The sequence below is a fragment of the Passer domesticus genome, chromosome 1 (assembly GCF_036417665.1).
Source record: "Passer domesticus isolate bPasDom1 chromosome 1, bPasDom1.hap1, whole genome shotgun sequence".
Lineage (NCBI taxonomy): Eukaryota > Metazoa > Chordata > Aves > Passeriformes > Passeridae > Passer > Passer domesticus.
The window spans coordinates 131,543,523-131,831,880 of NC_087474.1; the positions used below are offsets into that span (position 1 = coordinate 131,543,523).

The 288,358-nt window shown below is 37.4% G+C and overlaps 2 long non-coding RNA genes across 3 annotated transcripts; one reads left to right on the plus strand and one right to left on the minus strand.

The window, feature by feature from the left end:
• The first annotated feature begins 126,301 nt into the window (after window positions 1-126,301).
• LOC135289580 (uncharacterized) lies at window positions 126,302-128,049 on the plus strand. Its single transcript, XR_010352333.1, has 3 exons — window positions 126,302-126,374; window positions 127,828-127,892; window positions 127,970-128,049. It is a non-coding gene; the product is annotated as an uncharacterized LOC135289580 (long non-coding RNA).
• A 92,487-nt stretch (window positions 128,050-220,536) lies between these two features.
• Window positions 220,537-222,675, minus strand: LOC135289582 (uncharacterized). 2 transcript variants are annotated; one of them, XR_010352334.1, is made up of 2 exons: window positions 222,506-222,675; window positions 220,537-221,766 (listed from the first exon to the last, which is right to left on the minus strand). It is a non-coding gene; the product is annotated as an uncharacterized LOC135289582 (long non-coding RNA). The 2 variants fall into 2 exon arrangements; XR_010352335.1 differs by having other exon boundaries at window positions 222,202-222,675.
• Window positions 222,676-288,358: the final 65,683 nt, after the last annotated feature.

The following is a 288,358-nucleotide window of genomic DNA, read 5'->3' on the forward strand; positions in this document are numbered from 1 at the left end:
AAACAGTACTAGTCTGAAAAGAGAAAAACTAGTGCTGAAGTTCATGAAGTTTACCCATAAATATAGCTTATGCAATTATCTATAGACAGATACCAAAGGCTGAGAAAAAGAAAACTTCTTAGATATGTATTTTTCTTTAGTTTTATTTTTTAAACTCAATCATCTCATTAATTGTTAACCTTCTCAGGGCACTGCTGTCACAATTCCATAAACTGAATTGCGTCTATGTACACTGTAGTGAATCTGCCCAAATAATTTAAGCTTCTGTATTTAACTTTTAACTCTTGGTTACCATGATGGTGACAAAGTGCTCTTCCATTTGCATGCCACGACATAGAGAGTATTGAAACAATTCTCTGTTGATAGCTGATAATAGGACACATTTCAACAAAACATCATTACTTTCTATTTCAGCAGAATCCATATGAGAAAAACTTACACCTTTGTTTATTTCATAATTTTGACTATTAGCAATTAACTATTACAATTGAAAAAATCATTATTAACATCACAAAGTATTTCTGAAATTTTCTTTGGTTCATTGTCAAAAAGGCAGTACATATTTTCTCTATTTTGCTTTAACTCCCACTGGGCTTTACACTGATAATGGCTTTGCCCAGTAGTGCCTAAAAACTGCAAAGAGAGCAATCCATGCATTATATGTTTTTAAAAGGCCAAAGTCTTTTCATCAGCAAATGAAAAGATAGGGCAAAAGAGAGAGAGAGAGAGAGAGAGAGAGAGAAAGTGGCAAAAAATTAAGCAGATTGTGACTTATCAGGAAGATTTAGAAGACCAGATCATTTTCATATGAGATTCAACAGAAGGATCTGAATTCCTTCTGAAAACATAAATTGTTTCAAAAATATTTTCCACTAGGTAATCATCTGACCTCACTAAGCATGGAACAGGGTCTGAGCGAAGGCGATGGAAAGAACCTTTGTTCTCTATTTTGAAGGCTATTCAGAACATGGTGATTTTTTCTTGAAAGCTCTTAGATACTATGGCAAAGATTCTTATTAAGAGATTATTGTCTGGACCACCTAATTTGATATTTCTAATCTTAAAATTCTTTTGTTAAAATGGAAAGAATTTATTGTGCGAATGGAACATTAAAATGAGTTAGACATTTTATGTTTGGCAACTACTTTGTAAACAGATGCAGAGAAAATGACTGAAAATCTATCAAGACTATTTCTTGCATTTCTTTATATGTTGTTCGGGTATACAAACTTCCAAAAAACCACAGAAACACTCAACTCAGCCTGATATGTTTGACTTTGGCAACTGTGGCATGATATATAGGTTTCATTGGGAAGCTGGGATATTCTTCTTCTTGAGTTACTAAATTTCTATATCAAAACCTTCAGGCCCTGAAGTTTTAAGCTTTAAATTATTCATTGTTATTTAAAGAGAATGTTGTAGCTGTTTCAAGAGTGACTCTTACCTACCTCAGATTTAATGAAAGGAGAAATGACTCACTTGCAGAGAGGAGGAAATATTTCAGTGTCAAGTTGTTATCATCTTTTCAACATCATTTATTTTGATCTCAAATTTTAAACAATAAGTAGCTGCAAAAATGAATAAATGGGTGGGAAGCCAGGTGAGCTGTTCCAAAGTGCATGAGAAAGTTATTTGAAAATGTTACACTTATTGCATCAAGAGAAAATGAGGTATTTATTGTACCAAAACAAATGGAGAGTGCCTAATAAATTAGTGGTCAATTTGTAGAAGGATTTTTTAAGGCTCAATTTGTTGTTTTTTTTTTTTTTTAAATTTTCTGACTGAAAAAAGTACATTTTGTTCTCAGTCTAAAAGTATTTTTGTTTGTAAAAAAATTGATGCATAAATTTCTCTGGGATTAAAATTGAAAAACACAAGAATCTTCTGAACTCTAATAATTAGTCATACTTATCTGAAGAGCATAATTTTCCCAGCAGTAGGTCACAGAAGCATAGAATTTGGTTGGGATTTAATTCATGTGTTTCTTCCAGGAAAGCTGAATTATTCTTGCTAAAATGACTACCATTTCATGAAAATCTTACATACATGCACTGAGATTTTTTTTTTTTAGATAGTTACATTAAGCATCAAGGTGCATAAATTGCAAAGAAATTGCCTGACATTCCTGAATTGCCTGAAATTTCCTGACTTGGTTATTTCAAAACAGAAGGAGTGAGTGAAAGTTTTATCTTTTGTATGAGGCAAACATGGAAGCATGTGTTTATAAAGAAGGCCAAATCACATCAGCACGTGTGATAGTGCAGTCCAAATCTCTTTCCATAAGATAGGACATTCAGCTTTTAAAGACACACACTATGTAGGACGCAGTAATGTCATTAAATCTGAAGGTCTGTAGTGCAAGTGGATAAGTTAAAAACATAAATTGATGTTTACTCTTATAAACACTCTTTCGTGGGAGAAAACTAGTGAAGTCCATGTCCTCATTTTAAACAGTTTCCATTATGATACTGAGAAGTACTTAGCTTTTTCTGAGAGTTCAAATCACCAATATAATTTTCCAGATCTGCAAAATATCTTGTGGTAAAAATTCTTAATACTGATCTCTCAACAAAATCTAGGTCAATTTCAAGTAAGCAAATCTTAAGAGAAATGAACCAATTAATGCTGGTAACAATTAGTGTACTCTGTAATAATAGCCATATATGAGAATCTCCTGAAAAATGATTCTGTCTTGGAAGTTGAGAATTTTTTCTCAGCAAGATACCAACAAACACACAGGGGGATAGTTCTGAAAGGTATTAGTAGTTTCTATGCAATGGAAAGGGATTAATCAAAACCATCAATTTACTTTATTGGATGTTCATTTTCACACAAAATGAAATCATTTATCCCATTATCCAGATTAAAAAAATGAAATGCTTTCTAGAAAATTTTAGATTTAGTGTTATATTAGATTTATTTTATTAAGACCTTGTCTTTCTAGAGATCAAATTTTACCTAATCCATCTACTTAAGCATCTGATTTTTTTGCAGTTCTGATATTCTCATGATTACGAAGCTGTTGGCAACTTAGATAATAGACAAAGTGGCAAGTGATTTCTGACATGGGGCAACACAGCACATAGAATCCAGTGTAGTTGAGTACCCACCAAGCTGTGACATCATTGCAAGAAGGTCTGATTCTTATTGTGAATATTTTGTGATTTTTGCTGTTTCAATCTAGTCACTGAATTCTATCTGGATTGTTCCTCCTTGATCATCATTGCTCTATTTCTTTTTCCTGTCATCAAAAGCACATGGAAACACACACACACACACACACACACACCCCATTACAAAAGGGGTAGTCATCAGTTAGGATTTCTCATCAGTTAGGATTTCTTTCCCAATTCAGTGAGACCAGGTCTACTAAGTTAGATGCGTTTCATCCATTAGTGTTCTTGCTGGTCTTATTCATGCATGTATTTTTAATGTAAAATCTAGAATTGATATGTGCATCAGGAAGGGATAATGATTCAATTTTGTGATACTAATAAAGAACATGTCTATTGATGCAGTAAATGTACAGTTAAAGATATTTTGTGATAGAAATACATTTGAAGCTTTTGACCTGCTGTACTCAAGGTCTATTGTTAGACAAAATTTTTTCTCTTTGCTATAAAAGGAAGCTGGGAAATAAGCCTGTCATTTGGGCCTTCATTATTTCCAAGTGTTTAAGCAAGTCCAGTCACATAACAGGAATGTAAATCCTGGGAAAAGAATGAAGTGGTAGTAATTAATGAGCTTGAAGTTTCTTTCACTCAGAAAAAAATGCAGTAATCAGTAGGAACTATATTCCCTAACACTGCGTGCCTGAATGGTTGTATTTTAAATATTTAACATATATTTGACCTATTGATTTTCAGTATTAACTCAAAAATAAAAAAAGTAATTTTTTTGGTATTAGGCATGCATGGGAGAATCTCTTGGCAGAGAAGCTGGCAGCCATGGATGACATACTAACCAAATTAAAGGCCAATATTGAATCAATGCATTTGTTAAATCAACACATAAAAATAGTGAGAAGGAGAGCAGAGACCAGAGACTGTTAGTAAAAGCAGATAGTCACAATCTATTTACATGACTATATTAGAAAGATATTAAATATTTGTGAATATATATGAGTAAAAAATGGTATGTTTTGAGTCAAAAGGCAGAGTCTGATGTTGATGTAATTCTTCTATTCCCTGGAAATGGTTCACAAAAGAATCAAAAGAAATAACATAGAATGTATGACTTAACTACAAAGTACTCTTTGTATTTTGCTGTAGCAATGAATTTCAAGTACTGCAGCAAGCCCCACAGTGAAAGTTATCATTTCTTCTTACAAACTTTTAAATACCATATTCCCAGCTGTTGGGATCAAAAGAATGTCTTGCATTTCTAATCTTAATATTTTATATTTAAAAACACATTGATTCCCCTTAGACTACTTAAATGAATAACAAAGAGTATCCTCTATCATCTCTTACCATTGCAGTCCATGTCAGCTTTAAAAACTCAATACTGTAACAGAGCTTTTAGAACAAAATTTGGAAATACATAGGAAAAGAAAAAATATAAAATATAATCCTAGAAAAAGCACTTTTTTAAAAATATGGAGCCCCTATTTTTCTTTGTCTAAAAAAAAGATGATAGAAGCAACCACTGATAGTGACTGATCATGAAAAGAAACCCCAGGAGCATAGACACACTATAAAAAGATCTAGGAGGAAGTCATTATGCTGTTGAGGGAATAAGAAATTTAAGTCAGAGTTGTGAAATGTTCTCATTATAGGTCATCTCAGTAATTATCTGACATCTACAGATGGAGTCACTTCTTAATCAAAAGAATGAATCATTACTGATATTGATTCAGACCAAGATGTTTGAAATAATGAGTCCAGTAACTCAAGTATAAATTTAGAGGTAATTTCAGCAACTTCTTTGCGAAAGTTTCAGACTAAATAATAATGAAATATCTTATTATATTGCATAATAATGATAAGAAAATGTCCAGAAGAGTGAGAACTAAACTTCCCCATCATAATTTGCATGTTAAGACTTAAACAAAAAAAAAGAAAAGAAGAGGTCACTGATATTTACTATCCCATGAACACTGCAACTTAATTAGTATTTACAAGAACTGAAGACTGTTTTCTCTTGAGTAAAATATCTGTAGCTGGCACTGCTGTTAAATTTAAGGATGTGCAAGTATTTACTTTAGAAATCTTTTTTCAGTTGTTCGTCATTTGACTTGAATAGCATGCAATGTCTCAAAAACTATAAAAGGTTCTAAGAATGCACTTAAATATCTAGAATAAAAGTAAAAAAAACTGAAGAGGCAACTGCAATTATTAACAGTGCACATTTTTTGACACTTTTTTTCAAAAAACAGCTCCTTGGAAGATGTTGATTTACTATGGTAAAAGCAACAATGCTAAACCCATTGCTGAATAGACAGTAAGCTCTTTGTCCCCAGAAACAGTCACTTCAGGGCAGCATTGCATTCTGTTTAGAGGTTGCAGTTGCCCATCATGTCGTTGTCCTTTGAATACACAAAAAACTCTTTCTCATCTCTGTGACACGTTTCATGAACCCAGTAATGACATTGGCTGAAATCCATCTTTATCTGGGAGACCAGTCCAAAGCCTGGAATGTAAGTAGGTGGTAGGTCATCAAATCTAGTCCCTCTCAAGGGTCTGTCATTGTCAGTCATCACAGCCAACATGGGAATTCTACTTATAAGTCCCCTAAGACTAAGAAGTTCAAGTTATGTAATAAATGGTTCCCCATATACATGGAGGGCCACTCAGGGATAGTTACAAATGTAATTATTGTAATTGCTCCCTTTCTAATCTTTGTTATTCCACCATCAAGTGTCAATGGATGTATCCCTTTTTTATGTTCTAAATCTTTTTTTTATTATGTAAATTGCACTTTTGTATCAAAGTTAAGAGTTAAGCTTAAGCTGGCCATAGGTAGATTTTATTTTAGGACTGACTTGTTTATGACATATGGCATTTTGAGTAAGAGGCAAACCTACCTTGGCCTTTACTAAAACTTGTTCCCATTGCTTTGATTCATGGTATTATTGCCAGGCAAGTCTGTTCCTTTAGAACAGTGACACAATCCTGTGAATCCTAATGTTAGATACTATTTTTCTAGAAGCTAGAAAAATACTCATTCATACAATATGTATAATCCTGGCTAGGTTGCACCATTTTGTAATTAAGGGTGCATTTTCTGTTAACATACATTGATCTTTTCACTAAAATATTTTACCATAAAAAAGTCACATCTTCTTTCAGAAACAATCTTGCTTGAATAAGTCAACAGCTCTTTTAGTCACAGCACAGAAGACACACCCAACTTCTCCAAATTTCTGTAGTTTACAAGGCAACATACTTTAAAATTTTTACAATGTAACTTCCAATTTTCTAGAGAAAACCATGTGAAATCTATGATGAAAGCCACATTGTGATCAACAATCATAATTAACATGATAAAATATAAGTTGTACTGTAAGAACCTATGTACTTTTGTACATAAAAAAAACTTTCTAATATTCACAAAGATAGAAAATAAGTGGTAAGACTGAAATAAACAAAAGGATGTTATATCTGTTATGTATTTTTAGTATCATGTATAGTCTCTCTGAAGAAGGAAAACCAGGATAGTTAGTTGAGATATTCATGCATGGAATATTTTTTAAATGCATCTTCCATAAAACATGGCATGAAGTTTGAAATTATAGTGACCTGCTAAGTTTGAAAGAATATATGAATTCAAAGCAGAACAGGTTCCTCCTAACTCCTAACAGGGAAAAGATACTGCTTTGATTTTCTTCTTGAGATCTCAGGAAAGGAAACACATTAACAGTATGGAAAAGAGAGGAGGTTTCAAGGTCACCAAAGCCCTGGTGTGGAAGCAGAGTTGTGCTGCTGCAGCCACATCCCCACTGGGTGAACTTGGAGGGCTAGACTTCTAAGAGCAAGGAATGAGATCCCACCTTGAACAAAGCAGAGGGAGAGGTCATCATGTCAGAGAGGGCAAAGACTAAACCTGCATGAGCAGGCAGTGCTGTCAGTCTCACGTCACCCTGCTGCATGAGCATCACTAGTGAAACTTGGCACATGTCATTCAGGATGTGATATGTTCTATCACAAAGCAAATACTGAGGCGCTCTTTCAGAAATGCAGAGGGTAGGATATAGGTACATTGCTTTCAAGCCTGACAGAAATGAGAAGTGCCCCAAAGAATCTTAAAAACTCTCCAGTCAAATAGTTTCAATCAGGTATGCTTGAAATTTGTACTGTCATGTTGCCTTATAAATCTCTTTCCAGTGTCAGGATCATTTGCACTTTAAGGTTCATGTGATCTATGTGGATCTAGCACGTTCAGAGTGCATAAGAAAAAAATATTTACCTGCAGACAGGACACACTCACAAAAGAGAGTATATGGTGTTTAACCCCTTTTTCCCCTCTAGGAAAATCTTTTCTCAATTGAAATTCACAGTTTTTAATTTCCCTCTTTTAACATTTCCTTTTCTCCATTTTGTTCATTCGTTTCTTAGAGTATGCAGTCTTATTCTGTCTGCAGGGATTTGAGGTGACATTTGTGTTGGGTATAGGAGTCAGGGTGTTTGCAGAGGGGTTCAGGGATGGCCTCTGTGGTGAGAACTCAGGGTTTGTTCTGTGCTAGATATTCAGCCAGCTACAGTCCACCCACTACAGGGCACAGCTAAACCCCTTAGCCGATGTACCTGTGAGAACAGATGTACCTGAATATGTACCTCTGAGAACACATATTTAAAGAAGAGCAAAAATCCCACAAAGGTACAAGAAAAGGGGGAAGAAAAAGAGTAAGAAACAGAACAGGTAAAACCAAAGTGAGAAAAGGAGGAGGAGAAAATGGACTTTCATAGGAGAGCAGATATCTACACTACAGCCCATGGAGGACCCAGTGCCAGAACAGGTGTTGATTACTGAAGAATTGGTCCTGATAGAGACCCTATGACAGAGTACAGGGACAGTGAAAGCAAAGAAGCAGCAGAGATGTTATGAACTGACTGCAACTCCCTATTTTCCGCCTCTCCTGTGCTACTTAGTGTAAGATAAAGGAGTCTGGAGAAGCTGAGGCTGCAAAAGTGGAAGAAAATATATGGTTTTAATGTTTGGGTTTTGCTTATGATTCTCACTACACAAATTTATTTAAATTGGCAACAAATTAGTTTTCCCCAGATCAAGTTTGGTTGCCCATAACAATATTTGGCAAGTTACCTCCTCAAGAAGCTTTTCATGAGCTTTCTTATTCTTTTCTTTCTTTTTTCCTATTTTCTCCTATCCATTCCTCTGAGAGGACAAGTAAGAAAGCACACATGTGGTAGCCTCTTAGCCAGATTGGTTGAGTCCCAGTTAGGCCACTTACTACATTGTTGGCTTTTTTAAATCATATTAAAATAGTCATTTGGACAAAGACAGAAGAGTGGTAATTTAGCCCAATATTTAAAGTCCTTAGTGAAACAAAGAAGAGGCAGATATCTACCATTTCTTGTACCTCATGTCCTCATGACTGCAGCATTGACCTGGGATCAGATTTGTCAAAACAACAAGCCAGAATCCTGTATCACAGCTATGCTTTTTTCATGACTTAAGCATTAAGTAAAATGGTCAGTCTTTACAGCTCCACCTCCTTGATACCCAAGGGCTAATATAGCCTCTGTTTGACAGCCAAATTCCCTGTTGTATTTTAACCCCAGCCAGCAACTAAGTACCATATAGCTGTCTCACTGCTCCCCCAAATATCTCCCTGTGGAGAGGAAGATTGTAAAGAAAAGATAAACCTCGTAAGCTGAGACAAGAACAAGTTAATAATTTAAACAAGTAAATAATTTAAAAATAATATTAACATTTTAATAATAAAGACAATAATTTTGTCTACATAAAGTTGAGCATTTATTGATGTCTTTCACATGCCTAAAAAGGCAAAAGTCTAGCTTGAAAGCTATTTGAAAATTGAGTGCTCTATCTTTAAAATTAACTATTCTTCTGCAAATGTTCCTAGAGTCCTAGCCATTTCATACAGAACCAGAGTGAAATAGAGCTCTTTTTGGTTTAGTTCTGCGCATTCTGACTGATAAAAGACCATAATGATAACAGCAAACTGCAGAATGAGTATCTTCTTTTGTCTTCTGACTCTCTTGTCTTGATTGCTTTGGGTATTTTTGTGAGTAATATTTTTGTGACTGCGATTTGATGCTCTCTTTCCTCTTTAAGAATGATCTCTTCTTTGATGAGTAGTTTTATATATTTGGGGTTTCACAGTACCAGGAACCAGCATGTGAATTACAATGAAAAGACACACAAGCTAGGATGCTTCCAGAATCTGTCTAGAAGCATTTATTTCTAATTCAGTTATTTAATTTCTCAAGGCTTGGGCTCTACAGAAATACAGGAAAGGAACATTTATGCCTAAGTTTTCTTGACAAAAGTAGATGGAATTATTCACGTGCTTAAATATAGAAATAACCCTTGGTACTAAAAGGTTATTGTGATCTTATTTGCTTGTGTGAAGAGGAAAGGAAAAAAAGAAAGATAGAATATTTCTTAAATTAGAACATTTGGATTACTTGTCAAAAATTCTTCTTTGTAATGAGTGTGTATTAAATGGTGATAACAGTGTAACTGTGGTGATAATATGATAAATTCTGATGTAAGATTGTCAGAAGTTATTTCTGCAGCCAGAAACAGTCATGCCCAAGGCATTGACCAATATGATTAAAGAATGTGTAAAAGGTGTAAAATGTATAAAGTGCATCCTTAGGGAAGCAGACCTGTGAGCTTTTGCAGAGTGATATTTCCAGAAAAGATGACACTGTTTTTGCAAGAAAGTGTTAAATCTCAAGAAAATAACTGTTTTGATTTTAGCAATAAAGCACAAACCTGTGACTTTGTGCAATCATTTTAGTGTGACTGGTGAGAAAAGAATCTGGGAAAAATAGCAAGTATCAGTCTGATATGACAGTCAACACAGTATAGCTTTCTTATTATATTTTTTCTAGATATAGTTTAGCTATTCATACTAAAATCCTTACTGAAAGGTAGTCACATGCATCTGCAGCTCATATACCAGAAAGGTAGGTGTCTACAAAGTGTGAAGAGATCTATGATAATGGTCAGAGAGTGTTGCTTAAGTGGTGCTGTTGTTGCCAAGCTACTCTTCATCATACAAAAAAAAAAAACAACCATGGCAGTCAGGGAAAGTCCCAAATGGCTGGAGAAAAGGGAAAGGTCACACCTATTTTTAAAAAGGGTAAAAAGGTACACCCTGGCTAAGTGAGTGCCTTACCTCTACATCTGGTAAGATCATGAAGCCCTTCTGAAAGTTATGTCAAAATATATGAGTTAAAGGGAGGTGCATAGAGACAGACAGCATTGCTGCACCATGGGCATTATGTGCCAAAATAACCACTTCTAATATGGAGTGACTCCATCTCTGGAAAAGGGAAGAGCTACAGATATTGTCTATCTGGACTTGTGTAAGTGAATATCAATACAGTCTGGAGGCTGAGAATTGATTGTGAGCAGCCCTGCAGAGAAGTACTTGATGATACTGGTGGGTGAAAAATTGGCCCTAAGCTGGCAATGTGTTCTTGCTGCCCAGAAAACCAAGCATATCCTGGGCTGCACCAAAAAAAGCCGTGGCCGGCAGGCTGATAGAGGTGATTCTTCCATCTCTCATGAGACCCCACCTGGAGTATTGCATCAAGTGCTGGGGCCCACAATGAAAGAAAGGCATGGACCTGTTAGAGTGGGTCCTAACGAGGTTGATGAAAATGATCAGGGCACTGGAACACCTCTGCTGTGAAGACAGACTAAGGGAGTTGGAGTTATTCAGCCTGGAGGAGAGAAGGCTCCAGGAACACCTAATTGTGGCCTTCCAATTTGTAAAGAGGGCTTATGAGAAAGCCAGAGGGAGATTTTATACTAGGGCCTGTAGTGACGGAACAAAGAGCAATGATTTTATACTGAAAGAGGTCAGATTTAGCTTGGACATAAGAAAAAAGGTTTTTCTGATGAGGTGGGTAAAACTAGAACAGGTTCTCCTGACAAAAGAATTTATCAATGCATTAAAATGAGGAGCATTAGGAGTCTGAGCAACCTGATCTAGTGAAAGATGTACCTTTGTACAACAGAGGGATTTGACTAGACTGATATCTTTAAAGTTCCATCTCAACCCCTTCTGTGATTGCCTGATTTTATAAACCCATGCCTCTTAGGTTATTCAGTTGCCAGAAAATTTTCAAAAATTCTGAAATTGTGGTTGTTTTTAGGTTACATATGCAACAGACAGCTCAGTCTTTGATAAAGACACTTGTGGATTCCATGGAGCTATGTTATTTCTGTCCAAAAGGCAGTGAAGCGATGATGAACCTTGGAAGCACCAATGTTTTCAGAAGTGATTGTTCTATTTGCGTATAAAGACTTAGTGTTTAGGATGAGTTATCACGTCCAAAAACTTGATGACAGTATTTGATGATACTTCAGCCAGATGTTGGGAGGGAGGGGAATTCAGAGAGCAGGATTCCTCACACTTTGGCAGTGACCTTACAGAAGCCACTTCAACAGAAAGGTGTGCCAGATGTAGTAGCAGTAGTAATTTCAGGATGAAGGGTAAGTTCCTGCATTTTTGAGTCAAACCAAACGAATAATTCATTATGATAGGCTAATAAAAAGCTTGATCATTTTGACCTATCTTGTTTTTGGAAGTATTCAGGGTGAAGTCCAGCATCACTGTCAAATTTGTATTTGCTCATCTGTCCCTTTCTTATATTCACTTTACTTCAGTATTGGAGATTTTTTAAATGTACTTTTAACTTCATGTTTCCTTGTGTAACAGTAGGGGTATATACAATAATTTTAGAAATATTTTTAAAGTAGAAATATTAGTGTTTAAAATAAAATAAAATAGCGATTAGCTAATACATCGTAAATCCACAAACTATTATGTTGTCTCTTCTTCATAGCCATTTAATTTTGCATGCACATAACCAATGTTTTACTAACAGTACCAAGGGTTCCATATGTAAGACATTATTCACAGTATGTTTCCTGTTATTTTGCATACCATTATTCTTGGTGAAAATAGTGTTTTGGCCTCAGGAGAAATATTGCAATTGAATGCACAGCAATATGTTTTTGGTATGGGGCCATGGTACTGCGACTTAATTTTTTTTTCTTTCCTTTAAAAAATCTCAGCAATCAAGACAACACAGCCAGTATACAAAAATGTAAAGAGGTGTTAAAAAGGACATATTTTCAATGTTTATATGCAAATAAAATATGTTAAGTGAAATGAGAGAAGTAACTGCCCTTTTCTGACCAGCATTGTTACATGGACATTCTATAAATGTTTCTGGAAATGGGATTACATAGCTTTAATATAAGTATATATTTTTGGAAATAGGTGGGCTGAGCCAAAAATTATTGTTATTAAGTTGATTGAAATGTTGAGGATTAGGACAAGGAATAAAAATTAAACTAGTTTAAACTATATGCTCTATTTTTTGCCAACAAATTATGTCATGTCATTGCAAAGGTGTGATTCATTATATTCTATTCCAGTTTCCTCATGCAGCAAAATGAATCATAATTGTCACTAATGACAATGTTAAATCTAGCAATTTGAGTGACTGCTAATAGAAAGTATCCAATCCACAGAAATCTATACCATTACTTATTAAAAATTATATATACTAGGCTCATCTATAATATGATCAAACAAGAAAAGTTTCACATTAAATTGAACCAGGAAAAAAGTGCCATTAAGTCTTAAAAAAAGAAAATTAAAAAATTTAATTCCTCAACATGCAATGTTTCCATTGTAAGAACTCGGAGTATATTCTGTGGAACACTGAGTGTCCCAATTAATAAAAAATTGGAATCTCCAAGCGTTCCCATCCCCAGAACTTAAGCACATCACCATGTTGTTACTTCCTTTTTGGAAGCCACGCTCTTTTAGATAAGTTCCAGTTCTCTGCAGTGAAATTAGTGGGAATTATTCACCTATGTTAATATTCAGACTGAATGCCATTCTGCTAAGTATACTAAACAAGGTTTTCATCTTCTTTCATCCCACTAGCAAATGACCAATCATCTTTTGCTAAGGCAGCTTGAGTTTGCTGAGTCATTTAATCATGAGATCCTGCTTGGAATGACAGACAGTAATAGTTACATTATTATGGACTGTGGGACACGGTCAACTCTTTACTAGAAAATATGCCAAAAGCAGCACTAATTTATGTAGATCTCAGATAACCATTTGACATGAAAAAAAAGATTGTGTGCAATTAGTTTGCAAGCATAAGCTCTGTGTCCTGCTACCAATCTTCAAACAATTCCTTTCTTCTGTGGTTCCTTCAGTAAAATACTACATTTATTTTGTCTTTGATCTGGAAAAGATCACTATGTTATTTCACTTAAGTCCAAAATCTACATATTGGACTTTAGACCATTTTCAAATCAGCTACAGAGCCTATGTATGACACTCTTGACTAAAAATATCCATCTAGTAAAGTCACTTCATACAGTGATTATGAAGTTTACTGGAGTTTCACAGAAAAGATTGGAAACTGCAATAGAATGATAGAACCATGGAATCATTAAGGTTGAAAAAGACTTCCAAAATCCTTGAGTCCAACTTTGAACCCAGCATCACTGTGCTCACCTCTAAATCATATTCCCATGAGCCATATCCACAAATCTTTTGAATGCTTCCAGGACTGGCGATTCCACTACTTCTCTTGGGCAGCCTTTTTGAGGGCCTGACTAGCATTTCAGTGCAGAAGTTTTCTCTAATATGCCATCTAAACCTCTCCTGGTGCAATTTGATGCCATTTCCTCTCATCCCATTACTTTTTTCTTGGGAGAAGGGACCAATGACCAACATACCACTACAAGCTCCTTTCAGATAGTTGTAGACAGTGATAAGATCCCACTGAATCTCCTCCAGGCTACCAATCCTGGCTCATTCACCTGGGGTTAAGGTACAAAAACTTCTTGAACCTTGAAGACCTCCTAAGAAAATTGCATTCTTTTTCATATTGTTCCATAGGAATATACTGTATCAACAATGTGTACTATATTAGATATATTAGATATATCCAATATATATAATTAATATTTATTTTTAGTGTACATTTTGAGAAAATGAATAACTTGCACAGGCAAAACCACAATTTCAAACTCAAAATCAGGGTCAACAATCTGAACTGCAGGTAGCTAGTTGTAATCAGGATATGTGTCTTGGAGCTCAATACAAAGAGAAGCAAGGGCAGAACAGTATAAACTTGCTTGATACTTTTTCTTCTAATCACAACTTTGTCACACACATCCTGCAATCAAATAACCAAAAAGTTTCCTCAAAGGGCAAAATGGAATTTCTATTGAGAAGGAATGTTGAATGACCAAGGGTAAACAAATAAATCAGACTGGATAAAATGCTGGAGAACTTTCTGCACAGCTAAAGGAAAGCACAGATTACCGGAAAGGAAAAACAAATGAACTTAGATGTGAAATATACCACACTAATTTAACTTAAACAAAAAATAGGAAATGATTTGGCAAAGGCAGTAAAACCAAGAAAAAAAATTTTACTTTGCTTCTTTCTTTTCTTATTTTACTGGTTTTTGGTTTCTAGCTAATCCACTTGGTATTAAGTTCTTAAATTATTGCCTTGTACCTTTTTAATACCAAGGAATAAAAGTATGTTAGAGAGTTTTTCACATCCCATATCATACGCCTGAAGTATTTGTTCAAGAAATATCTAAAAAAGCTTTGAAATAACTAAAATGAATCCCATATGGTTTGTTTAAATATACCAAAATAGAGCTCTTTTTTTTCCCAGTCTAGGAGAACATCTGTACTTTATAATAGTTTTGTGTGTGTGATACCAGGCTGTTTTTCATACAAAATTGTTAGTCCAGCATTATATTGTATATTCTTTAAAAGTAGTAGTTCATTTCAAGTTATTTTGTTGAAATTAGCCTTAAATTGATGGCTTTCTTTTTGTTCTTTTTATGTTTGTGTTTAATTTTTTCCAATAATTCTTGAAGATCAGTGTGCATTAATAGCTGCGGGGCATAAAGAGACTAGAGGAAATTAGCTGTCACCCACAGCCAGTGATTCTGTGTTCTTATAAACATAAAGGGCTAAATTGTCTTTTATGTTGACCATGCATGCAGATCATGTCATTTTCATTAAAAATTAGACATCATGCATATATAGTACTATTGTTGATAGAGATGTTTGAATTACATTGGTTTTAAAACAAAGACTAACTCCTTTTGGTATTTTTCTATTCAAGTTTGGATTTTATTATTGAAATATGTAGTCGTATATGAATTCAAATTGAATATTCAGTTATATATTTTTTCATGTATTTACCATACTTCTGTATATATTTTAGTACTCTATGTTCACAGTATGAATTAAGTAATTTATAAACTGATAGAGGCTGGTTTTGATAAACTTTGTATTATATTTATTTACTTTGGGTTTATTTGTAACAGTCTGAGTTTTGGCCTTAAACTGACAGTCAAATGTCAATTAAGAGCTTACTTATACAGACATATTAATAAGTTACTGTAATCAGCCATAATTGCCTTAAGCATTCAAGTAAGTGCTATAAGATTATTTTGCTTTGTATCAAATTGTAGTATGATTATATATTTGTCTACACATCACTAGCAGGATGGCAGAGAATTTCCTCCAGCTCTGTTGTCTTCTGTTGATATTGTCACTTTGTGTCATTCCTCCCCTAGTGTTTTCTTTGCCCAGCAGCTGATTGCTTTGCTGGTAGTTGGTCCTTTAGAAACATCTTGTCCAAATTATCATCCTCGTTGTCTTGTGTCAGTCTAGAAAGCATCTTTTACACCTCAAGGCATTAAAACATGTTTTCACTGATCAAACATTCTTATCATAGCACAAGAAACCTATATTAGTTGGATTAAGGAAAAAAAAATAAATACCTCACACAGTCCTCAATACTGACCTTTTTGTTTCTCTGTCCATCTTTCACAATGTCATGTGACTACAGATCTTATTTAAATCTAAGTGAAACTTTAGTTTTTGTAGCAATAGAACTGCTCCAAAATTGCCAGGTCTCATAAATGATTAGCCATTCTGTTTCATCCAGAGCTCGGCAATATTCTTGACTACATCCTGCCTTGAGTTTTTGTAAGTCAACAGTCAAACAACACAGATATGCATTTATAGAACTATTTTGGGATGACAGAGTGATTCGGAGATTATATGGCAACACGTATACTCACACCATTGCATTTATTGTACACTTCCCTAAATTACACCGGGCATCTGCTTACTCTTAACACTTAAACAGATTATAAGGTAATATTTAATTAAAAATTGTAACAATTGATGCAAATTGTACCATATATACACACATACATATATGTAAGTGAACACCACATCTAGCAAGCTATTTAAACACTGTTAGGAATTTCTAAATGTTTTCTGAGGCAAGGATAGTCTCTTGCTCCACTAGCCCTTTTAGCTTTGTTTCCCAGTAGGGTTTAATCAATGTCCATCATCCTTACAAGTGGTAAGTGTCCATCATCCTTACTTGCAGCAGCTATTGACTTTTACTCAGTAGCATGGAGGTCACCAGACAACCTAAGGAACTCTCCACCTGACATCCATACTGCATTCTAGAGGCAGAAGTTGACTGACTGACTGTCTTCATCAAAGCCAAGTTAAAGAACCTTATTTGGCTCTATCACTTGCCTTTGCAGAAGCTATTGTACAGGAATTACATACATTTACATACATTTGCATTGGAGTGGGATATCTTAACCTAAAATATTTAACATAACAATAAACTAAACCCACTATTTTTTATTCTATAAAGTAGTTTTCAAATAAATATTAGCTCCTTATGCAGCTAAGGACTGACTTATTTCATAGTTCATACATGGCAGGAGGGCAGCGTGACTGTTAGCTTTCTAGCCTTCTGAGGGTAGCATCCTGTTTGAATGTTCCAGCTGGCTCTGCTTCCTTTTCACACACTTAACAACTGCCTTCTGAATCTGCAGAAGGGTATGGTTCAGTTTCATTTACTGTTGTTTATGCATAGTCAGGAGTTGGAAGAAAATGGTGTACTAATATTTTTTTGCTGTATAGAAAGCTACCGAACTCTTGGCCTGTATCCCACTCTTCTTCCCAGGGGAAAGGTGGGTGGATAGGTAAAAATATTCCTTCAGGTCTGCAAGTAACAAATAGTAGTAGCATAAGAGAATTCTAGCAATTATAAGTCATTAAAGTACTGTGAGATTCAGATTGAGTTACTAGTGTCTTTTCACGACTAACCTTTGAGATATACAAATTCTGTCATTATAAAATGACCCATTTTCATCAAAGAATCAATTTACAATATGAGACTGATGCAAATAAGGTGCCATTTCTGCATTTACATCTGTTTAATAATGAGTTTTCAAGTTTAAGATCATTTTGATATATTAATAACTTTAAATTGTAAAAATAGAAGGGGCGACATCATTCTAATTAAATTAATATCTAATGAGCGTGTTGAAATCAATTTACATTTGGTAGTTCAGAGAAGAGTGTTAGAAAAAATTTTGATAAGGTAACTATCACAAAAAAAGACACCAAATTTTAATTAGCAAAATATTGTAGAGAAATAAATCTTAAATCATAGAATGGTTTGGGTTGGAAGGCATTATAAAGATCATCTAGCTCCAAAACTCCCACCAAAGGCAAGGATATCACCCATTGGATAACATTCCTCAGAGCCCCATCTAGCCTAGCTGTGAAATCTTCCGAGAATTGGAAGATTTCAAAATACATCCAAAAAGTATGTTCTGAGGAATCTGTAAGAAATTATGAAAACAGGAATGAAAAAAACAAAAAGTAAAGTATGATTATGTAAAGTAAAATTATGTGTATGATTAGAAAATCACAGTTTTAACAAGATATGTTCTGGTGCAGTATTGGGAGATATTTTCACAGAGAACTGAAGATACTGTAAATCTGAGGTTAGTCTAAGATATTCCAAATAGTGAAAAGCAGCTAGCCCTGTACTGTGTGCAGCTGCTATAATTAAGCTCTGGCATACATCAACTCTAGGTATTGTCAACAAAAGTACTAAAAGGCAAATTGTTTAAATAGGAAATCCATTCAATATCCACTGGTGGTAAACAAATATTAAGAATTTCTTTTCTTTTTTCTTTCAGAAAAAAATAGTGCACCAAATTAATACTTTGTGTCTGGGAAAGTTGGAATTAGCAATCAAGGGTCTGCCTCTGAGATCCTCTCTACCACTGAATCTTTACTCACAAATGGCTTGGCTACTTAGAGAGGTGATCCTGACAAGAAGAAAAACAAATATCCACTAATATTTTAAAACTACAGAAGTCAGCTAGTTTTTCCAAAAATACTTTGTGAGGCATTGGCTATCTCAGTTCTTTGGCTGACTAATGGATTGCTTTCAACACTGAGGCATTTATTTGTAAAATATATTCTGGAAATATTTATAAGCCTAGTTTATATATTATTCTAACTAATATTTTGCACTGCCAGAAATTAAATAAACTTTGGGAAGACGTATGAAATCATGAGGAAAGTCTCAAGGTAATAATCATGAAATACATATCTCATGAGATAACCATGAGCGTTGTGTGGAACGATGTTATTGCTAATATTTAGTAGGTCATCCCTTAGGTTTCAAATTTGTCGTATCTACTAAAAGGGACCTTTTTATTAATCCTGTTTTCTCTTTGAAGCATCAAGACTAACCCATCATAAACATCTACTGTTTTGGGTACATGGTAGTTTGATTTTTCATCTGTAAATGTCTGACAATACTGGACTGTTTGGATATCAGTGTAACAGTCCTAATGTTTCTGATGCTAAAAAATTATAGGAAGTTTTCTATTGTAATTTTTTTTTTAATTTACCACAAAGACATTTTGTTTGATAGAAAGGCACTACCAAATCATGGATTTAGATATTACTGTCCCTAGAAGCATCTTTCCAAATTTCAAAAATTTACAAACCTATGAAAAATTAGAAGGCACTGTCACAGGTGAATGCTAACATATGGCAGACAGTTGGATATATGGAAACAGGGAGGAGACAGGTAATGCCTCAAAATGAATTTTGGCACTTTTGCAGAAGCTTGTCATTCATTAACTACCACTGGTAGGCAATGATTTTAAACTTTGAAAACAGCGCACCTTGTAAAGTGAAGCAAAACAGCATGTCCTAAATTCTCCAATTAATAAAGAGACATGAGACATAACTGTCTGTTAGAAGAATGGTCATGCATTGTATATCTGCGTGTAGACTATTTAGCTCAGAAAACCCACGGCCTTGTGTCCTGGTTTAGGGCAAATTTGGGAGAAAACCTCCAAAAAGGGCCTTGCCTCAGAAAGCAAACCCACACGACCCCTTCCCCCAGCCAATTTGGGAAGAATTTCCACAGAGAGAAGTGGAAAAAACCTGTTTATTTAGCAGGCAAAGCACTCCCCAGCCCCCCCCCAAAAAAATGAACAGTACCAGATGACAAAACTCATTTGTTGCTCTGAAGGGATGACAAATTCAGAAAATCTTTCCGGTGGGTGGTTGCTCTGTTATCAGTCCCTCCAGCACTGGAAAAGACCACTGCCCAGAGTAGCTCTTGGTGGCCACAAAACGCGAACTGTCAGTGTCTCCCCAGGTCCCAGTCCAGAGCAGGTTCAAACTGTTCCAAGAAAAGGGAAAGAAAACCAGTCCAGGGAACTTCTCTGCCTCAGCTAGCTAACCTAACTAAAAAAAAAACGGAGTGCTGTGTTCCGCCCTGTCTGTTCCCAGACACCACTGTAAAGGAGTGAGGGCAGGCTGATAACAAAACTCCGTGCTTCTTTTTCTCCTGGTATTCACTCTCAGAGCCAGTCTTGAAGGCACAGAATATAATATCCAGCATGCACAGTACAGATGACTGGTGATACAAGCATCATAACGTCACCCTAGGACACCTTGGGCTCAAAAAGATGGGTTTAGAAAAAGCAAGATCTGGTTGCAGCAAACAAGAAGGGAGACTGGAACATGAAAGTGAAAGACCTGGCAGGAGAAAAATTCATGGAATTGAGTAAGATCCTGTATTTCAGAGAGATGCATGGAGATGGACATCATGGGACACCAAAAGGTCTTAGGTGACATCTAAGACTGGAATAGTGAGAAGCTTCAGAGCACAAACTGACACAATCAGCATCTTCCTCACTGTGAGGATGGGAAGTCAAGATGTTGGGATTATAATTGAGCCAGAGTGCATTATCAGGCATGCAAGACTAAAAACTGGTATAACAGCTCTAATGAATTTGGTACTTGAGTAAACCCCAGTAACTCCAGTAAGAAAGGAAGTGTTCCCCCGTGGCAACAGTAACTGAATCCTGCCATGAGTTTAGTGTTTGCCATTTCTCTCACAAAGGTGTTATGGATAAGAAGAAACAGCTTCAAGTTGCTATGCAGTGTTAGCCAAGTTAATTAAAACAAGTTTTCAGGTTATTCAAAGTTTTGTAGCCTCCATTTCAACAAGGAAAAACCTTAGTATGTATTCTACAGTACTAATTAACTGGTGGGCCTGTGTACCATATTTATAAAGAGCAATGCAATAGTGAAGAGCATCAAAAATCAGGTTCTGAGGTCTTAAACTGGTCTTCTAAAATTACGGTGTATTTCTGGCTTTAATTTCTTTTGCCCAAATTTTCCGATAATTTGATATATTTATTTTTAACCAAAATAGATGAAGCCATCTACAAATGTACTGGAATTCATGACTTGTGATCACAGGAAACACATTGGCTAACATTTTGAATTAGGTGTATACAACATTAATGAGTGGCCACAGAAAAATCTTTGTGGAAGTCAGCCTTTGTGACCACAGAACAGAATGTGGGCAGTGCACATTCAGTAAAGTCTACTGTCAACCAATAGCAGTGAGAAGACAAATGTTGAAGAGGCTCATTACCAGGGATTGTCTTATACATAGATAAAATGAGGCCACTGAGAGTGGTTTAAACATGTGATCCTGTAATTCAGGTTTGCATGCTATTCCACATATGCACAAGTTACGTAACTTTTCTAATTTTTGGGTATTCTTCAACCTGAACAACATTCTTTTAACATAAGCCTTGACTTTCACACAAATATTGTTTGAAAAGATTTTAAGCTTCAAAGCTGTATGATAGACACTTCATATTTCTGAAAGCACCATTCCTGCTTTTTTTAACACTCAAAGGTTACCACTTTGCATTACAGGAGCTTTAAATGACAGCCCTATATGTAATTTAGAAGTTTATCTATTTCCTGAGAATATTGGGTACCTCAGTTGTTCTTGCTTTTCTTCTGACAGTCTTTTCCATAGTGGATAAATACACAATTCTTGTTGCATCTGTGTCATGTGAGAAAGGTTATAATTTATTAAGTATTTATGACTTCACTCTACCTGGCCACATATTTCTTTCCAGCTCCATTGTTCTTGTAATAGCTTCCTAATATACCTAAATCAAAATGGTCTAGATTAAGCAATTAATTTAGAAGAATTTACAAGCTGAATTGTGACAGAAATATTGAAAAATGTGTGAGCATCTATGTAGATGGTTTTGTCTGACAGCAATCCAGAGCAGCACCTTTTCCAATGATACAGCAGCAGCAGAAAGATTGTGCTGTATCTGGAGTCTTGGACTACAAATGAAACTGGATTTAGACTTCCTCACACTGTGTCTAAGTAGGACTTTAAAATAATTTACATTTAGTGAGAAAGCTAGAATCTGAAGAACAGCAGAGTGACCATTGCATTTGCCTCTGTCTCCTACATCTGGTCGATATCTTTCAAGCATGTAAGGAGTGTTTTAGATGGTTGTCTGCAGACCTAACAGGCAGATCTGATATTCAGACACAACAGAAGGCAGCAAGCCTCAAGAATAAGGTGTGAATTACAGGCAATCTGCACCATATTGAGGCTCATGAACAGAAGGTGTCTTAATGGCCAGAGGTATTGCAATTCCAGAGGTTTAAAAATTTAAGCAGCTGCCTAAATTAGCTTAGTTATTAGTTTATTCTGAATTTCATATGTCACCTACCAAATACTCAAGTCTTGTCCTGGATATCAGATCCCACTGAGCTATACTCACCTATACTTCTGAGAGGAAACCATGACAGAAACTCAAAATCATGAAATTATATACAAGGAATGTTATATTAAAAGTCTGCCTTTTGGCAAGTCTGGTGAACTTGTTCTATGAGAAGCTTTTTATCAATACTCTGTATTTGCAGTCTTTGGAATTTTAAACTGAAGCTTAAAAAATAGGACAAAAGTAAACCTTAAAAGTTGAAAAATTGTGCACACAGCCAAGAGTTAGGGAAAAACTATTGTCTCAACTCCCATGACTGCCATAGCTAATCCTTCTCAGGTGGCTCTCTCTGAAGTCCTTCCTTACCTTCCATTTGATTTATCCAAGCACAAGAAGAGATCTGTGTATGTGAAAGTGCAGCAAAATATTAATTAGGTCTAGGTAGAATAATAATTTCTGATCCATTCAATTCAAGTCAAGTTTGGTCAAGTTTGACCCCTTTTTTTAGATGAAGTGAAAGACTACTAAAATTCTCAGGTGAGGGAAGACTTCTGTTATAGTGCTATAACACTAAAAGATCCTCTCCAAGATGTAAGTCCGGAAGATTCTGCAAACTAACAGCCTATCTGGGAGGAACAGCTCCTGAAAGCAAAAAGGAAATTCAGTGTTCTTTCTCATGTAATCCTTAGCCTTCCCTGCCAAGACTTCCACTACTGTGCCCACAATCACTCCTTGTGATACTGCTACTTATAACACAAGTCACTCAACAGCCGTCAGAGGATAATTATTCTCATGTACACATGACAGATCTGAACTGGCAGCCATGACATGAAATTCACTATCTTGTGTCACCAATCCCCCAAGCAGGCTATTTCTGACTGCAGACTAATGATACTACTAAAGAAGAGGGAGAAAAGGTTCTTTATTATTATTTTTTGTGGGTTTTTTCCTGAAAAACAAATTTTAGTACTTGGCTTATAGACCTCTGAAATCTGAATTTATCATATGCAAAATAACGCTATTACCTCACATGCAGGAAAGTTACTGTTTTGTTTGGTTTTTTTTTTTAATCTATTTCAATTACTGTGAAAGTGTTTATGACCATTTATTTCTAAAGAGCAGTGTCACATAGAAGTCATTTTTTCATTAAATTAATTTATATTATTCTGTGTGTTGGGTGTAATCCACAGGACTCACACGCAGCTGACCTGATAAGATTGATATTGAAAATATTGAAAAATTTCAGACATTTTTTAACTATTTGTTTTGAGACTCAGTCCATATAATGCCTCTATCAATCTGCACCAAGGTCAAAATGATTCTTCTTTAAAACACATCAGATCACAGAGCACATATGATATTCCAGGCTTTATACACAGTTCTTACAGAATTATTCTTTGAAATTTATAAAAGGACATCCAATTCTCTAAGATTGATTTATTTCATATGTGGAATCCAGCATAACTTTCCCCTTTTTTGCCATTTCTTTGCCTGTGAGATGGGTCTGTTTCCACTAGTAATTTTTTTTTTTAACAGAGTTAACATTTTTCAGTCAAAAAGGCAAAAATTGCAATTTGGTATACCTCTTTTTCCATCTATTTATGGTAATTATAGCTAATGAAACTGTTGAGTACTACTGAGTTCTTTTTCTCTTTTTTTTTTTTTAACTTGTGTGGTCTACTGCAAAATAAGAGTTTATGTTACACCAAAATTCTCATTTCACTCTTTTGATTGGTATAGAATTATATATTTTTTTTTCCAGGGTAGTAAGAAATTCAGCCCAAAAACATGTTAATAATTGTAGTAATAACCAAAAAAGAAAACTGCTTTACTTCAGCATTAAAATTCATCTTCAGCTGCTTTGTTCTGTAATAACTAGGTCATCAGTTTAGGTGCTCCTGCTTAAAATGCATTTAGCATCCATATGTATTCCCTCACCTAGAGGCTTGATATTTTTAATGAGATTATATCAAGGAATGTGAAGACTGGAGAGCGGTAACATCATTTTCGTGTGTAATTCCCAGAACTCTGATCCATTTCAGGGAGGCAATTAAGACTGCTGACTACAATAAATGATACTAAGAGATTATAGAGGGGTTTTTTTCTGCATGAATGCATAGTTTAAAAAATAATTTAGGTTTATTTAACATAAAAAACACCTCCAGAGGGGGGATTTTTTTTTCAGTTTCAATGATTGTAGGGAATATCTCTTCCGTCATTTATGTGTGAGGATCCATGGTGTATTCTTGCAGTAAAGGATAACTTTGAGATGCTTTGACAAAATATGTGTATTTTAGTTTTATATAATTTCTTTTGTGCTGATCATTTCAAAATATCCATTTAGTACTGGAGGAATTGAGTGTCTGTGGTATGTATTTGGTGGGGGAGGGGGATGTGTGTGTTTATTTGTGAAGGATTTTTTTTTCATTTTATATTTTTTTTTCCTCTGTGGAGGCCAATAATCTGAAGTAGCATTTAGATCAAAAGCTTCATGGGGATTAACCCTTGTCTTGTTACTGCTGACCACAAAAACTACATACAGAAGAATACAGAATTGCTAAAAACAAATACACTGGAATCAAAAGTTTGTTGTCTTGAAGAGTTAATTCTGGCAGAGAGGTGACCTTTATCCCTACGTACTCACTCTTTATTTTTTTTTTTTTTTTTTATCAAACCTCTCCAAAGGGACTCATCATATGCGGGGCTCTATGAAGAGAAAAAGAAGAGCATTGTCCTTATCACCTCCTTCCAGAAAGTGGCAGAGTAATAGGACTTTGTAAGGCGAAATGAAGCCCAGTCTGATGGCTGCTGATTAAAAATTGACTCTGCCACATCAAAGAAGAGTTGAAGGTGAAAATGATGATCACTTCCCTCTCCCAGGGACCCTGCACCATTTCTTTTATTCAACCTTGAAAGGTTCTTTCTGAATAAGATAATATCCCTCGAGTCCATTCTGGCTAGGCGGCATGGGAAAATGTAGATCAGTATGCCTATTCTCTATGAAAAAATGGGATTTTGTTAATGACATAGCACTCTAAAGTGATGGCTTGTATATGGTAAATGCTGAGAAATTAATTATAAAATGTCTCTTAGACTATAGATCAAATTAATCGCTAGTATGCATCTACTAAAAACACCACTGTAAACTCATACTGCATTTCCCACCTCATTGCTGGAGAATTCTTTACTTGAAATACACTCTATCCTGCACTGTCTTTTTTGTTTTCACTTATTTTATAGCAAAATTTTTAGTAGAGAAACTATCAGTGAAATAATATCATTGAAATATCAAATTTTGTGATGGGTCTAATGCATGTGAATACCTGTTTTCTGATATATACAAAAAGAAAGAGACTGTCACTCAGGTGTATGAACTATGCAGAGAATATGTAGGCAGGGAGAATAAAAAAAATGCAAGTATATGTATACATGAATACTCAGAAAGGTACATAGCTGTGATATAGTGTATGGTACTTAATTTCCACTAGTTAATGTGTCTGGCAGGCAGAAGTACAAAATGTGCAGAGAAGATTATGTGAAAAATATTCCTCTCTATTTTAGGTTTTGGGTTTATACTTTATGCCAGCAATTATAGAGAAATGCAAACATTTTAATTCAGGGCACCATTTGATCATGCATGTATCTAAGCAGACCAACAGGCTGCTGAACTGACAGCACAGCACTCCTAAATGCATAGCTTGGATAACAGCAACAAGAAAGGTCTTCCATGAAAAACAACTTGTACAGAAAACAATTTTACACATATGCCCACCCCCTCCCTGCACTTTCCTCTGGTCTGCTGCTCTTGAAGACCTACAGAAAATGAGTAGAAGTAATGTTTCAGCCTGAAAAGAGTGTGTTAAAACCTTGACAAAAGTAGAATAACATAGTCCATGCAAAAGAAAAGATTCATCCCATGATTGGCAATGCCCACTATTTTCATGTATGCCTAATTATCTACACCTAAGTGTATCTATCTGTCAAATACATAAAAAAATATTACCTGCAATAGGATAATGCATACATTTAATGCTATAACGTGTAAAAGCTTTACTGTATGTATGTTTGACATGTATGAATTACACAGTAAAACATAAGTTATTTATTCATGCTGATGAATGACACAAATATCATCCTGTTGAGATTGGTGCAATTAGAACAAACAAGTGATTATGTCAGAACAATGGAAATAACATGGTAATGACATCAAAACAGTGAGAATAGCAATAACACCCTCCCCTCATCACTGTCATCTGCGTCTTCTGCTGTTTCTTAGAAGAAAAGATTTTACTAAGACATTGCTTGCTTACTATTTTTGCTTTTATTTTCTGCTGTAACTATTCAGTTATCTATTGAATACATGGTGAAATGTATAAAAAAATTTGAAATGTATAGAAAAAAAATTAAATCCTTTGTACTTTCTTTTTCCAGAGGGCTTTATTACAGAGAATATTCAATTTGAACAATGCAGAAAATCAAGTACAGTGAGAAGAATTAATGATCAAGAGATTGTTTATTACAAATTAAATTTGCTGTACAAAGATAATTATTTTTACCTTAGTGAGTTCCCAATCTTTTAATAATCTTTAGTGTAATGAACATGAGCTCATATTCTTAAAAATTCTTTTTCCCCTTACTAATTTAATCAACATTTTGAAATGTTCAAATGTCCCAATCACCTAGGGCTACATTATTAACATGATACTTACTTTAAACAACTTCTCTAAAATGATTGAAGAATATTTGCAATTTAAATAATAATATAAACAATTTATACCAGCGTTACCTTTAATAAGAACAGAAAAGCAAGCATATCTTGTTTACCTCATTAACGCCAACTTTTGATCTTCAAGTTTTATAAATAGAATGTATATCATTCCGTCCAACAGTCTGTCATGTACATGTGAGCCCTTACTAATGCGTATGTTAGGGGAGAAGGGAGAAACTTATGCATGAGTTATTTATAAAAGAAATAGATATTTAATAAAGCATATGTTAGATCAAGAAAGAAAGAAAAATTTGTGTTGGGTTGTTATGTTTCTATTACATGGCTACGTGTAGTAGTTCCAAAACCTGGTTTGGCTTAATTAGTTAGTGTGCCTATGTGTGCAAGCAACTCAATGAGACGTGGGTTATACAAGATCTGTGGATTTACAAGGGTACGTGCAATCCTCTTTGTCATTGGCAATATAAGACATAATGTTGATAGATGCACTGAAAAATCTTTTAAGATATCAGCTGGAAGGACCACTTTTTATATTCAAGCTTTTTAAAATACAGGCAGTGAAGCAATCTTCTCAAGGAACTGGACTTCAAAGTTTGACTGTTATATATATATATATATATATATATACACGGCCACATTTCTTTTTCTATTTCTTTAAATAAGTTGAATACTGAGAATAAAAAATTGAAGAAATAATTATGACAAAGTAAAAAAAGATAAAAAATAACAACCTCTGGCATACCTTTGCCAATTTTTATGTTTTAGATACTGGACTACTGTTGTTTGTGAATAAAATGTTCAGTCCACAGTATGCAGTCCTTTGAAGAGATAAAGCCATTCAGCACTTTCCAGAATCAGATCTATTTTCAGGAAGGAAGTTGTTCAATATCCGTGTACAGGAAAGTTTATATTCCTGTATAATTAATCCCTTGAGCTCTGAGGTACAGGGTTGATTTTATTTCTGAGAAGAAGGTAGCCCCCATACTCTTTCGCTTTGGGCATTTTCTTTCCTGGAAAATATATATTGCAAATGTTTCTTTTGAAAATGTATACAAACCATGTATAATTTCAGGCTATGTGAGGTTTTATATTTAGGATTTTCCTGGTTTTGATTGAGTGATAGAGTTAATTTTCTTCTCAGTAGCTGGTACAATGTTGTGTTTTGGATTCAAATTCAATAAAATTACAGTTATGAGGTTTTGCTACAACTTCAAGTTAAGTGGGACAGTTCTATTTTTAGTGGCCATGAGATTAGCTGTTAGGAGGCCTGAATGAACTTCCCTTTTACGGGAAGTGGACATATAAATATGGCAACCTCCTTATATCAAAGCAGCAACTGATACATTGGAAAGTGCTGCACTTGCCCCTCAGATTGCAAAAGCAACCACCCAGTAAACCTTTGACAATTTTCTTTCCAAGTAAAGCCACATTTTTCAAGGAAATGGGAGCCTAAGTTTTCCGACTGGTTAAATTTTAATTACCATATTTGTTTTAGGAATCCATCATAATTCATCCTGTTCCATCAACATTCCATCACAGCATATTGAGCCACCCACCATAGCCCTTCCTCCTCATGCTCTCTTCCTTCATTCCAAGGTAAGCAGAAGTCAGAAATGAGAAGTGAGACACACTGAGCCAATGTCTAAGATGTTAAACAGAAGTTGTTTAATGAGCCAGAAAAACCTATGAGTCTTCAGCATGATTGGACCCTTGGGAAACTTGCAAACATACTAAGGGTTAATATTTAAATAGACTACAGAAGTTCAGGTTGTATAACATAATATACTATATAACAAGGCATATTTGCAGGCTCTGCTCCTTTGCAGTTTCATCACAATTGTTTGCGAAGTAGCTTGTCATCCTTATTTCATCATCAGTTATTACTTTGCATTTTATTTAACTTTTTCCAAATTTCCAAAATTAAATTTTGCTATTTGCTGAAATAATTCTAAATTAAAAGCCATTTAATTCGCAGTCTATTTTGTTCTCTAGTTAAAAAAAAATTAAAACAAAAGTACTGTTAAGTAATGTTTTCTTTAAGCACTACTTTGTGTCAAGGAATGGTGAGGTTGTCACAGCTGTTTCACAGCTTTTTATAAATGCCATCAAATGCCTGTACAGTCTGATTGCACTATGATATCTGCAATACAGACAAAGTGGTTGAGTTCAGTGCCTACATTAATACCTTGCTGTATACCTGTAAGAGCTTTCTCGGTTTGTTGGCTTGTTTACCTGGTCATGAGACTGCCAAAGACTATGGAAAGTGTATGTTCCCGAGGATGTTCCTCTATGGCCATTGTTGAGGACTGGGAAGAGAGAAGATTGGAGGAAGAGCTTTATGAAACAGAGGAAATTCCCACAGATATACATATACATTGCCTATGCCTGAAGAGACTGGAAAAAAAAATCAGATGTTTAGATATTTTGACTGAATATAGAGAACAGGGAGGAGTTTAAGGGGTTGGGTTGGTTGGGTTGTTGTTTTTTTTTCCACCTGTACTTTTACATTTATGTTTTCATTTTGTTAAAAAATACTACTAAATTAGATATAACTAAATGATTAGCTGCATTACAAAGCTATAACCAACCTTGTCTGAAATATAGCAGGAAATATAACATCAATAGTATCAGTCCAAGTCTGGTAAAATCAATTTATACGTGACATTAAAATATACACAACTCTCAACTAAAGCTCTGCAAGTAGGGTTTTATTTTAGTTATCCCCAAGATAAACAATTAGGTTGGTGTCTTTACTGCTTCTGAGTGATCTATTGTGCATACTGGTCATTTACAGCTATCAGATTTAATACAGGTTGGAACTGAACTGTGGGCTAGGCAAAAGCTCAAGTTTGGTACTCATCTCTCTACGACAGCTTTACGTATGCAGGCTGGAAAATTGCAAAGGTCTGTGTCAGAGCACAGCTACAGCACAGCTGTCTCACAGCAAGGCTAGAACACTTCTGTCTGTCTGTGGGAATCAGTTGTTTCCATCTCTTGAAATCATAATAACAATCATCCAATGGTGAGGACTGTGCTGTGTTACAGATGTCTCAGCTGTCTTCATTAGAGGTTGGAATTGTGTCTCAGGAAAGCCTTGGAATAACCACATTGCAGAACAAGAAAACTGCCTCCCCCATGCCTCCCCTTCTTGTCTCTCACAGTTCACTCTGAACAATGCAAATTGTTTCTATCTGCCCTTCTTTCAGCCAGCCACAGACTACTGTAAAACTGCAACTGTATTTGCAGAAAAAATGTCTGGAAATTAGGAGATTATTGTTGTTGTTGTTTGTTCATTTTGGGTTGTCATGTTTTTTTCTTTTCTGAGTGTGGGTGCATGTCCCTTGAAGTTGTGACTCTTTTTCAAGGCCAAATTTTAATTAATCTCCCTATTTTCAAAAGCAGTCCATTTTTAATTTCAGAGTAAGAATACTCACTCCAGACAGATAATCCATGCTGTAACAAAATGTTTTGAAAGTATAAGAAAGATGGTGAAAATAAACTCTCTGTAGCTATCGTTTTTACCAGAAAATGTGTTCTTTAATAAATAATTTGCTGTCGTGGTTTCGCCCTTACATAAAAAATTTGTAAGCAAGGACCCCATGCCAGGCAGACATAGCCGTAAAAGCTGTGTCTAAACTTGTCTGTATTGTGTTTTCCAGCTTGGTTCCACTGTTCACCCAGGCAGCCTGCACAGCACTGAATACTGTGAATGCATTTAATTACAATCTGACATGTGTATTCCTGAGAAACAAAAGGCTGTGAACTGAGGGTGATGATTAACTGTTCTACCAGATAATTGCTTAAACTACTACTTATATTATGCTGCATTATCTCTTTTGAACAAAGTGATTATTGGCCCTTTGTGTAGCGATTATACAATGTAAGTGCAATCTTGCTGTTTTAAATGTTAGAGTTTATGTTTAATGTACTTATATTTGTAATGAGGGGTGCAACTTCAGATTTTCTAAGGATTATTCTCACAACCGAAAAAAAATAAAAAAGCGTGCCTCAGTTTCTCAGATTGCCCCAAGATTTGAACTTCTCTAAAGGACTTAATGTCACTGAAAAGGGTGACATCCTCTGTTTCTGAGGAGATCAATTGGTAGGCAAATACTGTAAAGTCCAGGAAAATTTCAGTGAAACAGGTAGAATTTCCATTTCTACAACAAAGAGGGAGGAGACGGTACAGAAAGTAAATGGTTTTAAGAATACTGGTGGGGAGGAGAGCGAGGGAGAGGTAGAACATTGCAAAAAAAGTGCAACAACAGCAACAGCTTTGAGTCTTCAAAACAATTGATGTATAATTGAAATTGATGAGGGGATTGAGCCCTCCTCCCCACCCTCCCCCACCCCCCCAGTCAGTTTGCAGATGATAGCAAGTTAGGTGTGTTGATCTTCTGGACGTAAGAAGGCTCTGCAGAGGCTTTTGGGTAGGCTGAATTCATGTGCTGGGGCCAGCTGTATGAGGTTCAATAAGACAAAGGGAGGATCTTGCCCTTGGGTCATGACAACCCCCTGTAGCACTGCAAGCATGGTACAAATAGGCTGGAAAGCTGCCCAGAGGAAAAGGACCTGGTCAACAGCAGCTGAAGAGGGTGCTAACAGGGTGCCCAGGCAGCCAAGAAGGCCAATGGCATCCTGGCCTGTATCAGCAATAGTGTGCCCAGCAGGAGCAGGGCAGGGATTGTTCCCCTGTACTCAGCACTGGTGAGGCCACACCTCACATTCTGTCTTCAGTTCTGGACCTTTCAGTACAAGAGAGATATAGAGGCACTGGAGAGTGTCCAGAGAAGGGCAGCAAAGCTGGGAAAGGGTCTAGAACATAAGTCCTACAAGGAGAAGCTGAGGGAACTTGGGTTGTTTAGCCTGGAGAAAAAGAGGCTCAGGGGGCCATTATTACTCTGCATAAGTATCAGATAAAAGGTTGTAGCCAGCTGGGGATCAGTCTCCTCACCCAGTAACAAAAAAAGGACTGTATTATTTTTCTCTTTTTCACTCTTTTTTCAAGAGAAAATGGCTTCAAGTTACACCAGGCAGGGGTTAGATTGGATATTAGGAAAAGTTTCTTCACCAAAAGGGTGGTCAAGCACTGGAACAAGCTGCCCAGAGAAGTGCCACATCTACACATATTTTTAATACCTCCACCATCTGTGGAGGTATTAAAAAGATGTGTAGATGTGGCACTTGGGGACAGGTTTAGTGGTGAGCTGGGCAGTTCTGGGTTAATGGTTGAACTGAACAATATTAAAGGTATTTTCCAAGATGAACAATTCTATGAGTCTGTGAAAAGATTGAAATATACTATCTTTTTTCCCAATACATAATTTTTTATGGAGGAAAAAAAGCATACTAAAAAAAGGACCTGTACCTTTCCCCACTATAGAAGTAAAGAGGCCTTTACATATTAGACATCACCGTTGTATAAAAGAAGCTTCAAATTTCCTGCAATGAGCAAAGATACAAAGAAACCCCCACAAAACCAAACAAACATGGAAAACAGAAATGAGCAACAATGACCAGTTTTTATAAAGTACAGGGTTTTCTACATTTGCTGGAAGAAAGCAAAGTACTGTTTTTATAATTTCATAAGCATGAAGAAAAGGAGATCATCCTAGAGCTATAGGGACTGAAGTTTTAGGACTCTTCCTAGTGTGCATAGTAGCCTTGGTCTCCAACTTACTTTCTTTTGGAAATAGCCAGATTAGTACTTACTTTTCTGAGAACAGATATTCCTGTCATATCCACCTAGTTTCTATGTGCTCTAAATCACTATGATTTTCTGAAAGCTGTGACAAGTGAAAAATTACACTCCTGCTAAAAACTGTATGCGAAAGACATAATTTTTTGGACATTTAGAAGTCCTCTTACTTGCCTTCAGAGAGCCTCAGGACCCTCCTGATCATGAAAGGCTTATTGTGTTACTTATCAGAGAAAACAGGTAGGGTGGGAATCATCATGGAGACTCAGCTAAATGATAATATCCCTGCCCACAGCAAGCAGTGGCATTTTTTTTGTATGTATAGTTGCATTCCAGGAAGCAAGAAACATTTCTCAGTATTTAACCACAACACTTTGAAGCAGAATGACACTGAGTTCTGGGAAGCCAGGCATTATTTCATATTGGAGAAAAATGTCCTTAGTCATTAGCTATCCCCCTTTGGTCCTGATGTTCCCAGATGACTGGCAACCATAAGTATGAATGCTTATTAAACTAAACTGTCAACATAAAAGAGGTCCCTTGGGAAAAATATGCAATTATGAGACAAAAATATGTAACCCCTATGCAATCAAGGCCGGTGTTAAAATACATCTCTAAACTTTTCCATCTTGTACCATTCTCCACTCTTACCTTCTTTAACCTGAAAACTTATTTGATGCATGCCAGGTAACCATCAGTGTGCACAGTCCTAATTTTTCTGTTTTCTTCCATATTTTGTGACAGACAATATTTTAAGTGAAGTTCCACACCATCTAAGGTATAGCTGTTGTACAAATACACACATTTGGCAATTCCCTTCTCTGTTTATCACATTGTGTCTGCCAAAGGAAAACCTAACCTCCGTTCTCCCCCACTATACCTGATGTAGATACTCCCCAAGTCATCATAATCCCTGCAGACCAAAAGGATCCTTACTGTATCCTGATTAGCACAAAATGGGTACTACACGATCCGAGAAAACTGTGTACTGTGCTCTAAGGACACATTATTATATATTGCAATAGAAAGTCAAAGGCTGAAGGCATTATTTCACAATCAAGATACCTTTTTGATCCCATGAGTGGCATGATTACTCAGCTACACACTGGCAGAAAAATCAACCACTACTCATTAATTTTATTACACTTATCTATTATATTTTTCTTAAAATGAACTGCATAAATCTTACTTGACTGTGCTATATCCTGCCTTGTAGTTTACCATTGAGATACCTATTAATATTTGTTAAACACATTAAACAGCAGTAATGAGTACTTCTAGAGAGTACACAGTAAGAGGAAGGAAGATCAGCAAAAGGATTAGAAGTTAGAAGGCAAAAAAAGCGCAGAAAAGAGAGTAATGACTGCAGCTATAATGAACTGTCCATGACCTTAAACTCTCCAGTTTTCAGATTCTTTTGAGCCTTCGAATTGTGTTACACTCTGTGCTGCTTTTTGTTCTATAGAGAAAATCCAGATATGTGCCATCAGTTTTGTGCAGTTACTACTATTGAATCTATATAAAGCCAATATGAATCCATTTTTACTCACATTCAAATAATTTTTTCTAAAAATAGAGACATATATTCTTACAGGAATTAAAGCCTCTGTCTTCCCTGAAGGATTTTTTGTCTTGTTCATGCCTCGTCAGATGTTCCATCCATATCCAAACTCCTAATGAGCTTCAAAATTACGATAATCTAGAAGAATTAACCTCACATTACTCTCATTACTCTCTGGTTAATGCTTATCTTCTTTGAATACATCCTTCCAAAAAGTAACTTCAGCTGAATTCAAAAATCTTTGTTGAACAAGGTATTGATGGTTACTATTCTGGCATCAATCCAATTAAAAAAAAAAAAGGTATCTATACAATAGGTTTCATTTTGCCTCAACTAATGCACAAAGTATTATTCCTGAGCTGCATATAAATTCCAGTCTCTAATGAAATGATTAAAAAAAATAGAGAATGTAAATATTATTTACTGCTTCTCAGTATTTATGAGCAAAACTCTTGGGACAGCACCGAAGGAATATTCAGTGAACAAGCAGGCTTATACCTTGTCCTTCAGTCTCTGTTTTTCATTAATTAATTAAGTCTTTGGCTCATGATTCCAAGGTAAATCTTCCAGGCATGAATTTGGTGAAAACAAGACAGAGATACATAACATAGTTTGCCAAGAGCCTGAAAACAAGTTATGTAAAGTTCAATGCATGGCTAGATTAGATGTAGAAAGGATTCGCAAAATTAAAAGGTCTTGAAAGAAGACCTGAAGATAGAACTTGACTCATTTTGATTTCCTAGAGGAGAGACTGACTTCCAAAAGTTTTAAACATAGTGTTGATGGTGGTCAGATATTTGCTCATAATGCATGCTTAATAGAGGAGAGATTGCAAAGAGGCAAAACTACTTAAAAATGGTCTTGATAAGGCTCCTAAATATTTAGATCCAAAGACAGTGCTTCACTGACAGAAGCACCTCAGTCACCAGTAGAAGGCAACTGCTGTCAAAATATGAACGTTTTCATTTTTTTATGAACTTTGTAAATCATATAAAGGAAATTACTTATATTTTTAATGAGATAAGTAAACATATATTAACAAAAAAATTCTAATTTTGCTTTTTCTGGACTTTTTAAGATTTTAAGACTATGGGTAGATGTTGGTATTTTTAAAAAAATCAAATATATACCAAGACAGAAAAAAATTATCATTTTAGAGGAAATAATGGCTCTCTCTGTCAAAGGTACATTCCTTTATATGAGGGAGAAAAGAACATTTACATACCTGATGGGTCAAATACATGTGACATGTTAGATAAATAGTAGACTGAAGACATTGTGACAGGTAGCTGTTCTTCCTCCCATCCTACTGGAGGTTACTGCTTTTTAGCAGAGGAGATGAAAGAGACGTGGTTATGCATATGCACCAAAATATCAGGGACAAAGTTACAGAGAAGCAAAGAAGCGTAGAATGCTTTATGTTGGAAGGAAGCTTAAAGATCCTCTAGTTTTAATCTCCCTGCAATGATCAGGAAGACCTTTCACTAGACCAGGTAGTCCAGAGCTCTACCGAGCCTGACCTTGAGTATTGCAAGGGATGGGGATTCTGCAGCCTGTCTGCACAACCTGTTCTAGTGCTTCACCACTCTCTGAATAAAGACTTTTAACTAACATCTAACCTAAACTTGCCCTCTTTCTGTTTAAATCCACTGTCCTTTGTCCTGTCACTTTATGCCTGTATAAAAAGTCCCTCTCCCTCAATTTTTATCAGTCCTCTGCAAGTACTGTAAGACCACAATGAGGTGTCCCCAAGCTTTCTCTTTTTTGTCTTGAAGAAGCCCAGTTCTCTCAACCTATCATTATAGAAGATATGCTCCAGCCCTCTGATAATCTTTGTGGCACTCGTCTGGACCCCCTCTAACAGGTCCATGTCTTTCTTGTGCTAAGAGCTCCAAAACTGCACACAGTGCTCCAGGTAGATTTTCACAAGGGCAGAGTAGAGAGACAGGATCACCTACCTCAACCTGCTGGACAGGCTTCTTTTGATACAGCCCAGGGTGTGTTTTCAGCCTTCTGAGCTGTGAACTTGTGGTAGCTCATTTCCAGTTTTTCATCTCCAAAAGCCCCCAAGCCCCCTCAATGATTTTCTTCTCCCAGCTTCTACTAATATCTGAGATTGCTCTGACCTTGTACTTGGACTTGTTGAACTTCATAAGGTTCATGAGGGCCGCTTATCAAGTTTGTCCAGATTCCTCTGCATGGCATCTTGTCTTTCTCTTGTGGCACCTGCACTCCTCAGCCTTGTGTCATCTGCAAACCTGCTGAGAGTGTTCTTGATCCCTCTGTGTGTGTTGTTGATGAAGATGTTGATGAGCACTGGTGCAGATGCAGGACTCCAAACAGTGTCCTGTGGGACATCACTCCCTCCTAGACATAGGGCCTTTGACCACAGGTCTTTGTCTATGTCCATCCAGCTAATTCCTCATCCATTAAATCCACGACTCTCAAATATGAAGATAAGGATATAATATGGGACCACACTGAAGGCCTCACAGAAGTCTAGATAGATGGCATCTGCTGGTCTTCCTTTACCAACTGTCAATCTGTGGCTAAGAGCTTAATGCCATAATCTGGATTGGTCCACATCAAAGTATTAGACTGTAGGTTTTTAACTTCTTGTTATGTGCTGGTAGTTCTACAATCAACCAAACCTTTATTCATTGTGCAAATTGTACATATTTATGTGTATGCTCCCATTATGTCAGAAATCATGGGGATTGGGTTTCAAGCCATCAGAGTGGTGATTTGAAGCATGAAGAAAATGGTCCTTTATGCTTTGCCACTGAGGGTGTGACTTCTGGAGTTCTGGAGTGTTCAGTGCCTGCAGGATATTACTGGAAAAACACATGGGGTGAAGGAGACAGAACCTGTTACAGTCTTGTACATCCTGTTCATTGGGTATGGATTTTGGTGCACGTTATCCACAAAAATCATATCCTGGTATTCATTAATTCAGACATTGCAATTTCACATGGACCATGGTTCTGATAGGGAGAAACATTTAGAATTGATATGTGCAGGCAAATACTGATCCAACACCTACCATAGAATCACAGAATCATAGAACAAGCTGAGTTGAAATAATCAAGACCAACTCCTGGCCATATGCAGGGCACCCCAAGAATCACATAATGTTTCTGAGACCATTGTCAAAATGTTTATTGAGCTGTGTCTGGATGGGTGCTGTCACCATTTCCCCTGGAAGCCTATTCTAGTGCTCAAAAACCCTCGAGAGGAAAAACAATTTCCAGATATTGAACTTTAACCTCCCCTGACTCAGATTCATGTCAGTTCCTTAAATCCTGCCAATAGTTATGAGAGTGAAGATATCAGTAGGTGTTCCTCCAGTTGTCCTGATGAGCTTGAGCTCTCTTCTTCACACTGTCACATGTAGCAAAATACATGTAGGCAGTCTGAATTAGTGTAAGAGAGTATGCTTATTTTTCAAAATCTGTTTATCACCAGCATTTTAAGTTGACATTAAAAACAGGCTTGTAAATTGGAAATTTGATAAGATGGAGAGCTATTTGAATATCCTGTAAGATCTTGCTGCTTAATATGAGAGAAATATTAGTCAGAACCCTTAGTCACTACAATATAATTTTAATGCTAAAGAGAGTAACTTTTAAAGATAAGTAAGACAGTAATCTACTCCCTCCACTCCACCCCATGGAGTTTCAGATGGAAAAGATAAATTATTCACTGGAAACAATTTATGTTTCATCAAAAATGTGGAAATTAGAAAAAGTTATTATTCTGATTTTTCTAGCATTCTGTAGGACAATTTGGAAATTTATGAGAAAAAGAAGCAAAAACTATTTTTCCTTATCTTAAAAAATAACCTAACCTCTAGTATTTATACTTTTTCATTAAAAACCGCAGCATTTGAAATATTAAGTATTTTTATATTTTTATTTAATATTGCAGCTATGCAAAAATATTTTTTAAATTTCTGATGATATTATTTAAGATGCTTAAAAAATGGTTTGACTTGCTGTAATAGATGTGGATATGTTTATTCCAAAACTACTGGAAGCTCAACAAAGATCAGCATTTTGTGTCAAAGAAATTTAGCCAGTTGTTCTGTGAAAAAGGTCTCTGTTCCATCTAGAGAAAATCCATTGACTGTTTCCTTACTAATAATGAAGATAGCAAATATTTTTCAGTGGATCTGAGGAGAACTGCTAAACAAAATCTATCCAAAGAGTTAAATTGTCCTATTTCCCCCCAGTTTAAGATGTCCTTATTGAGAATAGTTTCTAGACCGTGAAACCAACTGAACCATGCTGAAACATTGTCAGAGAGCTCTCAGCAGCCCAGGCCAAAATGATGCCAGGAAATAGACTGGCCATTTAACGCTGTGGGGGATCACAGGCTGGGAAGTGGGCCTTTGCTGTTTCGTTTACTTGTACAAGCATGTAGGAAAATAGGTGGGATAAAGTCACAGGGATTAGTCCTCCTGAAAAGATCCAGTCTTGCAAAACCTTCCAGAATGTTAAAAGGAGTATGAAGAAGACACAGGCTCACTGAAATGCCTTTAATTTTTAATAATGAAGGAATGAAAATAGACTGGGTCACAAAGAGAAAGTATGCAAAAGTTAAAACAGTAAAATGTGATAGAAGGCCAAAAAGAATGGAAAATTATGCATATGGGTAACACGTATGTGTTACAAAGTTTCCATTGCAGTCTTCTGAAAGACAGTATACATAAAACATTCTTGTCCCAAGTGAAAAAGTGAAATTCAGGATATCCTTATTTGATGTTTTTTCAGTATATCTAGCTGTAAAAACATCAAATGAAGTTAATGTTTCATTTGATGTTTTTAACATTACAGCAATCATTGAGAAATGTTACATCTAGCTTTATTCATTTTAATACTTTATTAATTTATAAAGGGCCTATCTCATGACAGAATCTGTGAGAAAAAAAGCCAAAGTAAGGTCAATGTCTAAAGATACCACAGGAAAAAAAAAAAGACAAAAACTGTCTAAAAGTTGACTTCTACACGAGAAGATTTTTCAGAAAAAAAATGGAGGAGCAAAACTGAATATTGTTCAGTGATTCATATGAAGAAAGCTTGCATTGCATCTTTAAAATATCCAGAGAATGTTTTTGTCATTCTCTAAATAAAAAGAATGTCCTGAAATGTGAAGAAGCTTAAGTAGAATCACTTTGGGTGAAAAAAAACCAAAAAGCAAACAACCAAAACCAGCTGGCTCATTCCCATTCTTTTGAGGAAGTTACAAAAGTTTTCAGGAAAGGCATGAAGATTTCAAAAAATAAGTGCCTTTATACTCATATACTTCCACATGCACACATACACTTGTTTACTTGTGCACAGAGGCACGTATCAAGATAAACAATGCTAAAGGACCCAAGGATACAGAGATGTCAAGCACTCAAAAATGCTGAAACTTGAAGAGAAACTGTGCCTTCTTTCCAGTCTGAAGCTTTTATTTGTTCATTGCAACACGATTTTTGATGAAGAATTCTGGAAAATGTTTTGTTTTTCCATTCTTCCTGCCCTACCCCTCTGTTCCGTGTCAATTACAGGTCCAGCAGTGCTTTGTTTGAGAGGTTCTATGTTATATTTTTCTGTGGATAATGAAGGATTCTGCCATGCATGTGCCCATATGCCTGGCCAGGTGCAGGAGGGACAGGCAGGCAGACAAGGTGTGCTGGTAAGGGCAGAGGCACAACCCCAGCACTACGAAATGCGTGTAGGCACAGAATTAAGCAAACACCATCAGCAGCAGTAAAGGCTTCCTGGTCAGGAGATGACAATTGCACAAATGATGTAGCAGTGTCAGAACTGGGGGTAAAAGAGTTCTTTTGCAGAAAGCTTGAAGTTTGCTTAGGTAAAAATGCCTGCCAGACTTCTGTTTGGCTGACTTAATTTATGAATGTATAGTTATATATTTATTGGTGCATACATTTCTACACAATACAGTGCTGAAAGTATTTTCGTATATAACTAGATGCTTTCAGACACCAGATGAAGAAAAATTCCTCACTTACACTTCTTAAATGTTGGACTGATCATAAAAGCATTAGAGTATACTGACATGTCTTTGCAAGCACAACTGAAAAACACCAACATTGATGTAATCTAACACTTAAATTTATAGTTATACACTTAAAACCAGCCATGTACAAATTGGTTCATCTGACATTTTTCTCAGAACAGTGCAATTGTTAAAAATATAATTTTAAGATATTTCTACAAATGATGGCTTTGCTCTTAATCATGGTCTTAAAAATATCAAATAAGGAATAATTCTTCATGTGCAGATATTAAAAACTGCTATAAGCATAAAAATGTCATTTAAGGATGAGTCTATCTCAAGATTTTTTTTTAAATATCTGTGCTTTTTTCCCCCCTTCTTTAGAACATAGTGAAAAAATTATTTTAATGAAACTTCAAAGTTCTTAAATTCCCAAGTAAATTTCAATGTGCACCACTATTTCAAAAAAGGCCACTTATTTTGTATGTTGCATTCAATGTCCATGATGAAAAAAATATTAGAGAAATGCCTGTTAAACTGAACTCCTATCCATGAAAATTAAATATCACTAGCAGGTTTCAACAAGGACTTCAAAAATCCCAAAGTTTTTGAAGTAATTTGATAATTGTGAAAATCTTCATTTTAGGCATGAACCACAGGAATAAGGATCCAGCTCCTTTTGTGTAATAGGAAAAGGTTGAGTCCCTCCTGTTAGAACTATTTCTTGGTTTATACAAATTTCTATAAAGGAAAGAAAACCCAGACAAGTAATGGGCCTCCATCCTCCATCCTGGCATGGTGCTGGCCAGTTGTGAGAGCAAAAATGACATTTTAATCCCTTATCTGCTGGCAGCTGTGCTCAGAGCAGGTGTTCCCCTTTCTGCAGCCTTCTAAGTAGACATCCATTAGAAGGCAGGAAGAAAGATCAGAGGGACAAGCTCAGCTGGACTCTGGCCACCTGGGCAGAGCCAGTGCCATAATGTACCGTGTGACCCAGGGCCCAGCAAGCTGACTTTTGGGACCATGTGCCACAAAGGGTGATTTAACAGTTTGTGCATTAAGGAAACGTCTCTGTCTGTCCATTCACGTGACTGAGGGCTGTCACCCTCCCAGTGCCAGGGACTTCCACTGCTGGGGCCAAAGATGCTTCACAGCAGACAGCTCCAGTGAGTCAGAAAGGTGCCCTGCTTGACACCCTACAAACCCCACTCTCAAGCAGTCAGACCAGGTTTCCTTACTGGTTTAACCCCAGGTTTCCCATGGCTGAGTCTCCTATGTCTAAGTTCCATAAAAGCAATTTATTCATGGTACAGTAACACAGAAAGTTTTAGCTGGTGCCTCCAAGGACCCCCAACAAAGGAACTCCTGAGATTTTATACCCTTACAGTCTGTGTAAGTATTGCTCTTCCTCCTGAGCCCTCCACTCCTGCTGTGTCTCCCAGTGTCCATCCCCTGACTGGCACCACAGGTCTTCCTGCCTGTTGTTAACCAAAGGGTTCTCAGTTCACTGCCTTTTATCTTGGGATTCTACTCAGACCTTTTTCTGCATTTCAGTCTGCACCTTGCAAACTGAGCTACCTGCACCAGATGTATTCCTCAACATGTGCTTACAGTACAAACTGTAAATAGAGTCAAATAGAGGCTCTTCCATTTGTCTTACTGAAAAATTCAGATGTTGGATATGTTCCATACATATGTGCAGTCACTCTCAAGCATAAAAAGTGAAATTTCTTTAATTAGGAAGTTACATTCATGGCTCTTTCTCTTTCTTTATATAACTTATTTGTTCATATTTGTATAGTATCACTAATTAATGTTTAGGAAAATTACAATAGGATATATGTCTTATTGCAGTATTTCTGGTCCACATGAATACCAAAACAATTCAGTTTTATTCATGTCCCAACAATGAGTACTAAAGGAAATAACAGTAATTATATCACTTTTGACAAAGTGTTGTCAAATATTTAGGACATGCAGTTCATCAGAACTAGAATAAATTACATCACACACACACTGCTCAATTAAAACTACAGCTCTAATTAATATAACTGTTATTCACAAAAATGTTATTTAAATCAAATTATGATAGTGCTGATGACATGCTTTAAGTATTCATTGCAAAAAGGAGGATTTATGCTATTTATGCTGGGTTTGTTTACTGTATACACTGAGGTGTTCTAGGAATAATTTTTGACAAATTGCACAGATTTCTGCTGGCGTACTTACGAGAACATCAAAGTTATCTCTATGAAGCTGTATCACAAGCTGCTAAAATGTAGCTTAAAACAACTTGCTTTATTTAACAAGTCTCGAAAGCCCAATCTGACTTAATTGTCTTTTGGTTTGTTCTTTGTTGGTACATTGAGATTAAGAAGCGCACCTTGAAAGGAACATCTAAAATGAAGGGAAATGTCCATTCTCTGAAGTGGTTACAATGAAACACTGCAGAATTTTAAAAAGCACAGAAGGGTGGAGGATTTGGGAAAGACCAGAGAAAAATAGAGAACTGATGCCCAGATTAGAAGGAAAAGTACATATGTATTGAAATAAAAGAAAAAATGCCTATTTTAATTCAGCACAGAAAGCCATCCACTGCCCTCAAGTGGTAGAGCCATAATGTTTTAAGGATGAAAGCACTTCTGGTTGGAATACAGACAAACACTGTAAAAAAAGAGAGTAAGAAAACTGGAGAATGGAGAAAATGGTACTGGCTTGTATACCTCTTATTGGTCCTCTTCTTAGAAATACTGGTGAACATTAAATGCATGAGATTTTGTACAACTCCTAGGTCTAAATGAATTTTTATGTTCAAAAGCCCTACTTCATCTTTTGTAATATGGATTTAAAGGTGTTTTGTGAGTATGGAAAAACTTCCTCAAAACTAAATGTACCATTTGCTGCACTCAAACCAGGAGCCAACAGTGTTTATTTGAAATGCAAATGAAGACTTACCACCCAGAAATGTATGTTACATTTGACATTTGTCTCTAATCAGAAGTCCCTATGAATAATGTAGTTTGATACCAATAGCTTCATTAAGCAAGGTTTCCTTTCATACCCTTTCTGATTGTAATCTCTTCATTATACTACATTTTCTCATTTCTCCTGACCCTACTCGTCGTTATCAATATGGTCAGGTCTTCAGTAGTGTTGCTAATACGTATTTTATATTGAATAGGCCATTTTAGATGGGAATTATTAGCACTAATGCACAGGTGTTCTTTAACTCTAGGACTTTCTCATCCCAACTATGTTTTTCTTAGGAACTGTAGATATTCTGCCCCTCATGGCTAGAGTTTACTAGGTTGGGTCACAAGTGAAAATGAGTTTCTTGGTTTCGTTTGAGCACATGGAGAAATGATGATACTATTCCACATTTTTAGCCAATTTCTGCTAAAAGAGCTTTGAGACTAAAATGGTGGAGCTGTTGTGGGTCAAGATTGAGGCGCACTATCCAAGCCACACAAGAAGTGTCTGCACAATGTCTTTGTGAGCATTTGTTGTGGACCAGGACACCTCATTTGCAAAGACTAAACTGGTGCACGAATTGAAGATACAAAGCAGTGGTTATTATAAATCTTCCACTCTGTCCTGATTTCCTGTAAATACCATGCACCCCTTAAAAAACTGGGGGTATGTTTCAGGAAAATAGTAGGTTTTGCTGTGGGAAAGGCCAACGTCCTAAAGCCAGCAAGTAACAAGAGGTTTCCATTTCAGTTAGGGATCAGATTCCATTTATTTTCTTCTTTCATAACCACAGTAGGCATTAAATGTAGAGCTGATCCAGAGATTCCTCCATAAAGTGATGCTGCCAGTCACCAATTTTCAATAAATCGCCATTAAATTGTCCCATAATTTTTCTGCCTTTCCTTTCCCAGCATGCTGATTACTCTGCTGTGTTTTCTGTGATTAGAGGAGCAGTTGATCTTTGAATTCCTTAAAGACTAAGTTGAAGGGGCCCTCTTGAAATGTAAAGAGAAACTCTGCTTTCATGGAATGAAAAATAAAAGTAAGTCACTACCTTTTTTCCTTTGTAGAAATGAGATAGAATTGTTGATATAAGCTGACAAGCAAAGTCAAAAGGGATAGGCAGCCAAAATCCACCTTGGGCAGGGAGAAGAAGATGGAAAGATCAGAAAAGCTCACCTACTAGGTATGGCATACATGCGGTTTTTTACCATAAAATGAGCCTGGCATTCTCAAAAAATCATGTTTCTGCCCCTACCAAATATCTTTCAAGATTTGTGGTGACTCTAAGCTAGGATCAGTTGCAGGCATAGAGAGAGTCAGCAACTCCAAAATCATATTAATATTTCTGCAAACATATGACTGGGGTTTTTATAAATATACCACACATCCCACCCAAACCCATTTCCCTGAGGCTGGAATCAAAAGTAATTTCAAGACTCAACTTTCTCGAATTAAAAGTTTGGTGAACAATCAGAGGGGAAAAAAATAATGTTTAGTATCCCAGAAACAGAAACACACATAGGCTTTCTTTCAAACCTATGATTAGATCAGGTCATGTGCTTTCCCTAGTACTTCTCAGTTGGTGACTCGGGAAGTTTCACCAAGTTGTTCTGCAAATCCTTCAAGTGATCCTGCAAATCCTTCTCTATGGGAGAGGTACTCAGGACAGTGTACTCCAAGAAAGGATCTGAAGTGTTGTCCAACTGGAATGTGGTATAGGCAGAGTGGTCATGTACCATGACGAACCTTTCCATATGCAGAAAGATTTCCAGTGCTTTGCTCATTTTGCTTCTGGGAAAATATCAAATTGGGTATTAATGTGGTGGATCCTTTAGCTATCAGGAAGGAAGTGGTGGAAGGAAGTGGCAGAAGGAAGTGGAGGAAGGAAGTGGCGGAAGTGGCGGAAGTAAGAGGCGTAAGTGGTGGAGGGAAGGAGGGAAGGAGGGAAGGAGGGAAGGAGGGAAGGAGGGAAGGAGGGAAGGAGGGAAGGAGGGAAGGAGGGAAGGAGGGAAGGAGGGAAGGAAGGAAGGAAGGAAGGAAGGAAGGAAGGAAGGAAGGAAGGAAGGAAGGAAGGAAGGAAGGAAGGAAGGAAGGAAGGAAGGAAGGAAGGAAGGAAGGAAGGAAGGAAGGAAGGAAGGAAGGAAGGAAGGAAGGAAGGAAGGAAGGAAGGAAGGAAGGAAGGAAGGAAGGAAGGAAGGAAGGAAGGAAGGAAGGAAGGAAGGAAGGAAGGAAGGAAGGAAGGAAGGAAGGAAGGAAGGAAGGAAGGAAGGAAGGAAGGAAGGAAGGAAGGAAGGAAGGAAGGAAGGAAGGAAGGAAGGAAGGAAGGAAGGAAGGAAGGAAGGAAGGAAGGAAGGAAGGAAGGAAGGAAGGAAGGAAGGAAGGAAGGAAGGAAGGAAGGAAGGAAGGAAGGAAGTCATAATAAAATTTTTCACAGAATACCAAGGAAAACTTCAGAAGCTGATGTCCCTGCAAATGGGTATCTTTGGGGAGTGAAGAGAAAGAAGCATGGAGTGTCCTATCAGTTGTGGTGCTGCACTTAAGGAATGCAAGAACCTGTACTTGAACTGAATGTCTCATGCAATATTGCTATGGCAATATTCATCAAAATATTGGGGTTTTTTAGAGTAAATTCTTTCCTGGAAAGTCAATGTTCTCATAGTCTGAAAAAATTTAAAAAAACATTACCTGTGTTTAGAAAACAGAAACAATCTTCCTCATTTTTATGGCTAGTTCTACTATCATATCCCTAAGAGATTTTTTTTAGATGTGATAAGATAACAGGTTTATTGTTGCATGACTGTTTTATTTAATCACTGAAAAATAATTTACCAAGTATAGGAACGATGGCTATGAATCACATCACTACCGATTATATAGCATTTTGCAAGATTGGTCTATTCTCCTTCCAGTAAGCATCTGTATCTTACATTAGCCTTAATGGAACTTAAATTTGTGCATCAAGTGGAGAAGAAAGCCTTCTGGGTGGTTATAGATGCATGACCTTGAGCCTTGTGACTCCAAATGCAATCTGCATGCAGGGATATTAGACAGTATCTGTCAGCATCTGTCAAGTCTGATTGTTTAAACATTACTTTGTCACCCACACACACATGCAAAAATTTTATCTGATTTCAAATTAAATATTAAACTGACCTTTTAAAGAGAACTACTGTAATATTTAAACAAAGTTTGTTGTGCTTCTTTTTGCAATTAAAAAATTATAATGAGAAAAATTAATCTCTGGTGTAACTTAACTTGATTCCTGGGCACTGTGTCAGTGACAATTTTTACCAGAATAATTAGAACTTGAAGACCAGATTTCTCTTCACTGAAAATGTAATAAGTAATCACCTTGAGCCTACTCTCGTGTAATATCACTACAATTCCCATTGCAATAACTGTAATGCAAGTCACATCAATGTAGCAAGAGAATATTTGACATATATAGAAGACACATAAATAGCTTTTTTTTAAGGTAAATGTGTTTACCATGTCAGAACTGAAAAATAAAAATTGTAGTCTGTCAGCTGAGAGTGATATGGTCAGCAGGAGAGATAAGCACGCAAATTTTGTCATTTTAATGCTATGCTAATTAAATTAACTTTTCAGTTCTTCAGTTTTTGGGAGTATATTTTTTTTCCATTGGATATGAGCTAGTTTGTTCTCATTATATCTTCCATTGATCACTTTTTGGTCTCAATAGGCCCTGTCAGCACCTCTGGTCATTGGCTTGCAGCAATCAGTACTTCATTCAAGGAACTTGTGTCTGTAGGGAGATGAAGGAGCACTGCTGCAGAACTGGACTGGGCTCTTCAGCAGGGCCCTGCAGATGGCTGCAAGCTCAGGTGGTGAGATCCACAGCAAAATGCAGGAACTCTTTCCTCCCTGAGTCCTGCTGCCTCTGCTGCCACTTTTGCTCCTGGAGGGAATCCTATAGGTGTTAAACTTGCTAATGAAATAACTAATTAAATAATCAGTGGAACTAAGCAAAGATTTACTATGAATAATTTAGGTGGCAAATATCCTCTCTCCTTTTCTGAATTTTTCATGACTGATTCATAATTATCTCTATATTTATATATTGTTCAAAAATTTATAGTGAGTTGTTGCTGCAAAAAATTTTATTCTAGACTTGTGAAGAATATATATTTTCATAAAATTGATTTTGTAAATAGCTCATACTTGACACTTTTTCCCTTGTGTAGGCTAACATTCATGACTTTTTAAAGAAAAAGTATTTTATTTTGAAATTTTTATGATTTCATGATATTTGTTTTTCTTTGACTATTGAGTTCCTCCTTTTGTTAATCTAACACAGTGTATTAGGGTGTGATAGGATATAAATTAACATTATATAGAGTTGTTTAAGACTGTGTGGATAACCACATTATTGAAGAATTCTAACAAATTTTATTTTTATGAGAACATTATGCATATGCTTATTCCAACTCTAGTTCTTTATGATGACCCTGCAGAAAACTTCGGCCTTGTTTCAGCTGGTTGTCATGATGGATCCAAAGGCAACTATCATTTGAAAAAAAATCTTCAGTAACCCTTAAAATGAATTTTATCATATGCATGAGTTTAACATTCCAATTAATTTAAGAGATGTGTCCTGGCTACCCGAGACCAGGTCTGCTAGCATAGAAGAAACACAGTGGCATAGACACCAGATTGTAGCTATAGTGCTCACAAAGCATTATACACGTTCCTAAAGCCCACTCTATCCATGTTTAAAATGCACAATTTTTATGAATCCTAAGGAGTTTGTGAGTGGTTCTTAAATACCTCAGCTTACAGTAGTAACTTAATGTGTGTCCCTGCAGTGAGCTCGGTACAAGCAGGCAGGAGCCAATGGGGCTCCACAGGAACCCCTTCCTCCTAGAGTCACGTCAGGATCAGGCAATAGATTTTAACAACCTGAGATAGAGTCTCTGTGTTTTCTGTTTTGTGGCTACTTTGTACATTCTGACTACTAGGGGAAATAAATATTAAATGGGTGTACATGCGTACTGCCTATAGAAAAGAGACAAGGATGATCTGGGCTGTGTACAATGGCTTTACTCAGACACACTCAAAATGTATAGTGGTTTTTGTTACAATATTTGCGTTGCACCCTGAAGGAAAAAAAAAAAAAGTTATTGAAATCCAGACATTCAGAGTTATAGAATTGAAAAACAAGCTGGTGTTATGACAGTTTTGAAATGGGTCTGCTTTTGCCAGCCAGTTATGTGCTTTAAAGAGCCTTTAGCTGATTTATGCAGTTCTTGTCCCAAAACTGCTGTATTGTATTACTTCAATATTTTATCCCTAACCATTTAAAGAAGGTTTGATCTTACATCAATAGTACTCCAAAAATATTAAAATCAAAGATATTTCTTTTCAAAGAATTTATGCAAAACAAACCCTATATTTTTCCTCATCTTGAAGACCATTTTTTTTAAAGGAGGAAAAAAAGCAAAAAATGACTTCTATAGCAAAAACTCCAGATAGTTATGGTAGCTGTTGCATATTCTAAAAGCTCAGAAGGGAAAAAGAATTTTTTCAAATGTAAACTGCTGAAGTCTTGGAGCTTTCATGACAAAATAGCTTCTGGTCACAGACAAAAAGCAGAAATGAAGATTAGAACTGTTATCACTTATCTTTTTTTAATGCATTCATGTTAACTGCCACTACTTTGCGTGAGTAAACAGGAAGCTTTTCTCTGCAGTGGAGCCCTTGAAAGTACAATTTAATAGTTTTGACTAGCATTATGGTATATGCCTCAGTTCTTTTCTTCTCTTTATTTAGCCGTGTGTTATACAAGACTTTTATGAGTTCAATATGTACAGTATCTGTTGACACTTCGTATATAAACAAAAATGATTTCATTTAGAAGCAGGGGAATTAAAGTACCCATAATGAAAAACAATTGTTCTAAAATGCTGTCAATTTGGATTGTGGAAGGAATTTCAACGATTGATCCTGTAAAATGCAGAGAAACTTCAATTTTTATGGACACCACTGCTTTACAGAAGCAACTCTTAGATAAAATAATGCTTACTGGTTTTAAATATATCTTTTGGTTTCCAATTCTGAGGCTTTTTCACGATGCATGAAAATTGTATTTCCTTCTCCAACTTTGGAGAAGATAAAGAAGAGATAATTGGCTATTTTTAGTCACTAATATAATGGGTTGAAGTATGATAGCAGTCTTCCTACATGCTTGGAGCTTCTACAACCTATGTTATTGTGCTGGGATGTTCCTGGCTGGATGCGACGTGCCATGTACCAAAGCTGCTCATTACTCTGCTCCTCAGCTGAATGGGGCGAATTAATACAACAAAATGCTCAAGGGTTGTGTGCTAAAGGCAGGGAGGATCACTCACTATATACAGTCATGGGCAAAACAGTCTCAACCTGAATTTATTAGCAATCAAATCAGAGTAGGATAATGAGAAATAAAACGAAATCCTAAAAATCCCTTCTCTCTGCCCCTCGCTTCTTCCCGGGCTTAACTTAACTCTGGAGTTCTGTCCATCCCCTTCCTCTTCCATAGGTACAAGAAATGGGAGTTGTGGTCAGTTCATCACACGTTGTCTTTGCTGCTCTTTCCTCCTCAGGGGAGGACTCCTTTCTCTGGCTCCAGGATGGGGCCCCTCTCATGGGACACAGGCTTTCAGAAACAGACTGCCCCAGCATCCACCCAGAGGGTCCCAGAGGGTCAAAACCTTCTTTTGGCATCCACCTCTTCCAGTGCAGGGTCCTCCATGGGTTTGCCATGGGCTGCGGGTGTCTCTGCTCTGGTGCCTGAAGCATTTCTTCTCCCTTGCTTCTTTCACACATCTCACTCACTCTTCTCTTAAATCAGTTAAACACTCCACCTCTTAAATGCGTTATTCCCGAGGTATGCCGCAGTCACTCATGGCCTCAGCCTTGGCCAGTTGTGGCTCTATCTTCAAATCAGCTGGCACTGGCTCTACTGGACACAGGGGAAGCTTGTAACAACTTCTCCCAGAAGTACATACATCACCCCCATTGCCTTCCCTGCTACCAAAACCTAGCCTCACGAACCCAGTACAGTCATACATGACCATATGGGTTTTTTTCCAATCTGTTGACTCACATAGGTCTGCAACAATTTAGTACAATCCTTACTGTGAAACTACTTAACTCACACCAAAGTTCTCATTCATGATTGCACTCAGGATTGGGATATGGAAAAAAAAACCAAAAACACTTGGAAGAACATAGCCTGCAGGATAATTACTTTCTCTCCATTCATAGCCAACAGCCCCTTGCAACCATAAAATGCATGTAATTTGGAATGGAGGTACTTACTTCAAGTAAATTGTTATGGCAGATGAGAACTGTACTTTCAAACCAAAAATTTATTTCAATTCTATTCAGTTGCCTTGAAACATGAGCTCAAGGCCTTCTTAATTCAGTATCCACGGTTCAATGAAAACTATCCAAAGCTCTTCATGGGACCCCTCCAAATGGGAGACAGATGGTCTCTAGTTCTGCTGCTTCTCAAAACAAGTTTTCTGTCACTCTCCTTTCCTGTGGTAGTTCAGTATTTTTAAAGAATGCCTAATGAAGGAGTTCACACCATTCTGACTACTGCATCCAAGATTCTTGACCTTGCATATAGGCATTATTTACCCTTAAATCTTGCTTTCGGGTGTTTATTTGCATTGAAAAGAGTTGCAAAAACATCAAGAATAATCCCAAGCCAATAAACAATCTCTGATATTGCCATATGACTCTGAGAGGTTGACTTATAATGACACAGAGCAATCAGATTTTTTAATTTCAGGATGGTTAAATGAAATATTTCCAAAAGGTGGAAGTTACATGCAAAATTAAAAGATTAATTATCTAAATATATTCACAGTCTGATGTTTTTAAAAAGTGACTTCTGTTAGGGAAAAAATCTATGTATGGAGAGCAAATGAAAACATAACAAGGCCAAGAAACATAGCTTGTGCAACCATTAATTTTGAAAGATTGCTCCATATAGGAAGAAAGAAATATGATCATATTTTTATATTTTAATATTTTTATAATACATGTCAAACCATTAACAGCATTTCACAATGACATTCATTGACATTCACAATAACAAACATTTTGCAAATATAAGCAAGCATCCTTTTCTGTGTTTACAGGTGGCACACAGATTTGTTGTTCAACAGTAGCAAAAATCAGTAGCATAACTGGACCTAAGAACTCAGAATACTTAGTAGTAAAATCCAGATTTTTTCCTTATTCTAAGAGTGGGGTCAAGAGAGATAGAAGCACAGGGACCTCCAATATGAACATTTTCTGTCTTCCCTCTCAGTTACTACTTGAATGACAGTCAATGTATTCACAGTCTACTAGGGCGCAGTATGCTCCATTTATTGGAAAAGTGAATATAGTGCATTTGGCTCTATCCTTGTTTGATGTGTTCTTATCATTTTACCAAGAGGATCTGAACTCCTGAGAGGATGTGCATCTGGTATCTGCACTCACAGAAAGGCATAGGATTCTGGTATAGGTCTTGCAGGTTATACATGAAGTTTTATCATACCAAACCCTGAATGGTACAAGATTCATGTCTGGAAAAACATATGCTAAATTTCTGCCCAGAAGAAACACTTGAGAATGATAGACCTTGAATGCACATAGATGTACAGCATACTCCTTGTGCTTGGATATCTGTCTGTCAATGAGTAAAATTTCTTTTACTCCAGCTCATTCAGTTGCCTATAGGATGGAGAAAAGATTATGCTACTCATTACTGTAAACTTCTGTGAGGCATGCAGTATGCTCACCTTGTGGTGAAATTAAGGGGAATGAGGATATCTGTGCCTTCAGTCATTTCTAAGTGCTGTGTAGCTGGGAAAAATTGATAAAGGAATTAGGAGAAAAACTGATTCCTACTGTTTCTTGGACAAACTTCCAAGTTTTGTTTGCATGCTGATAAGACATGGTATCATTTCTATGTAAAACACAAATACAGTAGTTCAGTTTTTAAATTAGGTGAAAAATTAACAATTCAGACCAAGCCAGAAAATAAAGGAAGATAATTTTTATTACTCAGTTAGTTAATTTCTCCATTTTAACACACTGCTTCTCACTTTTCGGATGTTTTGTGAACATCAATCACAGTTCTGAGTCAAAATAGCTTTGAAAGAAATTGGACTGCCTGCTCTGGAGGCTTTTGAATGTATTTGTTTCATAGTTAAAGACTCTTTTTTATTTTCTTGTTGACAGTATGCCTCTTTTTAATGCAAAGAATGATCTTAATGAGCTGATCTTCTTTCTGAAGGGGATTCTGGAAAATGGGGATAGCCATGAAGATACTGACCTATAATGCAATGTATACAGAGAACATTTGCACAGCATAAGAGTAAAAGAATTAATGACTTTGTGATGCATTTGGGTTTCCAAACAGCTCTGAGAGCTAGTGACTACCATTTCCTTTCAGATATCTACTCCAGTTTATGTACTACATTGCAGCACATCTGCTTTCTTGCAGGGCACATCATATCAATATTGCACAGAATAAGTGCCATGTTTGAAACTTGAGGTGAGGGGTTCTCTCCCTTGCAGCTACTGCACAGAGCAGTGAGCCTCAGCTGCCATGAATGACAGCCTGCTATGGAGCTGATCCTGCTGGTCTGGGTCCTAGGCTAATTCAGGAGCTTGAAAGGCCATATAACTGGAATCCCTAAAGCAATTTATGTGTAGTTTTGACTCATCCTGGGAAGTGGATTGAATAGGGTGCTACATAATGTGTGTGTGCCTCTTCAAACTCCTCGCTGACTTGTTGGCTACCAGTCTCCTTGGGCTGCAAGGATTCAGATTCAGTAGACATGGCCAAAGTGGGGAAGATGTAAGGACTAGCCAGTGATCCTGGTGGCTCTGTCAGCTCTATGATACAGTCCCATGTGATCTTTCTAGTCTTGACTGCGGCTCTCCAGCAATCTCTGTGTATAATTCCTGCCCATCTCTGGGGATGGACAGGACTTCTACTCCTGCCCTTTCCCAGTGCCAGATTTTTTTGTCCTGCACTGCTGCACTCTTACATCACTGTTCATCCTGACCTTACCAAATGATTGGTTGTCTGACTACAGACTGTTTTCTATGATTTAACCTCATCCATTGGTTTGAGATAACCCTGCATAAGTCAAATGGTTGACTTGATTCTTCTCTTAGTATGCTTCCTTTCTCTATTACTTTGGGCCTGTTATGGGCTACTACCTACATTCTAGCTGTTTCTTCTAACATCAGCAAATTCACTCCACATCCATGGAGGAAGGAGAGCTATCTTTGCTTCATTTTCTCACCCCCCAAAAAATCTCCTTTTGCTATTAATAAGTGTGTTCCAATATAAGATTAGATAATATACAGGTCATAAAGGGTTTCTAGAAGAAAGAATACAAAGGTCTATAATCTAGCCACTCCTTTTCTTCACCCAAAGCAGAGAAGACTACCTGTCTTGTAGGAGGTCACTCCCATACCAATATTTCAGTGATTATTTCCAATATCATGTTTAACCCTTTTGTACCTGAGGGCACATCTTTCTACATCATTAAGCAGTATGAAGAAAGGAGACAGTAATATATTAATGGTACCACAAAATTGCCCTGTCATCTAAAACTGAAGCAAATATGCTTTTGGGCACATGCTGCTTCTCATATATTTATGAGGACATCAGGTTTTATTATTTTGCATGCACCTATTTTGAAAGAGTAAAGATTGTGTAGAAACTGTAAAGCACAAGGAGAGGCATAGAAAAGAATGTGAGTGCTTCACATTACTCCATGTCTTTCCATTGACCATTGACTCTGGATCTGAGTCAGCTATGGTCTGGAAGCCGTGTAGCTGTGTTCCCATCCAACTTGAACTAGCATGCCCTTCTGTTGGTGTCATCCTAACACAACGTGCTTTCCAGAACAGAGCTAGTTTGTATTGCTTGGCCACAAAGCTGTGCCAAAGGAATTGGGTTTTTGCACCTAATCAACACAAACGTGCTCTAAATCACAGTCACTGAATTTTAATACCTCACAGGTTTTCTAATACCTTGAGCCAATTTGAGTCTGATATACAATATGCTGATCATCCAACACACAAGGAGTGTTGGAAAATGAAAAATTAAAGTCTGGTCTGCAGCTCCCCATCCCATCAGATGTCCTATATGAGCAAAGCAAACAGTACATATCTTAATGACATTAGGTTAATTAGTGTTTACAAAATATGCAGAAATAATCAAATGGCTAGCACTGTGTGTGAATTGTACCATCATAATGAAGTGTAATTAAAAGTTATCATTATTTCTGTGTAAACATGTGGATTTTTCTGTTTCTCAAAAACAGAAAACAAAGAAAATAGAGCTTGTTTTCATTTCTATCTGCTGTTTTATTCTTCTGAGGTTTTTTTTAATTCTGAATAGGATACAGAATAATAATTTTGCTATCTCCCAGCTGATTGTGGTAGAAAGGAATTTTTTTCCATTAATTGTGTATACATGCAGTGTATAAGCAATTCTGTCAACACTTTTAATTAAAAACACTGTATGCAAAAAAATGAAAAAAACATTTCCCTAAAACCAGAAGTATTTTCTTTCATGGGCAGAATCAGACACAGGCTCTCTGAAAAACTTTCATATTTTTAGAACAATATGATTTGGCTTCAACCACAGAAATGTTCCTGAAACAAAAGGGAAAAACAAAAGCAGACAACACACTCCTGTTGCATAAAAAGATAGCTAAAACTGGAAAGATAAACACTCATAGCCCTAAGCGGAGGCATCTCCAGCAGGTTCTCTCTGGCTCCCTGGGATGAGATGGTAACCACAAGCAGGGAGATGCTGATGCCTATACAACCTGATACTGGTGTGATTAGAGGACACACAGCATCTTGCAGGATTAGCTGTAATGTATTGTATGGTGCTTTTTGTTCATCAAACAGCAGCTGCTAAGAGATGCAGCCTTAAAGTGCACACAGCTGATCCCACCTGCTACATTTCACATCTCTATGTAGTTAATAGCCTAGATGTGCTGTATCTTAGTGAAATTTTATGATTTGTCTTTGCCAGATTCCAAGAAGAATGCTTTGCGTACATTTTTATTGAATTTTCAATGAATGCTTACATGGGATTTTAATTTTAAAATACACAGCACCAAAAATGTGGTTGTGTATAAAGCAGAAACAATTTTCTCTCACTGCAGTTCATTCTTGAAGAGTGTGTTGCAATTACTTGGAGATGCTATGCAGAATTCTCTGTAATGTCTTTCTCCATAGTTTATCTTCCTTTATGTTTACTATAGCTGTTCACAGGTTTAAAGCTTTGTTTAATATGCAAAGCATTTTGACGTACAATAATGAATTAATTAATACAATTATATGTAATGTTTTAAAAGAATCCTAAAATTAAATGTGACCACTGCTAAAAGATGTAATGCAGAAGCATAAAATATGTATGAAATTATGTAAATACACTGGAAAACGTCTTCCAGCTAAACTTGTCTACCAGTTTTCTGAAGGCTTGCCAAACTTGAAATAAAAGCCACATTGAGCAGAATGTTTAGACATCTGGATACCTTTCCTTTAAATTCCAGGAAAATATTCGGTATCTAGTTTGAACTACAGCTACCTAAGTCGCTATTTCCACTACAGTCAAAATAGTTATTCTTTGTAATTTCCTGTTTGTCATATTACTTCTTTTCAGCCAGCTGATCAAAGATACTCTCAATATTTTTGTAACTGTTTTTCCTGTCTAATTTTCTAGCTAGTATTTTAACAGGCTCAAGATTGCAAGCCAACCTTTTTTTTCTTTGACCTATTCAGGCTTTCTGTCTTCAGACTTTGGACTTCACTCCACTGCTAGTGCTGGCAATTTATTAAAATAATTGAACACTGCAAAAAATATTAACAAAGTTCAGCAGTTCACCAAATTTAATGTTGAAAATTATTTCTGCAGTCATTTCATGTCACAGGAAATTCCTTGAATACTGCATGGCTCTCAGGCAATTTTAACCAACAATATAGCTATGAAGCAGGTCTTGTACCACACTGATACTTCTGTTTTAAAGGTGGCTAAACAGGCTGGTGAAAAGAGAAAGTTTAATTCAGATTAATCTCATAACAAATACTTGACCTTATTGCAACTTAATCAAAGATCTTCCAGAATGAGCTTAGGTTTTGTTAACCTTTACTTAATTTACATAAATAAAGCACAAACAAGTATGCTAGTTCAGAACTCCTACTACACAGTTTCACAGAGTTTTCTTAGGTTCTGTAGTTCCTACAAATCAGAAAGCACAGCTGATGAAAATCAGGGAGATATAATAGCAAGAATATGAAGATCAATGTGGTTTTACCCCTTATACACTGCTTTCCTACATATCAGAACATCAGCAAGATGTGAGCTATAAATTCTTCACTAAATGATACACAGTTTCAAGATAATACAGAAACTAGCTACCCTAACTGCCAGTGCCCCATGCAAAACTTTTCCTAGTAGAGCGGATTCAGTCTCTCATTTCGAAGCACTGCCTCTTAACAGAGAAGTAAATCCATCACAAAATATGTGAAATCAAGTAAAAATTTCATTCTAGGTGAAAACTTCTCAAATTAGTAGAACATTATTTATTGACATATTTGTTAATTTGAATTCACCTTTTACATGCCACTCTGTGAGCTGGAAATGTTGCATTACATTTGAAAGCAATCTATCACATTTAATTTTTGCTAAAAAATCACATAGAATAAAAGGTTACCTTTCCCTTGAACTTGAAGATCTATATCCAAAATTAAATTTGTAAAGGTCTTCACTCTATTGGGCCTGCTTTTCTTGCATAAAAACATATTTGAACTCTGCATGCTAGTGATGTACCTGTGAGTTATGTAGCTCAGATCCATTCTAGTGAATACACACTAGGGCAGCTTTGGAAGCCCAAAATGATGAGTGATCACCACCCATGTGAAAAATCATTCTGACTTAAGACAGGTTTCTTTGGATATATCTTTGCTGTGTGAACAGGACCTCATTAGAGGTCAGCAAGGGTCTCCATTTCGCTGCACAGAACATGCTAAAGAATTGTGAAACTGTCCCTGGAGTCCCTATAGCTGCCTAATCCTGGTGTGTCCTAGACTTCTGAGAATGGCTCACTGGGGGGAGACAGCTCTGTGATGTGGACACACACTTGTTCTAGTTGTGTTGACTCACTCCTACCCAGTCTGAATATGGCAAAAATGGCTCAGCATGGATATAATCCTTGCTAGAAAAACGCTATCAACAATTCATGTGCAGTATACAGTGTAGGACTATAATGTGATTTTTCATTTAAAAAGTTATTTTACACTATAAATATAAGAGAGCAAAACACACAGAGATTTTTGGGACCATAATGACCTCCCTGATGAGATCTGATGGTCTTGATTCACGTACAAACAGGAGTAGCTGATTGCTCTCTTTTATTGTATACAGCATATTTGCAAATGTGATTGACAAGCTTAGAAAAAAGTACAGCAGTTAGCAACTAAGCACAAATTCTCTTTTTAGTTAGAAACTGTCTATTTAGAAACACTTATCAGATGATAGAAAAAGTAAATTACTTGTGGGTGATAGAGTTGTCTGACCTACCAATTAACAAAGAAAATCAGGTCAGATGTACAGCATGTAAATTAATTACCTGAATATGACTAGCTGACATTTGACAAAATAGCATGTCACATTGATAGGGAATCTAATCCTGTCAACAAGGTTGTACATGTTAAAAAAAAGAAAAAAAAAGAAAAAAAAAAAGAAGCAACAAAATAAACAGTAAATGTGAAGACAAGCAGAGAAGGAGGGAGAAATTTGCTTAAGAGCACTACTGTTTCTTTTCTTCTATGGCTTTCCTCCAGCCTAAAGAAACAGAATGTATTGTATAGTTTCTGTGGATAAATAGTGTCAAAAATACATATCACATGGAAAAAAATAATGCAAGATTTAATGCAACTACAACAGCGTTCAAGTCAGGGTTCTTCTACTAGCATTATCTGAGTCATGTTGCACATATATATACCTTTATTTGTTCTCCTTTTCTGATGTCATATATTGGATGAAGGGTATGGACGTCATAGGTTGTACCTGAGGAATAAACTAAAATTTGAAATCTTGATCTGGGTCATTATTACGGAGTTGACTTTGTTGTGGTCTCTATTTGTCAAGTTGGTCAGGGAAGAATCCTTTTTTTTGCTGTCAGAATTACAATGAGTGCTGAAACGCTTGATGCACACTCAGAGAAATCTTTAAAATACCTCTGAGTCTGGGGTTGTCAGTAATTTTTTTTTGTTCCTCATAGAAACAGATGAAAATGTATTAATTTCAATGAGCAAGTGACATATGAGTCAAAATGACCTGCTTGAGGTCACAGTAACAAGCTCAAGCAATGTTATTTAAAACAAATTCAAACCACATCATCAACACTAAAGCCTGAGGTATCTACTTGGGTCAAAATAGGGCCACAATGCTTTGCTCCTGTGGTCGCTTATCTATTGATTATGGCAGCTGGTTCTTTTCCCTCTGTTTTCTTCAAAGCCTGGAGGTATGTGCCTTCTCCCTTTCCAAATGCTGCTCAGCTTGAAAAGCAGCACAGTTGATCCCTAAGAATTTCCTCCACAACATTTTGCATATTTGCTTAAGAGGGAAGACCAGAAGATAAAGAGAGCAAAAGAAATTTAAATCCTGGAGAAGCCAAGCTGTTCTTCAGAAAATGCATCCTGGTGGCCCTGGAGCACCCTGAACAGCAGCCCTGGCACATGGCAAGGTGGCAGCAAGTACCAGGAAATGTTTCTGACAGCCAGTGTTAGCTGATATGATACAACAGAGAGAGCCAGCAGACACAGCTATTGCCCATGATTATGTGTCTGCTTCTGTGAGGAGAAGAGGTGTCAACTGGGTCTCTTTTTTTTAGGTTTGGGATTTTTTTTTTCATCCTTTTCCATTATGTTTCAGAGATTTGTTCCAGACTAGTAGCCTATGGGCTGGGGAGATGAGAATTCAGTCAGATACAGAGCACACAAAAAAGTGTGACAAATTGCAATGACAAGGTTGTGTTAGTAGCTTATGATCTAGTGAAATGAAATCCTGAACCAGGGAACACAGACAGTGGTGTGCTATGGGCTATAGGCATCCAAGTTCAGAGAGGGGGGAAGGATTGTGCAGCAGGGGTAGGAGCACTGAGCCAGTAAAATTACCACTGACATTACTGCCAGCCTGTAACACACTGCTCATCAACAAATTAAGTCATTTTTCTTGCACTCAATATCAAGGAGTAGAGTGATGCAGTTGGTATTTAAACATCATGAAATATGTTATTAGACACGCACAGCTGGAAGTAAAGAAATACAATGTTTTGGTCAGAAGCTTTCAAGCCTGCTGGCTGAAACATTTAACATTTTATTTCCATCTGTGTATGTCTTACAGAACTGGCTTGAACTTAATACTTCACACTGGAACATGCAAGAACTTTGGGGAAAGCACTCACTTTTAAAAAAAATATTCTGTCCATGCTACCCCTCCGTTTTGTCTTTTTGTATGAAAAGTCATGAAGGCAATTTTTCATAATCTTTCAAAAAAGGTTGAGCTAGATTCATAACTTCCTCTTAGCTAGTAACTGTTCTGGTGCTAACCTCATTGTGTCTGAGCATCTTAGGGGCTGAGAACCTCCTTAGATTTTATCCTTGCAACCAGTCAGATGGAGAGCCATTGACCCCATTTTTCAGACGGGGAACTGAGACATGCAGTTCACTAAAAAGCTTGGCAAAGTTCCTTTGGTCTGTGACTGGCCTATGAATAGGATCCATGCTTCTTTCAGTGCTCTCTCACCTAAGCTAATCCTCCTAAATTTCCAGGACCTGAGGGAGAAGCAGTTGCAAAGGCCAAACAATCTGAATCACTAAGCATATCCTGCCCAGAAAATGGTTTCTGGGGGTAGTACAGATCACTGGTAAATATTGATCATTATATTTTTGTGGCCCAAGAATTTTTTTATGCTGTGCAATGTTTTAACACAAACAAGGAAAGAGCCCTATTTAACATGCACTTCTTTGCCACTTGTTGACATCCAGTCTATCAATTTCACTACTTTTACAGACTCCTCAAAAAAGAAATCTTGATAATTCTTTTAATGACCCACTCCCCCAACTAATGATGGATTTATTGAATTCTAATAACTTTACTATGAAAAAAATAATTTTTCACTATGCTCTCAAGAAATACCTCAAGCCTAACTTCCTGAACTTTGTCTTTTCACATTTGCTGTTTTAATGACTAAACATCATAATTAACTGAGTAAAAATTTCCAGTATTTAATGTCACCTCACAGGTATTGATTCTTCTTTTCAAGACTAAATATAGAATAAGGATCAATATTCATATTTTGATAAACATACATGTATGTCCCAATAGAATAGTAAAAACAAGGTAGTAACATCTTACAAAATTTAAGTACTCTTACAAAACTTCATTCTGCTTTCTGAATTTATTTCTGCTTCTGACATTTGAGTATCCCTAAAAATTTTACATGAGTAGGTATTTTTTATGTTTCCCCTCAGAATATAAAGTCTATCTATACATATGACAAAATGGAAGTTCTTAGGGGAAATTTTGGCATCTGAATAAAGTGCACTTTGTTGTTTGAATTGTTTGGCAAAAGAACGTAGAATATATTTTCTTGGCAATCTTATTAAAAAGGATATGAGGACCTGACATGATCAGCTAAACAATTACAGTCCTGGGGAGAAAATGCCACGTAATAGGATACTACAGTCCTGGGCAATATAGGCCACATGATAGTGTGCCCTTCAGTTTGGAGAGAAATATTCTAACCAAACAGGAACGAATAATTGAAAACTGAAGCCATCCATCTCCAAATTGGAATTAACACACATATTTTAAACAGTAAGAATAACTAACATTCTCCATCTGTTCATCTTGAGTATTTTGAAACAATCTGTACTCAAGGACAAATTATCCTACTTTCTATGAGGGCAACTAGGTAGAAATCTGAGACTAGATAAGCTAAAGATTTTCTGCATGTTGCAAAATCCTCATTAAGGAGGTGGTGTGCCTTAAGAAACAGTAATATTAACACAAGAAATTAAAGAGCAGCCCAGGGTTTCCAGGACACAAATATATCTTTTTGTGTGGCTAATGCTAAAGGTTCCCTCATCAGTAGTCATGACACTAAAAACAGAGGTTGGGAGGATTACATCTGTCTGTCATACACTCATGAACAAAACCAAATATTTGAGCCTGAAATTAATCCTAACACAAAGTGAAAATGCAGAGAGATTGTTAACAGGAATAATTTTGGGTAGCTAAAAAATCAGCACATATATTGTGTTTCATAATTTCCAGTTTTAAACTGTTGAGTACTCATTTAGAAAAAGAAAAAATTCTCTATCCTTACACTCTAAGGATGAGTTCTCTGTCCATATGAAAAAGGACTGTGCCCTCATAAATATGTCTAAATTGTCTAATCAAAATTCCAGTCAAAGGTTTTCCTAAAATCAGCTCAGTTTCTGGGGTTAGATAAAAGCTGAACAAAGAAGTAAATGAAAGTTTGACATTTTTCAGGCATGAGATAGAAATCTGAACTAAGTTACAATATACTTTCTCCAAGAGTGATAAGGATGCAGAATGCCAGCTGATTTATTCTGTTTTGATGTAGAAATAACTTAGCCATGTCTGTGGCTGTGGGAAGAGAAAGGGGATCAGAAACTTGAACACAGTAGTTCTGACATTCATAATAGATGTGTATAAATATGCTCCTATAAATGAGGTTATACCCACACATTTCTGGCAGATTATTTATAAATTTGAAAAGAAACTTTCATACTAACTGCATTGTACACATTTTAAAGAGTCCTTCATACTGCCTGATTTACAAGTTGAATTTGGGTATTTTGTTCAAGGTAATTCCTTCCTGGGGGAAGAACTTAAGAACATTTTTATTCTTATTGTAATTTAAAAGCATGTCAATTATTAAACCAGAAAAGTGGTTTAATAATTAGTTGGTTAAATATTATTTGTTTAAGAATTAGTTACTTTACCTTTGACTTTAATATGCTTTTCTGAGGCTCCTGATGATTAAGGACTGTGAGCACCAACTACTCTGAGGAAGGCTTGAGGGAGCAGTATGTCTTACAAAGAAGAACGGGAAAGTAGTCAACTGACCGGGGTCAAGGAGGGTCATATAACAGAATTGTGCATGTGTCAGGCTTGCTGATGGGTACAGGGAAAACCTGGGGTATCATAGCTGATAGAGATGCCAAATTGAATGTAGCATCAGATGAGGAGAGAGGAGGTTAAAAGAGAAGATACTACATAAAGGTGCTTTGTTTGAATTCATATTGACATCAAGAGTTTAATTAATTTTGAATGGGAAAATTGTGATATTATTTAATTCAGCTTCTGTTCTGTGAACTCTTTATATCTGCATTTTGGATATATTAGTTGAATAAGTCAGATTTTTTTACATAAAAAACACGTAGTTCTTTTGAGTTTTGTCTAAAAAAGAGCCTTCCTCTTTGGCAGAGAGGATGTAAGCAAAATGTTCCCTGGTTTAGGTTTTATAAGAGATCTGGGGACCATTTTCTCAAGAAAACAACCTTGGAATAAAGTGCTAAAGATTTTTATATTTTTTTTCCCCCAAAATACCAAGAAATCACTATTAAAGGCTAAAAACCCAGGTTTTACAGTGTCTTATATTAAGTCATTGACCATATCCTCTTTCTCAGGAAAAAAATTATTGTTTTACTATAGTTCTGGATCCAAACCTTTGCATCTATTCTCCCCTCTTAATTTTCTACTCTCGCTATTTTGTCATTTTTATTGTCACCATCTATGAGAGAGCCTGATCCACAGACAGGTTCATTTCTTTCACAGTTTTGGAATCCAGGCACACTTTATTTTGAATGAACTAACAGATTTGTCTACAATAAGAAATTTTTGGTTTCCCGGTATGAATAAATGTCTGCATACAGTCTAATATGCTTCAGTTTTTATCACAACTAAACAGATAAAATAGTTAACTGTAAAGCAAATTTCACTACTCTCACAGTCTAGATTTCCTTGTGTACAATGCAGATAATAAGGTAATTTATAATAAATATAATTTAGCTTTTAATGTACATGGCCTGTATATTTCAGTTAATGTTTACCCTGCTCTAGTTAACAAGTAAAACACTGAATAGAATCAGTTTAATGTGTACTTTTCCTATAAATTACACTAGAGGACTCTTTTTCACTGACCTACACAGTAGTATAAGCACTCAATAATGAAAACATGAAATGGATTCTATAAATGGACTTCTAATGTATAAAAGTATGTCTATTGTCTGAAAAACTTGAGCATACAGGGAAAGTATCCTTCAAGAATGTGATAAAGTCTTTAGAATTAGCTCATAGGCAAAGATGGAGCTACATTTCTTGCAATTCTTCCCATGAAATCCTCTCAAAATGCAATAGCAAAGCTTTGAGACTTTAGTTGCATTTCTATAAGAAATTTTCTATTTCTTAACCCTGTCTTTAAGTCTCCATATTTTGGACATGTGACATGAGAAGGGAAGAAGTTATGGGACAGGAGCTGTATGGAGGGAGGCAGTCTTGGGAACAAAGGCAAGGCTACAGTTTCAGGCTGTATCTAGAAAGAGCTCACACTCAAAGAGCTCTGAGTGCTGCAGTGCTAGCAGAGCTCTGGGTGTCAGATGCAACCAGCTGGTGAGCCCATCAGCTGTGCCTGGCCCTGGGCCATGGCATGGCCCTGGGAATGTCTCAGTTGTCAGATGTCTACAGCCTGAGATCTGACAGGTCTTCTCCTGTGAGATGATGCTGTTTCATACTTCAGAGATCAATCTTGCATCCACTACTATCTGCATTTATTTATTCATCCATTCATTTATGCATTTTCTGACTCTGAATTCAGTGGAATCAGAGTTGGACATTAATTTCTTATCTGAAGAATTCAAATGAGAACTCTTAAGTGTACCTCCTTTTCTACTGTTCAAGTAAAATATTACTTATCAAGAAACTGGGAATAAATACATCATAAGACAGAACTGCACATGGTAGGAGCCCAGAAGGATGGCAGGCTGTCTAGAGTCTCTTTCCTCTTTACTGTTTAAGGCTGCCAAACTCAATAGTCAGTAAAAACAAGACATTAAAATGCTATCACTGACTTAGAAGTACTATCAAACCCATACAGTGCACTCTGCACAAGCTCATTTTCTACAGACAGGAAAACCAAAGAATCCAATAATAATGGGAAAATCATCTGGGGGAAGGGGAGGAAAGGGAGGCACAAAAGAAAAGAAGGTCCTCTGCTAGGAAGCAGAGAGAAGTTGGATTCAGTTGTAAGTAGCCACAGTCCCTCGGTACAAACAAAGTAGACCAGGCTTATTCTTTCCTTTCCCTGTGCACAGTCAGGCATACAGAGACATAAAGAAGCCTGAAATAACTTCCTTACCAGAATTTTTTAAAGGTGAAATAGATAAAATTCCCCTGTGTCCTTTGTTGTCCTTGCACTCTTCTTGGTCAAAGTACCATTAAAGAAAATAACTACTTGGTCCATGGAACAATCACAGTCCACTTCTCTTTTTACAAATTACATTAATAGATAAATTGAGGCAGGGGAATGACTAAGACTATAATTTGCTCTTTAGTCATCAGCTACCTGAGGGTCTGGGCTGCAACAGATTTTCCTTTTATATTAGGGAGTCAGCATCATATGCACAATACCTATGCATCATCTGTTTTAGAGGAGACAGAAAGCTTGTTAGGTTTGGTGTATCTTGCACCATAAGGGAGGACAGAGCTGTTGTGGAAAGGACTGGAGCTCTGCTGTCCCTCCAAAGGTTCATCTACACCATTGCTTCAAAGACACCCTACATAATTTTGCCCATTTTATTTGGAATAATATTAAACTTCTGAGTGTCTTACGTGTGCTTGTTGAAGCCTGTGCTGGTCTTTCTTCACAAAGAACCAGCTGCAGCTCAGAACGATGATGCTTGCCTTCATGGTCAGAGGGACAATTGATAAGCTCCTGAGAACATCCAAAGATGTCCTACAAATGGCAGCGGAGGCAGGGTATGCAGGGAGAGTGCTGTGAGAGCAACTGGAATGTACCAAGCTCCGCCCAGAGAAAATGTATCTTCTCTCTCAACCAACCAGTTGAGAGCTTAAGGGTAAGAATTAAGGGACAGGCTTACATATGTGACACTGTTGTGAGTGTTAACTAGAGGCCACCCGATCAGGAGGAAGTTGATTGAGCTTTCTCGGGACAGCTGGAAATAGCCTCATGGCCCCTGGAGGACTTCAACCACCTTATTATTTGTTGGAGAGCTCAGTACACACAGTCCAGGAATTTCCTGCAGACATTCTGATGCAAGTGGTGGAGGAACCCACAAGGAGAGATATGTTGCTGGACATCATATTAATTAACCAGGAGGGACTGGTTAAAGGCATGAGGGCTGGGGACAACCTTGGCATAGTGACCATGAAATGGTGGAACTCTGGATCCTGCATGGACAAAGCTAAGTAGTAAACAGAATCAGAACCCTAAACTTCAGGAGAGCTGAAGCTGGGCCTCTCCAAAGATCTGCTTAGGGGAATCTCATAGCTTAGAGCTCCAGAAAAGGGGATCCAAGGTGGCTGAAGTGCCTTCAAACTCAAGACCAGTGTACCCCCATGATCAAGAAATCAGGCAAAGGGGTCAGGACACCTGCATGGATGAGCAAGGAGCCTTGAGTAAGTCTCAAATGGAGGAAAGACATTATGGGAGGTGGAAAAAGGGACAAGCCACATAGAAGGACCATGGGAATATCATCAGAGTACACAGGAAGATGAGTGGGAAGGCCAAGGCCCACTTGGAATTGAGTCAAGGGATATCAAGGACAACAAAAAGGGCTTCTACAAGTGCATCAGCAGCAAAAGTAAGTTTAGGGAAAATGTAGGACTGCTGTTGAATCAGAAGGGTGTCCTGGTGACAGAAGACACAGAGAAAATGAAATTACTGAATGCCTTCTTTGCCTCAGTCTGTACTGCTGAAGATGACTTTCAGAAGTCCAGGACCCCTGAGGCAAGAGAAGAAGGCTGAAGAAAGGAAGACTTCCCTTTGGTCATAGAGGATTTGCTTAGAGATCAGCTGGACAGATTTAAAACCCATAAATCCATGAGCCCTGACTGGTTGGTCTCAGAGGTGCTGAGGGAGTTGGCAGATAATATTGCTAAACCACACTCTGTCATCTTTGAAAAATCATGAAGAATGGGAGAGATGCCTGTTGACTGGTGGAATGACAATGTTACTGCCATCTTCAAAAAGATCAAGAACAAGGCCCCAAGAAACTATTGGCCAGTCGACCTCCCATCCATCCCTGAAAAGATGGCAGAACAGATAATTCTGGAGGTCATCACCAAGCATGTAGAAAAAAGGAAAGTCACCAGGAGTAGTTAGCATTGGTTCACCAAGGGAAAATCATGCTTGACCAATGTGATGACCTTCTATAATGGCAGGATGGATAGACAAGGTGGGAGCAGTGGATGTTGTCTCCTTCAACTTCAGCAAAGTTTTGACACTGTCTCCCATGACATCCTGCTAGGTAAGCTCAGGAAATGTGGGTCAGATGAATGGAGAGTGAGGTGGATCAAGAACTGCCTGAATGGCAGAGCTCAGAGCGTCATGATCAGCAAAGCAGAATCCACTTGGAGGTCTGAAGTCAGTGGTGCTTCTCAGGGATCAGTACCGGGTCCAGCCTTATCCAACCTGTTTATCAATGGCCTGGTATAGAAGGCCTGATGGTATAGAAGGTACTCTCAGCAAGTTTCCTGGTGATACTAAACTGGGGGTGTTCCTGATACCCCTGAAGGCTGTGCTGACATTCAGCAGGACCTTGACACCCTGGAGAATTGGGCAGAAGGAAACTCAGTGAGGTTGAGGGCATGTGTTTGGTGCTGCACCAGGAGAGGAATGACCCCAAGTACCAGCACAGGCTGGGGGCTCACCTACCAGAGAGCAGCTCTGTGCAGAAGGGCCTGAGAGTCTTGGATGGCAAGTTGACCCTGAGCTGGCAGCGTATTCCTGTGGCCCGGAGGGCCAGTGGTGTCCTGGGGTGCCTCAGGAAGAGTGTGGCCAGCAGGCCAAGGGAGGTGACCTGCCCAGCCCTAGCGAGGCCACATCTGGAGTGCTGTGGCCACTTCTGGGCTCCTCAGTACAAGGAAGACAAGGAGCTACTGGAGAGGGTCTGGCAGAGACCACAAGGGTGATGAGGGGTCTGGAGCTTCTCTTATGAAGAGAGACCGTGGGAGCTGGGCCTGTTTAGTCTGGCAAAAACTGAGACAAATCTCAATGATACATATAAATATCACAAAGATGGGTGTCAAAGAGGATGGTTCTGGGCTGTTTTCAGTGGTGCTCCATGTCAGGAAGAAGAGTAATGGCTGTAAATTAAAACACAAGAAGTTTCACCTCAACATGAGGATGAACTTCTTTACTTTACTTAGGAAGGCAGAATACACAGAACAGGCTGACTCCTTGTGGAGTCTCCCTCTCTGGTGACATTCAAAATCCACCTGGATGAGTTTCTGTGTAACCTGTTCCATATGACCCTGCCTTGCAGGGGAGCTGGACTCAATCTCCAGAAGTCCCTTCCAACCCTAACAATTCTGTGATTTTGTTATCTCCTAGGCACATGTGAGAGGACCTCAAGCTTGATTACCTAACAGAATTAAGAAACAATTTGGCTCCCTCAAATCTAAAATTCCCATACTGCATTCAGAAACTTTCCAAGCTCTGATAAGAATGAAAATATGATAGTGAACATTTATATCCATATCAAGCAGTTCATTCCAAAAGACTCCTTTTTCTGTGTAGAGAGAAGAATTAGGTAAATGAAATGAAATACAGATACTTCTGCAACAGAGTGCAACAAATGTGCAACTCTACACAATAGTTTAGGATAGGCAGTAAAGAAGGATTATGTCCAACTGAAAAGGTGCTCTCTGATTCATGAATATAGTTTAGTTGTTTTCCCATTATGTGGCCTTGGTTTCCCTATCCAAGCAGCTGGTGTATGATAGTGAAATGCTGCCTTCACTTTTAATCACAAAGGCACTTTAGTTTCAATCAGAAATGCACTTTATTTTTTCAACCAAAAACAAGAAAGCATTGACATTTTAAAAATGCAGTGTTTGTATCATAAAAAGGTTGTTTAATCATATACTTTGGTGTTAGAGCTCTTTCATTTTTTAAGTGTTTCTAAGAAACTGCTTTAATTTTAGTTTAGGGTGCAAGAACATATAAATCTGCGGCCAATGGTGGTGCTCAGGGTGAGGTCTGGTACAGGAAGCACCTGCTTTTAGCAGAAGTTCAAGCTGGAGATGAAAAAGTAAAGATCACCCTGGCTTTTAGCAGCTTTTATCCAATCACAGACCAGGCTTTTCTTAGCCCATGTTAATAATTATTATTTAAGCATGACAACCTCAGATAATTTTGCTTCCTTGCAGTAAATCTTCCTTGGATCTTGTGATACAGCCGCTCCTGTATCTGGGTCGTTATTCATTGTTATACAGCATAATGCCACTGAAGGATTAAGATGATATTAGCAAATGCATTATGAAGCCACAAGTAATCAAGCTTAATGTAGAGTGAGATTTGGAAGTAGAAAATATTCAGACTAAGATGTTAGCAGTGTGTTATGGAAATGGTTTAATCTCTGGTTATAAGCACCTAATATATGCTGAATTTTAACATCAGTGTACAACTTCGATTAGAATCTTCTAAATACATAATCCCCATAGCAATCCTACTAAAAAATGGGAGCTTAATTATCGCCTTACAGTCTAGTACCTTTCACCTTCAAATAATGCTACCATGATGGCTTTTCAAAACAGCAAGAAGGAGAAGAAGAAAGAGAGAAGAAAACCAACCAAACGAATTTGTCGGCAAGACACTTTAACATCTGTTTCAAAAGTCATAGATTACAATTTTAAAATGGAAGTCCCCTTTTGAACAAAGAAGGAAAGGTTATGAGGAAATACGGTTTGAAATTATTGATGTATAAAGCCATACGTGATTGCATCTGTCCTATAGCTCCCCCAAATGCACCAAATGGATATTGCTGAAACCTCATGGAAATAAGAACAAGAGATTTGACTACAGTGATTGTCATTACTGGTTAGAATGCTGGTTGATGTGTCTCAAATGGAATATCTGCTTTTTTCATGCAAGCCGACTTTAGACTGTGTGTCAGACGTGCAGTATGTGTTATGCCCAGATAACCCTGGAAACATGTAACAATCATGCAAATTATAATTCTAGAAAAAGAAATAAAGTAAATTGACCATTGGTAGTTCTTTTTCTTCCTTTATCCTGCTCTCTTATATAAGCATCCAAGTGTAATGATTGTGAACTCAAAGAGTTTCTGTTTCAATGCACTTTAGCTTTGCAGGCAATGAAGTTAGTGGGTTCAGCTTTAGTTCTTTATGGGGTTTTGTGTTGTTTTGATGCATTTTTTTTCCCCAGGAAAGGTCACTTTAAAATGGTGCAGTGATTATCTCTTTGCTAGCATCAAAGTTTCAGTATTTGCAGATATTTACTCAATGTTACACCAGAGCAGGAAGCAACTGACCAAAAACACTGAAGCAATAAACAAAAGCTTTAACTTGCCTAGAACAGCACTGAATCAACATGAGACACTACATCTATTATTACAAACATGTTAATACCTTGATCAGATATTGTTAATCGCAGCAGATCCACTTCTGAAATTTACATGTTGGTGTTGTCAGAAAAAAAAAAAAAAAAAAGCACATTATAACTTACCACCCCCACTTCAAGGACTTTTTGGCATCAAATGAATCAGCCCTTTTATTAAATTACCTTCTCTGGGATTCTCAGAGAAATATCTTGTGCTTCCTTCATACAGTTTTTCAGAGTCAGGGTGCCGATGGCACTCAGAAACCTCTTGCTATCTTTAGAGATTATTTCTTCTTTCTTGATTTTGTATGTCAGAATTGATTCTCAAATATATTTATCTACATTTTGTTAATTGTAATTTAAAATCATATTCTAAAGGGTATACATTTAGACTATAGTAATTTTGAAGGCGAGCAGTTATTTCATTGGGTTGTCACTCCTTCCAGAAATCAAACCCTCCCTGTCATATATAAATAGATTGCTTGATATACATGCAATATCCTGTCGGTGTCATGCACTCTTTTCTTTAATCTGACTGACATAGCACATAATAAAATGCTCACTTCAATATATGTCTGTTGCATTTTGCCTAATTCTGGGCTTAGTTTAATATTAGTCATGAATATTTCCTACAACTGGATATGAATTTGAATATATAAAAGGCACATTTTATGTTCATGCGGCTGCACTTGCTTCTTCCATATATTTTATTGCTTTCCTTCCTTGTGATGAATTAAGCCATCTGAAGAAAAGAAGAACTGGAAGCAACAGGGACATTGAGCCTGTTATCTTTATCCACAAGCCAGGTGTAGCATGTGAGGGAGAATTCCATTCTTTGCACTTTATTTTCCATAAGTATCTCACAGCAGTGAGCTGGAGGGAGCCACATTCTCCAGTGGCCGTGGCAAGAGGAAATACAAAATCCAGCATATTAAATCTCTGACTTTTTTCATATAAAAGTACTTGATCACACTATATCAGCAATTTTATTCCATATAATTTATATGGATTGTTTTCCATGGGAGGCAGAAATTGGATTGATATTTTGTTTCACTTCTGTTCTGCTGCACATCTAAAGAAATATCTTCTTTGGGTAAAAAGCTGGTTTTGATCAGTGTCCCTGGATGCTTAGGTGTTTGTCTGGGTTTCTTTATAAGTGGAAATTAGTATAATGAACAGAAAAATGTTGAGACTTTTTCAATATTCCTGCCAGGACACACATCCAGATTTCCTTTAAGGAAGATTCTGTTGTGGATAGCTAGTGAGGAAATCTTAATTCTTATATGTTATATAAAACCTGCATTGAACAATAATTATTTTTATTGTAATTGAAGAGTCAGTGGGGATCCTGAAGATGTCAAATTTTTTTTGTTTGTTTGTGGGTAAGAATTCATTTAACATAATATCTTCACGAAACTAAAATTATTGAAGGTATTTTACTTCTGTTACTCGACTAGATTCTTCTGTATCTACTTTTAAAGCTGAGTAAGAAGAACAAGGCAGCATGTTCAGAGATACATTTTTATCAATTTGTGATGTTTTCACCTGTTAATTATTGGTCACCTGAAACATATTTGTTTGGTTATTTGGTCACCTGAAACATGTATGAGCCCAGGTGGTATTAGGTTCTTGCTTTTTAAAGACCAGGAGATGAATTTTTTGAAAAGAAACAGATGCAATGACTGTCATTTCTATGCTTCAGCAAGTCAAAAATGTTTCAAATACTATGGCATTTCTGGATTGCTATGCCACCTACCAAGACCTGCATGTAACTTTTTGCTATTAGAAAGTCTATTTCACCATTTGGCAATAGACTGAATTTTTTTCACAATGCTTGAACTAGAATACAGTTTCAGACTCTTTCAAAATGGCCTGTGTTACCCTGGTTTTATTTTTCATGCAGAAGTACAGTCTATTCTGTCTACATATTGTGTGACCTTGCCTCCCTATGGATAGAAATGATAGAAAAAATGAACCACTATCTAAAACAGATTAGATGCCAAACCTAGTTAGATCTTGCCTAATCCTATAAAAGTGTGTCAGTTAGGGACTTACTTGACCTACAGAAAAAAAGATCTGAAAACACTATTCTAGCTGGTTACTGATTCAGCTTGATTATACTACAGCCATGGCTTTATTACAGAAGACAAAGTATGGTCATGCAAATTTAGCCCACTTTCTATCACCCTATGGCATCCACCCAGCAAGTTAAAACATACTTTCATTCAACAATGCAACCAACATGAAGCAGATTAATTGCCAGAACAACACAGTGAAATCCAAACAGAAATTACTCCCTAGTTAGATAAGGCTTTTCAAACAGCGGCCCACATTGTTCTTGCTGAGAGATTCTGACATGCTTGAGGAGTTTTATGGCACTAATGATACTATTACAGTTGTTCTGCAAGTCTTGAGTTACTTTTTTTCCTATTGTCTTAATACCAAAGGCTTTTTATATATAATTATTTTCAACATGTATCTGTCAAGATAGTTAAATAAATTTTAGCTCATTCTTTCTTTCTTTCTTTCTTTTAGAAGGCAAATGATCAAATGTGTGTGTGCACAGAAAAATATGGAAGAAACTTTGAAGGAAGGTTTCTCTCTCTAGCAGAGTAAACATATCAGATGTTACACACTGGATTCAGTGTTATTTTGGTGAATGTTCTAACATCCAAATTAGCTAACCCAAAGGGAATGAAAAAGGTGTTTCGAACTAGTGACAGTACTTCAAAAAATGAGGCTGGGTCAAGCACTATACGAGCACTAAAGCGAGTATGGAGTATAATAAAGCAACTTGTTTTTTTGAATAGCTGGGCACAGTATAGGTAAGCCTATTGTTCCCCGAAGGCTGCTTGCAGTTACTGTTAACGCACTTCTGTGCTTTTACCAGAGCCTTCAGTAGCTGTGACAGTGCTTGCAAATGTGATGCTCATGACAAGTCTGTCTGCTTCTAAAGCATGTGAAGAAAGCCGAACACTTTTAATAATACTAATGGAGAGATTATCTTTAGCTTCTGATTTTTTTTCCTTTTGAAAATAAAAGTGGGAGGTTTGTTTTAACACTCTGCCCTTTTCAGAAAGGTTGTAAGAAGCAATTGAGCCCCCTCTGCAAAAAGCTTCCCTTTTCAAGTTTTCCACTTAATTAAAATACCACATTTTAGCTCACTAGAAGGGAAGTCTTCATCACTACCTTTTAAAGAAATAAAAAAATAAATAATAGTGGCAATCCTCTGTCAGTATAAGAGTGTTTCTGTTAGTTTCTATGCACAAAGGGATAATTATATACTTTTAAAGTCCCCATTAAAGAGCCGAAAACTGTTCTACAGCTTCTTTATTAAAGATATCTGAATACTGCAGATAACATTAAAGGCTACAAAAGTAGCCAATTAGACTGTATTAATATGCAAATTTAGGCAGAAAAGAATGTGTAAAATGTTTTGAGATTATTTAGGAGTGCAAAAGAAAAACTGGACTCATGGGCTACAAAGATGGTATTTTGCACATACAGATGCACATGTGTATGTTGCCTCTGAAGCACTAACAACACTCATTCTTGCTGCTATATTAAAAAAAAAAGTGCAATAAAAATCTCATGATTGCTTTTTTTAAAGGATTATAAGTTATCCTGAGAAGAAAGGAATTATTTAAAATTCCAAAATAATAAGGATTTCACAGTGATTCAGTAGATGTTTTATGGATCACATTTTCCAGACATCTCCTAATGCTTTGGTATACCGCTACCCAGTAAAATGCATAACAGACCATGATTACCCACTCCCATATAATACCAGTCAATTTGCACTTGTTCTTTCCTGTATTTTGCATTTCTCTGCAATATTTTAACCTTTATGCATGTTCTGTTTAACCAATTATTTAAAATTTACAACAGATTATATTCAGTCTATCAGATGTAAACCCAAAATTTCCATTTTACTCATGTAACTATGTTGGAAAATAAAAGATAAGGATGTTGGACACTTTTTATAGATTTCCATCAAATATTGAAAACCAGTTGTGAATGTGTGCCTGTGTGTCTCTGTCTGTGTGTTTATGCTGCTTCTGTGCTCTTGCCATCGAGTTCAGTACGTTGTTCTTTAAAAGTGAGCCCCACTGGGCTCTGTGCTACACTATGCAACATACAATCCAGCACAACTTATCACGCTGTGACAGCTAATATTTAAAAAACACACGCGTATTTTGAGGTTTGATAACTGCTATCAATCTTGATAATGGGTATGGAATCCAAAATTCTGACAGGTACCTAGTGGAAGGAACATCCACTGTGAGCAGCTAATGCTGAAGAAAATGAACAAGAGGCAGATAGTCTGTGTATCTAATTACAGATAAAACAAATAAATAATACAGAAAAAGCAATTATAAGTATCTACTGAGGTTTGCAGATTCAGAAGAGCTGTAAGCCTACCAAGGCCACCTAGCTGGCTTTAATTGGACATTTTGTTATTGAAGGGTTTGGGTCTTGCCTTACGGATTTTTTTTTTATGGTTATATTTTCAGGACTCCCAGTACAATTCCACACAGCACCTTAGTTTCAAAGAAACTGGCAACAAGGAATAGAGCAAAATGTGTAAATGCAGGGCTTTGATGCTTTGGAAAGGCACTCTTAAGAGAGAGTTAATCAAGTTAGAGTGACCTCCAAAAGCAAAATTGCAGCACAAAGCATAATGGGTAATGCTATGTAAATTGCCATGTATGCAATCGGGATGTTATTATAGCAAGACCAAAAGGTGCTAGCTAATGACCTCTACATTTGATCTCTGCTTTTCCTAGGGGCTGACAATGTCTCTGGCTGAGACAATAGCCGCAGCCCGCTGATGAGCATGGAGAAGGGCAGGACACCTGTCTACAGCTGCCTCTGCAGCCTCAGTGGACCAGATCTAGGTGCTGCTAAGTGACAATGGGATCACTGCCACGAAGTCACCCCTTAAATCAACAGCACCTTAAACCAAAATGGCATTTAGTATTATTAATATTATTGTTGTTATTTACAACTGGGTTACAATTATTAAAAAATTGATATATTCTCCTCCTAGAAAGATGTATTTTTCAGAATGCACATGAAGACACATAGGATGCTTGGAGGAAAAAAAAGAAACCCTATTATTTAGTTTTGCTGCTTTAATTTTAATTCCAAAAATTTTGGTATTAACCAATTACTAATTCAAATAATTTATACAATTTTACATTGAAACATTTATTCCAGAACTTTGATTTCTTGTGCACATAATGTATTGATTAAGGAAGTAAAAGTGAAAATATTTCTCATTTTATTTCTTCATTCTTTGTAAAATCCTCTGGATAAAATTTTCTAGCTGATACAAAATGTTTTGTATTATTTCCTTCCTATTTGTTTGCTTAAGCTTTATTAATAGAAAGATTTAGTCTGATATGAATATTTGACTATATACATATACATGTATATAAATTACCAGAGAACAATTAATGTCTTTACACAAAGGAGAGTTAATAATATTGATGGTCTTTATATAATGAGTTGATTTTATCATAAAAATTGGTGAAGTTCCATTTTACCTATCATAACTGTTTTAGACACGAAAAATAATTGCTACATAAGCAAAAAAATATTAATTTTTAATTTTAAAATAAATACAAAACAATAGGATATTCAGCACATCATATTATTAAATAAATTTGCTATAATAATAGTGCATTTTGCACTTAGGTTATGCTAGTGATTTTTTTATGCACTATGGCAGGAATTTTCTCTTTGAGGAATCCGATGCAAGGGCCCAATTCTGCTTTCATTTAAAGAAATTGCCTCAAAAAGGAACATGATTTGATCTTGTAAGATGTAATATTATAGATGAAGGATTTCATTTTTAGGATCTGTGTTGACTTATATTATGTATGCAAGCCTAGATTTATTTTATACCTCACTATTGGTTTAGCTCATGACAAAATGAATTAAACAACGAATAGGTTACAGATATTTCCCTCGGGATGAGGGTATTTGATCTTTTTCTCTATTTTCTACATAATATTAAAATCAGCATCTCCTGAAACATGACAAATGCATTGTTTGCCTCAATATTTTTATTTTTGAAGAAATGTAATATGAAGCAAGGTAATGCCGAAGATGAAGGCCCTTTAATTAAACATGTTTGCACATTAACATTTCATTTAAGTCATTTTTAGCACATTTTAGGAATATAACCCGTGTGTATTTGTACAGCCCTGATAATCCTCCTACACACAGTCAGGGAGAGACTGTAACAAAGGAATAGTAATACAAAACAGAGAACAATTCTGCTTGATTTTCCATTGCAGTCATTTTATCAGGGACAGGGAATATTTTACAGTCGTGTGCAGATGAAGGTTGCATGCATTCCCCAGCATTAAATTGTGGTAGAAAATGAAAAACCTAATAGCATTTTGATGTATTCCAGTTAGGTTTTCCATTAAGAGAAAAAGGTGATATGTTCACACCATTTGTCAGGAAAAGAAGAAATGAAGAAAATGTTGACAATTTCATTACACTCTGGTTATGGGGTGATCTGAACTTACCTATTACAAGATAAAAAAAAAAAAAAAGAAAAACTATTCAAGATATTATTAGTCGAAAACATTACTGTTTATAGTTACTTTAACTTCTGCTACAACTGTAGTTGATATAGCAGTATGAGTTGCAGATTTTAAAAGAGAGATTTCATATCATTCACATCCTTGATAAAAAATCTTGTATCCCTTTGAATGTCATAGTCCCATACTGTTGAACAGTTTTCTGATAAACCTAGTCATTCACAAATGTACCAGACAGTATAAAAAGTGCTTCTAAGTCTATTGCTCTTTTTCAAGCTTGTATTTTCCAATTTCTTTTCTACTAGTCTTCTCTTCTCTTCTCTTCTCTTCTCTTCTCTTCTCTTCTCTTCTCTTCTCTTCTCTTCTCTTCTCTTCTCTTCTCTTCTCTTCTCTTCTCTTCTCTTCTCTTCTCTTCTCTTCTCTTCTCTTCTCTTCTCTTCTCTTCTCTTCATATCCCCAGAGGAAAGAGTGGCTGGACATTTCATACCAAAGTTAAAAAAATAATGGGTATTGGCAGGGTGCAAGGGAGTTAAGCTGTAACTTCAATCTGCCCAACTGGAAAAACTATCCTAAAAAGTATCTTTAATTAGGTTTTATTATAAGTTTCAAAAAACTTCGTACAATAAAATTAAGAAGAGACATTTGGGTGGAGTGGTGTTTATAACCGAGTTCTTTGGTATTTCTATAATTATGGATCAAAAATTGCTCTTAAAGAAAATATATTTGGGAGACACGCATATTGCAAGATCAGCACAATACATTCTGCTATTTCTTACTTGCAAGATACCTAATAAAACCCCATAAACTAAACTAAAAAAAAAATTTAAAATTGAAAACATAAAAAATATATTACAAATAAAACAAAAATATATTAAAAATAAAATTTAAAATAGGAATATAAAAGTAAAAATATTAATAAAAATAAGATATTAGTAATAAAAAATGAATTAAAATAGAAAAATAAAATTAAATATAAATATTAATATTAATTAAAAGTAATAAAATCGAAAAATTAAATTCAAAATTTAAAAATTAAAAACCTAAAAATATTTTAACATTTTAAAAATTAAAATATTTTAAATTTAATGAAAATAAACAAATAAATATACCCCCCCAAGAAAAAAAAATGGTCCTGAAACAGATGTAAACCTGCAGGTAGTGAGACCCCTGCTGTAGAGGTTTCAGAGCATTTTTCTTTGTCTGCTCTACCCTACTTCAAGAACAAAGTTAGTTTGAGGGAAATTTTTTCTGTGATTAGAAAAGTATGAATTTCTCTTACGGCTCTACTAAACTAATATCATGGACAATGCAAAGCCAAACAAAATCATTGATAATTTCAATGGATCCTGTATTTAAATATAACTTTGTAGTCAAAGATAACACCAAATAATAAATATAATGACCCTTTCTTTATATTTGTTTAGGCGAAGGATCAGAAGATTTACTTTGTTAGTTAAATACAATTACTTTGTTTCCATTGTTTTTTGGAAACAGAGTAATCCATGCTGGATTATAGATCCTCAAATCCAATAGAGGATTTGGTCCAAAATCCACAGAAGTCAATGGTGAGTGGAAGGTCTCTATTTGATCTTTTTGTGGTTTTTTTATTGGGTTCTCGCAGGAGATAGATATCTTTGCATGTTAAGCATATGAAGAAAACGGGAGAACTGTATGCATGTCTTTCCCTTATTCTTTTGAACAAAGTTAGGGTGTAACTGCATTCCAAGGAGTTATTTTCCTGGTGAAAAGCATTTAATTTCAGGGGCAAACTACCAACAATGCAGCATTTGATGAGATAAAATTACTGATTAAAAATGACTAATAAAATGATTCACCCTTAATATTTACTTGTTCTAATTTCTTGCTGCTTACTGGACCTGATTGAACCTAGACACAGTTCAAGAAAAAAAATGCGCACGAGAAACTGGAAAAGAGAGAAAATTAAGCTGCCCAGTGACTATCCCTCTTTGGTTTGACAAGAAGGTGGGAAGGGGAGTTGCATCTGAAAGCTATGGACCTAGAGGCAGGCACACTTTAACAAAGAAACAGTGGAAAGCACTTGTCATATCATGCTACTAATCCTTAAAGCATTAAGTATAGGTTGCTAAAGGAGACAGCAAAAATCTGCATTACTAAAATCTTTCATGTATTTCTACAGGTGTAGGTGGAACCAGTTGTAGCAGTCATTGTAACATGAAACAGATGTGATTAATAATGCAAGAAAATAATTTATAGGTAACTCTTGAAACATATGTGTATGGATTGACACCCAGTCTATTTGTAAAAAGATTGCAAGTCTTTGGAAAAATAAAAAAGATGGAATTATGGTTTCTTCCTTTCCTTTAGTAGGCCAAAAATGACACACTAAGGAATTCCAAAGATCAGTGTTTCTGTCTCCATAAAATCAATCTGCATTGTAATTTTTAAAAAAGACTTAACCCAAAGTTAAGCAGCTATAAAAATACCTATCACCAAGCAACACTGACACATTTTCCTTCCTAAAAGAACCCTCTAAGATAATAGTAGCAAAACGCCTTCATTAAGAAAATACAACAATCACAGAACCAATACCACAGTTAAATACTTTAATTAGCCCTACAATCACATACTTTCTTTTCACAAACAGTCATTGCCTCATTGAGAGATCAGGATTGACCAGGCTTTAGGGATGAATCAAGATTATGTTGTAAGCAAGTATTTAGGAAGCCGGCAGATCTATGGAAGGAGGTTAATAGTGTTTGGTGAAGGCAACTGTATGTTGCTCCTGGATAATTAGATTCCATTGTCAGCAATGGGAAGGCTACAGAACCATGAAACGTTTCTTCTTCTGCAGCCTACATTGCCTGCAAATGCCTACAAACTCTCATACACTTCCCTCTGCTAACAAAATTTGAGACTGTAAATGGAAACACATAAAAGATTGGAAATATTGGAAATAGCATTTATTAATGCTGTGAGTGTAAAAAAACCTATTCGTCATTTTTGGTAAATAAATGTAATTTTCTGTTACATTCCCAAACAGAAATTTATGCTGTGTTAGCATGCACAGAGTGCATCAGCACAGAGACCTTTCAGATGACATGAGCACTGTTATCTGCCATTTGACCTAAAGTCCATACCCACGAGCAGCAGTATATTATCAGCCTCTATTTCATAAAGTGATTCTTGCAGAAAAGTGGCATTTACTTTGCCATGCTTCAAAATGTGGGGATTGCAGTTTGTGGTCCAATGAGAAATTTCTTTCTTCTACTTTTCAGCTCAGAGCTGAATCAGTATCTCCTTGTTTCATTCCAGCCTGTCCACTTTCTGGTCTTGACCATCTTCCCTCCAGCCAGCGCTCATTTCAGGTTCAGTTACCACAGCAGGTTCCTGGCTTCAGCAGGGACATCAGTTTGTTATCCCAAACACTAATGCCAGTGCTCCATGGTTTGCTCTTTCCAGGATTCTTTTCCTCTCTTGGCTGTTCGAATCTTGTGTTGTTCCAACCTTTGCCTTGTGTTATGTTTATTCTCATCCTAAAATCCCCTTACCTCATTTCCTTTTTTTCTTAGTCTTAACAAAACTGTGGTTTCTTTTTATTTTTCTCTTTCCGTTTCTTAGTGAGAATCTTTTCCAAATCTCTGGAAATCAAGCAAGGTAGATATAGAAGAGATGTTGCATTAACTCTTACTTCTGAGTCTCCGTAACGCAGCTTGCAGCAATGTGGAACAAGTTACTTGGACATTTATTCCATCTTGCAAGGTAGAGTCTGACCATTACAAACCATATTTCCATAGAATTTTGCAGAAAAAGTCTAACAAGTCCTGCTGACCACGTGTAAAGTGAGCTTTATGTGCCTTCAGAAAGGACATATTGTGGACAGCAAATCCTCCTACACAGAATTTTAATTATTTTCTCAGAAATACAGGTACTGCACATATATATGGACATCCTTAGTGGAAAAATTTCAGCTTTTAATGCATGAATCTAATAAAATTTGTCCAATTTTATTCTGAACATTAGTCAAACAGATTTGCTGATTGTTTAATAGAATTTGAATGCAAAACTGATATTTATAATTTAAAAAATTATCCTGCAGACTTAGTTTGGCAAAGTTGCATCTAAGTGAAAATTGCAGCCTTTAATGTTAGGTTTTTTCTTCACTGTCAGTTTGCCATATCCTGTACTACTTCTTCCAACTATCCCAACCATGCTCTAAATGTCAGACCACTTTTTCTCTACCTGTAGTAGAAAGAGGGTTTTGTCATTGAGTGCAGACTGGCCTGAGCCTCAACAATATGTTTTATGGCATGTTTGCCCTCCCCAAAGGTTTTGGTTGTCTTTCCCCTCAGATGAAGTCCTGCAGGCAGGTGTTTTGTTGGAGTGTGTTCATGCCCTCTCTTGGAAGATGCTCAAACTGAAAAATAACCTTGTGGCAATTGTACCAGCAGTTAAACAATTTAAGATAATTTAATATGCATCTCAATGGATTAAACAACTCAAAGCACAGAAATTATCAACAATGATATTACAGGAATCATCACATCTAAAGCCTTTTTTTTTCATTAAAGCACCTTTGAATGTTCTTGCTTTACTCTGTCAGTTCTTACAAAATGAAACTTTCTGTAATATGTGTGATAGGGTATTAATCCACCACAGGATTCCACTCTAGTTGTTATGTATGTTTGTATCCTGAATACATCTGGCTACCTCAGAGAGAAAATAAATAATGGATTTGTCTTTTGTTTTCTTGAGACTAGCAAGATAACTGCCACTCTTTCCTACCTCTAATCTTTTTCTTCCTCTTTTTGTGTTTGTGGGTGATTGCTAGGCTAAAAGGTGATGTGGTGTATTCTCAAGGCTGGGCTATTTGCAGTACTGCTGCTGAGCTCAGACCTGAGACATGGACTGGATAAGCTTTTGATAACTCTCTGATATTTGACTGGAAAGTAATATAGGAAAGCAGTAGCAATCAGTCACCACCTTCTCACTTGTAGGATTTAATTCCCCTAGCAGACATCAGTAAAGCATGGTATGTGCTCTGGGTTGGGTTTTTCAGGGGAATTTCTTCCTATCTGTCATCTGCAAAAGATGCTGGGAGAAGGGGGTGACTGGGAGGATGAACAGGAGGTAACTGAGTTAACAAAAGATGCGGCCGAGTGCCTTGGCATACCATTGGAAAGGTTCTGGGAGAGGGGAGAAGCAGGGTGGTTTTGGCAGATTCTTACCTGGGGATGGGAAGCCTTAGCCCAGCTTGGAGGGGAGAGGATTTTGGTATTTGGTGCTGGACCTGTCCTGCCCAGAGGGGCTCACCGGGACAGAAGAGCCTTCCTTGCTCTTGGTGGGGTAGCTGATCATGGGAGCAGCTGGTGGACTGGATTTTTCCAGCACCTGCTTTCACCAGGAGAGATCCTTTACTATCTGCATGGGTGCTTAAGGGGAAAACTGGGCCCCCACTTCCTCCCTCTCTCTGGAGGGAGCCCCTCCCAGCTGCTGACTGGAACTCGGCTGCTGCTGCCATGGCCAGGACACTGTTCGGGACATGTGCCAGCCAGGTGACTCCTGCACCCCCTCTCCCCGAGGCTGGCAGTGCTCACTTTGGCCACCCTCTGGGGCTGCCTGAGCCAACAGCATCCCTGCAGCCTCGGGGGAGCCACTGCACCCCCTCTGCCTCCACAAGAGTCACCATCACCTCTGCCAGTTGTGGCTGTAACTACACCAAAAGGGAAATTGCTTGAAGGCCGAAAAAAGGCTGTCATTATTTTTTTACTGGATTCTTTTTGTTCTTCTTGTTGCTGTTTGTATGTCTTGTTCTATATACATATATATAGTGTGTGTATATATATATACTTTTATATAAAATATCTTCATATATTTGCTTGAAAGCCTTGTAATTTCAAAGCTATAATAATTTGGAGAGAGGGGGTAATTTTTTGTGTTCCAGTAAGCTTCCCACCTTCCTTGGAAGACACCTATATTTTAAACTGATGTTGTATGTTATGTTGTGTATATTTTTTCTTACAATATCATGAGTATCCAGCTTAGGCTCTGGACATATATATATATGACTTTGACCAGAGTCCAAGTCAGTGAAATCCATCATAACATTTCAGACTGATTTTTACATCTGTTTAAGTTCACTAAGACCTTCAGCTTTAGAAACATCAATTTCTCAATCTGCATCTCAAAAAGAATTGTTAGATACTGATCCTTAAATAGATAATTTAATCAGAAAAATAAACCTGTTTTGCCTGGTAATGCAGGGAATATGAAAAATATATGAAGAGAAATTTTATTTCTGCAACACTTCAAACTAGAATAAACCAGAAAATTTCTTATTCATTCTCCATGATATTTTCTTCTCTTACAACTCGACCTTTGCAACTAGAAAGTAAAGAAAATTTCATCTATGTGTATTTTAAGATCCCACCTGGAAATGTGAAAAAAGCACCCACTTAACTGTTATTTATGAAAAATGACTTTGTGGTGTCTTAATGCTTCTTTTTAGGGAACCATTTGGATTATTAGCTCATACTTAGTGTTTTATTTGCCATGTACACCTCAGCATCAACTAATCAGACTTTATTCTTGAACACTCTGAATTGCCTGTAGCACTTCATTTCAGCAGGCAAACTGACTCACACTGACAGGAAGCAATATGAGGCTTTCCCCGAAGGGACCATCCCATAATATCAATACAAGTATGCAGTCATTAGCTAGTCAGGGAACATCTAACAATTACATTAGTCAAAGCACTTTACAACATTTAGTTTTGTAGAGAATCTGAGATTTCAGCTCTGAAGCTATCCTGAGCATAAAAACCAAACTTAACAACACTGTTTTGTTGTAAAAAATAATAATTTGGGGAAAATCAGGTTGTTGAAAAAGTTAAAAAATTTTTATATTTTCTTACATATATTTGTCTCATAAAAAATTTAGCATGGTAATTCTAGGGTAAAAATGGGTTACTAATGACAGAGGAATAATCTGAGTAAGGATGGATAAAATTATTTGCATAAAAAAGGATAAACAGTAACAGGGATCCATAAACCTCTTAGTTTACCATAAGAGTACATACTTCCTACAAAAGCTCTGTGAGTTAATAAAGTACAACACTTTATACAAAACAGTCTGACAATATGCATGTATTGAAACATTAATATTTAAATCTCAATAGCAGCATGTATTATTTAGCATTTCTACTCTTTCTCATAGAAGGCCTTAGAGGCTTCATGCCATTGGAAAAAAAAAACCCACAAAAACATGATCTCAGGCTTTCTTTCAGGGACCTGTGCAGAAGCCCTGAGATTTGTCATGACCCGGAAGCCCCTGGAGCCAACCAGGCAGTGCTGGGAGCAGCTGAAAGAGGTTTAAATGTCTCCAGGGTCCACAAGTGCCCCAGAGGGTGGCATGTCAGTGAGGGCATGGCACCTAGTTCACATAGGAAGGTGTGCAAGAAGGGCTTCTCTTTGCCCATCCAGGAGGAGCCAGTAGAGAAAGCAAACTAACTCGGTAGGTGGTAAGAAAGCGCAAAGGGATCTTTTTAAGCCCAGTCTTATTAGTGTACTAGTTTAAGCTTCCTTAATTATGGTGTTGACATACAGTCAAGCTCAGTCCCCTGTAGCTGAGGGAGTCACTGAAGCAGCCAAGTCGAAGGCCTCCAGCCAGCCAGACCTGCTGTTGGTAGATGTGTCTGTCTAGGTCACAGGTTGCCAGGAGTGCCTGATGCCTCTTTGCAAGGCTGTGTCAACAGACTTGTTTTGCAGGTGTGCTGTGGCTGAAGTGCTGTGTTGTCTGGTGAAGGAGCTACAGGAAGAAGTGAACAAGCTAATTACAAGGAAATGAGCAAGAGATTAACAGGCTATTCTCAAGGATGCTATAGTCTCAATCTGGAAATCTGGAGTGTTCTGTTGGATGGTTACAGGCTCATCAGGAGGGATAGGTAAGGCAGAAGCAGGAGGAAGCATTGCATGTAATAAAAGGGTTAGAATGTATGGAGTTCACAACGGACACAGTTGGGAGCACCTGAATAAGAATCAAGTGGCAAACAAATAATGTGGATGTGGATGTCATTGTGGGAGTCTACTATAGACCTTCTACCCAGGATGATGATGTCAGTTCTTTGAGGAACTAAAGAACACTTTAAAGTCAGCTGCTTTTGTCCTTATGGGGGACTTCAACTCATGAGAAATTAACTGGAAGCATCACACAGCTGGAAAAACCTGGGCCAGAGGATTCCTAAAAAAACCTGGATGACAATTTTATAGAACAGGTCATAAAGGAACCAAATTGGAAAGATGCTTTCCTTGATCTCCTGCTTTGCAACAGAGTTGATCTCATGAGCAAAGTGGAGATTGGCAGCCGTCTTGGCCACAGAAACCCTGAAGTGATCGAGTTTAAAATCCCTGTTGACAGAAGGAAAAGTGCCTGCAAAATCTCAGCTCTGGACACGAGGAAAGCAGACTTCAGACTGCTCAAGATATTAGTCAGTAATGTGCCTTGAGAAAATGTTTTTGCAGATGCTGGGGTCCATCAGCGCTGACCACTTTTTCAACATCAGCTCCTAAGGGCACAGGAAGAGGCAATTCCAAAATTGGGAAGTTAAGCAGGTGAGGTGGAAGGCCAACTTGTCAGAGAAGGAATATTCTCTTTGAAATAGGGCAAGAAAGAACAGTGTATGCCCAGTGAAAGCATGATCAGATGACATGGGAAGAATACAGAGATGTTGCTTGATTCTGTACTGAGAAAATTCAAACAGCCAAAGCTCAACTGGAGTTGAAATGGGCCAAAATGAGAGTGACGATAAAAAAGGTGTTTTCATTTATATTCATGGCAATAGACAGTGTAAAAATAACATTGGCCCATTACAGAGTGAGGACAGTCACCTCACAAACAGGGACAGAGACAAAGCAGAGATGTTGAACTCGTTCTTTGTTCTTTGCCTTTGTCTTCAACAGGAATGAGGGAGAAAAAGAGTCTCAGTATCCTGATCTGGGAGACCATGACTGCAAGAATAGTCAATTCCAAGTCATCATGAAACTGTGCAGACTATGCTGCTCCAGTTGGATCACTACAAATCTATGGGGCGTGATGGGATTCCTCCAAGAATTCTCAAAGATCTGACTGATGTCATAGCAAAACAACTTTTGATGATTTTTGAGCAATCTTGGAAATCCAGAGTCCCCACTGACCGGACACTGGTGAATGTTGAATATGAGTCGGCAGTACCCTGGCAGCCAGGAGGGTCAGCCGTGTCCTGGGATGCATCAGGCACAGCATCAGGCACAGCATCAGGCACAGCATCACCATCTGGGCAAGGGAGGGGATTGTTCTACTCTGCTCTGCACTGGGGCTGCCTCACTTCAGGTCTGATGTGCAGTTTTGGGCACCGAAATACAAGAAAGATATAAACAGCAGTTAGAGAGCATCCAAAGGCAGTAAAGATGGTGAAAGGCCTTGAGGGGAAGCCATATGAGGAGCAGCTGAGGCCACTGGGTTTACACATTCTGGAGAAGAGGAGACTGATGGGAGACCTCATTGCAGTCTACAACTTCTTTGTGAGGACAAGAGAGAGGCACTAGCACTGATCTCCTTTCTGTGGTGACCAGTGACAGGACACGAGAGAATGGTCTGATGTTGTGTCAGAGAAGGTTTAGATTGAATATTGGAAAAAGGAGAGTTATTGGGCACTGGAACAGGCTCCCCAGGGAAGTGGTGACAACACCAAGTCTTACAGAGTTCAAGAAGTGCTTTTCACAAGGCATCACTTTCAACAATCAACAGTCTCAGTCACATGGTGTGATTCTTGGGGATGGTCCTGTGCCAGGCCAGGGATTGGACTTAACCCTTGTGAGTCCCTTACAACTTAGCATATTCTGTGCTTGATATGAAGCCATGGACCTTTAGGGGCTTTAGGGGCAAAATGTTGCAGTATATCTTGCCAACACCTCTAAAGCCGGTCTCTGCTATCTACATTGATGTCCCAGATTGCTGAGACAAGGATGAGGCCTCACTCTTGTTATCTTGGCATATTCTGTAGTGAAGACCTTCTGAAGCATTTCAGATACAGTATTAACTGACCAAAGACATACCAGTGCCAGCAGCAACATTGTTGAAAGCTGCTCAGATATTTCCTAATAAAGTCAGCAAGAAAGCCTGAAATAGTTTCTGCCTAACAGAGAGCCATGAATCCAATAAAAGTAAGCCCTTACAGGTCAAGATCTAAATGTCCTGCTCAACTTTTCACTAAGGTGGTCTGGGACTCAGATATAAATTATTTGGAAATGCTGAAGACATTCTCTAGTGTACATGGGAGTACATACTCCCATGAAATAATAAGCTGAAGCACCTACTGTAATTTGGAATAAATATAATGCTGGAAAATAAATCAGATAGCAATGTATTGAACTGACTTAGATATGCACACCAGGAGCAAAACGCCTGGCATTTCTTCACAGGTAGACATTTCAGCAATTCAGGTTTTGCCAGGAACAAGTTACCACTACCATATGCAATCTTAGAAACACCTGGCAGGACTTCAGTGCTGCTGTTATCTCTTGCCTCCCTGAAGGCTCCCAAGCTGGTAAAATAAATGCTCTGCCAAGCTGGTGATGAAGCACTGTAAAACCTATGATGGGTGAGTTGAAATATGTTCTTTGGTTCAACTGCAAGCTTACGGTCTGATTTAAACCACATGGAGACCATATAGACCTATGTATTATCTGATATACCTTTAAAAGTCTCAACTCCAGCATATTGTGTATTTCCAGATTCACTGGAAGTGTCTTTAATACATAGGAGTGGTACTTCAGAGGAGGAACTTTTTCTTCAATTTCTTGTTAAACTACATTGAGTTCTTGCATGTGGTATGATCAGTGTTATTTCCTTCTCTCTTCTTTTTAATAACAATACCACAAATATCTCAAAGGTTAATGATAAGGAATTCCTTAATTTTGCAGATTTTTTCTTATTTTCAAATTACGAGGAAAGTATTACATGTTTTTAATTGGAGATTTCTGTTCCCAGAATTAGAAAAGAATTTTTTATTATTATTTATCTTTTTGCTTCTACTTCTTCATGACACCAAGAAGTAAGGGATTGGCAACAGAAGTAAAAGAACTACTAGTTCCTAAACAATTAAAAAAGGTTCTACTTCATTGTTTTCAAGATAGTCTGCATTATGTTCTGGCTATTCATAGTTGTTGCTATGTTAGTACTACTTTAGTACACAGCTATCTACAAATGAGGTCTTCCCTCTGTGTTTTGTTTCTGGTTGTATTGTAACAAAATATTATATGATAACACTAATTATTAACACCCACGGCAAATAATGACCCAAAGTCCTTCACACATTTGCAAAGTGGTTAATTTCAACAACCTGGCAAATTTTAGATACTTGCAGAAATACCTCACAGGTCATCAGAAGACAGTCATAAGACGACAGTCAAATTAGGTTTTAAAAAAGCACCATTTTCTACGATCTAAGGTAGAAAAGTCATAAAACTTGTCTTTTTTTTTTTAATTCAGGTGTGGGAGAAGTGAATAATATGGGAAAACTGATCTTCAGGATGTCTCATTTTTATCCTGATTTGCCAGTCTTTGATTGCATTTATGACACTTTCTTTTAGCATCTACGTCTTGCTTGCCTCATTTTATAAACTTGAAATAAGAATAGTGACTGGTCTTTGGCTGAATGTTATATAAGGATTCTCTCCATTTATGTTTCAAATTATTTGAATTTGTCTTCCAGAAAAAAAACAATGTTTCCATTCCTTCTTATTAAAAAATAAGTAATAAATAATAATGATAAAACCTTTGCCATCTCATTCCTAGATTTGCTGTTCACACACGCTGGCTGGCTAAAAAAACCCAATATATGGTGCTTGTTAATGAATGCTGAAATTCATCAATACTCTGCTTATGTCCAGTATTAGTACACTGAAGAAAAGTCTGAGTTCTCCACTGAACTGCTTTGGTTCTTAAAATTTCCACCATAAAATTGAGCTCCTAGACTCTCCAGAATATATTTGTTTTACCATCATAGTGAAATGTCAGAAGATAGCTGATGAGACTAACTTCTCCTGACCACTGGATTTTTTCTTTTCCCTTTCTCTCAGGGGCTCACATCAACACTTTTCAAAGGAGCTGAGGGAATATACTTATTTCTTTTTACAATGAAGATATTATTTAATTGAATGAACATATAAAAATAGCTCTTTAAACTCAAAGATACATTCCTTTTTCTGTTCAAGGGAATATTTTTTCTCGTATCTGTTGTACTCAGTGAATACATAGATACTGAGAAAGTTAAAAATGTCTATGCCCCTTATAATTGTCTAAGTATCACCCCATGTTTTGGATTTAGGTTTTTTTTTTTTTTTTATCTGGGTCACAAAGAAAGGACTGCATGCACCCAGGAGAGAAAAAGGATAATGAATCTCATCCAGTATCCAATACTGTACAAAGGAGAAAAAAAAATGCACTCAGCAGATTAAAATGAAATATGCAAGAATACCCTGGAAATGATGTGTTCAGTCTTTATGTATGAATTAAAGCCTTCATTTTCTAATAGCTTATTCTAATTTCCCTGTGTGGTTAGTAGGGTAGACCTTAAGCCCAAGAAATGATTAAGAGAAAAAAAAAATCTCTTTTGCTCTAGGATGTAATCCTTCCATTCGTAGATACCAATAGATCGGTCAAGTGGTAAAGACTAAAGAAGCTATAAAAAGACTAAAGAAGGCTATAAAAAGAGTATGTAGAGGAGTTTCATTTCCCCACAAGCTTGTGACATCATAGCTGTATTTTTAGTGAAGTCTTATCATTATTTAATGTCTGGAGCAAATTAACATGTCTATATCTGAACATATGACTCTTTTGAAAAGAGATAGCAATATGCCCATGTATCTGAAGCACAGACCACAGACCATGGCCATGGTAATCATCACAATTTCAGCAAAGGTAGAATTAAAGAAGAACCACCATTATCTTGTTATAACTGAAGATCTGTATTCATACCAATTATAGTATGAAAATGCAATTTATATTATACTAATAATAAAAAGAAATACAAAAGGTATATTACTTTAAACCTAAGTTAAAAGTAGTGTGGTAAAATAAATGAATGGAAACTCAGCTACAATTTTCAGGCAGTGTCACCAAAACTTTCCTAGTTGCCTCCCATTTGTGTGTTCAACTTTATTATTATCCAAGAAAGAAAGGTGTTATGGAAATATCCAGAAAGATGCTTGTTCAAACAAGCATGTAAGTGGAAAGCATAGTACCACAACGTATGGGAACAGTCAACAAGATGACAAAACCAACTTAAATGCAGCCTGTTAATAAACAGGTTTACAGATAATGTCCTGAAATTATTTATGTTAACACTATTTAAAGGTTGTCAGTATTACTATTAAAAATATTTTCATTAGTTCTATAAAAAAACAATACCTAATACACCACAAGAGCATCAATAATGGCTTCTTTGGGTTTGAGACATCAGAGACTGTAAAAAAATAGAAAGAGACAGACTTAATGGTAAACTATATTTGCTCTAAACCTACAAAACAACAGCTTTTGAGCTTCTCTGCCTTCCTTTTACAAAGTTATATCACAGCAGTTACCTAAAAATCCACAGAGTTCTTGCATTTACAGCAAGAAATGTTTATACTAGATTTCTTAAAGTTGCAAGGTTTTATATCATTTAGGTCATCTGTGCTTTTAGGCACTGAAGGCAGGGTGATGAAGATGTGAGGAATTACAGGCACTGTTTTATGCTGTGATGTTCATTAAGCTAAGCCACAACTTAGATTCATAGATTTCAGGGCCAGAAAAGGCCATTACTATCATCTAGCCTGACCTCTTACTATAGCAAAGGGCAAAAAACGTCAGTCTGTAATTTCGAAATCAAACCCATAACTTTGGTTTGAGATATAGTACATCTTCCAAAAAGACATGCAGTCTTAATTTAGAGATTGGAGGTGATAGAAAATCCATTACTTTCACAGGTAAATTGTTCTAATGCTTCATTACTCTCAGTGCTAAAAATGTGCACTTTACTTCTCAGCTGAATTTGCCTATCTTTAAACTACTGCCACTAAGAGCAAAAAAAATCCCAACTTTTTTCTTCTAAATTAAGTTTAGTACTACTAAAAAAATTTCTATTTTACTAGGACATTGTCATCAAGGCTGGGCTCGATCTTCTTCTGTAAATGTAAATTGACTAAGTTATTTTTTTGTTCAACTTGAATCAGTCCAATAATTTTTACTCAACTTTTCTGATATTATCATATAACAATAACCTAAATACAATGTTGTTAATTCAATTTGAAAATGTAATGCTCTATTTTTTTTCACGTTGTGTCCTTTGTTTTATGAATTCAAGGATCACATTTCCCACAATAGGAAAATTAGGATGTCCTGCAAATCAATGACTTCCAGAATGTTACCTTGTAAGCGTGACCAGCACGCCTTGTTTCTGGATGTCATGTTTGCTAAAATACATTGTGAAAAGGATCCCACCTTACAAATCAACACTTCTTATGGCTCTGACTCTGTCACTAGTTTTCAATCAAATATTTTTGAACCATCTGCACATTTTGTCATTACTGATTTTTTATTACCCTTCTGGTAAATATGTTTATCAGACTTGTCTAAAAATATACCTATATAAGATGCTGCTAAGCCATTATTTAATCTCTTTTTAAAAATTTCCTTTTGTAAGCCACCCACTTTTGTCCATAGGCAGTATCAATGCAAACAGATTTTTTTTCTCAGTAATTCAGAATGCTTTGGAAACATTTTATGAATTTATATAAATGTAGTTTACTTCATGAGACAAGTTTATTATTTTAGAAAAAACACTCAGCTAGTCAATTAGGCATGTTTTTTGTAAAATCACGTTGGTGGATATAAATACTTTGCCACTTATAATTGTCAGCTAGTTACTGTCACTATCTGTATTACACAGATAAAGCAAGAAGAAGTCCCATGAAGGTCATATGTGTAGCATTCTCTATGTCCATAGGATGAACATCACCATAATAATACTATATTATATCAGCTATTGATCAGAAACCATTTTTTTCCTCTACAGGCTCTTGAAGTTTATAATACCTAAAGAGTGAAAGCCTCTAATGAATCTCCTTAACTCTGCTTTGCCTTTCACTTTGATGATGGGCATTATACTCAAAATTATAAATCATCTGATTTGTCCTGATTACCTTATATTGGAACACATCTAGTCAGTAAACTAGTTTTTTCCGAATTTCTAAGACTATGCTGCACTTTTAATCTGCATGAAAATTTTCAGACATCACCCAGAGTTCTTCTGGTAGCTTGAGGGCACAATCAAATCCAAGATGGGTAACATTGCACTTTGATGTAGGACTTGTTTATTTTTATGTAAAAATTGTTGTATTGATTAGGATTATATTTGGCAAAGGTCACTTTGTATATACCAAATGAATCATAGAATAGAATCAGAATAGTTTAGATTGGAAAATACCTTTCAACTTATCAACTCCAGTCGTAAACCAAACACTGCCAAACCCACCCCTAAACCATGTGTCTAAGTGCTGCATCTACACATCTTTTAAATGTGTACACATCTCCAGGTATGGTGATACAACCACTTTCCTGGACAGCCTATCCCAATGCTTCATGAGCCTTTCAGTGAATAAATGTTTTCTAATATTCAATCTAAATCTCCCCTGATGCAACCTGAGTCCATTTCCCCTTTGTCTTGATTGTGACTGGGAAGGGACAAACCCCCACCCCACTATCTCTCCCTTTCAGGTAGAGAGCAATGAGGTCTCCTCATATCTTGCTTCTCTCCAGACTAAACAACTCCAGCTCCCTCAGCTGCTCCACATAAGATTTGTTTTCCAGATTCCTCCTCAGCTTTGCTGGTCTTCTCTGGACATGCTCCTGTTATAGTGAGGGGCCCAAAAGTGAACAGGGAATTCAAGGTGCAGCCCCACCAGCGCCAAGTATGGGGGAGGGTGGGTTGATCACAGCCCTGGTCCTGCTGGCCACACTATTTCTGATCCAAGCCAGGACATCACTGCCCTCTTGGCCACCTGAGCAATCCTCTGGCTCCTGTTCAGCTGACTATTAACCAGTACCCCCAGGTCATTTTCTGTCAGGCAGGACAGACATTAAGAACTTCCTGCTAAGGAAATCTCTCAACCAGTCTCTTAAAAAGGCTAAAATCTGTCCTGTGATTGTCCAAAGTGGCAGTTCTGATGACCCCCCTCCTTAATTCTCCCATGATTGGAAACCATGTCATTCCATGATTGCTATGCCCAGGCTGGCCTCCATCCATCACATTTACCCTCATGTCCTCTGTTCACAAGCAACAGGTCCAGCAATGCACCTTTCCTCATTGTCTAACTCACCAGCTGTGTCAGGAATTTGTCTTGAGCACACTCCAGGATCCTTCTAGAAGTCTTCCTCTCTGGTGTACTCTATTTGCAGCAATTTGGTAAATTGAAATTCCCCACGAGAAGAAGTGCTAGCAATTTTGGCACTTCTCTCAACTGCTTACAGATTATATTGTCTGCCTCTTCATCATGGTTTGTTGGTCTTAAAAAGCTCCCACCGTGGTATCTACTTTGTTGGCCTTTCCCCAGGTCTCATCTACAAACATTGAACACTATTGTGGCCATCATTAAATTCTAGAAGATGGAAACTCTCCCTAATACACAGGACTACCCTACTGCCTCTCTTTCCTTGTCTATACCTTCTTAAGAATTTACAGCCATCCATTGCAGCTGTTCAGCTTCTGTGATATGTCACCATCTTTCCATGGTGTCAGCTATGTTATAGTTTTCCTGTGGCACTATGGCTTCCAGCTCTCAGTTGTTTCCCATGCTGTGTGCATTGGTGTAATTGCACTTCAGTTGGACTATTAATCACACCACTTTTTGGGGGGAGTGAGGCCCTAATTCCTTTGGAATCCTTCTCAGACACTTCTGTGGTTTCTAACATATCAATAAAATTTTGCAGCTCTGCTGCTGCATAGATCTCCAAATACAATACAGAGAATTTTGTGCTAAACACAGTGATGATAATATAGAGATGTTTTTCATTTGCTGAGCAGGGCTTACACAGATCCAAGGCCTTTTCTGCATTTCATACTGCCATGCTGGCAAGGAGTGTGCATTTGCTTGAGGTGCTGGGAGGAGACACAGCAAGTACAGGTGACCCAACCTGACCAAAGGGATATTCAGTACAATATGACTTCATGCTCAGTATATAAACCTGGGGAGAAAAGAAAGAAGGGGAAGACATTTGGAGCAATGTCATTTGTCTTTCCAAGTAACCATTATGCATAATGGTGCCCTGCTCTCCAGGAGATGGCTGAACAGTTGCCTGCCCACGGGAAGCAGTAAATTAATTCCTTGTTTTGCTTTGTTTGTGTGGGTGTCTTTTACCCATTAAACTGTCTTTATCTCAACACATGGGTTTTCTACCTTTTACCCTTCTGATTCCATCCCTAATCCTACTGATAGGGGAGTGAATGATTGGCTGTTTGGTTTTTGGCTACTGGCTGGGGTCAAACCATGACACCCTGCTAACTCCTGTGCTGGAGCTAGCATTTAGGAAACACAGCTAGCTGCATTTCCCCGCTTTGAGACAGGTGCACCCTGTCTGTTGCCAGCAGGTCTGTGTAATGTAAACTGGTCGGTGATCAAAACCGCAAAATTCTGATGGTGACCCTGGGCTAGGAGCCATGTATTGATATAAAGGTTCTTACTGTTTCTTCCATTATCATTCTCTACAGCTTGAAGAACAGAGGAGAACACTATTTGGGCTTCTGATCCCTTGAACACTCATCCCAAAACCCTGAAGTCTCTCTTGATAACCCATGGAACTCTTTCTGCTCCCTTCCTTAAAATTCAATAATGGACACGCTATATATTGTGACAATAGTAGTGTATGCTGGTGTCCTTCTCTTCGCAATTCATTCTTTTCACATAAAATGTGATGATTTTCTGCAAATGGTAAAGAAATGTTGAATACCAAATTGAGTTAGCTCTTTTTAGAAGTTAAACAGGTTCAGGGTTCTGTATTCTCATGGGATTCTCTGTATTCTCCAGATGGGAGAGCACCATCTCACAGTGGTAATACTCAGTTCTGTGTTCAAAATTGAAATCCCAATCTGATAGGAGACATGTGGTCCAAAGATAAAAGATCATAGTTCAAGGATGTATCTCAGAGAGAAGATCTGTGAAAATAATAAGATCTGGCCTTGTTGAAGTCACTGCTGCAGACCAAGGTATACAGCCTACACTGCAAATCATGCATATTATATTCCTGAATAGGCTTATCAACAAGATCTTCATGTCCAAGAGGTGCAGTGAAGATGGAATCACCTGGTCTGCTCATCTCTAGTGATATGGTTGCCCACTTCAGTTTTGTGTGTTTCAGTTAATTTAGATGAACTCAAAGACATCTGAACACTGGAACTCATTTATTTTGTTGTGGAGTCAATATGTGGTCACAAAATCTCTTTATGGACTACATAGAGCTGCTGCATATAAAAAGCAAAACAACAAACAAACAAACAAAAAAAGCCTACAACCTTTGATAAATAAGCTTTTTTGCTGAGTCTTGATGTTGAAAGGTTCGACAGTTTTATGAATATACAATGAGCAAAGTTGATAAAGATGAGATATTTGCTAGAAGTGGTATAGGTTTCATTAGGGGTGCAATCCTGGAACTGTGGCAGATCACATCAAATGAAATTGTAGGCTTTCCCTTTTGTTGCTGTATCAGATACACTCTGTAAGTGGATCATTTCGTATCCATCCTGTAATGACTCCAAGCAGAATGGATCCTGGGTGGATCTAATATTTACTATATATATATTGATTAATTATTTTACCAAAGAAAAAGTGAAGGTTCTTAGTAAACTGTCTCTCTCTCAGGAAAATATCTATATTACCTTGAAGGCCAGTGCAGAATGGGGTTACTAAAATCACACAGACTCAGCTGCTATCTTAAGGTCTTCAGAGCATCTTGTATTTATTTTAAGGGATAAGTAGAATTGCTTCATGTGACTTGGATTCATTCCTTTGGAGACTGATGCTAAATGAGAATGGTTGGGTCTAACTGATAATATTCTTAAAACACTATTCTAGACCTGTTGAATCACATCTGTACCACAAATAAGGAAGGCTTGTAACAAAGAAATTTATTAATTCTACTATAATTTCTTTTGTTCTATCATCATGTCCAAAAAAAGTAACATAATGCAATTCAGGAAAATATTGGAGAAGTAGGGCCCTGGCAACCTCTCCTCCAGGAGGGAAACCTTGCAGTGTAAAAGGAGACATGAAGTAACTTCCTTTACCAAAAAAAAAAAAAAAAAAAAAAAAAAAAAAAAAAAAAAAAAAAATTAAAAAATTAAAATAAACTGATAAGATTAACCAGACATATCTGAAAAAGTGTTGGGTTTATTTTTGTTTGAGGTTGGAGGAAGGACAGGAAGGAAAAAAACTGCTGCATATCTGTGAGGGTGCTGCCCTGTAACAAGGTAGTTTCCCAGTTAGGTTTTTGGAGTCCAAAGAACAAGAAAGCAGGATAGACCAGTCTCACATACCAGCTGCTTTGAACTCTGGCTAGCACATAAGGTATGAAAATTCTCACTTACAATTTTGTTCCTCATTCCTTTTCTTTCCTAGTGTTGATAGCACTTCACCTTGACCTTACAACACTATAGGTATGGGTATATACCATATAGTTTATCACTTCATTTTTAGTGCCATTTTGCAGGAAATGCATTGATAGAAGTCTTTTTCTTCAGTTCTTTTATTTTGCTGCCAAAGATAGAAAATTATTATCTAAATTAAAGCACTACTTGCATATGTCTCATTTTCACATCTTAAAAAGCAAGTGTAGAATATGTATGATGTGGATATTCTTAGTAACCTTGGTAATGATTTGTGTTAAGAGAAACTGTCTTTTCTTCTGGCTGCCTCCAGCCTTCTGACAGGCCTACCTTCTTGCTGTTGAAAGTACAATTTTTCTGTCAATGGCTTAGCTTGAATAACATTTATTTAAGAGGACACAATGCTGAGCATGAGTTCCTAGCAAGGTCTACCACCAAGGACTAGAAACATCTATACCATAAACTTTAAAGTTTATACCATAGGTAAAATATTTTAGCAACAATATTCAACCTTATTTATAAGATTATTACCACTCCCACTATTACTCTCACTACTATTTTAGAGATAGAAGTAAGAGATTAGTACTTTAGCAAAACCCAAGAAGAAATCTGTTTTAAAACAAGTCTCAGAATTAAGGATTCTTGTATCCCAGGTTACTGCTTTTTCCACACCTTGTCCAACTGACTGAAATATTTAATCTGCTTCAGAAATCATTAATTAATGACCCTGATCTAAAATTTTATACTTATTGACAGTCATTTGATGTCAGGCTTTTTCACATAATCATGCTGTAGTATTGAGATCCATGCCATTTTTTTTTTTTTTTGCAGTTTTATTCTAAAGACTTTTTTACTTCTTTTTCTGAGAACACTGGTCAGAATTTGGGGTGTTTTTACAATGCATTCCAGTGCTTTAGAAAATCAAACAAGTAATGCTTCCCTTTACATCAAGACACAGGCTGAATTCGCTAAGACTGAAAGCAGAGTTCACTGACACAAAACCATGAAGTCCCTGACCCTGCACACATCTGGCACAATCCTATCACATAACCTTTGAGGGGCTCTCCTCCAAGTTAAGAAGAAAATAAAGAGAAAACCCCTCCAGTTATGTGATCTCAGCATAGCTGCATCCTTCTAACTGCACAGCCTATGTCACATGGTGCCTTGAGGAGATTTTAATAATAGTGTAGTGTGATTCCCATTTCAGATGCTTTACATTTCCAAGTATTCAGCTAGCTATTCAACCTGGTGGAAGACAGGAGAAAACTTCATCGCATGGAGAACAGGTACCTAAGCCAACAAGCCTTTTCCATACTTGAAAAAGTAAGGCTAAAAATGAGGCTAAATACTCAGTCAAAGCCAGTGTGAATGTATGGACACAAAACTTCCAAGTAGAGGGGAGCAGATGGAAATAGTTTTTAAATTTTACAGCAGGAACTGTGAGATGGTCTGTTTTAACTGGGGGATCCTCATGTCCTCTTCCTCTGTTACTTGTCCCCTTAACTAAAAGCAGGGAAACCATTACAGAAAATTTGCTGTTCAAAGACCAGGATGAGCTCAAGTTCTAAAGTCTTCTGCATGGGTGATGAGCAAGTGTGGCAAATCAGTCCTGGAATAATCTGATAGATTTCACTACTGCAGGATGGGAGACAGATCACTGTCATGCTCTTTAAAGGCAAAACAATGTCTGGAAAAACTGCAGAGGAGCAATGTTTTCTATTGAGACAACACTAAGAAAAATTAAAAATGGGGACAATAAATGAGAAGGAAAGCCTTTTGTGAGGAGACACAGTCAGAGATTATAGATGAAAACATTATTACACTGCTGGTCTAAGACAGCAAAGGGAAGCTATGTGTTTCTTTTAGCTTGTATTGCTATAAAAGCTGTGAACTGATAAAATTGTATATGAGATATTAAATTATGGCCAAGGTCAAAAAAGAGACTTTTTTTTTTTTTACTTTCAAAACTGAAGGTATGTGCATTTCTTGTTATCAGGGGTTAATAACATAATTTTATTTAAATGGCTTACAGTGTCTAGTGACTGTACCAACTGAACCTGCTTCTCTTTGTAGTGTTTCTCTGCTTCTCACAGTGTAGAACTGAGATGGGAAAAAAATCCCATAGAAGGTGAACACTTTGAAATATCAATCATTTTGAACCCTTAATGCTTTCTTCACCCAACTGTCAGTACTATAAAACCATAACTGGATGCAAAATAGCTATTTTACTTTCCTCAAAAATATTGAAATTGTGCAGTGTAAACTAAACAAATAACTTCACAGAGTCCTTCTGCTTGTGTGATTCTGAAGCTCTCTGTGACTTGTTCTGGTGCCTTTTCTGTGTGTGATCTGCTCCTACTAAGTGAACAGCTAAAAGAGGCACCCCTGTTCCTTCCAGCTAAGTCTGTCATTAGGATTTTGTGGTGATAAATTTAAGACATCCCAAGCTTTAATCAACATTCCATTTTTAATCCCTTCAACTAAATACCCCAAGCGTTAAACACCATTTCAAACAGTCATGTGCTAGCCACTAAACTGTTCTTGAAAGCTGAATTACAGTATTTGCTTTTGCAAATGCAACCAAATTAAATTTTATGGTGACAATAGCTAACATTTTATCTTTTTTAACGCCTGTTCACAGTAGTCATTCCTATCAAAAGTTTTGCTTCTAAAAAGTGAAAATGCTTGCAAAAGATTTCAAAGCACAATCCTAACAACACACTCAACAAAATACTGCTTATGCATTTTAAATTTTTTTTTTTATCCAGATGAGGTATTTTTCTCATTCCTCATCTTATTTTTTTCTTTAAGCTGGAAAATGCAGGCATATGTTTTAAAGTATTTTTTTTTCCCTAGGAACTATTTTGAGGTTTAAATATAAATTGTTTCCTTTACAGCCATTGTACATTAAAGTAAATTCTACTGCATTTGAAAACGTCAGCTTTATTTTGTACTGGTATTCAGAATCCTCTCTTTTTCACCAATATTGTATAAAGTTCCTCTGGGAAGATAATGTGTATGATTGCAGCTCTGCCTTGTTAAAATCCATGGCTTTTTATGCAGTCATGTTTTCACCCATGAATTATGCATGAAAAAGTATCTCATTACATTTCACTTTCTTTACAGCAGCATCCCCCCTTCTCGACATGCTCAGATTCCCATCAACCGAGCTCTACTCACCCTGCAGCTTGGCTCCATCTTGATGCCTTCATAGCATTTTAGACAAAATGGGTGTGTTTAACTTGTCACCTCAAGCCTCGTATAAATTATTCACCAGAGCTTTGCACAGATTTGTGAGATAACCAGTCTGAACTCGGGAAAACTTCACAGGTTTGACTGTGTATGTTGTATTTGACAGGGACATTAATGGCAATTTCCCCTTATACTAGTTCCAAACAGAGGGGTGGGTTTTTTTGTTGGTTTTGTGTTTTGTTTTTTTTAAAGGATCCCAATGCCAGCATTCTGTTGTATTGAAATTTAGTTTCTAAGGCTTGAACTACATACTATTATTTTTAGTGTATCTCACAAATGCCACTAAAAATGCATTGTTCTGTAGGATTCCAAGGTGAAACAAGCAGAAAATGTTCTTTAAAATGTTCTGCTTAATATTAAAGGTGCCTGGAAAACCCTTCAAGAGAAAATGCGTATTTAAAACACAGAATTTAACAACTGGGGCCCTTCTACATTTTGAACCAAGAAGGTGGTTCTGTATTTCAAGCAACTCATGTCAAGAAAAGGGGATACCTGAACTGTGAAATTTGCAAAACCAGGGCCTTATGTTTTTGGCGTGTGAGTCATACCCATGTCAGAAGAAAATAGCTGTGGTCTACTTCCATATGTAGCCGTGAAACCCCCTCAGATTATTTTTATAATCTTTAGCCAAGAGGGGGTGTAAAGGCTCAAAGCAAAGGCTGCAGATACTCCTCCCATCCATCTCCCCAGACATTACTTGGTCCTCTGGGAAGGCAGCATGCTGAGGTCATTGTCTAACACTTTGTGAAACAGTGAGGAATTAAATACAAATAAACCTGAAAGCAAGGAGGGCCACTGAGATACAAAGACATTTGGAATAAAACTTGCAGTTTCATTAGAGTATTTTAGAACATTCCATGAGACACATTCAAACCAGTAGTATGTTCTGTAACCTTTACAATGAAGGTTCACGCTTTAACAGAGTACAAAACAAGTGCACATTTTGTCAGCAAGGTTTCAGATGGGCCTGCTGTCCGGGGGACAGCACAGCAGCATCTGTGCCACGTCCTGGTCAGGTAGAATTGTGCTGGAGCTGCTTTGGGAGGAGGTCAGGAGGCAACAACCTTGCATAGCACTGGTGGGAGAAAACTGCCAGGCAGCCTCAGTTCCTGTGCCCACATCATGAGGCTGTCTGGCTTTGAGGGCTGCACGCAGCGCCTTTGGGGAGCAGAGCAGAGTGCATGTCCCAGGCAAAGCGGGACATGAGTAGTCAGGGTGACACTGTGGCTGCCCCTGAGGCAAGGCAGGAGCACCTCCCATGGGTGGACCTCCCGCCCATCCCCATCCCCACTGCTCCCAGCAGCTTACAGTGTGTTTCCCAGCTCAGGTAAAGGCAGGGGTGCCCAAACCCCTTCCAGTGCAGCTCAACAGAGCTGACTCCAGCGCCTGTACATCTGCATTGCACCCTGCAGCACTGTACCCCCATCTGGCTACCCACCACTGCTCTCTTAGGAAAAGATCAGTCTTAAGTTTTTAACAAGGAAGCTGACTCTAAGGAAGCCTTTAACAACCAAAGCAGAAGTTAAAAGGGTCAAAATTAAAAATAAAAATATCATCACTTGTGTACTAAACCCAGTCAGAACAACTGCAGTATTTCTAGGGTGGATATATATCCTCAAAGATATTTTATCTTCTAATTATTTTAATGTTTATTATTTATTCTCCTGTTTATTTGCTTCATTTTGAGATAAATGGAACATTTTTCTGTTTACAAATTATATGAACCAACACATAAGGAAGCAGTTTATGAATAACCTTAGTTTTATTTCCGGTTCAGGTCCATTCTGTTTTCACTATGGTTTGTATCACTTCTGAGCTGTAATATTATTGACAACTTGCAGAGACATAAGAAACATTTTCTGGGGAGGGAGGAGCATGACACCAAACCAAAAAACCACAAATAGACCTATACACATAAGACCTAAACTATTCAAATACAGCAATAGAAACAAAGATTGTGACATTTCATGTATGAACCTGATCTGTTTCAACTGGCTGCTATTTTTCCTTATTTAGTCCTTTTGTTGTATTTAGGTTGTTAAGGTTTAATACACCTTTTAAAATTTTAAAGTGAGCAGTTGTCTCTCACACTTATGATAAAGACAAATATGAAGAGTACTAGGCCCTATACCTAAAGAGTTCACAGTGACTTCCATTTCTTTCATGGCATGTTTTTTTTTAATTTGATCCAGCCACATATTGTCTTTTAAGCAAAACACAGAGACCTTTGGCCTTATATTTAATACATTTTGTACCAGCAAGGTTAAAATAATTGAGGATTCATCAGAGGCAGGGCAAAATTAACTATTTCCGTCAACCAGTTTCTAAAAAAGGTTTAACTTATTTAGCCACTTTACATGCTTCCCCATAACGTCCTATATTATATATAAATTGCTTTGAATCTATACTTGTTACTAGTGATGAGGAAATTTTTTTAGCTGACTATTGCAGAAAAATTGTTTTAATTACAGATGAATTTTAAGTACAAACCCCAAATATTTCAAATATATTTAATAAGTCAGACTGTTTGAAGGTCTTTCAAAAGTAAGAAATATGACTGAATAAAAATTACTTTTAATTATAGGGAAAAATGTCATTTTTGGTTTCATAGTCCTCATTAACTGGTATGTTCACATCATAATGTCTAGAATTTTTTCTATGCAACTTCCAATTCAGCTAATTAGTACCACGACCTACTGGAGAGTTATAATTTAGGAAAAGAAATGAAGAGAGAAGTCAACCTACCTCAAAGAAAAAAAAAATTAGTATTCATATGTTACTACAAGACTATAATAATAATCATAATTAATAATGTCTTCCCAAGAGAGAGACTCTGTGATGTAAAATTTCTGTGCTGGAAGAATCAAGTTCAGCACAACTGCCATACTGGCTTCCTTCCCCTCTCCTTCCAGCCACACACATGCTTCTTCTGGGCATGTAAGCCAGAAACCATTCAACCAGGATGTCTGAAGAGTTCAGTTCAATGACCCTTGTGGATCCCACACAACTCGGGATGTTGCATCCTATCTTATCCTATCCTATCCTATCCTATCCTATCCTATCCTATCCTATCCTATCCATGTAGCTGATCATTTTCCCCAGATCAAACTTGGCTTCTTGCAAACACACCAGACATTGGTTTCAGAAATGTAAATATAAGGAGCAAAACCTAAATACTGCATAACCATCTGAGGGCTTTGGTTAACACATACTTTGCCACATGGAAAGCCATGACTGATGATTAGCTGCTAAAATATGATCTGATTTTTATTCCCCAGACCAGCAAATATCACCCACTGCAAGTGAGATAACAAGAAAAAGTACAAGGTACAGTGGGTAGCTTATTGAACAGTCAAGTCTCTGGAGAGAGAGCAGAGAGAAAGGCGTTTTGAGTTTCTGCTAGAAATCGTCATTGTTTCTCTCAAAGTACTCATGGGAAAAAAATAGCTTTCAGCAGTCACAACTGTGTTACACTTGTTTTGTACAATGTTTTGTATTGTGAAATATAAATTCCATTTGAGGTACTTTGAAAATTTCCTGGTACAGACTCATTTTATTCAATTATCTTAATACGCTTAAAATGCTGAAATGAGAACTTAACACATGTTGCTTGTGGTTTAAACAAGACTATAGGAGTTCAGAAAAATGTGGTTGATTTTTATGTACACTTTTACTTAAAAACAGCTAAACTTTTCACAACTAATGACTGCAAAAACAGCTGAAGTATACACACAGCATATAAAGAAACAATGAGTAAAAATTGTAAAATACTGCAACAGTACTTATATAGTTGAAATCCTATTTTATGGTATAAATATGCTTTTCTTATCCCTACATGTCAGCAATAACTTTCTAATTTGGCTTATGATATTAATTTTATTATTAATAGCTTGCTTGTGTATTCCAGACAAGTAGCAATCTGATTTCTATCTGTGATAAAGGCTATATGCTTACTCAACTTTTTAAAAGTTTTTCTTAATTTTATATTTCTTGCCGCTGTGCAAAAAACCCCAAAACCAAACAGTCAACATAGTCTCAATGACATTGAACATTAGATGGCAATTCAGGTAGCAAGAAAAAGAATGCTTTTTTGAAACAGATTATGACTCAGAATGTAAAACTGTGGAAAATATATATAAAATAGAAAAAAATATTCAAAGGCAGTTTAGCATACTTTAATTTCTTAATCAATTTAACATATCTCCTTCTTTTCCACTAGGTCTTTGGGTCAATAACTTGTGTAAGTACCACGCTCTGGATTGCCAAAGATCTGCAGCAACCCACACCCTATTAACCTGTACAGACCCCTAAATTATCAGTTTAGGCTAATGTGGCTACTGTCACAGAGATAAGTGAGGACTTTAGACATAGAAACAATTGCTGAAGATAACCAAGGACCTCTTTTAAATAATTTTGGAGAGAGGTATGACTTTATCAAGGGCCACACAAGACATCCTAAGACTAAAAGTAATTTTTAAAACAACACCAATCAGACCAAAGAGAAAATTTCCTAGGTTTCTAAAATTCAAAAAGCTGGAAGAAAACACTGGCTCCAGATCATGAAGAACATAAATGAAAACAAAATAATTCCAATTTAAATGTGTTTGTTTTATTGTAAATTATTTTGTTACTCTAATAGGAATGTAATTCATTCACTACAAACAATATTTTTATTCTGCTAAGGTACTCAGTTTTTCTGTACTTCACACTTTATCAATACATTTAACAATGTAGATATTAATATAAAATTAAGTTCAGTTCATTTGAATCCAACAACTTGGTAATCATATTAAACTGGTCACCTCTGAACAAGTGATTAAGTTATAGACTCATCTGAACTTGTTAAACATTAGCAATAATTTTAAAATTTTCTCTTTATAAGAAATGGATGTGGTATCTGACAGATACCACAGATCTGACAGCATATATGTTGTTTCCTTTAAAACCATGTCAGGAAGCAAGAAAGATATACAAAAACCAGACAGAGGAAGCTGTCAAAGCTGCAACTATGACTTTATTTCCCTTATTAGAATATAAAGACTTCTTCTCATTATCCTGAGTAGCAGTATTTTTTGTAATTCTTTACCACTGTCACATGGTAAGAGACTTCTTCAATTTTGGCAGTTTCTGGAAAACTTGCTTGTTGCATTTATAGGTGGCTTCTCATGACCCAGAAATTGAAGAAACTTCACATCTGCCTTTTCTTTGTACTAATACCAATGTACATCCAGATTTGTTCCAATAACTACTTTATTTTTTGTTTGTTAATGTATTTACTGCTAGATCATCCTTTGCAGTTTGTCTCTACATATTTTAACATCTTCCTTTATTCTTCTCTTTTGTAGATCCATTAATTTTTATTTTTTGTTGTTGTTTTCCTTTTTTCTTTTCTTTTCTTTCTGCTCCTGTTTTGAGTTCTTCTTTCAAGTAAACCTTTTTCAATGAGCAACAGGCTTAAAAATGTTTTTTGCTTGGTTTCAGTCTCTTCCAGCTTCTTCAGTTTTTAAAATATCTTCTCCATAATATCTCTATTTTTCTCTTTCTTTCATGTATGCAGTGTTCCTGATGCATTTTTGTAGAATCACCCCTTTCTTCCTGATCTGTTTTTGAGCAAAATAGTTTTGAGATATTGAAAGATGTCTTTCAATTCAAACAAATGACATGATCAACATCCTCTGGCTTTAAAACATCATTTCCTGCAGCCACCATCTGCCCACATGGGATTTTTTTAAATTCTGGATATCCAACACCATTATACATTGCCGTTGAAATTTTTCACCTAGATTGAGTTTGAACTTCATTTTCTGGAATAGCAGTGTAATCAGAATATATTTCAAACCTAGTCTAGAATATCTTTTTAAATATCACATTACCAACTATACTATAACTACTATATAATCATTAATTTATCTGCAAGAGTTTCAGGTTAATCTCAGTTCTTAAGACCTGACACTCATGAAAATGTGGTGGGTTCACATATAGTAAGAACCTGTTTTAGTCATAGTTTGCCAGTCCCCAGTACTTGACTGATTCTGTGATAATGATTTTGCTAAAGTTAGGCATTGTCTCACTGGAAACTCTTGCTAGGACCCAATCAGAGGCAGTTTGATTATCATGTCATGCCTGATGAAATTAAATTTAGAGCAACTAGTATTAGTGAGTGACTCCGTTCTGAAGGACCCCATATATCAACCAGACCCATCCCACAGGGAGGTCTGCTGCCTCCCTGGGGTCTGGATACAGGATATTACTGAGAGACTCCCTGGGCTGATTCAGCCTTCTGATTATTACCCACTGCTGATACTCCAGGCTGGCAGTGATGAGACTAAAAGGAGGAGTGTCAGGGTAATTAAAAGGGACTTTAGGGCACTGGGTCCAGTGTTTAATAGGGCAGGAGCACTGGTAGTGTTCTACTCAGTCCTCTTAGTGGTGGAGAAAAATGATGAAAGGAGTAGGAAAGCCCACATTATCAACAAGTGGCTCAAAGGTTGGCGTCATCAGCAGAATTTTGGGTTTTTTGATCATGGACCAACTTTTATGCCACCTGGCCTGCTGGAACTGGATGGGCTGCATCTCTCTGTTAAGGGCAGAAGAATTTTAGCTCATGAACTGGCAGAACTCATTAAGAGAGCTTTAAACTACATTTGAAGGGGGAAGGGGGTGCAGCTGGGCTGTCTGGAAGCAGGCCCAAGGGTATTAAGCCTGAGTTAGGGGTGAAATCAGCAGCCCAGCTGAGGTGCATGTGTGCTAATTCATACAGCATGGGTAACAAATGAGAAGAGCTGGAAGCCATGGTGCAACAACAGAACTATAATGTAATTGCCATCACAGAAACGTGGTGGGATCACTCACATAGCTGGAGCACTGCACTGGATGTCTACAAGCTCTTCAGAAAAGACAGGAAAGGGAGAAGAGGTAGAGGGGTGGCCCTTTATATTAGGGAGGCTTTTGATGCTATGGGTATTGAAACTAATGACAATGAAGTTGAATGCCTATGGGAATTAAGGGGAAGGCCAACAAGGCTGACATCCTACTGGGAGTCTGTTATCATCCACCCAGCCAGGAAGAAGAGGTGGACAGCTTATTCTATAAGCAGTGGAAAAATGTTTCAGGATCACCGGCTCTTGTTCTTGTACCTTGTGTCAACTTTAACCTGCCAGGTATCTGCTGGGAATTTAATACAGCAGAAATGAGGCAGTCCAGGAAGTTCTTAGAGTGTGTGGAGGACAACTTTTTTTCACAGCTGGTGAGTGAGCCCACCAGCAGAGGAGCTATGTTAGACCTGCTTGCAAATAGAGATGGGCTGGTGGTAAATGTGGTGCTTGGAGGCTGCTTGGGGCATTGTGATCATGAAATTATAGAGTTCTTGTTATTTGGTGAAATCAGGAGGAATGTCAATAAGATTTTACACTGAACTTCCAGAGGGCAGACTTTGGCCTGTTTCAGAGACTTAGTCAGAGAGTTCCTTGGGAAGCAGTCCTTAAAAACTAAGGTGTTTTGGAAAGGTGGATGTGCTTCAAAACAGAGATCTTGAGGGCACAGGAACACTGTCCCTGTGCGCCCAAAAATGAGCCAACAAGGCAAACGTCCAGCCTGGATGGGCAACAAGGTTTCAAAGAAACTTAGGAATACAAAGAGGAAGTATCATCTTTGGAAGGAGGGTCAGGTCTCTCAGGAAGTATTTAAGGGGGTTGCTAGGGCATGCAGGAAAAAAATTAGGGAGACCAAAGCTCAGTTCAAACTTAATTTGGCAATTTTCATAAAGGATAATAAAAAAATGTTTTTACAAATATATAAGCAGCAAAAGGAAGGGTGAGACCAACTTTTGTTCTCTACTGGATGCAAGAGGGAACTTGGTAACTACAGGTGAGGAGAAGGCGGAAGTGCTTAACACTTTCTTTGCCTCAGTCTTTAGTGGGCAGACAGCTTGTCCTCAGGACAGCTGTCCTCCTGGGTTGGTAGATGGTGTCAGGGAGCAGAATGGTCCCCTGTTATCCAGGAGGAGGCAGTCAGAAAACTGCTGGGCTGTTTGGATGTCTATAAATCTATGGCACCAGATGGGATCCATCCCACAATGATGAGGGCATTGGCAGATGAGCTTGTGAGGCCACTGTCCATCATTTACCAGCAGACCTGGCTCTCTGGGGAGGTTCCAGATGACTGGAAGGTGGCCAATGTGATGCTCATTCACAGAAAGGGTAAGAAGGAGGATCCTGGTAATTATAGACCAGTTAGCCTGACCTCAGTACCTGGTAGGGTAATGGAATGGTTTATATCTAACAGTGTATTTATTTATTTATTTGTTGGTTTATTTATATACACACTCTGGATATCCTGTAAGTACTGTGTGTCATCACACAGTACTTACAGGTTGGCTAGGGTGTCAGACCCAGCCAGCATGGGTTTAGGAGGTGTTGGTCATGTCTGACCAACCTGGTCTCCTTCTATGAACAGGTGAATCACCAGGTGGATGCAGGAAAGGCTGTGGATGTTGTCTATTTGGACTTCAGCAAGGCCTTTGACACTGTCTCCCACAGCACATTCCTGGAAAAGCTGGCAGCCCACAGCTTGGACAGGGCACTCGTTGCTGGGTTAAGAACGGGCTGGATGGTCGGGCCCAGAGGATGGTGATGAACTGTACTGCATCCAGCTGTTGGCCTGTCACCAGTGGTGTCCCTCAGGGGTCTGTGCTGGCATCAGTTCTGTTCAATATTTTTATTGTTGGCATGGATGACGGCATTGAGTCTTTCATAAGTAAATTTGTAAACAACACTAAGCTGGGATCATGTGTTGATTTGTTGGAAGGTAGGAGGGCTCTGCAGAGAGACTTGGTATGGTTGGATGGATGGGCAGAGTCCAATAAGATAAAGTTTAGTAAGTCCAAGTCCCGAGTCCTGCATTTTGGCCACAATAACCCCCTGCAGTGTTGAAAGCTGGGGGTGGTGTGGCAGGACAGTGCCTAGACAGAAAGGGACCTGGAGTACTGGTGACAGCGGCTGAACATGAGCCAGCAGTGTGCCCTGGTGTCCAAGAAGGCCAAGGGCATTCTGGTCTGTGTCAGAATAGTGTGGCCAGCAGGAGCAGGGAGGTCATTGTTCCTCTGTACTCGGCACTGGTGAGGCCACACCTTGAGTGCTGTGTCCAGCTCTGGCCCCTCAGTTTGGGAAGGACCTTGAGACACTTGAGCGAGTCCAGAGGAGGCAATGAGGCTGGTGAGGGGCTGGGAACACAAGCCCTGTGAGGAATGACTGAGGGAGCTGGGGTTGTTTAGCCTGGAGAAAAGGAGACTCGGAGGTGACCTTATCACTCTCTACAATTCCCTGAAAGGTAGTTGTAGTCTGGTGGGGGTTGGTCTCTTTCTCCAGGCTGCAGCTGAAAGAACGAGAGGACACAGTCTTAAACTGTACCAAGGGAAATATAATATAGATATTAGGAAAAAGTTTTTTATGGATTGAGTGATAAATTACTGGAATTGTCTGCCTGAGGAGGTGGTGAAATCACCATCCCCAGATGTGTTTTAAAAAGATTGTATGTGACACTCAGTGCCATGGTTTTGTTGAGGTGTTAGGGAATGGGTTGGACTCAATGATCTTGAAGGTCTCTCCCAACTAGTGATTCTGTGATTCTGTAAACAAATAGGACAATGTCTTATGCAACTTTTGTCATGCACCAATTTTCAAGGAAAATGGGTAAGTCATTAAATCTTTACAAGTTTTTTCCAGATTAATTTTTCTTTACTGGGTAACCCCCATGATATAGCTTCATAACTGGTTTCATTTTTGCCATGAGAAAAATACTTGGAGCTGTAACATGTTTCATGGGATGGGGGGCATTTTATAAGATAATTCAGGTAGCAGAATAACAGATTTAACATAAATTGGAAAATCTACCTGCCTGCCGGTAGCTGAAGGGCAAGGATGTTTATTTTTATTGCACTTAAACATGTGTGTGTGTGTGTGTGGCACATACAGTTTATTTATCTGTCCATCCTGTTTTATAGTGTCTGCCCTCTTCTGCAGGTGTTTTACTCCTGTTCCTGAAAGGCCTACAAAGATATCTATCTACACATGTAAGTTTGTGTATTGAGATCAGAATATGAGAAGCCATCCATTTCAGATCTCAAAGCTATCAATTTTCTCACCTATCACTGCTCAGATAACCACTTACTGTTCTGGTGTCAAAATTACTCTGGTTTCCTTAAAAAAAAAAAAAAAAAAAAAAAAAAAAAAAAAAAAAAAAAAGAGAGAGAGAGACTTACCTTCCCAAATGACACTTGTGGAAGAATCCGTTTTTCTGATGGATTATATCAAGATGAAAGCACTAACTGAATGTACTCTGACATTTAAAATTTTAGCCATAATTGGGTCACAGAATCAACAAGAACATAGTGTATAGAAAGAAAACACGTTGCAAACCTCGCATAAGACAAATGAACATAAAAGTATCATTCTCTAAGGGATCTTTTTAATTGAATAGATTTAAAATTTTCAGAGGCAGTTAAAGCTGACACCTGCTGTTATATAGACTGACATGGTTAGAAGCTATCTAGCTCTTTCCAGTAAGCTGAAGAAGCAAAACATCTAATTAAAACCAAAGCTGTAAAGGCGTTTAGTCAAATTGTTTAAAGTGTTCTTTTTATAAGATGTAAAATTGGCTAGGGTTTGTTGGCACAGAGAGTTTATCAAAGGAAATTAGTAAAATTGTAGAAGACCAAGAAATCTTGAATGTTTGAAGAGAAAAAAATTCTGTGGAGCTTCACTTTCTGAAATGCCTAAACATAGATTAACACAGCACTTAGATTAATCTCAAAAGTGAAATAGTTGTACCTTATTCAGTAGTACAAGATTTAGGTCTAAGACATAGTTATGGCCTGGAAGCTGAAAGTGTGTCAAATGGTAATAAATCTTGTGAATTTATAATACCTTTCTGAAAAATATTAATTTGTGACATTGATATTTCACATAATATTTGTGGACTTCGTAAAATTAAAAAAGCTACTGCTCAACATATCTGAATCTAACACCAATGCTGGTATTCTGAAGCCTTCTTTGATCCCTTTATGCTGAAAAAACGATGGCTCTTCTTAAGTACTACCGTGATTTGCCTGATGAAGTTGCTCAATCTATTATTAGTAGTATTTTCATAGCATCTTCAGTCCAAATTGCATTATAGTGTAAGAGAAGTGTGAGAAAAGTGGCAGTTTCGTCCTCCAAGGAGTTATCATTTAAGGGTCCTATTCAGCACTTCTTACTGTAGCATATCACACACTGACTTCAGAGGGGGCTTTGCCAAAGGAGGGAGTGAATATGGAGTGCTGAATAGGACTCTACAAAGACACAGCAGGTACAGCTGGTGCAATTCCACACAGACAAAGCATTGTACAATACAATGTGGACAGTTAAAGCAGTGCATTATGTATTATTATGAAAACCATCCATTTTACATATAATTTATAATATGAAAGTAGTTATCCTCCCTCCAAGTTTTACTCAATTTTTTGAGAGTTTTATCAAACTATTATTGCATGATAAAGACCACTTACTATGGAAATATGATAATAAAACTTTAAATTTACTTAAAGAAACAAAGAACCAGATCAACTTCTCTATCTAAAAAAGTAAAAATTTGTTGATGTTGACAGAGAATTCTCTTTAGCATGGGATCAACAATTTTTAAAGAAGTCCTTATTATTTCTCATTAAAGTCGAAAATCTCTTCATTCATTTCAAGGTGCCTTATATGCATTAATGAAGGAAGCCTTACAGCACTACTGCAAGGATGCAGTTGTTCTCTTTGTAAAGCAAGGGAAATAGAGATGGAAAGGTAACACTTTTTAAAGACCTATATTTTTACTAATTATAACATTTTAACAGCCCACATAATTGCTTGGAGGGACAGAACTGTATTATTATCAGGGTTGAAAGGTTAGATTTAGGCCTTCAGCTAAATTACAGTGGCCTGAGAAGTTACCATGCTGGCAGAGCAGAGTGTGCCCCTACCCACGGTAAACACAAGAAAAGGCAGTGTAAGCTGGCCTTGTTTGCATTCATGCTGCTGGTAGTCCTGTGTTCTCAGTAACAGCAGCAGCATTGAGTATGTCATTGCATTCCCAAATAAGAACACTTGGGTTCATATCCTGTGAGGCATATGGAGAAAGTTTTGTTTACTTGAATTTACTGGAGAGAACAGACTGGAAGGCCATGGTAACAATAACCATCATGAAGTATACTGCAAGATATATTAATTGTATTAACTTTGCGGCAAATGGAGGGATAAGAAGGATCCTTTTTCTGCACATGTATGGGGGTATTTTTAGCAAGTTCCATGTTCCTCACTTGACTAACACATAAACTATACTAGTGAGAAAATAATTTGGGTGCTCCGATTTTAAGCATTACTCCCGTAAACATTGTCTCACCCTGTATGTTCATGAGACAATTTCTGTTTAAGAATTGGGTATTCTGGGTTGGATAAAACAATGCAATAACTGCTCTGCTTAAATTAAATTTACCTGAATATAACTGAAGAATATAAATTTATTCTTTATACCTCCTTCAGATTTCTAAAACTTATGTGTCAAATTATATTATTGCATTAAAATGTTATCTAATTGCCATGTGAAGCAGCAGATTACAGTACTGGCTTGTATCACCTGGGGTGGAGCTTCTGCAGACCAGTAAACAGCTTTCACCATATTTGCTGTATAAACAGTGTGTGAAACCAAAGAAAATGAGACAAATATGGGTTTTTTGTGATTTTTTCTTTTTCGATTGTCTCTTCTTCTACCCACGTATGAGTCATATATTTTGCATAAACACAAAATAATTTTCACTGTTTCCAGCATTGGCTCGTTGTGAAGTTCTGGAATGAAATCTCACTTAAAACATGTGTTTATTCCTTGTGGTTTATTTGCTCAATCTATATGTAGAAAAAATTCTGAAATTTATGGAATAGTCTACTCTCTGATAAGGAGCTCAAAACCTTACCTTCTCCAGCTTAATAATTTTTTGGTTAACTTGAATAGGAAACATAAAAAAAAAAAAAAAAGAAAACAAACAAAAAAACCCCAAAACAAACAAAAAAAAAGGTGTAGAAATTTTTAAAAAAAGGAAAAAAAAAAAAAGAGTGCTAGCCCAGCACTGCATCTGCTTCGTTTTGAATATCCTATTTTTCTACTGTTTGAGAGGAGCATGACACAGGACACCATAAAGCCACATGTGAGCATTAGAGGCTCACGTGTTAAGGGAGTGTTAGTAGGGAGATAAAGCTACTTTCTTCTCCCTTTTTGTCACTGTAAGAGCACAAATATAATGAACTAGACCAGCATGCATCATTGTGCCAGAAGTCCTTCAAATGATACTAGGAAATTGAGAGTTAGTGACAGGGCATGGGTTCCTGTCACCTTGAACTGACACTGAAATTACACACAATGTGTGTGATTTATGGCCCAGACCATGTTTCTGAGGCTCAAGAAGTAAAAGTACATTAGCTCACGCATGTATGTGTTCATTCTTAGCATCCTGCTGGTTCAACCTTACTTACTGTATAGGCTATAGGGTTTGAGTTACCTCACCTGTGTGCCAGGGAGGAGTGTATGGATGAACGAGCATTGAACTTCAGCTGATATTCAATATTGTGATCCTGTATTTGAGCAGGTGGGCAGCATAACTTGGATATGAACTAAAATCCTAGTGCGGAAAAACTGCAGAAAGGAATTCTAGCCCATCCAAACAGTAAGTGGTGGGTTCAGTTTAAATGACTCTGTGCAAAATGCACATAGCCCAAGGAATAAACAGGATCTGCACACACCTGCTGTGCTGTGAGAGCATCACAGAGACATGGTGGGATGGTTCTTGTGACTCATGTCTTGTAAGAGAAGGAATCAGACCCTTTAGGAAGAAAAAGTGGAGGAGAAAAAGAAGTGGTGTTGCCCTACCTGTCAGTGACCAGCTGGAGCGCATGGAGCTCTGCCTGAGGATGGATGAGCAGCAAAGAGTTTATGGGTCAGGATTAAGGGGAGGGCAGAAACAGGAGACATTATAGTGGGGGTCTCTTCTAAGAGAAAGAATCAGACCGATTAGAAAGGAAAAGCAGAGGAGAAGGAGAGGTGGTGTTGCCCTCTCTGTCAGTGACCAACGGGAGTGCATGGAACTCTGCCTGAGGATGGATGAGCAATAGAGAGTTTATGCGTCAGGATTAAGGGAAGGGCAGGGACAGGTGACATTATAGTGGGGGTCTGGTGCAGACCACCCAAGAAAAGACTGAGCTGACAAAGCCCTCTACAGACAGATAGGAGGGACTTCACATTCACAAGCCCTAGTCCTCGTGAGGACTTCAACCAGCCCGATACCTGTTGGAGGCGCAGCACAGCAGGGTAATCCAGGAAGTTCCAGGAATGCATGAGCAGTAACCTCCTTCTCCAAGTGACAGAGAAACCAAAGAGTAGGTGTGCCATGTCCTTGTTCTTGCCAACAGGGAGGGGTTGGAAGGGAATATGAATCTTGAGAGCAGCTGTGTCCTTGTTCTTGCCAACAGGGAGGGGTTGGTAGGGAATACGAATCTTGAGGGCAGCCTTGGCTGCAGTAACCATGAAGTAGTGGAGCTCAAGATCCTTAGGGCAGTTAAGAGGATACAGAGTAATTTCTTTAACCTGGATTTCAGAAGAGCAAACTTTCAGGGTTCTGCTTGGTAGAGTGCAATGGGGTAAAGCTGTGGAGCGAAGAGGGACCCAAGAAACCTGGTTAATATTCAAGGCTTTCCTCTTCCAGGCTTAGGAAGCTGAAAAAGAGGCAGTGAGGAAGTGAGGGAGGTGATTCTGCCCCTTTATTCTGCTATGGTAAGACCTACCTGGAGCACTGCATCCAGCTCTGGTACCCCCAACATAAAAGAGACATGGACCTGTTGGAGCTATTCCAGAGTGTGTCCATAAAGATGCTCAGAGCTTGTGGAGCAGTTCCATGAAGACAGGCTGAGGGAGTTGGCAGTTGCTATGCATGGAGAAGAGAGGCTCAGCGTGGAGAAGGGAGACTTCCACTACTTAATGGGAGCCTACAAGAAGGATTGAGAAGGACTTTTGGCAAGGGCTTTTAGTGTAACGAAAAAGGGGTTGCGGAAACTGAAATATATTAGGAAGATATGTTTCCTGTGAGAGTGCTGAGGCAATGGAGCAAGTTGCCCAGAGAAGTTGTGGATACCCAGTGAGTGTTCAAGGTCAGGCTGGATGGGGCTTTGAGTAACCTGACCTAATGGAAGTTGTCCCTGGCAATGACAGGGGTGTTGGAACTCAATGGTGTTTAAGGTCCCTTCCAACCCAAACCATTGTATGATTCTATGACTCCATAGTCTACAAATTAATCATTGAAGAGCATGTTTTCTACATAAAAATGTTCAAAATCCAACCTTCCATATTGTATCTAGAGCCTTGATTCAGACTGGAGAAAAGCAATATCTAATTTTAAGTAGTTTTCTTGGTTAGAAACTATTTTTCCAATCACTACTTGTCAAACAACAAGTTAAAAATGAAAAAATGTGTTTCAAAGACTATCTTCAATCTAAGGTAGTGATGGTGAACAGAAAGACATTAAAGACATGAAAATTATTGAGCAGAGAACATAAATGATAGAGTAGGTATTTCAGACCACTATGAATACCCCATTATTTAGCAAATTAAAAACTGTAAAAACTTAAGGAAAGATGCATGTAATCTCAAACCAGTCAAGTCTGCATTCAGATTTTAAAGCTGTTCACCCAGTACTCTAACTTTTATTCCACAAGACAAAAGAAGTTGATGCACATGTGTCTAGCTTTGAAACTGCTGCCAAGATAGCTACTTCCATGAGACACAGGTTCTCTGTGGCACAATACTGCAGCAGGGACTTGAACTGGAGCCCTTGCAACTCTTGCTAGATGTGCTCCCCAGAAAACAGCAAAGTGGCCTCAGCAGGAGGGCGCTTTCTGCTTGCATAGCTCGGGGGTCCAGCAAAGGAATGGCAGAGCTGCACAGAACATACTGCACACACGAAAAATACCTACATTTGTCTTTTTTCAAAAATAAATACAATTTCCTAATTTAATAGCAATATTTGAGTTATATTAGTGAAGCAATAACTATTTTTTACTTCATTAGTTAAGTGCTAACCATAGTTAAGAAGTACTTCATTCTGGCTAATTCCTAAGAGATTTTAGGTGAAGGGGAGTGTCAAAAGAATGTTTATGATCTGGGGTGACGCAAAGATCATCACTTGTTGCATGTTGATCAAAATAAATTTCAGCAAGTGCTACAACATAGGAGAAAAGACAACTGATAATCTTGCATACAGTATTTGTGTATTTTTTAACTTAAATGCATAAAATATTTTTTAAAATTATGAAATATAATCATTATAATTTCTAAGCCAAAGCTTGAAACAAAAATCTGCCAAGACCATTAAATATTAAAACTGGCAATTCTTTTGATGCCTGCAATAGCACACAGTTTGAAGCACAACTGTATATTTTGAGAGTGTTTCTTTGGTGAGGTTTTGGTGAATGTTTTTGACATAAATTACTTTATTTGGGTAAACTCTTCATGCTAGTGTTGATGTTTTGCTAGCTACAGAGAGACAGCACCGAGAGAGACGGTGTGTCTTGTGTGGTAGGGACCTGCAGGTCTCCACATAACAATGGCAAAGCAAAGAAAAAGAAAGAACAACAAACAAACAGGTTTCTCCTTAGCATCTGGGAATCAGTCAAAAAGGCATGGCCAGCTACAAAGTCTCTTCAAGGCTTTTCATCAGCCTAGACAGGCCACCAGTAAGGAGGGGACTGGAAGTGCAGGAGAGTCTTTGGACATGCTCTGAACTGCGGAAAGACTCATGAAATGGCATTAAGTTGCCTTAAGATCCATTAGGGGCTGAAGGGTGAAAATAGCATCAATTCTCCTATAGTTCTCATGCTGTAAAATAAGGTGGTTTCTGATACAATGTATTCTTTCCAGTTTTGCCTTATCTGTATTTAAAAAGTCCTCAGATAATATTTAGATTATGCTTCTGACAGAGCAGGATCACATCTGCCATTGCTCTTCTCCTGGTTGCCCAGAGCAAGGATTTCTGTTGAAGATGGTAGCATACAGCTGGCATGAGTGTTTTCTTCTGCAGGGTGTTCAGGCCCCAAGGGGGATGCTGCATGCCACAGGCTCAGCCATGCATGATCTTGGAGATCTCTTTTATGTGCATTGCTTAAATACAGCCTCAACATCCCGGCAGGTGTTTATAGGGCTGCTGAAATCTAATGCTTCTACTTAAGGAAAGAGTCTTGGTCACCTAAAACATTTTTCAGAAAGAGAACATTTAGAAACTTATTTAGAAAGAGTTTTTGCACACTATTAATACAGTAGGGAGCAGAGAAGGAAGATGTATAGGCTTTATAAAACCTACACACTGTCCCCATGTGAAAAGATTATATATAAAAACATTCTGAAATTATTTTAAATAGTCTTTGAGGTTGTGACTTTGAGGTTGACTAATTAGTGCAAATTTAATGTAAGTCCACACATGACTTCTTTCTTTCACTGCAACTTAAAATTTTTATATTTCCTTATGATTTCCCTGTTTTTAAAGGAAATGTCATACTCCTGTGCAACTCAAAACTAGTTTATCCCTATTAGCCCTGGGCTCACACTTCACATAGAGTTTTGCTCATCTCCACCACCACCACTCCAGTGCTCCATGCTGTCCTCTCATGACAAGGCAATTATTTTATTCTTTTCTTTCCATCTCATTCTCCAGCCCACATCCAGCTACTTCTACAGATTCTTGACATCCTTCACAGCCACACTCTGTATTAGAGTTCCTTGTTATTCCACTACCTACTCCCATACCTAAAGTTCCATGAAAACTTTAATGTGTGCACATTTCTCCTGGAAAAGACCTCTCTTTTCTCACACTCCCTTCTGCCAGAACACCTGCACAACATCCCGCCTTCAGCAGTCACCATTATTGGCCTGGGAACCATGCCATTCAGGCTGCCCACGTGACAGACTCTTAAAGTCTGTTTGGAGGATACAATGAGACCAGAAAAGCAGACACTTAGCTGTTCTACCCTCAGCTGCAAAGATACGTGGAACTGTTATGGTCAATAGATAAGCACCCTCTGCCACCTCGATTTTTTTCTTTTACTTCTGGGTGTACAGGTTTTCATTAAATGAATTGATTGATATATTGAATGTCCCTTAAAATTAATGAGGTATGGGATTCCAAAATTGAAACAATTTTGCACAGGTATAGACTAATGCAGAAATGCTTCTGAGTTGAGCACATGACCTCAGAGGCTCAAATAATTAAACCTTCAATGACTGAAATATGCTCCAGCAGCAATTAGCCACACTTGATGCTTTTGCTTGGCTACTGACACATACATTAGATAACTGAGAACACTCAGCCCCTTCGCCTCATACCTAAAAATACAGTTTAAATAGGCATCAGTAAGGTCTGTGGTAGCTCACTGCTCAATTTCCAGTTGTCTCAGTTATCTGCTCTGTATGTCCTCATGGATATGAGAAATATTTCCTCCCTTGCCAAGAGAATATAACAGTCACCAAAGGGATGTTATATTCTGATATTTCTGATTTATACTCTGATATTTCCTGGAAATTTTTTCATGCAAAGACTGAGTTCATTCTAGTTTTGAAGTTGCTCAAAGGAATAAGGTCTGGGCCCTTATGTGCATGCATATGCTGTGTGTGATTCAGGGTTCCTTTTCTTGAATGTGTAAAAATGGTGCAACAGAAAATTAGAGTTGTTCCTAAAGTGTTTTGAGGGGAAAAAATTCAATAAAAACCTAGGAAATTGTTGAAAATAATAATCCTCCTTCTTTTTTTTTCTTTTTTTTTTCTTTTTTTTTTATTCACAGAAAGTATTTTTTGAGGTTTTTTGAGGAACAACAGAGATGAAACAGGTCTGGAAAGGATGAAAAACACTAAAAAGCTATATAGCTGTGTTTGGGATATATAATATGGTATACAGGAATATATAGGGTAAAAAGCTCTACAGCCAAGTTCAACAGTCTACAGTTTTCATGGGCAAGAAGAAAGTAAGCCGCCAAACAGGCCACGTGGGAATCCTCTGGAGTTCTGAAAGTCCAAACGCATACACCAAAGTGAAAAAGAAGTCACAAAGCCAGGGGATTCAGTCAGGTGTGAGCTGATGCCAGTGACTGGAAAGGACCCATCAGCACAAGCACGATGTTGAGGATCTCTTCCTGTATGAGTCACAGCATGTTACACGTAGTTGTAAGGCTCTCAGCCATGAGCTCCATTGTCTTTCTGCCAGAGTCCTCTTGCTCAAATACAGAGCCATAACTGTAAAACAGAACCTGTTGCCCTCTCCTTAGCAGAGAGACTTGGTTTGCTCTGACATTGCAGCTGTCACAAGCTCTTCAAAGAGGGCCTCATGCAGACTGTCATATTCAGCACAGGGTCATGAGGCTTTTCCCTGTGTTTTGAGAAAAAGAGGAGACAGCACTGAAGTACTGGTCATTTATGGAGTGAGTTTTTAAATGAACTGAAGATGAGTTAGAAATCCCACTTTACACACTGTAAGCTCCAACTCCTGTATTCGAGTTACAATCTGGTATATTACCTGTGAAGATTTGTCCATAACACAAAGACAGAGCCCCAGGCCTGGTCTATACCAAAAAGACGTTGTTATTGAATTCCACTAGAAAATTCTTTGAATTGAGAGATTCTTTATATAATCAAAAGAGTCCTTTTTAACAGTTACTTCTATACCAGTTTCCAAAAAGAATAGGAGGTAATATTGCAAGGAAAACATCATAGCTGAATCAGTTAGGAAAATTATACTTTTTTCACAGTCTGTCAGAATTGTGTCAGTAGCACTTTTAAGTTTAGATTCACACCAAAAGAGGTGAAGCCCTGTGTCAGAGTATGAGAATTGTCAGCGCTAGTACCCCACCCCTGAAAGCCTTTCATTTGTTTCTCCTAATAAAGGATTGAATACTAAAAAGTCTGCTGCAGAGGTCTAAAACCAGCTTTCACTTAAACTGGGGTGTCTCCCTTCTCTGTGAATGTAACTTGGGAAAAACATTTTTAAGTGCTAAGAAGTAGTTAGGCTTGAAGATGTGACAGACTTCAATTTTAAAAACTATTTGACAAAGCAGGAGAGCTTCCTTGCTTAGGTTTAGGTTAAAGCTAAAATGCACCTGATGTGTTGTAGTAATAAAAAAATTATATAAGTTTTTAATGTAAATTTTAAGCTTACTAATTTGTTACTTATTGATACTATTCAGCTTGAAATACATGCTCAAAAACATTTGGGAAAGAGAAATTCAGTATTATTGCTTGCCATTTGCAAATGAATGCTTAGTCTTTAAGAATGTCATTGAATTTCAATATGTATGAGATATTCTGCTGTTTTTATTGGAAAAGCTTACAAAGAATGGCTTACAATGGAAGGCAAAATGTTTGATCTTTCATATGAAAGCTCACTTACTGCTACAACTGTGGTCTTATAAAACATGACTGAAAACAGACCTAGTTTAATATAATCACGTTTATTAATACTTATTACTTATGTAGTATTTTGTATGCAAGGATTTGGCATATTTTATAAATATCAGTTAAACTTCACAACCAGGCTGCAATGCATGCAGTACTGTGTCACTAAGCCCATTCTCTACAGGGATAAACTATGATCCCCAGCCTACATCTATTATGTGGGCTCAATTACTGAGACATGATTGTCCATACAATTAAACTGCTAACACAGTTCTTGGAATCGTTTTTGAGCTCAGCTAACCGTCTGTCTTCCACTTAGTGCCAGGGTAAGACACCATTTCAAACAGGTCATCTGGATGTATCACCTTTTTCTGGGGACAAGAGGGCTTGGCTGTATGGATTTAAACTCTGTGTTCTGCTGTCTGAAAATGGCCAAGTCCATCTAATAGCAAAGATGAAACCATAAGGTCTCTAAGGACACAGCACAATGCTGTTCCTGGCCTCCTGATCTAATCTGGGTTCTGCAAACAGGACACCTCTAGTCCTAATGGAACAAGGAGCTTGGGGTCTTACTATACATCCACCTCCTCAGAGCTGTGTTGTCACATCACTACACCTAGATTTACGTGGTGAGGCAGGTAGAAAGCATCTGTTTTTGCCAAAAGAACAGGATGGACAGAAAGGTGTGGAAATATATAAATGGAGTGAATCGTTCACTAAGTAGAAGAGTTACTTTGGATGTCCATGCACAGAGGTGGAAACCAGACACTTGTGGAGATACTGAGCAGTTGTAGACCCCAGGGCTCAGTGTACTTTGGATGTGTGGCCAGAGTGGTGGGGTGCCCAGCACACTCCGTTGTTAACCATCTTAACACTGCATTTTATCATTCCAACAGAAAATTATCACAGAAAATGGAAGGCAGAAGATAGGAACTGCAACAGGAACCTGTTTAATAACAGCTTATTAAGAGCTCAACATTTGTGTGAAAAGGTGAAAATATGCCAAGAAAGGACGCATGATGATGATGACTCCTGCTGGGAAAACTGAAAAAGGTTTACTGCAACACCATTTTGGGTTTTTTTATGTAAAAGTTGTTCTTTTCACTCCATATCCTTTTCCTCCCCTCGAACCAACAGAAGTACACTGACAATAAAACAAAACCCTGATGTTTCAGAGATGTTATCTGGTAGGTGGGTCTTCTCAGTAACCGCATGTCTTTGACAATATCTTGTTTTCAGCTAGGGCAGAGTTACTTTTCTTCCCAGTAGCTGATACAGTGGTATAATTTTGAGATTTAGTATAAGAATAATGTTAACACACAGATGCTTTTGATGTTGTTGAGGAGTGCTTACTGTAAGCCAAGTAAAGTCTTTTGAGTTTCCCATGCCCTGTGAATGAGTAGGGACACAAGAAGCCAGGAGGAAACACAGGCAGGACAACTGACCTGAACTGGTGAAAGAGATATTCCCTGTTGTAAAGCATCACACAGAGTATATAAACTGGGAGGAACTGGCCAGGAGGATCCAATTGCTGCTCAGGAATGGACCAGGAATCCATCAGTGGGTGGTGAGAGATTGCACTGTGCATGACTTGTCTGTCTTGGATTTTATTTCTCGTCCTCTTTTTGTTGGCTATCTTTTCATTACAATTGTATTATTATTGTTATTGTTATTATGATTGACATTGAGTTGTTAAACTGCTGTGATCTAAACCTATGGGTTTTACCTTTTTGTCCAATTGTTCTTCCCATCCCGCTTGGACTAGAGGGGACTGAGGGGCAGGTGAACAAGTGGCTGTGTGGTATTTAGTTGTTTTGTTGGGGGTAAAGCGTGACAGGCAACAGATCACCATTCCCCAGGGTCCAAGCTATTGGGGGAGTACCTGGACTTAGTGCAAGTCACACTGCAACGCCAATGTAGCTTCTTTACTCCTGGGGCTCGACATAAACACTGTAAAGCACCAAGTGGAGGTAGAACGATGCTCCTGATTCTGTTTATGTTTCACTGTGTTATGTATATTTACCTAAACTCATTCATTTCATAATTTTACTAAGCCTATTAAATTATAAACCAATTATTTTATGGATTATTATATGGATAAACTATTCAGCTATATCTTATGGATTTCTGAATTGCATAATGTAGAGAAACCTTTTATGAGATGCCAAAAAGTGCCCTCTCAGAATGCATGTCTGAGGTATTTATTTGCAATGAAACTCCTCTATCTACCAGATATAATAATGTTGGACCCAGTTACGGGTTCCTTAAATGTGACCCTTATGCCTATGCCCTCATGGGTTTTTGTGAAGCTGCAGTTATGCACAGGTACGTGTAGAATTGGGTTTTAGTTACAAAGAATGTTCTCAAATTAAATATTTGCTTTTGGAGTGTCCTGGACTTTATCTTGAAGTAGATTCCAGCTAATGGAAACTTTGGAACAGCTGTGAGTATCCAAACAGTCACCTAAATAACTTTAAAGAACTTTAAAGTCCCTCTGAAGTCAGGACCGTTGCTGTATGAGTCCAGACAGGGAAGTGGTCTCTCCATGTTCAGAATGGAGTCTGAGGCACAGAAACACTAATGGCTCTGCATTTTATTGATTGAAGCCAACATATAACCAAACTGACTTCAGGGCGGCATCACCAAGCCTTGATGCCAGCAAAGAAAATGAGTTCAGAGCTTCTTGCATTCAGTCCTTTGAAACCAGGATGGAATAAAATACACCAAAAACATACTTGCTTGGAAATTAATGAGCTAGAAAGGGGCCATTTGAAAGACAAGTTTTGAATTATGGGGACTGAGTGGGCAGTTTTGTTTTTGATACTCAGCTTCTCAGTGGGCCTAAGCTAACTAGAAAATATGGAAGCCTGGTGTTTATGAGCCAAAACACTGGCCAAGCCTCTGAACAGTCAAGTTCTTTATAAATATCTATTACTGTAAAGAAAACACAATGTTATCACTTCATACTGTGATAATCACAAAGCAATACTGACAAAGTGTCACTGGACTGGCTCTTTCTTGACTTATTCATACACAAACATGAATTTGGAGACAACCCCTCAGCAGGAGTTTTCATGTTTCCCCTACCTACCACTATATCTATCTGCTCTGCAAAGAATTTAAGGTAAAGTCAAAAAATAAAAGTGAAAGGGAGTAATGATTTTTCCAGCTCTGGAGTAAAACATTTTCTAAAGAAAAAAGCAATTCTTCAAAGACAAGTGAGCAATCATGAAAGAAGTTTGCATATACTGATGAATGAATTTTAGCTTTTGTCGCTAACCACCCATGTTCTTCTAATGAATCAGTAAAAAATAAAAGAAGCCGGTGAACAGATAAAGGTGAGATTACAAAACAATGCAAAGTCAGTAGCAGGACAGAGGACAGTCTTGCCAAGACCATATTTAACCATGAATTGTTAATAATGTAATTCTCTTAACCAAAGGCTAATCTGCAATTTTGGGTTTTTTTGGGTATGTTTTTTTTTTTTTTATTAGCTAAGGTGAGATTCTTTCTGGACTATTAACTTTTTTTAGTATTTAGATCACAACTACTAAAGACTTAGCTATATTTTGACAGGTACTGACAAAGAGTGCCATGGAATTGTGACTCAATTGTCACCTTCGTCGTTTTCAAGCTGAAAAACTCAGGATGAGTGCTAGGTACTAATTAGAACTGTTATATTAGGAAAGCAAATACAATGGTGTCTAACATTAAACAAAGCAGAGTTCTCATCACAAATGGTTTCTTTTGTGTGTGGGTTAGTCTAAAAACCCATTTTGCATGCTAATGAGACACAAACAATAATTGCCAGAGTAACTAGTTTCATGCAATTACAAAAACCACATAAAAAGCTCTATTGTTTGTTGTCTTATGATTTCTTAATGCTAATTTTGCACTTGATAATTTGGGGATTTCATTTGTACCACAATGTGCAATTTGGGGTTTGTGTGTTTGAAGGTGAAGACTTCTAATGGGAACTAAATTGTAAAAGGGAATAAGTCCAAGTGTGCAAATGTAAAAGAAGCAGGGAAGAGATTGGACAACCAGAAAAGAGAGAGAGAAAAAAAACAGTGGAGAAAAGGGGACACTTCCTCTATGAGAAAAAGGTAAACCAGAGCTGAGCAGAGGGAGTCTGTAGGAGCTGGGAGATGCACAGACCAGCTAATGAATATCACTAAGATGACACATCCTGTGGCTTGGAATGCATGACAAACTAGGGAGTCACACAAAGATCTGAAGGAGCACGGAAAATTAGAGAGTAAAAAGTCAGATGGTTAAGTAGTTAAAAATAAAAAGTTTGGGGCCCTGCTCTTCCTTTGAAGGATCTCTCATTACAGCTCATATAAACCATTTATAATCCTGTGAAAGTAAGATTGAACCCCTTCTATTTCAGTGTAGACACAGACTGCTCTGGCTGAAATTTCGCCTGCATTTCTGTGATTTGTGCTTTCACCTTAGAGTGACTTGTCTGCAAAATTAAGTGGAGAAAAACATACCATATGGCATTTTTTTCCTCTGATTCACACCAGCTTTAGTTTGTTATTTTCTAATTGAATAAAATATCATATTGTTGACCTGTGATTTTGAATTAGCTTGGAGAAAATATGCATTGCTTGGAATCTTTACCCTTCTCTGAACCTAAAGGAAACATACCACTGGAAGTAGAAATACTATTTTCAGGTCAGGATTGAATAAATTTTTCTCTAAAGTACATTCCATACATTGTTATCAGGGCATATTAAATTTCATGCTTTGTTTTTCTTAAGAAAATATGATTTTTATATCAGATACTCTGAAATTGTATATACAGCAAGGTCTAATATACAGAGTACAAGACTTGAGTGATGGTTAGAATTCATTTTCCTTTTGTGACAGTCCCTCTCCTTCCATTCACCATGATGTTAAGTATTTCTGCAGAGATATCTCTTTTTTTTTCTCTGTGTGTTATGCTACCAGTTTTGGTACAGGAAATAAATTTGAAATCAATACATGTTGGTATTGTTAGATATTGTAATGTGTTGTGAGATTTTTTTTAAATTACATTAATCTTACTGTAACTAGCTGAGCCCAGCACTTTCACCCTTTCATCCTGTATACTCTTTCTTTTTCCGTCACCAGCCTTCTGAATGTATTTTCCATAATAATATATCTCTCTACAATTGTTGATCTCTTCAGCATATTCCTTCCCAACACACACACATATTTTTCCCCTTCAGATTTTGTTTATGGTTTTTACTTGGAAAAATCATGATGTCTCCAGGAAAAGGCTTTTTACATTTTCTTGCCAGTCTGCAGCATTTCAGAAATATTACCAATTGCTACGTGAATAATTGATTCATGGCTGTCACAGCATGGAGGTGACATTGTACCTTCTTACTCTTCTTCCCCACCCCCTGGAGCTCGTTTAACCTTTTCTTCTTTTCTTATTCTTTGTTGACAAAAGAACCATTTAAATTTGGTCAGCACTGGGCTCTACCCGTGCAAAGTAACTGGCAAACAAAGACACAAGAAACCCTATTAGGAAACTTTAGGTAGCATAGATATTGTTGATTAGTTAATTTATTTTAAGCACTGTAATAATTGAGAAATATATAATCAACATTGTATTTAACTGGCACAGTACACTTGCCATACAAACACTATTTAATTCTCTAGGCAATTAAGTGCGTTTATATGAAAACACATTACAAGGAAAAACAAAAGTTTATGCAATAACTATGCACAAAAAAAACACATCTTGTTTGAAAGACATACAATATAATACTCAAAGTCTAATTGGTCAACTAACACTGGAGTATTAAATACTAATTATGATTTGCCTTTGCTCTGTTGTTTTATGATGACACTGAAATATGTTTTTTCCTTTTCCTCTTTTTGTTTTTTTTTTTACTACCTTATTCAGGGCACACATGCATCTAGATAATAGCTTTATTCAGCCAAAATACAGGGAAATTGAGTATAATACTTCATGTTTCTGTGGATAGCATATGTAGATAAGAATTAGACTACTTGATGGCAAGTCTAGGAAAAATGCTGCTTGAGATGAGGGTAATATTTTGGAAAACTCAAGGACATTGGGTATAATGTCTTGCTAAATTGGACATTTATATGCAATCATGATCAATCTTAATAAATGTAGGAGATACAAGGAGCCTCAGATTTTTTAAAAAGAAGCCCTAAGACAAATTAAAACAGATTTAATGCATTCTTTCTATTAGGTAGTTGAATAGGTCCTTATAAATAAAAAGAGTTAATGCTAAAGCATTCTCAGGAAGCTATTCATGTGAATAATCAAGAAAGGGTGGATCTTAAACAGGCAGAGGGAGAAATTGAAGGAGATACTAGGAATAAATGATGTGAGATCAAATAAAGTGTTAAGTGAAAGTTAACACATAAGTTTCTGGGGTACAACAGTTAGGAGAGAGCAATTCACCATGACTCAGTTTCCCCAGTCAGGTAGGCTGGAGGAAATCCAGAGATGCATATTATGACACGACATGCCAGATACTCAAGCCTCACTCTTGCATTTGGAAGTGCAGGAGAAGCTGCAGTCAACATGCCTGGCAGGAAGACAGCGCTGCACAAAGTCTGTGCAGGCTGCCCCTGGGAAAATGAGGTCTGATCTGGGGCTGTCTCACTTAGATTAACATGTGTTGAGAGTATCTGTTTGAGATTAACTGTTTTTCACCAGCTCCTACTAGACCACGGAGCTGACAGCAGGAGTACCTACCTCCCCTTGGCAGCCTGGGGAGTGAGAGCAATGGGATCACTCATCTCAAAGACTAACAGCAAAAAGTCTTCATCTATGCCAGCCACTAGCATGAAAGCAGGTGAAGAGAGACCAAAGGCTCCTCTTCCAGCTTCCATACTTGGCAAGGCCACAGCCTTCCTGGCTTTTATGTTTTTCGGAGGATTTGAAACCTTTGTTTGTGCGTTGTGAGAACCGGGTAGCCAGGGAACTTCTACATGCATGATGAATGCCAAGTCCAAGTGCATATATAATCCCCAAGTAAAGAGAAATTGATTTGGAGGAAATTATGAACTCCATTCCCAGACATACAACACAAGATGGGTGTCACCTGGCAGTGCACAACCTGATACTCAGCTGAGTATCACAATGCAGCCCAAGGAGATATAGTTTTATTGCTTTAAATCTGAACACTCTCAGTAAAAACAGTATGTAGTGTGGGGAATGGCATTCAAGGAACACAGTTTCGTTGTCTACATTGAAGCTATACAAATTACTCCAGCAATCCTGTTAACTAGTTTAAAATTCCACATGTGTCTAAAAGATATGTCAGGGATGTATGCACACATACAGGAATCATTTCAGACCCACTGATGATACTTACACCCCTCTTCACTCCATTGTTACATATCATTTCCATTACCTACCACATACTTTGTCACTTGACTTTCCCTTTTGCAGAAACAAAATCTAATTTCCAAGGCTGCAGACAACAGAAGTTCATCATGCTCTCTTATATTTCAATCTTTTCCTCTTTTTTTTTTTTTTTTTCACTTTGTTTTGCCCAAGGTAATTATCTTAGGTCAAGAAAGGCAAGAAGACTCTTCAAAAATAGCTTTGGCCAGGAGATGCTATAAAACCTCTGCACACTTTCCTTTCCTTTCTTCTTCAATAAATGAGAATATCACTTCCTTCTGTGTCCAGCCATAACCAACCTAAGGGTCTTCCACCATAATTTTAACTTCCTAGCTGGCCTTCCCAACCAGCATCTCAATACATCGTATGTCCAGGATGACTCACACTACTGTTTTATTTACGATGCAATCAAGGACTGTAGGAAAGTGAGCAGTAACTGCTTTCCCAATGCATAAAACATCTCTCTTTCCTTCAGCCCTATATTATATAAATTTGAAAGACTCCATTTTTTCCTCTTCCTATTTCTTGTCCTCTCAGAAAAAGCAGCAGAGGCTAGACAGAAAGTGCAGAATGTAAGTCTCTAATTCATCTACATTTAAAGTACTTTTTGCAAGGTCTATTAGCAGAAAATGTACTTGTAGCCTTTAAACAAAATGGTTCACTCCAAATCTTCCTTATTTGGTAGGTCTGGCAAAAAAGACTACTTCCTATAGCAGAGGAAACATTCATCCACCTGCAGCCTTCAATAAGGTAAAAAGTGAGAAATATAACATTATTTCATCAGTATCGCTGACTCAGAGTGATACCAGAAACTTTATCTTTCACAGGAGAAGAATGGCTTCAGCAGCTATGAAAGCTCTGATGAAAAGTTTTCAAAAAGTACCCAAAACAGGATGCAGATCTTGCCAGTATTGTTAATAAATATTTTCTTATGGGAGATACCAGGAAGCGAGAAATACTTTTCAATCTTTCATGAAATGTAGGTTCCAGGCCTAAGATGCTTACATTTTGAGAACAAAGATTTACCAATAGGAAGAGAAAAGAAACAATCGGCTACAGTTTACACATAGCTCACAAAGACCAGCTTAGCAAAAAAAGAGGGAAGAAAATAGAAATAAGAGAATGCTTGTTCATTTTTTGGAATTATTTTCAACTGCTGTCACAAATTTTGTAGACTGAAGTACTAGGAACAATGACAAGACACTGAATCTAGCATCAAAATTACCTACCTGGTACCAGAAATGCATTTCCCAACCTGCAGTGCATTAGCTGACTTCATACTGTAATTGTAATGAATCTCTTATTGGACCCTTGCTTCCCTGGACAATGCCATATTGTAAGGACTAAATACATCATCAGTGAGCCTCATTCTCGTGTATTACACTAATATATCATTGGAATGACAACTGCTTCTGATGATATATTAATGCAATACATCAGTAGTGTGGGGCTCCTATGGGGTATTACTCAGGAACAGGGGCCATCTAAAGAAAACAGACCCAGAGTCAAATTCAGTTTAATTACTGAATGAAAGGGGTATCAGGAGCAAGGTTACATGTAAAGCTAACATTCTTACATCATCTGTGAGATTAATTTGCAACCTCATTACATATTAAACTTGCCATTTTAGATAGCAATTGTAGGGTTTGGATTTGCCTGCTGATGTAATTCACAAACCATAGCCTCCCCAATATTTTATATTAGTGCATGAATAATGCAGTTATTTTTTTTATTCTGTCCATCTTGCATTCCATGATAGTTAAACAACACATCAAATGTGTAGCTATAAAACCAGATTTAGAAAAACTACACTCTACTTCAAACTATTTGTAGTCACTAGGCACCATATAAATATTTGCAGTTACACAGTGCATTCAAAAGAAAGAGACTGGTATTTGCTTTTGCAGTCAATTATGCACCACATTTTCATGTATCATTTGTCTTAAAGCAATTCTGCTGGGTTGGGAGGTTTTTTGAGTTTTTTATTTATCTTTTTCTTTGTGATGTTTTTGGTTTTTTGGTTTGGTTTTTCAGTTGTTTTGTTTTTTGGTTTGTTTTTTTGTTTGTTTGGGTGTTGTGGTTTTTTGGTGGGGTTTTGCTGTTCTTTTTTATTGAAGACTTTTTTTTCCAGAATTTGTCACGGACAAAAACTGTGCATTCTACTGTTCTTAAGTGAAGTTGTGAGTTGGATTCTGAAATGCTTTTAGCAAAAAAAGACTTCCATAACAATATTGCAGTGTCCACCTACATGAAATATATCCAGAGTAATCTTCCCTTGGCCCCATTTTCCCCTAATTTTACTGCTACTATATTATAAGTTATCCAGAGAATCCATCTGTCTATTATATATCAAACAGGCTTCAGAGGTGCTATCACTTAAACTAGAGCTTCTGATTGCCTTTTATTTCGTGTTTATTAAGATTATAACCAAAGGCTAAAAAAAAATTCATAGAAAAGCCAAAGGAATCAAGCCAAAAGACATAATGTATATTTGATTTTATAAACATCTTGCTGTGTCTAATCCAGACACTATACTTACTCTTGAATAGACTGTTTTGTTTAATAAGCATTTATCTATTGTTAATGTCTTTGGAGAATTCATCTTGGGGTTTGTACTGAAGATAAATGCAAGCGTGTGAGGGTTTATGAAAAATGTCTCAGCAAGTGACAGGAAGCCTGATATGAGTTACCACAGTCCGCTTCACATGTGGGGCAATCTACTACTTGTCTTGCATTTATTGTATTTTCTTGGTAGGCATTTTCTCTTTCTTTTTCTGAGACCCTTTGATACTATATACTTTTAAATACCAAACATTGACAGTAAATCTGAAAAGAATGCATGATGTAGAAAGAGAGACAAAACTACAGATGTAAAATGTAACTACAATAAAATAAAGAAGAAACCACAAAGATTTCTTTTTTTTTTTTAATGATGTGTGCATGAGGGAAGGGAATCAGAATTTAAAAGGAATTAACTGAACATCAACGGCATGTCCCAGTGATACATGTCATTTTAGCTCACTAGGGTGATGTATGTTTTATTTAGAGAACTGTTCAAAGCTTCAGTTAGAAATTCTCCCAAGAATAAATGAAATTCTCTGAAAACAAAGTGTCATTGTCTTGTGAGAAAGTAAATTCTGTGCATATCTGTCTATATGTAATCTTAACTATTCTTTGTGTGCCTTATACCTGGAATGGTAATAAATAATGTATTGCAGGTGTGGAGAGAGCTTATGGAAATATAGTAAATTAATGAAAGGCCCCATGTGACCTATCAGCTAAGTTCCCAAGATAGGTTTCTTTCTGTTATTTTCTAATTAGTAGCAACTTCTCCCTTCCTCTGTTGCATATTTCCCTTAGCCCACAGTCTGAACTAAAGGCATATCTGTTACAAACTCTATTGTAGAATCTTCAGGATGTCAGTAGTAGCTGGAATTAAATTAGATTTAAACCCTTGCAAATTAATGAGTAACCTTGAGGTGTTTGAATGTATCTGGTATGTCAATAACGTAATGTGCAACAGAAAGAGGATGAACTTTGCTCATACACCATGTGGAGGCTTTCCCCTGTGAGTTTTATACAGTGAATTATTTACTAGTTATTGAATTAATCAGACAATTTTTACTTTTTGGCACTTTTAAAATCTGATATTTAAAATCTGCTTATGTGCTTAATTGAATGGACAGCACATGCAAACCTGCTCCTTGGTGAGCCAGCCCTGCCTGTTTAATGCAAAAATTCAAAAATAAAATAAATTTCCCCCTTAGCATCAGCAGGACAGCCTGGTGAGACAGCACACTGTGCTGAAGACACCTTGTGAAACCAAAAAGTGTCAGAGCAAGAGCAGAGATGGACTGGACTGCATCAGTCTGTACTCAGGAGCTGGATGAATTTGAAACCTGACCAAGTCTGAATGGAATAATGGTCAGAAAGCCAGGAACAATTACTTCAGATTACAAAATGCTTGAACGATTTACTTCACTAGACAACTGAACAATCTTGTGCTAAAGAACCATCAATACTATCTTTGGGCAAAATTTGATCAGAGGAGGTGGAAGGGTGAGGCTGGCATGGGGGTCGGGGGGAGAGAGATTCACATTGTGTAAGATGAAAGCAATGCAGTATTTAAATAGAAATGTATTCCAGTAACTGAAATCCCTGCCCAACATCATCTTTGTTTCAGAAAGTCTGATTAGTTAACATATTCCATCACCTTGGGAAGAAAGCTGAGGTAAGCGGCTTAATTTATAAATGGATGGAACAAACTTATTTAAAAATTCTCACTACGTTATCATGAATCATGTAGGCCTATTAAACTAATTGCTAAGTAAATTTAAGCAGTATTACAGTAGATTTCACTGAATTTATCATCAATCTAAAGAGATCTTTGGTGGTCTCATGCTGCCCCCCACAGATATGTCTCAGAACATTCATTATGCCATAATTACAAAGTCTCTTTGAAGAGGCTAAAAATCCCAAGACTCCTCTCATCAATTATTTTCACCTGTTAATTCATTTTGTGTGAGGTAATAACCTCAGCATAATAACAAATGTGCAAGTACTCCGATTTTGCAATTAAAAGCAGCAGGGCTCCTATTTTGATCATACAGACTGTGACATCCATCATAGAAAACAATTTGGGCCTAGCGGGATGACAGATGCCACACTGATGGCTCTACTAACTAACTGCCTGTCCTGGAAAAAAATGGTCCCGTTTCAGGCTGCAGCTGCAAGCTATCTGATAGCTCCTGGCCAGGCAGCAGGGAAAGCCTGCAGTGACTAAATTACTGAAAGGTAATTTTACTTCGCAAAATGAGGATTTTGGAGCCATATATGTATGCATTCCAGTGGCTGGTGTAATTTGGAAACAAATAGTCCTTTTCATTTGAAAATGACTGGAATTGCTGCCAGTGTTCAGAGAGTATTGTTTCTCAGCCTTTTACATGAGAATACAGTGTAATACTCATTATTTCTCCCCTTTCACATCTTATTAGACACAGAAGGCAAGGTGGTTATCTCTGCTTTCTTTAGCTAAATCCGCAGAAGTAGGATTTCTTCCAACCTCTGGACAGGTGCCTAAATAATAGAAGAGTGCTCATTTTAGCCTTTCAGTTTGTATCAAGGCTGAGTGAGCCCTGTCTGGGGAATGATCCCGCTATCACCGACAAGCGTTAAAGTGATATGCCCTCATCTGAAACTCCACTAAAAACAATGAGTCAAACTGCAAGAGCAGGCAGCTCATTAGCCTCGGAACTGATTCACCAAGGAAACAATTTGATGTAGAATTAATGACAGAAAAGCTGTTGTCCTGACTGGAGCGGGGGTGGGGGGCTAGAGGAAGCAGGGGGTGCATAGACTCAGAAAAGAACCCTAGAAAATGCAGCCAATTTATTTTCTGCACTAAAGTGCATAATGTGCTACCTCAGTATTGGGCCAATTAGCTTAAAACATTTAGTGCTGAAATACTGCATACTTTGAGTAAGCAAGATGACTGAGTGAGCCTATAACTTTTTAATAGGAGACACAAAATGATGCTGTCAACTAATATGAAATATGTCAATATGGTCAGGGATTTTTTGAATTTGTTCTTTGTCCTTTTTTTTTTGTTTGTTTGTTTGTTTGTTTTTTTCTTTTTCTTTTTGGTTTTTTGTTTTATCCAGGCAGTCTAAAAACCCGGTGACTGGGCAGAAGAAGCTGGACTAAGTTCAGTCTGCTAAAAGCAGCAGATGCAAATTATGATGGGAAACCGCACTGCTGAAAGAAAGGTGGGTAGGTATTGTAAGGATTGTGTTTTCAGATTTCAGCACACTAATGCAGAGCAACAAAAGATCAGCAGAAGGCCAAAGGTTAAGTATAGCATGAACTTTCTCGGTGGCTGTGCACCTTAAGATGAAAAGATAGCCCTGTTTATGACATCTGCAGACTACAATGCTTACCATTTTATACTACCCTCCTACATTCTCTGCAGACAAAGAACTGTGCTCGGCTTCTTGGGAAAAATCTACTGTTTCTTACTCCATCATATTACACTCATAAACCCTGTCAGCAATAAAGGATGTATGGGTAGACAGAGGCAGGGATGTGCAGCTGGTAAATGCCATAATCATAGTAGAAAAATACCAGCATTTCATTCTTTCAATTGGTTCTCTATTCAGGAATCTGTGTCTCATGGAGGTGAGGCTAATTCCCAGGGCTGGGGGCTGCTCCAGCTCATGCCGACAGCATGGCTGAGGTGTTTGTCCAGCATTTCCAGATACAGAAAGCAACCTTTCCTAAACAGTCACAGGATTTACAAAGCAGAACGTGTGAAAATTTTTGGTAGAATTATACTGCAGTAAAGGCAAACAAAAGAGATTAATCAAAACAAGCAAATTAGTATTACCCATCTTGGATGTTCTTTAATGCAAAGCCAATAGTTCTTGCCCTTTGTGCACATGCTCCTACAGTAACTAATGTACAGTAGCCATCAACAAATTACGATTTGTGACACTTTTGCTGCTGCAATATTAAGCCCAAAGTCCTATGGAGAAAATATATGGTTTTTATTACCAAATTGTTCTTGTTTACAATTCTAATATCCTCTTCATTATCTACTTTTCCAGACATTTTAGGCAGTTCTGAAGACCTGGGGCAGCACTAGTCCTGTCATAAAGAGAAATTAATGTTGTTAAAGATGGCCTAGCTGCCCTCTGGGACAGCTGAAGATGTGAAAATATAAGGTTCTGTTTTAAAGATGAAAATGATTAAAGGCACAGGCACCTTGCTCTTAGTGCAGCCACTAAAACTTTTAATAAAATACTTCAGCAGAAAAAAAGCTGCTTTACTTCTTCCACTGTAAGTCTTAAGAAAAAAAAATGAGAGAGAGGGGAAGGAAGAGGGGGAGAGAGAGAGAGAACTTTGTTCTATAAGAAGAGGCTTGCTTTAAGGACTAATAAGCGTAAAAAGGACCTCATCATTATAAAGAACCTATTCGTCTCAGCAACAGCTCACTTAATAAAGACTGGATGATAGAAAAACCAGTAGAGCTGTCTCCAAATAGCCAGTAAGCTAATTAGGTGCATTGTAACAGGTAGCCCTTACAAAAACTGACAGGCTTAAGCCAGCATGCCGCAAATACTTAAGAACATCGTAGCAGATGTACAGTGGTTATTGTATCCTCTTCAAGGCTGTTGCTGCTGCCACAATTTTATAAGCTTACGCACCTCGAGCCCTCAAAGAAGCTAAGAATGGGTTTCAGTGGAAAAAACGAAAAGGAAAAAAAAAAAAACAGAGAGAGAGAGAGACAAGAAACACAAACCTGCTGAAGATATTATATGAGCTTTTAGGGGTCCCAGACCAAAGAGACCTTTCAGAAGGAATGGTTCAGCTGCCTGGAAGAAAATGGCAGGCAATACAAAAGACGAGAGCATAACCTTTGTCCTAACAGGGATGGAAGAATATCAGTCAGAACTTCACCTTCATAATCTTGCCCACCTCAGTCATTTTTTGCTGGTTAAATGAAGGTTACAGGATTTGCTCTGAAGACAAAATGTCCCTTTCTCCTTGAAAATATTGTTGAAATTAAAAAACAAGTTTACTTCGTCATTTCCCAAAGATTCATATTCACTGCTTTCCCTTTGGTTTTCTTTTGTTCTCTCTATTTTGGAAAGAGGTCAGGTATTGCAATTGTGTCTCTCATATGCTTTTGATTTTCTAGCAATCATATGATGTAATTGATGGTATACAGAAGCCGTTTGAGGACTTCTAGGTCCCTTAATGACAGCAGCAGTGCTGCAAAGGAAAAAGCCGCTGGTCTTGACACTCTGGGAAGTCTGACTTCCCATCACTGGAGCTGGGATCGTGGTACTAACTTGCTTTGGGAAAAAGCCCATGGAAACAAGAGGACTGGAAGAAAACAAATCTTTGCTTTCAATGAGCAGTGGCTCTTAAGAAAGCAATGGTTTCTGCTGAAAACCATGAGGGACCCAGAGGCCTCAGTATCAGAGGAGCCGAATTATGCGAACACTCCCCCACTCTGGCTGCATTCATGTGGAACAAGTGATTCAAAAAATCTCTGTCAGGATACCTTCTTTCCAATCCGCAAAGCTAACTTTATCATGACACCAAATGTAAATTAATATCTGCCAGCATGTATGTGAAAAAGGTATTTTTCAATACATAGTGTTATCAGCAGATGCTTTAAATCCTTCCTGTCCCCTGGGGTGAATACACTGAATAACACTGTATTCCTGCAAGAAAAATCTAGTACTATATTCAAGTCTGGAGAAAAATACCATGAGCTTTGCAAATCCATAGACAGCTACAGAAGTAACTTTCCATTAGAAAAAATATCAGGGTCAAAATGTGGACAACAGGCTCTAGAGCTCCAAACAAGAGTTATTACTTCTGCAGAGGAAAACTATTACACCATATAATTAAAATATATTCTAGCTGTGATATGAACTATGAAAGAATTGAGACTTAGTAAACAGAGTTAATTTGTAATTATTGATGCTCTTTCAGGGATGAGTACATAGTATGATGACCTCAAGTAAAAGGGCATCTGTATTAGGATCAGCCCATGCTATATTACAGATGCATTTTTTCGCACATAAGCTATTATTGGAAAACAAAATTCAAAACTAAGTTAGAAGAGGCAAAAATTAGGGTTTGCTGCGCAAAATTAATTCACTCATTGAGGCCTATGTGTGTCAATGTGGGATTTAAGTACACAATCAAATTATTTAACTTTTGTAGGAAGTCTGCCTTATTTACTTTTTCACATTGTATCTTAATAATTGTAATGAAATTACACTTTTCAAATTCTTCTGTATGGCCAGGTATAGCAATTTCCTTGTGTATTTTTTGGGGGCATACTCTCTCAAGGTATCTGAAGAACTGCTTTCTTTCCATGGAAACCATTTATGTGAGGAAATTCCACTATTCCATTTTACGGATTAAGAGTTCAGGATGAAAAAAATTAACATTAGCAATGTGTACTAATTTTGAGTCCACAGGTGAAGAAAACTGGACGCTTAAGTTTTGAAAGTATTTTAGGGACTTTAGATAACTTAATATTTTTTTTGCATGGCTCCTGTAACTTCAGTTACAACTTTAAGTACCCATCACATGTGCAAATCAGCATCTTAAGAATACTCATATGCAAATCAGCATCTTAAGAATACTCATATAGGATTTATAAAGGACATGTAATATCATTAGTAGTGTAGCTTACTCAGTTTCCCTAGCAACCTATAGGAACGCTGTGGCGGAGACAGATACAAGGCCCAGTTCCCCATGCCAACACTCAACAGTTTAAGATATAAGGATCTCCCTTATATTTTTCCAATCTCTTCCCTCATTCACTTCATGATCTCTCATGTGCCCCGTACATGACCTTTCTACACAAATTTTCTTGCTCTCAAGAGCTTTTTACAGCTTCTATACCAGAAGTCTGTTGGAAAAATAAAAGTGTGACATGTAATTAAAGACTGAGTCTTTGTTTACATATGCACAAGAAATCAATGGTACTACCAAAAGAGTTTTATGTTCTGTTTCCCATGTAATAAAAAAAAAACCAAATCAAACATAAAGTACAAGAAGTTGCAAGCAACGAAGTATTAATATGCTAGTCCTGCTGAATAGAAAAACACTCTATCATGTAATAGTCACTGAAATTATTGTCTCTATCTCTACATTATTCTGTTTAAGGATGTTGAGTTAGTCAGTTCACAAATGACATCAGCTGTTTACCTTCATCAGTTAAGAGTAAACAGATAAGGAAAGATGTTCCTGAAATGGAGACAGCAAGGATGCCAACCTAAGATAGCAAGTCCTCCTTCTGTGACAAGCAGTCACAGATGAATCTTGGTCGGGCTTTAGCTATATTCCCTACCCCATTAATTTTTGTGATTTTTCTGAATAAAACTCCTAGTATTTTGAAAAATTGCGAGGAAGACATTCTAGTGGAGAGTGTCTTAGTAGCTAGCAAAACTAAAATCTAACCTTGCCTTGTATAACTGTCACAGTCAATAGGAATCTTTGCTTGATTGCTACAATAATGGTAGATGTGGGAATCTGATGACTTTGATATTGGAAGAAAAGGAGTATTGTGACCTCACATGTGGGAAGAAATATAATTAAAGAAAACAACTAATCAAAATAAGGAGTGTAATATGTTGTCTAACTACATTTCAGAAAGTTTCACAAACACTGAACACCACTGATAAAAATTATAATTCCCATCATTGTAATGCCACATGTGCCACTAACCTCTAACACTTGCTCAGTCTCAGTAATAATGGCATGATTTGATCTTTCTTGTCTCCACATACTGTGACGATTGACAAGATGGGGAATTAATGCAATTGGCAGACATTAGGTAAGATCACAAAAATCTGTAAGGTGTGGAATAAAACTTTAGTCACATGAATTGCAGCTGTGACTTTTTGCCTCATTCAGATTGCCAAAGTAGAACTGCAGAAAATGAGTTGTCTCAGTCTCAGCTTTAGTTGCAGTGCTGTGGACACCTCTCCATGAAGGAACACATTTCTTTTCCTACTCTCTCTGAACCACGGGAACTGTCTCAGTCAGCATCTACAGCAATAGGACAATGATTCCTGTTTCCTTATAGTCATTGTCTCCACAGAGGATGTAATTAGTGAGTCTTTCCTGGGCTTTGCAGGGTGTAGGGTTTACAAACTTCAGGAGCTCGGGACGTGGTCCACAGCAAATAGAATTTACAAGAGAGCTGTGAATTTATATATAAGGTTACCAAAAAACATGCTCAAAACACCCTTTAGCAAGAGAAAAAAAAAAAAGAACAGAAAAATGAACCCAGAAAACAGCAGCAAACACCCGAACCAAACCAAATAAACAAACCCTTTATAAAACCAATCCAATCCAAACCAAACCAAAACCAAGAAAAATCTTGTATCTTAAGACATCATTACAACTCCCATTTCTTAAATATCTATGTCAGAGGGTGGCATAATAAATAGTATATATACATAATACAAGCCATTAATATCATATTGACCTATTAAAACAAAATGATCCAGGAATGAGAAATTCTTAAATGATGTTTAAATTTTTTTGACACTATAAAGGGTAAATATGTTTCAGGAAGAAGCTAACCATTATATATTCTCAATATAGAAGAGTTGTGAAAAAATAATGGCTATAACTATTTATTAATACTTTATAGCTGAAATTTTCAACTTTAAAGGAAATTAAAGCAAAAAACTCAAAAAAGAAGAGCTGATGTGTGATGCAGACAATAAAAACCCCTCTGTGGTTTAAAAGAACAACAATGACAGAAGTTGAAGCGGCTCAGAAATCAAACAAATAAAAAAAGAAATCAATTAAATAAATCTAATTCACAAAGCTCCACAGTCAGTATAAACATCAAGCAAGCAATGTCTCTTGTCAGTCCATGAAAGGAGAACTTTCTGGCCTCAACAAACACATGCTGAGATTTCTAGATCTCATGCATTTATTATAGAAATAGAACACTACGAGATAACAGTATGAACTTACTAACCATTAATAAAATTCTTCAGGATGCTATGAAGCATAAAACTACTGGAGCCCTTTCAAAATCTAACTTAAAATGATGAAAAATGTGCATACTTTTCCAGCACATTTTTACATAAAAATAACATATTTTCCTAGTTCTCACATCTGTATAAATAGAAGATCTATCAGTAGCTGTACCAATAGAGGAGTGTAAGGATTAAGAAAAGCATAATGAATTGTCTCAAATGAACTGTCAAAGGAGGAAGTTCCCACAAGATAAGCTACCACAACAGAACTTAAGATAACCACAGATGTCAAACAGGAAGGTGTTAATTGCTGGCCCAAATGAAGGTGAAAGGTTTAGAATTAGGATACTGGACAAGATTCCACTGTGCAGACTGTGGGAGAACTGAAGACAGCAATCATAGGAAGATGCCAAGCCTGGTGAGGAAGACCTTCGTAACCCATCCAGATAAAATTCCCACCATGACAAATGGTGAGAACAGAAGCAGCCATTACACACATGCCATATCTTGTGGGAAGAGCAAGCATGTGTACCCCCTGGATTCAGGGACTTGAACTACATAAAAGAGAAAACTCCAGAAGAACAATTTGGGACCCCCACTGAGCAAACTGTATTCATGGATTCAGGGACTTGAACTACATAAAAGAGATACCTCCAGAAGAACACTTTGGGACCCCCATTGAGCAAACTGGGATGAAGAAGGACTAGCAGGATGTATAGGATTCCACATGGTGGTGATGGCTTTGCTTAATCTCTCTCTCTGTCTCTCTACCCCTTCCCCTCCCCCCATTTCTATCTATCTCATATTTACTGTTAAATAAAATCCATACTATTGACTTTGGCTTACAGTCTCTTTTGCCCCTTAATTCAGGCAGAAGCATCTCTTAATAATCAGATCCTAACACAGAGGTAAACTGCAGGCCCACATCAGTCCTATGTGAAAAAAAAAAAAAGTATTCTTGATTTTGTGTGCAAGTTCAATAATATATAGGAGTAATTTGGCCATGTCAGATCAATCTTGCAGTTCTGCAATTACTACTCCTGGACCATGGTCTAAAGGCTTCTGTTACGCAAATATATCTGGGGGGTATTTTCTTATGTGTTTTTGGAGTTTTGGGGTTTTTTAAAAACAAACACAGGTTTTCACATGAGAGAAGTTTTTGATACTTAGATGTTCCTCAGATTCAAGAAACTGTCAATGTATATGGTAAACTGAACAAAATTCTATCACAGTCTTGATTCCTTTCCAGTCTCTTTCTACAGACAAGAAATGTGAAATTATCTTAATTTTGAATAATGTAGTCTTGGGCCATTCCAGAGAATACAGTAGCATTTTGACAAACCTACATATCTACAGATTGTGAAAACACACTCTGCTCTTCTTGGGTGCAGCACAAGGTAATTTTACTTGCTAATCTAAATTACAATTAAAGAAAATTTCCCAGTGTGACAGACAGGTAGAAGAAGACATGAGCATGAGAAAAAGGTAGGGAAGGAACTCATCCCAAACCTTTTCGTTAGCCTTGTATTCATCATCTCATATCCCTGTGGGTTTGAGCATGTTTGTCCTAACCCTCACTGTGCAAGGGGGAAATGCTAATCTTCAGTTTGTTCCCTTCTGTTCTGTCATGCAAATCTGGGTAGTGAGATCTTGAGTTCTGACCTACACCATGGAAGTGTGCCTCGTTTCTCTCTTTTATTTTTGTATTATAATCTAGCTCCAAATTTAAAATCAAGACAGAGAAATTAGATAACCTGTTCTCTTTCTGAAATCTGAGTTTGTCTTTTTGATTTTGTTGGGTTTTTTTTAGGAGGGTGGTTAGTAAGGGTCTTCTGCTAAAATTGTAACACAGATCAGGTCTAGTTTATAAATTCCATCAGCAAACTCCTTCATCATAGGCTGACTCATTTTTTGTCTTGTTGATGTTGTTCTCCAAGGCTGGAACAAGTGTCTGGTCAATTACTTGTAGAATGAAGAAATATCTAAACTGGAAGAGTGATGACAGAATTTCTGCACAATGATGATATCTTTCAATCTTCTTGGTCTGCCTGTTGGTCTGTCTTTTTTTTTTTCCTGTTTTCTTCATTTAGTTATTTTAACAATGTTTTTGTATGCAAATTTGAAACTAAGTTAGCTGTTTCATTCACCTTCTATTGCTCTCAAATTTCCTGCATTTAGACACTGCATCCCAGGTGTGTTAGATCATATTAAATTCCTTCCCTCTGCTCTTTGTTCTAATATGTGCTGTTTCAACTGCAAAAGATACTGCATAGCAGTAGCACTTTGAACCAAAAGGTCAAAAAGCTTCCTGAATTAGCAATGGTCACTGCTGGTCTAGGTACAGACTTATTTGTTGTTTGGATTTACCTGAAGTTTGTAATTTGCTTGGCTGTTTTAGGAATTGTATTCAAAGGATTATTTGAAATAGTTTGTATCATTCAATCTCTTGTTAAAAGACGAAAATCTGAAGGTAAACCTGCTCTGCAGCTTTCTAACTTGTCTGACTTTAATTGTAAAGACAAACCTTTTGTAAGGGATTGCAGAGGGGCATTCAAACATTGAAAGTTTGGTTCCATTGTATTTGAGGACTTAGGTCTTATTCAAGATGAGAAGGGAAAGGAGGATTAAAAGCTTAAAGCAAAGATAAAAATAAGTTTGAAACAAGCTTACTGGAAGAAAGAGAAACAAGCTTGTTGTGACCTTGCCACAGGGAAGAGAACAGGTTTACCAGGGCTTTCCAAGAAGGCTAAGACAAAGGCCATCTTGAAATTGTGAACCATTTGCTGCTTTAACCTGCCCCAATTTTAAATGAGTCGGCTGTGGTTAAAGCATTTAGGAAGGGTGAAGTTTGATCTCTTCTTAAAAGCACTGTCAATTCTTCTTTTGTAAAAACAAAAGCAGCCTGTAGGTAGATTGATTTAATATAGTTCTGTTTTATCAAAAGAGCGTGCTCAGCTTTGAAGCAACCACAGTGGCACAGATTCATGACGTATAATATAAAAGAAAACCCCATATTTCTGCAATAGCAGAACTCCATAAAAAGGGGGCAGGTGTAAGGGTAAACAACAACAATTTCCTCTCATTTTATCCATGGTACTGGCTGATTTTTCTTTTGACTTGGTTTAATCAGCTACAGTTGTTGCATAGAAGCCAAAGGGGAGAGAAAAACCTCTAACTAGACTTTCCTCTGCATTTCTGATAACCATAGAAGGCTGCCTTGCCAGCAAGAGAAACATATAAAGTTCAGTTTCTTTCCACAGTGAGATAAGAGGATCTTAACCAGTGACTGTGAGCACTCAGTTTCCTATTTCACGCTTAGTGCATAAAACTTTGGTTAACTCTCCCTGTATGTCATGGGCTCTTTAACATGAAAGCTGCTACTACTCCCAGCTCTGGAAATCTAATTCTTTTCAGATATTTCTTTTTTTCTTTTCATAGGAAACTAAAATATTTTTTGCAGTATGGTGGAACTTACTTTTCTTTCTTTTTTTTTTTCTTTCCATATGTTAATATCTGCAGATACACTCATTATATGTGCTGATTCTAGCCCTCTTATCTCCCAGCTTTCCTGGATTTAAAGTTGTCATCCAGAGTAATATGAAAGGACTTCTAAAAATAAAAATTAAAAAAAATTTTAAAAAATCCAGCAGTCTGTGGCTGAGAACTGAGTACTGGTTTCATGTGTAATTTGGCATCAGGCAGCTTCCTCACCCTTCCAGGTTCTCCCTGCTTCTGCTACCAACAAGTTTCTATGCTTCTTACATAGAAATTCATTACATTTTCCTTGGAGGCGATACCCCTCGGTTCCAGGCCATATTCCCTACTTGGCAACATTCTTGTTTTTCTTTCCCTGGGCTAGACTGGAGAGCAGAAGATATTTGAATACAGGTGGTGTAAAGAAAATGAAATTTTGAAAATGTTAAAAAGGCAAATAACAAGCCGTATATAGACAAGATTTAAGGCTCTTCTTTGACATATTGCCCGGGTGACATTAAATTCTAGTCCAAATAAATCAGATACAAAACTCTGTTTTTTTCAGATTTCTGCTGTTTGGCTTTTGCTTCCAGATATAAATGATGATAAACAAGATGTAAATAATTGTCCCAGTATTTATACATTTCCTCATTTTACTGCTTTAGAGCTATTCCCTCCTTCTCATCTCATGCTCCCCTTTGTGCTTTCTTCAATATCAACTAAATGGCTACAATTGTCTTGTAAAAGCCTGATCCTGAAGGAAAAAGCTTTGACTATCAAAGCTAATCTATTTAAAGACACTTCATCCATTTCTATCTATAACTATTATTCCCTTATAGCCATATAATCTCAATAGCTATACATCAGCTGTGAATACAAAATAGGTAGATACAAATGAGCTGTATTTTGCATGGCTAAACCACCTGGGTCCTCTGGTCAAGGTTGAACTGGGCTCAATGGTTACACTGTCTCTTGTAATAAATTAGCAGCGCTTTTGCACTGTGCCTCTAGCTGTAATAAGGATATATGCATTATGGGTGTCACCCTGTCTCTAAGGACAATTTTAATATAGCTTAGACAATAGCCTAGCTAAATAAACAATGAACCAATCATGATATAAAAACAAGTGTAAGCTCAAGGATACAGAGCTTTGCAAGGGAAAAGAAAGAAGCAAGGAAAACATTAGAAAGATTAGGAAGCTACTGATACCTTAAGTTTTTAGCTTTTATGTTTTTCAGATTCTGTATTGCATTAGCGTATAACTCTGACCTCTACATAGAGTGTTAGTTAGCTTTCTTCACATTTTGGTCCGACTAAACAATCCTTCTGGGCCTGGGAACCAAGGACACACCATTTTTCTCAGGCCCCAGAAAGTCTAAACAAAATATGAATTGGGAAGAGCAGCAAACCAGGATAATGTGACTTCACTACCTGAAGGTATAATTGGACAATTAACCTCTGATATGCAAATAGACCAAAATTGTATCAGCCTGAGAAAAGTCCTGACTGTTGTCCATCTTGGGTGTAGCCTCTGCCAGGCTTTCAAACTGCCCAAGGTGTATCCTTTGAAGGCCTTTTAACAAATACCTACTTCATTCTCTAACTCCGTCTAGCCTCTGTTTTAGTCTGCAGGCATCACAACAGTTTTGAATACGAGAAATGTGCTAAAAGTTAGAGAAACATTTGACTGTTTGACAATTCAAGGCCTAGAACTTCAAAGTATAACCCTAATGAACAGAGTGATGTTAACAAACTAAAGTAGCACACTTACTACCATTGTCAATACTCAACTAAAGCTGCTGTCAACAGCATGACAAGAGGAAATCTAGAATGGATGGAAATTAGAGTAAAGGCCCTGACCAGACTACTTATACCTGTCTTTATTTTGATTTTCACAGTGAGAATGAAACTTACCCAGATGACGCCTGCCTTTCACAACCCTATGATTTAGTCTTTGTCTCTCCTTTAGTCCTAGAAGGCTGTATAACCTCCAACTTCCTCTATGACTTCTGGTGACTCTGTTTTCTGAGGATGCTGGATGCAATGTACTTTTGCATACCTAAAAGTCCTTTAAAAGTCTCATTCAACACAAATTCTTCCATGGTATTCTGCTGGTGAGCTAACGAAAAGTAAGTACCAGTAAAAAAATCAGAGACTCATACAATGGTTGGGACTGAATAGGACCCAATTTATTGCCTTAGCCCTTTTCCTCTCCCAAAACGTCTTCTTCATCTATGATAAAATGAAAAGGATTTAATAGACTGAGAGAGGAGAATCCAGAGGAGGACTGGATTGATATACAAAGTTTTGTAATTCACTTTACCAAGTTGCCTCCTCAGCTAAGTCTTTTGTTCATTCAGGTTGTCTTTGTACCTCCAAGGAATGTGAGATACCAACTTTATCTGTAGCCCGTCACTAAACCAGAATTGAGTAAAGAATTATGAACTTTGCTATGAAACATTAATTTCTTAATGACATTCAATTCTTATTAAATGTTTTCCTTAAAATATTCACCAGTGTTTCGCAAATCTAATGTAATTAAGCTTTAAAAATACTTGCATGGAGTGGTGGATTTTTTTCATCCTTTTTTACAAAAATTGAACTAAACAACAGAAGATTTAGATTAGGAGTCAACTGTCCATTGACTGACCCGAATTTTGGGTTCCAGAATGAGGTGTTCAGATCCCATTTTCACAGAACATTTACTATTTTCTATCACCTTACATACTTTTTGCTGTGTCACCTATGGCCTTAAAATCAGAAAATTATGTTTGTGGGACCAAACAATTCCACTAATGTGAAAGTTATCAAGTAGATTACATGCTAAATTAAGAGTATATTCAGCAGTCAGCTGTAAAAAGCTGAAGTGACTTCTCTAGCCCCATACAGGCATTCTGTTAGGAAGCAATTTTCCAAAGTGCCTTAACAATAAAATAGTCTTTTCCTTTCTTGAAACCCTTGCCTCTTTTTTACAAGCCTTGAAGTTTCTTCAGCAAGTTCATTTTCTTGCCTCACCTCTACGTGAGAAAGAAACACTTTTTAAGTGTAATTTGTGGTTTTCACTAAGAACCAAGAACATTTTTGGGATAGTGGTGTGGGCAGAATAGACAGCTACAGATGGCTAAACACTGCAGGAGGAATTGGTGTGTGCTGGCAGTACTTGTGTCTGTGCTTGCAGAAGGGTGAATGGAGTGCCAAGGAGCAAACCCTAGAGCCACAGAGCATCCAAAGCCAAGGGAAGTCTAAGAGTGGCCTCGCTGGGGCATGGCACTTCAAGGGGACCATGTCTGGTGGCAGGGGGAGGTGTCCAAGCCCTCATGTGTGGCTGGGAGCCTGGTGGTTGTATTTACCTCCTCTTTGAGGTCAGGCAGGACACTGGCTCTGAGTGGATCAGTGGGCACTGCTGGATCAGTGGTCTCTTTCCTTCTCCAAGAGCTTTGGCTGCCTGAGCTCGGATCAGGTCCCACACCTTGGTCAAAGCTTCGTCAAAGGGAGGGAAAGTGCAGTAAGGGTTGCTCAAAATGCTCAAATGCTCCCCACTGTGCCTGGAAGTCCTCTCCTGATCTGCACCACAACCATGTACCTCCTGATTCCTAGTGACTGTGGTCCTTGGGCTGAGGGACCTCAGACCCCACCACTGCCCTGCCCTGCTCTCTTAGTTGGGCTGGTGGTGTGGCACTGACCTGACAGCCTGGCTGTCACCCATGGCACCCCCGTTGGCTGCCCTCATGGAGAGCCCTCTCCGCCACAGTGGGCATGGCTGACACTGGTCTCACACCTTTTGCTCCCACTGGGAAGGAAACTAGAAGTGTGAGTCATATTTCACTCCAAAGAGATCCCACAGACAGGCAACTGAATTACCAGATATCCAAAAGGCCTGCCATGGCATCAAAGTTTTCTACATTGCCCAGTATGACTGTATTTAGTGCACAAACAGTACTTTTTCCTGATTTCCCATTGCTCTATTTACCAGTAGACAAAGGACATCTTGTTCCAGTGAAGATTCTTGGTGTGCAAAACAGTATACTTCTTTGGTTAACTTGTTTCTTGGAAAGAACTGTACCTTTTGCATACGAAATTTTCCCAAAACACAAAACCTAAGACAGCTGTCTGGCATAAGAAACTCCTCTTCATCCTGAACAGTTTAAGTCTAACAATATAATAAGCAAGAGTTTTATTTTGGAGATGGTTAGTCAGTCTTAAGTATAGGCATTATTTGCTGCATAAGCAATAATAACAGGTTAATAATAAAGGCTGCTGAAGAATAAGACTGCACATGTTATAACATCACCTGTTCCAAGAACTGTGAATCAGTCTCTTAAATATAAATGCAGTAAAAAATAGCTTATAAATGACAGCATCTGATTTCAAACTTAGACCTCTTCCAGGAGACTTTCTGTACTGATTTGGAGGGATTGAGCTTAGTACATAAATAATCAAATCCTGTTATGTCAGGGAAATATTATCAATACCTCCAGAAATTCACCTAGTGTTTACCTCTTAGAAATTCTGCCCTACTTCCTGCATAGAAACAGCATGTCTTCATAGATGTTTTAATATGTTGCATTGACATAACACATAAAGTAATTGTAAAATGCCTCACTCAGTGAGGTGAATGAATATATCATTTAAAGGTAGATCATGAGTCACACATGACTTTCAGATTTCATGTGAAAGGCAAGGAGGCTATTTCTTCCTTGCTCTCAGGAAAGAATAAGGTTATAAAACTAAAATCGAAGATGTGAACACAGGCTATAGCAGTAATGCTAATTCATTTTGTTATATACACTGCTTTTACTTCATGCAAAGAATTTTTATAAGATCACATGGTACAGTCACAGAAAATTTTGTGATGACTTCTGAATGAGGAGTCGCAACACTCTGGCAATGTATTTACAGTTTATGGAATTACACCTGCTTTTATCTGGCACCTAAAGAGCATATGTGAAAAAGAGAATTAGGGAAACAAGGCAGATCAGTGCTTCCTTGTAATGAGTAAGGATCCTGTTTTATTTGTCTGACATCAGTGTCAGAGGAAAGCTCACTGCTTCAAATTCATTCTGCTGGTTAGCATGAAAAGCTGACATGAAATGGGAAAGTATTTGCTTTAATAACTGACAAAGTGAGCTGTAGTCAGCATTGAAACACTTTCACACTCGAGGGCCCAGCCTTTAAGAGGACAGAGGGACTGTGTGCTACCCTGCCAGTTCAGCAGATCCTTCAGTCCAGTCAGAGTCCCCAGTTAAAAGCAAGGAGAATGGAGGGACACAACTGTGCTCAGTGTTACCACAGAGCCAGCTGAAGAGCTGGTAGAATGCACATACATTACAGTCAGACACCCAGAAATATAAGTCATGCAGTTTTCTTCCAATACGAAAGAATGATGCAGCTTCTTCCTTTTCTTACTGGGGAAGAGTGATAGGAGCCAGGGTCTGTGCCAGAACTTGACAAACCACTGCTGCAACCTGTGAATCTCTTTTCTTTTATGAAAGGTCTGTCACAGATGTGTGAAAGAATGGTGAAAATGGTGCATTTTGTCACACCAAGGTACCAAAAGCATGTCTGTGAAGCATGGATTAGCACTGGAAAGAAGTAGATGTGAATCCTGCAAGTGACATAATTCTAACTGCTCCTAGGCTAATTAGTCCTGAACTTATTAGTGCAGAGTTAGCTGGTTCATCCCTGCATATATCCCATTGTAAAACTGAGGAAAATAGTAACTGGGAGACGACATGGCAAGGATGGAATGCAATCCTGAGGAGAGCAGCTATAAAGACACAGGCTGGGTCATGTACATTCAGACACAGACGTACACATTTGTGGGCCAAAGTACTCCTGGCAAGCTTTTTAGCAGAGATAACTGATGAATGAATTTCCTGGTCCTCTGCAGTTTGTGGATAGCAATCTCTCATTCATGCCCAGTTCTGAATTGTGAATAAAACCCATTTTTTAGGGAATAAAAAATTTTATGAAATTTTATGAGGAGCTACCCATGCAGTCTTCTCTGAATAAACCACTCTTCTTTCAGGTGAAAGAAGAAAAAATATTGCTGTTTGCAATCGACTTAAACACCTGCTCCCTTGCCCACTCTACACCACTAATAGCACTGTCAGACTGAACGGTATAAAAATCATGGTTTGTGCCTCCAAATCCTGATATTAGTTTATGTATCATTATATTTCTTTTTAAAGTTTTGAATTCAAATTATTTTGCCTTCCAGGATCTGAGCCATTAGTGCAGCTGAAAAAGTAACAGTTTCTGAATATTCTGATAGTATTTTCTGAATAATTTCATAACAGGTTGTGAAATTGCCAGCTTTCTGATGAATTCAGTGTGTTTGAAAAATGAGGCAACTTCTCCAGAGAACCCAATAGCTGTTTCACAGTATAGTGCTTTGGCTGCTGGAAAATAAAATAAAAGGTGAACTGGAACCCAGAGTCATCTTAGTAGATTAGTGCTTTATTGTCTATCACTTTTATGAAACAACATTTTTTGAAGTCAGATATCATAAATCATTATTGATTTTCTCTGAGAAAATTTTGCTCAGGCCTTTGTCCATGACCTCCAAATGCATTGGAGATGAGAACAGAAAGCACATATTTTCTTGGACTGAAAACAGCAGGAAGGAACTATGGTGTTACAGCCGTGGGAGCTGTTCTGTTTGGTAGTGTGAATGCTATCTAAACAAGGACTGCAGGATAAAGACTTTTATTACTCTATACCAATGATATTAACTATTTAAATTAAATATAAATAGTACTGACAATAAATATATTAAGAAGACCACATAGTGGTCTTCTTAATTAAGGTAAGCTATATTCTCCTGCAAAAAACCTCTGAAATGTAGGCAGAAGGGATTCACACAGAAGTCACTCGGGCTTTTAACACACATCTAGGGAGCCTTAGTTTTCCTGTAGAAAAGGGAAATCACTCAGAACTTCCTGTTCTGGGGTTAACTTGCTCAAGGAAAGAAATATTTCACTTGTATTGTCAGTTCTACCAAATGTAAATTCATAAATACAATAAGATGCAATTTCTATGAGTGGTGTAGAGTTTAATAAAAAAAATCCGTTTTCAGTGACTAAACAGCTCAATAAATAATCCTGCAAAAGGGAAGGAGTTTATTGTTTTTAAAGGTGAAGTGCATGAAAGCTTCTATTGTACTTGATTTCCTCCATCTCCTTTTTTTTCACAACATAGGGAGTGGAAAAATATAATTAATAGTTTAGGATTTCTGAAGTCCTGACAAAAAAAAAAATCTTGCACAAACTGGCTTGTCTTCATCCACAAAAATTAAATTTCCAAGGAACCTAAAGGAAGATTTAAACCTTTCATTATGGGAAACAATAAGCACTATTGAAATGTTTGTCTTGCCACAAATAAATGATCTAATATATCACTTGGTTACGAATGGATGATTACACTGCTTCAGAACCTGATAAACTCTCCCCAAATTCAGTTCTTCTTAAGAGGTTACAAAAAATTCTTCTATAAAACAGCTAATACAAAGTGAAACGAAACACTTTTTAAATAGCTCGTGCAATTAACCTAGGGAAATAATTGTAAAAGAACATTATTGAAGTCAATTGATTATTGGATCTTTAAAAAGATGAGATTTGAATATGAACAATGAGAATACTCAGCACCTCATTAAACTGAGGAAAAATGTGGTAAAATTGTGCACCTTCAAGTGACAGCAGTGAAGCCAGAAACAGTTGATCATGGTTAAGAAACTTCTTAGGCAGAGTAATTAATAATCATCCACTGAAGAACTTTGATATCCTTCAGAATATCCTATCCTATCAGAAATACAATCAGAAATACTGTAAATCACTGAGGACTCTGTTACAGCTTGATAGTGCTTGATATTCCATGTTCCCTAAAACTCCCTTCTGCAATCAAGAACTGTATGATGAGTGATGTATTGTCCTGGGCTTGAAGGGCAAGCAAGATGACCATTTGGGTTTGCTACATGAGATGAGTGAATGTGAGTGAGTTGGTTCATGCAGTGTGTGTGTTGAGGAGAGGTCTACAGCTCTGCCAGAGCCCTTCCACCTCCTAGATTAAAGAGCACACCTGCAGTGCATCCTGAAGTCATCTAAAGGGGGATCAGTCACAGCTGAGGGGTTTTTTTGCCTTAAGTTCTTCCATGTACACAAGGTAACTTCAATGGGAATGCAGCCCTTACCCTACTTTGCATTCCCAATGGTAACATGCATATCAATTTGGAAGGACTCTCTTTTACCCTTGTGAATTTCAATTAGGTCTTCAAGAAATACTACATGCCCTGTTTTCATGTTTTTTAATTTTAATAAGTCTAACAATAATTTATAATTCGAATTTCTGTATGGAAAGAAACATGGAAATATATGAATATAGAACTGGGGCTATCATTTTCACATGTGATGAGTTTTTATGAAAGAAAAAATATTTGGCGCTGATTTACTCTTCTAAAATATAAATGTTGCGATTAGCACTGGAATTACTTTTTACAGTTTCAAAATAATTAAATATGAGGGAAAAAAATATTCACTCATTGCATAATGAATCCATCCAACAGGGCACAATAGATACAGTCATATTAAAACCTGGATCATTACCCTTCTTTTCCTGCAATTAAGGTCTCCACAGGATGTGGATGTTCCATTGATATCAGTCAGTCTAATAACATTTTAATTATTTTTATAAGTCAGATAAGATGCAGAATCTGAAATAAAAGTAGCTCAATATTGTCACACAGACACATCGGCTTACCTTCTCCCTGCTTGCATATCTTGCACATGCTTTCAGAAAATATGCGAGCAGTACCACATGCTCTAATGCTATCTTACTGAGAAGTAACCTTATGTCTATCATGTCATTTGTTTCTTTTAACTATTCCTCAGGGATTAGTTTGACTAGCCTATTGCTTCATGTTTGGATAATGTAGCTAATCCTTTCCAGTTTCATTATTCTAATCACTTGCAAGCTGGCTCCCTTTTGCTGTACTATATGGCAGCCAGACAGTTCTTCTCTTCTTTGTAAAGTGGCATGCACTGAAAATGCAGAACACCTTTTTTGTAGCCTCTATTTAAAAGCCTGGTTTGGCAGCTGGTTTAGTGTATGTTTCAAAACTACGTAGACATAAGGGCCTTTGGGAGATGATGCTTTGCATCAGGCTGTCTTTTTAGATCAGTGCAGACTTTTTAGATTTTCACTTCCAATTGCATTCTATCCATAATTTCTGTGTTTAATTGCTAGCATAAATGTGCATGCCACTAAAATATCTGAAAACTTTGAAAGGTTTGATTTTAAAATGTCCCTCTGGTGATATAATATAGAGAAAAAGATATGCTGTATTACTTGCACTCCACACACACCCTCTATGATTTCCACATCATGTTAGGACAGTTTACCAGTAAAAATGTTTGTTCTGTCCTCAGTATTTCAAATTCATTGTAACTTACAAAAAACCTAATCAACATTTTTCCTCTGCTTTTTGCATAAACACACAAAGTCATCATAAATTGCCAAAGAGAACAAACTTAGAGATCAGTACAATGAGCATGAAAAATTCCTTAAATGTGAAGCAAACCAGTTTTTCATTCTTTAAGGAATGTAAAAATTGAATTGTTAGAGGGGACAGTCCCATTTTATACCATGACCACTGCAAGAATTTAGCACAAAGAGAAAAAAACACTTTCTTTTTCATTCTTTTCAACTTACCAAAGCATTTCTCAGCTTCAGTTACTGCATCTGTAAAACTAAGGCAATCATTCATACTTACCTGGCTGCTCTCATTGAAGACATGTAAAGCTCTATGTTTGTCACAAGCTAAATACTACTCCCTACTCCCATTATAAAGATGAGAAAACTGAGCAGTAAATAGGTGAATTTCCAGCTCTGAGAGTTTTCTCTAAATTGCTATGACATAAACTGAACTTCTGATACCATCTTGAACATATACCTGAAAAGATGGTTTCCAGGGGTTTTTTAATACTGTCTACTGAAAGAATGTCAACCTTTTTCTCTTTTGGACAGAACTCAAAAGCATGGATTTATCTGATGCAAAAAGACAGTGGAATGAATTCAAAGATCAGCTTTATCCACTTCATATTCCTCCTGGTGTTTTTCCAAATGGCTAGATTTCTTCAGAAAACATCCCGAGTACATTTATTTGACTTCATCTCCAAAATACCTATTGCATCTGTCCAAATATGCACTTTCCAAATGATCAGTTCCATCAGTCACAGAAACCTTCTGCTCTCTCAGTCTTTTGCCAATGGGAAATGTTCTCTTCTAAACAAAATATATAAACCAAACTTCATCTACAACTGAATGTTGTCAAAAGCTTTTCAGCACTAAGACTGGCTTTTGGATTTACAAGTGTAAGAGAAAATTTGATGACTTTCTTCAACTGAATTCTGTAATGCTTTTTGTCTTCTATTTTGTTCAAGGACAGCCATTTGTACATTGATTCAGTGAAGCACAGTCTGTCCTACCATATCAATTTATTTCAGACCAAAACTTGCTAAGATGTTTTGGAAAAAACTCACAGAAATATCTATCAAAGACTCTGAACATTGCATTTCAACTATAGACTTGTCCTAAAAGCATAACAAACAATAAATTATTAGATGCTTGGATTAAATATTCATGTGATTTAAATAAAATACTGCAGGGATATTGCAAAGAAAAGAGAAGGGATGATGTAGGCTGTGCATTGGCCCTAATTTCAAACTGCAAGAATTATGTGAAATTGAGATTGGTGATGCCATCTCTGCCTCCATCTAAGTCCATTGCCAGTCACACATCTAATATGATGTCACTTTTTGCCAGCATGACCTGTAATCTGGAAAATGGCTGAGTTTTGCATCTTATACATATGCATCTACTCTTATACGTCAACTAAGCATCACAGAAATTCAAACTCCAGTGCCAGACTCTGTCAACAGAATGAACAGGTTGGGAAAAATGGGCTTGCTTGAGGCTAGAGTTGAGATGAATTTAAAAGTCTTGGTGAATGTATATTTTTGTCAGCTGATTTAAACTACACTCATAGATTGCTATTTGATAATCAAATTGGTCTTAATGTTGTCATGGACAAAAAGGGGTTAGGAAAACAATCTCTTTAAATCCAAATTTCCTTAGTAACTCTTGTTACATAACTATAAATATACTACAGGTTCCTTTCCTGAGGAAAAACTTTGCTATTTTATGGTTTTCTTGCTAAATGTAGGTCAAGAATGAAAGGTTGAAGTCACTAAGAAAAAACAACATTTGATTTTTCAAGCAGTTAATCAAAATCCAGACAATTATTTTTATTGCGCTCTCAAGGAAGGAAATACAAAAATGAGATGCAAACTACCTGATAAGGGTTTGTTAAAATTTTTCTTCATCTGTTGAAGCTTACATGAGGAAAAGTATTCAGTGTTTAAGAGTTAGCTACAGGTTTAGTTATTAGGTATAACTGAAAGGGAGGATGCACTTGAAACTTCTCTTGGTTACAATATTTATTGAACAAAACACATTACTCTTATTATGCTTTTAAACTGGTATAAATGAAAACATAACCCTATGTGTGCATTCTTCCCTCACTGTCTGGGGGTTTCAATTGTCCATTGTAACAGGCTGACACCTTTTATGACATTGATTCCATTTATATTATCATTAAAATGGCATGCTTTTACTCTTATTTGTTTCTGCATATACAGAGTCCTTGTACACCTCCTTCAGTAAAAAAGAAATTAAATATTGTTTTGCCTTGAATTTGCAGAGTTAACCTGACAGAGAGAGCTGGTACTAACATTTCTTGATGCATTATAGTGTTCACACATGGACAAAAGGCTTTTACAGGGCACATAGGTAGAATCCCTAGGGGGAGGGAGGGAGGGAGGGAGGGAGGGAGGGAGGGAGGGAGGGAGGGAGGGAGGAAGGAAGGAAGGAAGGAAGGAAGGAAGGAAGGAAGGAAGGAAGGAAGGAAGGAAGGAAGGAAGGAAGGAAGGAAGGAAGGAAGGAAGGAAGGAAGGAAGGAAGGAAGGAAGGAAGGAAGGAAGGAAGGAAGGAAGGAAGGAAGGAAGGAAGGAAGGAAGGAAGGAAGGAAGGAAGGAAGGAAGGAAGGAAGGAAGGAAGGAAGGAAGGAAGGAAGGAAGGAAGGAAGGAAGGAAGGAAGGAAGGAAGGAAGGAAGGAAGGAAGGAAGGAAGGAAGGAAGGAAGGAAGGAAGGAAGGAAGGAAGGAAGGAAGGAAGGAAGGAAGGAAGGAAGGAAGGAAGGAAGGAAGGAAGGAAGGAAGGAAGGAAGGAAGGAAGGAAGGAAGGAAGGAAGGAAGGAAGGAAGGTTGTCTTTCATTTAAGGCACAATATCTGTATGTATTGTGAAGTCATCCATGACTTTATACACTGCTTCTCTCTTTTCTGCAGAAAATCAGTTGAAGACATCGAAGGCTACAATTGGAACAGTCTGTGGAAGATTTGAGTCTTTGATGTACTCTTGAATGTAAATTTGTGAATGATTTTCTTGGATTTTTGGTTTGCTAAATACAGGTTAGGTTGCTTATTATTACTTTACAAACACCCACTAGTCTTGAGTTGGATTAAAACATCATCTTAGAGAAATATGGCTATGTTATCTCTTCCTTTTGATGGTCCTGGCTGATCAAGAGATTTTAAATAGTTTGGTGGTTCTGGATTGAAGTTGCCTTGTCAGCATTAAGGAAAGGAATGCAGAATGCTTATGTTATTGCAGCAATGGGAAAAATTAGACTGACTTTGGAAGGCTGTTTCTATTCTTTAAAAATGCCATTTTATATTTCATTTGTTATTTTGTGCCCTGTTTGACTATTTAAGTTTTTAAGCCTTGCTTTAGCTTTATCAATGTTGTGTAGAAAGATTATGAAGATGAAAATAATATGCACTACTTATGATAGATTTTCTTTCACCAGCCACTTTATATGTTTTCTTAGATCACTTTGTAATAGACTAAACTAGAAGGAACCAAGAATTCTGAGTAAATATCTAGAACAAAAAGATTGTTTAGTTTGTCTATTTGTTAATGCTGGCTACAGTTTAAGAATGCAGAATACTGAGAAAAAAAACACCCCAAAACATAATGAACTCTTTGTTATAGCTACAGAAGAATTTTTCTAATATCAATTAAGAAGAATTCTGACCTTGAAGCAATAAACCAGTTTTCTTTGTATAATAATGTTGGAAAGATTTAAATTAAGATAATTCATAGCTGGAATTAGATTATTCACAACTCAAACTACAACTGTATCTCATCATCTCCATCATATGGATGTATTTTTCCTGTTTAAAAAAAAAAAAGGAGAATACATTAAAGATAAACTTTTAGCATGAGTAAGGATGGAAGAGAATGTGACAGCAACCTCCCTTGCTGTTATTTGCCAACTGATTTTATTTAAATCCAAATTCTTCAGCAACTGAGGGTAGTGAAAGCTTTCCTTTGATTTAGTTGCACTCATGATTTAGCTGTTTGGAATAAAATCAGATGTATGGCACCACTTATTTCTGTTTGGTCACTGGATATTGACACACACTGAAGTAGCAATGATTCCCTCTGGAATGTAAATCTTTGACTAAAACTGAAAGCAGACACAAAAGTGTAACATTTTCATTTGCTTGATGGAAAGGAAAGGATGACTAAGTAACAAAAAACTCAGTCCTATCAGCTCTGGCAATTGCATACTTAGAATCAGAGATTATAGGATATCCTGAGTTGGAACAGACCTATAAGGACCACAAAGTCTAACTCCTGGCCCCGCACAGGATGCCTCAAGAGTCACACATGTGCCTGAGAGCATTGCCCAAACACTTCCTGAACTCTGTCAGATTTGGTGCTGTGACCACTTCCATGGGGAGCCTGTTCCAGTGCCCAAACACCATCTGCATGAAGAATCTTTTTCTAGTATCCAAGCTAAAGCTCCCCTGACACAACTTCTGGTGATTCCCTTGGCTCCTGTCGCTGGTCACCAGAGAGAAGAGATCCTGTCCCTCTGCTTTCTGCCATGAGGAAGCTGTAGACCACAGTGAGGCCTCTCTTCAGTCTGCCTTCACACTGAACAAACCAAGTGATCTCAGGCACTCTTCATAAGGCTTCCCCTCAAGGCCCTTCAGCATACCAGTGGCATTGTTTTGGATACTTTCTAGTTGTTTTATATCCTTGTTTTATTGTGAGGCACAAAATTTCAAGGTGAGGCTGCCCCAGTGCAGAGCAGAGGGGGACAATCCCATCCCTTGCTTGGCTGGCCATGCTGTGCCTGATGTCCCCAGGGCATGGTTGGCCCTCCTGGCTGCCAGAGCACTGCTGGCTCAGGTTCAACTTGCCATTGAACAGGAGCCCAAGTCCCTTTCCGTGGCACCACTCTCCAGTATCTCACTCCCCAGTCTGTGTGTACGTCCAGGACTGCCCTGTCCAAGGTGCAAATTATAGTATTTGCTCTTGTTGAAATCCACATTTTTGGTGAAGCACAAAAATAAACACTTATCTTTAAATACATTAATAATCCTACAAAAATATTTTTCTTTTCTTTTCTTTTTTTTTTTTTTTTTTTTTTTCCTGAGCAGTGTGATGCAAATAAATGCATTCTTGTTTAATCCTGTCATCTTCTTTTTCTATGCTACAAACATTTGAACTCCAGGTATTGTTTTCAGTTAGCATTTCTAAAACTTTTAAACTTTTGGATTTTTAACATTAGCAATTCTTCCATTTTTCATTACTCAAAGCCAGCTAGAGGTTTAAAATGTAAAATCTACTGCAACTCTAGCTTAGAGAGGTGGAAAAAAAATAAAAATTAGTGCTCAATACATGATCTGATTTTTAGAAAGGTTACAAGTATCTGAAAGGATAGTAAATAATTCAAGTTACCTATCCTCAGTTATAGAATATTGAAAATATTCTTTAACAAGAAATATTCATAAAAAGATTCTAGAATTTTTGGATTCTGACCAGGAGATTGGAGATGTCTTCTGCAGAGGCTAGATCTTCTTAAATTTATGCACAGAATCTATCACCAGCTTCTATTTCACATGGATTATTTTGGTGTTAGCATGCTACAAATAATTAAACTCGCTAATTGCTACAAAATCCACTCTGGATTTGAAATGAGTCTTCACGTAAACTGTTGCAGAAAAAAAAAAATTAACTGCTATAACTATTTTGGGTAGGAGATAGAGGATAATAGACAACTAAATTAGACTATAGGCCTATCTGTTCTATAAATGAAGTTAGATAAAATTAATTCTTCTATTTCCATCCTCCTTCTAACTCCCACTCTTCTCCAGTCACAGATTATTTTATATGCTGTTTTCAATTTCTTGTTATAGCAATGTTCTCTGTGCATATAGTGTTCTCCTTTGTTATGGTAATTTTACATTATATCTCAAAAAGGATGTGGACAGTGGATTGGTACAATCTAAAAATTCCAATCAGGGAATAGAATGAAATCATCTTCATTGTTGCCACCCAAGTGATTATGCTGCATCACCAATTTTTAATGAGAACAGTAAGGAATAATATCAGTTCATATTGAACAAATCTCAGTCAGCAATTTTTGACCATCACAAAAGCTCCTAACTTAAAAAAAATATAATTTAGGAAAAAAGAAGCATGTTGCAGTCTTTATACATATATTTACATAAAATAGAAAAGTGAAACATAAAATAATGAACACAAAAAGGTTTTTCATTCCTATTCCAAACATTTAAGAATACTTCTGAAAAATGTTATCATTTAAAAAAACAATTCAGCACTTATTAAGAATTAGCCATCAACAAAACTCTTGATAGGAATTTTAACTTATTTCTGCCTTTTAAATAAGATATCTATAATTTTTTTCTAACTAGACAGTTTACAGTAGACTGGCTCCTTTAAAATCTTAGACCAGTATTGAAGATTTTCTATGAAGCGTGTAAGAGCTTGCACATTTGTAAGACATATATGGATAGCATTTCAATGATATACAAACAACCCCATTATTTTACATGTGCGAAAAAATAGTCTGATGGGACTGCCAGTCCGTTTGCAATATTTAACAATTAGTTTCAAACACAGGCTCCTTAAAGAGGGCTCCAATTTTCTGTATGGTTGGTAGATCACTCATAGCCTCAGGTTAATGAGCTGTAGGTTTTTTCTCTGACCCCTTCCTGAAATGCCTGTAACAGTGTTTGAAGTGTGGTTCTAGGGCTGCCATCACCCATCCTGATTTCACATTTTTAATTAGGCCAAAGGTATTCTAATCAAAATGTAAAAATATGAAAACGTTCTGGTATTAGTAGAGTGATAATGATGGTATTCTCTGGCAGTATGATTACAAATAAAACAAGGGAGGGCAACAGTGAAAACACAAATATGTTTTTGGAATGGTTTTCTATTCCAAAATGTAAACACACCTTAACTGCTTAATGAAAATGACTGCACTTTTATAAGTCATCAGCATCACCAACAATTCTGTTCAAATATGTTAAAGGGAAGAAAGTTTTGAAAATTTGAACCTAATTGTAGGAATCACTTTTCAAAGTCTGATTGAGATAATACCCTTTCTAGATTTACAAGGCTTTCAGAAATAAATATATAAATAAAACAGCCTCCGATTTTTATTCTTTTATAAACAAATGTCAGCCTAGCAATTCACAAGAACATGCTTATTGTGGCCTTGAGTCATCAGGGAAGCCAGCTTGGACAATACAGCAGTCATATCAGTTGAGTCTGATGGGGCATCTTTGCCATTTATACGTGTACACCCCTAAGAACTTGCAGCTGATGGATTTATCAAGGAAATAAGAAGTATTTCTTCTACCACATGAGGAGACTGGGGGGTGAAAGGGAGATAGTAGCATATGGAGGTAAGCTGGAGTAAGAGAAGGACATGTAAAGAAGACTTTGAGGTAGGCTTTTTTGCACTTTGACAGTATTTTAAAACACAGATCAAAGAGGGAATATTTGGCAAAAAAAATACTGTGCTGCCCAAAAAAATTTGAATAGCTGTATAACTTCCTGGAAAATGTGTTGATACTAAGTGTTTTTTTGAGATGCTGATTACTGTTTAAATTGGGATTCTTTGCAATAAATTCCAGACTGATTAATGCTAATGTGAAATATGCTTCAAAACAATGATGTCTGGGTATTTTGGGGTTTTTTAATGAAAAATAGTCTATCTACTGGATATTTATATGACTAATATTTTGCCTGATACTATTTATCAATCAGTGGAGACAATATTTCAATAATTATTATGATTATTATGACAGCCTGTCAAAATGGGTAATCAACAATTTAATGGGAAATATATGGAGAATTTTGCGGATTCTCCTGGTCCAAAAGTTCCTTTTTCATCCAACCTTCTTCCACCCTGTTCCCTCCCTTCATTCTAACACACTGTCTCTCCTTTCCCTTTTTGCTCCAGCCTCCTCTAATTTTCCTTTCTTCTGCTCTGATTCTTCCACCATTCAGATGAGGTCTCTAAGGTGGTTACCATTTTACTTCTACATCTGCTCTGAAAGGGATTTCATTTTAACTTAGAGAAAACACTTGCCATTGTCTTACAATCCATTTGCCACAAAGTTTCTAAGAGCCTGGAAAATTGAAATACAGCTCTTGATGCACTGAGAAGGTTGTGATTGACTCCTAGTCCTCCACTCCCAGCCTTAGAATTGACTGTAGATAAATGCAGTTCAGCTTGTTTTGTTCCTGAAATAAGTTTCTACAATGGCACTTGCACCCTGGGACACTTGTTCCCTGGAGGACAGCCTCACTTTACTGAACTACTCTCAGTTCACCAGGCACTGGTTCACTTGTGTCAATTCTGCCTGCATCTGCAATATTTTCAAAGGGTCTGAAGCCTGAGCTACTTTAGGAGACTTGAAGGGAGCAACCCCTGCACTTGGCTATCGTATTGCACCGGTGACACATGACACTCTTTGTGTACCTGCCGAGTTCAATATTGTGAAAACTGACACTCTTATTCTTGAAATGGGCCTTTTGACAGCTTTAAACCTCTAAGTTGTTAATAGATGTGTTTCTTCCCCAACAGAACTGAATAAACCTCCTTGTTTAACCTCTGTCTCTGTTGCGACAGGCTGTGCTGAGTCCGACACTGGGTTGTGCTCTGGCACTGGTGCATCAGAAAAGAAGTGATTCCCATACAACAGGAACTTAGATGTTTGACTTTGTCTGGGGAAAAAAGCTGTCCTAGGAGCTACAAAAGCAGGAAAAGAACAGCTTCATAGAATACATTACCTCCCAGAGTAGGAGTTTTAAATTCTTGCCAACAAGGAAAAAAAGAGACAGTTTTATGCATCTGAACTTATGCAAGCTGAATAAGATGATTTTGAGGGATACACACCCCCACAGACAGGAGGATATTAAATGCCAGTGATATGCAAAACATTTTTTTTGTCAAAAGCTTTCTAAGTAGAAGAGGTATTATCTTAAATTAGACCAGTGGTCTGTTTATTTAATTCTTGATTTCCCCAACACAGCCACTGTTGGGATATTCTGGAAGTGCCATCAAAAAATTGCTGGATAGAATGGCTTATAGAGAAAGCATTTTTTTTTCAGCTTCCCCTTTTGTCATAGGTAAGCTTATTCTGCATCAAGGTACTTGTTAAGATCTTTAATAATGTAATTTGAATATTCTTACTACCTGATGCATGGGACAAATTTTGCAGAGCATTCATGTTTCACTTACATATTTTATAAAATTCACTAACAGAAAGACAGAGGCACTTTCACACCATAACTCTGGATTCATGCATTTATTTTATGCTGCCTAGAGAATGATGCTACTGATTTTGGAGTCTGATATTTCTTCATAGTTTTATTGTGTTTAAGAATAGACCAGTAGATTCTGAAGAAAATTTCTGCATTGTATTGTACACATAAAATTGTTTGGAAACAGAGGTTGTGTTTTTTTTTTTTCCATACAGCAATTTAACATGATAGAATTGTTTTAAGATGCCTGATCTCAAAGGGAAGCATAAACTCCTCTCCTAGGCTACATGCTAGTATCCAATCAAGTAGCTGTGGCTTCTGTGGACCAATGTGTGATCTTTTGCAATCAAAGATTTACCTCTCAAGGTTATTCTAAACTTTCAATAATTTTGGAAGTGATGTGTGATGCTATCACCTGTGACCTATCAGTGCCAGACTAATAAGTGTTCTTGTTGTAAAATAATTAATTCTCAGTAGGTGAAAATAATGTATGCATTTAAGGATAAACATTGTAATTGTGGTAGGAACTATGTGACATTGTTAGTTTCACAAATTTTTTCAAACAAAACTGAAGACATCTCTGAATCTACAGTACCATAAATGATCCATAAATCCAATGTTTTGCTTTCTTTATCAAACAAGTTAACTGAGGATAGATAGAGTTTTTAATGATGTATAGGAATCAATAGTGCCTTCTATCAAAGTTGGTGAGTATATGCAAGTCCACATCAATATTCTTAATTCTCAGAGATATTTTCTTCTGGTTCAGGGCAATCTTTACTTTGCTGCTGCACCTTGAGAGCAGAGTCTGCTGCGTGCCTGGCAGTCCCATGTGGAACTGGAAAACCTGAGCTCATGAGGAGTAATGAAGGTCAGACTATGGCAGGCACTGCCCCACCAGTACCAGATTTTAGTTTTTAAAACAGGAATTGGTCCTTTACCATAATTGGTATGATGAGATGAGTCCTGAGGAAGTTACCTGTGCTCACACTATGGAAAAGCACTTCTAGGAGTGCTTAACACCAGCAGGGCTTCTGAAGAGCTTAGTTCCTGGAGCGAAGACAAGCCCACCAGCCAGCCAACCAACCAGACATGTGGAGGAAAAGGAGCCTCCTAATTTCCAAATCAACCTACATCCTGTAGAATGCTTAAAGTGAGTTAGCAGAGGAAAAATGTTCTTCTGAATCTCCTCGAACTCATTTTACCAGTTTTCTGTTTTGCTGAACCTGTACAAAGTGATTCTGATATTGTCAAAATTATGCAATGTTTTGAGTTCTAATGCCACTACTATAAGACAGCCACAAATTGTCTATAAAATTCTGTAGTCCTTTCTACCCTTTCTTCAAACTAAGCAAAACTTTATATAACTGTGATTTTTTTACATTGAATTCTACAGCCTGATCCTTCTTTCACCATATTAGATAGCTACAGACATCCTTAACACTTTCAAAATGGCTCTAGTAAACCATCCTTACATTCCTATAGTAACTAGGTAGCAAATAGCCTGAAGCAAACTTTATTTTCTGTCTTGCTTCCACAACTGTAGTCTAGCTCTTGTTAAAAATTTTTACTCCAAATGGAAATGTGAAGATTTGACTCTGAGGTAGTCTTCATTTCACATCTGTGACATTCAGCAGAATTTGTAGAGGAAGAAGCATTAAGCACAGACACACTGATCCACAAATTACCCTCAGGCCAGTTGGAAAATAGAAGGTTTTAATCAGGCTTTGAAAAATTGTTTGCAAATGTCTAACTGAAAAGGAAAAAAAATACCAAAACAAACACTAGAAATTTTTTGCCACAGCTGACACAACTGCCATGTAAAATGACATAATCAATTGTATCCCAAAATACATCAGTAATATATATATAACACTACACACTAACAGTGTGCAAAGCCTCATTATGACAAAAAGATATAAAACATTCACAGGAAAAGGATATGTGTTAATGATAGGAAATAATAAATAGCACCACAGAATTATCTGAGTATTTTGCATCCCACCCCTCACCCAACCTTTAAATCTGGCTGATTGATTCATCTACTCTGATGCTGATCTCCGTTTCAGAGTGAGCTCTCATTTGTGTAAGACAGCTGGGAAGTGCTGTCTCACTGTGTCTCAAATGGCAGAGCTGCCTGGCCAAAGAGTCTCTTCAGATTCACCATCATGTACATCACCATGGGGCCACAGACCAGCAGGCCAGGGGCACGAGACAGATCCGAGGTCACTCAGAGAAGTCCAGGAAGGTTCAGCCAGATACAAGGCCGAGGGACACAGGCTGAGCTCAAACAGGATCCTGGGCCATGGCCAGGAGTTGGGAAGGACCCAGGGAGTCCAGGCAGGGTCAGATAGGGCTGCTGTTTTTCTCCAAAGCCTTGAAAATCTGTAACTGGTCACAGGTTTAGCCCATTTCAGCTGAGAGTCAGGTCTAGTGGGCAGTCATTAATTCCAGTTATGTCACTGTGTAAAATATTATCATTAACCTGAGTGAATGAAATGGAATATTCATGTGTCAGAGAACATCCCTGGAGGTGCTCAAGACCAGGCTGGATCAGGCTGTGAGTACCCTGCTCTGGTGGAAGGTGTCTCTACCAATAGAAGGGGGCCTGGAACTGGATGATCTTAAAGGTCCCTTCCAAACCAAACCATTTCCATGACTCCACGCACATGCAACCTTCTGTGTCCTGAGTGGGAATGAGTGTTGTGTCCCACCAAGGAAGAGTGGCTTAGTTTAAGGACTTGGCCAAAAATGGAAATCTGAATATCCAACAACATGCTATAATTCTCATGCAAGTGTCTCAAATACTCCTGATTATGTTAGGAGAGAGAACAATGTTTAGACAAGTACCTGGGACTATAAGTTGGGAAATCAACAACCAGATAGTGAATCCCCCTAGATATCTCACAGGAGGGTTGCACCATTCTGGAGCAGCAACTATAAACTACCTAAAATGCCCTGACACAGCAGAAACAGCATTGTGTGGCCATACTTCAGTGAAGGGCTAAAAGATGTCTAGCTGGTTTTTGGAGAACCATTCGGAAATAAAATTGGCTTTTGCAATTACACATCTGAATTACAATCTGGATTTCATTAACTGTATTCAATATATCTCCATTGTTTCTACAGGGAGCTCACATGCATAACTCACAGGCAGAGAGCACATCCAGGTTTCTACAGTTTAGGTGTGATTCTGACTACAAATATTTCCATGTCATATGACAATTTTTCGGGATGTGCCCTGAGTACATTATCATCTCCAAAGGGGTAAACAGAAAATAATAGCTAAGTGGGAAGAACTGTTTTTTTCTTCAGGTTAGTGAATATTAATTGAAGGTAAATGCTTGAAACTGACTGATCTTCAAAGATTAATATTTCTTGATACCCTGAGTTTGCATGTTCCCCCTGAAACACCCTGTAAAAATAGGGTGTGTTTCTAACAAGAACTAGTTTTGAAGTATCTGCCTGCATGTCCACTGAACTGTAAAAAAAAAGTGAAGAAAAAAAAGTTAACCTAAGTGCTTGATATGTCGAGATTTTTTCTTAAGTTTCATTAAAGAAACAGAACCCTGGGTTCTCTAGGTGTGATGTGAGGAGGGCCAGAAGGGGCACAAGGTAAAATAGTATGTCTCCTCTTACCACCACAGGCAGGTTTTTAGCACAACAGCCTCTGGGTAGAAATGTCTCTTCACAACTTGTGTTGGCTGAATCAAACTTTCCTTCTGGAGGTGAGGTGAGTAGCTTGAAGCTGCTCAGTGCCCAGGTGTGGAGCTGTCCACACCTGGGCACTGTAACTCTTGTTTTAAAATAAACCTAAGTAACTTTGAAAAGTCTATCCTGATTGCTTGAATTTGTTTTGGACTGGCATTAGTCTGGTATAAACTTGCCAGTCCAGGCACTGCAATCTGATTTTTGACTCAATTATTAAAAAAACCAACAAAACAACAAACAAACTACTATTTTGTATTTCAGGCAAGTAGCAGCAATTTTTAAAATATACTTCATTCATGCTTAGCTCACTGACTTTCCTTACTGCTGTCAGATTATTGGCAAAGTGATCTTAGTTTTCCCTGAAGGACTGAATTCAAGTAGTGAGGTTCTAGATTGCCCTGGAGAAAGGGGCAGCAATTATTATACCCATCAGTGCTCCAAGAGTACTGCAGGTGACAAAATGACATCTCTGCTCAGGGTCTTTTCCTCCCTCAGCATATATATAAGATTGTGCCAGAAATTAAGTGATAGGTGAGACAGATTTAGTATAGGTAGCAGAAAATTATTTTTTCTGATTTCAGCATTTTTGTAAAATTTCCAAATTATGACAGTGTTCGAAAGTTACAAATAGTTCCATTAACATGGATTTTCTCAATCTATGGAGTCACATATATTTCCATTTCAAAACATCTGGCTTGTTTGTCAGATAGAAGTAATCAGATGTGAGTAGACATAATGGGAGTAGGAAAAATTACCAGCTGTCAGATTTACATACTCTTATATTTTTAATTAGTTTTGGTATGGATTTTTAGGAACTTCGGACACCTTAACATAGCATCAGTGAAATGGATCTTTGTACAATATCGAAGAGTTGTAGCCTTCCCCTCAGGAGAGCAGGTTCAAATTATTTGTGATTAAATGTGTTTTCTGAAAGCCAATATCTTATATTAATAAGTGGTTACACATAGCTGCAACTTCTCCATAGTTACACAGAGTATGCAGATTTTGATGTTATCTCTTCATGCTCTAAGAACTCCTCTGTTTTCTATTATAGATGTGAACTCAGAAATGTGTGGTTACTATCATTCAAATGACTTCTCCAAACACAAAATCAAAGTAAAATATCTAAAATTTCCTGTCTTATAAGCACACTAGAAGACATTGTGACAGTCAAGCTTGATCAATTTATAATGTATCTCTATGATCCATATGATTCTTTTGATACCATTTTCACAAATAATTATTGCTTTACTTTGAGGTTTCTGCTGCAGTGACTCTTGGCTGTATCTTCTCTTCTTCTTTTTATAATGCCCAGCAAGACAATTCTGAATAGCAGCTATGACTTCTTTCCAATTGAACACTGCAGTCAGAAGTTCCTGGCTGTTTCTTTTTCTTCGAGATTCAATAACATACATATAAGTAAAAGAATATTAGTACCCTGAAACAACACTGATCCAATGCTTCCACTTGCCTTATCAGAAGTTGCTTTTGACCAAAATTCTTGTTTGCATGGTGTTTAATTGCAAAGTTCATTTGAAGTAATAGGTATGCTTTACCACTACAGGCACCTGTTTTGGGTTAGGGACTGACTTCTTCCCAAAATCTTATTGATACAGAAATTTTGTATGCAAGGATCTGCCTGTGGAGTTGACAAGTGAGCTGCTGATGAGCTACCTTTTCTTCACAAGTGCAATTTTCCCTTGAATGGTTGTTGATTATGAAGAATATCTTCCCCCTTGTATCATTCAGATAAATGTCTTGTGCAAATAGCTCTTTAAAGCCAGGTTCCAAGTATTGTGTATTTAGCAAAAAGTTACATTGATCACATCCCCTTGCACAACACATTTTGCTGCTTCATCCAGATGCTTTTCTATCTTGAAAGAGGCTTATTCATTGTTCTCTTTTTTAAATAAGTAAATTCAATAAAATCTATGAAAAATCACCTAGCACAGTTTTGTTGCTCAATTAAGTATTAGATATTCACACTGAATACTAAAATAATTCTAGCCAACAAATTATTACATCTTGAATTATAGTTTGGATTTTGAGAGTGAGGCAATGTTTGAACAAGGATAAAATATTGAATCTTTCTTACAGAGTAATTTGTCAGTGTTTTACTTATTTGGAAACTTTAACAGATAAGCTTAGCAGTATTGAATTCTGTGTGCAAGTATTTCTGCATTTGTTCAGTCAACATTCCTGTAGATATTTGTTATTGCATCTAACTGGTTGTGAGTAATTTTTTGTGATATCCATGTCTTATTAGAATGCTCTGAAAATATTATGTAGAATTTTTTTTCTGCAATTACCATTTATATTTAACACAGAAAGGCAACAAGTATTCCACTCAATTAATTAAAAATTAAATAATTAACTAAATAAATAAATAGTAAAGTACAGTAATGCTCCTTCTCATCTTTAAAGAGCTTTTTACTTTTCAAAAACTGCATGGTCCTGGAAAGAAACATTAAGCCAAAATCTTAATAGCATAAATCTGCAAAGAAATAGGAAACAGTGTAATAGTTTTCAATAATTCTGAGGGGGGAAAAAAAGTCTATTTAGATTTATATAATTCATTTGCCTTTTTAATGATGTTTAATTGTTTTCATATAGTTTTGTTTTCATGCTGGAAGACTGAGTCACGGCTTATGTTTTGCAAAAACAGAAGCTGATACCATTTGGAAGTATTTTGATTTTCTACCTTTATAATGTGTTGAGTTTAATATTTACTTACCAGTGATTTATGTTTTCTATGCATTGTTCTACAAATAGCACAGATTTGACTGGTACCTTTCTGACAAGAATTAATAGATATATACATTCTGTCATTTGTAAACTAAACAATATTTTCTGATGAAGGTTCAAATTATTTCCTACACTTCAAGGTCATTTCTGGATCACGTGTCCTCTGATTCTGGTTCTCCCCCTTCTTTCCTTCCCCCAGAATTGCCCTGACTGGTCTCTTCCCACATCTTGGTCTCTCATTTCAGCTCTTATGTGTCATCTTGTCTCCAGCATGCTGTCTCCTGGCCTTCCTCCATGGCACCTACCCACTGGGAGCATCATTTTTTTTTTTTGCTGAAGCAAAAGAACTTGCTTTGAACCTTGCACTTGATCCCAGTCAATGATGATGTCTGAGTGTCACCTCTTAGCAGTGCCTTGAAAGATGGTTACCACACTCAGCCCCTCCCTCTGTTGCTTGGTTTTGTTGTTTTTCATCTTGCACCACCCATTATTGCCTCTGCTGTGACATTGCTGAACACTTTTTGTCAGAAGTTCAAGAGATCTGTGTTCAGCATGCAGGGCTGCACAGTTTGGGGGATTTTTGTGAACTCAGATAACCCAACAATAAAGCCACACGTTTGTTTCACTTGTACAATTGGATAAGAGGGGATCTTGAAAATGAGTTGTTAATTCACATACAGACTGACTATGTCTGAGTATATCTAAAGTGCCCTTTTGGCACTTTTACAAATGTTTCGGCATCTTCTCTATTTTCATTCATAATGCTGTGACCTTTTTGATCATTTCAGTATAATGCTACGCTGCATACACGTAAAGCTACCAAGGAAACCCTTGGCACTCAGTTCCTACTAGAAATTTCTCTTCCCTACGGGGAGTGAAAAAGTAATTTTGACCAGTTGTGTGAAAGGGCTTTTGGGAGGTGCTGGTTTCTGTCAGACAGGAGTCCCATATTCCATAGCCTTAACACAGGAGAGGGAAGCATAATGAACACATCCAATTCTGGAAGAGACCAACACTCAGAAACACCTGTGACTAAAACCAGGACAAATATCCCATGCACAGTATGTCTTTTTGTAAGTACAGATATTGATGACTTAAGTTATATTAGATTAGTAGAACTGCAAGAATCTGACCTCATAGCCAGCTGCAAATGGTCTGCAGCTTACAAAAATGAAGCTGTGCTATCCTGTTAATGCATTATGTTAGAGTAACGTAGGAGAGTTTATGATAAATTTTAGTACATCTGTGGCCTTTGAATTCCAGATGTAGGTTCTGCCTTTTATAGGTTGTGACAAATCTTGGGATTTTGACAGAAATAACCACAGGAAAACACGTCTCATTCATTTACAAATGAAATGCAAATTCACTTCTGTATTAGTATAAAAGTAGTACATGACAATAACCAGGGTCTTGTGTCAGTTAGGATTCAAATGAGGGATCCTTTTTCTCCACAAAGCTGTTTTCAATACAAAAGGACTAGGATATTTGAAATGTAAAATATGAATCCTTAAAATTAAAAAGACCAAATTACTAATGGACAAATTTAAAATATTCCAACAATGAAAGAAAAGCAGGGGGAAAGAAAATCACAATGAGAGAAAGAGGGTGAATGTGAGATTCCTTTTTTCTATAAAGGAGAAAGAAAAAATTAAAATATTTCATAATTAATATTAAAGGTATTTTTCTACTGGCATGTTCTTTGTAATATTTAATATAAGAAAATAGTTTACTAAATAAAATGCTATGGGTTTTTATTCAAATTGATATAATGTAGATTGCACAGGGACTGAATGTCCAGCAGCAGGAAAGAAATAACGGTGAACAGAGGTATCTTGGTATGAATTGCATGTATAGTTTTATTTTTCAGCAAGCAATTGCTGAAGGTACCATGCAGCAAGCCAAACATCACACATAGGTACCATGAAGACTATTAAAAAAATATAGGAATAGGTTTATTATTTTCTGTGAAACATTCTCTGGTTTTATAGGCTGGTTTATTTAGACTATGCTGTGAAATACCTTAAAAGGTAACACAGTTTTTTGACTACAGCAGTAATTTATTACACCAGTTAATCTTGTAAAATTGCCCTCTGGATGTAATAATTTGTTATTCTTTTATTAGGTCTTCTTCTGCATACCATGTTTATCATAAAGATGTCACCAGTGTGATGCCTAGCAACCAGTACAATGTTCCAGAGGTGTTTGCATACATTTTCCTGAGGGAGAGACCTGCCTCATCCCTGCTTGGGAGAGCTGTCAGTGTATTCTGATGTATGAGGGATAAAAGGAGTCCCTGCTGCAGTCTCCAATAAGCTGAAGTCACGGCCTGAAAGCACTGACTTGGGTATCACTATGCAGTGTTAGAAAATGTGTCAATTATCAGATGGACTGCCTGAGGGTATCGCCTGGGTCTAGGTCATAAACCCATCAGGACTAAGGGGGGAAAAAAATTGATGAGGAAGTAAGTTGAATTAATTGATAACTAGGAGGACTGTATGCGAGAATTATTCAGCATAATACAGACACAGATATTTTCTCTCTTAAGCTTTTTTCCAGTGTAATCAATAAATATGGAAAGTATAAAATGCTTCCCAATTTTGGCTTAGCACCCCTTCAATGTATACATGCTTGTAATATTTTACTGACTTTCTCATTATTTAAAAAAAACCCCAAATGTCAAGAAGGACAAGGAGCTATAAAAATAAAAGTAAAATCATGCTAATATTTTATATCTATGTTTCTATTATTGTAATTCTTAATATACTGTGCAACTGTTTGCATGTGAATACAGTAGGGACCACTTAGATGTCTAGCCTGAGGCCTGATTCATGAAAGCTTTATGCTCCATTTATGTAGGTATCTGTAGTGTTTACTCAGAAAAAGTAAGAAATACATATTTTTATAGCAAAGTTTATTCCTCTGCACCCCTACTTCCTGCCACCTGGCTGTAGCTGTCAGTAACAGAAATGCAAAGAACATCAAGCATACTTTAAATACCTGGTCTGCTCAGAAATTTAGGTATAATAATTAGTGATTATACCACTTATAGAAGTGCAACACCTTGCATGTGAATTATTTGGGCTCATTTTGGCCATTCTGAGGTAGGTATATGTATATATGTATGTATAAAACACCACCAACTCATCTTGACCTTGTGCCTTGACAGGACAAGAGAATTTGAGTGTTTACCAGAGAGCTGGGATCAGTCAGGATGAGGTTATAGTCTGTATAGAGATGCCCCAATATGGGAGGTGTTTCTCCTTAACTGAACAGCCCAATTATGCAATTGTTTAAATGCCACTCAGTCCATTACTTCATTTCACATCCTTCCTTGCTCTCAGATTTCTTGAGACAAAGGCTTTCCCAAATAACTATTGACCACCTTTGACATGTTCATTTCTCATTAATTCAGCTCTCATAGGAAAGCAAGCTACTCCAGAGTAGTTCTCCAACATTTACTTATACCTTTCACTTGTTGCTGAAATGTGACACTGTGAGAGCTCCGTTGTGCTTTGGCTCTGAGCGTAAAGTCAGTATTTCAATAAAAAGAAAAAGCTGTTTCTTATCACATTGATGACAAAAAGTCACCTCTCTGTCCAAGAGAAAATTTGAAGAGGGACAAATAAAGGCCTTTTTGTCACTTCTCCTCTGACTGCATCCACTCTTTAGAGAAGACCTTTGCTTGTGCAGCAGTCCATGATTTTGTTCAAGGTGGATTGCTGGAACAGCTGCACACAGGAATGCGAGACATTCTTTGTAGATGAAAGGAAAAATACAGTATAACATCACCCTTTTGAAAACAGTCTGGAAATTGCAGCCAAGAACTTCTGACTTTTGCTTGGCTGGTTTCTCCACACTCAAGACAGGGAGGGAGCAAAGAGCCCTGCTGAGCCTTTCACAGCAGCTAAACACAAGTGCTGCTGTGCTCCTTGCACTGTGCCCTGGGAACCCTCACTCTGCAAATTCCTGGGACATTCATATCTGAATCCACAAAAAGTTTGAAAAATCATAGACAGAACCAGTGAGAAATTGGTTACATGGAACCTCTAAATCTTTGGCGGGGGGGGGGGGGGGGGATAAAAACCAAATAAACAACCAAACAACAACAAAATAAACTACCTACCCACCCCATATGAATTGTTAAGCTGCTGTTTATAAACTTCTCTTTAGGAAAGAGCAGGAAAGGAAAACTCTGGAATGTATTTCCAAGACATTTTCACTGCTAGCTTTTCCAAAATATTTCTAAATGTTTCCAAATATTATCACAATGTCTAGAACACTATATCCTCTTTCATCTAGGCAAATATCTGAATATTGCATGGAACAACAACCAATTTCTCAGCAGATCTCTGTGCATCAGGGTTTTAAGGCCCACAGCCGGAGTAATCAGCCTGGCACCTTACTAACACATGGAGGATCTGGAAGTTAATTTCTGAGAAAAAAATAAAATTAGGTGGAGAACTGAAGTCACTGCAGAGAGAGTTTTGATTTTGGAGAAAGCCTGCTTTCCACCTGACAATCTCTCTAGTAACAATTTGCACAAAAATCTGGAGAAGCTCATCTGGATTCTGAATTTAGTGGGAGCACTGTGCACAAAGAACAATATGACCAACGTTGCTGAACAGGCAAGCAGTTGCATGTTAAACCACCTAGAGTGTTTTGCTGTTTCTTTTTTTTCCCTTCATCAGATTTCATTCCCAAGTCCTATGACTTGCAATAACTAAGCCTGGATATGGCAGGAGCATGTACACCTGTGCCAGATGACAGTCTGATAGAATCTGGGGTAATCTTCAAGGCAGACTTAGATGAAAGTGAAAGTTTCTTGAACTCATGTCTACCTAGGTGTGACTTCAAATTTAAGAGGGTCCCAGATCATAAATCTAGTAATATTTGCCTTTGAATGGATTGTTTAGGGAAATTTGAGCTGGTAATACAGTCCAGCTTTATTAGGCTGAGATTTTGCCCCTTAGTCTACAGAAAAAGTTGAAAAATTAAAAAAAAAAAAAAGTGGCATGCAAGTCTATTTCCTTATTTTCTAGGGATAAATATTCCACCAAAATTCAGCAGCTTCACTAGAAAGCAACAGAAATGAAACAGACCCTTCCTCAATGACAAAATGAAGGGATTCAGACATTTTTGGCAACAATTGCAAGAGGAATGATCTGAGGTTGAATCCCCATATACCAGCTTCTCTATCTAAAATACAAAAACATTTAATAAATCTAAAGATTAAATAGGAATTTGGTGATATTTCTGTGTCTTCCTGATTTAAGTTTTATTTCATGAAAAGCTTTTTCTTTTATCCTGTGTTTTGAACGTTATGTTTCTGCCACTCATAGAACTCAGACATGAGAAAATGCAGGTAAATTGTGAAAAGAAAATTAAGGACATTCTTCAAACTTCATATGGAATCTGTTTGGAATTAATTACAGTCTTGAGCATGAAGAAAAGTGAAGATAGAAAGCTGTTATTTGGCCTGTTTCATCTTCAAGACATAAAGAAATGGGCATTACTGTTTTACATCTATATAGTCACTGGAGGTAATAAAAAAAGCCCTCTCACTGATTTCAGTACTGAAGGAAAAATTCTCAAACTGTCCAAAGACTTCTGACATTTTCCAGTAAACCCAAGAAAGCCAAATGTAACACTGTTGTAACTGACATTCTTTCTGCTCTTTACAATCTAGAATAATCAAGTGTTATGCTACAAAGGGAGAAATTTGATGAGTTCAGTTTCCAATATATGTGTCAATATGACAGAATTCTGACAAGAAATGTGGGGCAATTACCTTTTAAATATACGATAATAAAGGACAAATCCTGCTTCCTCACACTGAGGGAGAATCCTATGAGCCTGTGTCAGTACTGAGTTCAGCACCTGGAATCACAAACATTTTCCAAAGAATGACAAAACTCAGTTTGAATAAACACGCTGTTGGAGATGAAACCATATTGTTCTGAAGATGCATCTGTGTTTGCACAAAGATATAATTTTGTCTTCCTTTTGCCTTTTTAAGGATTAAAAAAAGAGAAGAATTTGGTTTGAATAAAGCTAAGTTGCCATCTTAGTGTAACTGCTAGTAAATATAGCAGCTATTTTATAAGTATTGCTGTCATTTTCTTTTACTAAAGTTACAGAAATTCTTTGAATTTTATATAGGGGACTAAATTTGTAATGGAAAATTATGTTTGATGGTGTTTAAATGCAGAGTATGTCACTGTATAAAGCATAGGGCTCTTTTAAGTTATTTTTTTTAACTTCTTGACATGTGTCACAATTTGGAATTCTGCTCTCATGGGATAAATGCCAGATTACATGGTGTAGTATTTTTATCCTCTGTACTTTCACTGTAGAAGCATACAACATCAAAGAAGAGGCAGATCACTCACATCAGCAGAAAATGGAATAGGACTATAATATGCTTGCTTTGATCTCTCCTTCTAATAATTATCTTGGCTACATGCATACATTGAAAGTAAGATTTGAATTAATAGGGCCAAGAGACCCTGGAAATGTAAGAAGGATATCTGAATACTAACTTTGACTATCTTTAACAAGATAAACTGCAATTGAGCCTACAAAGTTGTGGATTGTTAATTTAAGGCAATAATCCTTAAATATTATTCTTTCTTTAACTTGTCACCACTGCATTCAGCAGAAGCAATCAGTCCAATTAAGAGAGTATCTTTTTAAAATCACACTCACCTAGATTTAGGATGGAGAGGGTGCTATTTAGCTGGCATACATTTGATTTCATATAGGTTTTCAAACAGGAGGGCCTACGGTAAAAATCATTAAATTTATATAAAAAAGTCATCACTACACAGTCTGTTATCATTAAAAACTGTTCTAATATTGCCTTAGGAAAGATATTGCTTTTGATATGGAAAGTAAATCAAATCATCCACATCCACATAGGATTTATACAGAGGCAAGAAGCATATTGCATTCCTGGTCACTTATTTTTTACATTTTTTTAACCAGTGTTTATTGCTCTATTGTCTTCTGAGAATCCTATTTCTGCCCAATATGAGAAATTATAACATAAACAGGGTGGTTATGCATGAAAGCCTTACGTGGTTAATACAGTCTGGAAGAGGCAAAACCTACTGCAGTTCACCAGTCCCAGAGAATGAAAGTTTGTCATTCTTCTGCTTAATTTCTGATATGTGAGTTACATCAGTCGCTGGGTAGACGACACATTACTCCCAAAGCCAGATGTTGCAACTTCAAATTATTGTTTGATAAATCTTGGCAGAGCCACTAACCATCATGCTAATACAATGCCCTGCAGTGTACAAAGGGATGCATAATGTGCTAGCCAGGCTGACTTAAGCACAGTATGAATTAGACAAATGAGAGCAAGCACGTCTATGCTTAATATACCAAACGCAAGTTCCAAAAAGCCACTTGAACAAAGACAGTCTGTCAAAACAGCAGAGGCTGCTGTTGTCCTCAAAATCCCAGTCAAAGGTTAAGAATGTTCTTTTAAAACGGGGTTAGCTGGGCATACGGGTAATAGATCAACATGCAGAAAGAAGTGCTTTGAAGAAATGCTCTCTCTGTTGAAAACAGGCACGCTTTTCTCATCTGCTGAACTTACCTGACAGTGGATGGGAGTTGCGAGAGAAAAGGTTTGATACAGCAAGGATGTTAGGAGCAGCTTTGTTAAGTTCTGAGACCAGCGCTTCTAACTGAAGTACAAGCACCACTAAATACTCATTGCCTGGCAGTCCCATGCCAGACAGGGAAACACAAGGAAGTGTTTTTGACTGGCTGTAGGTATCACCAGGACAAATTTCTCTACAGAGAAGACTTCCCATAGACAGTATGATATTTACAGAAAAACACGATGTGCTTCAAGAGTCACTGCTGGTCTCCTGCCCTGAGCTGCTGGTCTCCTGCCCTGAGGTTCTTATACTCTCACTAGCTACTGAGCTCCCACGCTTGCCAACGAAAATTCAGAAACTTGGTTTTTTTACTCTGACATGCCAAGTTCTTTCCTAGCTTTTGGTGTGGGAGAATAGATTACTGGAGTTAAAGCAGTGGCTGGGACTAGGTCCCATGTAAGCAAAAACTGTTCCCAGCAGTTGTTACATGCTAGCTTTCTCCAGCTGCACAAAGTCCAGCTGCAGCATGCTTGGACTCAGGTTCCCATCAACCCAGCCACTTCAGTAGAAAATTTAGAGTAGCCCAGAGGTGATTTAAGTGAACATTTCATCCTGCTTGGGCCTGGAAGGTAATTCAGCTTGGCTGTACCTTCTTAACATTGCCTAGAAGTGGTTATGTTCAAGATTTCTTTCCAGTTGCACCAAATTGTTGTGGTACACCATTCTAACAGGGGGAAATACAAGATATCCACAGAGGTTTTGGAAGACAGAAGGCTTCCTCCCAGGGAAACTTCAATATCAGATACCTTTAAAAATGTCTCTATCTATTCTGCTACAATTGAAGGATATAGAGGAAGTTTCATTTTATTTATCTGTCCTAGAAAAAATCCAAGTAGGTGCTATGGTAATAGAATACTGTGGTAAAGGACAATCACAGTATAATCTCACCAGTGGTGGTTTAATTATATCTGTTCAAAATACAACTCATGAAAGTTATTGTCTGTTGTTCACTGTACTGGCATATTTCTGAACTCATGAGACAAAGGAAAGTTTCTTGTAAATGTTAGGCTCTTCTGTCTCCTAAGTAAACAGCTGTAATAGGTTGACCCTGTCCCGCAGCTAAGCATCCACACAGCCACTCATTTACCACCCCTAGTGGGATGGGGGAAGGAGAAGTTACAAAACTCAAGGGCTGAGATGAAAACAGTTTTGTAACTGAAGAGAAAAAGGAAAAAAAAAAAAAACCAAAACAAACAAACAAAAAAAAAAAAAAAAACACTGCGAGTCACACAAAATCAATCCCCCCTTTCCCAAACAGGCCAGTGCTCAGGCAGACTCTGAGCAAAGACTAAGCTGCCAGCCTATATTGCTTAGATTGATAGCACATGTTCTGGGTTATCCCTTTAACCACCTCAGCTCAGATTCTTCATCCGTGCCCCCTCCCAAACTCTTGTCATGCTCCAGAGTATTCACTGGGGAGACAGAGTAACAGAGAAGGCCTTGATGGTGTGCAAGCGCTGGTCAGCAGCAGCCAAACACCGATGCATTATCAGAGTTTATTTCATCACTATGAAACACCATGCAGACCACTATGAAGAAAATTAACTCTATCCCAGTACAAAAAAAAAACTTTTACTCAAGGTTTTCCTGACCTGATGGCTTGACCTTCAGCTTTTGAAAGAAGATGAATCAGGAGCATATCTGAATTGTCCATTGTATAAACCACTGAGACTGAAAATTACTGTCAGCTAATGCACATTATGTTGCCGAGAATAATGCAGAGTGAAAACTGTGCATTGTCCAGTGGTGAGAAAGCTGTTTCACAATTTTGTCATTATACCGGGAGCTCAAGGACAGATCTGGTTTCACTTCAGTAGAACTAGAAAAAGAAGAAAAAAAATATAGGTTGCTAAGGTTCTTGATTCCACATGGCAAAATGTAATAAACTCAGGGAAGTAGTTAGAGGCTTCAGGTACATCTAAGAGCAGTGAGAGACAACTGTTTAGGAAGTTTGGAAAGCCTTTAAGATATCAAACTCTGTATCCAAAGCAGAGAGAAAAACACTTCTAGGAAGGAACTCCTGAATACATTTGAAGAAATAATCATACCATGAAAAATATACAGAAAAACAAGAAGCCTATGGGGAATAGTAAAAAGACTTTCTGTTTTTATCTAGAGACATGAAAAAGTTGCTAAGAGCCAAGTTAAACTCATACTGATAAAGAATGTTAAAACAAAGAACAATTTGTTCATCATCAGTATGAATCTGAAGAAGAAAAAAAATAAAGTGTGATATCAATGGAGTACGTTAAAAAGTATTTTCAAAAGCCCACAGTACAATAAGAGGGAAATTTCTTCATAATTCTTAATTTCTCTGTAATGAGTTGATGCTAACAGTGCAAAAAGCATATGGACAGTGCAAAAAGATACAGAAATGGAGAGGAGAGGAGAGGAGAGGAGAGGAGAGGAGAGGAGAGGAGAGGAGAGGAGAGGAGAGGAGAGGAGAGGAGAGGAGAGGAGAGGAGAGGAGAGGAGAGGAGAGGAGAGGAGAGGAGAGGAGAGGAGAGGAGAGGAGAGGAGAGGAGAGGAGAGGAGAGGAGAGGAGAGGAGAGGAGAGGAGAGGAGAGGAGAGGAGAGGAGAGGAGAGGAGAGGAGAGGAGAGGAGAGGAGAGGAGAGGAGAGGAGAGGAGAGGAGAGGAGAGGAGAGGAGAGGAGAGGAGAGGAGAGGAGAGGAGAATTTCAAACTCTTTAATATGAGGTCAAATGACTCTATCCAGAACTAGAGGGGAGGGATTTTTTTTTAAGAGGGTATATTTTCAAAAACTAACTTTTAGAATTTCAGGTTTTAAAAACATTAAAAATTGAATAAATTGATTGATGAATAGTTTTTCTGAAGATGGCAAAAGAAGATTACTAAATCAACACATCTGAGATGTGTATCTCACCAATAGCTAGACCAGTGATGGTAGGCAAACATTTCCTCTAGAATTATATTCAAAATAAAAGGGAAAGAAATTTATTGAGAAATTGTTTGAGGTTAGCTAACAAAAAGGAGTGTTGACAATGTTGGAGGAAAGCTCATTTGGAAGCTCCCATGGACCACTCTTAGGATCCACATTACATTAAACACTTCATTAGCAACATTTTCACAAAAAGAAAAAAAATATTAGTATATCAGTGCTCTCTGATGATGCTGAGGTTGGAAAGTGTCAATAGCGAGGAAGGATTGCAGAATCATACTGAAAAACCCCTCTGTCCCTGAAAGCTACAGTGGTGTAAGCTGGATAATATTTAGTAGCATCAGGGAACTAATGAAGGAACAAAGGCAAATCAGCTGGCGTGACATGGAGCATAGGGAATGATGTGTGCTCACCTGATCACACAACCACGGCTAACCACGAGTTCAGCTGCCACTGTGCCAGAGCCATGAAAAGTTGTCCATGGATCTAAAGGCAAGGATGCACTTGTGCCCCTGAATGCTAAAGAGATCTCCTGGGAATAACTGTACCTGTTGGTCTTCCATCATTAAAGCTGTTTTATGGAGTATGGGGTGCACACAGGATGAACTGAGTGACCAGGAGACAAGAGAAGCTCTCAAAGAGAGCAGGTATATAATCCAAGAACAAGAAACCTGGGAAGTGCTGATCAAGTAACTACCACAGAAAGGAAAGAGCTTCTAAGTTAAAAGATCAGTCTGGTCTTGCATGTGAAAATGTTCCCACCATGGCAATTACATTCTGATTTAGAAAGTCTCTGCTGATGAGAGGCTAATTCTCTGTCATCCCAAATGAGAATCTGTTCATGCTATTATGTCAGAGAGCATTGATACAGAATTTTTATTTTCTTGGTAACTCCAATGATGAAAAAGAACTCCAAAACCAAAAGAACATATATTCTAGAGAAAATACAATAAGACTAGCAAAGGCTGAGATAGCTTTCTAAGCTAAAAAGCATATGCAAAATTGATATGGATTGTGGTTTCTTTTTCACTTGTTCTACATACCAGTGCTGTCTAAGTGATGAACCAGTGCCATAGAAACTTTCATTATCCTAAGAACATGGATTAGAAACCCTAGTTATCATTCTTAAATGAATAAACTGTTGCCTGCAAAACAGGGATTGATTTTTGCAGGAATATGCACCCTTTTTTCTATAAATGTTTTTATATATTTTCAGTTCAAGGTTAGTGAAAGTGTGGTTCTTCATCACTGCAGCTCACTTAGGAAGTTTTCTCCATATGCACAACCTCTTTGTCACACAAGTATGCAATCTTCACATTTAAAATCTGGTTCTGTGAGAATAACTTTCCTTTCCTAACAAGTAAATAAGCAAACGCAGACACTAGAAATTTAATGGAACTATATTTTTATGAATACTTTTTCTCAGTCCATGACAGGATTTTGATTAGGTTTTTTCCTTCACTTTGTTGTGATCATCTGTACTGCTGTTCCTGGTTTTTTTACTTTTTTCATCAAGAATGTCTTTATATGGAATATTTTATCCAGGCAAACATGCATATTCATGTATGAATGAGCCTATTTGCATGTGAATCAACATATTTATCCATAAAAAAGTTTAGGTTTTTTTCTGCTAAATGTGCTTGCCCAGCTGATCTGTATATGCACATAGCAGAAAGCTGAATACAAAAATGAAACTGAATGTAAAATCTCCTAGGCTGACAATAAATCTGGCCTATATACTACTTTCCTTTCTAGCAGGCAAAACTCCAGATTTCCTTTTTTCTTTAAAATAAAACATCAGGAGACCACATATACACAGAGATTCTTTCCCCTTCCCTTTCAACCCCCACCCACTACAGGGATGAATTCTGAAAGTGCTCAATGCACAGAATTCCAGGTAAAGCCATTAAAAACTGCAGGTGTTCAACACTTTTACAGATTGACCTTTTGAGGAATCACTCACAAAAATGTCCATGCCTTTCTGGAAGTGTTCACAAAGTTCACTTCACCTATCTGTCATTGTCATGGGGCCAATGCACCCTACAAATGCTACTTCTCCTCTTCTGTTATCAGGGTTTGGCCTTAAGCCTGTCCCAAAATGAGTCTGTCTTTCTTCTTTCTGTTCTTGAGAGACTGAGAGAGCAAACACTTTGTTTTCATAAATACTGTCCAAATAACTCTTTGTGATGAATTCTGCATTTTCTATCTCTCTATTAAGTAATAACCATTTTTTAGGTTTAATTTGATTCTCCATTAAGGTAAAAAAGGTAGCTTAAAGATTTCCATGATAGTAATGGTTTTAAAAAGCTCCTTATTTGTTAATTTCTAACAAGATGCATTATTTCCAGGCCCATACATTTATCTATAACTCAGTATATTTTTGCACAGTTTTTAATTTATTTGTGTTTACAAATATATGAATAGCCATGCTAACAGTTTACAATGCTAACTGCTCCAGTGTTTCATCTTTAAACCTCATCAGTAGCCAAAGACCAGATGAGAATTTAAAAATAGATGAGACATGGAATGAATAACGGTTGCATTATTTACTCAATTTCCAACACTATTTCTGATTTTTTCAGTGTCTCAGACTACAGCTTGAAAATAGTGAAGGTAACATTAAGGTTAAAAACCTACATTACAGAGAAAAGGAAGGAAGGAAGGAAGGAAGGAAGGAAGGAAGGAAGGAAGGAAGGAAGGAAGGAAGGAAGGAAGGAAGGAAGGAAGGAAGGAAGGAAGGAAGGAAGGAAGGAAGGAAGGAAGGAAGGAAGGAAGGAAGGAAGGAAGGAAGGAAGGAAGGAAGGAAGGAAGGAAGGAAGGAAGGAAGGAAGGAAGGAAGGAAGGAAGGAAGGAAGGAAGGAAGGAAGGAAGGAAGGAAGGAAGGAAGGAAGGAAGGAAGGAAGGAAGGAAGGAAGGAAGGAAGGAAGGAAGGAAGGAAGGAAGGAAGGAAGGAAGGAAGGAAGGAAGGAAGGAAGGAAGGAAGGAAGGAAGGAAGGAAGGAAGGAAGGAAGGAAGGAAGGAAGGAAGGAAGGAAGGAAGGAAGGAAGGAAGGAAGGAAGGAAGGAAGGAAGGAAGGAAGGAAGGAAGGAAGGAAGGAAGGAAGGAAGGAAGGAAGGAAGGAAGGAAGGAAGGAAGGAAGGAAGGAAGGAAGGAAGGAAGGAAGGAAGGAAGGAAGGAAGGAAGGAAGGAAGGAAGGAAGGAAGGAAGGAAGGAAGGAAGGAAGGAAGGAAGGAAGGAAGGAAGGAAGGAAGGAAGGAAGGAAGGAAGGAAGGAAGGAAGGAAGGAAGGAAGGAAGGAAGGAAGGAAGGAAGGAAGGAAGGAAGGAAGGAAGGAAGGAAGGAAGGAAGGAAGGAAGGAAGGAAGGAAGGAAGAGTTCTGTGTGATAAATTTCTAAAATATTTTCTGGATACAAGAAATGCTCCAAGCACAAATAAATTTGTAAACACTGTCCAGTCAACAATAATAGGTACTAAAACTATAAATGTAATATAACAATTTGTGAACCAAAGGAAACACTGGCATTCCTTTGTAATCATTTGATGCATGTTTTAGCTATGCGTAATTAAAAATATTTCAAGCCCAAGTGATAAAAAAAACGTACACAAAATTTGTTTACTATATACCTGAGTTCAGCTTGGAATCTGGAGAAAAGGCAGTCTTCCCTCTCTCCACATCATATCAGGAATCTTTGGATGAAATACAAAAAGAAAGTATAAAACTTTAACTTAATTATATTTAAGATGGAAGACAATGGTTTTCATATGATTTCATATGAATTACTGTTTAAAATAAATTTGATGTCCAACTCTTATACAATTTGTTCATGCTCCTTGTCACTCTAGAGCCACCCAGTAACCTGGTACAAATGGCAAACCTTTCTCCCTGCTGCCGAGTATTTGGAGGTCAGTAGTGATGGAGGGTGGGATTAAGGTAAATTTATCCAGTGTTCAGTCAGCTCAGTGGGACCAATTCCCATTTACCTAGACACCCTTTATAACGTTGTGTAGGGTAAGAGGCTTTAAATTACATACATTTGCAACCACTTTAAGGTCTTTCTATATAAATGAGAATCATTTGATCTTAGCATCTCCAGCAGCTACAATGGGGCACTGGATCAGGGAAATATGCCTATTATTAACCAAAAGTATTAAAGGTCCTCCTCTTATGAGCATTACAATTCCACAACATAAATCACGATCTTCTTCGTAAGAAAGAATGAAAAAGAAGTGTGTGTGCTGTCCCATTTGCACATTGTTCATATCTGATTTTATAGCAGCAATTTCTCAAGACTTCCATGAATGGGCAGGACAGCACAGATATCCTGCTCCCTTACATGGCTGACTAGCAGACTGTAACTAGTTTATTGCTTACTCACTCACAGTCAGTTTTTAGCAGGGAAAAAATCCTTATTCCTTTCATTTTTTGCAGTCCCAGTGAAAAACTAAATGTACAACTATGTGATGTATTTGGCCTGCTCCCGTTAAAGTTAAATACAGCCTTTTCAATTTACACTTCCGACAGAAGATATGTGACAAATGACATAGTAATTTTCTTATTCCTTCATGTTCATAAAACATTGATAATATGATTTTTACCTTCCCTTTGTTCTCAATTAAATGAAATGTTCCAATACAATTAATGTGTTCTTGCAATTTAGTTTTTCTTTAGAGGTTTCGCTTGCTTCTGATTAACAGCATTTTCTATCCATTCTGAGAACCCCCAACTGCTATTCAGAATGTTTCATTATGCCTGGCAGCTATCAATACAATTGTGAACCAATATCATTTTAATTGTTTCACTAATAACTTGTTTTAAATGATTCAACAGTCATCAGGAAAGATAAGTGCTCTTGTACCCTGCAGGCTTGTAGGGATGATGGTATGAGGCAATGTAACAGAGTGCTGTATCAGAATAATGAAACCGTATGCACAAGATAATGACAAAGCACTTGCATTGCCGTAAAGATAAATGAAAACAGTAGATCTTCTTTTCATTGTAATATAACATCCATTTCTATCTCCCATCTCAATCATTAGACTTTCCAAACAGATTACTACACAAATACACATATGCAACATGTCCCACAATAATAACTGCGTGCTCCCATCCATCCAGGCAGATGGTGAGTGATGGCGTTAACGAGCTTTACAAATGCTCTTGTTAATTAACAAAAATTGTTACTTTCTCATTTGAGGGGGGCTTATAAATTAGACTTAATTACACTAGATAATTGCAACTGCCAGCTACTGTGCAACTCGCTCATGTTCTGTTCTTTCAATGGCAAATCAACAATTGCAACCCTTGCCTATTTGTGTAGATGAATTTAATAAGCAAACAGCCCTTTTATGTTAATGGTTTACTGGCATTCATGGGTTTGGCAGGAGAAATGTGCTGGGGGAGGGTTTGCTAATGGCAGCACATAATCATATTAATTAAAATATAACTGCCATTTAAAGATTTGTAGTGTAGAATTAGAGCATGTTGGGAACTGAGAAAATCAAGCTAGAGTGCATATTAGCACCATTACTCTGTGCTCTCTGCACAGCAGTCAGCAACCTCATGTGTCATAAATGTAATTTATGAGTGCTGTTTTCTTTGAAATATGTGTTTTTAGTTCACTCATCAGAATGTAAAAATTTGCAATGTCTGCTTCAGAAGGTTCAAAATAAATTTTTTTAGAGCTGAGACCCATGATCTGATTTTAACAAATCCCTCAACAATGATTTTTTTTATTACTTGTATAATTTCTTATTGTAAAACCAAACATTCTGTTCTTTAAAGATGGATTCTATGTTTTACTGCAACTGTAAGTTACACTATCACTACAAATTCTACATTATTATGCATTTTATAATTCAGTATTATTTTTATGGGACCTTTAATAAATACAGCTCCAATTTTTTCTTTGGCTTTGGAAAAATTAGAGAAAAAAAAATACCACTTTATATTTGGTCATGTAGAAATGCTGTGTCAAAAAAGCTTTTGAAATCTTTGGGGTTTTTCTGCTTTCCTGGATTCCCTTATCAATTTACAGGCACATTTTTATCTAAATCAATTCCACTTATGCAGCTTCCTCAAAAACGCTGAGATGTATTTTCTGTGCAGTGTAGTTACTTATTTGCTGGCATTCCTGGGAATGCAACTTCCCATGAAGTCCCTCTGAGACAAAATGATCCCTGGAATTAGAGGTATGTGAGTGACAGGAGGCAAGAAATTGGAATCACAATAATTCTGTGATTTCTAGCAGTACAGAGGCAGCATGGCATATTATTTATGCACATATATGTGTATTCATATGTGTTATAGAATGTTAAACAAATGTTTTGTGTGTGTCAAACATCTGTATATCAGTATCTTCTTCAATACATCACAGTTCAAAAGTCATTACTGTATTGTGTCATCAGGGATTATCACATTGTCTTTCTAAACTGCACAAATCAAAAACAGCTGAAATCCCAAACATGACATGATTTTGTAATTGGTTTTAATATTTGTTTTCTTGTTTTATTTTTCCTTATAATGCAGATCTGAAAAGCAAACCAAAAAGGTATTCCTAGTCCCTCTGGATCCAAAACAAAATCCCATCACCTTGTGAAGGGTGCCTTAACTCTCAAGTTAAAGAAATTCTCAGCAAAATGGAAGTGTTATGGTACCCACAGGATTTTCGACCTTATGGGCTGACAGCACGGAATTGGAAGTGGCACTTCTGTCTCTTATTATTCCAAAAAGAATTGTCACTGGGGAATATTTCAGCATCTAGCAATCAGGGACTTCTGATTCTTCAGCTGTTATGAGAGATATTGCTGTCTTTTCATAGATGACATTAGGTGGAATAATTTCATTTTCAACCACCCCCACCTCCAAATATGCACCCAAATATCTGTATCTTATCTGATGTAATTGACATGACTGTAATGGTTGTTTATAAGACTGACTCTAGATCTGACAATATATTCCAATGTTTTGATATTATCACTGCATATTATCATACAGGCATGATGGACAATCACTGACAGATATTTGAGCAATTACAGCATATTTTATTGACAATTCTACACTGTGACTATACATTAATTATAGTAGAGACTATATAATACCAGCAACAATGATACTATTCAGGACACAGCGGAAATAAAATCTTTATAAGCTAATGTACTAAAGTGGAATAGTTATGGGTAAAACTGGAGGTCTGCATTTCTTTGTTCTAAGTTAGTCTGTGGTGATGAGCATAAAAGAGATTGCAATTTTTATCTAGTCTACTACAAATTTATCTATGAACCAAGAAGTGCTCTACACTGCCTAGTCTTCAACAGGGCTCTTGCAAACAATCTTTGCATTATAAGCAAATGAATCTCCATCATTACATTGATTGCTTCAGAAATTGTCTGCTGAAAAGAGGAAAGCCTGGGACTGGATGTGATGCCTTGATAGTAGGTGCGTCCCAAACCATGTCTACTCTACATGGAAAGCAAGGAATTGGCTTTTAGCTGACCAGGACTCCATTTATTTTTCTGTGACAGTAATGATCTCCACAGTTTAAGAACTCATGATTTCTATTCCATAAGACTGCTTGATAACAAAGAGCATGATTCAATGTCCAGTGAATATAGTACAGGTGAGAGGAATCACAGAAAATCAGAAAAAGCTTTGAAAGATGACAGGAGCAGTCCTTAAATTTTCAGCAAAGAATTTCCTACTATAAGAATTGCAGATAAGTCACCTCATTTTTATTTTCTTCTTATATGCTCTTTTGCCAAAAATAATAACTAGCTGAATTGAGTTTATGTGCAGAAGGTCTTCACTGAGAAGAGTCCTTACAGCATTGCAGGGGAGAAAAATATATAACCTGGAGGGGGAAAATCACATCCTGATACACTCAAATGCACATGGGCTGCCTAGTCATAGTGCCCCTGTAAATAGGTGAGTGATCAGCAGAAGAGGCCCCTGAAGAGCTGGGACTGAGGCAGTAAGGGAGAAGGGCAATGGGCTGCAAAACAGCAGACTCTCAGGAGCTCAAGGAAAAGCTCTGTGAGCAGGGAGCAGGGCCTGGAATCCCTGAGGTAGGCAGGGGGAACAGGCTAAGCTTGCAGATCCACCCATCATACAAGCATTCTGTGACAGTAATCCCCATTATGGTGATCCCTCCCAGATTTGAGATCCTACATTTCAACATTAGAATTTGCATGCTGTCCGTAATCCTTGGCCAGGAGCCCTGAACCTTCTACTGCATCATGATGGAGGGTGTTTTTTTTCTTTTGCCATGCTCAAAGCAGTCATTTCCTGGCTCTCAAGGGTATGTTTCTCCAACGGCCAGTGATCCTTATAGACCTCGGCCCCTCTGTGTTCAGCCTGCACCCATATTTCCAGGGCCTTTGCTATTGTCTCATATGTTAACAGCACCAGACACCTGGTACCAAACTCTGGTTCACACACCATGTTCTCATAATCAGCTGATAACAAGCCTAATAGGCCAGGAGTAGGGTTTTCCATTATTAGCACAAGATAAATTCAGTACAAGGTCTGTGGTCCATTACTTGCAAAAATAAGATAGCTTTTACTAGGTCACAGGAGAAGAAATTTATGGATATTTTCCTAGGGTGTTTTTTTTTGGTGGTTTTTTTTTTTTTCCTCCCTAAAAATTAACAAACACACCAGCTGGAAAATTTACTTGTTCTGGAAAAAACAAAACTAGAGGCTGAGGCTGAATACTCTTTAACTCATGAGTTGTACAACAATGAAATCCTGTAATTCAAGACGAGAGAGGCAGTTGTGCTTTCTTTCCATGTGGTTTGTGTCAGTTTTCATACTACTGAGGCACAAAATTATTTGGTCGGCTTGGTTAATTTTTCTCGCCTAAACATCAGTGAAATCTGATTATATAAAGATGTGTCACTGCATGCCTTTATGAAGCTAAATGCCAGGCTGGTGACATGGGAAGATGGACTGTAAAAGGCCAGCATTCCCAATGGTGTAATTTTCTTCTACAATGAGTGTTATCAGAAATAGAGAGGTGCAGTTTTTCAGAAGAGAAGACATAAATCCATTACCATGGCATTCATTCTAAGTAAAAACAGCCGCTTTCTTCTGTTACCACTTTTTCCCTCACTAGACAGACAGCACAGCTGGTTGAATAAACTTGCTGCTTCCTGGAACTCTTCTGGTCAGTACCATGTACCTACCTTTGCAGTCTGGATACTGAAACAATAGCAGCCAGAGCCACATCCTGCATATAAACAAGCTGTCCAGAAAACTCCTCCTTTATAACTTCAAGATCAGTGCTGTTCAGAATTTCAGCCATGGATAAGCAGACAGTTTCTTCCTCACAGTAGTGAGATCCCACCTGACACAGAGAGGTGACTCTTCCATAGAATCATAGACCAGCCCAGGTTGGAAGGGACCTTGAGAGATTACCTAGTCCCTGTACAGTTATGTCTTGAAAACCTCCAGTATGGACACACTTCCATATCCTTGGGGAAGTTATTACAATGAATGAGCTTTTTCACTGCAATATATTTATTTTTTTATGTTAAGATAAAACCTCTCCCTCTGCAATTTGTCTTCACGTGACTTCTTGTGAGAAGAGAGACTCTGTTCTCTTTATCTGTCCTTTAAATCCATCGGAATTCTGTGATGAGGTGTGTCCTGAGCTTTCTCTTCTCCAGGGTGCAAAGACCTACTCCTTCAGTCTTTTCTCTTTCATTATCACTGTGATCCTCCTTTGGACTCTTTCTTTGTCTGCATCTTTCTTGTGTTTCTTGTGTGGTGCCTGCCTGATAAGTGGTGAGGAGAGTGGAGTGATCATGTTTCTATCTCTACCAGTAATGTCGCTGTGAATCAGCCTAGGGTCTGATCCTCCTTTGTTGCTGCAGTGCTGCACCACTGAGTTACGTTCAGCTGGTTGTTGTTCACCAGGACTCCCAGGTCACTTTCAGCAGGGTTGTTCCCCAGCCACACAGGGCTTAACCTTTACTGGGATTTTTGGGTATTCCATTCCAGGTGCAGGACTTGGTGTTTATCTTTATTGAAATTCATGCTGGTTTTGCTTGCCCTTCCTTCCAGCCTTCCAGGACTATCTGTAAGAGGGTTCTCCCTTGTGATGTGATCAACTTATCAGCCAGTTTGGTGCCAGCAAACCTGATAAGATTTAAATGCCATCATCTGGGTCATCTATGAAGATGTTGAGCTCCTTGGAGCCCAGTATCAATCCCTGGAACACCTCACTCGTGACAGTCTGTCAGCCTGAGTGAAAACCATTGAATATTACTCTAAGTAAAAACAGCTTTCTTCTTCTGTTACCACTTTTTCCCTCACTAGACAGAGAGCACCTAAGTGCAACCTGTTTGGTGATTTTCCACGTATCCTTTAGACCACTCTTCCAGCCTGTATCTTGCCAGTTTGTCCAGGAGGAAGCTGTGGGAAACAGTGTTGAAGACTTTGCTGAAGTCTTGGTAAAAAACATCCACTGCTCTCTCCATGTCTAGAGAAGATGCTATTTCGTTGTAGAAAGTGATTGGGTTAGTTTAAATTATTTGCTCTTGATAAATCTGAATTGATTATACTTTAGCTAATCTCTCTAAGCTAAGCCTTTGCACTATCTTGCAGGAAAATCTCAGGTAACAACCACCACTACTTTCCATGACAGTTGGAACATAATCTAGAATAGGCTTTTTTGCTGGTTAGTTTTTACTTTCTAATTCTCTAATAAGATACTAAGAGAATCAGACCTTTTTTTTTATTTTATTTAAAGCCAGTGAGTACCAGAAAATAACTTCAGAATTGTGAGTATAGTTTTTCCTCTCTATATGTTTCTCATTTGGAGAGGTGGACTCTTTAGTTTGACTGCCTATCATACAAAGCCCTTAGCATTGTACTGTCCAATAACAATTGTAAAAAGCTTCCACTAAAGAAACCAAAACCCAATTATCCACTCCATGAATCAACAGCAAAAATAACACAGAAATCTTTTAATCAAAGATATCCAGACAGAAAAGGTTTCCTAGACAACCTTACAATGGTTTTAGGAGTTATATTGGCAACATTCCGAAAGATCATCTTGGAATAATCAAATGTCGGCAAGACAGGAAGAACAACACCTTACATAATTTCCCTAAATCCCTCCTCAGCTATAGGCCTTGTGCAGATGATTTCCAGACAAGCACATATAACTGGACCCACCCTAAGTTACATGTGGACAAAGAAAACATAATTATGAATATGAATATATTAGTAATACATATATATAAGCTATTGTTTCTTTCAGTCAACATAAAAGCAAATCCACAAACAAGAAAATGGATTGCTAGTAAAGACTTCTGCTAAGTGGGTAATTAATACCACTAAATTGAAAAGCATACTCAGTGTAAAGGAGAATTCATGGGGATGGAAGCAATATTAGGCAAAAAAAAAAAGTTTAAGCTAATGTAACTGTATACATATATGTAATGCCTAACAGTCAGTTTTTCTGCAGGCAGAAAAATTTTTCTTCTGCCATTCATTGATGAAATGTGAGAATTAAATCTGGAACAAAGGTTTCTTGTAACTGCATGTTTTTTCCAGATAGCTGTGTGAAGACCTATGCTATGGCTATTGCAGTTAAAAGTCTTCCTCTTATATGCGATTTACTTGAAGTTTAATAAAATGAAGAGTATGGTGGAACTTTAGTTAAATAGAAAAAAACCTTTGTTTTTTCTTTAAAAAATTTTCTTTATGTTCCTTTTAGCAAGAATAAAACACTGCTATATTGACAAAAGTGAGCTTCTAAAAATCAAGACAGATGCAGTTACACATTATTAATGGCTTATAGACACGTAGTGTGATAATCAAAAAATTATGTAGCATATATAATGAATAAATAAATTTCAGGATTGAGTATGCTTTCTACCTCTTTGTCCAATACAGCCTATTGTATATTTTTCTTCCTCCTTTCTCACAAGTTATGTTGAAGCTGACTCTGGCAGAGGAATAACAGTGCTGGTATTATCTGCAGACATCTTTGTTTGGCTTTTTCCCTCTGGCCTTATGGTGCATCTCCATGTTCTGTTGATATCAAATAGATAAAGGCAGCCACTGGTGCAGTGGATTCTGGTCACCTAGGTTATAGACTTTGTTCTTAAATGAGTGCATCTCATTTTAGAGCCCTAATCATTGCAAGACATATCTGTAAATATGGATAGGCAAACTCTTGATCTGTATGGAGTGTGTGCCTACTACACAGAGTTCAGCCGGTGATGATACTATGTACACAGTTCTATGACTTTGGGTTTGGACACCCCTCTCTCCATCCCCAGTCTCACTAAACTCCTGACAAATTATTTCCATTTAGGTTATGCATTGCCCACCTCTCTCATAAGTGAGAAATTTAAGCAAAGCTCTCACATAAATTAGCAAACTACTATACCTCCCGAGTTGTCCATATTTATTTCCAAGCAAAGGCATTTGATAGAAAAGAGCTGATATGATGCCCAGAAGTACTTTGTCCTGTGCTTGGCACTTACATGGAGTTAAAACAAGCAGCTGGAGAACATCTCAAACATTCCCAGCTGCACAGTGTAAATGAAGGTCAATAGTTATGCATATGAATTACTTTGGTGAGTTTTAGCTGTCTTTTAGTGAAAACCTACTGAAATCACCCTCTAAAGAAATGTGGTCACTGTTTCAAAAAGTCTTTTTCTCTGGGATAACCCCAGTATCTAGCATCTCTGTTAACTAGTGGCAAATTATATAGTGAACACTTCCTTCATATTTCCTAGTCTTTCACAGTGCATCAACATCTATCAGCAATGTGAACTGAGTGAAACAGAGTAGCTGTATCTCTATAACTTGGCCATGGTGCTCTGATGAAATGCTTTGAAAGTTTTCCCAAAGGAATTTCATCCTAGCCTTTGGTTTCCTGGCGATTTGCCCATTGTACCATTGAGTACTGCAGAAAATTAAAATCAAAGCTAAAAGCTGGCATTGCGACTAAAAGTTTTAGATTAAGTGAAAGATGCTGTTAAGCTGTTTATATCACATAAATGGTGGTTTATTTCTTTGTAGAGGGCCACAGAGAATAAACCAGAATTCCCCTTTTACTGACGTCAGTGAACGCAGATTGCATCAGGGCTGGCTAAGGTATGAAATGTCCTTGTCATAAAATTATAGTGACAAGAATGAACATAAAATGCTGTTTTCCAAGAACAGCTAAATCAGAGTTAAATTATGAAATCATAAATACTTTCCATTTTATGTTATTTATGCTCTTTATGAACAGCAACTAAAATGATGTGGATAAGAGTAATTCAATGAAGGAAAAAATTATTCTACTTTCTTATGACATCTGTAAAACTCATCAGCTGTTAAAGCGTTCTATTCACTGCAGAACCATCTACTATCTATAACCACACAAATATGAAGCAATTATGAGGAAACAAAATCAATTATAGACCTTTCTAAAATACAGCTCTGTACTTTGTATTTGTAATCATCAAACCATTTGAAATAACATTTTTATTTAAAAATGAGAACATTTTCAATCACTGAATTACAAATATTTTTGGCATTTCTTTTCATTCACCTCTTCCGTAATCTAATAGGTATCTTACTAAAAGGGAGCATACTATTTTTTTTATTTTCTCCAATAATTTCCCCTTTACATTTTGGTTTCTAATGTTAGTACTTCTTGAAAACTCTAATCTGAAGCAAAGATTTAAAAGACTGGAGATTCAGCAAGAAAAAAATAAAAATGAACAAAACAAACTTCTATGAAGATCTGCATCTAAAGAATGATACAGAAGATATACTGAATAATTTTAATGTCTCTTGTCTCATTGCACAAGAAAAAGGGAACCTTCAGGGATACTGAAAGGCAGCAAATTCAAAATTGACACAGGGAAATATTTTCTTAAACTATGCATACAAGACATTCTTGGGCACAAATTTAAAGTGAGACTTGATTTTATAAAAATTATAAACCAGTTAAAACAGTGAATATAGTTTTTTTTAAAAACCAAAACCTTCAAAACAATTATATGAAAAAAGCTCTGTATTTTAGACATCTCACCTAAGTTCCTTTCAGTTTCCTCAGGGGCATCTAGGACTGCTGTTAGGCAGAAAGTTACACTGGATGAACTATAAGTATTACCCAAAACATTCTTGCAAGTGATTCTGCAAAAGAGAAAATCCATTTCCCTGCAACTACAACTACCTTAGTTGTTACTACAAATTATAAACTTCATGTAAGATATCATATGGTTTCTTAGTGTGAACACGCATGAACACACAAACATATTTTAATTCATTTCTGCTCTGAAATTCTGAAAATTAATAACTCTTATATATATATGCTTTGCATTATGGAATGCTATCCCACATCCTGCTCTCACTTACTAACAAGGAAGACTCACAATTGTCACACTAATATGAAAAATTTTCATCACTCTTTCTAAGGCATAAAGTGGACAGGAGTTTAGTGAACAACTTCATGTAGTGCAATCTATTGAAGGATATCATAGTGAAAATATTTCTGACCAAACTAGGCCTACAACATCTGCATACTGTGGAATAGTTTCTTAGGATAATTTCTTTAGACTGGAGATATAAACAAGATCAAACATTTTTGATGGTTCAGAAGAGGCAAATCTATCTCTAAGCAATGGGGCACTGACATCTCTGATCACAGAAGAAAGGACTGGGTTGTATGATGTACAGATTCAGATCTCATAAACTTTTCTACCTACTTGTTTTATTTTTAATTTTTTTCTCACGAAATTCAGAATTGGCACAACATTTTTTTAATCTCATAATAAATTTTGTACATAGGCAAATAAAACTCAGGAAAATAACTCCACTTGTGAAAGGTTAGTCATTCAAACTGACCACAGAATGAATTGCCTTGCATATTTTTTAGCAGATAACACTAATGCTAACACAATCCTTCAGTTACATCTCTAAAACTAAATAATTACTTAGTGCATTCCACTTCAAAAAGGGCTTGCTAAATTTGTGTTCAGGGAAGTCTGGAGGTAAGAAACAATCAACCCAAACACTTGACATTATTGATGCTGTTTAAAATATTTCTACTTCTAAGAGAAAAATATTAAAAAGCATAGATCTATTAAGTGTTTTGGTGTATTTTTATTAATAATTAATTTTTTAAATTATATTTTAAAAAATGAGTTTGAGTTTTTCTTATTTACTGCTCTTGTTTATGCTGTTCATTGTTTAGGCACCAGACAGAACTAATGATAATGGCCAAGTCAAATAATTTGAGCTGTGAAAGTCTAGTAAAGGCAGATGTCGAGTGGAGACCTTGGCTTCTGCAATATCTCCCAGGAAGAAGACCAGAGTGCAACTGTAACTAGTAGATATCTACCTCAACAAAAGGGCAAAATTAATGGATTTGGACAAAAATTGTTACCCCTTCAAACACAAAACCCCAGACATACTGAGCAACTAAAAGCTGCAAATTTAGGTGTCTTGGCAGACACAACTTTAACAAATGAATTTATGTTTGGGATTACACAACCACATAGTTTTAATGCTTTTATGGAAACATACTAGTTAATATAACAGCTGCCACATCACATGGGATTTATGTTTTAAAGGGACCCTTCTAAATTAACTCAAATTAGCAATGTGACCAAGAATATTTGGTGTATAATCTGACCCATATTCTCATTATGTTTTAAAATGTAACTTGCAACAGTTATGCCCTGATTTCCTTTGACTTTAAATTAATTTTTGTGAAAATGATGAAGGTTAAAAGTCTTGGATTTGGGATCAGGGCCAAGGAACACTGATGAACATGTTAGACGATGAGAAAAAGAACAAAATGCTACAGAAACAATTGGAAATAAGATAAAGCCTAAGGAGGCTAGTGAGAAGATGGTCCTTTGAGCTGGAGAAAAGAAATATATGTGAATGCTTTGGATCAGGCCCCAGTTCATAATGATGTTGATGACTGTAAGGAAATTATTTGATGACATCTTTTTCTTTTCATGTATGTGTAATTTTTCGTGAGATTACGCTTGGCTGAAGAAACTGAAGAGTTCTAAGACACTTCATCACTGCACATTCCTGGCCACATTTAGATTTCTTAAGAACCAGCATATTTCCATTGCCTTCCTTGTCTTAAATTTTGCCAGATTTCATAAAAGAAGAAGAAATTAAAGTCTGATGGAAAATTCTTTAGTAGTGAAATAAATTCTGTGCCTCTAAATTAAATGAAAAAACCCAACTAATTAAATGCCCCACAGATTTCCTTATGTGTCAAAACATACCCTATGATGTTGGCATTGCTTAAGATAATTTAACGAAATTTGAGAAATGAAAGGTTTTTTGGTAAATTATTTGTTTACTTAAAAGTTCACCTTCAGAAGAGCCACTACTCTTCACGAGCTCTACACAGATTGAAAGACCTACTTTAGATGAAACAACACTGACAAAATGTTTCAGAAATTATGAAACAGTTGCTTACAACCTGTTCAGAGCACTGAATTTTCTGACACTTGTTTCTGAATGGTTTTATGGACTAAAGAAAGATTTGGCTTCAAACTCATTTATTTTCATCTCTGCTTTTTCTCCCCTTTTTTATGACTTCAGCACTCCAGTGACCTAAACTATAACCAGATTTAAATGTCTCATCTGCCTCTGAGGACCTAAAAATACAACATTTGCTGCTTTCTCACAGTTTTGCTTATTTCTCAATGTTTGCTTATCTTCTCCAATAGAGCATGTGTGTTTTCAAGGAAGGTTATTCTTTGTACTAGTTTTTGATAACAGTCCATCTTGAATGATTGACCTCACTACTGACTGACCCCCTCAGTAAGTACAAGTAAGCCAGGAAACGTATTCAAAATCACAGTTAAAGTTTAAATTGAAGACTTAACATCTTGGGCCTGAATATCAGGCAATAATTCTGTGCTTTGAGCCATTTTTTTCCCTGACATATTTAAATACTTCCCAGAAATAGGACATTAATTTCTGGGTTTATCCATCTGTTAGGAAAATGCATTTCAGGTTCTCTCATTCCAGGCTGTTTCTCTAGTAAAAAACTCAAGTCTTACCAAGAATTTCACAAAAGTTATGAAATGGTGAGAAGATAAAGGCAATATATCCTTTATGGATTTCTTTCCAACATGTTGCACATTGTGCCAGAAACAGAATTCCCCAAAAACCTTGAGTCAACAGAATAAGAAATAACCACTATGTAGGACTGAAGAGAGCAGAACTGTACAAGATGAGGAGAAGAAAACTGATTACATATGATGTCAAAGCACATGTATTTATGTGTCACAGATCTCTATATTACCCCATATCTGTTTCTTTAATCACAGAAAGCATTTCTCACTCCCTTGCTTTTGTAGCTTATGGCCTCAGCTTCCATTGCTCTATAAATATTTGTATTTATATCATAATATGGAAGAGTGTGGATTTTTAATTTTTTTTTAATAATTTTAGGATCTCATCACGTGAGCTTCACCGATTATAGTTTTGAATATTAGCAACATTTTTATTTATATATTGTCTGACTAACAATGTCTTTCTGCTGCAATTGAACTACATTTTGCTACAGCAGCATGAAATTTCATTTACTCACAAGAATCCTGTTGACTCATTAACAGGAATATATCCCTAGGTCACATTAATACACTTCTTACTGTAATTTGCAGATGGTTAGACAAGTGTCTTTTTACTTCTCCATCTTCCTTTACAGCACGTGTAGTCTCACAGTGTCTAGAATTATTATAACAGATAGACATTTTAAATCCTTTTTCCTTTCTTTTGACTCAGACTTTTTTATTTGCATCTATTCTCCCTCTCATTTTTTTTTCTTTGCATCTATTCTCCCTCTCATTTTTTTTCTTTTTAATTGTACATGGCTGGTTTTAAAGTGGGTAATCATTTCTCACTGTGGTGCCTCTAACTACTTCAGAAGGCTTTCTCTAATTCCTTTAATACTCAGAGAATCACAAACACTGCAGGATCCACTAAGGTTTTAACAGTACAGTGAATCTACTTACAGGAATAGCTCAGAAACAATGTATTTTCTGTGCACCAAATAAAAATATGCATACCACTCCACTATCCCTGAATTTGAGAGCTGTTTCTGATTACTGATTGAAAATTCCCTCTGTTCTTCATTAAAGACTGAGATTCTTTTAAAATGCTTATTTACGGTGGCAGTCCTAAGGGGCAGGCTATGTATTTAACTGCCTACAGCTTCAAATCTCTTTCAACATGAGGCCAAGTCTGTGTTAGGTAACTTGTTGGGTGAGTGGTGCCACATTCCTGCTCTGCTATGGGATAAAGTAGCCGTGGCACAACATGGCTCATTTGTTCCTAGACTATCATTAGCATTAATGAGCTTTGCATGTATACTTCAAGGAGAGGAGAGGCAAATCATAGCTTCTCAGGCTTAATGTTTTCAGGGGTCCTCTCTGTGGCTGAAGTTCGTTCTTTTTGAGCCAAATCTTGCGTGCCTGTGAAAAGCTTAAGTAAACAGGCCATGTGCAGGGGCTTTGTGATGGACTGAGAGTTGGAATACACACACACACACGCTCTCCAGACTCAAATATGTCACTGCTGCTTATGTGAAGCAGCAGCAGTTCCCTCCTGTGGAGGGGGTATCCATTAATTTTTTCCTTGACCCTGTCCCTTTGTCAAACTCAGCCCTTTCTTGCAAGCCCTATAAATCTGCTGTGAAGACATATGCCATCAAGCAGGGTGAATGAGCAGCAGGGATCCCCCTTCATGACCTTTCCTTTGCATGACTTCTCTGTCCCCAACTAGCTGAACCATTGTATTCAGGACCCTCTGCCCTCACAGGGAAGGGTGTGATTGTTTTGGAAGGAAAAAGCAAAAACCAATGCATAAATAAGAGACACAGAAGGCTATCTAATAAACTGTTAGGTGACAATATAAAATACCAAGGCATAATACATAAAGTAACTGAGGTTTTTTGTTCATAGCACGATTTCCAAAAAGCACAGAGTTAGAAACAGAGCTTGCACACTGCATTCTGTCCTGCCACTCCATTTTACTTTATGTGTTCCTTTTATCTGCACTGGAAACAGGAACAAAACCACTTTTCAGTATCATTAACAGAGGGGAACATGGGAGGTATTAATAAACATAAAGCTCAACTTAGGACTTCAAATTACTGACTAGGTCTCTGCCCAAAGGGTAATTCAGACCCTGCTCAGACTGAAAACATGTATTCCATCATGCAACATGCAGTATGGTCACTTCTGTATCCATATCAAGCCCCCATTTTCTAGGTGGCGTAGTCTATTCTGCTCCTATTTCTTTGCAATCTTGGTAGGTGGAGATAGGTACAAACAGTGGTAGGTCTGCAACTGCAGCATGGCAATACAGGGAATTGTGGCTTTTCCTGTGAATCTGTAACATAAGGGCTATCTTTTACCAATTTATATAAAATTAAAAAAAATATTTTACCACCTATAATTGGAATTACATGAGGTTGAAAATATCTTGCAATTAAAAGCAAGCAACTTGTGATAGGCAAGGAAATAAGTGTTTGACTGAATTCTTTGAGGAATGTACATAGAAATATATGGAAAAAACACAGGGAATAAATTCAACATCTTACAGGCCTTTCTCACTTTATGGAAGACAGAATCATAAGTAAATTCAAGTGTTCTCCACATTGCCTGGGTGCCCTCAATATTCAGCAAATTATTTTGAAATTGCCATTACAGAATATGCTTGCTTAGTTTAGCACAGCTATTTGGAAGTGGTGAGTGAGACACCAAGCTTCAAAGATTTGTTTTGACTCATTTAGGCTAAGCACTTTTTTACACATCTCTGTTAGGTCTGATATGAGCCCTCTCTGTCCAGTATCAGAACGGACCATTGGAGGACTTAGTTGTATTAATAGTTAAGCATATGCTGAATCAAGGATTTTGGAAAGAGTCTCTTTCATCTTTGTCCTAACAACCAAACTACACATTCACTACTGTCATTTTCTAGTTCCTTCTGCAGTACATTTTCCAGTACATAGAAACAATTCAGTGAGGCATAGAAAAACCATCTTCCCAGACTGAGAGGAGGCACTCAAAAGGGTTAACAAAGGAGTCATGTCCAAGCTGTATTCAAAATATTAAAGAATAAAAACTTAAACTTAGCTTCCCCAAACCCTGTTTGAGTACCTAACAGTGGACCACTGTCTTCCTAGCTTTGTGTATAAATTCAATCAGAGACCCAGAAAACCCTTCAAAATACAATATTTGGATCAGGCACTTTTTTGCCAAAAGCAACAACTTTGACAAATCAGCGTATTCACTGGGAAAAAAAAAATCATGTTGACAAAAAAAATCTTGATCACCCTAATTGAAAACTCTGGCCTGGGCTGTGAATCTCTCCTTTGGTATGCAATTATAATGGGTAGCAGTCAACACAAAATCTAAACCAAAACCAAAACCACTCTGCATCTTCTCAAGTTCTGCTGCTTGAATTAAATTACTAGAGTCTGCTGTAAAACAATAATGATTTCTACTGTCAGAAACAATGTTTCAAACAGATGTGAACCACACAAAGCATATGTGAAAAACGTGTGATCTGCACACTAAGGTCACAGAAGCCATTTAGACACCACATGTGAAATATGTGAAACACATGTGGAGGCATGAGGCAAATTCACATTTAGTTTGTCCTTTGGCAAGTACCAAGATCATAGGCTAAGAGAACTAAATCTCTCTGAGGCAAACTTTGTGCCTGTGAAACTTTCAATCTTTATAAAAGATTAACTTTCTAAGAAATTCCCACAGGGCAGGCTTCTTAACCCCTCAAATTATCCATTGCTAATGCTGCCTGATACGTCCTTAGTGATGGAATACTCTTGTTACCCTGTTTCTTAATACCTACTAAAGCAAAAGGTTAACAGCTCTCTGCCATCTGCTGTTGAAGAGCTAATCCTCGAGTGGTAATGCTGTCCTCACCCAGTGGGCTTGCCTTGCTTTATCCAAGGATGTGGCAGTGTAGCACAGGGCACCAGGCAAGAGAAAAATCTCATTGGAGGGAGCCTGAGGTGTCAAAAGTTGCTCACAGATTATGTTTAGTTGATGGTGATACTAATGCTGAGGATTTGGCTCAGGGTGCCATTCATCTCACCTAAATTCATTCTCAAAACTGTTATTTCTGAACAAGCTGTCCAGCCCCTGCTGTCAATGTCGAGAGACTCCTTCCAAAACCCATTTACTGCAGGATGAATGAACTTCTAGACAGTCAAAATCAGAGGGCACATTGGATGTACCCTGGGCAGGAAGAGCCCCAGCCCATGAGCCAGCACCACCCATCTTGCCTACAGAAGCTCAAAGAGACCCAAGCTTTGTTTCAAAGCAGAAATCTCAGCATTGGGCAAGTGTCCCCATTGCTCAGGATCTACTCACAGCATCTTCAAAAGGAGTTTCTGATACACCCTGTCCCTGCAGCAGACAGGAGCCCGCCAATGGGCTCAGAGCAATCAGGCCCCAAGGAGAGCCCTGTGTGGAGTAATTCTTGGCTTTTCATACTCATTTTCTCTCCTCTATGTCCCTAGAAATCCTGTGCTGTGGGAAATTGAAAGGTCTCCACCCTCCTCATCTTCTCAGCCATTTTTTCATCGTCTCAGCTGCACCACATGTGAGCTTGATAAAGTCAGAATTCATGTGGCTGAGAAAAGTTGTCCCTGTCTTGCAACTCCTCTTTTTGTAATGACCCCAGTGGAATGATTCAAGAGAATAAAGGTTTTTACATGGGAAAAAGTGTAACAGATTCTGGACCATTTCTTTCATTGCCACTTCTCCAAAAAATCACAAAAGTCACTCTAATGGCAAAATGAGGATAACATACCTGGTCCTGTTCTAACTGAAGACAATGGCCAGCTCCCCTTTGATTTTAAAACAAAAAAGATAAAACACTTAAAAGAAAAACACAACACAATAACAAAGAATTTAAATTTAAGGATAACATTATTTTCATATAGATTCACATGCACCCACTATCTGTCTCAGTTGCACATATTATGATGCCATACTTTATGAAAAAATTGTTTATGAAATATTCATGGCAAAATAAATAACATCTATAAAAAATCAATTATGAAGTCAATTTGATTTTTATAATTTTTAATACACATATCTGAGGTGCAGAGTGAAAAAATAACTAAGACCTTAGCAGACTATTATAAGCTAGATAAGGATTTACAATACAAAATGCAGCACCCATAAGGCTTGAAGGATGATGTCATATCTTAATTATGTTAGCATTTAGTGGATATACATCAGCTCCACATCTTCAGATATTCAGAATTTACTGTGCCCTTTCTTTGACCCTGAGGGTGGTTTTTTTTAGACAACTGAAGTAGGAAGAACATATTCAAAGCAGATTTTCTTTCGATATTCACAAAATGACCTCAGACAACAGGGGTTCAAGTGAACTTTAGTTTTGGCTATTTTTCCATCTCTGCTGCTTGCTAAGAATTTAAAATCACAAGTGGCTGATGCTTCTCAGCTCCTTTCAAGGATCTGCTCCTATACCATCAAAAGCCATATTGTCATTGTTTTCTGTCAGTCTTGAGGGTGCTCAACATATCAAAAATTGGAGGACTGAAAACTGAAGATATTTTCGTTCTAGATTTGATATAACTCTGCAGGATAATTTGAAGATTAAAGAGCATGGCACGTACAGACATATAGGTTTGCTGCTTTTTAGAAACAAGCTCATTCCATCATTCCTGTATCAGTCTGTGAATGTACATAAGCACTTCCCAACATGCAGCCACTAGAAAACCAGTCTTTTCTTTGTAAAGAAGGATTTTATATATTTAGTCAATTTTTCCATACATAAAAGATGCACTCTCTGAGATCACACCATATTTAAAACTTTTTTATTTCTTTTGTATAGGACTGTTGGGGAAACAAGCATAGGAAGGACTCTTGCAACAATCATCAATATCTGCTCTTAACTTTTATTTTTTAGGAGCTTGGCTACAAGCCCATAGAATTAGTCAAATCTTGTGTTTGAGGAGATTAATGAAACTTGGAAAAGGAGCAAATGTGTCTGAACTTCTTCCAGCAATTATATTTTTTGATTTTTGTTTAATAGAGACAGCTTTTCTTTCCAGAAAGGCTACAAAATGACATATATGAAATGGAACTACAGTAATTCATTGTTCTAAGACTGCTTTTCCCAAAGCACTATCATGACTTGTCTATCAGACACATTCTTTGCCTTGGGATGCAAAGACACTTAACATACATACCCAGTATAACTGCAGAAACCATGCCTTTTTGTTCCTGGGAGTCCTAGCATCCCTTCCCTGGGACTAGCCCCAGAAGAGTTTTCCCACAGCAAATCTCCACTGCATTCTGTTGCAAAGATTTGCACCCACCATCCACAGAAGAGAAAGAAAAACCAGGGAAAGAGGGAAAGGACTGTGTGGTTTGCAGTTCTGACCTCAAATATCATATGTGCTGTGAGATGGTGGAAGGTCAGAGGGGGCTTTCTTGGCACTCTGGCTCTCCACATGGCCCACGCTCCATCCACTTCCCATTACATTTAGCTGGGCAACAGCATATGCTTTGGATCCTTGTCACCCATTCCATTAGTCAGTAGTGCTGCATACATGTGGAAAAGAAAAATATGCATATAAAACAAACAGAGGTGAAGAAGGAGAGGGAAAAAAAATTTATATCTATCTAGCAATTCTTTCTACCCACTCTACAGACCCACCTCTGAGCTTGGATCTGAGAGGCGAGAGTGCAAATAAATGTGCTTCCATTTTCCTTTTTTTTTTTCCTTTAACCACACTGTGTTCCAAATGAAATTTTAATAAGGGTACTCTCCCTATATTTCCAAATAGCTTTGTTTTGTATCCATAGAGAGGGGGGGAAGAAGGGGGGTGGAAACCTGAAAAAAAGACTCCAAAGTGATTAACTCTGAGATAATGAAGTCCAGTTTTCTATGAAGCACACGTCACGGAGTGAATTGCTGCTTGCTTTGATTTGTGCTTGAAATGTGAGACACACTGATTCCCAGATGGCTGTTTCATTGTGCAGAAAAGCAGAGAACACATACATTTCACTTAACTTGCATATCTTTTCATTTATTCATATAATTGTGATATATATTCCATATTCTAGAACGAACCAGATGGTGAAGGGAAGGCTTACAGTGCAGCAACATTCCCATTCAATAACCTTGGCTGTCTGCACCAAACTCTTTACTGTGCCAGGTGTTAACATTTGGCTGCTAAAATTTTGCTCTCTGGAACACACTGGGTGAAAGAATTCACGATCTCACATATTCCCTTCTTGATATGCATAGTAAATGCCCTGTCATGCTAATAAGAGTTGCAGGTACACATCAAGGGTGAAATGTGCACTCCCTAATAGAAGCCATATCTGATGTTACCATTATAAGATTTCACCATGACACGTTAAAAAGCATTTCTAATAAATAAAGCTTTGCGTAGGAAAGGCTGCAAGTTACATTTTCAGAAAAGTTCATGGGAATTCAGCCTGTACTCCTGTTTAACAATAACGGGAGTGGTGTGTGTAATTCCACCCACAGAGCCGGATTAGCTAAAAGGATTTATTTTCAAGCAATGAAACTGCTAAATTCTGGTACCAGCAACAGAACTGTCTGCCAGTATCCTGTAAGCCTTTATTTCCCTAAGGCCCATAGCATATGACACGTTTGGATGATGTTTAAACCATCCCCTTGAGTATGTTCATCTTATGTATTTTTATTATTCTTTTAATTATCTGCCTATATATATTAATTCCAGAAAGTACAAACAGGCTTCACTGTCATTTCTCCACCACACTTTATATTATAACATCACTCACGAATGCTAGTTACAAGTTTCCAGGCAGACATGCGGTTGATCTAAATTTGTGGGACAACAAAATTCAGATATCTGCTTTCAATTTGTGTGCATGTTTCACTCTGTTATTTTCTTTTTATGGTAGTATTAATTGTTACCAGAAGTCTGTATGAAATGAGTGAGGATTCAAATGCTGGAATGCAGACATCAGAAATGGCTGTTTCACTTGCTGTGAAGTGAAATGTGTTCAGTTAGTTTATTATTTAACTTGAGTATAACAGCTAGAGATCTGAGTTTTGGACGATAGAAGAAGAGCCAAGAGTCTTGTCTGATGTGCAAATTCAGATGCCCAATGCTTATGTAGTCACTTAATTGCTTGGAACTACATATAAATGTATAATTTCCAGAAGTACAGTCTCTGGAGAACTAGTTGTTTGGTTTTTTTTTAATCAGTGTGCCCAGATTAGTGAGGGCTAAACACTGTATTAAGAGAAAGAATGAGTAGCTTTATCCATTTGGCTAGATATCAAAATGGAACTGTTCCATAAATGGTCTGATCCAGGACCTGCTGAAGGCAATAAGAGTCTTTCCATTGAGTTCAGTGGGCACTGTTTAATTACTAATTGCTGCATTGCAACACCAAAGGGATGAGTAATTCCAAGTGCTGATTACCCATCACTGAACAACTGTCTCTGCAGAATCAGTGGAGGGAGTCAGGTCTACATCCAGGCAGGCACCTGAAAGGCAGCAGTTTTTCAAGTGTGTTAGTCTATGAATGATCTAAAAAATACATGGTAATTAACAAGTGGTGCAGGTTAATACACATAAGGAACATTTTATCCCAAAATTTCTGCTTGTCTGCTGCTGCTGTCCCTCACCCCAGAAAGATGCAGGTTATCTAAGGATTTAATTGTAAGTGATTTTAAAAAAGTGTAGGCTATCCAACATATTGATTATACAGTCTAAAATTCTCACTGCCCCATGGAATACATACGTAAATCTCCCTTGGAGGTAATCTTAGGAAGCCTGATGAAGGCCTGGGACTGCAAGAGCCAAGGAAGGGTCATGGCAACATTTCAAGCAGCAGCCTTGTAATGTGAATCTGTCACTGGGGATCCTTGGGTAGAACCCAATCAGATGTAGGCAGCCCAAAGCTAGGACTTCCCACAGCAGCTTTTTTTGTGCTTCAACCTTTTTGCCTGTTTGCATTACACACCTGAGCCCCTTTCCTCATTTAAGGTGTATTAATTGGTAAGAGCTCACAACAGGATCTAAGCACCAAGATTTATCTTTGCAGTGTGTCATAAGTTAGCTGCTGTACTGAAACTGTTTGTCTCCCAGAGAAGGAAAAGTAACACGTGGCTGAAGTCACTTAATGTTACATACCTCAGAACAGGCAGGAGTCTACATTGCTGTATAAGCACAGCAGAGTGAACAGAGCAGTACTTGTTCTGAATCATACAAGTACTTAAATCATACAGTTCTTAAAGCCAATCTCTCTTCATTGACACTAAGGGCAGCTAAAGTACAAACAACACAAATTTCTACCATTAGGTGTTAGAAATATCTCCTTCCAAATATTATCCATAAATTGCACACTCCAGAGTCACTGGCCATTTTCCTATTGTGGCCTAGGAGTCAAAGTCATGCTGCTCTTACTTGTGACAATGACTTGCAAATGCAAGAATCCACCATGCAGGATATATTTTTGTGCTTTGTCACTACAGATAATGAAGGCAGGATGCAAATTTTTTCTGTGTGCCCTCCTGATCTGATTCAGAGTAAATGGGAATCCTGTCATGCCAGGGAACCAGTTAATGGCAACTTGCACAGCTTCACAGAAAACTTTAGTTTTAGAAGGAATATAGATTTCCCCTTTTGTAAGTAAGACAGTGGTAAAGTCAGTGCCACAGATAAAGAAAAGGTAGGAAGGATTATTCCTGATAGACACAAATTGAAACCCATGTCTTCCATTTTACTTAGAACAATGTTCATTTAGTGAGGCTTTACTCCAAGCATACTGCACACCTACATTGCTACATGTCCTCCCATCATCATACCTATGCAGAGTCTAAATGCTGCAAATATATGCATCCAGGACAGAGCTCAATCACTTTCTCTCATAAATGACTGACAGGCTGATTGCATACAGGCAGCAGCCAGCCAAAGCTCTGGTAAGGGGCCATATGTTGCTAGGAGACAAGGCCTAATGGCATGGGGAGGTATATGCAGGGGAGGTGATGGAGCTGGGGATCAGGGCAGGGAATATAAAAAGAGGAAGACCATTTTGTTTTTATCTCTGTAGCATAACCAGTGCATAAAAACCTCCTTTCTTTCATGCTCATACAGCAGGAAGCTCCATCTTTCTCTGCAAGTGTTGTTGTTCACCACGCTCATATAGTCGAGGGAAAACATGACACCACGAGTTCATAGTTCCCATGTTAGTAGGCAAGTAAATTCAAAAAAAGGGAAACTTTTTCTAAAAAAATAGTATTTAATTTATTTATTTAATATATATAAAATAACTGTAGGTAGAAATTGAGTTTTATGCTCAACTTAACTTGTAACAGTAGAAGCCTTTCAAAGGAGCTGAAGGTGGTAGTCTGATGCATAAAACAGGAAGACGGCTGCTGCCATAAACAGTCATATTAGTGCTCTGCTTGACAGATGGACTACTGACTGAAAAAAAGAGAAGAAAGAAAAAATGAACTGTGATGGATGCAGCAGCTAATTATCAGTGAGTCAAAAGACTCTCGTGATTGAGGTGGAAGAGTATTTGTGAGATGCAGATGTACAGTGATTGTTCTTTAATTATTGCTATTACCATTTTAGAGAAGGGCAACAAAGTCCTGAGTAGAAAGTAACACAAAACAAAAAGAGACATAATACAGAAAAACAGAGGGGAAATGGAGCATTCTGAGGATGAAATATATACAGTACTTTTTTTCTCTTTGAGATAGGGATGGAGAAGATAATAGTCATCTCTTCTGGTTATATCTTTAAAAGGCTCTTCACTATTGTGTTTTGTTCCTTTTAGAAATGCATAAGAGATGAGATGAGAACCCTATGAAAAAAATAAGTACACTGCTCATTCTATTTAAAATTTAGCATTCCATTTGTGGCACTTTTCATTCTAAATGGAAAAATTCAGAAAAAATACTTCAATGCAAAAAAACATGTTAAAAACCCTCACTTACATGTGGTTTCATCCTATGAGCCTGTTTTGTGGATCACTTTAGATAGGGATCATGCAGTGTTTCTTTAAAAATATAAAAAATAAACTTAGGAGAGCAAGAAAACTGTATCTATCCAGATAATAAACCAGGAACCATTGCATGCCATGTGGAAGATAACTGTCTATTTTCCAACCAAAGAATCTGAAAGGAAAAAGACCTTTTATTTTGTAAAAGTATGTTTGATAGAAGTATGGCAAAGCAAACATCAACAGAGGATCTTGTGGCTTGAAAAGAAGAACCATGAATATTAATTCAGGAAATCAACACAAGAGATGTACAGAGCACACTGTACATTAAAAAAAAAAAAAAAAAAAAAAAAAAAAAAAAAAAAAAAAAAAAAGAAAAGAAAAGAAAAAGAAAAGGTGATAAGCCACTGATGTGCCAGAAAGAGACAGAGCAAAGACAACAATAATGACATGATTCAGGTATGTAAATGAAAACACTCCTGGCAAGAAAAAGTAAAGAGAAGCTGATAAAAGTAACCCCTTTTAGTACTTTCTACTAGTACTGTGCCTTTTGCAATGTGCCACTTTAGAAAAGCTGAGATCACAGCAGATCTCTGGATGTAGATCAGGTTTTATCAAAGCCTTTTGCTTTGTCTGTATGTTGAACAGAGAGTTGTATTTTAACAAATGCAGAAATAATGAGGGTTACAGATATCCAACGTAAGCACAAAAAGATACACTGCACTCCAATATTTCAAAGCATTCAGACTCACAACTGAAGCAGCACTGAGGATACACAAAATTCCAACATGTAGTCATCAGGATTTCTGGTAGTAAGGAGTCTCAGTCACATATCTTTCCTCTTTCTCATCTCAAGCAAAAGGTAACATTCTGCAGAAGTTTAAAAGTGGCATGTAGGTATTACTCACACTTCCCTATAAATTGTATGCATGAATTGGCATTTTAAAACCATTTTTTAAAAACTTTCAGTCTATTTTAAATTTAACTAAATTTTTGCTTTTCTGCATGACTATATATTATATCACTTTACTAAAGGACAATACACCTGTTCTAAAGTACACATTTAGATATGTTAGCGCTATATCTGAATACAAAGATTAATGTTATTTTAACAAAAATAATTTGCTCCTTTGGGGATTTTTCTCCTTTTATTACTCTTCCTTTGGACTCCAAGTAACAAGTTAAAATAACTGCTTCAGTTAAGCATGGACAAATTTAACCTCTTTATTTTTCATGAAAGCTTCTTGGTCTGTGTATTATTTTTCTCCACATAAAACTTTACATTTGCATGCTAAGCAGTGAAGTAGTTGGTCTATTAGCTGGCCCCTCAAAAATGTTGTTTATATACCAAAAATGGATGACAACATCTCGCCTGAGTTATGTAATTCCAGCATCGAGGAAATCCTCTTTCCATCCCTTGTAACTCCGTTTCCCTCCTTCTGCCTTGTCTCTTCTGCTAATAGCCTTCAACTCCTCTCAACCTTCTTTTTCACCAGATTTCAAACTGGTATGCTTCCTGAAGATACAGTTTATTCCCACTGGAAAGCTCTACTCACACAAATTTTCACATAGGATATGTAAAATAAGACCTTTGTATCTGCATAAAGTACCTTTGTATCTACACATAGCAAAAGCACTATATAGGCCTAAAAATACAATCTCTACATCCACATAAAAATTAAATTGACTGCTCATGGTGACACAGAATTGATCAGCTGTTTTAATTTTTATTTTTGATGCAGTTTTGCAACTAGAAACATAAGGGATGTGTCTTACTGAATGTGGAAATGAAACACATTTTGCAAAGCCACGATCATTCTCCACAGTAATTTCTCATTAGCATTACTTATTTTTCATTGTTCAGAAAGGGAACACTACAGAAGTTGTTCTATACTCGGTATTGAAAAAAATTAAACAGTTCTGAGAAATAATTCAGTAATACTACTTCTATTACTGAAGCTTAGTATTATTTTCACTGAGCTCCTTTCTACCTTCCGAGGACATCTGGGAGATATTTAAAGCCTAAAAGTCCAAAATAGCTGGCCATGAGATGACCCAAACCAGGGAATTTATATTGGTGGGCTGACCAGGAAGTATAACATATAAACAACTAATTTCTTGCTGGCAGTACTCCAGGTATCTGTCTTTTAAGAAGAGGCTTTGGAAGAAGATTCTGCTAAGTCCCAGCAGTGGAATTCAAGACAGAAAGCAGATTTGAAAGTATTAGAAATGCATTTTTCTGCTACCTTTTTTCTTTATATTTATACCATTGAACCCTGTCTAGACTGCTTTAAAATATTACTTTATATTACTTTATCAGAGAGAGGGTCCATCATCCCATAAGCCATGGAGTAATGCAGCCATGAAGACACCCAGGAAAATCACAAAAAGCCATATAAAGGCCAGATTCTGTTTGTAAAAACCAGCAGAAGGAGATGCTTAAGGTACTAGGATGTATTTCTAATCCAAACAAGGAAGCATTCTTCCTATTGTTTAAGTAATTGTATCTCCTTATGTGAAATACTGCGCATGATTCTAATAACCCATGTCAAGAAAATATTAATTTAAATTGTAACATCTACACATAGCAGCGGCTGAACTGATTAAGGAAATAGGGTTCCTATTTTATAAGCTGTGCTTACTTGGGTGTACAAAGATTTTTCCACATTAATAACAGAAATATCTATACTGGCAAAATTTCTGTGCAATAGATTGGTCTTTGAGAGTTGAGCTTATTAGAATGACTAGAATGAAACCTACTACTATAGTGGGAGGGAGAAATGGGAAACAGCTACAAGGGACAAGGCAGAAGGGATGTGCATGCCTTCTAGAAACAAACCCAGAGGATAAATGTCAAGGAGTGAAATAAACTATTTAAGATAATGGAAAATGTTGGTGTTAGGAGATAGGCATAGAAATTTTCTCCAAATGAATGTAAACCATCAAAATGACTAGCATAGCAAACCACTGGTCTCACTGATCATGGGAACCTTTACAATCTTAAATCCTGTGTTTAATATAATACCAAAGAGGTGTGACAAGATTTCAAAATTTTCTCCTTTTGGCTTTCAAACAATGCCTTATCCTAGTAAATATTATTTTAAAAAATAAATAAAAGGCATAAACCAGACACTTGCTAGCACTTTGCCCAGTCAAGATGTCATTCCTTTCCCTTGTCATTGAATTATTTCTCCATTTAATGATATCCAGCACAAGTATGATCTGTGGTTATGAAGTTTGATTAACCACTTAAAGCAGACAGAAAAACTTTATTGGTACAATATTTGCTTTTGCATGTGTTGAGTAGTGTATAACACAGACATCCAGTTGTCACTCGTCATAAATCTGCAAAAGCACAACTACCATACTGCATGTGAATACTTAAAGCTACAGTCACATATTAAACTTTTATTGGTGCATCTCTTTTCCCACTGAACAAAACAACTACAAAGCAAATTGAGAGCTGCCAGGATACCACTTGAGCATTAACTTGGTAGCTGTCTCCCCACTGTGCTGGCACAGTTTTAACTCTTCTTCCTACTCAAGAGTCTTGCAGCAGCAAAGCCAACAGCTGTGGCCCAAAGGCAGTCGAGTTTGGCAGTCACACCCAGATGACAACCTCTGGTGCATCCCTTTCCAATAGCAGCAGCAGCAGCAGCAGCGACATCTGGATCTATTGACAGCTCCAGGGTTTCTCTCTTGGCTGGGTTCCTCCCTAGCAGCTGTGGAACTGTCTCTATTGCTGTCATGAGGCGGGGCTGCAGCGAGGATAACAGTGCTCCCTCCTCCTGCTGGGATTATGAGATTCCTCACTGTGCACTTCTGATCTGTCTCTCTCCTCAACCACATTGCACTGAAAATAAAAAAGGGAAGAAAGGGAAAAGGGAAGGGAAGGGAAGGGAAGGGAAGGGAAGGGAAGGGAAGGGAAGGGAAGGGAAGGGAAGGGAAGGGAAGGGAAGGGAAGGGAAGGGAAGGGAAGGGAAGGGAAGGGAAGGGAAGGGAAGGGAAGGGAAGGGAAGGGAAGGGAAGGGAAGGGAAGGGAAGGGAAGGGAAGGGAAGGGAAGGGAAGGGAAGGGAAGGGAAGGGAAGGGAAGGGAAGGGAAGGGAAGGGAAGGGAAGGGAAGGGAAGGGAAGGGAAGGGAAGGGAAGGGAAGGGAAGGGAAGGGAAGGGAAGGGAAGGGAAGGGAAGGGAAGGGAAGGGAAGGGAAGGGAAGGGAAGGGAAGGGAAGGGAAGGGAAGGGAAGGGAAGGGAAGGGAAGGGAAGGGAAGGGAAGGGAAGGGAAGGGAAGGGAAGGGAAGGGAAGGGAAGGGAAGGGAAGGGAAGGGAAGGAAAGGAAAGGAAAGGAAAGGAAAGGAAAGGAAAGGAAAGGAAAGGAAAGGAAAGGAAAGGAAAGGAAAGGAAAGGAAAGGAAAGGAAAGGAAAGGAAAGGAAAGGAAAGGAAAGGAAAGGAAAGGAAAGGAAAGGAAAGGAAAGGAAAGGAAAGGAAAGGAAAGGAAAGGAAAGGAAAGGAAAGGAAAGGAAAGGAAAGGAAAGGAAACCACAAACTTTTCCATTTTGCTGCCCATTTTTCTAGAATGATTATTCTCAGCCCATCAAATTCACGTCCCACTTTTGCAGTACATTGGTTCTGACTGCAAGAAGAATTTCAACTTCCCAAACAGACTACTGTGTTATTGGATACTGATGACCTACAGAAGACAAGGTGGGATGAGAGGGGATTGTAACTAATATACTACTAGACAAAGAACAGGGAACAGTAGTTGGTGCAGCAGCAATCCAGAGTGAAGGAAGGAGTCCTCATTTGGGCTTGCTTATCACCCCTAGCCCAATACCTGTGACAGGCATGCCTGAAATGATGAGAGGTGTTGAGGGGTGCAGGTCGACCAGAAATGAAAAGGAGAGATTGAAGGAAAAGTCAAAGTCAAGGTTTTAGTGAAGAGCTCAGTAGAAACAGGGGATTGACTTAGAAAGTGAAAAAGATTAAGCTGGCCTTGCAACACAGGACATTTTCAGGGTCTTTGTTCTCTTTAAACAAAAAAACCACCAACCTCAGTCTCCATCTTTGCAAAATATTGTGTGGGAATTTAGCTAAGACTTATTATTCCAACCACAGTCTATTGGCTGAAACCATGTTCAGAGTTTTAGAAATTTAAAGATAAAATGCTTCAGAGTGTATAAGTGCCAAGAACATAGAGGGCTGTCCTCTCCCTACAACTAACGACTCAGTAATAATTTGGTGAGCCCAGCAATACAGTCGTGACATCAAATGCTGTGTTAAACAAGGAAGTCGCCTGCTCATTTGCTGTAGTTCTCTCACACATTGTTCATGCTTCTTTTAGGAATGTCTGATCACTACATGAGACCTAGAGGCAGGAAAGCCAGACAAAAATCTGAGGCTTACTAAAGCTGGAAATCTAGACTTAAAATTCTATACAAAATATAAATTATTAGCACTACAGTGAATCATATATCATAACATAAATTAATAATATATTACTCAGTGAAATGCTGTGTGATTTTTAATACTATATGACAGATTTTTTAATTTATGAACTGTCTATTAAATTTCAAAATCCTTCCATTTCTTTCTTCTCTATCATATATTAAAGTCTCCTTTTGTTTGAGTCTCCTAATCCTTCATTTATTAACAATACCACTCTTTCTCTTTTCTATTATTGCTTTTGGGTTCTTTCCTTTCATTATTTCCTTTATTTTCCTTTCACTTTTCAAGCCTCTTGATATTCAATTTTCATGACAAAATTATGTAAGAATTAGGCCCAAATGTTTTCTGTCTTTCTTCCATGTATATAATATCTTACATGAATATATTAAACTCATATATGTCATTCTTAGAGTGATCCATAAATAATATAAAATAATAATACGGCAAATAATATCTATCACCTGTAGTAGATAAAATATGGTAGCTTCTCTCTGGAGTTCTTTCTTTTCTGCAGGCTTTAGTACCTAGTAATTAGTATAATGTGGACCCCAGTTCCAGAAAAGCCTCAGTAGAAGGGTTTTTGCCTGCCAGATGCCTACTATATAAACATTTATATATGTATCTACATTTATAGTAATTTTCTCAATCTCTGCTAAATTGAAAACCAGGTCAAAAAATATAAGGCTAACATTAAAAAAAATTTAAAAATAAAATAAAAAAATTGCTTCCTTTGTAATTATATTCCTTTGTGCAAATGTAAATTCCCATAATCAAAACTGCACATAATTGCCAGTTAGTTGCCTTAAGCACACTGATTTGTGGTTTTTTTTATAAAAGTCACAGTCCCTTTATAATATGGTTACCCTTGGGAAGGTCCATAAATAACATGATTTTTCAGAACTCAATTTTTTCTAACTGTATCATACATAAAAATTGATGTTTTCTAAATGTTTTTGTGATATTTTTTTTCTGCTTCAGCCATAGAGTTTATCCATAGGGTTTTGAATGAGCGTTTAAATTGGAGAAGACCCAAAGTGCATCTCTGCAACCCCCTCGTTATTTAGCAGTCCGCTGCAGCAGCAAGAGTTGTAGGAGGGTTTGTGCAGATCCTTTGGGATACCCAACACCAGCAAAGCCATGTCTAGCAGTCACTACTGAGCTGTTCTACACATAATTTTTGATCTAACACATCCAAACAGGATAAGAGAGGAGAGGGCTTTGCAATACAAGTGGCATAAATTATCACATCAGCAGGGTCATCTGAGCAGTATCCCTAGCTAGTAAAGATTTTTCCTAGTGCTTTCCCAAGTAGAAGGGAACAAATGGCATCCACAATGCTGTTACTATCAGTGATTTGTGAAACATGCCATGTGGTATATGGATGTCATAGTGTAGTGTGCAGGAGAGATTTGCAAGCCATTAAAGGAATTATTCTATTGTGAAGTACATGAATAAATTTAAGCACATGAGTTTCAGCAAGTGAATTGAAACTATTGTGGCTGCTCCTTTTATGTATGTCTTCTTGTACTTTTGGGTGCTAATTTTTAATATAGATCTTTATTGTTTAACTGAAAAAAATTTCTCAGATCTTAAGAGGGCTCCTGGGCAAGTGCCTGAAGACTGAAATAGCTTTCATTGATAGGTTCTAAAAACTCTTTGGTTTGCACATTCTCCTGCTGAAATGCTTGAGTTTTGCACTGACACCAAAGAGCAGTCCAATTTTTAGTCTGGGCTTTGGTCCCTACATTGTGTCTGCCAGCAATGGTGTCAGCTGTGATCTAGACACCTGTCTGTTGGAAACTACACTGAGACCACAAACTCATTTCATACAGATCACTGAAAAGACATTAGATGGCAATAATTGCTGTTACTTCCAACCTGGATTAGATTTGAAACAACAACCTAGGATTCATATTCTATTACTGGTCCCCAGAGTTGTTCACTACTGTTGAATTCTTTCTCTGATGTTGTGTTATGTATTCTTGAAGTAATATATCAGATTCCTGATTCTGTGCACAAAGGGAAGAGAATTCATAGGAATAATTCTTCAGTGTATGTGGATTTGTATCTAAAATATATATAATATAAACCGTATCTATTTTAGGAACATTACAATTCTGAAATCTTCCTAGAAAACAAAAATTTCTGCCCTTCTCAGGTTAGGTCATTTGAAAGGCTCCTGCCCCTAACAAGTTTAGGTTTGGGTTATTTTTATCTGCAGCACACATAGTGCAGACCCAAATATTTCTGATATTACCAAGTACCATGACAGGATCCTGAGTGGGGCTAAATACACTGTTGGAATAAATCCTCTAATGTAATAGATGGATTTGCACCAGTAAACACCAGCAAGGAATAAGGAACATGAATTCTTGAGATATCCTAGTTGCGGGAGGTGTATGTGTTAAAAAATATACATATTGGTATCAGCAATAACTGTAAAAGATTTTGCACAGACATATATGGGATCAAATAGCCATCATAGCTGACTTTTGTAACTCTACTGTAAACTCTATTTTAAAGGTATGTATTTGACCTCACAGTAAATTAGGACTGTGACAAACATCATTTTTGATCTCGTATTTTTTCAGCCAAACCCAGTGGATTTAGCACTGCTCAAACCTGTATTACATCTACACACACAAAAAAAAAAAAAAATCAGCAATAGGATACATTCATTTCATAAGTGTGTATCGTCTAAATCTCTTTTTAGTTAAAAAAAAAGGAAAATCAAAACCCTGAGTCCTAGATAATACTTTCTATACACTGCTGTGTTTAACTGAGAGTTCATGTTTACAGCTCAGCTGTAAAAAGCTGAGGAAATAGAGCTTTGTTACCCAGACACTGATGAAACTCTAAATAGCATTGCAGGCAGAGCTGCATAATGAGTACATATTAAAATGTCTTTGGTGTCTTCTGAGAGTGCAGAGCATTACTTGTTACTCTGACCATAAACGTATAACAATTGCGGTTTTGTAAAATAAGTTGAAACCTCCTGCAGTCTGAAATACAGAACAATGCAGATGACTAATTTGAATCAACGAGGTTCCACGTGGCATGTCACAGTGGGATTCCTAATGATCTTCTACAAGGATACTGTTTGTCTAAGGCTCTCATTTTCCATCCTGTGATGTGTGGATGTGAACTATGCTGAAAATAATATGAGGCTAATTACCAACCTTGTCAATGGCAATTCGCATACAATGATAAACCGTATTTCTAAAAAAAAAAAAAATAATTAAAATTAAGCCACATATCTTTTCAGTAACAAGGACACTGAAACTAAAGACGGTTTCAGCATCTCTTCATAGTTTCTTTGTTTCTAACAGGATATTTTAGGCTGGATGTCAGAACAGGTGAGAGTAAAATTAAGGAAAAAAATCCCAAACCAGACTACAGTTTTAAAAAGGAATATCCACAACACCATAATCTTCAACATTTGTTCAGACTAAAACTAGGAGAATGGAGATAACAAATTTTTTGTGGGAAGGATGTTTATCCAATTTTTCTTTTTTTACAAAACTTCTCCTTTTTTTCTTTCATGCATTTAAAATGTAAAACTGTTAGAGAATCTTGTAAAGGTCCTGTAGATACACTTTCAGTTTTAAAAAAAAATAATTTCATTTTTGTTCAGTTAATCAACTTTTTTTTTTTTCATTCAAATTGACCATGGTACAGCAAATTAAAGTGACACTGTCACCTTTAAACCCCAACATACTTTCATAGGCACTGAATAGCCAACAGTACCCAATGGGACAAAAAAAAATATTTAATACACTGACAGAGGGTGATGTATGTTGGTTTAAATTCCCATATAATGTTCTCTGTCAATGTAAAACATTTTATCCTTCCAGGTTAAACAGACACAAAACATCAAGTGCCATTTACTATGTAAATGCTAAAGCACACAGTTAGCAAGAAGTCAAAGCTATTCTCACCTTATTGACTTACTTTCTCAGTTATCTTCCTTTGTGATACATGGCACTGGGAATGGGGATAGTGTTACTCTTCTGGCACTTATATGTGTTTTTGCATCAATGTCTCACATATCCTGTTGCAAATACAGGCAGGCAGATACACCTCCCTGTGCGTCATTCTGTCTGCAGCTACGCACAGCAACACATGCATATACACATATGCAGCTTTTCTAGCTAAAAACATGCTGGTAGGTCAGAAAACTGGGCATCCTCTGAAGTATGACAGAATATTGTGTTAATTGTTATACCACTTTAGATGCAATGGAAAGCATTAGACAGAAATAGCTGTGTTGCAAGCATTAGAGAATCTACCTTCTTGATATGCCATTGAATTAAAGCTGCTTCTTTTATAGTCAGTGCTTCTGTAGCATAAGTGAGTTTAGTGACAAAACAAAACAAGAGATAGAGCAATTGAAGCAGATGTTCCATGAAACTCTTACTATACAGAGCACAAGGGTCTGGCATATAGCTCATCAGTAAAACATGAGAATGTACTTGAGTAGAAAAATCACAATCTGGTACCCACAGGCTATTGCCTGCATCTCATGTAAACTGATAAATTAAAGATGCTGCACCATTTTTCCTTGTCTTTCCTTTGTCAAATGCAATCATTTAAACATGCATTTTGGTACTGGAAAACTTAAAAAATAAGCAAACATACTAACATATACCTCGCTTGCTGAAGCACAGCCTTCTGTAGACATTAGATTTTTTCTTATCATCTCTGTGTGTATTTTTTTTTTAATCTCAAATAATATTGTTTATTTTGCCTCAGGATTTGGACTTGTAAAAGCAGATTTCAAAGTCTGCCCACTCCACCCCCTCTATTGCTATTGGTGATAGTGAGAGATGTTTTTATTGAAGATTCTGCAGAGCAAAATATCCATTTATGGTCACTTTGTAAGGAACTATTTTAAAATTATGCAGGTGTTAAATAAACCCACCTAGAACCACTAATAAAAAATATTGTTATGCTATGTAAAATAAAAAGTGTTTTGAAAATCAAAATAATCAAATATAAAAAGCAAACTGTCCCCAGACATTTTGATAGACTGGCAGAAAAATGTAGTGCAAGTATGAGAATATTCAGTAGTGATGCATAAACACAATTTATAGGTTTTGCAAATTTGATTATATTTACATCCACAGAATCTTGCCAGATCTGGGACAGTTTTAGTGTTCTGTGCTGACAGAGGTCAGACTTAACAACCACAGATCAGACACATGCAGCCATAATTTGGTAAAGGTTCATATTTTTTTTAGTATAATACAACTAATAATAAATACAAAAGATGACCACGCTTTCGTTTTTTTTAACTTTAAACTTTTTATCATTATTCTTCTCTGTTCTTTATTCCTTGGAATTTCAGCTTTTGTGAAATTATTTTATGAATGCTTAATATTCCTTTCTTGCTTGTCTCTGGCAATCTGAAGCTAAATGGGACAAAATGCAAACAGAGCATTACCCCTTAAAATTTTAATGCCACATCACAATTTTCTAATGGAGCAATCAGAATTGCAAAACAGTGCAAGTCTGCTGAAACCAATAATAAATCAGGTGCTAAGAGCAGCACCTCCTGCAAGTAGTGGACTACAGCCAAATATTGCAAGATTTACAAGGACAATTAGTTTCTTTCATTTAAAAATTTAGCACTGTCTTCTCAAAGTGCTCAAAAATTAATAGTTAACCACATCTCTTTACAGTTTGTTGTAGGATTTTAATTGGGGCACATTGAAATCATAAATGTATTAAAAACCAGGAGAGAAATGCAATTTGAAATAAGCACTGTGGCTTTAGCTTCAATACAGGGCAGGATTACAGCGAAATAAATTGGCACACATATACACTAGGTAAAGTGTGCTACCATTTAGTCCTTCCACTCTTTTGTTCTTATTATTGACATTAGTAAAAGGACATTGAAGCATCTTCTTGCAAATGCTTAGCCTGAGTAATGCAGACTAGCTATGCTTTTTGCTTAACAGGCAGGTTGCCAGGGGTATTCCAGGTAGATTACAATCTCTTTTGCCAATTCAGTGGACACTGTAATTAAGCTGTGTGCTCACCACTGCAGAAAAAGTGACCATGTCCTAAGAATACAAAACTACACAGAAAGCGGGGGGCAGAAAAAAAGTTTCTCAGCCTTTCAAAGATTACAAAAATACTACAAAGGCACCAGAATCCTTTTAAAGTGGAGTTATATCTGCATGAAGAGTGAAATAAACTCTTGCTAAAATCTCATTCTCAATGTCATTCTCAGCCCCATACCCTCGATGTCAAGATGGCTTTGAGTGTTCATTTTTGATGGAGCTATGGCATTTAGATTTGTTGTAGCCTTCGGCTCTCACTGTGAAGGCAATGATATTTTCACTCTGTGCTTGCCTAAGTGGATTAGGCTCTGCATTGAAACACACAAAGTATGAGCCAGAGCCTCTGCATCACAGGCCTCAGAGCTTGTTCTTCCAGGGTGAAAGCAACAGCAGCAATGATCCCCCAGCTGTGATTTCTTCAGGGAGAGTCCCATGGCTGCTGCCTGCAATGCCACCCACACATCTGCCCAATGCTTTCTCTCCTAAGGGAGCAGGATTTGATGTTCTCTTGAAGAGAAAAGGTGATGCTGCTAATCCTTGATTAACTTCAGCCCATTTTCCTCATGGTCACAGAGCAGATAGAACTCATAAAACTCAGACTTGCCCAGAGCATTTGTGACCATTTCCCAGGAGTGTCTGCAGGGACTGCAGCCTCCCATGCACGCATTATGCAGCCACTGGCCCCTCTTGCTTCTCATTCCTCTTGAATAGCACTTGTTGACTTGTTGACTAAGTAGAAACTTCTACTTAGTAGTAGAAACTGAGTTCACTCGGATAATCAAGTGCTCTCAGAACCCATGTTTTGAATATGATGTTTTGCAAAAAAATGTTTCCACAGCACACAGATGTTCCACAGGGACACAGCTTTCTGGACAGCTGTTTCAGGACAATTGTTCAAATTAATAAAGCCCCAAAATACTAATTCACAGAAGTAAGCTCCTATCAGAATGGGAGCTATCAATTTTTACAAGTAAAAAAACCTTCAACACAATTGAACAATTTTTATTTTAACTGCCAAGGGGATATAGTGTGATATATGCTTAATTTGTGACTACCCATCATCTTTGAGGGTTTGGGCTTAAGTCATGGTTGGGTCACAAATAAGAATATGTTCAGTGGCCTCATCTAAGTCTTCAGCTATCCATTTCACAAATCTCCCACAATCTGACATAGTGAGCAATCTCTGCTCAAGGCCCATAACTAGAATAGCAAAGGTGCTGCAGGTCAGAACTGAGATTTATTGAAAGGGATGTGCAGAGAAGCTTAGTCCCTCACTTTCATGAGCACTAAATTCACTCAAGATTTTAATAATAAAAAATGCAGGGTTGTCTGACAACATTCATTTTTTTTTCATGAGCCTGTCTTCTCAAATTCCCAGGCTAATGCTGCACATAGTGACACAGCCAGTGTCACTCATGACAGCGTTTACCTGCATTGCAACAACATGACTTGCCTGTCAACCTTAAATGTTTGACAAACTGCTCTCTTTTCCCAAAATAAATACATAAATAACGTGAAGATATGTGAAACTCTTGGGGCTTTTTGTTATGTTTTTGTTTAGTTGTTTGGTTTTTTTTAAGGGCAGGCATCAGGTTTGTCCTCTTTAAAGTTCTGGCTGCATTGCAAGCAGAACCAAGTTGTGGACCAAAACATGCAAAAGGTTGAGAAGTTAATTTTGTTACTCACTTCTTCCATTTCATTCCAGTATCTCCTTCTACTGCATACAAAATGTCTGCAGGTATTTATCCTGAAAAATCTAGACACATGTGCTATATATATTATGTAAGCCATAAAAATGAGGGAAAAAATTAATGAAATGCTACACACTGAATTAATAAAATAATTCAAAATTCTTGTATCTTCAGGTGAGATGTGACAGAAGTACTGTAAAAAGTGGATATTTCCCTTTAAGAGCTATATGTCACCAAAACCAACAAAAATTTCATTAACAATGATGTTATGCTTATGCTGGAAAGTGGAGTTGATTCTTCATTCAGCCATGTTTTGAATAAAAGCATGTAAAGTAGTAGCCATCAGGTGAAACAAGCTGCTTTTAATAGTGTCAGATATGATGATTGGAATCACAATACACTTTCTGAATAGCTTTCCTTATTAATTGGAATGGTGAGAGCTCACCCCCTGTTTTAGTCTCCTATAACTACCAAAACAATATGTACTGGTCACAAAAGAATTTGTGATGATCTCATTTCTTCCTTTGGAGATAATGCTGAGCTCTTCAGGTAGCTTGCTGTTGAACAAGATTTCACATCTTTACTCTAGGAGACAGACATTCTCACTTTCATGTTATCTCCTGCATCCTACAGCTTTCATGTGCTTTCTTAAACACAACCACCTACAGAAACTGTTATGTTTATTTAATCAGCTTGTGTGTAAAACTGGATTGCCAGAGAACATAAAGAGGAACTACCTTGTCTCAAAGAAGGTTTGGACAAGCTGAGGATATGCTGGACTAAGGAAGACTGTTCAGTTTGAGTTTGGAATGAAGGAATAGGTCTGCCATTAACCTAATTTGCCTGCAGCAAAATTTTCTGTAGCATTTCAGAACTAAGACTCAATATAGGGGAAAGTGATCTAATAACATTTACATGTTAATCATGAGCAGCTCCAGCTTCCACTGAATAATACTATATGACCCTTTTGCTTTAAGTAGCAGGGGAGCAGAATCACTGGCTGAACAGTTTATTTCAGTCCTATAAATACCTTGCCCCTTTTATGTCACTCAATCATCAAATTCCTTTGATCAAATAATGAAAATAGTGGGTTTGAGATCAATTCTCTAATTCTGTATTTATCTGCAATGAATGCTTTAGCGAACACTATAGCCACATGCATTTTTACCATAAATCAACAAAGTACACATAAGTCTGGAAAACACGATGCCAGTGATGTAAGTTTCTTTTGTTGACTCCTACTTAACATGTAATCTGTGTTATCTGTTCTTTCCCTTATAATCAGGCTTGTGTGAATATAATTTTAGGTGAAAGTCTGGGAATTGTTCACGAGCTTTTGTATAGTTCATGAGTTTTTGCGCCGGGAATGCAAGAACCTGAGATGCTTTTTTATAATAAAAATTCTTTAAAACTTCTGATTATCTGCACTTCTGAGCTGGCAGAGAACAAAGCATAGATGTACCCTGTAACACCAGAAACTGCATCAGAGTTCTGTTTTTCCCTAATTCAGCTGTGCTTCAGAAGATCTGTATTCTGTACCTTCTACCAGGCCAAGAACATATCCATAATTTAAGAAGCAGCAACACAACAGCAGACATTAGATGAGACATGAGAGTCAAATCAATGGCCCTGGATTTGGCTTTTGACTTTGCCAAATTCTTAGTGATTATGTATGTTCCCTCACAAAGTGTTGAGCTTTCTTTCACTGGAACATCGGAGCTCGTTTCAGGCTGCATAACAGGATGTCATAAATGGTGCTATGCTGGAGAAAAATTCCTCCTGCTTTCAGTTGTCAGTGCTGGGATCACTCAAAAGCAGCTGGAATGCTTGATTATTCACATCACAGAGCCTCACATGTGGTTCCTTAGATTCACACACTAATAACTCTATACTAAAAATAAAAGAATGCTGCTTTGCTTGTTGTCTTAATCACATAGATGCCTTGATAGTGACCATCAAGTGTAGATCATGGCATCTGGAGCATCCATGGTCAGAACCACTCTAAGCACCAGATGACACCTTGAGAGGCTGACTACAAAGTGGGATCTTCCATTTTAGTTGCTCATTCTGGTCAAGTCAGCCAGAATGGGATGTGCCTAGTTACACAGCTGAAAGCATTCAGAAGCAGTCATTCAGTGCAGTGGGGAAAAGAAGGGTTATTTAGTAATTTAAAGCTTTCTCTAATTTAAATTCAATGAATTCTTGGACCTGCTTAGCTACACGTCTAAGGGCTGAATAGTTTTACCTTGAATATTTACACCTTGCTTTTACTCAGACATAATAGAGTTCTTCCTTTTCCTTTCAAAACTAATGCCAGTTCTACCGATTTCTGCTTCTCTGCTATATCCTTGCTTTCTTTTATCTTTCAAAAACCTATGTTTGCTGAGCAAAGCAAGGGGAGAGTAAAAGTGGTTAACATTTTGGTAAGCTTCAATAGTGATTTTGTGAGCTAGACAGCACATGTTTCTTCAGAAAAGACTTCAAAGAATGACACAAAATGTAAGTAATGGAAGAAGACAGCTTTGCTAATGACAGACATTCATCCAGGATTCCTGCTATTTTAACCTTCTGTTCTCAGAGTTGAAGATCAATCACTGGCAAAGTCTCATACAGCTTCTAAATCTACTTGTGGAGTGTTCCTGTGTCAAGCAGTCTAGAAGTATCAATAGAGGTCCAAGATGTCTAATCTACAAATAAAAATTGGAAAGAAAGAACACATTAAAAAACAAATAGAGAAACAGTACATTGCAGCTCTATCCAGAAAGCTCAGACAATCTAAAGGTGTCACTATATTCTTTTTTTATTCAAAATATACAGGTTGTACCTAAAGTTATCTGGCAGATATACTACAATATTGGTATTGTCATGTTCAGTCTCAGTGCAAATATCATCATTCAAAAAAAAAAATAAAAACAAGGTTAAAAAAATGCTTTAGTGCAGAGCCTCTGCCTCTGCTAGCAGTCTCTCCAGTTTTCTGTCTCTGTAGAGGAACACAGCACATTCTCTCTGCAGATACAATCCTCCTGGAAAACACAGAAGCATTGCTTGTTAGACCATTGCTATCTCCAGGACAGCCATTCAGGAGCCCCACAAAGTTGATCTGACAATTCAAAAAGTACTACCTTTGGGAAGAGTTGCAGAGTTTTGTTTCTGGAAAGCTGACTGTGTTCACCTACACATGCGGGTTCTGCTGAAAAGCAATTCTTTCACATGCTCTCTATCTGACAGCATAACACTAACAGGGCATGCTAAGGCACGTGCCACAGTCTGTCTTACAGACAGACACCTCCATCATTCAAGAAGCTTTCTGTTACTTTAACTTATTACTTATCATGCAGTGATCAAAATCCTTTAAATATTTCTTTTTTAGCCAAGACATTTTCAGACCACAGTGAAACAGATATAGTTCAGCGTCCTTTCACTTACAGGCTACTCAGTGCCTCTACCATTCCAAAGAAATGCTAACAAACTCTAATGCAGGCAATACCAAATCTCCAAAAAGGAGAAAGCTTCTTTCTAAAGGCCTGGAAATGAACCAGGAAAGCTCTGCCCCTCCTGGAGTCAAATACATTTACACGGGAGGGAGCCCCAAGGTTTGGAACCCATAACATCTTTATACTGGACACAGGTGTGGGCTCACATACCTCATTATTTGTTACTCATGCAATACACCTGAGCATTCTCTGTATCACACAAAACCCTGTATAATAATTATATAAATTATGTATATGAAACCTGTGCATAATATCTGTATATAAAACCTGTGCATATTAATTACTCCATGGTCTGCTGAGAGGTAATAAATTGAAAACTGATTTAAGTAAATACTTTAATTGACCAAGGTGTTTTGGAGGGTTTTTTTCATTTGTTTGTTTTGGGTTTTTTTGGGGAGGGGGGTCTGAGGGCTTTTTTTTTTGTTTTGGTTTGAGTTTTTTTGGGAGGGGGGGGGTTCTTGCATTGAAAAACTGAATTTGAAGGCCTGGTTTTCTTTCTGTGCACGGTCCATTATTTGATATATAACAACCATGTTTTCTCACAATTTTCTCTCCCCAAATGTAACTGTATACATCATTTTATTCATGGACATTCAGATCTTCCCTGCCACTTGTTTTTGGACTGCTATAATTCCTTTGGTTTTTTCAAATGCAACAGCCAGAAATGAACAAGGGACTCAAGGTGGAACGGGCCATCATCACAAATAAACACACACTGTTCTGTGCGCAGCTGTACATCAAGAAACTTTTTAAATTCTTTTTACTTAATTAAAATTGGCTGAAACAAGGCAACTTTAAAGGATCACATGTAGAATAAGCAAATAAAATGAGTCTTGGAGGTAAAGCAGTGAAAACTAAAAACACCTAAAAGAAATTCCAGGTCATCTAATTAGGCTAAACAGAAAAAAACCAGTTATGAGAATCAACTGGTTTACAAACCAGTTTCCTGTGAAAGGCAACTCTGAGGTGTCAAGCCCACAGGAAGGAAATGAGTTTTTAAGAGATAATTTTCATGAACATAAAAGACAAGAACATTTTAACATACATAAAGTTTCTTTACTTAATCTTTCTGTACTTTCAGAACTGTAATTTCAGCAACAGATCAATCTTGTACCTTGACATAAACAGAAGGATTCTAAGTGAAGGAGAAGATTCATGATTTCATGATTGCTGTTTTCTCTGGGTACTTGTGAACCAATGTCATCTGTTGTTCATTTATGAAATGGGTTTCTGAGGAGGACCACCAGAGAGGAAGAAGTCGTATTTCAGTACATTGGCAAAGGGTGACAAGTTAAACTCATGTAGCTGTAGTACAGTATAATTGTCCAACAGCTCCTTCTAGTCATTGTAGAGGTAATTTTTTCCCAGTTAGGTATCTGCAAGAGTCTCAGAAATAGCCAAAGATCCACATACATGTCTGAAACAAAAATATTTGGGGAGTTAAATTCCACTTACAAAAAAGGTTTTCTCAACAACAAGTGCAGGCCAAAATCTCTCGTGGTGAAAATGCAGGTTTTCCATTATTGTCTTCCTATAAGTCTACTTAAGTCAGAGTATATCTCTTACTTTTGCCAGCACACTTTTTGGCTTAGCCGAGAAGTGATGCCTAATCATCACAGCTCTGCCAGCAGAAACTCCTAGTATGTCTGCACTTGCACTAAAAAAAAAAAAAAAGATGCTATTACTGTCAGTGTTTGCTTTACTGAAAAAAAAGAGTTTTAAAACAAAAAAATGGAAGCATTCTTTCTATTATACATAATGAAATTGTGAAACCTATTGCCTACAGGAATAGGCAGAGGACAAAACTTTATCTGGATTAGAGAAATTCATAGAAGAGATGTACATCATTGGATATTAAACATGAAAGCCCAGATGCAACCTCTGGCTCAGAAAAAAATCACTAAAAAGCTGATTTCTGGGAGCTGAGAAATTATACCATGGGAAGGATCACTTTGCAACTGCCTTATTTTTTCTGTTCTTTCCCTAAGGGTCAATGTTAGAGCTAGGAGACTTTGGTCCTTTGATCTAAGCTCCCAAGCAGGTCCGAAGGAATAATTCCTATAAACCCCCTCAGTGAAAATAAACATGAATACTCCAAGTTAAAAAGGAGTCTTACCTTATTCAAATATTAGTTGGTCCTTGTGGCCTTTTAAATATTGCAGCCTTCTAATAGTCATGAAAATCTCTGTGCACCTGACATGCTATAGACTTTGGAGAGATATTTTGTTTCCAGATCCCCAAGTTCCACTCCAGAAAGCAAAAAGCAAGAGGTCTTAAACCAAATACATAATTTTTTAGCAGGTCTTCCTCTCTCTGTCATTATCTTGTTTATTTTCTTAAGATACTATCCCTCCATTTCTGTAAGAAGAAAGTTTAAGAAGTGCTTTACTAAGTAAGACCAAAGCCTGGGTTCACCAAATCTAACTATCTGTCCTCCACAACTCAGACTTTAACCAGATGGTGGTCATATGGCCCCTTGACAAAGTATTGCCAAAGGTGGAAATCTGGCTGTTATCTTGCTGCCAGATCCTAGAAAAAAAACTGGTGCATAACAAAGTATTCTACTCTTGCCACTCTCTGTCCTACACATCTTCACATCATTATATGAAACCGGTTCCCATAACAACAGTGTTAGAAACAATACATAAAAGTGAAATAATAAACAAAGAAGCAGCAATCAATTCATATTCCTGCCCTTTCCAAACTCTGGCATTACCATGCTGAGACATATACTGCCTGGAGAAATGCAAATATGTCAGCCTTCCCTGAAACAGTAAGTTTATAGCAATAAACAAAGAAGATGACGCCTAAATCTCTGACATCGCACTGTCCCCAAGGCTGCAAAACGTGTTGGCATAACCTGATAACCCGAAGACTTTTGGTCCTGATACTACTACTTGATTGTTGAGTCTACATGAGGTCTACTTATTAATGCTTAGAAGGCATTGTAGTACAATCTTTTCCTATAAACCAAAACCAAGTAGTAAATGCAATGGACAAATGAGAGGAGCTGTTCCTGTGAAGCAGTTTATGAAATATTTATATGAAATTTTGTAACCTTCATCAGAGACCAAGTTTGTTGTCAGAACCAACAAGATATTTTCAGGCAAATAATCTTTACCATCAATTTACTATAGAGATATAAAAAGAACTTTGAGAACAAGACTGACAAAAGTAGTAAAAACCACTCAATATACTATAAAGGTCTTCCCATTACATCTCTGTGTCATTTTTTTTGCAAGGAAAAGACATGTGCTGATAACATACCTTACCTCTCTCAAAAATTGTTTATACTAGAATTTTTATTAAAATATGGTGTCACTTCTGGTGTTTTGGATAACAATATAAGTTATTTCTATTTAATTTTACCTCATGAACAAGTCATTTTCTTTTTCCTCCAATGTACTTAAAAATTTTCTCAGCACCTTCATTCCTGCTATATATCTATATATACATGCTATATATATATATATATATATAAAACAGCATAGGATGAATATATATATATATTCTTCCTATACTGTTTTATCTAGAAATTTATTTATGAAATGCATATAATACAGTGAAATGCACATAGATGTAGAGATCATACCTGTGTATGTAGTGATATCCTCCCTTTTTCTCTCCTTTCTCCAATTAGGCTCTGATAATGTGACCAGACTAACGTGATTACAGGTAATGAACCAATTATTATTTCTACAGTCATGCTGAACTGTTTTTCCTTTGACTTAAGTATGTTTAAAAATAACAAGCTTTCATTATGCTTTTTATTGATGGCCACATTTACACTCCAAGTCAGCTAATCAGCCACGAGCACATAACAATATGATTTGAGTGCTTATTTCTCATATGACTACACTTTTAAACTTAGCAAATCAACATGCAGAAATATGCATCGTTACAATTTATAGATGGAGTCTAACCCTGGAAAGACACGAATCCTCACAGTGCACATGGATATGCACTGCTTATGCCTTGTGTATCACTTGGTTTCAAAAAAGGCAAAAGAGGCAGTACAAGGAAGAGAGGAATGAGAAAGAAGCTAAAGAGTCAGGGCAAGGCTGACTTGGTAGCACTGTTGCTGTGTTTTAATCTCCAGAAACTTGCTCTACCTCACAGTGAGGAGTTGGTAGGGCTTTCCTGCCCTTGGAAAGGGCTCCCTTGGAAAGGATTCTGAAGCAATTTTTAATACATATGTGTATATTTATCTTGCAGCCTGTCCTGGGGTAAGAAGGCATGCTAATTCTCCTGAGCAAATCTGGGGCCAATACAGCATCAACAACACTTGGGGTCACCTGGTCGGGGATGGTCCCGGATAGACAAAACAGCTCCATGTGGACACATTTGTTTCCAAAATTCCCAAGAAGATATACCACTGCACATCTTCAAGCAACAGCAAGTCACTGCTTTGCTTGGAAACCATGGCTCCTGTTCACACTTCTCTCCTCACTTTGCAAGAACAGCAAAAATCCTCAGGGTCTCTTCTGTTGCCGGAGCTGTGGTGTGAAAGCAGAACAGTCCAGAAAGCATTTTGGACTCTACTTTTAATTAAATGCAACAAATAGGGTTTGGGTGAATAACTTGGCCGAAAGCAAGTTAGGGAATTTAGGTAGTCAGCTATAGCTTTTGTAACTAGGAAATTTCACTTTCCTAGCACAGACAGACAAGGTAAGTTCATACCAAACCACAGAACTCCCAGCTATCTTTGTCAAATATGCTTATAGGCCAGGTCTGCCCATTTTCTATGGAGGTCTAAGTAGCTAAGCCTCTACTCAGAGCACAAAAACATTTCTTACTTACCTTCCAGGGCCTGACTTCCCCCAAGTATGGTATCACAGATAGATAGAAAAGCTTATGCTCCTAGCAGACTCATGATGCATGAGCACACATTCCTGATTTTCAGCCCTTATTCCAAAGACAGTTTCTAAAGGGTTTTTTTGGGTTGTCTGGGTTGGTTTTTTCCCCCACTGACTGATCCATTTAAAGAGGAAAAAGTAACACTCAATTATTTTTAAGAAATTGAGATATCTTTAGGAAATATTTAAAAACTCATTTAAGGTACTTCCCTTTGGCAGAAGCAGCCCTTGTAGAAGGTTTTAAAACTTTACTAGAAATTGCTGTTACACCTTGTTGGCTGTTTTGGATCCTTTTGTAAGATGCTTAAATTTTCCCTTAAGCACAGAACCTTGCTTCATAGCTTCAGATTTTGGACTAGGTTTGAGAAGCCAGATGCCTCAGAGTTGGGTACTGAAGCACTTTACTTTTAGGCACTTATATTCTTAATTAGATCCAGCCTTTTAAACTATGAACATTTCAGAAAATACTCTCTACATTAAGAAGAATTTATATTAAGCCATAGAAAAATGTTAAATTTTAATGCAGTAGAGCACTCAAACTTGGTTCTTACTAGTGAGAATCCCATTTACAAAATGGCTGCTAATGAAATCTCAGAGAAAGTATGTTGGCTTCAAAGCAAAATTAAAATAAAGACAAATGACTGAGGAATTATTGTTTTCAATAAGTTCTTTTTTCATGTGCTAATTACAGAGTAAGAAAGTGATTCGAGTATCTTAATATCTATCTCTTCTTTTTCTGCCAGGAGTTTATAAAGGGTATGAAAATGGAGGGGTATAGTAAAAATTTCATTTATGTTTTGAAGAAAATAATCAGGTTAGCCAGCATTTAATACCGAGAGCTTGAGGATTCCATTTGCATGATTTTGAAGGACAAATACAATACTATCAGTTCTGTCAGTGAAAGGAAAGATGGGGTCTTGAGCAGATGTATTTATTTATACATAGACAAAAAAGCCATCTCATCTGAGAATTAATTGACAAAGGAAGAAACCCATCAGAATATAGTCAAAGATATTAAATTTTTTATCATTAGTGAAGTTACTCAGATTTTACAAAAAAAGTTTTAGTGCTATGAGTTTTAACTTTTTTTTTACATAGGATCTTGGGGGAGGGGGAACCCCACAAAAACTAGATCAGCAGCGTCTAAAAATATTTCATTACCACAGGCAAAATCTCCTGAAATAATATAATTATTACTGTGGTCAAAATGGTTGCAAGTTGCAAATTTCCAGCATACTTTAAGGGAACATAAACATTTCTTCTGTGCTCAGGGATTAAAATGAGAGAGAGCAGAGATACACATTGTAGAATACTACTAAAAAGAATTAAGTGTTCAGTACATTATAAAGCAGGAGATAAATTCCCCTTGTTTTGAATGTCAGCAGACACTGAAGCCTGGTGCCATATGATGTTTCTGCCTTCAGTTAAAGCCCAGACACCCACAGGAGTACAGTTTTGCTGAGACCCCTCCAGAGTGAATTGTTGATTCCATGATTCTTTGACAGTCTCTGGAAACCTCAGCTCCTCCCAGAAGGTACTGTATCTTGAGTAACACTACTGAGTTTTCTCAGCATATCACTCTTGCACTTTGGGTTCTTCCATGGATACACATTAAATCCTAGTATTACTTGCAGCACTGCATTGCTGACATCAAAAGAGATGCACCAGTTTTGTCCTGCTTAGCTCACAGATCCCCTATATAAGTATTTGCTTAGTCATTCCCCGAGGTCCTGCCCTGCTGCTCTCCTTTGGCTCTTGCCCTTTCAGTACTCTTCTCCTCTGACATGGAAGCTGCTGCTGGTGAAGGTTCACGGATCAGAGGGGTTTTTCCTGACTGTTTTACAAACACACGTTATCTCTTCTGTTCTCTTTCAGTTTCTGCCCAGCATTCTTCAACAAAAATGCTGCAGGCTGTCAGCCTGTACTTTGAACAATGATTGTTAGGATTTATTCTTAAATATAAACAGCCAGGAGGAGTCTGGAGGTGCTAAGCAGACAGAGCCTGATGAATAATGTGTGTAATTCCCAGCTGAGCCCAAAAGCATCCACTTCTGGGCTACTTGTCAGAGTAACAGGAAAGGGCAAGTCAGCAAGCACATGCCAAGACTCCCCGAGAGCCAGCAGAGCACCCAGTCTCACAGACAGCTGTCCCATGTCAGCCAGCAGCCTCTGCCATCTCTCACCAGACCTCTGGGTGATGAGATGGGCCTGAGCCCTCACTGGGTGTTAAGCAGGATTCTGGGAGGCATTCTGCCATGGATTTCCCCTCCAGGATAAGATTAGGCCACCTGGAGAGCATTGTTATCAGGAAGGCATGTGATGTGCAGGTCAAAAGGGAGACCAAAACCATTGGAAAAATGCTTTTTAAAAAATGGGTGGAGCCCATATCCAAAGGAGTTTAAGCATGCTCATTTTCTGTTGCACCAAAGCAAATATCAGCTTGCTGAGCAGTGACTTGGGGAAAAAAAAAAAAAAAAAAACCCACACAAAAAAAAAAAAAAACACCTGTGAGGTAATAATTCCTTAATTTCTTATGGCAGATGTCCCAGGTTTGTAATTTCTGGAGACCAGCCTTTCCTCAAATGACAGACCAGCCTTTAACTAGTTGAGAAGTTCCCTTGAAACTGCTTCCATCCCTCACTAAGTCTTCCCTCATTTTGCATTGCTTCCAAGAGTCCCCTCTTTATTCCCAGTGTTTCCCTCCAGACCCTGATTGAAAGGACTGACTTCAAAGAACTCACACATTCATCCTGAATAGGGTGAGTGGGTTTATCTGAGATCCCTGTCTGCAACTCTTGCCCATGGACAAGCTGCAGCTCAGATTTAGCACTTTGAGTGCAGAAAGGCAGGACACGGGCAAAAAGTGGCACGTGGTGTTTGTGGTCATAGAAATAAGGCCAAGGCCTGCCACATTCTTCTTGGTTGACTCCACTGAAGCTTGGTCGCTCTGAAAGCTCAGGCAAAGCTAATGGGAGAATGCCAGGACATAGATCATCATGCAGGAACATATCATGCCCTCTAAGAAATTTAGCACAAAGTGATTTCTGCATGAAAATTCAGATGTTGACAAGACGAAGACTTCAGGCATCACTTGTCTAAAAAGTTAAAAGGAGAGGGATAGTACTCATCCTTCACATGCATGATTTGAGCTGCAATTCAGCATCATAAGGGACTTGGCCTCAGTGTAGGTATTCAGTCTGTTCTTACACTCTTGTATTTATCATGTACACCCACCTTCACTGTGCCAAACAGCTATTCTGGTGTATTCTGAACATTTTTTTTGTTGGTTTTGACTTTTTGATTTTATTTGTATTTGTCTTTGAGTTTATTATTTAACATGGAGCCACAAAATTCTGTGTCAAAAGAAAGGAGAGATATCATAAGGCAGTGCTTGGAAAGACCAGGCAGAGGCAGAAAAGACAGAGGCTGCTTATGTCACCTTTGCTAGGAAAAATCTCACACTCTGGAGCTCAGGGTTCAGACTGGCTCTCCTGCACTGGAGATTGCAGTCTGTAGGATGGTTTGGGACCTATCCAGTAGGTGATCCATCCCAAAACCCCTAGAAGTTTTTTAGAGCAAAGAAAATGTCACAGGTTTCGTCCTCCTGTGACTTTCCTACTCCTGTCTCTTTCGACAGACTGTCAGACGTAAGAGAACAGCCTTTTTAATTTAACCAAGTTGCATTCCGAGTTGGTGTCTTCATTTTTTAAAAGATGTCTACTACATTTTTGGGTGCTATGCATGTTGCATATTTTAACACCACTACAATAATAAAATCTGAGCAAATAATTTGCAATGAATAGCTTGAAGAATTTCATCTCTTCTCTTATTCACAATTTGGCTGATAACAATGTTCTTGAATCTGTTGATCATTCAGAGTTGTACCACTGGTTATTTTAGAGATATAATTTCAAGTCTACAGATTGTTTATTAACCTTTTATGGAAAGTGTAGGGAAAATGGTAATTTTGAGTTGCCATAGATATTTTAGATTGAATGCAGAGATCACATTATCTGCATAAATATTTAATATTGAATGACATTAATTTCTGTCAACATAGAAAGGTAATATAATATGACATCTTATTTGGCTTTGGCTGCCTCCAGTTCAGACTCACAAAGGGCACATAAAACATCACAAAAGTTTAAAACAACTCCACCATACCAACATTTGCACAGTGATGAACAAACCAGTATATTTTCTTGCTTTTAAATCGAATTAATATTAATGGAATGTGCATCCTGCAACTTTCCAGTACTGAAGAGGCAATAGCAACAGCCTAAATACTGGTATTTCCCTTTTTTTTTTTTTTCCAAAGCAAATACCAGATCCTGCAGAAACTCTGAATTGTCATGTCCATTGCATTAGGATCCACCTTCAATCATACTTTATGACATTCTGCAATGCTGGCATTATCTGACAAGAGCAGCAGAAAGTGTGGATAGAGCAGAAACTCTGGTCAGAACATTCACACACATTAGATTTACACTAATATTTCATCTTAGTATCTCATTAATAAATAAATGTTTATGAATAAACAAATACTAAAGTAGATAGGTATTTATACTACATTTGTGATTGAAGATGAAAAACACCCCTGATTTATGTTGACATATAGTGGGAAGGGTTTTAGAAAACCCATCTCTTTATGTGGAGATCAAATATAGGCACTGGGAAAACCCTTTTTGTATATATAAGACTTGGTTGTATGATTAACATCTGGAATGTATTCATTTCTTCTATAAACTACATATGACTCCCTTTCTACTGCATTCCTCAAGCAGCAAGCAACATGGATGTATTAATATTAACATGCCTTTGATTCACTTCTCCCCATTTTACAGTCTACTGCCATATGCCAGCAGCATGTCATTGGGCATGATGTAACCAAGTCTGCCCCAGGAAATTCAGAGAGACCATTTTACTAGAAATTTGGACTAAAAAGACCACAATTTAATTTTATACCATTAGTTAAGCCGAAAAATATGAAAGAGACTTTGGCTCTGCACTACCTTTCTACTTCTGCAGTGATAGAAAAGACAAAAAAGCTCACTCAAGCCTACAACTGAGAATTCCCAAGAGGAAAAGAAAAACCGAGGTGGACTAAACTGCATGCAGAAAGCTTTATTCCTGCCAGCTCGTCTCCCAGGACAGGGGGAGAAAGTAGGACAGCATGTAGATGGAAGCAGCATTGCTCAGGATGCCTCAGCCTGCCCAACCCCACCAGAATGACAGCACTGTTTTACAGCCATCCCTGCTCCTTAGGTGCTCACAACACCCCCAGCATGGTGTAGGACTCTGCTGACCAGTTACCTAGAAAAAGCTATTCAGGGCAAAAAGAAAAAAAAAAAAGAAAAAAAGGGATGATCACTCTGTTTTAAAAGCAAGACAGGCTCCACAGTAAGGACAGGGTGGGGCTCCAGTTCCCTGGGCTGGTGCAGCTGTAACCTCTGATAGCTGCAGCACTCTGCACTGGAGATACTTTAGCTTGTGTTTGCTCCCAAAAAGGGTAACACACCTCCACCATTGGCCCAGAGTGATCTTATCATAGCTGGAACTCTGGCCTTTGTTCTCAGGTTGGTCTTCTCCACCATGACTTGTTGGCCAGTGCTTAATAATTGCTGTACATGTTTATTTATAGCCCACTAAACGGATTCAGAGTTTGAAATTTTATGTCTGTTATGGCCATCTATGCTGAATATAGAGAACACCAGGAATGCCCCATAACTATTCTTTAAGGAAACTAAAAAGTTCCAAGATTCTAAGGGTGTTAAGTACTATAGAACCATATAAGTTTTGCAAACTGTGTAAGAGACTGGGTACATTGAGGTTTCAGTAATAGGGTCAGCATCTTTTCAGCTATTAAAAGCAAGCAAAAGCAGATATTACATGATTGCTCTTAATGTTAATGAAGAAACAATGTCCTGCTTTCATGGGTAACGTGTTTGCTCCTGAGACATGCCACCAAGATTCACAGCATGGATTTAAACTGATTTTAGGTAGTTCCAACAAAAAGTCAGTTTTTGACAGGACATTGAATCTCACTTGTTTGCCTCTTCTAGAATGGAGTCACCTGGAATACTGCACCAGTTCTGGGACACTATATTGCTAAAAAGATTGGAATAAGTCTGAAATAAAGGTCAGAAGTCTATAAAATATGCTGGAAAATGAAGGAATACATAAGTTGGAGCTATTTTGCTCAGAAAAGAAGGCAGAATGTAATGTCTTCATCATTAAACACCCCTAAGAGTAGGCTGGAAAAAAAAAAAAAACGTCTGTCAGAAGTGACATGGTTGTAGATAATCCTGTCATCTGTAGGGGAATAGATTGGATGACTTCCCAAGAGTTTTTTTCTGCTGTTAAGTTCTATTATAGACCAGATCCTGTCTGTTGTCAAGTGATACCTTGGGTTTGGGGAGAACCTGACAATATGGAGAAGCTTGCTGAGCCCTGAGCACTTTTACATTGCATAATGGGCCCTGAAACTTTCCTACTCTACATGACTGCCCCTGCTGAGAGAGAAAGGACAATACACACAGAGTAATTTATTTCAAAGTACAAAGAAACATAGGAATGTAAAAATAATGTTAAGAGGTCTTGATTTTGGGAAGTCAGCAAAATACTTGAGGTATTCTCATTTTATGAGATAGTGGAAAACATTCAGAAGCTTTTTCTTACCTCTCATCTTTAAAAAGGCTTCTCTTGATTAGACAACAGGATTTTGACCTGACACCAGTGATCTGAATTACAATGGAGAATGAAATTATGTGAACACTTAACATATCCCGTATAAAGATATTATACCTTTTTTATCATTTAATAACAAACATATATGGCAGAAGCTAGTAAATAAAAATTTTTTTTTAATATTTTTGCATCATTTTCATTTCCATAGTGGTATAGTCCAGCTTTACTGACTTGTAACATCTTGTATGACTAGTTTTGCTTTTTTTAAAACCATATATTTTAATAATTTAAGCATTTTAGATATTTAATTTTCAAACAGCAACCCTGTCTCCTCTATGTACTTTCAGTGATTACACAGATAAAGAAAATAAATCCCTAACTTAGGTGTTAATTTTTAACAGTACATTATTACAAACAGCAAGCTTGGTTCAGTTTGAATTACTGAATGTTTTTCATTTAGGACACAGCTATGGATACTGTTATTTTCTCTCTCACCAACACACATACTGCCATATGGAGCACATTGCCACGTGTGTATTCCAAGCTCTCAGCTCCATTGTACATCCATATGCAGAATTGTGTGAGCTCTAACCAAGCCAGAACAACAGCAGTGCTGGTGCAGGCATCCCAGAATTAAAGCTCTGCAGGATGGAGGTAGTGCTATACAAAGTCAGCATGAGCTTCAAGAATGGTATGTTTGTGTCGGCTGCACTTCACATTAATTTTTAGCCTGTTGTTATACCTCAGAGTTTTCTGCCTCCATGCATTACTTTATCCGATACTCCATTTATTACTGTTTTGATTTTTTTGAAGCAAAACAAGAAAACCAACAAAAATGTGAGAAGATCAAATTCTTTCTTAATCTTCACATTGAAGATTGAGTAGGAGAGAACAAAGAAGATTTTTAGCCAACTTGTCACCCTCCTACCACTGTGCCAACCTAACCCCAGGCAGAGTTCCAAAAATGATGAGTAAGAGTAAGAGATTTTTTCTGGTAAATGTAAATCTTCAGAACACAGTCACATTCTGGTTGCACTCCCAGTTCCCATGCACTGGAAGGAAGATGGCATACAAGCCAGAACATCTGCCCTTAGTCACTGGAGATTTATCAGATAATCTTCAGGGATCAGACATGTTTGTTGTTCAGCTGCTTTTTGCCACCAGAGCTCCTGGAATTGACCCTTGGTCTAATAAAAGCAGGGGGAGGGGATTACTTTAAATTTGAAGTAAACCAAAAACAGGCTTCCTGTGACATGTAATTTGTAAGAATGCAGCAAAGACTCCAAGAAGAACAAGCTGCATCACCACCCCCACCACAAAATTAAAGCATTGTCGTTAACTATGCACAGAACCCACTGAACTCAAAGCAGCTTTCCAAAACCAAACTATTCCTTTCTTAAGCAATCATTGCAAATTGCAAAAGCAACAAATGTTTTATCCACAAATGAAGGAGCCACTGCCTGTCCACAAAGCTTCTTATGAAATCTCCCACTTACTAAGGAAACATATGAAGACATTTGCTAGTGTGAAATTGGTGAAAGATCTATGCTTTCCAGAAGACACCGGAATTTCTTTTTCTGGACACAGGCATAGGATGAAGATAATGAAGGAAAACCACACATTCCAGCTGTCAGGAAGTTTGGAGTTTTTTCTCCATGATGAAATTGGTGGGCGGTAGTACACTGGGAGAGGTAGAACTGAAACGATTTTAAAAAAAAAGTATTATGATTAGGGAATAGACACAGAGGATACAATAAAAAAATTAGTACCACAGAAAGATGCCTGAAAGAAAACACACAAAATGCAGACATTATGATGAAAAATCCCTACTACAACATGTGATTTATTTTCTGAAGATAGATTGCCAGGGACAGACCTCATTAGTGTGATGAGAGCTTCTCTAAGATAGTGAGAAAACAAATCCCTTTTCACAATCTAAGTCAAAAACCTACCATTCTGACTTTTCTGGGTTATCCTCCTTCTGCTGTCAGGAGCAAACTCCTTGTTCTGAGATGGGACTCTACATTGGCTTCGTTCTGGTAAACACCTATCACCCAGAAGCTCACAGAGGGTTCCTGGGGACTGACACCAGCTCGCAGGAGCTCTTGAGGGCATGTGGTGTCATCGTGCAGGAGTGCCTTCACCATTTCCAGGCTGGCTTAGTATTCATGATTAAACAGAAAACTTTCAGAACAGTAGGGCCCTGACTGCTGTAGCACAGGCAAAGGAGTTCTATAATTTTCTGGTTTTTAAATGAAAGTTCATTACCAGTGACTTTCTCCTCTATGATAGGTTTGCAGATTTGAGTACAGGAGAACATTTGGTCATTGTACTTAACTCAAGAATGAAGTTCAAACTATTAAAGTTCAGACATAAATGCTAAGCAGCTGAATGTGCATTTAGGGATCTGAACACACAGTCTGTATATAAATCTCTGCAAAGGTGGTGGGGAGCAGAATCTCATGGCTATAAAACACTTTCAAAGATAAAAGTCCCCTCGAAGACATTTATTTGCACTGTGTTTTAGTGTAATTCTGGGGAATAGAAAGGAAATTCAGAAATGGTAAGCGAGTGAGAAAATGGAGAAAAATTGAAGTAAAAGCAAAGACAGTGTGAGAAAAATACATTAGAAGGAGATACAGAAGCAAGAAGGTGATAAGATGAAGTGCAAAAATTAATCTGAAAAGCCTTTCCAAAACAAAAGAGAAGTAGAGACACACTATAATATGGAACAGATGAAGAGCAAAAAATGGAAAAAAAGATTGGAAAAAAGATTGGGAAAAACAACAAACAGTTGGAATAAAAATAGAGTTACTATATGGAGACAGAAAGCAAATAAACATGCAAGGAAAGTAAAGAAAATGTTAATGGGGTTTTTTTCCAGTCTATTCTACACAAAAAGGGTAAAGTTGTGTTAATTCAGGAATGTATGAATGATATACTCTGTATTTAGAACAACAGTGGCCAAGATTGTGAGTCAATGCATAGCAGAGATGTTAAATCACTTGGGTTTAAGGCATTAAATCAAGGAAAAGCATTTTCTCCATCATACTTAGTGACAGCAGCAGCATCACTTCTCTTTCCAAAACACAGAAGCTGAGTGGCCAGGCTCTGCAGTCTGGATCTGGGAGGGCTGGGTGTCTGTCAGTGCCTCACTAAAAGTGTTCTCTGGTCTCTCTGAAGTCCAGGTATGACTGAACTGGATAGTTATACTTTTTTTTTACCTAAAGTGCCACTTGTTCCACACATCCATCTTTCTATATAATAGTGTTCCCCACTCCCATTAGAAAGAGGCAGCCCATTGAAAGAGCTCTAAGCAGCATTGTCAGGGTTGTGGCTCTGCAAAGCCCCTTGAAAGGAAAAGTTCTGCTCAGGAAGTATGAGATCCTTCCTGCCCCATGTGATTTTTAACCTGCTCCAGAATATTCTGGAAGGAACACATCTTAGAGGCTGATTATGAGTCCAGCTCTGCATTGGGCTTTAGAGAAAACCTTTCTGACTGCCTTGTGGAAGCTCTAATGGATTTTTAATCTTTACCTCTGTCAGCACTGAAATCACACCCACATATTAAAAATAAAAATCTCTACCAGCTAAATTATATAGGTCTTTTTTGAAACATACTTTTAAGATTTGCATAATTTAGTGCTGTGGTTAGTAATAAACATGAAGAAACAGGACTCTGTCTCAGGAACACCAAATTTTAACAAGGTGGTTGTTCAAATTACTACTTTTGTTTATGGAAATATAGCATTTTAAAAATAGAAAGTGGTTTGAGTTTTTGATCTTCTGTTTAAAAGGAAAAAATGTGATTCAATAGAATTAGTAACACTTGCAGCATATCAACCCACTCTCTCATAGAAAAGCAATCTAGCAAAATGAATGTGGTTGGAAAGTCAGGCCAGAATAACAACAACTAACTTCAGATCCACCCAAGGTTTTTATGGGGGCTACACCAATTAGAATAATAGTTTCTTTGTTGGGAAGTGAAGCCTTTGTGCTTGGGATGCTTCCCAATTAAAGAGTTTTGCTTGAAGTGGGATATAATTTTAACATTTCAGTACTAGAATGTTTGCTTGCTGTGTCTGATTTAATTTCAAATGATGCTGAGGTTATATTTTCTACTTGGTACTGCTGTCACCAAGCCTCTCCAGTGTTTTTATTTACTGCAGGGGAGTGACAGTGAAAGAGGAGTATGCCAAGAATTATGGTTTTCCAACATTTGACTCAAAAGAAATTACCTAAATTGTGTAAGGCCAAAGTAATGAAGAATTTAGCAGGGAAAAAAATCAGTGGAAGACCTTAGAAGAGTGAAGAACTGAGTTCCTTCTCAACAAACTTCACATTAATGCCATTAAAAATCTTTCAAAAAACTAAATGTCAGATAAAAAACAGTCTCTACTAGATCGAAATAGGAAAAAACATTAATAAAGTGACCACTACATTTAATTTTTTTATGTTTGTCAAATATCAGTGGGGCAAGCACAGCTCTCTTGCACTTAAGGATTTAGCAAATGTATGGGACAAATATATTTCTTAAGAATCTGTGGTATTTAAGAGTGGCTTTTCTTGCTTAGGTGCAACTGATTAGCTAATTTGTAAACTGTTTTATATTATTCTTTCAGAGGCATGCTAGCCTGAAACTCCATATGAAATTACAATGTTATTTCCATGAAAACATTCTTTTGACATGAAAGGAACATGTCAGGAAACATGACAGGAAAACACAACTGCTTGAATTATCGTAAAAATAAACCAAGCTACAGAAGTAAATTCATTGAAATCCAGATCCACTGAGATCTAAAATTAATCCAAATAATGTCGAAAAAATGATTACTACTGATATGTAAACAAGTGAAGCAGAGCACAAGCTAGCAGTAGTTCTCAAAGCCACTTGGGATCAGCATGTGGACAGCATGAAGTTTGCAAGGGCTATTTAAAAATCAATATGACCTTTTTTGGATACATAATATGAATTCAGGGAAATGAACAGATCAAGAAGATCCATGAAACAACTCAGTGCATTCTGAAGCTGCTAAAGAATTCATCTCATAAGCAGATGATTGTTAGTGGTCCAGGCATATATTAACACACACACGTGTCCAAACATCCTCTCAGGCACTCTTCAGATCTGCTCTAATATTTGACTACCCTCAAATACTAGTACCGATTTCAGGTTTAGTATATCTCTGAGTAAAACATGACAGTTTAATATTCATATTTACATAGTCCAGAAGAGACAGAATCAAGACAAACACAAACCCAAGGTTTTCACCCCCGGGACAGATGCTATCTGAGAACTGCCAACTCTAAAAGTGATAGAAGAGTGTTGACAGATTGGGGATAAGGTCCAATCAAAGGAATTTTGTCTTATATGGATTCAGTTTTAGAAATTCCCTGGCTTTCCACTACTGTAAATCAGCCAAACAGACAGATTGGAAAGATATCATAAAATATTTTTTAGACTACAGAAAGAGGTCTGCATGTTATCTAAACATATGTAATTAGACAGATCATGGGCTTGCTTCTCCCCTCATTTGCATGAATGTAACTCTGCTAATCTCACCAGAGTTACTTCAAACACCCACTTGTAATGGAAAGTGGAATCCAGCTCTAAATCTGTGTGTGATATAAGCTCAGCAAGACATATAAATCGGAACAATTATTGGGCCTAGCCCCTAAGGTACCTGATTACACAGCAAGACATAATTGATTTATGAATGCTGAAATTAAACATGGAATGAAACCACTCTGAAGTAATGTCAGAAAAACCTTGCTGGAGTATATTTTCATCAGAAGAATTTGGAGAAAGGAAGTATCTGCAATAACTGATTAGTTCACAAGCAAGATTAAAAAAAACCAGTATCATTCAACACTCAAATTAACTTCTAAGTTTCTGAAGAACTATTCAGGCATAGTATTTATTCACTGCCTATTACTCAAAATATAATAGACACTGTCTGAACATGGGGAACACCAATTCATTTGCTTGTGATTTGTAAATCCAAAATTCTTGTCTGAAATCTATTCTTCATCTAATTCTACAAAAAATACTGGATAACATTTGCTTAAAACATAAACTGGTATAAATTAATGGCATTTTCCCTGCACTGTCAAAGTAGCTGCAATTTTTAATTATGGAAATCAATCACAAATTAAAAGAACTTAACTATGAAAGGCTGAACTGAATGAGAAAATAGAGCATAGTCACTCTCCAGTGAGGAAGGCCAAAGATTAGTAACTAGAAAAATAGATGGTTGAGCCTCTGGAATAAATATAATTTAATTCTCAACAGACAGGAAGTAAAATTTAGAATACTATTGGCATTCAGGTGTAGAATTATACATACAAGCATATATTTAAATTCATATTCATGCAGATATATGCATACACGAATAAATATATATACATGCATGTATGTATGTATCTGAATGGAAGGATACATTAATAAATTCAAAGCTATGAAGAGCCTTGAATTGAGAAAAACTAAAATGTCAAAGTAAAGAGTGAAATCTCTCAAAATGAATAATTTTCTGGGACTTTATAGTGACAGATCAAAAACTAATTGAAGACATTGCATACACAAGATCCTGGAACTCTGAAACATAAATGGGTAAACTTGCAAAAGACTTAAAGCTAAAAGACATGGCTGTATATTTTCCACTGCTCATATCCAACTCTTCTACCACAATGAATAAAATCTATTTCAAGCAATATTTTCTTATTTTGAAATAATTTTTGTTTTCCTCTTCTTGCTAAGGAATATGTACCATGTGTCAGCTTTGGTTCCTATTCCCAGTGGACACTAACTTCTGTCTTCTGTGTGCATATAAGAGAGGCAAAGGAATTCCTTGTTTCAGAATCTTCCCTGTACAGAAATCCACCAAATTTGGGGCGGGGGGGGGGGGGGGGGGTTGGTTGATGGTTGATATAGTTTTCATTTAAATGTTCCATATAATGAGCAGTATTGCTGCAAAAACTGAACAGTGTTTTAATAAAACAGATCCTCCTGCAAGTACAGAACCTACTCTAAAAAAATGGTCTAAGGTTAGTGACTTTCTGACCAAACCCTGCTGGGGCTAAGCTTTGCCTAAATTCAAATGGAAACAAAATAGTTTCCATAGATAGATGTGAGCTTTCAATTGCTCACTCAGGAACCCTGTTGTTACAGATTCTTGAAGAGTATAGCCAAAAAAAAGTGGGGTTTACCAAAATATCACTTTCTAGTTCTGTTCTTTTCTGCACACTGTTTTTGTCATGTTATCATTATTTATGGTGTAGCAGTCAAGGAATTGTGCTGGTTTGTGATAGGTATAACACAGACAAGTAGAAAAATCTCCCTGTCCCTGAGGATTCACAGCCGAGCTGTCAGACAGGATGCTGCAGGTGAACAAAGCAGACAATGAAGCTCATGTTGGCTGGGAAAAGGAGAGAAATAAAAATAAAACAGGCTGAGCAGAAAAGCTGAGTCTTTTATAAGCATACCACTGCCAAGCAGTTGTGACTTCTAGGCACAGCAGCCTAAAGAATAGTTTTAAGAGAGGATTAAACAATACAGCAGATATTCCTATCAAACAATATGAGCTTTTTACTTTAGTTTACATTTGGGAGTAAATATTTTGACAGTTTTTCATGAGTGAAAAATGGGCCAATACCTCAGAAAAGAGCAATAAGTCCTAACAGAAATGACCAACTTCAAGACCAGAACAAAGGGGAGCTGTCATCTTTATCACCTTTCCCAGCACTTCAAGGGACAATGAAAAAATTGTACATTCTTAGGACAAACTTCATCTAAGGTAAACATATCCCCTATTTGACTCATGAGCATCCCTGTAAATTAGGAATGTATGTGCACTAACAGAGCAATGTTACAAATCTGGAACTAACACAACAACATAGAAATTCTATCACCAGAGTATTTCTAGGTGGTAATTAACAGCACAAACCACTTGGATGTCAGAGCAGGAGTAGGAAAATTAGGGGAGAAGCCACAATCTGTATCTCTAAGGCTCACATTAGCAATAAGGCTCACATTAGCAATATTTCAGATAAAGAGTGAAGGGAAGGATTCAGGGAAGAATAGTCTTCATCAGCACTTGCAGAGAAAGCCAAAAATGATTCAGGTTAGAGGCTATGCATCAGGAATACTTTTTCCTATTATTCACAAGGAGAAATAAGTCTATTAAAAGTTAATGCGATGGGAAATTGGAAATTGTGCAGCAACTTCTGTGTAGTGAAACTCATCTTTTTAAAGTAAGTTCTGAAGGCAAAAAGGAATAAATCTTTATCAGATTGTGATGCCAGAAAACCAAGATCTGTGGTTTGTACAGTAGCCTGCAGTCGTTGCACAGATGGACATTTGTTTGCAGAAGTGACACGAACGTTGGAAACTAATGTCAGTGGTCACATTCAGTTTGTTTACAGGAATGTAGCCTGGGAGTGATCCATTTTCCTACAGAGTCTATCACTGCATAATTTCTTGCACGAACTGATACAGCACTATCAAAATTTGCAAAGGTTTCACTCCCCTACTATTATAGCTCCAGGAGTGCAGAAGAGAATGTAAACCCAGAGCTTTCCTTTCCCCAAATTCTACTACAGAAGGGCAGATTCCCTTTTGAATTAAAAAAAAAATGGCACTCTGGGGCCCTGAGACCGGAGGTGGGCGTAGAGTTACACCAGTAAACCTGCTTGAGGTTGTCAGACTACTAAAGCCTTACATTTTTGTGGTGAAGCATTTTCAGATACAGCCAGGATGAAACAGTCTCATGAGACAAGATTTAATATCAATGGTTCACAAAAAAATACCTAAATGAAGCCAAACTCCTGTACAGAAAAGGCCCCAACTGATGTTTCGCCAAACCAGGAAATGCCTGTAAAGAAACACACGTGCACTAAAAACAGCATCTCCAGGGCCCTCGGCGGGAGCTGTGGTGGGGGCAGGAGAGCACAGCCAGCTGCAAGCACACCCTGGGGCTGATCCACAGCCTACAGCACCACTCCAGAGGAAGCTGGCAATGAGAGGGTTACACACATTCCCAACAGCCAAAATGCAACTAAGCCAAGAGAGGAGCAGTATTCATTTTGTGACCCTGTTACTGTCTGGTCAAATGCACAGAACAGGCTGTATTTTAAAAGAAAACCCACCACTGGTACCTGGGGTACCACTATAATGACTTAATTAGATCAAGGTCTGAAATTAACGTGGTTTGAATATACCAGTTCTAACTGCAGAAATTACAGAAGCTCATGGGATAGTCTTGGGGGGGATCTTGTCACCCACAAGAAGCAGAACAACATGCTGACATCCTTCAAACACCAACCCTGCGCCATCACCCCGCCCTGCATGTGGGACATGAGGCACAGGGAGCTGAGGTGACCTCCCCACAGCTGCTCAGAAGGCCCTGGGGCTCCAGCTACTACTCCCTAGGACTGGCTGAGCTTTCTTATATTTCAGGCCCAGCAACACCTTCCAAAATCTTCAGCGTACTTCCCAATTTGTTACAGTGGCACCTGCTGGCAACAGCACAGGCAAATGCTGATTTCTTACTGTTGGGCTAAGCAGATAAGTTTAATTATGACTCAAGGTGTGCAGTATTTCATTTCTCTCTCTCTCACCCTCTCACCCTCTCTTTGGGTCTAATATAACACATTATACAGAACACAAGGAGGCTTGTTAGATTACTGTTGGAAGATGCAAGAATTGGTTAATTTTGCACCGTTTCTCCCTGTCATTATAATCTTTGCCACAAGAATGGCTACATTCTGCAAAATGTTCTGTTCTCAGTGCAGTCATTGTCATGTGAATGAGCTATCACAGAATCCTAATGCCTGAGATGTTTTATTCTTGCATTCATGACATTTGTATTTCAGTGACAAAAGCTTCAGCAAGGAAAGGGAATGGAAGAAATTTAATCCAGTCTCTTGATCATTTTTAAATTCTAATTTTATGGTCTTTTCTTTTCTAGGTGCTGCAGCACAGTTTCCTCAAATGTAAGAAGTCTGTATTTAGAGTAAGAATGAACTGATGAAATCAAACCTCTGGGATGTTTGTATTTTAATGGTTTCTGCATTAAAGACACTGTATCAGTGCAAATTGCTGATAGAAAAGGTGAAAACCAAGGAATACTTGCTAGTCATTTTTTGCTGCTTAAGAGCGTGTGTGTTCTGTGAAAAGTCTGATGAGCTGGAGCTTCTATTACACCAGTATATAATAAAAGATCAATTATTTTCAGACATTGATAATAGCTGATGGAATAGTTGGAAATAATATCAGAGGTAATCAGGCCAGGAAGAACACCCTGAATCATTGTGAAAGTGCTGCAATGCAACATTTAGGATGCTCTTCTGCTTTGCCTATTACAGTGGCAAAAATTACCATTGATTTTAATGGGACCAGGTTCAGGACCTCAGTCCAAAATCTCCTCTCCAGTTTAACTCATTTTGTCAAGCCAGTCTGAAATGGCTTCCATGAGTAACAGTTTAGACAATACAGTTCTGTTTTCCCTCTCCATCTCAAATATTTTAAGCTTATCTTGCCGGTTTTGCTGTACCTGTAAATTATAACATTTAGCAGGCAATTCTGTAGGGCTTCCCTAGCACAGATATCAAGGGGTAAATTACTATGACAGAGCAAACAAAACATTCAGATCAGCAGGAGGAGGAAGGGATTCTGGTGAGGTTTTTTCCCAGCCATGGGTACAAAATAATTGTTCTTCCTATGGCGTGACCATAAAAAGGTGTCTGAGCTGTCAAAATGGTATTCAGATGGCTGACTGTCAAAGACTTGCTACAGCATCAAAACTGGAGATTTTAATTGCATTCAGACATCGCACTGGAAGGCCATGAGTGCATTTTCTCCTTCTCTTCCCTCTTACATACACATGTTCTTTCAAAGTGTAAGCTTATATATTTATATGTATTTTCACTGCTTCAAAACTGTATAATATTTTAATCTGTCTGCATGTCATGTAATAATATCCCTCTCGCTTTCTCTCTTTTTAAATAAATGTTTGCAGATTCCACTTTTGATACCAGAACTGCAAGGCCTCATTATTTCTTATTTCCAGAGGTTACAGGGTTTTAATGTTAAAATGTAATCTTTTAGATAGTTTCATTTGCCTAGCCTAACCTCCATGATCAAATAAGTACCTTTTTTACTTTTCAAAATACTAGGATCTCAGGACCCATGCATTCTCTTAATCATTGCTCAATTTCTTTTATCCATGTTCCTTTTTTCCCTACACTCATAACAAGACTGCAGCTCAGACCTGCAAGATCTGAACTCTAGTCCATATTTTTAAAGTCATGGTTCTATAGATAATGTATTTTTTTGATTTTAGTTCACAGGTAACCTACTTAAAGATATCTAGATATGTATTTTAAATTCTTAGATAAAATGTTCAAGTAGTTGATTTTAACTTGCAATAACAAAGAATTCAGAAAAGAAAATCCATAGGGAACAACTTAACAAGTACACGGTTATACTTTTCTACCTATTTTAGAGGGATTCATTTTTCTGGGAATCTCCCTGTTTTCATACACTGCCTTTTTGCTTTCAGTTTTCCTTTGATATTTTTCTGTATGGTGAAAAAAAATAAAACAGGGACTTACGTTAACTAGAGAAAAACCACTTGTTTTTTACTCTGAATATGAAATCTTTTGGTCAAAAATGTGTGTTGGGGAGAATAGCTGGTATTCCCACTGTGAATTTAACAAGTCTGTACTAGAAACCTTCCTATTCCTCATTACTAAAATTAGGTTTTCAAAGGGAAAAAAAATTAAGAAGACCTGGTGTTTCCTTAATGATCTTACCTTACACAGGGACAGCTTTTAATACAGGTATAAGATTTGATCATGCAGATTGTCTGTATTTACAGACTTTGCTGCAACACTGCCAACACTAGCAGCTGTGAAGGGGTAGTGTGCTGTGGAGGCCCTCAGATCCCAAATCTACCTCGATACCATACAGCAGTAACAGACAACACAGGAAACAAGTTTTGCCTTCTTTATATGGCACCTTGTAAAGCAACAAGAAATAAGCTTTCATTTTGAATGGAACACTTTCTGTATGAGGTTTGGGAAGAGCGCATGAAAGAGTTCCCCCAGCCTCCCACTTGCCCTGTTCAGCAGGTAAGAAATACATTCCAAATCTGAGCATCATGCGAATTCTCTTCCAGTTACAGGATGCTCTGAGGTCCCCCAGAGAAATGAGGTGGTAAACTGGCCACTCAAAGAGAAACATGAATTTGTGTGCCAGTCTCTGGCTTTTGTTCTCTTTCGGCTCGGCAGTAATCACTGGGTGCTACTCCAGGCAGGCTGAACAGACAATACGGGAGTGCCAGGCAGACCATGAACTTAGAATGGTGCAACTCTTGCTGAAAATTAATCCAATATGAACACTGCATTTTTTTCAGGGGGAATTTGGGAGAGCAAATAGTGCAGAGAACACATCTTAGGACAACCTATAAAATCCTTGCCCCTTTTCTAATGGCTCATTCAATAATTTTTTATTCCATCTTGCTATTAACTTAGTCTTTAGGAGGAAAGACTTTTAGAATTGCATGGTTTGCCATTAAAGTGTATTATATTTTTTTTCCTAAACAAACTAAGCATACTGTGACTGTTCCATATAACCTACCTAAGAAAATATCCTGCTAAAATTCAATGTACAAGATAGAGAAATATGAGCATCGTTTCCATTACAACAATATCCATCTTGATTCATTTCATAGCTCTCTTTTTTTCTCTGTATTGTCATATAATGTTATTTGTTACCCACATGGGTGCCTACCTTTTCTAAACTTGGGAGTCACTACATATTGTAAGGTTAAAAAAATTGCAAGTCAGCCTTCTTCAGGTGATACAGCTATTTTAAAACATAATTTTAAAAAAATACCCTTAGATTATATTACTTACTGTGTCTGAGCCTTTCATGCGCATTCAATCCATGTTTTCAAGTTTTCTTCTATATTCATGAAACCCAGAAACTCAATTTTATTTTTAAATGAAAGCTAAGATTATCAGATGATAATTGATTCCAAGAACTAGACTTCGAGTCAAATACCAGTTTCATGAGACTTCTGATAAAATCACTGAAGTTGGCAACAACTAAAGAGTCAGGCAGAGAATATCACTTTTTTAATCTCCTTATTATATATATATTTTTTTAAAAATCAGCACCACAAGTAATAACAAATATTTCTCCATGATCTTCCTGTGTATTCAGTTAAACTAACAATACCTCCATCTGGTGACTACCTCCATCTGTGCCTCCCAACCTATTAACACCTCAACAATATGCAAGAAGGCAGATGTCCTTGATTTATAGGCATAGTACAGAGAACACAGGCTCCAGCTATGTACACATCAGTGAAATACAGATGATAATAATACTCCTACCAAAAGACTGAGAGACCAAGTTAATTTTTTTTTTCAAAACACATGGAGATCTTTGCATAAAAGATGTTAAAAATAGAATTTAATGTTCTATGGACATATATTAAAGCAATATGAAAAAAATATTCTCTTTGCATTCTTTTCAGTTAAATACTAGAGAAAAGATGATGTGATATGGTTCCAATTTTTGGTCAAACTTCTCCCAGATATCCATTCCTCTGTCTGCTTCAGAAGAACCTTCAAGTATCCAAAAAGATAATTTCATATATAAACAATCTAAGGTTTTCAAAGCAAATTTTCTGCAAGTGTATAAGCAACCAGGGATAATGGTTTTCCTCCTCAAATTGTATTGATCTTCATTGGGAAGTGAGAGTACTCCTCACTTTACTATGCCTGAATCAAAGGAGGCCAGAGGAAGAGGAAAAGAAAGGCAACCAAAGAGCAATTAAAGCAATTAAAAATTTTTTTAAAAAATTAAAAAAAAAAAAAAACACAAACCACAGCCAAAAACAAACAAATGAGACAGAAAAGCAGAAATAAAAAAATTTAAAAAAATAAAAAAAAAAACACCGAGAAAATGTGAAAAAAAAATATTTAAAAAAAAGGAGAGTTTAAGATGAAGCAAAGGACACAACGAAAAAGCAAAAGTCAGGTAGAGGCCTGAGAGTCAGTAAAAAAAACTGAACAAATGGGGAAAAAAAGGAAAGCAGAGAAGAGAGCAACACAGCACAGTCAGGACAAAACCATGAAGACTAAAATAATAAGGGTGATAAATAATATTTTTCTACTTTTAATTTCCCTCAGACAAGTTACTACAAACAGCATATTGCACAAGGATGGTGTGATAAATATCAAGGTTCAGTCACACTTGCAAGAAATCTAAAATGTGAGTCAATTCCTTTGTTCAGGACCAGATGGTAAGATCAAGTATCTACCATGCTGTCCCAAAAAGTACTACATAAGTTCTATAATTTACCACTGTTCACAACTTTAATTCAAGGTAGTACATTGCATTCAGTATGTGATTTAGTAGAGAATGGTTTAACTCACAATAGCTTTCTTTGGGCTCCCGGTGGGACATATTCTATTCCTATTATTTTAATTTACTTTCTTTTCTTTCACACAATCAAAAGACAGGCCTCACTAACTGATTTGGAAAGCTTTCACTGTTACAATCCTCTCAGGAGAGCTTGCACAACACTATCCCAGACAAGCAGGTAACAAGACATTAACCAGGTCAACAGTAGTGGTACACTAAGGGACAAAATCTTGCTAAAGCAAAGGCCCAGTTGGAAAGGACGTGGGTTTTCTCACAGGGTTCTGAGAGAGCTGTACATTCATTTTATCAGAGATTAAACAGGTACTTCTCTTCCCTCTTCTTGCTTTAATGTCATGCACTTTGCCTGCTTCGCTCTCCAGAACCACTGCTTTGCCAGTACAGCCAGACTCTGAAAAGAACACATATAATTGAGCTCATGCTTGAGCAACTTGATTAATTTCTAGATTATGGGAGAGTAGTGGATATTGTCTGCCTAGACCTCAGTAAGTCTTTTGACACTCTGTGCCATAAGATCCTCAGAGACAAGGTGATGAAGTATGGGCTTGGAATAGCAGACAATGAGGTGAATTGAAACTGGATGAATATCCAGGCTCAGTGACAAGTGGCACAAAGTTTGGTTGGAAGCCAGTAAATGGCAGTGTAACCTGGGGTCAATACTGCATCCAGTCCTGTTCAACATCTTCATTAATGGGCCAGCATACCTTAGGCAAGTTTGTTGACCACACAAATTTGTGAGGAGTGTCTGATATGCCAGAGGATTCTGCTGCCATCAAGAAGGACTTAAAAAGGCTGACAGACCCTCATGAAGTTCAAGAAGGGAAAGTGCAAAGTCCTGCACCTATGGAGGAATAAACCCAGGCACCAGTACATGCTGGGGGCCACAAAACTAGAAAGCAGCTTGGACAAAACCCTCCATGTCCTGGTGGACACCAAGTTGAATATGAGGCAGCATTGTACTCTCATGGCAAACAAGATGTGTGCTACCCTGGAGTGCATTAGAAAAAGCATTGCCAGAAGGTCAAGGCAGGTGATCCTTCCCCTCTCTAGTCTCCTATGCAGACCTGATGAGTCCACACCTGGAGTGCCAGGTCCCTTTCCAGACTCCCCAGCTCAAGTATGGGCATACTGGACATACTGGCCTTACCAGCTAAGGGCCATGGAGATGTTTATGTGACTGAAGCATAGCTCCACTAAGGCAAAGCTAAGAGACATGCAACAGTTCTGCCTGGAGAAGAGAAGGTTCACGGGCAACCTTATCAAAGCATACAAATACCTGAAGGGACAGAGAGGATGGAGCCAGGCTCTTCTCAGTGGTGACCAGTGACAGGAGCAGAGGCCACACTGAAACACAGAAGGCTCTCTCTCAACATCATGAAAGAGTTTTTCACTGTAAGGGTGACTGAGCACTTGCACAGGTTGCCCAGGAAGGTTGTGTATTCTCCCTCCTTGGAGACATTCAAAAGCTACCTGAACATCATCCTGGACAATGAGCTGTAGGAGACCCTGTTTGAGCAGGATAGTTGGACCAGCTGATCTCCAGAGGTTCCTTCCTATTTCAACCACTTTATGATCGTGAGGTTCTGTACAAATTTTTTTCATTTTTCCCTTTTTCTTCCCAACTTTCTTTCTCAATAGTGATAAATGTCTTCTTTACCTTTCCTATCCTGACCTTAGCTACAGCTTCCAAATTACTAAGCAATTTTACTCTTAAAGGCAAAAAACACACTCCAAAAAAACCAATTATTTACAATTGCTGGCTCTCAGAGACAAGTGATTTAATTCTGGATGTCACTTCTTTTATTCTAAATCCAAGAGACGTGGGACTTCCCAAAGGAAAGCTACTTCAGAGGCAAGCAGCATTCACTTCTTCTTTCTCTTTGCCTATCTTTTGTCTCAGGTTAAGTCTCTATTTAGTCTGTTGCAGTTACAAATGGCTTCAGTGATGCTCTGCATTAGTCCTGTTTTACCCATATGAATCAGATTGCAGCACAGGAAGCACCCCAGGTGTGGGCCCTCTGGTTTACAGTACTTAGGAAAATGGGTCTTCAATCTAAATTAATTAAAGTAATATGTAACATTAAAACAGTTTTATTGGTTTTTCTCTAAATTAATGCTGTTCAAATATAAAAACACTGCAAAATTACAGTAAATTTTCTGAAGGCATAAAGTCAATGATCTTGTATGCTAATAGCTTATAGATCCTATAGGATCTTTGGGCCCTCTGTTTCATTATGCTAAAAATATATTTTAAACAAAAGATCTGTCTCTTAGATATGTTTTAATTTAAGCATGGAAGGTATGGGCTATAACTTTGTGTGCATTCCAATAGTTGGATGTTCCTAAACCAAAAGGTCAGCCTACTAACAAACTGTCTAATAAAAATATTTTTAGGGAAACTAAGTCAACCATGAAGACAGGATGAAAAAAAAAATTGCTTATTAAACCACAAATCCAAAAGTAATACTTGAAAAAAGTATAATAAGAATAAAAAAAGCGGTAAATTTTGAAGATTTAACTCCCTTTATCACAAAACACAGAACCTACTTTGTGCAGATTTCTAATTGCTTCTTTTTTAATTGGACAATTGCCATTGTCCTCATATTCAAAATTCCGTATTTCAACATTTCAAAGATTGACTGCTGCTGGCTTTCACCCTCCCCCATTCTTTCATAGGGCACTTTGAAAGGTGGTCTGCTTTGACATGTACATCATTAGACAGAAGAGGGGAAGCAAGGTATCAATATCAGAAATGAGCACTAGCAGGAAAAGAGTGTGGCAGGAAAAGAAAATATTAGAAAGATTTTGGTGTCCCAAAGTTAAAAAAAATCAAAAAATAAACCCCCAAAATAACCCACAAAACCAACTGCCAAGTTGGAATAACAGAATCTTATCTAAAGAAACAAAAAGTAAAACCTTCACTCACTGGCCAGTTTTATCAAAGAAATAACATGAGAAAGACTGCTTATACAGACTTTGATGAGTGTGCCTAAAGTAAGAATTCTGGGTCTGAGATTTAATGATCTTACCTACCTTTTGACTATGACTGTAGAAATAAAGTACAGTTCAGTGACAGGTAAAACTGCAATAATAAAAAAAAAAAACATATATCCTGTCTTATCCAGTTAATAAAAATCTTCAGAACAAAATGTAGTATTTCCATTTTTAAGAGAAATGGTGATTTTTGGGAAGTAAACAAAAATTAGCATCAGACTCATATTAGAAACTCAGGGTCCATCCTCAGCTACAAAGCAGCCAGAGAGCTTCGGGCAGAAGTTCTCTACAGACTGCTTCATTTAGAACCCCACTGTCTTTGTAAACTTGTCACAGGATTTCCATAAATATCCAGGATTTGGCTCATACTGTTTCTAGAGACAATAATACAACTCCCATTAATTTTAAACCAGACAAGCTAAATCAATTCTAGGAGCTTTTAAAAATCTTCTCCTAAAGGTTTTATATGACGTTCTCCTGCCACTTAAATTATACCAGCCATCACAAGAATCTCAGGTTGCATTCAATAATTTGTTTGATGTAGTGGTTACTCTGTTTATTTAAAAATAACAGCTAAATTCCCAAATGAAATAAAAAGTTTAACTGGTTCTTTAGCTTTTATTGAATTCTTCTTAGGATGTCAAATCCTGTTGTTTGAAGTTCTGCAGGATCAATGCGCAGTATTTTGCTAACTTTTTTTGGTGTTTTTTTTTGGTTTTTTTTGTTTGTTTCCAGTCTGCTTGGGTTCTCACTCACAAAATTTCACTTCCAGGTTCAACTTCACTTAAACATTCAGGGTGAATTTCAGCCAAGTCCACTAACTGTGATCTGGTTTATGTTAAAGTCAGCCCATAAACTGCTCAAAACTGGTCCGGGATTCTTTTGAAACTGGGCCTAAGGTCTGTGTAAAAGCAAACTCAAGAAAATGTTTTGATGAGCCTAGGTTCAATATTCCAAAGTCTATAATGAAACCTGAAACAAACCAAATTCCAATTTGTTTGGAGCTTCATACTAAGAGTGTTGTATTGCTCTGTCAGACTGATGATATTTTACCACAACTTTAACAGTGAAAGATTTTTCTTCCCATAATTTCCCCCAAACCCCTTGGCTGCTGGAAACAGTAATGTATTACCATGGATACAAATTACAGTGTGGGGTATGAGGAAGAGAGTGGAGGTTATAGTGTATAAAGAGATTTCTTTGGAGTCGGCATTTGAAGCAGGGAATCAGACAGCATAAGATTTTTTTAAATTCAAATACATCCAGACCATAGAAATATTAATTTCAAGAAGATGAGCTAAAATAAATTGCATTGCATATCTTTTGTAGTGTCATTTCTTTTTAAGAAAGCAAAGTGAAAACCTTCATATATTTATGTGATTTAGTTTTTATGAAGAGCAATTTTAAAATTAGTCACTTGATTGTTGCTATTTCTTCCTTTCAGCTGGAAAGAGAGAAAACTGGTGACTTGTCCACTACTGAAATTGTCAGGCTTACGTACCTCTGCTTTGTCTGTGGCTGAGTGCAAACATGCTCAGGTGCTTCACTGTTTCGAAAACAGAGCCAGCCCTCACTTCACCATCACATCACCACATGCAGCAGTGAAAAAGAAGCCAAAAACGACAATCTGAGTACAAAGTACAAAGAGAAAAAGTGGCAGACTTTCCAAAGAAGCAGCTTGGCCCTCTTCTCAAGGCCCTGGCCCTTCTAAAGATGTGGACAAGTAAAAAGAGAGCCAGAAGTGTTTTCCCTGGGCTTGTGGTTTCCACTGAGATTCCCTAAACCAATTCATTGAAATAACATCACAGAATAATCCCAAGTAAAATCTATAGGAATGAAAATGGTAAAATTCCACAAAAGTTTTCCAGAAAGCCTTTGCCACTTGGAAAGAGAAAATTTTAAAATTACATCATTTTTATGCACTTGAATCTTTAATTATATAAGAGTTAGAAAAGTATTTTTCTGCTATACTGTCTAAGCTAGTTCTGCCCCTTCTCTAGGAGTGTTTTTAAAGTGATCACTGAAAAGGGTGGTGCAGAGTCCAAAGAAAATGCAAGGATCATGTGACTCATTCTGCCACAATAAAATATCTTTATTAGAATATTTGCACACAATTAAAATATTTCATCTTTATACTTGTGGCACAATTCTTTCTGTTAGGGATGCTAAAATATAATTCCTAAAGACTGAAGCCAATTAATATCCAGAAAAGGCCCAGCTGTGTTCCCACTCCAGCTGGTGACAAGGCCTGCCCCCAGCTTCATGACAGCAGAATCTGTCCCAGAATAATTTGCAGCAAATGGAGTGATCGAAAATAGAAGGGTTAACAGGTTTATTTTAGAATTAACTTTTAGTTCAGTGAAGATTAATATGTCAAGCTGAGCACTGAGTAGAGGTCAGTGCTAAAAGACCACCACACTAATCATGGGAATGTGTTGGAGCAGACATTGATGTGTTACAGCAAATGTTTCTGGAGGAAAGCAGAGTGTGGTTTCTCCCCAGCTGTTGGCCCAGAGCAGCTCCCAAGCCCTGCAGCTGCATCACCAGCACTTCTCTTCCCAGGCTTTCCCTCCCAGTCACAGCCTCCCCACAGGCTGCCTTCTTCCCTGTAAAAGCATCCTGGATTTCACCAACACCGAAGTCCTGCCACCATCGTCATGAGAGCCAAGGTTCCTGTTCTCCATTAAAGAAAATTATTCAGTTTCCAAGTATGTTTAGGAAATAGTGAATAATACTTTTTTAAAAAACAGGATAGAGTATCTTTTCTGCATTTTATTTTCTGCATCATATTTTAAGTGATTTTTCATGCCTCGGCATGACAATTTTTAAAGAATAAGGACCCTAACTGAGTGCAGAATATGAGACAGCAGGACCCAAATAAGCAACCCTCAAAATGAGGAAGAGGATTTCCAAATCCTGAAGACAATTCTGCTGCAAGGAAAAACACTTCTTTTGCATTGAAGACACAGCTCTGTCACAGACCTTAAAGCTGCATTTATAAGGGATACAATAGACTTTTGTTAAGGGAATTAATTTTCTTTGTTACTTACACAGCAGAGCAGACTAGAATTTTTCTCAGTGCACCAGCTGCTTCATCATGATATAGCCAACTGCAGCAAGCAGTCCATGCACTGATCAGCAGCTCCCCAAGCAAAGCTGTGTGTTAAAGGGAAGAGGTCAGATGGGCAGAGCTCCTGAGTCCAAAAAGTTTGGAAAGCACAGCATCATTCACAGCCAAAGCAGACTCCTGTGCTTCAGTTCTGTTCAGATCAGAGGACACAGATTTATTCTACAGTTTAATGGAATATTTTCCAAATTTGAGAATTCCTTATGTTTCACTGTATCCCCTGAATAGCTCCTCAGTCATCTCTTTGGCACTTGATACATCCACACAGGGAGAAAGAGAGAAGTGAGGGGTGAAATATTTCAGTCGAGAAGGGTTGAGAGAATCCAGGGAGCTACAGTCCTTTCAGCCTAAGGCAATTGCTGGGGGACGTCATGGAACAGACAGTCTTGAATGCCATCCCATGGCACGTGCAGGACAGCCCATGGCACCAGGCACAGCCAGCCCTGGCTTGCAAATGGCAGGTCCTTCTTGACCAACCTGATCTCCTGCTGTGATAAAAAGACCCCCTTAGTGGATGAGGGAAAGGCTATGGACACTGTCTCTACCTGGACTTTAGGAAAGCCTTTGACATAGCTCACACACCATTCTCCTGGAGAAACTGGCTGCTCATGGCTTGGAAGGGTGCCCTGCTTTCTGTGTGAAAAAATGACTGAATGGTCAGTCCCAGACAGTCGTGGTGCCAGCTGGCAAACAGTCACAAGTGGTGTTGCCATGGCTCAGTGTTGGGTCCTGTCCTGTTATTACCTTTGTCAGTGATCTGGGCAAGAGGATCAAGAGCACCCTCAGTCAGTTTGCGTATGACACCAAGTTGTGTGGGAGTGTTGATCTGCTGGAGGGCAGGACAGGTCTGCAGAGGATCTGGGTGGGCTGGATTGATGGGCTGAGGCCACTTGTATGATGTTCAACAAGACCAAGTTCTGGATCCTGAGCTGGGGTGACACCAACCCCATGCAGAGCCACAGAGTGACTGGGAAGATTCCCATCAATGCAGAAGCTAGGGGTGCTGGTCAACAGCAGCTGAACATGAGCCAGAGGGTGCTCAAGGGACCAAGACAGCCAAAGGCATCCTGGATCAGAGCAGAAATAGTGTGGCCAGCAGGACCAGGGCAGGGATTTTTCCCCTGTACTGGGCGCTGGTGAGGCCACACCTCAAACTCTGTGTTCAGTTTTGGGTCCTTCACTATAAGAAAGACATTGATGCGCTGGAGGGTTTCCAGAGAAAGGCAATGGAGCTGGGGAAGGGTCTGGAGCAGAAATCATATGAGGAGCAGTTGAGGGAGCTGGGGTTGCTTAGCCCGAGGGAAAGGAGGCTCAGAGTGGACCTTATCACTCTCTACAACCTGAAAGGCAGCTGTGGCCAGGGGGGATCCCTCTCTTCTCCCATGTAACAATCAATAAGACAAGAGGAAATGGCCTCAAATTGCACCAGGGGAGATTTAGATTGGATATTAGGAATACTTTCTTTACAGAAAGGGCTGTCAAGCATTGGAACAGGTTGCTCAGGGAAGTGGTAGAGCCAGCATCCCTGGAGGAATTTAAAAAATATGTAGACATGGCACTTAGGGACACGGTTAATGGTGGACTTAGTTTTAGTTTAATGGCTGGAGTCAATGATCTTAAAGGTCCTTTTCAGTGTAAATGGTTCCATGATTCTTAGTGGAGCAATGAAACTTGAAAAAATATGTATATCTGCAAATTGCTCACACAGCAGTGTAATATCAGAAATACCTAATGTTTTCTTTGACACTCAAACTGCCTGCTCTGAGCTGTCTGTGTTGTTGTAAGGTATTGCTACAAAATCCTATAAAATATTTTCACTTTCGTGAGTATACACACTCTCTCCAATGTGCCTTAAAATTGCAAAATGGGAAAAAAGAAATGCTTTCACTATCACACCTGTTAATTTTCATCTCAAAAAATCAGCACGATTATAACTCATCCCTTTATCCTGGGGTCGTTTATTGATGTTATTTCCATCCCTGGGGGATGAAGGATTCCTAGCCTGTATTCTGCAAAACAGAGGTGTATGATAAGCCTAAAAAAGCAGGACCACTATAGGGTAGTCATTAGAATTGAGAACAGCAGCATATTCATTTAAAGAAATCTCTTTCATCCATAATTCCCTAATATACAGAGCAGAAGTTTGGAGGTAAGACTCTTAGCTTTAAATAGATTTACACAGTTTACACAGCTCGCTAAGGCTTGGGGATCCTCCAAAGCTGCAGGTTTCTTCTGACTGCTGCAGACGGGTTTTAATGAAACTCGTGAAAGACACAGATATGGAGGCTGACAACCACCAAGAGGCAAAAGGATAGAAAGCAGAACCTGCATCTGCAAACAGGCACGCCTCCAGAAACAGGGACACATAGCACAAGAGCAGCTATATTGATTATCAGATAGCATTTGACACCGTAAACAGATAAGCTCTTAGGCCAAAGTTGTTGGTTATCACGTATGTATCACTACACACTACTTTAGCTTTAATAGTCCCTCTGACAGAGAGATGGAGTGAGGCAGACAATCAGGTGATTTTAAAAGACAGAGGGAAAGGTTCTAACCTCTAACCGTTGACAACTTTGTTGAAACCCTTCCCGAAAAAAAAACCAACAAAAAACGAACAAACAAAAAAACCCCACCAAAATAAAAAAAAAACAACAACTATGAAACCTTACAAGACATCCCTCAGAAAACTACTGATTCCAAATAAAATCCTTTTGAATGAACAGTGGAGGCTACCCCAGCATATACTAAGGGAAATAAGAAAGTGATGAAGACACCTTTGTTAAAGAATTTTTAACCTGTCAGCAATACATGCCTTTTGTTCTTCAATCTTTTAGGTTAATAAAATCAAGGCCAGTTTCCTTAGAGATGCTGAAGCTATTAGGTATCAGTAAAATGTACCACAGGGACCCTGTAGGAAAAAAAAAATGCATTTAATTGAGTGTTCAGAGCCAGAGCCACCCACTGTAAGTATATCCTTGCAATGGAGATGTTATTATTGCCAAGGCTCTACCATATGATGATATAAAAGCATCTTTTCTGAGTGAGAACACTGAACCCATGGGTGAAAAGATGGCTGCATTCCTTAAAAAGGTCTGAAATTCTTCTTTTGCATTTTGTCATTGCCATCCACAAGAACCAGTAGTGTCATTAATAGGATTACATTCCTAATTAATTCATAAGTGAATCTAGCAAAAATTACTTTTTAAAATGAGAGATATTCAGCATTTCCTTGTTTAAATTTGCATTTCCAATAATGTGTCTGTCTAAATGGTAACCTTATTATCAGTCTTTCAGTACTGTGTTCAGTCCTTGTGAAGAAACAAAGACACTCTTTCCTTCTTACTTCATTTCTCCTCTCTGGATGAATGATGTATGAGCTTTTCCAAATGCTCTCAGCATATGAGGAGTCTATTTAGCTGTGCACTGGAAGTGTTAGGAGTAAATGAAGACAAAGAAACCAAAATAGCAGCACTAACGGTAATTCAGATTCTGATTGCTGAGTCAGATTAGACTGGATAAACAAGAGAAAGGCAAGGTTTTGATACAGGTTTTTTTCTAATAATAGTGAATTAAAATAAAATCCATATTTATCTGGTACATTCCATGCTCTACAGTCAGATTCTTGATTTTCAGTACACAGAACAAAACCTGATACAAAGCTAAACTCCTAAGGTTCAGTTCCAGGTTATTGATCTTCACTCAAAACCTTCTAACACTAAGTAGAGGTACACGAACTGGAGGAAACATTTCCCTCAGGGGACTTTTGTCCAAGGCTGCAGTTCACACTGGGGTTTTTATCAAGCTGATACACCTATTTCCTTAGGGACTGAAAGTGCACTTTCAGATCTCTTCAGACTGGAAGTCTCACCTTGCTAAAGAAAAGATTTTGGATAACTAACACAGTACTGGAAGCCTGCCCCCATAAGGTGAATACAAACAAAAAACAAATATTCCCAAACTTCCCCTATATATTTTTCTTTAGAGAAAAAAAAAAGAACTTTTTTTAGCTTAGAGTAATTTTAAAAGAAAAGAAAAGAAAGTGAAAGTTTCTTAGGGAGCAGACATGACTGTGCTAGACAGGTTGTTGTACAATTAGTACTTTTCAAAGTCATGGAAATGCTGATAGAAAATGAAGCCATTAAAGAATTAAGGGATGGTAGCAAATCAAAATCAACCAGTTTCATGAAAAACACATCTTGTCAAAGAAATATGAACTTTTAAAGTATAATTTCTAGTGCACTTCCCTTTTTTATGGAAAAGATACCTTTAACATCCCCCTCTCTAATTTAGCATTGATCACAAAGCCTCCACTAACACTACATATTCTGACAACACTATTTATAAGACTCCATGGGGTGTTTCCACCCTTTCCAGTTGTCCTATACCTTGTAGTCATATTTACATTCATACAAAGTCATTTCATGCAAACTCCTCATCAGTTCTTCCCTATACTGCTCCTTCAGGAAAGGTGTCTGTTTTCCAGCCTGAATACTTTATTATGCTTAACTAATAACTTCCCCTCCATTCCCTGGGGATAGACACACAGACACTGTAGCCCAACATTGCACATATGAGCACAGGCTTCAGGGGCTTTTGAGCTTCCCTCTGAACAGCAAGGATTATAATCCATCATATGAAATGTTACACTAGGCCAGCTTCCAAACAAAATAATGCCAGATACCAGTTTTGGATGCCTGAAAAGTTTTTTGGGTTTTTTTCGGGGGGGGGGGGGGGGGGGGGGGGGGGTTGAGGGGGGGTTTTTTTGGGGGGTTTTTTTGGTGTGTTTTTTTTTTTTTTTTTTTCTCCATGATATACTGTGGAATCTTGGTTAAATTCTGTATTTTCTGTGTGCATCAAGATGCACCTACGAAAACAGGAGACTTGAATATGCAAAAGGGTATGAGGTATTTTTTGAAAGAATATGATAGAAAATAAAGCCTATAAATAAAAGCTATGAGAAAAGACATATTTGGCTTCAAAATAAGGTATGTTGGAAAGGGTGGGGGTCAGCATTGAAATAAATTTGGCTGTAGGCATTTCAATTTCAAGATAAGATATGTTGAGGTGGTTAAGGAAAACTGATTAGTCATTTATATTCATTGGTACAGAACGTTAGCATGAAGAAGGGACATCTAGAAAAAGGAGATACAGTTAGCCCACATGTAGCTATTAATGAAAAAAGTGTCTTTCACTGGGAAGTCAAATTGGAGTCTGTATCAAGCATCTTCTCTCTACCCTACCCACTTCTTAACAAGAAATCTCACCTTTTTTGTATCCATCACCTCCCCAACCTGATTCCCAATACCCATGCATCTTAATCTTCACAAGACAGGAAACAGTTTCACATGAGCTAGCAATAAAAATAGAGAGGGATAAAAAAAACCCTTATTTTCTGGCCTGGCAAGATTTTGCTAATTGAGATTGGATGCATTCCAAAAGAGAGCTGGATTCCTGCTTGTGTAGATTTTTTTTTTTCTCAAAATGCCAAAATCCCCTTAAGAATCCCTGTTTCAGGAGATAACCAGTGGCTTAACCTGGACACCTGACACATTTTTTGTCAGACGCTGCAGAGAGACAATCTGCCGCTTCAGACACCGCGAAACCTTGTCTCAGCTCTGAGCAGAGCATGGTTCAGAGGGAACAGTGACTTTAAGTGCAGGAGCACTACTACAGGTCTTTCAGCTACTTGGAAGTATCTGCAATAATACAAGGTTTTTGCTTGCATGTGCTCAGAGGCCAACGAGCAAGCTGCAGACTTGCACCAGTGCCTGCTCGTGGGGCTTCCCCTTCCCAGCCTGGTGGCAGCAGCAGTGAAAGTGTCTCAGCAGCTGTTTGCCTGGAAGGCCCCAGAGGGTGAAATTAAAGACACTCTTTAAATTTTCTTTTCTTTTTTTTTTTTTTAATGCAGAACTTAAAAGTCATGCATTTTAACAGAACATTTGCCATCTGGGCTGTGATGCAGAGTGTGCTGAAGTCATGCACCCTTACAACTTGAGCCAGGCCTTTCAGATCAGAAGAGACTCTGAGTCCTGTTTCTTCTATGGGTCAAGCATGGATAATAACACACAAACCAAAAGAATTTTTAGGCAGTAGCAAAAGCAAGAATTTGCACCATGGAATGTGCTTCTGCTTGGTAAACTATATAAGGGGACTCATGTTTACAAAAGGTATAAAAGCAGAGTTCAGGGGAAAGGAATGAATATATATGGCTTTCCCCTCTTTGGCCAAATGCAAGGAACTGAGGTATTGGTTTTGCTTTATTAGCAAAATCTTAACAGACCAGTACATATAGGTATTTTCTACCCTCTCTGTTTTAATAGCTAGCTCCCTTATTTTGTCATTAATGTGACACATTGTGCTGAAACAGCTTTACAGTCAGAAGAGGAATACAGCAGAAGGATTCTTCTGTTGTTTAGCAATGAATTACTGAAACATAAAGATCTGCACTATTAAATTTTCGCAGAATGAGTATGTGAGTAATACAAAACTAAATAAAGCTTAACAAGATCCAAGGACAGCATCTAAGCTTGCCTCCTGCAAGACAGGCAAATTTCTCCATATTTTTTCCCCAAAATTTCTTCCAATGTACTTGTTAATAAGAGACTATTACCCCGTGTCTTGATGGTTTTTTTAACAGACTGTTACCTGGTGTCTAGGTGTTTTTTTAACTTCAGCATCTAGATATCTTTTGTGTTTTGCTGACAGTCACAAGAAGAACAAGTTTAGTGACATTTGAGATCAGTAGAAAAAAAAAAGCAGGGATTCCTCTGTATCCCTGCTTACATCTGAAGGCCTTGGTGTTAGTCTGTTTTCTAACAAAGAAGAATAACTGGTCCTCAGTATGCAGCGTACCTGAGAAGTGCCTTGATCAGGTCAAGTTGTGTGTCAAGTCTTTTAAGACCTGGAATATGGTTCAGGTTTTGGGGGAAAGCCTGCTTTCCAGTGATAATATTTGCCTGCTCTTGTATTGACCAAATCTTCAAGAAAAACTCATGTATAGAATTTCTGAGACAACAATGCTTTTCTACTTTTTTTTTTTTTTAATGGAGAGAGAATAAATATTTAAGTCAGTCAAACCTATAAGTTATTAATGAGACAGACAAAAAAAACATTTATTTTGCTGGCCACCTTTGCAAGGGTTAATCACACATTTCCATAACCGGCTTACATAGCTTTCCCTATATACCATGGATGACTCTCGAAGGTCAGACTTAGAGAATCCTGTATGCTCAGACTCTAAAGCCCTGCAAAACACACATGACTCACATCTAATTGTTAGCATTTATCATTTTTATATTCCAAGTATACTCAATAAAATGGGATTTACTCTGTTGATGCGACAGTTGAAATATCTTTTGCTTAGATGTAAGCAAGAGGTTATGATCGCTCAGTTTCCTGATTGGTACAGGCACATTACAGCACCATGCTTCAAGTATAGAGGTGTTACAAGGGAATAGATGATAGAAGTCTTTTGAACAATAACTTTGTATGCATAATATATACAGCACTGTATACACACACATGTGCCCTCTTGAATTCTAATATGAAAATGCAGTCATATCCTACACAAACTTGCTCTAAAAAATGAGGTGGAAACATGTTCATCCAACGAGGACTGTGTGAGGGAGTCACAGGTTAAATTTGCTCACTAGTTTAGTAAGACGAAAGAGTGCAAACTAAAGAGGGTTCCCTGGGCTAATTCTGTAACAGTCAATCTGTTAGTTTTATTAAAAGCAAATTAAAACAAAAGAGATAAAGAATTATTATAATGAACATAAACTACCTTCAGACAGAAAAAACTATCAAAATGACTGGGAAGTAGGAGAGAATGGATATGATCTACTCCTTTCATTTTACTTCAATTAGTTATATACATCCTGCATCCATTTCTTTTAAATGCATTCCAACGTTTTATATAAAAAATGCTAACCAATAACTTCTCGAGCTGTTGTCCAAACTCACAGTTATTTTACTCTGAGGTGTGTTTTCCATACATTGCTCATATCCATTAGCTTTTCAAGACTAATTAGCACAAATTCTGTATCATTGTGGGATGACTGATTCCCTTCACGTCTCTTTCAAAGACAGAAAATGAACAATGTGTGTGTATTTGTGTGTTTTACCCCTGTCTTCTCTGTGTTGTTTACACAGAGAATCACTGAATAAGCTTAAACTTTTTCAAAAGCTGTATGTCAGGGCTCTCAGACCCCAGGGCCTTGAACTAGTTGCATCCATATTGCTTTTTGGCCAGGCTCCAATCTCAGTCGTTCCCACTAGGTATATGCAGTTTTGAGCTCACAGCAACAGCTGAACACCCTCCAAACAGCACAAGAGCTCCTGTGCAGAGACTGCAGCCTGGGCAGTGTTTACAGTCAGGCTCCCAGCTGGCAGGACAGTGCAGACATGCGTGCTAGGAGCGCAGCCTTTCCTTATATGCATGTGTGTATGCGTTACCTAAGCAAAAAAGCCTATTTACAGAAGTTTCATTTGGGTAAGGCAAGGAGTATTCAGCAGCTCAGATTTGTCCTTCACAGCTGGCTCCTGTGGTAGAGGATATACAGACAAAGACTTTGCCATGACATCTGCTTGATCCCTGGATAAACATGGCTGTGAACACATGTGCTCTTTCTGCTTCTCTGTTTGTATTAAGGCAGTGTATTCACCTACAAAACTTGTGTGACCATTAAGATATGGTCTGCTTTAAGATCCCTATTTCTGTTTAAGGAAGAAATTTAATAGGAGGAAGGAAAAATATGTATTTATTGTGCATTCAGAAAACAGAAACAGCGAGTAGTGTTTTCCCAGGAAAAGGAAGTGCTACTGTTTATTTTATGGGCAACACTTTCTCAAAGTGAGTATAAAAACCTGGCTCTACAAAGACCAGTATCATCAATGTGGCAGCAAAAATTATGTATTCTTTTACCTATTTCTAACAAAGGTCTTACTTCTGTGAAGAAAACTGTAAAGACAGATACTTGCATTCATGTGCAGCTCCTACTGAAATAAACACAACTTGAAGAAGATTCCTTTTATCCTAAGGACTAAAATCTCCCTCCCTTTGGAAACTGCACAGACACTTCTGCTATGTCCTCTTATTTTACTCATACCATGCTAATAGAGAAAATGTTCTGGGCAAGCAGATAGCCTCCCTTATAAGTAGTTTTATTGCAACACATCCCATGATTCCAACTGGGCATATTAGACTATGTGCTGTGCCAAATCAAGCACTTTTTTTTTTTTTTTTTCCGAGGAGAAATGGGCAAGTTCCAGGGCTGAGCACAAATCACTTTCTGCGAGTACGCAGCAGTCTGTCCCCAGTGCTCGGTTACATTTGGCCGGAAAGATTATAGAAGTCTTTTGTTTGTCTGGATGGATGAGCATCCAGTTTAAGATAAACACTTGCACATTTGAATTTTCATGTGAGAATACTTGCCAATATAACTACAGATTCACTTTCTGCAAATACACAGGCAAGGCAGCCTGACTGTGAAAGACTCATGAAATTGTACGTGTGTATCTGAAAACAAGTGCAATTAAATATGAAGGCAAATCCACTGCAGAATATTCCCTATGTCTGTTCACCTCAATTATTTTCTGCAGTAAAGGACTGTGTGTGCTTGTGATCCTATGGAAAAATATTAGTTTTATTTTAATATTAGGTGAAATGAAGTAGAATCATGAGCTTCATCTGATAAAAAGTGAAAGAGGCAACTATAGCTGATCATTAGCAAAAAGCCTCTAAGCCCCAAATTAAAAAGGCTGGTAGATAAAATTCTGTTTCAGCATATTAGGTTTCTCAACTTCTTTTTTGTCCTTCTTTCCCCTCAGATCAGCTTTCTCCTTTCCAGGGCTCAGTAATGGGTTAATTCCATGCAACACATGTTCTTGTAATCAGTGAAGTTTGTTTTCTTCTATGTGCCCTTTTAAAGGGGAACTCGCTTGTCCTCTCTGGTGTTGTAGCAGTAAGAATTTAATTAGCAGCCAGAAACGTCATTACTGAAAGATTCAAACCTGAAGCAGATAGTTCCCAAATGTGTGACTTGTAGTAAACTAAACTAACCCAGCACAGACTCAGGTCCTTTGGGATGACCTACTTGCTCCCAAAACTTCAGGATGGAGAGAGTCACCAGCTCTGCTCCTCATTATTGTTGTCTCAGCTTACTGCCCTAAAGTGAGGGGTAGTGGGAGGATGAGAGAGGTGCTAATCCACAGAGCAAAATACAGAAAGATTTACACCAGAGCTGAGTAAATATGGGTAAAGGAATGAACCCAATGTCTTTTTGAACCAAATCCTCTGTAAGTAATTTGCTTGATAAAACACAGCTCACATTTGGGCGGGGAGCTATGTTAGCAGACAGAGTGGAAATAGCATTAAACCTCCTTTAAGATGGTTTGCATAATGTCAAATAGGTTAAAGAAACCCTGCTTCTTAAATTAAAACCATATTACTCTTAAAGGAAAAATTTACTTTGGACAATAGTAGTGGAAAGAATGACTATACAATAAAACTGTAATTAATTATTCACACGTGAACAGCATATAATGTTTGTGATTGCCCACAGTGTGTAATGTACATAGGGAAGTAATTCATGTGTGCTTTTGTATTGTCTGTGCCATCAAACAGTGCCAAACCAGGGGAAGAATGGGGAAGCATGTGTTTGGACTTAATGCACATAGGAAGGCCCATTGCAGCTTTAGACAGATCTTCAGGAACACATGTGTCAAGTCAAGAATTTTTCAAGAATAACTGTTCAGCTCATCCTTCCAAACCTGTCCCCCAGCAGCTTCTTCTCCCTCCAGGGGAAAAAAAAAAAAAAAAAAAAAAAAAACACTCCAATTCCAAAGTGTGGTTATCTTCAGGGCACCTTACACAGAACAAAAACACCTAACTGAAACCGGGACCTGGACCTGCCTTTGAGGAGAAAGCAACGATTTCCAAGTGCCGGTCTTCCTCTCTTGATCTCATATACTTCTGTTGTTAGTGAAAACTGTAAAACAGTATTTACAAGCTTCTGCACAGCATGAGGCTGCCCGTCTGCAGCACGGCACCAGAGACTGGTTCTCTATACAACAGTGCAACCTAGTGGCTCTCCACAAAACTGTGCCCATCAGCCACAAAGCTGCTCGGCATCACTTGCTGGTATTTTAGTATTTGAAAAGCAGTACGTGCATCAAACGGTCTTGTTTTACACACTTGCCTGTGTCATTAGCACAGACACCGGACAGAGGGCTCTTCAATAGCATCGCAGAACCTCAAAAATGTTGGCATAACGCGGTGAACTTTGGGAGGGTAAATTGTGGCTTGGCATTGGGTTGCGCCTTGCGGGCTATTACTCAAGTTGCGTAATTTATGCAACTGGTTTTGATGAAACTAATGTGATTATTCGCGCGTGTAAGGATTTCTCTCTTGCTTAAGGGTTGCTGGACCAGTCCCCAAGTCAGAAATTCTTCGTCAAGCTGTCATCAGTACCAAAGCAGGGCTACTGACAGTCTTGAAGTCATCTGCTCTGAGCTGGATGAGTATTTATTGCAAACTGGTGTTAAGTTTGCCCACATTGTTTGGAGGATTTCACATTCAAAGGATAGGGAATACTGCAAGGAATGCAGTAATGGCAAATATCACAGTGTGGTAAATTACATTAGAAAGCAAACGTTGTCTAAATAAAGGTTTGATCCAAAGCCCATTTAAAAGTCATTGCAGGAAGGGTGCTTTACACGTTCTGATCTGCCCATTAGAGAAAGGCAGGGGGGGAAAAAAGCCTCATTTAGTGCTGACACAATGTTTTCAACTCAGCCCATTTGTAATAAGATGCTCTTTAGCCAAATCATTTAAGTCATTTGGAAATCATTTAGAATTCTCTTTCAGAGCAATTAGTAAAAAGCTAAAAGCCTCAAATGGTTCTTTGTGGTAGTTTCATAATTATTATTTTAAACCAGAAAATATCACCTTAAAGAAGAAAAAGAAAACCATCCACTGCTACTGAAAGTATCCGAGTGTATTCTGGAGATCTGAGGGATAGAGAAAAGGTGACCTTTTCCAGATCTATGCATTCCATATAGCAGTCTTTTCCTGTCTCCCAAAGAACACACTGGGGAGGAAATCATTCACTGTACTTGTTTATATGAGATGCTATAGTAAGAATTAAATGTAATTTAGTGGGACAATAAAATCTTCTCAAGTACTGATATTCGACACAGTATTGTTGTGTTTGGGGTGGATTTGGGGATGATTAAATGAGTAAATCACACAGATCTGAAACATTTTTTTTCACCTCCTCAGATGGCATCTTGATCGTGCATGCACTGTGAACACCAAAAGCCTATAGGTCAGACCTGAAATTATAGCTAAAACTCAGGTCCTGAGGTACATGGACTGTTAATATCGATGAAAATTTATGATGTCTATACCTTAAATCCCCGGCCTCTCTTTTACATTGACTTCTTTACTATTTGCTGCTTTATTTTATGGTGATCCCTTGCCCTCTATAAATATATCACGGTTATTTAACCCTAGATCCCAACCACAGTTTTCGGTATTTCAGGAGGGATCTATTTGTTACGTACTGCTACTGGGGGCTTCATAATCCTATACATTAGCAGCTATTACTTCACTGAAGTTAAAAATTTTCAACTATTTTCATCTTGTCATTTAACTTGATGCTGTTTGGTATTACAGCCAGGAACAGAAAACTGTGTGCTGTTTTTCTAAGATTATATTGAGGTACAAATCTTCTTTAATCTCCTGCAGTGATTGAGTTATTTTCTATTAAATATTTATCAGTGGAAAAATGAATAAATTTAACTGTAATAAATTATAGTTTGGCAGACTTAATTGCCTATTGTTATTTTTTTAAAAATCATCCTTATAAAAATCTGACCTAATCCTAGAAACATGCCATGGAGTAATTAAAGTTTTCTGTGGGGATAGACTGCAATAATTATCTTGTTTTGACTGAGCTTCTTATTATTTTAGCCTGAAAAATAAAACTGAAAAACAGGAAAGGCATATAGATTTGCAAAACCTATTGTCTGATGTTAAAATTGTTAAGAAAATATGAGTCAGTATTATGCAAATTCTGACCTAATCCCAGGAACATATTGGTAGGTAATTGTATTTTTCTTTAAAAGGGGACAGACCCTACAATAATTATGCCTTGTTAGTGTCCACATTGCTATATTTTTGATTTATGTATTTTTGTGGGAGCTGACAGATAAGCAAGAAAAATTGACATATTATAAACTAATAAAAATAAATAATATCTGAATCTGCCTAGCAGCAATGCACATTGGGAAGCTAAATCAATGCATTAATCACACAAATTTTGAGCAAAGTATAGTTTGTGCTAAATGAAAAAGTGACCTATACCAAACAGAGCTAAATATTGAAATCTTAGCACTAGGTGTTTGCACCTGCCTTAATTCCTGAGGTCAAACAATGTAAGAATTTGACCTATATTATTTTTCTGATTATCCTGTGCAATATTGTAGGACAAATTTGTGCTCTGCTCATCTTTCTTATGATTTTAATAACCTTACACCTGTTAGATCTGCCTTGTTCCCCAAGGAAAGAAAGAACTGCCTTTAAAAGAAAAAATTGGTTAGCATCTCCCTCTCTGTGTGTTTTAGCAGAGCATTTTTTTAGGGTGCTTGTTTACTAAAATGCTCTTGCTTTTCTGTGGGAAAGCATTGCCTGTTAGGTGCCAGAATTGAAAAAAACCCCAAACATAATTTTTATATCCAGTAACCACTGTCTGGGAGTTCTGCTCTAGTGCACCAGCATTGTGGGCAAATTGACAATGTAAATATTACAGAAATGAGTGTAGGGTTGGGCAGAATCTACCAACTGATATTTTCTAACACAACTGGTAGGAAATTGATGAACTGTTCACAGGACCCTCCCTTGCTTGAGGTTTCTGCCCATATAATCTCATCACACTGACATGGCTGGGCCAAATCCACATATAAAGAATATCACCAAAGTTAGCAGCCAGGGTCTGGATTTTTCTCAATGATTGCAATTTGAATATATCAAAAGAAAATCTCAAGCTATCATGTACAAAGGTTATACAGATTCCATTGTCTTCTCTTACACAATCTGCAAATGCCACTGCATGTCATCCTGGTTTGGCATTTCCAGAGTAATCCCTTGCTTTAAGGGCTTTAAAGCAAGGATTGCAGAAGCTCAGCAGAGAAAAAGGAAACAGGGTCTGAAAAACTGTTGAGCTCCAAGTCATTTCCCTCTGCAGCTTCCCAATCCTCAGGTGAAGCCCCGTTCCTCACACACTTCCAGGCTGCACATCTGCTCCAGTTGCTGGATCTGGGAGCACGGTACAGCTCTGCTCTTTATAGCCAGCTGAGCTGAGCATGAGCTGAGGCTGCCCACAACCTCACCTTCAAGAACACCACCCTGAGCTTCTGCCAGCATGTGATGTGTGTGGTCACGGTGCATCACAGAACAGCTCAGGTTGGGAAAAACCCCCAAGATCATTGAGTTCAACAATTAAGCCTGCACCATCATGTTCACCACTAAACCATATCCCCAAGTGCCATATCTACACGTTTTTTGAACCTGTCTTGATAAGCCCCTTGAGGGCTGCTTTGTGCCTGCTGCTGCCATGCCATGTTCCATTTCAGTGAACCGAGGGAGATTGGATGACAGTGCCAAGTGAGGAGCTCAAAATAATAGAGAGAAAACCCACAAAAAACAAAACCAAAAAAAACAACCAACCAACCAACCAAACAAACAAACAAACAAACAAACAAACAAACAAAAAAAAAAAAAAAAAAAAAAAAAAACAAAACCAACCAACCAACCAACCAACCAAAAAAAAAAAAAAAAAAAAGGTAGGTTTTCCCACAAAAGCATTTGGTACCATTCATGATTTAGTTTCAGAGGTGAAAGTCATCCAGCTGGCCATATGTTGGTAAGCAAAGAGCACTTAATGTTTACATTAATTCAAAAGGTGAACAAAGTCACAGAAAATCTATCAAATACTGTTAAATAAAAAAAAAAAAGAGAGAAAGGAAAAGACTGGAAGTGAATATATAAGAACATACAACCATTTGCATTCAGATACATTATGTGTACTTAAACACACATTTTAGCAAATCATCTCAAAGAGGTGCTTCAAATCCTTCCTTGACTCTGCTGTTTCCCACTGGCTACTCTACCTTATCAACGTATTGGGTATATGTATCTCAGACCTAAGTATTTTGCTGTCACAGCAGAAATGCGGGCATGAAGCTCAGAATTAAGGACTTCATGTCTCTTTTGGTGATGTCCTGAGACCATGGGATAATGATAATTTCCATCATGTAACCTAAAGGAATGTCCTGCTTCAGGGTCTTTCATCACTCACACTGCAGTGTAAATCAGGGAATGTTAGGACATGTAAGACAAGAACTGTTCCTAAAATGTCTGATAAGAAAGCAGTTTTCACCTGATTTCTGCAAAGAACAGCTAAAATAATATAACTGATCTCATTAACTGAACCTATTCAGAAATCCCATAAAAATATACTAACAAAAGTCACCCAGTACCTCCATCCTAAAAAAACATTGTGTACCTGTAATTCTATATAATTCACTACTATCTTCTATTTTTCTGTCATTTCAACACATACCACCAGTGCCAAGATCAATTTCTTCCTAGACAGTGGAGAAAAAAGAGTCTATGTCAGGTAATCATGGGTCTCAGTGGGGAAGCGTGGAAGAGCCCATAGGCTTCCCCATTGTTGAACTGTGAACTTGCTGGTCTGATGGAAAGGATGGGAAAAGGAAGGCAGTTTTATACCCTGAGTAGAACAGCAGTAAGAGCTGTGCTCTCCCAAATGGACATGGGACTTGGAGCCTGAAGCCAGTATGAGAGGGAAGAAAGAGCAAGAACTGCTGATGGAGAGAGTCCTGGCAGAGGCCTGTAAGAAGAGGTGATGCAGAAATAAATATCAGACAACTATAATAGTTTTAACAGCTGCTTCTACCAAGCGGAATGAAGCACATCCCACACAACACCCAGATTAAGATTAGCGCAGATTTGAACAATAAATTCTAACATAAAGTTTATATAATTTAAGTTTAGGAAGCCAACACCAAATAAATTATGCAATTAACTGCTAATTTATTTACCCCGACACTGCTCTCTGTCCTAAATACGTACGGGGTAGCAGCTATGCTGCCTGGGTGATCAGACTTTCATACTGGTGTTTAGGAGTCCCTGGTGAGGAAAAACATGTACATTGTGGCAGAAAAGAGACCCACATTTCTGACTCCAGACACCTGCAAACTCCATGTTAATTATCTAAATATGTAGACGTGCTTCATCCAAGCAATGGGCCATTGGAACCCAATGATTCTGGAAAGCAAAACATTGTGAGACAATTATTATAAATACCTGCATTAACAAATAAAAATGAAGCATTTTAACACAAGAATATCCTACATAATCTGAGACAATTTGGTCATGGAGCTGTTTATAGCAAAGCATTAAGTTTAGCTATTACAGCAGCTGACTTGTTCTCTGGAAACTCTATTCCCTGAAAGGCAGCATTACAATTAAAGAGTGAAGAGTATTTCAGCTGACATAGCATTCCTGCTATGGGCACAGTCAATCAAGGGAAAGGCCAAAGCAACAGTCAGATAAAAGACTAATAAAGCTACGAATGACAATAAAAGTCCACTGAAAGCTTTATTAGACTGGTGAAAACCTAGCTCAGAACATAAAACAGCCCTTACGCAGAGTAACCCCCAAACCTTTTACCACAGCTTGCAAGAGATGTCACACTGTGCTGGTGAGGGCCCTGAAAAGCTTAACAGGCACCAAAAAAATCAAGGCCCAATCAGGACTGCAAATAGACTAGTATGCTGAGTAAGTTGCTTTATTGTAATATTCTGTGATAGAGGTTGGACTTACCCCTGAACTTCCTAGGAACAGCAATTCCTTAGCTACTTTTTCTAATCTGTAGATCTCAAATTACTTTGAAAGAAATGAAATGTCACATTTTTCATTTTCCAGGAAAGGAATCTGAGGCATAGAGGGATGTTGTAACACTTCATTATAAATTTCTCTTATGTAATGTAACCCTTAGATTATGGGAAGGTGTTATGTGGCCTAAGCAAATTCATGTGCATATACTTTTTTAATGTATTTCTGGATAGAAATACATTATCCCACAAGTTTAAGCATTAAATTCTTATGGTCAGGACATTCAAATGTCAGTAGCTCTGTGTCAGTAAAAGCAGGTAGGCTGCTTTCTTGTTAATAATAGGTGCAATTTTTTTAAGGAAAACATAGTATGATATACTAAATGTTCTATATTTCATTATAATGGTCCTGTGTCTCAAAAACACTTTCTGAGAAACTGTCACATACTAGTGTGTCATTCTATCACTTACATATATAGCTTTAGTAAATATTAAAACTTTCTGCAAGATTAATAACTGTAGCAAGTTGAATTTGTTTTGTGTTATTAGAAGCACTCCCAGTAGAACAAGCACTGCCAATGAACAATATTTGGATGCAAGAGAAACAGCGCACGTGTGATAGATAAACCATGGCACAGCAAAACATACAATGTTCCTGCACCAAAAAGATGAATGGCACCATGGTGGTATAACTGAGGACTCAAGGAAAGGGATAACAGAGCATCAGCATTCATGCTGATCAAAGCAACTGGGGATCCTGTGTTTTCTACCATATACACAGTTAATGTATATATGCTTAGTATAATGAGACATTTCAGCATTCTTTGAACACTTCTGACTAATCAGAACTGGTGGAAGGTTGCCTTCTTTGTTAGAATAATTCACACCAAGATCTGGTCTTAAAGCCATCATGTGTTGAGATTTCACCAAATTTCTTTCCCACCCTATAATACCTCCTCCAACACTACCACAACAGGGTTTATACCCTAACACAGCCCCATTGTGCTCCCTTAGTTTCACCTGACCCTGGTCTTGGCTGCCAATACCTAACATTACTCCAGATATTCTGAATAATTTTTTTTTCTCTGAGTGAGAAAAAGATCACAATGGACCCAGCAAAACGTCAGTCAAAGTAGATAGTACCACTTGATTTTGGGGTTAGAGATTTTTCCTAGATTCAGTGTTTGGCCTTGTTCACTTTGTAGTTTGTAAGCACCCAGGGAATCCAGAAAATAAAGTGTATATCATGCTGCCTTTGGATCTATGCTCCCCAAGGAAAATTGGTAATAGGCAGTGATCCTTGAACCACTTTGGTTTGGGATTTTTTTAGTCCTATTATATTTCTACAGCAGACTCAATGGTTCCAAGTTCCTAAGGACCTTACCTGCTATTAGGCAAATTCTATATGTTAAGTTGTTGGCCCTTACTCTAAATATTCCCATTAAGGTGTCAGTTAGAGGGGTATGTCTGCAATTAGTATTGCAAAATTCTGCTAAGGAACAGAGATCATAAGGCCCACTGTGCAAAAATGTGGAAGACAGAGCCCTTTCCCAAATAGTTTGCAATCTAAATAAAGACAGTCCCCACAAAGTAACAGAAGAAGCATGGAAAAATGAATGGACTTGCAGAGGGTATGCAGCAAAGAGGCTGAGCTAACATTAATACCCAAGGCTCTTGACACTTATTTTTTCTTAATTAATTCAATTGTATTCTATAAATTCTGCAAAATATGTGGCAAAAATTTTTTGAAGTGATGGAGTTACCATCCTTGGAGATATTCAAAACAGGTCTGGACCTAGTTCTGAGCAACCAGCTAAAGGAGGCCCTATCTTGAGCAGGTGGATGGGACCCCGTGACCTTCAGAGATCCCAACCTCAGAGCTGTGCTTCTGTGAACATTAATAACTCATTTTATCATTGAAAATTAGTACTTTTGCCCAAATTTAAACCAGTAAGCTTGAGAAAAAAATCTCCGTATTTCTTCTGTCTCAAGTTACATATGTATACAAACATTGTGTGTTTTTCATATATTTAGCAATTGCAATAAAAAACTTCCAGCAATACTCTTAACATTTTCCCCTTTTTTAGATTCAATTATGTTGCAAGGAAAGGAAACATCTGACTTTGGAATTATAGCAACACAGAGCAGTTACTTTTGCCTTCCAAATATGATAGGATCATATAAAACATCTGCAAGTCATTGGTTGGAGCAAAGATTAGAAGAAAAAAGTTCTAGGATATTATGCGTATGTACAATTCATTTGGCCTTAAGTCCAATTTAAGCAGCATGCAGTCCATGTACCTTGGTTTATAATGAGTTACTTTAATGCACAAACAAGGTGAACACTGTTCAGACTAATACCTGTAGAACTTGCTTCAGCTGGCACCTGCTAAGCACTACAGATTCTGAAAACATTCTGAAAGCATTATTCCAAATGCTTGTAGAACTTCTGAACCCCTTTTTAAGATGCAGGTGTTTGCACATTTTGCATAAATTCTTCAAAAGGTCAATTAAATTCCCCAGGTTTCATACAGGTTTATTTCCCCAGGTTTATTTTTTGTTAGATTGGAGGGCAGGGGTGCTGAAGAGGTGTTAAAGAGCAAGAGTCTGGAGATAGTCTGTTTATTTACTACACAATCAATTAGTGCTTATTCTCTTTGCACAAGGAAACTGTTTCCAGTTTTAAAAAAAAATTAGGAATAGCTTAAAATATATTCAATATATTCAATATTTAATTAACATATTAGAATGTGAAGCAATATTTAATTAACATATTAGAACATAAGAGAAGATTATCATTACCTTCTCTGTGTTTTTTCTTTTGATTGTTTTTGCTAAAGAAAACCTGGGTCATTAAATAAACCAACACAAATGCTTCCATGGGGAAGAGAAAGCATAAAGTCTTAAATGAAGACAAAAAACAACCTATTTTTAAAAAGAGAGAGAAAGAGAGAGAAAAAGAACCTGATATCAAACTTTTTTGCACAATCAAACAGCACTTACAGTCAGCTTTCACAAAGCTCAGATCAGTTATGAATAATCCCCAGCCAATACAAGATGCAGTGTATGTCATGTTGGAGCATTTTCTATCCTGTGCAGTCATCACACACTGTGGAAGGACATGGCTAGGGCACAGCACACTGTGTCACAGATTTAAAATAGCTAACCAGATAAGAGATTTGCTTCCTTTGTTTGTTTTATCTCAACTATTGGAAACAAGTACTGTTCTTTATACAACACTAATGACAGTTGCTTTTCTATTGTAACTTATCAGACTAAATTTGTCAAACCAAAAGACAGAACTTATCTATGTATTTTTATTTTTAAGCAATCAGTTCACCTGAGTAACAGTAAAATCCTACATTTTAATATATTATTTCTCTTTTCAAACCTATAAAAATATATAAAGATTAAAGAATGCTGCAGGAGTTCAAAGACCGATCAGAAGCACTTATCCTCAGGTCTGTTACATGTAAGAACAAAAACATTTCTGGTTCAAAGAATTAAATTCAGGACCCACTGGATTTACATAAGTCTCAACTATTACCTCCTCCTTCCTTCTCCCTCTTCCCCTCCACCACCTCCACTCTGCATTTCCCCCTAAATTTCACTTTCTCTTATTCCAGTCATGCGTATTTTGGAGGAGGCCTACAAAATGGGATGCTGGCCTTCTGCTTGATTAGTAGCTTCAGTTTTCTTTCTGTTGACTGCAAATAAGGATGAGTAAGTTTAGAAAATACTAGTTTGTCTCTCATTCTTTTTTTTTCCTTGCCACTCCCTCAAAAGAAAAATCTCTCATCCTCTTGAAGACTGTTGGTGTATTCCTCCTATCCATGAGATCCACATGTGTATATGTGTGTACACACATCTCTCACTCTGGCAAACACAAAGGTGTGACTGAATGTATAAGGCCATGAAACTAGCAGACCACAGGTGGTTTTGGTTTGGTTTGTTTAGGGTTTTTTTGAGGCACTGTTTGTTTGTTTGTTTTCTTTAATACTGAAAATTGCTTCCCAGATGTATCAGCTCCCTTCGACACCAGGCCATAAGTGCTGGTACAAGGTTATAGCAAGAACAAATTGTTAGCAGTTGGATCTCTCTGTTTGGTGCTGTCTTTGTTTAAGCTGGTGTAGAGCCATACTCTACATCCTCCCACCTCACCACAGAGGGAAAGAGAAGCTGTGCTGAAAGGTGAGTATAGAGAATCCCCTTACATTCCCAGGATTCCAGCAATTCGGATGTTTGTCTGCCTGTCAATTTCCCAATCGGATTTTTTTTTTTAAAATCCCTGGGTGGTTTAAAATGGCTAGACTTTACAGGGCTTTAGAAATTTCACAGTTTTGAGGGTTATACAAGATTTGTGAAAAACAGTATCTGTGTTTCAGAAGACGTAAAGAGCTCAGCATGAGAAAATAATTTAAAATAAGCAGTATGAACTCAAGGGTTATCTGTTGTCTCTGACCAATTAGCACAAGTGGGCTGTCAACACAAGATGTTGAAAATCAACTTGGCATAATTCTCTCTGTTGTGTAGGCAGTAACATTCCAGGGAGATGAGGTTACTGTGATAGACTGTTTGAGACAGTGTGAGGAAAACTGGAAGTTCACATCAGAAAAGAGAACTGAGATCATACAGGACACGAGTAAAAACTGAGGCAGGTATGGTCAATGTGTACATAAAATACAAATCCACTTAACTATATCACCAATTCATGGAAAACTTGGTAAATTATGCTCATTATTTCTAGTTGCTGGAAATAAGAGTGTTCTATCTATTATTTTTGTTTGGGAAAGTGAACTTTAATGCAGTTGAAAAAATGTCTATTGTTATTTTTATTATGACAAGTCTACTTATATTTTTCAATATAAGGATAGAAAATAAAAGTCTATAGGACAAAAATGGTAGAATTACAGATTTCTTGGCATAGTCAATGATGTTGAAACCTGATCCACACCATTAAAAGGACGGCAATTAGGAAACCTTAACCAACATTCTGCCTGTTAGACATTCATCTAATGGCTATGAAACATGTGTTGCGATATCATACCAACCCAGGGACACACAAATGCGAGTACAGAAATGAAAAATAGGCAAGTGCATTTGTAATTGCATCCCTAAAAATTCAAAAATCTTCAGGTCATCTGTTTTCCATGTTTACAGAATTGTTCATATTGGAAATAATGGATCCTTTATTTATGGAAAGGATGACATATGCTCCTTATAAGCATGCTCTCCCCTTTCCATCTCATCTGTTTTAGGATAGAGAAAAGGCGAGTAGCAAGTAGAAGTTGGGGGTTTTGCAGAGTGACAGGAACTTCTGGCGGGAACTTGAGTGGATGGAGGAATTAAGATGAATGATGAAGAGTAAGGAGCCCAGTGGCAAACCAAGCATAGGAGAATCCAGTCCTGGGTGATAAGTTGAGGAAAGCAGTGAGGATAGGAAATAAGTTATAATAGCAAGTTCAGAGAATAGTTTACCAAAAGTGCTTCCAGGAGATAGTGTAGTTATTGCTATGATGATTTCTATGAAATATCAAAATTACTTTGTACCCTGCCTGAATGTAAGCCTTGCATTCCTAGTGTGTACATAATAGTCTGAATGGGAGATATGCCATCACCTTTAACATGAAATCTTAGTGGACTCCTTCAAAGGTGAATATAATGTCAAGAAAAATAAGCAGGACAGAAAATTATCATGTTCCATTCCAGAGTGTATACCTATCCCTGAGATTTTTCAAAAACTCAGACAGGCTCAGATTTTTCTTTCTTATGTTGCCCAAACTATTCAAATTGTCTCAGACCCATCACTGTCTATCATTAGCCAACAACTTTGAAGACACCTATCTAAAAAGGACATCTTGCAGCAATTAAATATAGCAGAGCAGAGAGCTCTGATCTAGACAATAAACACCCTTTTCAACACTGTGCCAGGTCTCCCAGCTGGGAGCAAGCCTAACTAAGGCAAGAGTGAAATGATGCTGGCAGTCAGTGAGCTGTCTAAGACTTTTGTCAGGGCTGCCAGCATTTGTTCACTTGAATTGGTGTTATCAATAGAGAGACTCTTTTTTTTTCCCAAAACTTTCCCAAGTGTAAACAAGACTTAAGATGCAGAGCGATATGGGAAACATTAATTTCACACTGTAGTGACACTATAAAAGAAAATAAAAATGAAAACAATCTAACAGGAATGGTTTCATCTAATTGGACTGTGCAAAAACAATTACAGGAAAATAATTGCCTGATTGTTTAAAAGGATTGCTAATGGGCAGAGCTAAGGTTATCTGAGTGCATTAGCTGTGTCCTTCTGAGGCTTAGATTTCTATTAAGATTTGCCTTGAATCTAAATTTCCAGAATTTATTCTCTCTCTTTCTAGTGAAATTGTAGCATTCCTGTAATGCATTTCACTTTAGCTTACTGATACATCCTCTCGGTCTGATTCTATTTTATATAGATTTAATTTAGGAATACAGACAAGAGGGTTTTTTTTTCCTTTCTATTTGTATTTGAAAGATTTATATGTATGTGGGTTCCATTAAATACATATTTTCACACTTTTGTTTTTCACACACATCCTGCTGTGGCTCAATGGATGAGTACAACTATGTTTTACAGTTAAGAGATGCCTTAACACCTATTCATTTTAACCATCTGAACTTCAAGACTAGAGCTGGAACTGAGGCACAATCCTGGAAATCTGGAATAATGATTTTTCAAGGTTTCTTACTATAATACCAGACCATGAAAAAGATATTGTATTTTATATTAAATATCTAACTGCATTTGCTTCAACTTTTGCTCTTTTTTTTTGTTTTGTTTTTGTAGGGGTTTTTTGAGGTTTTGCTTTTTTTTTTATTTAGAAAGAGATAGAAAGGAAATCTCACTGAATATTTAAAACTGATTTTATTTCTACCTTTTGTATTACACACCTATTTCTCAGTTTAGTCTGAAAAAATTTTATAGACAACTGCATTAAATAAAACCATTTTCAATAATGAACTCCATGCAGAGACTTTTAAACAGAAGTTACTTATTTTTCTTACACATATTTACTTCTCCAAAATGGAGACTTCGAGCTTTCATCACCTTATAGAGCAGTTGATACCACAAAAAAAAAAGTTTCGACTTACAATTTATGATTGGTAGTTGTGTTAGTTTGCATCACAAGCAGAAACAACATCAAGCTTTGAGAGCATGGCAAGAAAGAGTGCCCTCTTAAAGGAAAACACATTTTTACAGATCAGATGCCAGCATCAGTTTGGACAGTGCTTAGTTTCATCATCTAACTTTTCACAACAAATCTAAGAAGAGTCATCCAATAAATTAATATTAAAAAATTATTCTTGATCAAATTTCTTTTTCCTTGATTATGTGGCTAGCATTCCATTTCTAAGAATAGACTGTAGTTACAAAACATAATGCATTTCCATGGTTCCAGAACCTTATTTTCTAGACAGGAAAAAGGATAATTATTCTCTATTCAGTTAATTGATTTTAAATTATCCTTGACTATTTTTCAAAGATCTCTAAGAGATGCTTCATGACAAGCTATAAAGTAACAGCAATCCATTTAGCAGTAAATAAAAAAACTTTGGTATTCAATTAACATATAAAACCACTTAAATGGCATAACAACGTAAAAACAGCAAATCTGTTTATCTCTTGTCAAATACTAATTTGCTTCCAATTTAATAATTATTTATTTAGATCTGGAATTTGCAGCTCAGATTTGTACTCATTAAATTGAATCTGAATATATACAGACTACATTTATGTAACATATGCATGCTAAACAGGCACAGTAACAAGCATTTATCAGTAGTGCATTATTTGAAAATTATATATGTATGAATGCATGTGATACCTATACTGTGACAGACTTGGTCATGTGCTTGATGGTTAAATTGGGCATAGGCAGCTGAAAAGGAAAAAAATGCTGGTTTGGCTTGAATCCTTAGACCCAGAACATACCAGAAGGATTTTCTGAAACTGTAGCGGCATAGTCAGATTATTTTTTAAAATTTTATTTTATTTATTTTGATTTACAGAGTGGTACATGTGAGCAACCTGTGCTCTTATAGTTATTTAAGCAACAATCTCATCAATATAATAGCAATACATTTCTCATCCTTTCCATGAAATTTCATTCCTCTAAAGTTCCAGGTATCAAATAAAGTCCCAAAATATTCATCATGCACTAGCATCACAGTTTCTCTTCAATCTGGGGGAAGAGGTGAAAGAGGCTTTGCAGTACATTGCAGAAAATCAGTACATTTGGTGGTGGTGTATTGAGAAAAGAGAGGTAAATTGGATAGGCAAAAAGCCTTTTTCAAAAGAAAAGGACCTCAATTCAAGCATTACTGTTGGTTCCTCAACTATCCTCCTGATAGTACATCTATATGTACAAAGAAAACCATACTTTTTATCTTTTTTAATTTTTAAAAAAAAATCACAAGTCTGAGACTATGTTCTGATGAAACAAGGATAGTAACAATCTTCAGTACGGGATTGTACAATCTGAGCAATTACTGTGGTTTCTTTTACTTTGTCAAAGAATTTAGAACAGATGGAAGATTCCATAAAGTCTTATTTCTTCTTTTCACCTGTGTCCTATGCATTATGTTAGGACAGGCTAAACATGGACATGAACTGAGTATGGGACTTGTTCTGAATGGACTTTCCTGAATAGAAACAAAGTTCCATTTCTAATATACAAAAAGACATCTTTACTGGCCATGCTATACACGAAAGTCCCAGTCCCAGAAAGCCCAATACAACCAAAAATACACTAAAAGGGTTTTGCTCTGAAGAATACAAGTGGAAAGGTTCTTAACAAAATGTCCAGTTACTTCTATTACGTGTTTGTACAAAATCAACCTTGCCTCTCTGGATACAGCTATGATTTGTGGAAGTTTCGCTGCAGTTTGACTGTTATTCACACAGCCTAAGGCTAGTTAGAAAAACAAGTAGAGCTTGAAAAGTTTGCTGTAATTTATTCCTTCTAGATTCTAAATATTGATGCTTTAAGAATCACAAAATGCCTAAAAGTAATTAAATTAACATCCAAGTTACATGAACTTGAATTCATGGAGTTCATGCATCAGAAAGGGGAGACACAGTAAACATGTTAGAGTTACAGTTTAATTATGTGGAGAATTTTAATAGGAATGTATGAACGGACAATGACTGAGAAAACACAACCATTGGTTTCCATTCCAGCTGTGGAAACACCAGGAACATAAGGACAGGAAAAAGTTTTATGATGAGCAAGTACAGATGCATGTACACTAGCAGATCATTAAAATCCTATCACACATTTAGGCTGGATTTAGGGCATTCAGGTGGAGACACAAAAGACAATGATTAAATCCTGAGGCTCACAGAGGTGGGGCAAGGTGAAGAGAGTTATTGTAGTCAAATTATTATACCACAAATTATTGTGGTAAAAAAAGCCACATCCAAGGAAAGTGTATAGTTAAAACTATAAGTTATTAACTATAACTTTTGGATTCTGTAAGTAGAATCCAAAAACTTCAAATGGAGGACACACAAAAAGGTGGGAAAAAGGTGCCTCATCTCCCATCTTCTCTTAGACAGATAACCTGGATACCAGCATCTTGGTGTTTGTGAGCATGTATGAGAATGAGCGGGGAGGACTACAGTGTTTTTCAAGTTTCATTTAATTTTAAAATAAAGTCATCTATCACTTATGCAAAGATTTTTATTGAAATTTCCTGCATTGTTATTGCAATGTTGCATCATTGTCTCTAATGATTACTTTTCCTTGGTTTAATTGCAGTTTTTATTTTGGTCTAACTCTGTTACCTTCATGTGCATACCAGCAAGTTGCTGTAGTATGTCTTCCTGTATAATAGATCACAACTCCTTCATATAAAATAATTCAGTGCATTTTTAATGAGCCATATAAAATGTGAATAGATCTATAAATTACCATCCATTTTTAAAAATCAATATTTTGTTAATTCTGGAATGCAGCGTTGTTTTCTCTAATAGAAACATGTTTTCTTTGGTATAGAAATATTTTCTCTTGTAGGAAAAGGAAAGTATTTTCAACAGCAGCAGAGCTACCTGGATGCAAATTTGAGCTTGAATCAACAAGCTCAAATGTGTATGTGTTTGTTTTCAGAGTGCAGATAATTTTAGTGCAGAATGTCTAAGTAAAATGAAAAGCTACATTTTAGTTTGTTTGGTTGGGTTTTTTTAATGTTTCTCACCTATCACTATACTTACACATTGTACAGTCACTATTCTCCCTCCTCCAGAGGGTATCCCTACCAGTAAGTGTATTAGGCAGTGCATATATTATTTGTTATTTTCATCCTGAAAATGATGTCTGGGAAGATTTTGAGACATTATAAGAGACACCTTGAGATTAGTCTCAAAAATATTTGGAACTTAGATATGTTTTAATGTGACAAAACTGGTACTTCATGGATAACTCTGCAGCCACTTAAGGGAAAGAGATTACAAGTTAGATCTTATTTTCTAAGTTTCTCAACATCAGCATCTCCAGCTGGAGCTTAACTACCGAATCATCACTGATGGCTAAGATTCATCTGTTGTCACATAATGCCTGTTAAAATATGCAAGTTTAATACAAAACCCCTGTGTTTGCTATTCCTTTTTTTCTGAAATGCATTGAAACATGAAACCATACACATTGGCTTGGCTCTGCTACCATTACTTTTCTTTATAAATGTATTTTTTTGAAGAAAAGCACCACTACAGTGGGATCTTAATTCTCAACTTGTTCTGATGCTGTACTGTAATTCTGAAAACAAGAGGAGATGCATGCTATGAGTAGGACTGCAGTGTTGAAGAGACTTAAACCTGTAAACAATTCTCTCTCATGCCTGTCAAGTGTTTTTCTGCCTCATGCCTACTTTAGCTGAAACTGAAGCAAGTATTTGTTTTCACAGCAAAGATAAAATACCTAGCTATGGTCAGCATTCATTCTCCCACTAAAGGACTCAAATAAGTATTAGTTCAATTCTAATATCCAAGTATTCATTTTCATATTATTTTGAATAGCCTTTGCTCAAAATCCTTGCATAGACAAAGCAGAAAAACAGAAAATAGTTCTTGCATTAATATATGAAGAAAGACATATCATCTGAGAGATAGTAAAATAGGTTTTTTTCCTTTTCTGTGATGAAAGGATGAGGCAAAAGAAAAATAGGAAACATTATCCTGAGATCATGGGCTGCCTTCCCAATTCAGATGACAAAATTTTCCATGCAAGACATTCTTTTCGTGCAAATAAATAACAAAACAGAAATTCATCAACACACCAATAATATCTTAGGAAAGAATTCTGTAAAAATCCACAGATATTTACTGAAAATATTAAATGATAGCAAGCAGAGCCATTTAAATTGTTCATAAGATATTCACTGCTTGAATAAATCTTCAAGAGATTTGAATTTGTCCCATTTAATTCACTCACAAAGTTATTTGCAAACCTTTTAGTTCCCAAAGTGATATTTAAATACCAGATGATAAGACAGAAAGCTCACAACATAAATAACACAAAAACAAAACACATCAGCCTGTATTGGAGGGTGAGACTGAGTTGTGGCATTAAGTTATCATGCCTCTGTATATCAATTAAGGCCTTTCTGCATAATGTACTCTATTATTTCAACCTTTTGATAAACAAAGAGCTAAATTACCTCAGGAATAGCTTGGCTTGATGTTCTTTCTGCACTTTCCTCTCTATGGGTAGTCGAAAGATTTTAGGATCTGAAGCCAGCACTCCTTGCAGCAGAGTCTCTGGGACAAAATGAAAAACTGCATCTTCCCTGTTGCCTCTCTGATGCTTCAGAGACTGGGCAATTTATAATCTGGAAGCAGGAAAAGCTAGAGTTCTATCATACTGAAACAGAAGTGAAAACAGAGGCTTCTTATGAATTAGATTCAATTAACAGTTTAATGAACTTTTAGAGAGTGGCTGAAGTGCTTGCAAAAAGCCTATCTCAGTGTCAGAGAGATGTCTCTCATAGATGTGTAAGCTTAAAGGTCTGTCCAGAGAAGACAATCATAAAATTGCAGTAAAGCTGTGTGGAAAACCTCCCTTCCTAAGTTTTGTATTCTCATTCTATAGGTCCTTTTCTTAATCATCCTCTCTACAATCCTGATTACAGTTTAGGACATTGTTTTTTAAAAGGTCAATTGCAACTGAAAAAGGAACACTGAAAATGCATTACAGTGGTCAGTACTACTCTTTCTTATATGGGAAAAAATAAAGAAAAAATAAAGAAATCTGTTTTGCCCTCCAGAATAAGGAGTGAGGGGAAATATGATTTCTGTCTTCTGATTTCTGTCATTCTGTCTGAATAGGAAAAGGCAGTAAACATCAAATAAAGATGAAGACTGCTACCTTTGAAAATGGAATTTTGTGAGTTTCTGAAGACCTACTGCCTCTAACAGCAGGTGGGTACTCTGAAGAGGCTTTTCTTGGTACTTTGTCCCATGGAGTGGAATTCACAGAAACACATGCATTGAACAGAGAATCAATTATGTCTGACTAGGCATACTCTAGTCTTTAGGAAATGCTGAGGAATGATGGACACTTATTCCAGAGAGCACTGGAAGACAGTGCTCAGGAAAAATGGGAAGACCTACAGAAGACAAAATCCTCGGCATTTTCCTGCAAACTTATTTTAGGTGTCTCCTCATTTGGCTTGCTTGCAATTTGGTGCTTTCTTCAACACATTGCCTGTTACATCACTTGATCTTCCACACACTTTGCAGAGGGGGACATGTAATAGAACAAGGCCAACACAGAGGTGTTATAATTCTCTGTGTTAGAGCATCTACATCCTTTTGGATTCTAACCATTACTTTTACAGTTCAAGTCCTACCAATGAACCCCTCATTTAGTGTGTGGTGGTCACAAGAAGGCATTGTCACATTTGCTTCAGAAAATGGCTCACGTGTTTCAGTACAGACAGGATCTAACATTTGTCTTTATAAAAGAAAACACCTGAAAACAGGAGGTTTATGTCATCTTACATAAAACTACTCTCTTTGAGAAAGCAAGAGTTCAGCCTCTTCCATCAATTGGAAAAGCTCTTTAGTTTATCTTAAATCTTTGTTGATTCTTTATTGTATTTCGAGAGTTGTCTAAAGTGTCATCATTCACCTAATACCTGAATTCATCTTCCTTTCTGGTAGCTGCTGGTGAGGAGTTCACTAAAATCATATTTATTCTTCATGGCAGAAGGATGAACACAGAAGTACTGTGAACTTCTTTTCCCTACAGATCACAGGTCTGGCCTGGGTTATATGTTCCATGCAATTCCTTTGCTATAAGCCCTGGCTAACAGTTCATGCAGGCTGGGAGCAGGATGGCTTTTTCCATCACTGTTTCTTCATCCTTATGCTGACCAACATAATCTGTGTTGCTTCCCTATTGGAAAATACAAAAAATTTAAATTTTGACTAAGAGAAAAACCATGGAGTGATATATATTTTCCATATAAGTTAACAAAAAAGCAAGAGTGGCTTCTCTTTAATTACAGGCAGATTTTAAAAAATTATATTAACCATTATGAATAGATCAAGATCTATCAATGTCATAATAATGTGTTCTTTAAAACACCATTTAGCATATACTAGCTTTTTCTTCAATCAACATTTTGAAATAGGATCTCAGAAACATATTTACTGCAGCAGGATTTTTCCATACCTTGGAGCCCCTAAAATCAGGCACATGAGTTTTTATTTACATTCAGTTTAAAACCAAAGTCAAAAAAGTTCATTTTGATGAAGAAAGCAAATAGGGGGTTTTTTTCTGATGTTTCAAAAAAGTATAATTTAACTCTTGCTTTTTTGAATATGTTAAAACAACATCTCTTATGTTTATGGTACAAACTGTTCAGTCATTTGAGCTCCTAAATACTTGTGGCTCTTCTGAAATTCATTTGATTTAATATTCATGAAAAAAATCACTTAGATCTAATTTTCACAAGTAAAAGATACAGTTAAGAGCAAACTCTCTATCAAACACATCATCTTTTCTTAGTGTCCCAAAATGGGTTGTAATCTCCTTGAAAACAGTTGGTATTCAGATTTGTTTGATGAATAGTTCTTCTCAGGAATTCAATTTGCTAACTTATAACCTTACTCTTGATGGGGACTGCATAATCAAAGTTGCTCAATTTGCAGCCACTACAGCATGAGCTTTTTCACAGCTTGGCTAGAGTAGAAAGCTTTTTATAATAAGGCTCTGGTAGACAGCAGTGTACCGGATATTAGACTTGTCCCAGAGGGTCCATTCTCCTATAGCTCTGCATGCATAATGGCGGAAGAAGGATATAGCCCCTTGATCTTTAGCACAGAAAAAATAAGAAATCAATTATGTCTGACTTTCTAGCAATGTTCTGCTATTAATTACATTTAATGGTTACAAAACTCACATGTAGGCATCCTTATGAAGAAATAAAGAAGCCAAGGGCCAAGGAGCCAACACATGACTAAATAGGGCACCAGCTTTTGAATTAATGCATGTAAAGCTGCCAGAGCTGTCTTACATACACAAAATATTCAGCTCAAACCCACCCAACGTCTGTGGAAACCTACGCGTGTTATAATTTTAATTCTCCTGTTAGGCTGTGCACAACTAGTGAGCAATCTGAGAAGTGTCTTAGAAAGTGAATTTGATTAATCCACTTTCTACCTAAAGTATCCACTTTTTAAAACACTGAATACAGGCTCCAGCAAATATAAGTCTAGTAGTATTTCATTTCTTTAAATGCTGATTTTTTTAAAAACCATACCTTAGTCTAGGTGCATAAAAAGTATATCTGTTTGTTTGTGTCATGTTCATTTTGTGATAAATTAATAGATAAGTGTTTAAAATGGAGCTCCCAAAATGCATTTTGTGTTTAGGACAATGCATTAAACTACTTGACTTTTTAAATACCTTGTGGTCTTCCTAAAAACCACTTATTTTAGTATTCATCAAAAATTATGCATACACATAATAGTATTCAAATTATTTATTCCAAATTTTAATTACTGTAATTGTTACTCTGCATTTTGCTGGCTAGCAGTATTAGTGAGAAGGACTAAACCAATAATTTTCATGTAATACTTTATTTGCTGAAATATGTGAGGTTAAACACTCAGATATTAAATGTGAAGTGAAATATGCTTGATGAGGGGGGAGAATTGAAAACATCAACAATATATTTTCTCATTTCCTAACACTTTGATTTTTCAGGATAATTTCACAAGGGGACATAGACATCATTTGCAACAGGAGAAGTAGGCTGATTTTCAATATAACTTTTGATTTCCTTTGCTTTGGATATAAACCTTATTAAATAAAATATTCTTTGTTAAGCTGCACTTTTTAATGGACAAGATTCATTCAATTATTAAGTATTTTGGTAATTCAAAGGATGGGATTTCCTTTTAGTCAACCCTTAGTGATGCTGATTCATCAAACCCGCATACACCTAACCAATATATAGCCAATAAGCAACCTATTTCAAAAAAATAGAGAGTGTGTAATTTTCTTAAAATCATTGGAAAACCAGAATCATCACCTTTATGTGTTTCTCTTTCTTGGATTTTGGATTGTATCCTCATAATGACTGTAGGGTCTCTTTTCTCTTCCATATCCAGTGTCTCTTACATCATCTTCAGATGCTGATTGTGAACCAGAAGAGCATGACTGAACACTGCACTCTGATGGGAAGTAATTACAGTTTTTGTCTGCCACTACAGTGCTCTTAGCTAAATGGTGTGGTTCCTGAACTCCAGATGCATTTAACCTAGGCCATTCCTCATTTAAGTCTTGGGATACCACAGACAGTCCAGGCTGACAATTACAGCTGCTCTGTAAAATCCACTGTTGCATACACCAGACCTGGCAGACAAACCTCCTTCGGCTGGGAGAGGTAGGCAGGGCACCCACTGCACGTGTGTCAGGTTGCATGGACCACCTTGGAGACAGTCCTTTCACACTCAAAAAGTTAAAATTCTGCAAATTCAGTTGGGTATCACTGTTTCTGCCTGGACAAGTTATTAGGTAGAGGCACAAAGCACAAGGATTAGACGTTCAACGGGAGAGGAAATCCAGACCTTCTTGATGGCACATTTTACTGCCATGCAAAATAGAAGCATTTGCTTGGCCCAGCTTTAGAACAAAATGAAATACTGCTAACAATAAAATGAGCCCACTACATTCCTGAATAAAATATTTAATCCTTTTTTAATTATTTCAGATGCCCTGCTGAGATGTTCTATGTGCTTGAAAATAAAATGGAACAAGCACCCCATTTGGACCTCATCCCACAGCTTCTTGAGGGAGGTCAGAACATGAACCTTGCATTTTGACATAACTCTGGCACTCACTGCATGAAGGCAGTCTGTCAGAAAGCTTCTTACTTTGGGTGGTGTAAATATGGTAAATATAAAAACTGCTCTTTTTTTTGTTTTCAGAATTATACAAGCTTCCACTGTACAACCTTCAGTTAGTCTCTTTAAAAGCATTGTTTCTTGAAAATCCACAGGAAATCTATACCTTTGGAAAAAACACAAAAAATATTATTAAGGAAATAAGGATAGCATAATAAGGGGTACATATTACAGGAAGAAGCAAATTCAGAAATGAAAATGAGACTTGAGGGCAGTGCAGGCTGTGGAAAGAGAGCTCTTGGTTAAAAGACCACCTATATTTACCCCTAGACAAATATAACCTATACTGGTATTGAATG